Source organism: Brassica napus, chromosome A4, assembly GCF_020379485.1.
Source record: "Brassica napus cultivar Da-Ae chromosome A4, Da-Ae, whole genome shotgun sequence".
NCBI lineage: Eukaryota > Viridiplantae > Streptophyta > Magnoliopsida > Brassicales > Brassicaceae > Brassica > Brassica napus.
The window spans coordinates 15,739,299-16,016,390 of record NC_063437.1 but is presented as its reverse complement, the minus strand read 5'-3'; the positions used below and the strand labels follow the sequence as shown (position 1 = coordinate 16,016,390).

General features: G+C 33.5%; 45 protein-coding genes, 1 long non-coding RNA gene, 1 other non-coding gene and 6 pseudogenes across 65 annotated transcripts; 25 read left to right on the top strand and 28 right to left on the bottom strand.

The window, feature by feature from the left end:
* Window positions 1-1,291, bottom strand: part of LOC106352056 — a 3,265-nt pseudogene extending 1,974 nt beyond the window's left edge.
* Window positions 1,292-3,163: 1,872 nt separating this feature from the next.
* LOC106352055 (F-box/kelch-repeat protein At4g38940) lies at window positions 3,164-5,442 on the bottom strand. The gene is given in 2 exon segments (XM_013791743.3): window positions 3,164-4,549; window positions 4,551-5,442. Coding segments are annotated over 2 exon segments (1,044 nt in total). The 5' UTR covers window positions 5,325-5,442; the 3' UTR covers window positions 3,164-4,279.
* Window positions 5,443-6,525: 1,083 nt separating this feature from the next.
* LOC106350583 (LRR repeats and ubiquitin-like domain-containing protein At2g30105) lies at window positions 6,526-8,447 on the bottom strand. Its single transcript, XM_048777858.1, has 9 exons — window positions 8,229-8,447; window positions 8,039-8,133; window positions 7,821-7,967; window positions 7,639-7,749; window positions 7,467-7,567; window positions 7,203-7,389; window positions 7,059-7,124; window positions 6,861-6,980; window positions 6,526-6,769 (listed from the first exon to the last, which is right to left on the bottom strand). The coding sequence occupies exons 1-9, from the start codon at window positions 8,377-8,379 to the stop codon at window positions 6,656-6,658; spliced, it is 1,092 nt and encodes a 363-aa protein (XP_048633815.1). The 5' UTR covers window positions 8,380-8,447; the 3' UTR covers window positions 6,526-6,655.
* Window positions 8,448-10,587: 2,140 nt separating this feature from the next.
* Window positions 10,588-12,957, bottom strand: LOC125608060 (pentatricopeptide repeat-containing protein At2g30100, chloroplastic-like). The gene is made up of 2 exons (XM_048777857.1): window positions 11,982-12,957; window positions 10,588-11,542 (listed from the first exon to the last, which is right to left on the bottom strand). The coding sequence occupies exons 1-2, from the start codon at window positions 12,723-12,725 to the stop codon at window positions 10,763-10,765; spliced, it is 1,524 nt and encodes a 507-aa protein (XP_048633814.1). The 5' UTR covers window positions 12,726-12,957; the 3' UTR covers window positions 10,588-10,762.
* A 3,615-nt stretch (window positions 12,958-16,572) lies between these two features.
* Window positions 16,573-19,731, top strand: LOC106352054 (probable N-acetyltransferase HLS1). Its single transcript, XM_013791742.3, has 3 exons — window positions 16,573-17,342; window positions 18,151-18,501; window positions 19,007-19,731. The coding sequence occupies exons 1-3, from the start codon at window positions 17,151-17,153 to the stop codon at window positions 19,631-19,633; spliced, it is 1,170 nt and encodes a 389-aa protein (XP_013647196.2). The 5' UTR covers window positions 16,573-17,150; the 3' UTR covers window positions 19,634-19,731.
* Window positions 19,732-23,056: 3,325 nt separating this feature from the next.
* LOC106348418 (protein transport protein SEC13 homolog B-like) lies at window positions 23,057-24,983 on the bottom strand. Of its 2 annotated transcripts, none has more exons than XM_048777854.1 (2): window positions 24,831-24,983; window positions 23,057-24,135 (listed from the first exon to the last, which is right to left on the bottom strand). In XM_048777854.1, the coding sequence occupies exon 2, from the start codon at window positions 24,123-24,125 to the stop codon at window positions 23,220-23,222; it is 906 nt and encodes a 301-aa protein (XP_048633811.1). In that variant the 5' UTR covers window positions 24,126-24,135; window positions 24,831-24,983; the 3' UTR covers window positions 23,057-23,219. The 2 variants fall into 2 exon arrangements, with proteins under 2 accessions (XP_048633811.1, XP_048633813.1); XM_048777856.1 differs by having other exon boundaries at window positions 23,057-24,138; window positions 24,831-24,944.
* A 2,505-nt stretch (window positions 24,984-27,488) lies between these two features.
* Window positions 27,489-28,941, bottom strand: LOC125608059 (annotated as a pseudogene).
* A 6,410-nt stretch (window positions 28,942-35,351) lies between these two features.
* Window positions 35,352-36,893, bottom strand: LOC106348417 (probable protein phosphatase 2C 25). The gene is made up of 2 exons (XM_013788153.3): window positions 35,984-36,893; window positions 35,352-35,882 (listed from the first exon to the last, which is right to left on the bottom strand). Exons 1-2 carry the CDS (start codon window positions 36,743-36,745, stop codon window positions 35,541-35,543), a joined length of 1,104 nt encoding a protein of 367 aa, XP_013643607.2. The 5' UTR covers window positions 36,746-36,893; the 3' UTR covers window positions 35,352-35,540.
* Window positions 36,894-39,795: 2,902 nt separating this feature from the next.
* On the bottom strand, window positions 39,796-45,083 carry LOC106348414 (protein trichome birefringence-like 45). Its single transcript, XM_013788152.3, has 5 exons — window positions 44,550-45,083; window positions 43,063-43,234; window positions 42,163-42,344; window positions 41,874-42,032; window positions 39,796-40,264 (listed from the first exon to the last, which is right to left on the bottom strand). The coding sequence occupies exons 1-5, from the start codon at window positions 44,948-44,950 to the stop codon at window positions 39,916-39,918; spliced, it is 1,263 nt and encodes a 420-aa protein (XP_013643606.1). The 5' UTR covers window positions 44,951-45,083; the 3' UTR covers window positions 39,796-39,915.
* A 1,463-nt stretch (window positions 45,084-46,546) lies between these two features.
* Window positions 46,547-47,588, top strand: LOC106348413 (PHD finger-like domain-containing protein 5A). Its single transcript, XM_013788151.3, has 2 exons — window positions 46,547-46,623; window positions 47,016-47,588. Exon 2 carries the CDS (start codon window positions 47,034-47,036, stop codon window positions 47,364-47,366), a length of 333 nt encoding a protein of 110 aa, XP_013643605.1. The 5' UTR covers window positions 46,547-46,623; window positions 47,016-47,033; the 3' UTR covers window positions 47,367-47,588.
* Window positions 47,589-47,976: 388 nt separating this feature from the next.
* On the top strand, window positions 47,977-49,923 carry LOC106434869 (protein PSY3-like). The gene is made up of 2 exons (XM_013875718.3): window positions 47,977-48,141; window positions 49,697-49,923. The coding sequence occupies exons 1-2, from the start codon at window positions 48,042-48,044 to the stop codon at window positions 49,813-49,815; spliced, it is 219 nt and encodes a 72-aa protein (XP_013731172.1). The 5' UTR covers window positions 47,977-48,041; the 3' UTR covers window positions 49,816-49,923.
* Window positions 49,924-59,845: 9,922 nt separating this feature from the next.
* LOC106446979 (omega-3 fatty acid desaturase, endoplasmic reticulum-like) lies at window positions 59,846-62,853 on the top strand. The gene is given in 11 exon segments (NM_001315993.1): window positions 59,846-60,149; window positions 60,703-60,792; window positions 61,322-61,388; window positions 61,788-61,880; window position 61,989; window positions 61,992-62,000; window positions 62,003-62,016; window positions 62,019-62,174; window positions 62,252-62,332; window positions 62,420-62,557; window positions 62,652-62,853. Coding segments are annotated over 11 exon segments (1,137 nt in total). The 5' UTR covers window positions 59,846-59,859; the 3' UTR covers window positions 62,850-62,853.
* Window positions 62,854-64,441: 1,588 nt separating this feature from the next.
* On the bottom strand, window positions 64,442-70,792 carry LOC106446978 (ABC transporter G family member 31). Its single transcript, XM_013888816.3, has 20 exons — window positions 70,324-70,792; window positions 70,119-70,239; window positions 69,945-70,033; window positions 69,780-69,864; window positions 69,482-69,644; window positions 69,332-69,408; window positions 69,100-69,244; window positions 68,727-69,028; window positions 68,215-68,496; window positions 67,808-68,124; window positions 67,577-67,737; window positions 67,404-67,507; window positions 67,156-67,312; window positions 66,877-67,046; window positions 66,471-66,803; window positions 66,092-66,382; window positions 65,931-66,014; window positions 65,720-65,853; window positions 64,989-65,643; window positions 64,442-64,901 (listed from the first exon to the last, which is right to left on the bottom strand). The coding sequence occupies exons 1-20, from the start codon at window positions 70,674-70,676 to the stop codon at window positions 64,635-64,637; spliced, it is 4,290 nt and encodes a 1,429-aa protein (XP_013744270.2). The 5' UTR covers window positions 70,677-70,792; the 3' UTR covers window positions 64,442-64,634.
* Window positions 70,793-72,073: 1,281 nt separating this feature from the next.
* Window positions 72,074-73,310, top strand: LOC125608217 (annotated as a pseudogene).
* Window positions 73,311-91,245: 17,935 nt separating this feature from the next.
* Window positions 91,246-95,226, top strand: LOC106450043 (annotated as a pseudogene).
* LOC106448747 (major pollen allergen Ole e 10) lies at window positions 95,222-97,339 on the top strand (the record flags this gene model as incomplete). Its single annotated transcript, XM_048778197.1, has 1 exon — window positions 95,222-97,339. A coding segment is annotated over one exon (465 nt), but the record flags the coding sequence as incomplete, so codon positions are not given.
* Window positions 97,340-103,316: 5,977 nt separating this feature from the next.
* Window positions 103,317-106,464, top strand: LOC125575086. 2 transcript variants are annotated; one of them, XM_048777852.1, is made up of 3 exons: window positions 103,802-104,201; window positions 104,235-105,126; window positions 106,045-106,464. In XM_048777852.1, exons 1-3 carry the CDS (start codon window positions 103,925-103,927, stop codon window positions 106,289-106,291), a joined length of 1,416 nt encoding a protein of 471 aa, XP_048633809.1. In that variant the 5' UTR covers window positions 103,802-103,924; the 3' UTR covers window positions 106,292-106,464. The 2 variants fall into 2 exon arrangements, with proteins under 2 accessions (XP_048633808.1, XP_048633809.1); XM_048777851.1 differs by having other exon boundaries at window positions 103,317-105,126.
* A 1,915-nt stretch (window positions 106,465-108,379) lies between these two features.
* Window positions 108,380-116,068, bottom strand: LOC106446931. Of its 2 annotated transcripts, XM_048777853.1 has the most exons (2): window positions 114,913-116,068; window positions 108,380-108,631 (listed from the first exon to the last, which is right to left on the bottom strand). In XM_048777853.1, the coding sequence occupies exons 1-2, from the start codon at window positions 115,925-115,927 to the stop codon at window positions 108,525-108,527; spliced, it is 1,122 nt and encodes a 373-aa protein (XP_048633810.1). In that variant the 5' UTR covers window positions 115,928-116,068; the 3' UTR covers window positions 108,380-108,524. The 2 variants fall into 2 exon arrangements, with proteins under 2 accessions (XP_048633810.1, XP_013685297.1); XM_013829843.3 differs by lacking the exon at window positions 108,380-108,631 and having other exon boundaries at window positions 114,641-116,067.
* LOC125608058 lies at window positions 108,641-109,902 on the top strand. The gene is made up of 2 exons (XR_007339112.1): window positions 108,641-108,966; window positions 109,073-109,902. It is a non-coding gene; the product is annotated as an uncharacterized LOC125608058 (long non-coding RNA).
* A 10,025-nt stretch (window positions 116,069-126,093) lies between the features above and the next one.
* LOC106385959 (josephin-like protein) lies at window positions 126,094-127,454 on the bottom strand. The gene has a single exon (XM_013825858.3). It carries the CDS (start codon window positions 126,833-126,835, stop codon window positions 126,443-126,445), a length of 393 nt encoding a protein of 130 aa, XP_013681312.2. The 5' UTR covers window positions 126,836-127,454; the 3' UTR covers window positions 126,094-126,442.
* A 3,582-nt stretch (window positions 127,455-131,036) lies between these two features.
* LOC106386455 (putative F-box protein At2g19630) lies at window positions 131,037-134,222 on the bottom strand. Its single transcript, XM_048777850.1, has 2 exons — window positions 131,889-134,222; window positions 131,037-131,790 (listed from the first exon to the last, which is right to left on the bottom strand). Exon 1 carries the CDS (start codon window positions 134,035-134,037, stop codon window positions 132,826-132,828), a length of 1,212 nt encoding a protein of 403 aa, XP_048633807.1. The 5' UTR covers window positions 134,038-134,222; the 3' UTR covers window positions 131,037-131,790; window positions 131,889-132,825.
* Window positions 131,338-131,972, bottom strand: LOC106385958 (josephin-like protein). Its single transcript, XM_013825857.3, has 2 exons — window positions 131,889-131,972; window positions 131,338-131,790 (listed from the first exon to the last, which is right to left on the bottom strand). The coding sequence occupies exons 1-2, from the start codon at window positions 131,970-131,972 to the stop codon at window positions 131,338-131,340; spliced, it is 537 nt and encodes a 178-aa protein (XP_013681311.2).
* A 974-nt stretch (window positions 134,223-135,196) lies between the features above and the next one.
* Window positions 135,197-137,282, bottom strand: LOC106389555 (zinc finger CCCH domain-containing protein 25-like). Its single transcript, XM_048777848.1, has 4 exons — window positions 137,049-137,282; window positions 136,566-136,835; window positions 136,261-136,484; window positions 135,197-136,150 (listed from the first exon to the last, which is right to left on the bottom strand). The coding sequence occupies exons 1-4, from the start codon at window positions 137,151-137,153 to the stop codon at window positions 135,331-135,333; spliced, it is 1,419 nt and encodes a 472-aa protein (XP_048633805.1). The 5' UTR covers window positions 137,154-137,282; the 3' UTR covers window positions 135,197-135,330.
* Window positions 137,283-137,771: 489 nt separating this feature from the next.
* On the top strand, window positions 137,772-139,894 carry LOC106446933 (tubulin beta-7 chain). The gene is made up of 3 exons (XM_013888761.3): window positions 137,772-138,272; window positions 138,706-138,975; window positions 139,053-139,894. Exons 1-3 carry the CDS (start codon window positions 137,879-137,881, stop codon window positions 139,736-139,738), a joined length of 1,350 nt encoding a protein of 449 aa, XP_013744215.1. The 5' UTR covers window positions 137,772-137,878; the 3' UTR covers window positions 139,739-139,894.
* LOC106448750 (DNA-directed RNA polymerases I and III subunit RPAC2-like) lies at window positions 139,787-140,526 on the bottom strand. The gene is made up of 3 exons (XM_048778195.1): window positions 140,522-140,526; window positions 140,389-140,465; window positions 139,787-140,240 (listed from the first exon to the last, which is right to left on the bottom strand). The coding sequence occupies exons 1-3, from the start codon at window positions 140,524-140,526 to the stop codon at window positions 140,053-140,055; spliced, it is 270 nt and encodes an 89-aa protein (XP_048634152.1). The 3' UTR covers window positions 139,787-140,052.
* A 159-nt stretch (window positions 140,527-140,685) lies between these two features.
* On the top strand, window positions 140,686-142,397 carry LOC125575649 (mitochondrial import inner membrane translocase subunit TIM10-like). Its single transcript, XM_048777849.1, has 6 exons — window positions 140,686-140,868; window positions 140,957-141,012; window positions 141,237-141,289; window positions 141,737-141,775; window positions 141,882-141,951; window positions 142,084-142,397. The coding sequence occupies exons 2-6, from the start codon at window positions 140,968-140,970 to the stop codon at window positions 142,132-142,134; spliced, it is 258 nt and encodes an 85-aa protein (XP_048633806.1). The 5' UTR covers window positions 140,686-140,868; window positions 140,957-140,967; the 3' UTR covers window positions 142,135-142,397.
* A 283-nt stretch (window positions 142,398-142,680) lies between these two features.
* On the top strand, window positions 142,681-142,753 carry TRNAV-UAC. Its single transcript has one exon. It is a non-coding gene; the product is annotated as a tRNA-Val (tRNA).
* A 376-nt stretch (window positions 142,754-143,129) lies between these two features.
* LOC106450047 (17.6 kDa class I heat shock protein 2-like) lies at window positions 143,130-143,982 on the top strand. Its single transcript, XM_013891698.3, has one exon. The coding sequence runs from the start codon at window positions 143,303-143,305 to the stop codon at window positions 143,762-143,764; it is 462 nt and encodes a 153-aa protein (XP_013747152.2). The 5' UTR covers window positions 143,130-143,302; the 3' UTR covers window positions 143,765-143,982.
* A 325-nt stretch (window positions 143,983-144,307) lies between these two features.
* Window positions 144,308-145,573, top strand: LOC106446936 (glutathione S-transferase U2). The gene is made up of 2 exons (XM_013888764.3): window positions 144,308-144,901; window positions 145,020-145,573. The coding sequence occupies exons 1-2, from the start codon at window positions 144,581-144,583 to the stop codon at window positions 145,371-145,373; spliced, it is 675 nt and encodes a 224-aa protein (XP_013744218.2). The 5' UTR covers window positions 144,308-144,580; the 3' UTR covers window positions 145,374-145,573.
* A 1,211-nt stretch (window positions 145,574-146,784) lies between these two features.
* LOC106446937 (glutathione S-transferase U3) lies at window positions 146,785-148,919 on the top strand. The gene is made up of 2 exons (XM_013888765.3): window positions 146,785-148,022; window positions 148,379-148,919. Exons 1-2 carry the CDS (start codon window positions 147,699-147,701, stop codon window positions 148,739-148,741), a joined length of 687 nt encoding a protein of 228 aa, XP_013744219.2. The 5' UTR covers window positions 146,785-147,698; the 3' UTR covers window positions 148,742-148,919.
* A 7,064-nt stretch (window positions 148,920-155,983) lies between these two features.
* On the top strand, window positions 155,984-157,822 carry LOC106446938 (glutathione S-transferase U4). The gene is made up of 2 exons (XM_013888767.3): window positions 155,984-156,420; window positions 157,390-157,822. The coding sequence occupies exons 1-2, from the start codon at window positions 156,100-156,102 to the stop codon at window positions 157,741-157,743; spliced, it is 675 nt and encodes a 224-aa protein (XP_013744221.2). The 5' UTR covers window positions 155,984-156,099; the 3' UTR covers window positions 157,744-157,822.
* A 185-nt stretch (window positions 157,823-158,007) lies between these two features.
* On the top strand, window positions 158,008-160,910 carry LOC106450048. Of its 2 annotated transcripts, XR_007339111.1 has the most exons (5): window positions 158,008-158,134; window positions 158,280-158,525; window positions 158,603-159,950; window positions 160,057-160,209; window positions 160,288-160,910. XR_007339111.1 is itself a non-coding variant. In XM_013891699.3 (3 exons), exons 1-3 carry the CDS (start codon window positions 159,920-159,922, stop codon window positions 160,716-160,718), a joined length of 615 nt encoding a protein of 204 aa, XP_013747153.2. In that variant the 5' UTR covers window positions 159,787-159,919; the 3' UTR covers window positions 160,719-160,803. The 2 variants fall into 2 exon arrangements, 1 of the variants encoding a protein (XP_013747153.2); XM_013891699.3 differs by lacking the exons at window positions 158,008-158,134; window positions 158,280-158,525 and having other exon boundaries at window positions 159,787-159,950; window positions 160,288-160,803.
* Window positions 160,911-162,830: 1,920 nt separating this feature from the next.
* LOC106446942 (glutathione S-transferase U7) lies at window positions 162,831-163,818 on the top strand. Its single transcript, XM_013888769.3, has 2 exons — window positions 162,831-163,227; window positions 163,300-163,818. Exons 1-2 carry the CDS (start codon window positions 162,907-162,909, stop codon window positions 163,654-163,656), a joined length of 678 nt encoding a protein of 225 aa, XP_013744223.2. The 5' UTR covers window positions 162,831-162,906; the 3' UTR covers window positions 163,657-163,818.
* Window positions 163,819-163,874: 56 nt separating this feature from the next.
* On the bottom strand, window positions 163,875-165,548 carry LOC106446941 (metal tolerance protein B). Its single transcript, XM_013888768.3, has 2 exons — window positions 165,064-165,548; window positions 163,875-164,974 (listed from the first exon to the last, which is right to left on the bottom strand). The coding sequence occupies exons 1-2, from the start codon at window positions 165,121-165,123 to the stop codon at window positions 163,901-163,903; spliced, it is 1,134 nt and encodes a 377-aa protein (XP_013744222.2). The 5' UTR covers window positions 165,124-165,548; the 3' UTR covers window positions 163,875-163,900.
* An 869-nt stretch (window positions 165,549-166,417) lies between these two features.
* LOC106450049 (methylsterol monooxygenase 2-1) lies at window positions 166,418-169,745 on the top strand. The gene is made up of 8 exons (XM_013891700.3): window positions 166,418-166,654; window positions 166,994-167,645; window positions 168,011-168,148; window positions 168,318-168,463; window positions 168,773-168,892; window positions 168,966-169,178; window positions 169,257-169,337; window positions 169,415-169,745. Exons 2-8 carry the CDS (start codon window positions 167,616-167,618, stop codon window positions 169,467-169,469), a joined length of 783 nt encoding a protein of 260 aa, XP_013747154.2. The 5' UTR covers window positions 166,418-166,654; window positions 166,994-167,615; the 3' UTR covers window positions 169,470-169,745.
* A 446-nt stretch (window positions 169,746-170,191) lies between these two features.
* On the bottom strand, window positions 170,192-171,242 carry LOC106450050 (senescence-associated protein 13; the record flags this gene model as incomplete). The annotated part of the gene is given in 5 exon segments (XM_048778194.1): window positions 170,192-170,339; window positions 170,342-170,501; window positions 170,579-170,685; window positions 170,740-170,956; window positions 171,063-171,242. Coding segments are annotated over 5 exon segments (684 nt in total), but the record flags the coding sequence as incomplete, so codon positions are not given.
* Window positions 171,243-174,297: 3,055 nt separating this feature from the next.
* LOC106446943 (tropinone reductase-like) lies at window positions 174,298-175,881 on the bottom strand. 2 transcript variants are annotated; one of them, XM_013888770.3, is made up of 5 exons: window positions 175,701-175,881; window positions 175,313-175,520; window positions 175,015-175,231; window positions 174,830-174,936; window positions 174,298-174,692 (listed from the first exon to the last, which is right to left on the bottom strand). In XM_013888770.3, the coding sequence occupies exons 1-5, from the start codon at window positions 175,790-175,792 to the stop codon at window positions 174,501-174,503; spliced, it is 816 nt and encodes a 271-aa protein (XP_013744224.2). In that variant the 5' UTR covers window positions 175,793-175,881; the 3' UTR covers window positions 174,298-174,500. The 2 variants fall into 2 exon arrangements, with proteins under 2 accessions (XP_013744224.2, XP_022573965.2); XM_022718244.2 differs by having other exon boundaries at window positions 174,298-174,676.
* Window positions 175,882-182,885: 7,004 nt separating this feature from the next.
* On the top strand, window positions 182,886-185,908 carry LOC106446944 (3-hydroxyisobutyryl-CoA hydrolase 1). Of its 2 annotated transcripts, XM_013888772.3 has the most exons (12): window positions 182,893-183,148; window positions 183,221-183,289; window positions 183,378-183,521; window positions 183,601-183,684; window positions 183,787-183,871; window positions 183,960-184,045; window positions 184,608-184,732; window positions 184,918-184,978; window positions 185,156-185,254; window positions 185,331-185,432; window positions 185,495-185,536; window positions 185,614-185,908. In XM_013888772.3, the coding sequence occupies exons 1-12, from the start codon at window positions 183,044-183,046 to the stop codon at window positions 185,752-185,754; spliced, it is 1,143 nt and encodes a 380-aa protein (XP_013744226.2). In that variant the 5' UTR covers window positions 182,893-183,043; the 3' UTR covers window positions 185,755-185,908. The 2 variants fall into 2 exon arrangements, with proteins under 2 accessions (XP_013744227.2, XP_013744226.2); XM_013888773.3 differs by lacking the exon at window positions 185,495-185,536 and having other exon boundaries at window positions 182,886-183,148.
* A 1,281-nt stretch (window positions 185,909-187,189) lies between these two features.
* LOC106446945 (tropinone reductase homolog At2g30670) lies at window positions 187,190-189,121 on the bottom strand. The gene is made up of 5 exons (XM_013888774.3): window positions 188,928-189,121; window positions 188,621-188,828; window positions 188,312-188,528; window positions 187,740-187,849; window positions 187,190-187,648 (listed from the first exon to the last, which is right to left on the bottom strand). Exons 1-5 carry the CDS (start codon window positions 189,041-189,043, stop codon window positions 187,457-187,459), a joined length of 843 nt encoding a protein of 280 aa, XP_013744228.3. The 5' UTR covers window positions 189,044-189,121; the 3' UTR covers window positions 187,190-187,456.
* A 14,320-nt stretch (window positions 189,122-203,441) lies between these two features.
* On the bottom strand, window positions 203,442-204,812 carry LOC106450051 (tropinone reductase homolog At2g29300). Of its 2 annotated transcripts, none has more exons than XM_013891703.3 (5): window positions 204,653-204,812; window positions 204,356-204,563; window positions 204,050-204,266; window positions 203,864-203,970; window positions 203,442-203,768 (listed from the first exon to the last, which is right to left on the bottom strand). In XM_013891703.3, exons 1-5 carry the CDS (start codon window positions 204,715-204,717, stop codon window positions 203,577-203,579), a joined length of 789 nt encoding a protein of 262 aa, XP_013747157.2. In that variant the 5' UTR covers window positions 204,718-204,812; the 3' UTR covers window positions 203,442-203,576. The 2 variants fall into 2 exon arrangements, with proteins under 2 accessions (XP_013747157.2, XP_013747158.2); XM_013891704.3 differs by having other exon boundaries at window positions 204,356-204,579; window positions 204,649-204,706.
* Window positions 204,813-209,135: 4,323 nt separating this feature from the next.
* Window positions 209,136-210,286, top strand: LOC125608216 (annotated as a pseudogene).
* Window positions 210,287-211,562: 1,276 nt separating this feature from the next.
* On the bottom strand, window positions 211,563-212,844 carry LOC106450053 (tropinone reductase homolog At2g29310). Of its 2 annotated transcripts, none has more exons than XM_013891705.3 (5): window positions 212,684-212,844; window positions 212,386-212,593; window positions 212,084-212,300; window positions 211,905-212,011; window positions 211,563-211,814 (listed from the first exon to the last, which is right to left on the bottom strand). In XM_013891705.3, the coding sequence occupies exons 1-5, from the start codon at window positions 212,746-212,748 to the stop codon at window positions 211,623-211,625; spliced, it is 789 nt and encodes a 262-aa protein (XP_013747159.2). In that variant the 5' UTR covers window positions 212,749-212,844; the 3' UTR covers window positions 211,563-211,622. The 2 variants fall into 2 exon arrangements, with proteins under 2 accessions (XP_013747159.2, XP_013747160.2); XM_013891706.3 differs by having other exon boundaries at window positions 212,386-212,609; window positions 212,680-212,737.
* A 9-nt stretch (window positions 212,845-212,853) lies between these two features.
* On the bottom strand, window positions 212,854-218,469 carry LOC125608057 (uncharacterized protein At4g04775-like). 3 transcript variants are annotated; one of them, XM_048777845.1, is made up of 3 exons: window positions 217,700-218,469; window positions 217,481-217,555; window positions 212,854-215,538 (listed from the first exon to the last, which is right to left on the bottom strand). In XM_048777845.1, the coding sequence occupies exon 3, from the start codon at window positions 214,437-214,439 to the stop codon at window positions 213,165-213,167; it is 1,275 nt and encodes a 424-aa protein (XP_048633802.1). In that variant the 5' UTR covers window positions 214,440-215,538; window positions 217,481-217,555; window positions 217,700-218,469; the 3' UTR covers window positions 212,854-213,164. The 3 variants fall into 3 exon arrangements, with proteins under 3 accessions (XP_048633802.1, XP_048633801.1, XP_048633803.1); XM_048777846.1 differs by having other exon boundaries at window positions 214,834-215,538; XM_048777844.1 differs by having other exon boundaries at window positions 217,481-218,469.
* LOC125608215 (glutathione S-transferase T2-like) lies at window positions 215,788-216,678 on the bottom strand. Its single transcript, XM_048778193.1, has one exon. The coding sequence runs from the start codon at window positions 216,676-216,678 to the stop codon at window positions 215,788-215,790; it is 891 nt and encodes a 296-aa protein (XP_048634150.1).
* A 2,015-nt stretch (window positions 218,470-220,484) lies between the features above and the next one.
* LOC106446946 (beta-glucosidase 15-like) lies at window positions 220,485-224,914 on the top strand. 2 transcript variants are annotated; one of them, XM_013888776.3, is made up of 12 exons: window positions 220,486-220,747; window positions 220,852-220,921; window positions 222,061-222,119; window positions 222,230-222,305; window positions 222,388-222,465; window positions 222,912-222,999; window positions 223,146-223,401; window positions 223,567-223,900; window positions 223,982-224,013; window positions 224,148-224,250; window positions 224,331-224,427; window positions 224,575-224,914. In XM_013888776.3, the coding sequence occupies exons 1-12, from the start codon at window positions 220,601-220,603 to the stop codon at window positions 224,753-224,755; spliced, it is 1,521 nt and encodes a 506-aa protein (XP_013744230.2). In that variant the 5' UTR covers window positions 220,486-220,600; the 3' UTR covers window positions 224,756-224,914. The 2 variants fall into 2 exon arrangements, with proteins under 2 accessions (XP_048633800.1, XP_013744230.2); XM_048777843.1 differs by having other exon boundaries at window positions 220,485-220,747; window positions 223,567-224,013.
* Window positions 224,915-235,259: 10,345 nt separating this feature from the next.
* LOC125608056 lies at window positions 235,260-237,210 on the top strand (annotated as a pseudogene).
* Window positions 237,211-237,407: 197 nt separating this feature from the next.
* LOC106446951 (3-hydroxyisobutyryl-CoA hydrolase 1-like) lies at window positions 237,408-241,373 on the bottom strand. Of its 5 annotated transcripts, XM_048777838.1 has the most exons (14): window positions 241,162-241,373; window positions 241,007-241,087; window positions 240,868-240,936; window positions 240,640-240,783; window positions 240,219-240,302; window positions 240,031-240,115; window positions 239,845-239,930; window positions 239,600-239,724; window positions 239,331-239,391; window positions 239,048-239,146; window positions 238,913-238,969; window positions 237,994-238,038; window positions 237,863-237,904; window positions 237,408-237,786 (listed from the first exon to the last, which is right to left on the bottom strand). In XM_048777838.1, exons 1-14 carry the CDS (start codon window positions 241,183-241,185, stop codon window positions 237,646-237,648), a joined length of 1,143 nt encoding a protein of 380 aa, XP_048633795.1. In that variant the 5' UTR covers window positions 241,186-241,373; the 3' UTR covers window positions 237,408-237,645. The 5 variants fall into 5 exon arrangements, with proteins under 5 accessions (XP_048633795.1, XP_048633794.1, XP_048633796.1 ...); XM_048777837.1 differs by having other exon boundaries at window positions 238,913-239,146; XM_048777839.1 differs by lacking the exon at window positions 237,863-237,904.
* Window positions 241,374-243,242: 1,869 nt separating this feature from the next.
* Window positions 243,243-244,661, bottom strand: LOC106446957 (tropinone reductase homolog At2g29310-like). Of its 2 annotated transcripts, none has more exons than XM_013888793.3 (5): window positions 244,479-244,661; window positions 244,172-244,379; window positions 243,869-244,085; window positions 243,683-243,789; window positions 243,243-243,580 (listed from the first exon to the last, which is right to left on the bottom strand). In XM_013888793.3, the coding sequence occupies exons 1-5, from the start codon at window positions 244,541-244,543 to the stop codon at window positions 243,389-243,391; spliced, it is 789 nt and encodes a 262-aa protein (XP_013744247.1). In that variant the 5' UTR covers window positions 244,544-244,661; the 3' UTR covers window positions 243,243-243,388. The 2 variants fall into 2 exon arrangements, with proteins under 2 accessions (XP_013744247.1, XP_013744248.1); XM_013888794.2 differs by having other exon boundaries at window positions 244,172-244,395; window positions 244,475-244,532.
* On the bottom strand, window positions 243,748-246,417 carry LOC106446956 (tropinone reductase homolog At2g29330-like). 2 transcript variants are annotated; one of them, XM_013888790.3, is made up of 7 exons: window positions 246,112-246,417; window positions 245,818-246,025; window positions 245,511-245,730; window positions 245,218-245,324; window positions 244,479-245,122; window positions 243,869-244,085; window positions 243,748-243,789 (listed from the first exon to the last, which is right to left on the bottom strand). In XM_013888790.3, the coding sequence occupies exons 1-5, from the start codon at window positions 246,180-246,182 to the stop codon at window positions 244,931-244,933; spliced, it is 798 nt and encodes a 265-aa protein (XP_013744244.1). In that variant the 5' UTR covers window positions 246,183-246,417; the 3' UTR covers window positions 243,748-243,789; window positions 243,869-244,085; window positions 244,479-244,930. The 2 variants fall into 2 exon arrangements, with proteins under 2 accessions (XP_013744244.1, XP_048633793.1); XM_048777836.1 differs by lacking the exons at window positions 243,748-243,789; window positions 243,869-244,085 and having other exon boundaries at window positions 244,770-245,122; window positions 245,818-246,030; window positions 246,112-246,165.
* Window positions 246,418-246,586: 169 nt separating this feature from the next.
* On the bottom strand, window positions 246,587-248,283 carry LOC106446954 (tropinone reductase homolog At2g29260, chloroplastic-like). Its single transcript, XM_013888788.3, has 5 exons — window positions 247,783-248,283; window positions 247,484-247,691; window positions 247,185-247,401; window positions 247,000-247,106; window positions 246,587-246,923 (listed from the first exon to the last, which is right to left on the bottom strand). The coding sequence occupies exons 1-5, from the start codon at window positions 247,962-247,964 to the stop codon at window positions 246,735-246,737; spliced, it is 903 nt and encodes a 300-aa protein (XP_013744242.2). The 5' UTR covers window positions 247,965-248,283; the 3' UTR covers window positions 246,587-246,734.
* Window positions 248,284-249,695: 1,412 nt separating this feature from the next.
* LOC106446948 (pumilio homolog 1) lies at window positions 249,696-253,816 on the top strand. 2 transcript variants are annotated; one of them, XM_013888778.3, is made up of 10 exons: window positions 249,696-249,854; window positions 249,976-250,561; window positions 250,631-251,838; window positions 251,913-252,054; window positions 252,132-252,239; window positions 252,317-252,529; window positions 252,612-252,722; window positions 252,790-252,984; window positions 253,065-253,239; window positions 253,323-253,816. In XM_013888778.3, exons 2-10 carry the CDS (start codon window positions 249,983-249,985, stop codon window positions 253,367-253,369), a joined length of 2,778 nt encoding a protein of 925 aa, XP_013744232.1. In that variant the 5' UTR covers window positions 249,696-249,854; window positions 249,976-249,982; the 3' UTR covers window positions 253,370-253,816. The 2 variants fall into 2 exon arrangements, with proteins under 2 accessions (XP_013744232.1, XP_048633792.1); XM_048777835.1 differs by lacking the exon at window positions 252,612-252,722.
* A 3,459-nt stretch (window positions 253,817-257,275) lies between these two features.
* On the bottom strand, window positions 257,276-257,939 carry LOC106446959 (small polypeptide DEVIL 13-like). Its single transcript, XM_013888795.3, has one exon. It carries the CDS (start codon window positions 257,761-257,763, stop codon window positions 257,428-257,430), a length of 336 nt encoding a protein of 111 aa, XP_013744249.1. The 5' UTR covers window positions 257,764-257,939; the 3' UTR covers window positions 257,276-257,427.
* A 2,944-nt stretch (window positions 257,940-260,883) lies between these two features.
* Window positions 260,884-262,662, top strand: LOC125608214. Its single transcript, XM_048778192.1, has one exon. It carries the CDS (start codon window positions 260,884-260,886, stop codon window positions 262,660-262,662), a length of 1,779 nt encoding a protein of 592 aa, XP_048634149.1.
* The last annotated feature ends 14,430 nt before the right edge of the window (window positions 262,663-277,092 follow it).

Here is a 277,092-nt window from a genome sequence, read left to right as displayed (position 1 = left end):
CCGCTACAAAGCTTCCATAATCATCCATAGCGGGTAGCGAGTGAATAAGGGCCAAGCGGAGATTGCCGTTGGCTTTCCGGTGGAGAATATTCCAACGGGTATTACGTGATTGTGAGTCATAGAAGAGAGCATAGAAGAAGGGTTCGGTGACGCCTATCAAGGATCTTCTCTCGTATAGCTCAGGTGACCTAACAAGTGACCGGAACTGCTTGGAGACAAGGGAGAGTGTTGAATACTCGTACCTTGGTAGACGCGTTAAGATGTCAAAGATGGCGTCTTTGGGAAATGACGTGATCAGAGATGTTGGTTCCGGTGGTTGCTCATCCTCTCTCCTAGTGTTGGAAGTCATCTCCAGAGAGCGAGGGAGGCTGAGACCCCAAAAACCCTAAGTTCCTTCTTTCTAGTGATAACAGATTGAGTTTATCAAGACCTCTCTTAATGAGCGGTGGATATCTAGTCCAAAAGTTGTGTGAATTAACTCTTATAAAGTTAAATATGTAATATCTTTATAGATAATAAAATGATTATTTTTCATATTTTGAGATTTTATTTGGTTAAATCTATTAAATGACCTCTTTTTATTAGTTTTGTTCTATAAATAGCTTACAAAGTTCTAACCAAATTACGTTTCATCAAAATGGTAAATAACAACTATATCCTAATTTATAATTTAAATTTATTATTTATAATAAATAAATATTTAAAATTTGAAAACAATAGAATTGATTTTTTTTGTTTCTTGAAAAAATCAAATTTTTTATCATTTGTTTTTCAAAATATATTTTTGAAAATTTTCATTAAAATGGTTTAGACATACTTTATTCAATATATATGATATCTCTGTGAATTTTTAAAATTTTAATTCAAGAATGTCTTCCTAAATCGTATAATTAGACTTTTTGAATGTAACTCACTAACTTGTATGTATATTTAGGAAGGTCTTCCTAAATAGGTATGAATTTTCTGAATTTGACTTATGCATTAGGATAAGACCTGCGCCTTGCGCTTGGTGAATTTATATGAAAATTATTTAAGAAATATCGTATGGAAAAATAAAATTTATATTCTTGATTAAATTGATATTTCTGGCCCGTAAACAGTTTTTAATTTTTTTTTGTTAATTACATAATTTATTTATTGATGAGCTGATCCTATTTTTAAAAATATTATAGGTCAAAAAATCACTTATAGCATGAGAACCTAACGTTTAGGCCAAAAAATCTTAGGCCTACTATTTGGTTACAATGAAACTACGTCAGTTCGTTTTTATATTATGATTTAGCAATTTAAAAGTTAATTATGTTTATGAGAATTTTATATCCAAGTGTCAATTATATCTATCTTCAATATTTTCTCATTTTTGTGTCATTTTTATTTATTTTGGATATTGCTCGATATAAATATTGATTTTTGAGTCTATTCTTATTTCGTTATTTTGTTTTGGACTGAGATTTAGAAATTATTTAAGATTTAAAATTATTAAAGAGATACATACTTAGGTTAAGATCCATAAATATTTTATATTTATTACTTATTTTATGTTTTCTGCATATTATGAAATAATAAAATAATAATTATATATTAAATAACTAAGATATCAATTACTATAATGTAATAAATTGGCGTGCGCATATAAATCAAACGAATGCTCTTGTTTATTCGCAATCATTTTAGAGTAAATCAAAATAATCAATTTTATCTATTGTATATGATATATAATTAAATTTAAATGATATTAAGATAGATATATAGTATACTTTTAATATGAATATTTATTAAATAAAGTTTCTATTCATATGATTTTATGATTATTTGCATATTTGTGTAACAAATTTTATACCAACGATTTTTTTTAATGTGGAATGTTTAATGGTTTTAATAATTTAGAATCATTTAAAAAACAATGAAGATTTCAAAATTAAAATATTAACTTTTTAATATATGTTCAATGTTGATATCAAAATATAAATATATATTTTCATATGATGTATAGTTTAATTTAAACAATATGAAATATATAAATTTACATAAACACCTATATTAAAATAAAAGGACAAGTGCCTGGCTGGTTATGGACGCTACCAAATCTGTATTACCTGGATATTTCCAACACACTTTCAGCGGCTTCCAAAACTCAACGAAACATGCGCGTCTTGCAAGGCCTCCCAAGTGTGCTTTGTTGTGAACCTTTCATGAGGGACCTCATTAACAAGCCAGAAGTAAGAGTCCATGTTTGGTTGGGTGGATGGGAGGGGAACTGTTGTCAGGAAGATGTGCAGCTCTTCGGCATGTTGAGATCGAGCTTCCCTAAGTGTCCAACCTAAATCATTAAGTACTTCTGAAACATAGGCATTAACAGGGACTGAAAATTGTCTTGGGCCATCAGGACAAAAACATTCAGTAAGGGGACCAAATGGAGACCAAAAGTCCCACAAAAAACTGATTTTCCTCCCTTCACCAAGTTTCCCACGAAGGAACCGATAGGCCAAAGGCCGTAAATACAATAGAGATTTCCAAGTCCAAGATTTAGCCTTGTAAATGTCACAACTCCAGAAACTACACTCCCTCATTCTGTTTGTCTTCATCCATTTAACCCGTAGGGAAGACCCATTTTCAAACAGCAGCCAGATTAAGCGCAAGCATAGAGTTCGGTCCATGTGCTGAAGTCAAGCAAACCTAATCCTCCCTCTTTCTTACACGGCTAAAAAAGCATGAAATATCCTAACACGTGGCTTATTTCCAAAGAAAATAAACAAATTCGAGTAAATAATTAGCCAGTATCAAGAAAATGTAAGAGTTATGACTAGTCAGAACATGAGATTCTAAAAAAGGGGACTAAACAAACAAACCTCGCGGATAAATTCAACATTCATAATGTGGAGAACTACTGCAAACACATCTTGAATAAAACCGACTTTGGCGTTTTCAATACCGTGTTCTCCAGACTCCAGCATCTGAAACAGAAACAGGTAAACACTGTAAGTCTTCAATGTTGTAAAAGCCATGGCCATGGAACAATAGTACTCAAAGGTGATTTGATTCATATAAGAATAGTAGCTAGTGAAAGGTGAATGTCTCTGGAAGTTCTGATAGAAATTTTCAGAAAGATGAACTTGCAATCTTCACGCTTTGACTGTTATTTGAACGCGTGACTAACAAAAAGAAGATTTCAGAGAGTGATTCACCTTTACAAGTCACTTGTCATAAGATGCTTTAGAGATGCTATATCTTCCACTGAATGGATTCATCTGACGAACCATTTCCTTGAAGGAACAACTTCTACAAAAGGCATATTATAGTCCTCTGCCTAGAATCAGCAGTCCCACACATCTTGGGGTATGAGAAGGTAGTAACAGCTTGTATTGATCTCCAATGCCAACTGAAAGAAAAATCCAAACCAAAACCACAAAAGTGAACACTGTACATTAATAATTCTAGAGATTGGCCTTGTACTAGCTTCCTTGACCACTGTACTTTTTTGTTCATTTTAATAACGTCACAAACATCAAACACATTTTAACTAGTTGATGTTCCCTCAAATACACTGATCCTACTAAATTGCAATAATCAAAAGTAATCGGACCGATCTATCTTAAGGCCAAGCTGATCCTGGACCGGCTTGGAGGGCCGAGTCTTCTATTTTTATGGGTTTTGTGGAGGGATGCAGTCCATCCTACATGATTGACCTTTGAAAGTCACTTGTTATGAATTGCTTCAGACAGACCATTTCCTTGAAGGAACAACTTCTACAAAAGGCATATTATAATCCTCATATCTTCACTAAACATAAAGAATAACTATATACATGGAACTAAAAGAAGTGGTTCGGGCATGAAATCCTCTAGCTACGAATCCGCAGTCCCACACCTATTGGGGTACGAGAGTAGTAACGGCTTGTCTTATCTCCAATGCCAACTGAAAGAAAAATCCAAACCAAAACTACAATAATGAACACTATACAACAGTTCTACAGATTGGCCTTGTACTAGCTTCCTTGACCAGTACTGGACCTTTTTGTTCATTTTGGATACTATCACAAACATCAACAGATTAAAAGGTAGATGTTTCCTCAGTTACACTGATCTTACTAAAGAGCAGGAATCAAATTTTCTAAATATATTTCACCTGAATATCTATGAATGAAGAAGAAGAAACGATCTGTGAGTGAAAAGAAAACTCATCTAGACATCTGGGTGAAAACAGATCATAACAATTAAATAAATAAATAAAAACAAAAGAAAAAACAAAATACAATTTATGAAAGAGAGTTAATGCATTATTAAACCATAACAGATACAGGCATTGCAAATTCAGATTGCTCATACAAAACCCTATCGCACCACTCAACTTTACCCCAAATCTCTCCTCCTTGACGTCTTTCCAGCGAAATCTCTGCCCACCAAATCTTACTTGGTGTTCTACTCCGAGGTTCTTGATATCTTTTATAAAAGTACAAAAGCAGATTCCGACCGAAACACGCAGTGTATGGCCAATATGGACCTCTTCTTATCTCATCAAACAACTCTTCATCCAAACCTTTCACCACCCCCCCAGCACTTCTGCTTTGGATCATACGCTCTTAAACGATCCTCGTAACTATCGTAGTAGTACAATACGTCATCAACGACGCACGAATCATTACCCCAGTTCTTGGAGTTCAGCATCTCATCTGTTTCCCATTTACTTTCCTTTGGCGCGTAGATAAAGCTACTCGGATTTGACCTAATGTAAATCTTATCAGCCATCACCACCATAGAACCAAACTCCCAGATCTCTGGCGAAATGTCTGGCTTTATTAATCCAGGCTCCCACATATGTGTTTTTGTATTGAAAACCACCATCACCATTGACTTCATACTGCACTGTCCAAATACGTAAATCTTCTCGTCCATAAAGCCAGCAACCGTATGTGCCAAGCATATAGGCATGTGGGGAAGGGGTTCCACAGTGTGAGATCTACAATCAATGCTAAACGCATTGGATGAGACGCCAACGACCCCACCAAACATATATATCCTCGAACCTACTGCCACAAAGCTTTCACAGTAAGGAATATCCGAAAGGGAAGAGATATGGACAAAGGCTTTTCGGTGAAGAATATATAAACAGTAACCACGCTTACTAAGTACTAAAACGTATAAAAAGTTTTCGGTGCACCTCAACAAAGATCTTCTCGAGTATATCTCAGGGGACACAACGAGTGATTGGAAGTGCTTAGAAACTAGGGAGAGAGTTGGATAGTCCCATCTTGGTACACGCGCTAAGATGTCAAGGACGATGTCGTCCGGAAGTGACGTGATCAGAGACGGTGGCTCATTCGTCATTCTCTGCCCTAGATTTGGAAGACACCCCAGTTCAGAGATAAAATCACACAAAACCCTAATTTTAAGGTTCGATATCAATTTTATATAAATATGATAAAGCTTACGTGGATTGGAAGTTAACTTGCAATTTGGGAAATGACATATTGAGGGGAGTCCTCATCAGCAAATTGGAAATATTGTTACAATAACATATTTGAAGACTCAATTATTTTGAGATAAATAAGTTAATGTTTTTTTTTTAATATATGATAATGTTTTGATTGGTCCTGATGAAGACGAAAGAACATTCTTAGAGTGGGAAGTGAGATTATTTTTTATCTTGAGAAACTCTAATTCAGAATGATTCTTATTTGACGTAATGGAGAATTTGCTTAGGATAAAAACATCATCTCTCTTCTCTTCTTTATGTTCGGCAGTAGTTTGAGTCCGTAAACAAAAACACCATCTAATATCTCACTACTGATGGCAGATTCGCATTAATCTCCAAATTTTAAGTGCGTAATTAATAATATATATGAATCATCTGACTTTCAGACTATTCAAAACTATTAAATGCTTAATATGTAATTGTTTCAGGTTCCATATATTTCAGGGCGGCTGCAGAACGGTTAGACTTGACGCAAAACAAACAAAAGCCACAACATGTTGTTTACAACTATAAATATGGTGTGTTCTTGATAAAGTCTTCTTGGTGATTACAGTTTAGATATATATCTTCACCCTAATTAGAAACAGCTTTGAATTTTCGTTTTGCGTGTAGAACAAAACATTATTTTGCAAAGTGCAACGATGGCGTGACTATAAGATCTAGAAAACTTGCGAGAAGATTTCCTGAGACTGAAAGCGAAAAAAAAAACTCTCTTGTAATGAATGGCTAATGGAAAGAAGCATGACGCTCAGCTATATTTTCCCTTCCCATTGAATGGATACAGGTTTTTTCTTGGTGGTATCTAACTGGAATGTTTCTAAACAATATGGATTCTCAAATTCGACTATGTTCATTTACATCATCAGTAAAATGAGGTTTGGAATAATGCAAAGAAAACTCATTTGGAGAAAACAAAAAGAAAACAAAGAAAACAAAGAAAACAAACAAGTTATATGAGGAAGAGTTCTTACATCAAACCATAACAGCTATGGTTTCATATTTTTTTTGTCAAAATGTGAATTCATTTCATTGAAATCTATAGTGACTTGGGTATATTTTAAATAAATTTTATTTATCAGATCCAATTACAAAAGAGTATTATTATATCAAATAAAATGGCCAGGGATTTTAAGGAAATGTAAGAGTTTGTGATGATTCATTCATGACTCTGAGGTAAAGCAAGTCACCAAGATTTATCAGCGCCTTCATCAAATTGGCCAGACCCAACAACCCTAAAATCAATCTGCTTCTGATGCTTTGTACGTCGTCTTTCATCAAACTCACTCCATCCTTCCAACTGCAACAACAAACGTAGAAAGAAAGCTAAAGACACGAACCTAATCTAGCTAAGAGTCTGCTTTAAATGAACTAAAAACAAACAAACAGACCTGGCGGAGAGATTCAACTGTTATCTCTGTGTTGTGGAGTCCTAATGTTGACAGCTGCAAACACATCTTGAATAACACAGATGGTAGATTCGTTAACCCCGTGTTGTTCAGCTCCAGCGTCTGGAACCACCAAACACACTACTAAGTCTCCGTAAATGCCATGTGACAACTAGAGTAATGAAGGTGACTTTGGTTTACCTTTAGTTTACGCAGTTTTGTGACTGTCTCGGGAAGTTCTGATATCATATTCGCCGAAAGATCAACCTGAAACTTCCCCATTTAAACGTTATCCGCCAAAAACAACTCTAAAAGGTCTTTAATAACAAAGTAAAACTGTTTTACCTCCATGAGGACGGAACAGTCTCCAATACTCTCAGGAAGGCTAGTTATTCTGTTATTGTTGGCTTTAAAAATCTCTAGCTGCGTAAGAAGTCCTATCTCATTAGGTAGACTTGTCAATTTGTTGTTGGCCACATCAAGCTGTCTAAGTGACGTCAGCGAACCCACTTCTGATGGCAGAACACTTAGACTGCCAAAACAAACAAGAACGTTTAAGAGACAAAAGACGCTATCTACTTATCTAGCATTAAAGCATAAGAGACTCACTTGTTATGGCTAATGGAGAGAATCATCAGACGCTTTAGAGATGCTATCCCTTCCCATTGAATTGATTCATCAGACAGACCATTCCCTTGAAGAAACAGTTTCTACAAAGACATATAAAAGCTTCACCAAACAGAAAGATTTTGAAATACACATTAGCAACCAACATTCTTACATGTATAGAAGTAAAAGAGCTGATTCGAGCAGGCACTTCTCGAATGAAGTTCTCACTAACGTCAAGCACTCTAGCTGCAGATCCACACTCCCACACTTCTTCAGGTATTTCCTTTACACACAACAAACATAACTTCAACACCAAACCAAAACCACAATGTCTAACGACCTTCATTACAATACCTTCAAATTAGCTTGAGCTAAAGCAATAACTCCAGTAGCTTTCCACCTATCAGCACGATTCTTGTCTACAACAAGACCAGGTTTTGCCTTATCTACAACAGTTCTCGATATTGGCCTTGTACTAGCTTCCTTAAGCACTGGTCCTTCCTGTTATATACCTCAATTAGATTTAAATGACAAAACTTTAATGATTGAATCACCAAAAGAAGAAGACTGACCCCTTGATGAAGACCTTGAGAAGCCATCAACATGATCTTCGCACCATCTCCCACCAAAGACTGCTTCAGAGTCGAAGTCTCTCCCAAGACCTTACCTTTGAAGTTCACGAAACGAAAAGATTGAATTTTGAGTAAGACCCATCACGAGGATTAAGCTAAAGAAGAGATTGAGATTGAAAAAGGAGGAAACCTTTGAAGATGAGTTTCTGGCCACGAGGAAGAACGTTGGTGATGGGTTGAAGAAGAGATTTGAGGTCTTTGGTCGTAGCGTCAGGTGATACCGAGAGGGGTATCGATCTGCCTCCGAATTTGATTGTGAGCTTGATGGTGGATTCTGCCATTGTTGGAACTTCGACCTCTTTAGTGATTCTGATTTGCTTCGCCTTTTGATTCAATTCCAGAAACAGGAAGAAGCATAAGTTGTCGAGTCATCAGACTTTTTGGGCCCAAAATGCAGATTTAATATGTTGGGCCATTTTTAATAATGGACCTTGGGATGAGAATATTGAAAGAAGATAAAAACATAAATGAAGGTAATAATAAGCCTGATTGGGCAGGGTTGCGGTTGGAGGATGTTGTAACTTTATTTAGTTTTTACTGTGTGGAATTAAGATACTTTTTTTTATGTTGATGTTGATGTAGATTTCAGTCACATGGGATTTTTGCTGTAAGTTTGAAAAATGTTAACAGTTTACTCATAAATCTTCCAAACCCAAAATACTTGAGCTCTGTGTACGTTGATTTCTAGTAACTTAAAAAAGTTTATGTATAATATGATTGGAAACAATTTTATGTTGTAGAAATACGATCCTAATCAACGGTATAAATGATGGTTCAACAATGATTTCACCGTTAAACAAGTCAAAGTAAGATTTCGAATCACATATACAAATTTAGATACAATTAACATTTTAATCAAATTTTAGTCAGATTTAACATATGTTTTGACAAACTTAACACTCTCGAAAATATTTTCTAGAAGACTAACAACTAGTTCTAACCTTTCTTTTACTATTAGATTCAAAATTTGTGCACAACAACTAACATGAAAGAACCTCCCATCAGATAACAATTTAACTTGTAACTATCATCAACATAGTGTAATGTTAAACGGATGTATAACATCATAGTGATAGAAGGTGACTACATATTTTATCTAAAGGCTACTCGATCCTTGAAGTCTACATATTTTATGTAAAAGCTACTCGATTTTTGAAGTTTGCTAACACTCTCTTTAGTTTCTACTTTTCTCCCTCAATTTGTTTTTTAAACGTCAGCTCGACCTGTGCTGATATTTTATTCTCAACTATCCGTCTCTGACTCTAACTTTTTCATACTCAACATATTACAATAAATGCAGTGACTCATTTTTCTATTTGTTTGTACTCTTACTGGCAAAATCTTTCCGAACAAGAAACTTTGCGTGTTTTGAATGACATAATGTTTCATTTTTTTGAATATGATAAGTTTCACTTTGTGTTGGTCCTTGAATTTCTATTTCATTCTCATTATCAATTTCCATTTGCTCATTCTCAGCATTAAGAATTGTTATTACTTCAAGTGTTTGTGAATCAATTTTACAAAACTAGTAAGCAACCACAAAATTTAAATTAATACCATTACATGTGAATCACTGAACTTAATTACATAGAAAATGAATTACACATAAAATTAAAAAGATAAATAGGTATTATTTAATTTTTTTGTCTAGTGGTAAAGCAAGATTGAAAAGATCAATTACTGGTATTGTAACTTTGAAATATAAGAAAACAGCTCGGGAATTACTGCTTCAAAACAAACAGCATCAATCAAACAAAGAACTGATGAATAACAAATTTGAGACTAGAAACATAAGATGCTACTTCAAAATTTGAATACACAAACAAAAGCTTTCAAATATGTTTCTGAAGTTCAGACAAAAGCAAATACGTCAACCATAATGGCATTCATACTCAGCTTTTAAAGAATCAGAGACCACAAACAAAAGTTAGCAAAGGCTGTAAATAAACCAAAGGACTACCAGCCACAACTTGTAAAATCTGTAAGTTTGTAAGTGAAGCAGCCTTCTAGAACCAAAGCCAAAAACAACTTAAGACCTATGTATTGTTGTGTTTGATATCTATCAATCAAAACACAAGCTTCTCCATTCCATTGCAACTAACCAAAACAAATTGAGTGAGACCGTGTTCTTCAAAGTTTAGAGAGAAAGCTCGAAGCATTTCTCATTTTTTCATCAAAACACATGATATAACATAAATAAGTTAACAAGATCTAACTCGACACAAAAATTATCGCAAGAAAATTTTTAATCTAAACATCGTCCTTTTAATTAGTAACTTTATAAAACCTATAGAATTCCGATATTAACAAAATAAAATCCATCTACCTAAAACCTGCGACTGCGAATTATGGAAAAAACTAAAGATAAGTCTTGGGTTTCAAATTTCAACAGGGTCACTACTAAAAATCATAAATAATTAAACAGCTCCATATTTAAAATATTTTAGGTACCCAATCCGAATAATTATTTATTAAGCACACAAACAGAGAATTCAAAGACTATTTCATAAGTACAGTACATGAATGTACATACATATATGATTTGCTTACATAGAGAGATATACGTATATTATTTGCTTACATACATATTTATATACCCCAAAAAAGATGATCTCAGCTTTGAGTCATTAACCTCCTGTATCAGCTAACCTCATGCTCACTCTTTTACATCATCTTCACTATCCACATCTTATATTTATCCATGTACATATACACAAGACAAGGTCCTACCAAACCAGCATCAAACAGCTTCTTGCATAGACCCATATACGCTTCAACATCCCGTGGCCGTTGGATCTTCCTCGTCATCCCTTGCATCACAGCCACTCGATCAATATACTCCGGACACAAACCAGAGTCTATCATCGTCACCAACGTCTCCGAAGCCTCTTCGAAGTGCCCTCCTTTCACATACCCTCTGAGCAACCACGACAAAGTCTTCTTCCTTCTCTCAGCTCCCATGTACTCGGCCCGTGTCAGAAGCCTTGAAACCGCATCCACCTCTTTCTGCGAAGCGCAAATCGCCATCACAATGTCGTGTAGGTCGGAATCAGGTTCTCTCCCTGCGAATTTCATCTCCCAAAGCTGTTTCTCCGCTTCTGGTCCACGTCCTGCGCATATATACATCGCCAAGAGTCTCTCGTGGACCGCCCCAACAATGGACTCATTATCTTTCCCTTCCTGGATCGCCCAAGCTGCTAACTCAAGTCCGCACGATATGAGCTCTGACTGATACTTCTCTATAAGCAACCTATCGTGATCATCGATCTCAGCAACAAGACCAGCCCGTGTATAGCGTCTTAGCTCGCGTAAAGTCTTCCCAAGACTGTTCAGCTCCTTCACAATAGCTGTCATCGCGATCAGATAGCTGTAAGCTTCTGGCTTTAGCCCTGAGTGTCTCAAGTCAACAACCAAATCAACAGCATTCTTATAGTCTCCATCAACCTGAAAAAATAAACAAAAGTCACTGCCACATTAACCACTTTACAATCCATGAACTCTATACATGGTCGATAAACATTTCTTTATAAACTTTAATAAAGGAACATTTTGTAATTTGGGGATCTATTCCTATATAAAAACCATGGTTCTAAAAATCTGTCTACGCAGCATCCAAATCAGTCCAAATCGGTCCTATCCGAAACGATTTTTAAATCCTAAATCGTATATATACGGTTTTAAACCATTCTAAATCGGTTTAAATATGTTAAATTAAATAATAATGTTAACGATTTTTAAATCCTATTTATACGGTTTTAAACCCTTCTAAATAAGTTTAAATATGTTAAATTAATCTGTTAAATTAAGTAATAATGTTAGTACAAATCCATAAATCCGCCTACCAATTACTCAAATAAAGAGGCAAAAGTTATATAAACTTTACCATCATCTTCCAAGCAAGATACCCAGTGGGCCCACCTTTCCTTCCTTCAGAGCCACCAACAACAACACTGTAACCACCAAACCCATCTCTCCTTCTCAAAACCTCCTTAACAAACAAAACAGCACTCTCCTTCTTCCCCATCTCACAGTACAAAGCAATAACCTTCTCCACCATACTAAACCCAGGCCTCAACCCAACGCAATCCATATCAACCAACAGCTCGAACACCTCCCCCGCGCCGCACTCCTCCTCGACCAGCTTCCTAACCCACCCGCACATTATCGAAACCATCAGCTCCATCATCTCCTCGTCGACCCTATCTTCCTTCTTCAGCCACTCGAAGACCTCGAGCGCGCACCACGAGTCCCTCCCTTCTTGCGCGAAGTAGACGAGCATCAGCTGGAGCTCTCGAGGGGAGAGTCTGTGGTTCATCTCCTCGAGGATGTCGGAGGGCTCTCTCGCCATCCTCTCCAGCTCCTCGATCGCCTCGAAGAACCCCTCTCCTATCTCCTCATCCGCTTCGCCGCCGCCGCCGCCGCCGCCTGATTCTTCTTGGCTTGTGATGAACCGGTCTAGCTCCACGGAACGGGGTGATCGGAGCTTGTGGTGGTTGAATTTGAGGTTGCAGGTGATTCGGGAAGTGGGTTTCGCGCTGTGATGTCGTCGTCGGAGAAGAGAGAACGGCGGCGAGAAGGTTTGGTGGAGATGGGTCAACGAAGAGAAGGTACGAGCATAAGCTGCCATGAGTAAAGCTCAAAACTTTACAAAGGAAGCTTCGAATTCAAACTCGAGGATTCAGAGGTGGTTTCTTGATTAGAGTCGAAGCAACGATAATCCATGGATTGGATTATCAAAACCTTTTCTTTAAGGAGGAAGACAATGAGAGGATAACAGAAGAAAATGATTTTAAAATAAAAATAACTGGTTTATTTTCCACGTGGAGGTTTATTAATTAAATGAAGGGTTGAGATTTAATGGTTACTTTTAATCGGACGGTGGTAGATTGAGTCTCGACGTTAGAGGCTACGAAGCGCGTACGTGTCAATTACACACCTTGCCGCTTCAAGTAGCACAAAACGATACCACGGTGTAAATTACGTTTCTACCCTTAGATTTTGGTGGTGACCGCTTTATCTCGTAATGAATTTGAGGTTGATTTAGAAACAAGAGATCTGATTACGACTGTTTAACGTTTGGTATTAATAAGAGATATATTAAGATGTTGACTTCTCTGATGGACGCCACCGGCTCGGATGCTAGGATGTTACAAAAATGGATTAGTTTTTGTCGTGAGAGTTGTATTTTGTGTTGGGCCACTATGTGCTAAAAGGATAGCTTATAGGCCGAAATGGAATTTGAGTAAAATATGCCCTATCTAGGCCAAGTTGAAGTAGTGACAAACGGATTATTCTTTATTAATGGGTTTATTATTGGTCTGGGGTTTATTTAACGCTTTTAAAAGCCATTAACAAACCTCTATATACGTGCTAAAGAAAAAACTTTCCGGGCCCTGAAAGTTTGAGAATTTGTATACTTACTTTTATTAATCAGAGGAGTTGGGACTTTGTAGACCCTGACTGTTACTTTTGATTTGGTTCTTAAAATCGATGCAGGAACAGAATAACTGAACCATACCGAATTGATAGAACCAAAAATGAATTTGAATCGAATTTCATAAATTTCTGCGTCAAATACTGTTAAATAATTTGTTTATAAAATAGGTTGATGATAATGTAGAAAGTTTATAACTTTTGATTTGATTTTATAATAGTGTTAAATAATTTTTTTATAAAATAGGTTGTGATTTAAAATTAAAAAATCTTATAAATATTTTGTGACCATCAAATTTTAAAAAGCCTTTAGAGTGTTACTTCGCTAATCACTCCCCTAATTTTCTTATGTATAAAGTATTCATGAAAACTAACTTCCAATTCTTATGTGAAAGTCTATCAACTTTCTACACTTGAAAAAGTCACTGGAAATCTTTGGGAATTTCATCCTAGGATGTTGTTCTCCAATCAACTTATGCGCCATGTCTAAGTTTTTGTGGGCCACAACTCCAAGGTTCCAAACTCAACACTATTAAGAAAAGCACTGCATATATATGAGTATAAATAATCAAATCAATCCAAAAACTTTGTTTAAATGTTCAAATTTTATTAAAAAAAAGTGCTCATCTTTATTCAGTTACGTATTCATTTTGGCTTTGGTTAGTTAAGTTGGTGAAGATGAGATGATTCGTTCTCTACTGCTTCTATCAACTTCAAAACATTTCTCAATCATATTATTTTGTAATTGCTTTTGGTCTGCCAACTAATATTTTAGTATGGTAACAAAATTGTATTGGTAAGGTCCCCCATTACTCTCCTTCTTTCTCTCTTTGTATTTGCCTTTTGTTTTCATGGATAAAACTCTTATTTCTTCTTTTTTTTGTTTAAAGCAGTAATTAACCAACTCTTTAATAATCGACTTATTAAACCAAATATTTTCTATAGATCAATAAAAGTTAAAAAACAATCTGCGTTAGGACCATCGTTTTTATTACCGTTGGATAAGCCAATATAATCGAGTCCATGAGGCCTAGAGTTTAGTGTCATATAAACTAATTAATTAATAAAACTTTTGTATATGTAATCATGTGCAAGCTTTATTGATCGAAAGTTCCGACGTGTTGATAGGAAGATTCATATTGCAAAGTGTTTTGGTTAATCCAACTCAATGTGGCCACAATGAAATCCATAATATTCCTTTTTCGTGCTTGTTTTGAGCTGTAGTTAACTAATGCTTATTTTTATTAACAAATCTTATATTTTTATGAATATATAAAATTTATTTATCAAAAAATGATTTATAAATTTGGTTTAAAATGGTTTTTGAAAACTGGACTTACGTGTTTAGATATTAAAAAAACAGAATATAAAACTTAATCAAAACAACTAGGCCTGCTTATTTTATCCTGACCCGAAATTCGAACTGGAACCGACCCGAAATCAAACAAAAGATTTACAAGTACACAACAGATTCAATATTATTTTACCCGGAAAATCGGAATCGAAAAGAATGAATCTAAACCCGAAAAGAAGCAAAAGATGCATATTTAAGATGAATGTGATCTCTCCCCTTTTGCTTCTTTTGCGTCATTGGTGCCTTATTGCATTTCTTTCTCTGTATTACGTTATTTTCCCAACATATTGCAATATGCTAAATTAAATATGAATGATCCAAACTATATGTCGATCCTACTTAAATTTATATGAAATGAATAATGTTAATAAAATGAATTTATAGATATCCTTTCTTAAGGAATTTTTTTTCTTTGAAACTAGATTATTGTATCACATGCACACAGTCAACAGAAAAACTACTAAACTATCTTTCTTGGTTATTTGATCAAAAATAACATATATATATATAGTATTTGCATTTATTATTTCTAAAATAATTCGCTTACGAAAATTAAAAAAAAAAAATCTATCTAAATACTAATCAGGTGATCATCCAATACATGAATACAGTTTCCACATTACTATTTTTCATTTGCTCTGTGCTCAACAAAACTTGTGGCTGGTGACTCATCGAAAAAAACTGTTTTCTTTCATTTGCTCCGAGCTCAGCATCTCAACAATAATTTCTAAACTGTTCTTGAATTAAAATTCATTAACAAACGTGCATGTGCCAAATAAATATCAATCAGAATGGTTGCTTCAAAATTCTGGTATGCGTTTTCCATTGTTAGCAGTTGTATTAGAAGATTAATACATTTTTAGCAGCAAAGAGAATTAGCAAACAAAACAGAAATAAAATTTTTGATAAATTGCAAGACAGAATTCACGGACATAGTTAGTGGTGAAAATGGGAAAAGAAGGATTGTAAAGGGCACAAATGAATAACGAGTGTTCACTTCTAGTGTGGAGAGGTTGAGAGATCCATTCTCTAGTTGTTATTAGATATGGAAAAAACATAGTCATCTACATTCTGTATTTTATGTTATTTTGTTCAAAACAGAAATTTTAAAAATGTAACTCCTTTTAAATATTGTATCTTACCAAAATCTTCAATATTATTTATATATTCAATTCTTAAAATCGTCTGTCTAGGCATTTAGGCATCTTCCTAGGCACTTCAACATCTATCTAACGTTTAACTATCTAGATGCTATTATCTTTTCAAATCGGTTAACAAAAAATCCTTGTCTAGATATCTAACTAGATGTTGATGAATGTTTTTATAATTGTACTTTATTTCTTCTTTAGAAAGTAGAAAATATAGAAAACATAGTTTTTAATACAAAAGAGAAAAATCTTGGAAATTCTATATTTTAGATTTCAGTAGTTAAAATAAAAAATAAGCAATGGTACAAAAATAGGTTTCTACTAATTGGCTAGATAAGACTTTGTTTAAACACCCAAATAACACTTAATACTTTTTAATAGTGTGCATATCTAACAACGTTAGTCAAATATAAAACGCTTTCTTAGAAGGTAATTTTGTATACTTAAAAACATTTGTGTCTTATTGAGTCAAAGTATGTGGGCTTACTTACCTAAATTAGAAGGCATGACCCAACCATTAATAAACAAACCTTATAAAGTAAAATAGTTCAAATATATTTGACAAAATTTAGTCAAGAATTTACAAGCATTTATGAGATTGAGATACATGTTTCTTTAGTCATCTGCACTCTTAATTAGCTTATATATATTAGATTAGTTTCCTTTTTTCTTCCAAGTCAAGATTTTGAAACAATTACAATAATTGGGTCAAATTTATTTCATTTAAACATTTGTTAAAAAATAAGAAAATTTATATGCAAGAGATTTGATGTATTTGTTAAACCTAGTAATTTTAAATCTTGGTTTCATGTAATTTGGGTTAATTAAACGATTAATAGCATATATAGGTCTTTTTATATAAAAAACATAAAAGCATTTATAGGTCATAGCCACAAAACAAAAGTTGTGGAACAGTGTGATTGGACTATATCTAATTAGAACATTTCTTATATATGGACATATCATTAATTAGATAAACGTGAAGTCCCCCCCTCCCCAAAAAAAAGCTCTATGATATTCCGCAATATAACATAAGCTGGGTACCTTGAGTTGCTTATAGCTGATCTTTTCTTTTCATTTTGTAGAGAGAGGGGGAGAGACGAGAGAGGGAGTGAAAATGGTGGGGCAATGGGGGAAAGAAGATGATGAAAAGGTGGTGATCAGATGCTACAATGATCTCAGGGACATAATTCAAATGGAATGGGTGGAGAAAAGTTGTGAGATTGGTAACGACCAAACTTTTCTCTTCACAGATACTTTAGGCGATCCCTTGTGCAGAATTCGGAATACTCCTCTCTCCACCATGCTGGTTAATTTCTCTCTACTTTCCTCTCTCGGTTTCCTATTCTTCTCTTTGTTATTTTTGGTATGGAGATGTATATAGTTCGTTTTTCTTTTGTATTTTAAATAGAAAATTTTGATGAAGAAAAAAAGAAGACCTTAAACTCTAATAACATAGGTTTGCGCATAATATCTTTTTCTTTTCAAAATGTCATTTTGGTATTATATTTTCAAAAAATATTATTCTAAAAGTTCGTAATTTTAAATTATTTTTAAGTTCTTATCAAATGAATTATATTTCATAGATAGATTAGGTAATGAAGTGCTCCTTAAAATAATAAATGATGTATTAGTAATTAAATGTGAAATTATATTCAACCAAAAAATTGTTTGTTTTATCTTTTTTTGGGCATCATTGTTTGTTATATCGTAGTATATCCTTTTGAAGTAACAAAACAATAAAATGTTGAATGTTTTTTACAAGTAGCCTAGCTACTCTTCAGTCTTAAATTTGTGTAACAATTCTGGTGGCGAACCAAATATAACGCCTTCCTCGTATATAGAGATAAGGACTACCTTAGAGATAAAGATAACTATTTATATTGTAATTATCATTAGTACTAATTCCCTAAAGCTTAGGGGCTTCTAGTTATATATAAACAGTATCACGTACATGAATATACACGACAGTTTACATTCTATTTATCGTACTTTTTATTTAACTCGTGTAAGAACGTTAAAACAACATTTGTGTCAATATATGTTAACCCTATTTCAAATAATTAATTAACCATTTGTATTGATATAAATTATCATTAATGTACGTTATTTAATAGGTGGCAGATGTTGGGACCAAGCTGGTTGGTTGCATACAAGGTTCAGTGAAGCCAGTTAAGTTTCATGATAAGTCAGTGAATGTGGGTTACGTTCTTGGTCTCAGAGTCGTGCCGCCTTATCGACGCTGTGGCATTGGTTCGATTCTAGTGCGAAAGCTTGAGGAATGGTTCGTGTCACACAATGTTGACTATGCTTACATGGCCACCCAAAAGGACAATGATGCCTCTCTCGGTCTCTTCGTGGGAACACTTGGCTATACCGTCTTCAGAAACCCGGCAATTCTTGTCAATCCAGTAAACCCCGGTCGGAATTTGAAATTGCCTTCTGATATCGTAATAAGGAAGCTAAAGGTGATTTTACTACCCATTCATTAGTTTTAAAAGGTTACTTATGTGAATTTTTTTAAAAATATTATAACTATATCATAAGATATTTAAACCTATATTCACAAAATATAGAACCCTTTATATTGAGTTCGTTTTGAAACGTAGAATATGTACAAACACTAAGAATTAGTTATATGAAAAATAAATATATCACATATAAACACATTAATTCGTTTTAATATATCACATATAAACACATTTTATATGAAAAATGCTAGGAAAATTAGTTTACGGTTGTTCACATTTATATTTTCCAACTTGAGTAGCAAAATACACACACACACACACATATATATATATATATATATATATATATATATATATATATATATATATATATAATATCATCACTTAAATGTGATAGCTTAAGCAACCACATCACAAGATTGTATATAGCATAAAATTAAGTAAAGTTATAAGTAGCCTCACATGGAAAAAGCTTAACATTAATATTTATTCTTTTGAGTAGGTGGAAGAAGCTGCATCATGGTATCGGACACACGTTGCACCAACGACAGATTTTTTCCCGGATGACATAGACCAAATCTTGCGGAACAAGTTAAGCATGGGGACATGGGTGGCTTATTACAACAACAACGACAAAATCAACAGTTGGGCAATTCTTAGTGTATGGAACAGTAGCAAAGTATTCAAACTTAGGATCGGGAAAGCTCCTTTGAGCTATCTGCTTCTTACCAAAGTTTGCAACCTTGTCGGAAGATTCTTGATGTTCTTGGGCTTAACGGCATTACCTGATCTGTTTAGTACGTTTGGTTTTTATTTCCTTTACGGTGTTCATGCGGAAGGTCCGTTATGTGGGAATCTCGTTAGGGCTTTGTGTGACCACGTTAATAACATGGCTGCCTCAGATGAAGGTGGCGCGTGTAAGGTCGTGGTGGTAGAAGTCGACGGAGAAAGTAATGGTGGTGATCTCATGAGATGTGTTCCGCATTGGAAAATGCTTTCGTGTGACGATGACACATGGTGCATCAAACCGTTGAAATGTGAAGAAAAGATGTCTGACTTGGGTGAATTTAACGATATGTTCTGGAAATCAAAATCGGGGACACTCTTTGTGGATCCAAGAGATGTGTAGCTAAGCTAGCTAGGGAAACTGGTTGCATGCATGTTTGGCTGATAACTTACCGAATATTTTTACCATGTTCTTTGCATTTTTACCAAAAAAAAAAAACTTACCGAATATAAAAATATGCAAAATTAATGACATTGATATTAATGATGCAACTCCATGACTGACTTGGCTGAATTTATTTTTGTTGATTATACTGTTCCCGTAATATATATATTTTTTTTTTGGTAAAATGTTAATATTCATTGACCCAATCCTAATCGTGAGACTACATTTAATTAAGAAATCGCATTGCCAAGTGATGTCTTCAACCAAATCCTAAACGCTTGAGTGTCAACCGGTAAATACCCAACTGTCAAACCGTACAATTCAAGGGTCATCTATGAACAACCCCACAATCAAACCATGGACTTACAAAACGTTAAGATCATTACTATACGATATTTTGTGTGGTTTGAGTTCTTGCATTTTGTTTGGCGCATGACATAGAGAGAGAAATGGACCCTACACATAGTTAATTATTCATTTATGAATGATAGTTTAGGACCTTTAGGTAAATCATCGTTCTCCATATAAATCTTTTAATTTCTAAAAAAATTCCTCAAGTAGGTGCCACCATTTGTTGTCCCTGGCAATCTTCCTATCTAGTTTGAGAGATATAAAGTAGTTAAAGAATAGTCATTTTCAATATGATTTTTTATTTAATGAATACATTTTGTTTTGAATGATATGGTGATTACAAATTTGTAATGATGATATCTCAATATTGTACGAAATTAATACCAAGGGATTGGCCGTGCCGCCAGATATGTGGTCCTTTATGTTCCCTCTTATTAGGTTTCAAACCTGATTTTTTTATTGATGAGCCGTCCTCTAATTTCAAGATAGATGTAACTCATTTCCTCATAAGTCGACTTACTCCATGTGATATTCATATGGCTCGCACAAATCTGTAAACATTTACATTCATTTGTGTTTAGTCTTACCGGCTTGAGTGATCGAACAATTTGAAGTTTCTTGTTTTCTTTTTTTGCCAATATGTAGTGGTATTTAATAACATGTTTATACAGCCAAATTTAGTGCATGCTAGCAGCTGAGTAAAGTAAACCATATCTCAATATGAAAAAAATTAAAATGGTGGGTACTCAACTGTTATCTTTTGGACTATGTATTAAATCATGGCATAGTATAATCAATCGTTTTTTATTTGACTTCATATTATCAAATACCATTTGCTTAAATTTTCATATTCTAGCGACCCAATATCATATGCATAAAGATAACGGCAGATATTAGTACTCAAAATGTGTATATTTTAAATGAAATCATGAATTTAATTAATGGAGCTGAAACAAAAACAAAAAAAAAATGTTGAAACAGAATTCAATGGGACTGAATTTGAATTACATGCATGTGGTGTATCTCAGTATGGTTGTTTCTTTTAAGACTTGCATAAACGTCGAGAGGCTCAACCACGGGAGCTTAATGCAGATGGGAGATCCGGCCAATTCAAAGATCTTGTAACCTGTCATACTATTTCGCACTTTAAAGGTGTTATCAAACATTTTCTGTAACCATAACTGCTGTTTAAAGACTTAAGAGTCGCCGATCTGTTTCTGAAAGCATTCATATCATATATCCATATATACTTTCTTCGTTTCGTTAGCTGAAGATATGTCATAGTTGAGTCGTAGATTCTTCTAACCTAAATCAAATCAGACCAATTTCCGTCATCTTTTCTTTCGATCCCTGGGGTAACTCAGCATGTACCTATGAATAGGAGAAATCTTGATTTGTTTTGTTATAAATTAGTTATAACTTATAACTATTTAGTTCACTTTATTGATAATTTACTTTACATGTTAGGAACATGTCAACTTCGTTAGCTAGCCATCTAATACAATCTTACTGTCTTGATAACATATCTAAGGAGATGATGATTAGCCAATAGACACAAATCAATAATTTTCACCCAATCACCCACTTTTGTTTGTATGGGAAGCTTCAAATCAATAGTCATAATCCGAATACCCTAGAAGGATAATACACTCCTACAGTTAGGTGTTGATGTACTCTTGCCGAACAAGGAAGCTGAGTGTACTTTATATGCCCCTCCTTTCTGCGCAAGTCGAAGCAATTATTGGTTCATTTTTCTCATTTTGATTTTATTTATAAAATAGTTTTGGACTTGAACAGATAATAAGTGCGTTCTTTAGATAACTTTAAGTTATATGTGATGTAAATATAGGTGGACTGAAGAATTACCAAAAAATCACGTACGCTACACAATATTTAGATATATTAAAGTTGTGCGATCGTTTTTACAATGTGAATCATACATCATAAAATTAGTCACAAAATCTTGTTTTACATTGTTAAAAGGTAAATGATCTAATATGGTTTATGTGAATAATCAAACAAATATTTTAACCAACTAAGAAGATGTGGCCTAATGCTATATTCGAATGGGTGGAATATTTGCCGTGTGGGTTTAGACCATGGATCAACATGTTTTACTATTTGTAAAAACGGTTGTGGTGTTTTAACCATTGTAGAAATTTACATTAGTTATACTAGCTTTCAACATACATCAGGATTAGCTCGGATTTCGGACCGGCGAGATCAATCTTGGTTAGTATATCATTAAGCATTTGCTCGCTGCTCTTTCGTTTCACCAGGTTTTAAAGGTATTAGGCCGTAGTGGCTATATCGCTCAATTTAGTTTCTTTCGTCAGTTTTTTTTTGTCATCAACAACTTATTCACGCACACTTAGAAACCCATATGACCCAAACCATTAGATTACAAGCAACAAACCAACTTTTTACTTCCTTCGATTCACGAAGACCGCGTCATTATAACATTTTATACACAGATTAAAAAATATATATATTTTTATGGTTTTATTAATACACATTTAACTAATAGAAAAAAAAAACGAATAGAATTTGAGATAATTAAATTTACTATAAGATCAATGTATTTTGAAATTAATACTAAACTTAAAGTAAACACAAATTGCATTAAAAACATTTAAAATGACATTCGCGTTTAAATTGTTAGAGGAACATTAAAGATACATTGTTTTGATTATGACTTTAATATATAACCTCAATAAAGTAGGAATATATTTTTGCTTTAGTTCAGAGACGAATTGATGATACCCATTGGGCTTAAAGTTCAAACTAATTGGTTAGGAAGAAGAGGCTCATGACAAAAGATTGGGGTCAGGGCCCATAATAACTCGGAAGTTAGTACTAGGGACAAGTAATCTCAAATGCGGCAGTCGTTCTTCGTTTATATGTTCTCCAAGTCGTCTTCCTCTTCTGAGAATGTAAAAAGAGAGAACACAACGGAAGCAAAAAACAAGCTGCAACTATTAAAAGAACATGGCCAACATCATCATATGCCGAAAGATCTAAGTAGTCAAGTTTAAAATAAAAGGGAAATTATATATTCATGAAGGTCTGGTTTATTGAAGTTAAAACAAAACAAAAAAACAAAGAGTCTAGGAAAGAATAAAATGTCCAAATGTATCGAACCAAAATTAAGAAAACCCCATTCACATTCCCTCAGAAGACCATCAAAAAACACCTACGGCTCAAGAACGGTGACTTGTTCCCACTCTCCATCAACCGCCTCTTTCCACACCGTCACATTATTATTCCCATCCGACACAGCCAACATGTTACCGGTCAACGACCACGACACCCTCCACACCGGAGTCATAAAGTCCTTGAGAACCTTACCTTCCCACTGCTCACCTTCTTTCCCCACCGTCCATATAATCACCTTCCCATCTTGCGAGCCACTAGCAATGGTCGACTTAGGGAGCCCCAAGTTCGGCGCCCAAGCCACATCCCTGACCCAATCACTGTGCTTCTGCAGAGCCGGGAAGCAATCCATCTTCCACGACCCGTCAGAGAGCTTCCACACTTTCACCGTATTATCACACCCACCAGAAGCGATCTTGTAAACCGGATCAAGCAAACCAGAGCTGACAATAGCACCAGGCGCAGTGGAAGGAGCCCACGAGACAGAAGTGACACCAACCGGGTGAGCTTGATCAATCTTCGCCGCGTCCCAGCCACCATCACCACGGCCAGTGAAAACCGAAATGTTCCCATCGGATGAACCACAAGCCAAGGACAGTCCGAGCTCATAAGGAGCCCAAGCGATGGAGTTGACAGAAGATTTGTGGTCAGTGAAGACATGAGCCTGTGTCCATTGGTTTTGGCTGCCTTCTTTCCAGAGGATGACTTGGCCGTCATAGGAGCATGAGGCTAGGACTGATCCAAACTTCGGGTGGGCCCACGCGACTTGCCAGACTGGACCACGGTGGCCGGTTAATGTAGCTAGGTGCTGGGATCCTCCACCGTTGACGCCGGTTATCTTGATGGTGCAGTCAGATGAAGCAGTTGCAACTTTCTTCCCGTAGTAATCCATTTGGACATCGTGGACCATGTCCTCATGACCCGTTTCAATCTTCTGACCCGGCATGTTACTTTCCCTGCTTTTTAAAAAAAAATAAACAATTGAGAGAAGCAGAAACCACAAGAAACTATAGAAGCTTAACAAAAGATCTGACTTGAAATAACTGAAACAATGTAAAATATTCATCTTGGAGGCTAAGGCTTCGAATGTTACGAACCGCCCCGCCCTGCACCACAGTTATCAGTAACAAAAATCTCTACATATACCATATATCTATACGTTTTTGTAACTGTTAAAACCGCACCGCAGTAAAACCGCTCGTCCCGCACCGCTCAAACCGCAGTAATACGTATAGGATACAATTTACACCAGAAGTAAGAATAATTAACAAACAAACGCAATACGATTTGGTAAGGAACCGTCCAGTGGAATTGAATCTCAGTGAATGAAGTATAATAACATCTTTCACGTTGATGTTCATATTATTGATGAGCGGAGGATCATATCTCACCTCACACATATAAGCAGCGCATTCAATTTAAAATAGAATAAAGTTTCAACAATGTAACAGGTCAATTCTCAGAGAATAATTTCAACATGGCAGTGGCGAATTACACACACAAAAAAAAAAATTAACAATGAATCCGAGTAGTAAATGCTAAGATCGAAACTCTCGAGCTCGAAATCTCTAATCAAATCGATTCAAACACAAAAACGCGGTTCAATTAGAGGGATCACGAGGTGAGATCAAACGAGGAAGAGATAGGGTACCTGAAAACGCGGGAACGTGAGTTGAAGGAGAAGATCGACGGAGAAGAGAACGCTAAGATGAAGCAATCGGTTTCTTAAGTTTTTTTTTTTTTTAAGGTAGGGTGATTAAAGAAAAAGATCAGGGACCTAAACCGTAGTCAAGATCCTAACCCGAGTGGGTCAAGTAGTAAAACCGGATGGGAGATGATCACTTTTATTATTTCAAAAATGAATATTTCTCTTTAACATACTTGACTTTACCTAGTTACTAATCTTCAGTTATACAATGTTTTGAATTTTTTTGATTAAATGTCTGAACAAAAAAAAAATATTTTTAACTAGTCAAAATAGATATATATTTTACGAATTTCGCAAACTCGATTAAAATGTATGTCTGTAAAGTTAAAGAGAAACTAATATTGATAGATTTTAAAAATTAACTTAATTGTGATCTGAGTTCGAAAACATGAACAATGCCTTTCCTGCATGGTCTCCAATTATTCTTACTACTAGTCTAACGCTTTTAATCCATCTTTTATTTTTATTTAGCATATACTTTTCTTGCATTCAGAAAGTATATACCTTGTCATAGATTTACTTTACTTTTGTAGATTTGTTGTGTAACAATTTAGTTTTTTTTATAAGATAATTATGTAGTTTCTACACTTTGATTTGACACTTTGATTGTTTGGCATATTGTTTAACTTCCCCCATTTGCCATATCTAAGATTTTTGTGATATTGTTGTTTCATGGAATACATTACGTTTGAGTTAAGGATGTTTGCAAAGCTTCGCATAAAACAACTAGCCTCTAAGAAATTAGCACTGTTTACGTGTCGCTGCCGTTTGACCAATCGAAAGTTACAATTTTAAATCTTTAAAAGGTAAAGATCAAAAATTAAAATTTTCTAGAAATGACAACAAAATAAACAACATTTTATATGTCGCTGGTACATGCAAACAGTGTCAGCTTAGAGCCTGTGCATTTTTTTTTTTTTTTGTAAGCTAGAGCCTGTGCATTTGCACTAAGTCTTTTTCATTTTTTCTTAAAGAAACCAGGGGTCTTGTTTTGTTACAAAAATATATATTAGGGTTTAGTTGTGAAAATTACAATAATATACCTGAAGTTTTAAAGAAAAAGTTCAAATAAGCACAAGGCCATTTAATATTTAACCGAGCCTGCATGCAAACGATCATAACCATAATTACTTCTGAATAATCTCGTTAAGACTATCTTAAAAGAGTAGATTTGTCTATTTGCTAGCAGCTTCGTCTATTTCTAGCACTCAACCACCCCCTTCATCTACAAACTCATTAGCTATTCGACACTTTGATTGTTTGGCATATCCTAAAAAATTGTCCTCAATATCATCTTAAATTGGACATAGGGCATTCACCAGGACTATGTTCTTTGTGGGGAGAAAGATGAGACGCGGGATAACTTATTCTTTGCTTGTCCTTACTCTTATATAGTGTGGTGGGATAAGCTTGCAAGCAAGTTAATTGGCTCGGCCATTAACCCATATTGGAATGATAATCTTCTGTTGCTTCAAAATGGGAGGTTCACTCGAGTGGATCGAGTACTTATTTATCTACTGTTCCAAACGCTAATCTATCACATATGGGGAGAGCGTAATGCAAGAAGAAATCAGAAAAGGTCTCAGCGATGGAACATATGATCAAGCTTACGGACAAAACAATCAGAAACAGGATCTCTTGAGCACTTAGCGACCGTAAAATGGGTAGCCTTATGTGCAGATGCTTTGAGATGAAGGGAGATTAGAGGCTTTTAGAAACGATTTTTTTCTTTTTCTTTCTGATTAATATGGTATAGCAAATTTTTAGCCACTTTTTAAATTTCATTTATTTGTAAATGCCTTGAGTGATCAATAAATTTGAAATTTCACCCAAAAAAAAGAGCCAACGATATTCATCTCTCTCTTTCTTAGATGATCTTCAACTACGAATCTTTCTCAAAACATTTACATGTTTACTTTGATATCTACATAGCTCCAAAATCGTAAAAGAAAAAGGGTTGCTCAACTACTCTAGTCACCTAGGTATTGGTTAAGTTGGCCAAGTATACATAATCTATAAAAGTATTGAACATAAAGTATGTAGTTAGGTGACAAAGAAGATGGTTTTTTGTGCGGGATAACCAAATGAAAAGAAACATATTATGATAATCTTAAAGTTCAATTATCCATTAAACACAAACAAATTTGCAAACAGAAAAATCAAAGGAAAGTCATGAAAAGAGCGAAATATTCTTTAAAATTTTAGCATGTTGATACCTTTCTCCGAATTGAAAACTTGTGGAGGTGTGGTAAGCCAACATTGCCCACCACTCCATCATAGTCATTTTCCATTTCTCCACTTTGATTCCTTATTTATTGTTTGTTTTCTAACATTGATCAGAGTTTAAACATCGACTATTTGACCTAACAATTTCAACAAAATTAAGGTTATGCTGACAATTTCATGTTGACCCCCTATTCACTTGCATCTAATAAGCCTAATCATACTAATTATAAAGAAAAATACATGGTAAAGAAGCTACCAAACCAAGAGTGGGTTGTATAAACGAGAGCTACCAACATAAAGAGGTAACAACTGAGAGTTAGGACACTCATCTCACCACGTAAAAGAGTTTTCAAGAAACAAATAGACCGATCCGAATCACATGCAATACCGAACAAAAAAGTTAAGGCTGAGAACGAAAGATAGATTTTTCGCAACTTCTTATTCTTATTACTTTGATGATAATAACAACAACAACAATATAGCATACGAACAATAATATTAATATAAAACGTGGCATATATTTGAATATCCTCTACCACCGATAACAACACCAACATTAGTTCACACGTCATCACCGACGCCGATTCTTCACTTCCCGACGGTGAAACAGCATCATCAGTAGACACCGATGATACGTTTAATTGCAATTCTGCCCTTGTCAAAACCGGATATTCCCCTTTTGCCGCTAACTCTTCGGAAGCATCGCTTCTAACCTCAATCCACCCATTTGATTCCCAAATTGCCCCTCCCCTCGTCGCTAATTTACTTATCCTTGCCATCGCTGAAACCGTATCTCTAGACACATCGCTCTCTTCTTCTTCCTCGAACTCGGAACTGACCCAGTCCAATACGCAACGCGGAGACGACTCGGTGGCGAAAAACGAGTGATGACCTTGACGCAGAAACGGATGCTCGAGAAGCTGATCGCAGCTCCACCTCTGACTCCGATCTCGTCGCAAGCATTTCTCCAAGAAATCACCGCCGAGCTCGGAGATTCCCGCCGGAAAAAACGGCAACTCGTTCGAAAACCCGATTCGACTCAGCGAGTCGAAACCGTTATCTTCCCACGCTGGCTTTCCGGTGAGCATCTCGATGACCGTGCAGCCGAGAGACCACACGTCGCTCTCCGGTCCTTGATACTCTCTCCTAACAACCTCCGGAGCCATCCAGAGCGGACTGCCACGCGGCGCGATCTCATCCGTCGGATTCTCCAACGCCATCGCCGATCCGAAATCCGCCAGCTTAACGGAGCTTCCTCCGTCAGCGACGAGGACGTTCCTCGCTTTCACGTCGCAGTGAACGATTCCGTTAGAGTGAACGTGACGGAGAGCGGAGACGAGGCACCAAACGTAACGGCGGAGGAGCGTTTCGTTAACGATGGTTCCACCGTTAGCCACGTCACCTTCGTGTAAATACTCCAAGTGGAGGTTCCGAAACGACGTCGTTCCTTCTTTGGACACGTCGTCTCCGAGGAACGGCACGATGTGCGGGTGAGGCTTGAGAGAGCGGAGGATTGTTATTTCGTTCTCGAGGGATTCGGATTGAGAAGGAAGACACGCGGCGAGGTCTACCGACTTCACGGCGAACACTCCTCCGTCGATTTTGCTCACGGCTTTGCTTACTGTTCCGAAACATCCTCTTCCGATGTAAGAACCTCGAATCCAAGAAGATGAAGAAGAAGTGTTTGTGTTTGTGATGCTCTGTTTCTCCATGTGTGCTGCTTGGTTTGCTAACTAACTTTCGTGTGTAAATTCTCGAGGACACACGACGGTATTTATACCTGTGCCGAAGTGCCAAATGTGAACGAGAAATAAAGTTGGCATTTTTATAATTTCTGACGTGGACGTTTCTTTCCGACTTTGTCTTTATTAATTTTTGAAACCGTGAAGCCATTTACAAAAAAATATCTCACTTGGGATTCAGTAACTCTAAATTAACATTAAAGGGTGTAATTTTCGATTTTAATTATTATATATAAATTTGGAGAATTTGTTTTGGATTTGTGTTTTATGTTTTGACAAATAAATCTTTTCAGATCCACACAAATTTATTGTGAAATCAAATATATTAGTAAATATATTTTATATTTTAATTATTATTTATAAACCTGGAGAAAGTGTTTTCGATTTTGATTTTAAAATTTGACAAATAAATATTTTCAAATCCTTACAAATTTATTGTGAAATAAAATCTGTAATATTTTTTTTTCTCTCTCTAAAAATAAAATCTGTAATATTATAATCTGTAATTTATTCACAATATGTCTATGAATGAATAACACATGATCTTAATTTTTATAAATTATATGACCAATAACCCAATAACAAAACTTTAACATAAATTTAAAAGTCATAAAAAGACAACATTCAAAAACTAAATACTTAATGACGTTACTACAAGTTTAGTTATATTTTTAAATCAGACATATGGATAATTAGAAGAACGCTTTGATGACGTCAATACGACACACTTGGAGAAGTTCTCGGGATGTTCTGAAAGAAACCGAGTACTTTCCATATTATCCTTATCAACAAAGGAAACAAGTTGCTACCGTCTGATCGGGTCCGTTGATTCGTTTCCCTAAAAATGATAAAATTGATAAGTCAGCGGCTCTCATTTTTAACACTTCTTTTCAACTTTACAAAATATTCAACAAATAAACTGGTTGTTTTAATTTACTGTTGAGGCCATTTGGTTAGGGCCGACAAGTGATGAGATCTCTCCGACGAATCGTGGGAACGGCAAACTAACTAAACGTGTCGATTGATTTTCGGATGTTTGTTTTCTGTTGACTTTTGTTGTTGGTTGTGCGTTATTAGTTTTTATTTTTTGTTTTGTTGACCCGAGTAATGCACGTTCAAACATGGAATATTCGGTGGTAATCTACCAATCAAGTACTATTCTTAATTGACACACGTAATAGCTAATCATATACATAGAACTTTTCCTTTATTTTAGAACTACAAAATGACAATCAATTATAATTGCCTTTCTTTAACAACTTATAGATATATACACAACACAATACACTATGTCAGATTTGGAATTAGATAAAGAAACATTATGTCAGATTCGAAATTAGATAAATAAACATTATGTCAGATTCGAAATTAGATAAATAAACATTATGTAGAAAGTTAAAAATGTGATGGTATCTAAACGCTATAAGTTTTTGTAAAACGACTTTATTTTTGCCTAAAAGTGAATAAGTCTGATAACAAAAGTAGTTTGGAGTTTGGATTATTAACTGCTGCAAATTATCGACTTTTTCTGACATATACCACAATACACATCTCGTTATAATAATTTTGCTATATCTACAATTATTATACTAAAATAGTATTTGCTCAAAAAAAAACTTAAATAGTATAGAATTACGCATTCTTCTGAGTTTATGCCCACTCGAACAAAAACATATAAAAAGAGTTTATATTATATCATTAAGAAAAAAACTTGTAACATGTTATCTAGCACATTTAAATTCAAATGGGATTATAACGAATGCACTAATAAAAAGCCACTAAGATGCATGCATGTCTTCGTGTTAGCTAGTCGGCCTTGGACAATATATGTCAATGAACCATGAGTTTTGGTCCTAAATTTCAATACGCATAGAACATATAATCTCCAAACAATATATTTTTTAAAACTCTTACAAAATTGTTTACAATCCCATAAATTCAGAACCAGTCCTATCGTATAAATATATATATATATAATTAATGTTCTAATCACGTTAAACGTTGAGCGTTGTATCGTCGCCCCAGCTTATTATAACCGCTTAAACATTGTCAACAATCAATGTTAAAGATAAAAAAAAAAAAAATCAATGTCGACGAGGGTACACCGGCACACTGAAAGTACGCGAAGCATGGGATTCTCAAAATAATAGCTAAACCGAATAAAAATTGGAAGTCAGTGAGGAGCGTGTATCAACAGAGTTAGTTGTCCCCAAAGAAGTTGATATGAGACATGAGAGAGAGGTTCATGACTTTATCACTTCCGCACCTAAATGAACTAGATCTTTGGTGGGGTACTTCGGTGAAACTTACGTGTCACGAAATCGCTGGTCCACGTTCTCCAATAGAGGACCAAAGACTCCAGTTGTCCGAACTCACTTACTTTTTTGTTAGACGATTGCACTATTGACGTGCCTTCACCACTTCCAGTCCTCCACCTCTACTTTAAATAACCCTTTTTGTTCTTTTGTTGGGTAATAAAACAGATAAATTTACTCAATGTGATCCTTGATGGAATGAAAAAGACAAATGCTATTTTAATCTGAATGCTTGAGCAAACGTGATCCTTGACAAAGAAGAAAAGTTCATCAAAAATATGTTTTTTTTTAATATGCTACTGATTAGTTACTAATTCATGAGTTGACAAAACATCAAGTTACGAATACTTCTGCTGCTTTTATACACTTGACATCTACATATGGTATTTACCTATTAAGAAAAGTCACTTCTTTTGGAAGAAACATAAATCTGCCGCAACTATCCTATTTAAAGATACATATATATATATATATAATATGTTGTTAAATAAGTTTGCTTTGTTTGTTTGCTTGTGGGAGATCTCTGCCCTTCCGTGAACGTGAAGTACTAAATTAACGGTCCACCACTTGCTGGATATCCTTTCAATTAGAGTCCAAAAATAAGATATTATTTTGAGATTTAATGGACCCATACCATATTACCAAGTTACAGATCAAGCAATCCACTTGGAATACAAAATATTAGACAATGCAAGTGCAAGTGCACCATGTCATTCGTTGGTACTGAACTTTTAAATATATTTTTATCTTATTGAAATCGACTCTACATATGTATGATCTAGATTAAAGTAGTTAGGTCATATATATACTAAGAAAGGGAATTATAAAAGGCTTAAATAATCAGAAGTGTTTGACATTTTAAAGAAAATATTTTATTTATGTTGATTTGCTATAATAATTGTTTTAAATAAATTAAATAGTATTTTGGGTACTGAAGATGCATGGCAAAGAGCAAAACACAATAGAGACATAAGTTGCTGTTTATGTTGATAAGTGTCGTGGGAGTAGAAGACAAAGACGAAGCAGAAAACACTCGAAACTGAGGTGGCCGACAATACAACATGCTTATGTTATTGCAACTCTGAAGAAACCTCTAACAACATCATCTTCAACTTTTTATATAGGATCTGTTCGAGATCATGCACACTGATCTTCGTATCACAAGGATAACGATCCGATCGGTAGTAAACGGTGTGTTATCATGAGTATCTTAACAATACAAAATTGAGGAATCTGGACGGTGGAAGCATTATAAGCGTAGTTGATGCGGTATGGACTGTCACAATGTCGTGTGAACTGCATTGTATGCAAATTATTATAATTAATAAAATATGAAAGTTATGATTTAAAACATAAATGTAAGCAAATTTGTATATGGTTTTGATAGATTTTCGCCCAATGTAAACGATCAATCTAATTAGTGATCAGTGGAGCACATTACTTCAAATCATACAAGTAACCGAGTAATTCTAAATGTGAACAAATAAACAGTTTTAGACAAATGCATTTTGGATTAAAGATTAAAAGATTCATATAATTTGAACTATTTGCACGCATGGCTACGACTCCCTTCCAATTCATTAATTAATTCATGAATTACAGAACGGGTAACTATAGGTGTAAATAATTTATATACTAAAAGATACTAGACTATAGTTTATATACAGTTGAAAATGAGGGACCACACGCAAAGACAACACTTCTAATAGCGTTTTGAATCAATAGTAAACGCCAACCAATGGCCAGTTGTAGGGGACGAACTCTGTCTTCCATAGCGAGAATATTTAATTGCATGCGATGGGAGTGTGACTTGTATATATTATTGATGTTTTCTAATGCTTGTTTATTTTAAAATTATGGATTTGTTGAGAAGTCTGATTCAGCAACTTTTTCTTTTCATGCGTCATTCGTCTTTGTACAAAATGAGATGAAAAAAGAGACTTTGACTTGTAATAAGATGAGATAGGTGTGAAACCCTCAATTTTTCAAAATTAATATATTAAAAAATACAAGTAAAGTAGGTTTTAGTTATTAACTCAATGTCGATCTTGTAGGTCATGGTGTTTATTTGTTAGGATTTCATCTTCATAAATATGTTTTTGGAAGAAGAAAAAACAGTGATATAAATGAATTTGATAGATAGAAGCTAAGTTAAGCGACCAAACTTGTAGTTTAGTTACATTAAAGTGGTGGAACACATGATGTGTGTGTGTGGAACACTTAACTGCTAAATTGGCGGAGATTTGGTTTTTGGTAAAGTAAAATAAGAATTTTAGAACAAACACAACAAAGAGAAAAGTTCAACGACGTGCCGTTTTGGGGTCCATTAGAAAACCAGAAAACAGCAACGTGTTCTCGGCCTACAACACAAAAGCATGTGTTTATCTTTCACGTGTTGTTTTGTTCGTTCTTACTTTGACCATTGTCTTCTTCCTCTTTTCACAAACACAATCCTTCTTTTCTTATTTGTTCCCCTTATCTTTTATCGACCTTCTCCACGTCTATAATCACTATCACCGCACAAATTTGGTTTTCTATTTATTTATTTATTTTCATATGTTTAAAATTTGCGATTTATATCTATGATACAGTATGTGACAATTTTATAATGATGATTCAGAGTAACATATGAGACTATAGATGTGGATATGGAAAATGTGCTCAGTGTACGTTATAATCAGTTATAATATAGTCATTTTTGTTACTTTGGATCAACCAAGCAATCAAAGACTCTATAAGAGAGAGTGGTTTACTACAGAGAGAGACACTTGTTTGATGGTAGAGGGTTTAAGACTTGTAATAAATGTTTGTGTAAGACCTCATGTCAGAGCCCCTCTGATTTGTGCTAGAAACCCAAAATTCTATAATCATAGTGATTTTTTGGACATATGTTCTTGGTCAAAATACCAGAGCTGATATCAAGTCCTCAAAAAGGAAGCTTTAGCTTGTGGCTTCAATTCATATATATTTTAGAGGCCGTTGAGTATTAGTGAAATATTTGTGTAGTCTAGTTGTGATGGTCTATACAATGGGTATTATGATTTGGGAGTCCCAGCTCCTTTTAACTCCCATGGATATATACATTTTTTGCTTCAAGCTTTCAAATTCTTAGAGCGGCTCTAGACCTTTCATAATGAAAAATTTGAACTCGTAGTGTGTTACTTCTTTCTCTAGACTGTTTCTCTATGTTTAATCTTCTAAGGGTTGTTCCAACTTGTAATTCATGCTTGATTTGTCTCATAATTTCTCTCAGACGATAAGATCCGATACAAAACAATTGTAAAATCACTCTTCTTAATATGAAAATGCATTGGAAGTTAAGGGACTTTTATCCATGTTAACATTCAACAACATTGTTAGGATATGTCTGCTATAAATATGACTACTTAGGTAATTTGTAGTAGTTTCAGTATCCTAACAACATTGAAAGTAGAAAACATGAATAAATGAAATATCTAACAAGACTGTTACAGCTAGACAAAACAAACATATCTTTTTAGCTTCTACATGAAACCAAGTTGAGATCAGTACCGGCCTTAGGAGGAAGCGGGAAGCACTAGCTTCCGGCCTTCTTAAAACTAAATAAAATATCAGCTTTTGTTTTTCGAAAAAAATATTAGTTCAACCAGCAAAACAAGTATAATATGTAAGTTTTTTTTAATTTTTTTACATGGTAATTAACCTAAGCAACTACACTATTTTTTTTTTAATTATTCCGGCCCAAATTTTTAAAGCTTCCGGCCCAAATGTTTTCACAAGTTTTAGGGCCGGACCTGATTGAGATACAAATACAATTGAGGATCAAAACTAAACCATTTTTTTGAATGAATTTTAAATTTATTCATATCAAAACCTTTATACGATAAATGCACCATTGTTTGAAAAGAATGATAAAAATCAACTGCTATTTACGATCTTTTAGCGAAATCAACAGGTTCTTTGATAATGTAAATGCTATCAGCTTCCAAACCAAACTTGCATTGCAGTTTTTAATCTTAAACGTCATGCCCCGTTGATCAAAACTAAACTTCATGTGTCCAAATAACTGAGGTTTTCTGTTTGGCCCAATGTTGGTGAATTTGCAAGAATTTTTAAACCGAATGGCCTCTTTGCCCTCTTCATTCTTGAAATTAGATTACATCTACATACATTATACACTTAGGGCACTGGGCACATAATAATAATAATGAACTGATAATTAGATTAACTGGACCAATGCATCATACAAGTACATAGGCCACACTGAGCTAAGCTTTTCGCTAAGTTAGAAAGAATAAATAAATGATTAGTCCAAGTTATAAATAAAGCAAAAATCACAAGACACCCTTCAATTTCTAAAGAAAATCCTCTAAAATTCTCTATCTCTTTCTCTAGATGAACTGGCGCAAAGGGATCAACATCACACTAATATCATCCGATGATCCTCGTGAAACCGAGAGATCGACAAGCTTCTTACACGCTAACAACAATGTCTTCTTCTCATCTCCTAAGCAGAAGGGACGAGCAATGTCTACTGCTTCTTGGTTACTCACTTTGTCCCATAGACCATCCGATGCCAGGATCAAGAACTCGTGCTCCTCATCGATTCTTAACGTCTTCGTCTCTGGTTCTGCTATCACCCATTTCTTGAATTGAGCATCACCTATGCCTCTCGACACAGCTAAAGATCCTTGTATCCTCCAAACACCACGAAACGTATCAACATATCCCCCCTGCAAAAATAATTAATCTATTCTTAGAAACCCTACTTTCCATATATATCAAACGTTGTATACTAAAAATAGAAACTTGACTAAAAAGATGAGATTCTTACCGTTGTTTCAATTCTTGTCCGCTCATCATCTCTAGAAGGACGGTGGTCGGAAGAAAGAGCCTCCGCGACGCCTCCCACGCTCATAACGGCGCGACAGTCACCGGCATTGGCGATCACGAGGTTCCCGTCTCTGAACATAGCCGTGACGCAGCAAGCACCGCCTTTAACGTCTTTCCCCTTGAGAAACGCTGCGTCTGTGGTCAAGTAACCGCGTTTCACCGCGTCTGCCACGTCAGACTTATTACAACCAACCACTTCTTTTAAAACGTTCGTGTCTAAGTTCTTGGCCGCAAACTCAGACGCGTTGACTCCTCCGTGACCATCGTAAACTCCGAATATGGCGTGTTTGCGATCTCCTTCGAGATTGGTTATAGCGGAGAAGCGATCCTCCATAGCTTCTCTCCTTCCTCTCTTGCAATAAACAGAGTAACCGTCTCCTTCCTTCTCCACCTCTCTGCTCTCCTTCCTGGGCGTTGTAACCGCGATCTCCGACGCGGTGGCGACCGGTATATCGAGCCTCGTGGGCCGTTTCCTCTTCAAAACCCCTCCGGGAGGAGACTGCGTGGAAACAGAGTCTAACCCGAGGACTAACGGTGCAGGAGCGAGTCCGGTCGGTGGTTTCTTGAAACGAAGACGAAACGGAGATTTAGGGGAAGAAGCAGTGAGAGAGACGGTTTCATGCGGCGAAGAGAGGATAGAAGCTTTGTTGTTGTAGAAAAGAGATGACACCGGAGAATTGCAGACGGCGATGGAACACGACATGGTTCTTCTGTTGAGAATGTTTATGTAGAAGAAGATTGATCTGTCTCTCTTGTTTTGTCTTCTTTGCTGTTCTGTTTTTTTAAGGGGAGAGAGAGAGAGAGGAGAAGAGGTTTAAATATAAAGGAGAAAGAACGGTGTGAATTGTTGAATAATTGATAATCGAGTCCGTGTTTATCGAGCAATTCTCTTTAGTCTATTCCATTGACTCTCGAAATGACGTATATGCCCCTCTTGCAACGTCCATTCCTCTATTTACGGCTTGGCTGTGTGTGTGACCTTTAACTTTCCACAAGAAGGATATTATTCTGAGGAAACAGAACTAAGCTCAAATAGAATCCTACTCTTGTTGACCAGATCTTTTAAAAAATGAAGAAAAATAATTATACTTTTTTTTTATTTTACTTTTTGTTTGAAAATACTTCTTTTGATTTTGGTGATTTTATTTTATAAAGCTATGTTTTACAAACAGATAAATAAATGTAAGATCATTTTTAGTGTAAAATTGTAGGATATAAATCTAATATTAATTTTTTATATCATTTCTTTACTTTAGCCGAAATTAACATTTATAAAAGCAACATTAAAAACCTAGTCAAAAGGAAATTGCTTTTATCAAAAACATCCACTTTACAATAGTGGAACTTCCATCCCAAGGCAATACATAAACTGTGTAAAAGACTGAATCATTCAATTTTCAAACAATTTATTTTTAGTTTATAGAAACAAATTATGCCTAGTGGATTAAGAAAAGGTCTCTCTGTTCATAAAATTTAAGGAACGACAGCAAACCCCAAAAGATAATCTATAAGGACAAGCCAGTAATTCACCGCCCCCAAAACTAGAAGAATATGAAGTAAGCAGTTTTGTTGTTTTAATTTGCGAGAGTAAAACAGACATTTAAAGTTAAGTCAAAAACACGTCTAAAAGGAAAGGAAATAAACAACAATCTGGACATGTGGCGTTTCTACTAGGTAACGTATCTGTGTTAAAGAAGTGTTGATTGATGATTCTCTACTTTTTTTCAACTCATGTTCACTAAATAATGAATGAAGACAAATTATAGGACCGTTTCTGGGGCCCTTTAGAGGCTACGATTGCAATTTGATTGGAGGATTTAATTTTTGGGCTGGTCGCAGCGCAGCTTCTTAGCAAGTGACCATTGAGGACTCGGAGGAGTCTTCTTGGTTTGTTTCTTTCTTCCTTTCTTGGCTTCCATTTGATGACTGTTGTGAAATTAGTTATCACAATTCACACGAGGTCTTCTAATTTAAAAATACTAACAAGTCTCCTTAACAGCGAAATTCTTTTGTACGAGTTGTCACAACTATTACTTGCAGTTTCTCAAAAAAATATCTAATTTAAAAACATAAAAAGAAAAAAACAGAAAAAGATGAAGAGAAACTATTCTGATTTAACAAATTTTACAAAAATCATGAGATACTTTTGTAAAATTTTCACTTTGTGATTAGTTTTAGGCTTTTATTATTTGAAAGTTAATTATCAAATTAGTTTAGTTTATGATAAAACTATGTTTATGAGATACTCAAGAGAATATTTTATCACTAATAATGTTTTAAATAACATATAGATTTTTCTTTTATAAATTGTATTCGTTGGAAAAATAACACTATCCCCATAAAACGATAATTATGGTTTTGTAGTCTGATGAATGGGAGAAGAGTTCAGAAACAAAATTGAAGACGAATAGAAGCAAAAAAAATTGAATTATTGTTGTTGCAAATAAAGCAGTACTTTGTGCAGAAGCCAATTCCATGAACCAGAGCTTCTAAAACCACAAAATAGCGAAAAGCCACTTACTCAATTCAAGCAGGGACACTCATGGCCGCAACAATCACCCTTAACAAGCCCGAAGACCGTCAAAAGAGCAAGCCCGGAATCCCAATAACCAAAAATAAATGATCTCAAAGTTCCTCCACTATCCGAAATCTATCTAATAGTAATTTATCTCAACAAGCATAACTAAATTACATAACATTTATTTGCACATACATATGTTAGCTATTCCCTCGCTCGTTCACGAAATCTATCTACTACTGTAGACAATTCGATGGGTTTTGCATACACTTTTCAAACGCAATCACGTATAGATACCATCATTATAAGCAAATTGCCATGAGTTGAATAATCATTAGTTTGAACTTTGAATCATAACAATAGTCAGTAAAGGTATGATTGTCTGATTGTGTTCAAATACTGTTTATGTTGAGCTTGGGAATGAGTCACATATAAGATCCCAACTTTTACGATTGGACTTGGTCATAAGATTATTATATTCGTTGACTGTTAATTATAAGTTCTAAAGTTATTGTATTGTACTTGTACGGTGACCGTTTTATTTTACTTCAACCGTTTGTTTTTGTTTTGTTCTTGTTCTTTTGGTTAAACAACGTAATCTGTTGGTTCACCTTCAAATTGTCTTGAATTTTTTCTTCTTAATAATACGTATTTTAAATAGAAATGTGCTATAAGAACGTCTACACTTCAGACTATCCTTTTTTTCTTTCTCTCCGGCAGTTCTCCGTGCGATCTTCTAGGGTTGCGTAGTTTGGCTGGTGATCGTAGTTCGTCTCCAGCTGTTGAACTTCCTCTTAATCTTTTTGTCTCACTTGTACTTTGTTTTCTCAGCTTCTCTTTGTTTCTTCACTTCGGGTTGTCTCCTCCGTGTTTTGTATCATCATAGATACTCTATATTTTTCTTCTTTTGTTTACACGTTAAACACAATCTTCACTCATTCAATCTTTCTTTGTTTGATTTTTACCTTGTCCACCTTAGAGATAAGAGAGAACACACTTTTCTTTAATTGTCTACATTGCTTCTAGTTCCTGCTAATCTCAAACACACATACTTATAGTAGATTCTCTCTACTACTACACATACTTTAACAACTACAATTTTAGACCTTACTTCTACTAAAAACTCTAACATCAACTCTACAAAATACTTTGATTATCCACTATACTGAACATTGTTAATTACTAAAAAAAATTTCTCAATAGATCCTGACACATTCTTAACAACAATCAGTGAATAAGTATGATAGAGATATTCACGGATCACAATTATATGTTTGGTTAAACGTACCAACTTACAATAAAAAGCAAAACTATAATTCAATAGATACATTTGGTTGATAAATGCTAATCAAATCTTAAAACAACAAAGCAGCATAGAACAACTGGTTCCAAGTATCAGGGAGACCAGGAAGACACCAATGGCTACAATCAGATGAACGATCAGGATTTTTCTTTAGAGAAGGATTAAGATCTCCACTGTAGATTGAAGGATGACCGTCGATTCGAAGAGCCGAAAGCATAGATATATCCATCAATGAGACATGAGATTTCATCTCTTTCACCACTTGGTCAATCACTTTCTTCTGGTCTACGTATGAGCTCGTTGGGTACGATGTCCCACTAAACGGCTTAGTCTGACCGTAGCAGGTTTTACCTCCTTGAGTTATCGTTGAAGCTGTTGCTCCTGAAGTCCATTCATTTGGACTGCAACACATTTTCACATCAAGTTCGTCTACATCAATACTTACTTTCTAGATTTTATGTAAACATGCAATTTTGAAATCCAGGAAGTTAATTCCACAATTCGATGCATATTAAGAAGAAAGAAAAGCTAAATTTTATAAAATTATAAAAAGGGAACAGTGTTACTAAATATTATAGTCATGATAGGATTTAGGCTTGAGCATTCGGGTCCTAATCGGGTTTCGGTTTTGTCCAATTGGGTTTTGGTTTTTCGGGTTTATCAAAATCTACCCCATTCAGGTTATATAAAAGTTTGGTTCGGCACCGGTTCGGGTTTTATCGGGTCCGGATCATGGTTAGTAAATCTTCAAAGAATCGGGACAACCCGATGTACTTTCGGGTTTGTGTCCCAATCGGTTCTTCAGTTTAAAAGATTTTAATTTGTACCTACTTTATAATCAAAACATAAGTAAAATCGGTTCTTCGGATTTAAAGTACTTGATTTTGAATGTTTCGGGTTCTATCGGATATTCATTTAGGTTCGGGTTTGGTTCGGATAGTATCCATGGCCCGAAATACCATAAACAAAAGCCATTCGGTATTTATGTCGGGTTCGGATTCATTTTTATCGAATCGGATTCGGATTCATTTTTATCGGATCGGGTTCGGTTCGGGTTTTCAGGTTCGGTTTATTTGGCAAGCCTTAAAAAGGATACAACATTAATCGTTTTTGTTTAGTTCAAACAACACTAATTGTTATATTGGTTGTACAATATACAAAGTCTAATTATACATCCTCTTGCGTTGCAAGTTGCAATGAGGAGAAACTTTCTCACTGGCATGACTAACAAATGGACTATCATTTGGGCCCATAAGTAAACAAACAGCACATGTAGAACACAGACTATTCTCATCGTTATCCTTGTCAGTCTTTTTCTAAAGTTAATAATGCAAATTTTTTTTTCTCTTTGTAGACGTCAAATCCATCCCACAACTACTTTGCTTTGAAATGCTGAAATAGAGATCTTTGCCATAAGCAACTACTTTTTGTTGGAACGTTAATACATTTACGGAATAACTAATGCAATTGTTAAGAGCACGTATTTACTTGCGTCTAGTTCTTTTTTTGGGTAGCTAGCGAAAATGAGGCGGCAGTGTAACTATGTAAAGTACGATATAGTAGTTTGGTAGCAACTAGAAAGCCCTATATATAATTAATATAGTTTGGCAAGATCTAGCAACACCCTCAATTCAGTGCATGTGTTTAGCTAGGTTTGTTGTTTTTTTTATTAATTAAATAGTTTTTGGTAGTTATTTTTTACTAAATACGTATAATTTATTTTATATCCATTGTTATCTCCACTTGTAAGATCATAGTGCAGACCGTTGTATTTATAGATCTAACTTGTATATATATCATACATGGCATTTGGGGTTTTGCGATGAGGTTGATTCGTATAATTTATTATTTAATAATCAACACTATATGATACATGAATGAACCTCAGCACAAAACCCTAAATCTCATATATATATATAATAAATAAGTTACTAATTTGGAGATAACAATGGATATATAATCTTAAGCTTAGAAACTTAAAAGAAAAACAATAAAGAGAGAGGGACATACTTGTAGTGTGTGGGGGAGACGGAGAAGAAGAAAACTCTAGTGAGGGGCGAGTTGGTATAGCGAAGGACCCAATTAGACCATGTCGTTAGTCCTTTTCTCATTGCCACCAACCTATCCATGTCTCCGTAATATCTCCCGCCTATCTTCATCTGCTCCCACCTGTGTTACTCACTTCCAAAAAACTTTCACTTTTCACCCAATTTACCCTCCTTTATTTACCCCCAAAAAGATCTGTATCGCTCCTTAACTACATGATAGTTCACCTTATAGAGGTTACAATGTAGCTTACCCTCGTAGAGAACCTGTGTGGCTCCACCAGTGACCAGTGTTGAACAGCAGAACGTTGGCTGTGCGCCAAGCGGCCGATGCATCGACAGAGATTTCATCGAGTTTAAGAGTTGTCTTTCCGTGTATTTTTTCTATGTTTACTAGATAAGGAGCTCTATAGAATGATACTTTAACGTCGTAATCCTGTCATTGACTCATCCATGTATATATTAGCAAAAACTCTAAAGTGATATATGAGGTATAAAGACTTACGATTTAAATGGTAATTAACGAATAACGACCAGATAATGAGAGAACGCAAGAGATATATAAGCTAATTTGAACGATTTAAGAAAAAAATTGTGATTTTTTTGGGGTGCCAAATGTCACCTTTCAACTAATTTTTAGAGAAAATATCTGAAATGCTTTCAGCAAACTAAATTTGTTTTCAGTCTGATTGGGTAATAGATAAGTGGGACGTACGTAAAGTTATATTAAGTGTTTTGGTATAACATCCTGAATTAAACAAAGATTAATTAAGAGGGACATGTTTTGTTACACTAGCTAGTGGACCATATTCTAATCAGTAGATCTTGCATCTATGTATCTAAAATATAAAATATTTCATATTCATGCACAGAACTGCAGAAGTATAATAGAGTCCTATACTTTAAAGTGTACATTACAATAGTAGAATAGTAATGATGTTGCTTTCGAGGTTATTAGTTTTATTGTCCCCTTTATTGGACCAGTGAAAGTGCCACCGACGAAGTCAAGTTGCGCAGCTAATCAGAGCTGAAAACGACGTTTGGAACTATAATTCTTATTCAAATTTCACGAGTTTATTTGATACAATTCACAACCAAATTAAAGAAAGAAAGATTCATTTCAACCGACAGTATAAACTCATGTTGGAACTTACAAGGATCTTGAAGGTAGAGAGAGGATCTTCATGAATGATATGTGTATGAATGAACGGTGCTGATGAAGTGATCATGCACATCAATGACTCCCACTGGTTCCTACCCAATGAATCACCTACGAACATTATTGTTTTGTTCCTCATCTCTTGTAGAAACTTCACCCCATTAAACCTGCTTTCCAAAATAGACCAGCCACACCAAGTTAAACTAATTAATCATTGCATCCCTCAACTAATAATTAGAGCAATTCCAGTAGAGAATTTTTAATATGGGTGTCTCAAAGTATATGTAAATGTGAACACAGAAATATGAGTATGTTTAATTATTAGTATCTCAAAATCATAGAAAAGCACACATTAATTTTTTGAGATATTTTATGCAACTTTTATAATTTGAGAGATACAAAATATTATTTTATTAATATTTTTATTTTGTAATTAGTTATAATTTTAGTTAGCTGTTTTTATATAGATGCTCTAAGTAATTATGTAAATAGCAACAAAGTCCGCAAACATCAAACAATTAATTCAGGGGTCTTTTTTGACATCAACATAACAGACTCGATTAAGATTTTGTCAGTTTGTTAATACATTACAAATCATTTAAACTTGTACTTGTTGCACCTCTTCCATAACATTTTTTCCAAAGTAATACACCCCTGACTTATATGTTTAATTATAAGAACTGTTAAAAATGACCATAACCATAACCATAAGATTGTGTAAATATGTAGTCATTCTAAATGTGTTGTAATTTATGGGATCACTGATATGATCCAAATAACATAGAGAAATACCATATAATAGTTTTAAGAAAAAAATGTTAAAAGAACAGCCTCTAAAAGAAGATCAAATTATTTTCAGTGAAAGATTTAAAGACATATATATCTTTGGGTTAATTAGTCTAAAATTGGAATTTAGTTTTTTTTTGGGAGGGGGTTAGGGTTTGGGGATTAGGGTCGAGGGCATATAACATATGATTTTAGAGTGTAAAATTTAATATTTAAAATATATATTTAAATTATATGTATTATTCATTAAGGACAATTTAATATTTTTCTTCTCTAATCAAACCTCTCTTTCAATTTTTTTCCTTGTGTGGTATTTTAGTCATAAAGACTTGTTTTATGAGTCCACAATAAAAAAAAAAAACTTGTTTTATGGTGTTTTAGGAGATTTACCAAATAATATATACGTTTATATGACTTTTTGTGAACGGCTATACGTTTATATGACATCAAACAAAATTTATGATGGAAACTGCTTAAAATTAAATTTTCAATAAGTTACTAAATTTAAAATATTTAAATGAATTTGTCTAGATTAATTTTTTAAGGATAATCTTAGGCATGTTTAAATACTCGAGGAGGACATATGACAAACTCGATAAAAATGTTCCTTAAAAGCAGGATAATTATACTTACATTAACTTAATCGACGTACGTACAATTCTAATAAAATAGCTAGTGATAGTGAGTTTTGTTAACCTTGGGACGTCGCAATTGAAAGGTTTCCACCGGAACTTGAGATAATCAGAGTCAGGTCTGCCGTAAGTCTGGCAGTCGAATCCCGGATCTATCATTCCTCCGCCGCATTCTTCCGCTCGGTAAAGTGGGTAGGTCTCATCCCGTACCCACTCGCCGGCGAAAAGATCACAGCTACCTCTGTTCACCGGGAAAACCACCCGACGTGGATGCTTGGCGAAGTTGCTGTGGTTGCTGTTGTCCAGAACCCGCCTTCTCCGGTCAAGAGGGAGAGGCGAGGCAGGAGTAGCGACTTGGAGAAGGAGAAACAAGAAGAGGAAAGTGAGACATTGAAGAGCCGACATTAAAGAAGCTTGAAGAGAGTGAAGGGAAGAAATGTTGTTATTATATTTTGTCCTGTGCATGTAACCTTGTACGTTGATACGTGTTTCGAGGACTTAATAAAGCCTCAACGAACTGCATCTTTAAAAAAAGGACAAAACTATGGGGGCTGAAAAAAATTAGGTATTTTTAACTTGTTTTGCAATAAATAACCACATTTATTAGTTGTTGCCCTACTGAATTAAGATTACTCTCCCAAACTCTTATCAGAATTATTTACCATTTGTTAGGAATAGGGTTAAGACTTATTATTCGGGATCCAGATCAGATCAGAATCCTTTTCGAAAATAAGATATTTGGAATGTTACGGAAAATGATGTTGTACGTGATATCTTTATAACTTTTTTTACAACTTTTAAATTTACTAACTATGCTTTGTTAATTTTTAATTTAATTATAATCCAATTAAAAATCATTGTTGGGATCTAACGAACACCTTATTTTCTAAGATGTATAAAACAATTATAATGGTAGAAATATTTTTCTTCATTTATTACAAAATAAAACAAAAAGAATCCCTAGTTACATCAGATCATTTAAAACATTTTTATCAGCATCATTTCTACAAAGTTCAACAAATCATCCACAACATCTAGCTAGATTAGCATTTACATAGTTTTATATTCAGTGGCATGCTTAATTTTGATTTTTATAAATAATTACTTTAAATTTTATGAAAAAAATCAGTTTATTTAAAACTCTTGTTTCTAATAAAAAAATAAGTACATATGTCCGCCTCTTGACTTGTATTTTTTTTTGCCAAATATGTAAATTCCATTAAAATGGGTGGAGTCGGTTTGTAAATATTACAACTGGTTGGTTCAGACTATGGTTTTTATTCTCTGGAAAGCCAATGTTGCATACTTGCATCAGTCCGCAGCTTTGTTTTTGATTTCTTATGAATAGAAGTGCATTTGTAATGAAACGGTCAACCAGCTTGAAAATGATTGTTGGCTGCGATGAGATATTAACATGATAGCGCTTGTTTCTCTCAGAGCAAATGAAATAGATTGTTGTTGAGACTACCAAAGGTCTGAGAAGCCTTGGCACAACTTTGTCATGCAGCCTTACCATTCGTAGAAGGCTAAACATGTATGGAACTCCACATTGGAATACCCCATTCTTCGCAGACAAATGTTCTAAAGATCAGCACTCCATTCGCGGCACAGAAAAAGATCATCTATATTTTCTGTGAAAATATGACTCTATTATAGAATAATTTTATTAAAATGAACCATGGAGTAAATCTAAAGAGTTATATTATCTTAGAGTGAAATATAGAAAAAATATACTAATTAAAAAAAAAAAAGTATATCGTGTACCATTGGAGCAACAAAGTCACGTTATGCTAGTCAGAAGTCAAAGCTAACGGCTGATCAAATAAAAATTGGGTCTGAGACAGAGACAGAGACCGAGACCGACACTTTTAGTCGCAACTCAAATTGCTGCTTAACCTGGTTTGGTTTGAGCCCTGGATTTTACATTGCTTACCGGTTTGGTTTGGTTTGATGAAGAGTTTGTAAGCCCAAAGTAAAAAGCCCATAATAAATGGACCGACTTAAAAGCCCAACTCGTGCTAAATATCCTTCTTCCCTCGTTCGTTCCAGTCCTTTCTTAGTTGGTTGATCTTTGGCGCTCTGGAAATTTGTCGTCGCAACAGTCTCTTGATTTTCTCAAGTTTCATCTCCCCTTAACTGTAAGCTTTGATTTCTTTTATCTCTGAATAGGTTATCGTCTTCGTTTGTTTCTTGATTTTGAATTTGTAGGGTTTGTGATAGCTTCTTGATTTGCTTCTTTTGTTCAATTTGTTTTCTCAGCCCATTATTAATTATATTTAGTAGAGTGATTGATCATGTCTCTAGAATCTGAAATCTTGAAAAAGTAATGTTCGGCTGTGACTTGTGCATGTAAGGTGTTCGACGATATTCCTCTGAGAAGTTAACACTACTAAACAAACTCTATTTTCCACTTTTTTTTTTATTCTTTTAATTGATTGTTCAGACACAAGTGAAACCAGGACTTTAAGTTGTTTCTTATTCTTCAGTTTCTAGTTTTGTACTCTTTAAGACAAGTGACTTATGTGTGCAGGTCTCTGTTTCACTAGCCATGGCAAAGCATCACCCTGATCTCATCATGTGCCGGAAACAACCAGGCATTGCCATCGGACGACTCTGCGAAAAATGCGACGGCAAATGCGTGGTTTGTGATTCTTATGTGCGTCCCTGCACTCTGGTGCGTATCTGTGACGAGTGCAACTACGGGTCATTCCAAGGCCGCTGTGTTATCTGCGGAGGTGTTGGGATCTCGGATGCTTACTACTGCAAGGAGTGTACGCAACAGGAGAAAGACAGAGATGGCTGCCCCAAGATCGTCAACCTTGGGAGTGCCAAGACTGATCTCTTCTATGAACGTAAGAAATATGGTTTCAAAAAACGATGATGATGATGATGTATTTTCCGATTTATCCGATCCTATGCTTGCTTGAAGTACTTGGATCTCTTATGCTATGTATGTGTTGCCTATGTTCCAGAGAATCTTAAGTTGATGGGGGTACAAAACCAGACATATAATGCTTTCTTGTTCTTGATAATCTAGACTCGAGTGGTCTGTATTAGACTTGTTTTTATGTTATGATTATATCCTAATTGAATGTTGTGATAAGTAACAAAGTTTTTAATTTGTACAATGAAAGTATGGAACTATTCTATACAGTTGCATGCACTGGACTACTCCAAGCTGGCATTTGAGTTTTGTTGTAACCAATGCAATGAAAAAATGAATTTTAATTCGTTGATGGTTTAAGGGGATCCCACTTCAGTCTTGTCAAACTTACCGTATGTAAATGCAATCATGTTCCCTTGTTTTTGTGCTTGTCAACAACAAACACATGCATATACACGCATTGAATACAAAAACCATTAGATTATAGAGAATATGTCCCTTTCAAACGCAATTATGTAAAACTAAACGTTTGGAAGCGGGTATATTAATAAAAATCAAAATGATTAAATAATGTGAGAGAGGCTGAAAAACGAAGGGCCGGTATGAGACATTTTTGTGGTCTATATATATATAGAAGTAGGGAGGAGAGAGAGAAATATATATAGAGAGAGAATGGGTTATGCATCATCTTCCTCGGTTGTGTTATGTTTGTTACTCATCTTCACATTTGCTTTTGTCTCTTCTTCTGCTCGCCTCAGTCTTTCATTTCCAGGTATACTCTTCCCTCCCTCTGTTTCTGTATTAGTTACAAGTGTTTACTAGGTTTTTGTATGGTAAGATGTTTTCGTTATCTAATATCCAAGCACTATAAGCTAACAAGTTCTTCATAATCCCTATCCTGTTAACAACTCAAAGGATTTCTTCACTAATCACTACATATATCATCTTTGTTTTACGTTAAAACTAATCTAGTTTACTATTTTATGTGCTATTGGATGAGATCTCAGAATCAATATTTGACAACCACAATTATTGGATCCTTGATTGGTGATATGTGGTGGTATTCACATGATCCATATCTGTATATCTGTGTATATCTTAAGAGTATGTTCAAGTATATCACCAGGAGAAGAAGAAAACCTTACAGTTTATACCTTTTTAATAAAGAAAAGAAGAAAATCTCAATTACAGTAGCAAAATAAAAAATTGTATGTATATTTATCCTTCGTATTTACATGATACCAATTATCCCTAGATGCATACATACTCTGATTAACAAAAGAATAACACATGATGAACCCATAAAAATAACAAAAGAATAACTCACTTATTAGTTCATGTGACCTTTCATTGACCTTTCATTTTAAATCGCTACAGAAACCCACAACTAAATTTTTACAATTATTACTTGAATAAGTGTTGAAATATATATTGTTAAAACAACTTGGATATATCCTTAGTTTTATGCACTCTGTTTCCAGCTTGTTTGTATTCAAATTCAAGCAAACATGAATCACGATGCTCGAGATTGTCTTCCCTTTCGCCGATGACTTATTCACACGGCTAATCTTATATATTTCTTTTAAAAGAACATATCTGTGATAACGACGAATCCAGTAAGAAAACGTCATATAAAATTATAAACTATAAATCTTTTTTTTTTTTTTTTGAACACAAAACTATAAATCTTTCTTTTTGTCAATTATAAACTATAAATCTAATGAAGAAAACAAAGTATTTTGAATTTTTTTTTTTGAAGTATTATGAGTTTTTGTAAAGTACAACCATGTAATATAAAAGCTTGGATTTGTGTTCACACTTCAAAAGCGTTGACATTATTTGAAAAAGACAATGACAGATAAGATTACGACTTTATAATTAAAGTTTACAGATAGTATTAAATTGCATATAATAGCAAGTTGAAATGGATCTTAGTCCATCGTATCTGACTATCTGTGAAAAATCCAAGCAAAGATTTCGATTTGTGAAACGGACATCCAACACACACAAAAAGGTCGAATTTGTGTGTGCTTAAATCTATTCTTTTTAGCAGATATCAATATATGTTTATAGATTTAAGTTTATAAACACGACCATCGAACCATAATGACCATATCAAAATTGCCATTGTCTCTTTTGGCATATTTTTGGTGCAAATAAAGTTAAAGATTGTGAATACGTGTTAGATGTAGTTAAACAAAATGAAAACGAGGGTATTGACGTTTGTATAGATACTTGATAAATCGTTTGTTAATAAGAGGTTCTTATGTACAACATTTTTTATTATCACTATGTTCTAACTTGTAACGTATATGCATTTATGACAGAAAATGAAATGAGGGTGGTGAGAGAACGGTCATTGATGGTGAGCACAAACGACTACGGTGAACCTTCAGCTAACGGCAGACACGATCCACCTCGTGGTGGCCGAGGACGCAAACGTTGAGAGGATGATAATCTTTTTCGTCCTCTTAATTTTACTTGCAAGCTTGCAAATAATGTATGTATATTGAGAGAGCAATAAAAATAACTCAAAAATTACACCTTATTTGTATTTTGTGTTTCTACATCGATTTCAGCTTTATTTAATCTTACTAGATTTCAGCTTTTCGTACAGTTCACTTTGTGTGTTCACGCAGTATATTTGATTTCACATATTGATATTTTTTTTTTACAAACAAACTTTGAAGTTAGTAAACATCTACTAATACATATGAAGTCATGACTTCCCCAAGATTAAGCATTCAGCTGGACTAATAATCTTATTCAACTTCTACCTTATCACTTAGGTTCTCAAGAACTAATTTGATTGATAATCATGGGATATCTGATTTCTGTAAGCCCATGCAAATTTTAGAATATATGGGCCTAAATACCTTTTTCTTTCAACGGCAGGCCCAACGAGCTGTTAATAGAACAATGTTTTTTTTTTTGAATTATACAGAAGTATCTTGGTCCCACATAAGTGATCAACGGAACAATGTTCTTTTTTTTTTGAATTATACAGAAATATCCTGGTCCCACAGAAGTGATCAAGACTAGTTACGTGTTGCCATGTGTCGGTCTTATGTCCCTTGCGATGCTGAAATACTAATTCCCTAGTGGCCGGGATTCGAACCCAGGTGGCGGTACTTACAGCTGTAAGCCCTTTACCACTAGAGTTAGAAGCCCCAGCTAAGAGAACAATGTTACTGTTCAGATAGTAGATGTAGAAATTTTTTGTCTCGGTTTACAATTTTATCAAGAGAGAATTTTTTCCCGATATACATGTCGGCTGATTCGATCGATCCTGGGAAGAACACTACAGAGTGGACTAGCTATCATACTACATGATCCGAGTTTAGAATACTTTCCGACAATGTCAGATTGTGTACCGATAATCTGTTACGATCCATTATGTAAACCATTTGGGCCAAAGCTCAAGCCCTAATTGGATAAGTAACGATAGTTTAGCTTTCAGTGCAAATCGAACCAAAGACTGATATATATATATATATATACATATCAAACCCCAATAAATTGTCACTAAACTACCATCACTTGACTAAAAAAAAAAATTTGGAGTGGGACATTTTAAATGCTCAGAGCTCAGGAAAAATTCTTAAAACGGAATCCATCACTTTGACTCGATATTTCATTTTGAACTTACTACATTAGTAAACAATGTGGTTGAAATAGGTTATTTGGGCAGGACGCAAAAGTTATATCAGTGACCGGTTCTGTGCTACATATGGAGATTGGTATCATAATGTATCGTCATCAACTAATTAACCACTCTATGAGAATATAAACTTTTACATCGAAAATTTTACTATGACACGAATAATATATAAAAAGTTAGAAACAATTTTTTTTATCAAATGATTTTAAGTTGGAAATTCATGATAAACTAGGATTTAACACACTTTTGTCTTTGGCCGTGACATTAGCCGTATCTGACTTGTGCCCGAGACCGAACTCGCGGCTTGATCAACACAATACAATAAGACCGAACTCTCGGCTTGGTCAACAACAATACAATAACATAACCTTCCCCGAAGGTTTTAAAATTGTCGCCTTCTTTTGTTAATAACAATTACTTTGTTCTTTTTATTCTTAGCTTGTGGCTTTGTGCCATATTTGCATTTTGTGGACAGACCCCTGATGAAGGAGTTATTTAAAGTTTCTATTCTGATTGAATTATATGATACTTGGAAGTTTGGATCTTATATATTTCACATGTTCATGTCAGTTGTCACGCATGCTCGTATGCTCTCTCCAAGTGTATGCATCTCCAAATCATACATGTAATGCAAATCAATAAATAATGGAACTGTAATTAGTTTTACACAGAAACATAATGCAAAAGCATGCATTTTATAAGAAAACGTAATGTCATGTATGTAGAGCTAGAGAAAGGACAAGAGAGGGAACAAAGTGAAGTGAGAAGATGGATAATATGGACAAATAACATTGTCGTTGTTATGTCTTTAGAACTCATATGATCTCTCTTTGTTTGCCTTTATGTCCGATTCAGATTTCTTCTCTACGGATTGCTACTATAGCTCTATAAATCCAAAATAAAACGAATCACATTCACATACATAATTAATAATTGTCTTCATAAATATCTTCTCGTCTCCTCATTATAAAACTATATATATATATATATAATACAATTTGTGTGGAGAATATTTCGTTTAGATCCCGATACCAAATGTTCTTATCAATTATTTTTGATTAAAATGGTATTTATATACTAACACAAACCCCCACTTTGTGAACTTGTTATGTATATTATATATGAGAAAAATAAGAATAAGACGTGAGATTAATTGGCTCTCTCGCAATTATTATCGAAACCAATATTTTTGCTCTCAGCAAAACAGGGGAAAAGGTGATTTCAAGACTCCAACTCATGCTGTTTATTTGATAAAACAATCACCTCTTATTCAACTAGTTGATATCTTTATGTATATATACGTAAATTCATGAACGTGTCCAAATGTATGCCAGCAAAAGGCATGAATATGACTTTATCTTTCAGCTCTATTCTACCATTAGTAAAGAATCAACTAAGAAACCTACGTTTACTTTTGCGGACATTAGTCATGAGTGAGATATTTCTTTTAACTGCGGGAAACAAAATCATTACTAAAGAATGTCATTTACACGTTTGATTATATGACTTCAAGACTAATGTTCATTAATTTGAGTTTCTTTGCCGTGAGAACAAAAAATCTCTTTTTCACATACCCTGACATGCACCCATACTATGATCTACGACTTATGCGTTGAAATCTGGTTGTAACCGAGACTCGACTTCTGTTTTTTTTTCTTTGAGAAAAGGGCTAACCGAGACTCGACTTGATCACTTATTAATTGACATAAACAAAAAAAAAACGTTTTGTCCTAAGAAAAGATTGATGAACCGTCCGAAACACAAAAAAAGGAAGCCAAGAATTTGTCGGGGTTGAACGAAATGACATGGTTTAGGTCAAGTAATTCATTGCATAGTTAGATATTCTTAGAAAGGCGAGAGCCATTGTTGCACCAAAAAGTCGAGAGCCATTGCTTTTATTAGGGCTGGGCAAATAAACCGAACCCGAAAACCCGTACAGAATCCGATCTGATCAAAATGAATCCGAACCGATCCGAACCCGACGTAAATATCGAATGGATCTTGTTTTGTGGTATTTCGGGTTATGGGTATTATCCGAACCGAACCCGAATCTAAATGGATATCCGATAAAACCCGAAACATTCAAAACCTCGAAAAGATCTTATACCAAACATGATCTCAATTCCTAATATGTATCCAAAATACACTATGAAATATTGAACATCTAAAATACTTATCTATTACATGAAGGTTGGTGGTTCTATTGCATGAAGGTTGATGGTACTATTACATGAAGGTTGATGGTTGAAGATGACCGTTGAATCTTGAAGTATTTAGATTTTTATTTTGTTTTAGTTAAACAATGTTTCTCATTTCATGAGAACTTGGTTTTAATTTTATGCTTTTATTTATTTGGTTTTCTTTTTATCAGTAAATATGTTTACTTTTCGTTTGATTTTGAATGATCACGGTTGATGTTCCTTATTTTTGAATCGATTTTACTTAAGTTTTGGTTACAAAATAGGTGCAAATCAGGTATTTTAAAACTGAAGAACTAATTTTACTTATGTTTTGGTTATAAAATTGGTAAAAATCAGGTACTTTTAAACCGAAAAACCGATTGGGACCCGAATCCGAAAGTATATTGGGTTGTACCGGTTCTTTGAAGATTTACTAACTCCGACCCGAACCCGATAGAACCCAAACCGGTCCCGAACCGAACTTTCATATAATCCGAATGGGGCTGATTTTGATAAACCCGAAAAACCGAAACCCGATTGGATAAAACCGAAACCCGTTTGGGACTCCGAATGCTCAGGCCTAGCTTTTATGATAAAAGGATAACGTGTTTCGTCGGTCCACACGTGCACGTACGTCCCATCTTTTTCTTCTCCAAGCCGTCCAATTAGACATTATTATTGGTACAAACCTAACTTTTAATTATTTAAATGGTGTTAGTTTTTTCATCTAACTATCAAAGTAGCTTGAATGCCGCCTGGTATAGTATATCAGATACAAAGTGTTTTATATGGATAGTTTGGTAGTTGGTAATAAGTGGATTAATCCGTCTATTTTATATATTGTTTATGATTTTTTCTAACTACCGATGTGATAGTAATAGTATCTTTGAAAAAAAAACAATGTTTTGTTAGATATTAAACCGTGTCCATATGAGTGGTTTGAAGTTGAAAACACGTATAGATCGTGATCTTTAACCGTTCTTCTTCTTTATGGTTCTATGCTTTTTTCCTGACAAAAAAAACTATACATATAACGAATCTAAGAAATAGTTTATGTATAGATAGCTACGAGTTCGTCGACAAAAAAAAAAGATAGCTACGAGTTTTGCAATCTACGCACACATATCTTGTTGACTATAAGAACTTTGACCTTTCTGTAAGTCTTTCGTCATTGGAGATTAAACTCGCGTGCGGTGGGCCTTTCTTTAAACATCTCATGCTAAGATGTGATGCAATTTTTCAACCAATATTTATGTTCTTCCTATATTTTCCTACATGTAAATCCGGTTATACTCTACTCGCATTTAACACAATTAAACAAGCAACCTTTTTCATCAAGATTAACAACTGATGGACAAGTTGTCCTTTATTAATTACGTTGACTGGGTATATGAGTTAACGTGTTATTTTTTCAGTTTTGGTGACAATTAGTCCTCCCCATACGTACTAGATTCAAGAAACATAACATGTTTTGTGGCCATTTTCAGTTACATAATTTGTCACACAGCACAGGATTCTTATTTTGTCAACTCATCACTATCTAATCAATTTTCAACTATATATATAATTTCCGAATAATCTCTAAATTCCAACTTCAGTAATACAAGATTCATTCAAAGCTACTTATTTATACTGTAAAAATATTCAATCTCCGAGTTAGCATTTTTTTCGTCTGATACTAACCCCCCCCCCCCCCCCCCCCCCCCCCAACACGTTAAAAATATTTCGGTCTAATATACATTTAACCTCTTATCTGTTGACTGCCTATGCTATGTAAATTTAGAACGCAAAACCTACCGAAAGCATATTCCCACGGCCCCATTCTTCATATTATTTTTGGTAATTAGCGTAATTAAAAATGGGTTTTCTAAATAACATAATTCTCCAACTTGGGTAACATCGTGGGCATCTACGTAATGATTCCTTTCAACGTACACGAATGTTCATAAAATACGAATGGTTAATACAAAGAATATAAGATAGAGAAGCACGTAGAGACGTGTATGATAATTGATAAGCACATTTAGTCGTACTCGTAGTTAGAGAAATATATGAATCACATATTCACATACATATATCAGAACCGGGTCAAAAAAAGTTACAGGGTCTTTGTTTGAAAACACATTGTTGTCAAACAAAGAAAATTGGATCATATATAACTGTAACTAATATGTATATATACTCTGTCTTCTTCAAATAGTGCTCAAATTATGTAAGGACGATGAATTAATTAGCTCGATTAAAGCTGTATAACTTAGCCCTTCGGAACTCACGAGGATGTCCTCCACCATGTGCGTCTGCTAAATAACAAACACATACTTCTGTTTGCATTTTTGAGGTATATTCTCAATTTTTATTCTCATATCTCAGCTCAACACACACAAATATATAAATATATATAAAGTGGAAATGGTACGCAACAAATTAGTATATGTTTGTCGAATAGCTACAACTCTCACGTGCAGGCTTCATGTCTACGCCCACACTCATCATTTTGTACCTTTCCTTTTCCATGGCTCACCTAGATATATAGTTATAAAATTTTGAGTAATTAAAATATTTTCCATCCAACTTCGTAATTTACTTTAAAATGGCATTTCAAATAAAAAAGTATTTTTTATTTATTACTTTATTTTCACTCTAACAATGAATTACGATTTGAGTAAACTCAATTATATTGTGGAATTACTTCATTTTTTAGAGAAATATTTGAATTTTAAATTGTAGATTCTTTGAGATCGAGGAAACTATGTTTATTCAAAAAAAAAACTACAGTTAAATTTTTATTAATGAGTCTTTAATAAATTAATCATACATGTTATCCAACGTCATATATAATCTCATGTGGTAAACTGTTTTGATGATTGTGGAAGCACCATAGCCTATTAGTTAAGGTTTAAAGACTTATACAGTCAGGTTTGGAGTTCGAGTCCCACACTATGCAATTATTTGCAGATTACAGGAAATCCATGTTTCAAGTTCCGAATATAACGATTTATTAATGCAGACTACAGAAGAAAAACTTACAAGGAATCTTCAACATGGTGCAAGTAAATCTAGTCAGGAGTGGATATTCGTAGGACGGCTCAGATAATACAGTTAGAAGTAGATCCTCATAAGACATGTAGTATTGTCGGTTGTCGAATCGTCTATGTAATATTTTTCATAATTAATATCATAATAAATCAACATTATAAAAAAAAAATTGTTTTGATGACTGCTAGAAGAAATAGTGGTTACTAAAAACATGACCAAGATTATTCATTAAGGCCATCACATTTTTAATTATCAAACATCATCGAATCACATATGAGGAAAATTAAATGTTTGCGTTACAAAAAGAGATCTTCCTTCTTCAAAACTCTCACAGAAGCTGGATTACATCTTCCAGGGTGATTTGTTTAACACGGTTGCAGACTGTTCCGTTCGATAGAAAGCTTGTGGAGGAAGGAACTGGATGAACAACACATGATATTACGATTGGAAGAAGAAAGGTGTTCACGTTTTTATGGAGGAAGGAATTGGATGAACAATATTGATATTTGTTATTGGAAGAAGAAACGAGTTCACGTTTTTATGACAGTTTTGGAGATCTCACGTTTAAAGATAGAGTGCATATAATCTTCTCATATTTTGATTAAGTACACAGACGTCATATATTGTTTGGTCCCTGTCTCAAATCATGTTCAAATTCAGTGACAAAAACCATAATATAACGGAGGAAAACAATGTTTGTATTATAGTAATATTAATCGATTTCTCATATAAAATTGAATATTAAAAACTGATATAGGTAGAGTTAATAAAACAGTAAACCCACGGTTCACGTCCTCAGTCTTCACTACCCGATTCTTAAAGATGGGGAAATCATTCCAACAAAAAATTTGAATATATGCATTGAAGCTCAGTTGAAATGCGTATTTATAATTAATGCATATACACTAACATATAGCCTGAAATGTAGTTAATGGAGGCAAGTAGGTCAAATCTGTATACAATTGTAGCAATTAGTTGATGCTTAACTCGTAAAGACGTGTTGGGAAATTGATTTAAGAGAGAAAAAGAGGTAGAGGAAACGCCATCTTGCCTGCATTTCTAAAATATGATGTCTCATTGACTAACCACAAATGTCTTTTTTGATCAAGACACCATATTCAGCAGTCAAAGTTAGTTATATGTTAAAAAGTTAAACCGATCACTAATTTTATAAGTACTAACTAGATTTTGACCCGCGCTTCAAAAGCGCGGGTTATTTTGGATTATATATAAATTTTGGTAGGAATAATATTTTGTGATTATTGTACATTATTATATTACGAAGTGTATGATAGAAATATTTTTGGGTAATCATTTGAGTTTTCGGGTATGTTTTTGTGTAAGGTATTTTTCGGGTTTTCGAGTAATTTTCAATTTTTTGGGTATTTTAAATCTTTTTCGAGTCTTAAATATTCGAACTGATCCAGACCTATTATGTATTCAAATTACAGATATTTTATAGGTATTTGAATTATGGATATAAATCTATAAAAAAGACCAACCTAAACCCAAACAAAAGAATTACAAATACCTAATTAAGTCCAAATATCTAGAATCCGAAATGAACCGATCTGTACCAACCCGAAGATTCTATGGCCATGCTTATTGTATTTCTCATTATTATTTGTGTGCATTTGTAATAATTACATTTGTTAAACTGGTGAGAGCTGAGATTAATTTACGTATTTTGGCTAATTTAATAGTACAGATTTATAGGGTTTTTAATATAGTTCTTAAACCTATATTAAATAAAAATATTTTATAATAATTATTTTTTTATTTTCTATTACTATATATTTAAAATGATTACCAGAAGTTGAACCGATAAACCAAGTAATCTCAAGTCTCACCAATCGTCGACTAATAATTTTTGAAACTGGAACCACCTACATCCTTAAATTCACATGCCCAAAAGATTTATATGTTGACGTACAGATTTTACATGTTTTTATAGTTCAAATTATTATTATTTTTAATGTTAATGAGAAGATTTTATACTGAAGAAGCAAATTATAATATTTGTTACAAATGAAACTGATGAAATACGAAATTATTGCTCATCGCGGGAACATACACAAAATATCGTGATTGTGATTTAACCAGAATCATATGTTAGTCGAACGTGTTAATTTGCACGTATAGATTGTAGTACGAACACATGTTTCAGTTTATAAGGTAAATTTATTTGGTTAGCCATTTTCTTGTGGTATTTTAAAATAAATAAAAAGGCAAAAAGCGGTAAATATTTTATTTTTTGAAAAAAATAGTAAATATTACACTTGGTGAAAGGCATATAAACCAACCAAACATACGAAAATCTCAGGTTGATAAAAAATACATACAAAATCTCAAAATAATAAGGACAAATCTCAGCATAATAAAGAATAAATTATTTAGACTATGGTATAGTTAGAGAAAATAAAGGAAATATCAAAAAATAACAAATAGTTAATGAATAGGTCCAACAACTTTGCATAAGTAGATTTTTTAAAACTCCATCCCTTTTAATAGTATTGATAAACATAATTGGAATATTATACCATTTTTAAGCAATTCATTCAAACCCTACATCATGTTTTGATCTTGTTCTATTTTGGTGGTGTTATTTCCGGATCTAGTGAATTTGTTAAATCCAACTGATTCTCATATACATATGTTATACTCTCTCTGTTTCTAAATATAAGATATTCTATAGATAAAACACGTTTATTAAAAAAATATTTTTTATCTAAAATATATTATTAAAATTATAAATTAAAAATTATTCAACCAACTATAAAATATAACTACTATTAAATTTGATTGGTTAAAGTTAAAGTTACCTATACATTGTACTATTGTATAGACCGCCAATTTAATCAAGTCGTCTCAAATAAATAAACTGATGGAAGTCTGTTTCTTAAGTCAAATACATCACAGTGATGTGGCAACTATTTTCCCTCACATTAATACGTTTTTTTAAATCCATATAAATGTTGTCATATCTACTGTCTATATGATATCGATATAGATCGTTTTTTATGATTAATACATAATCGAGGAAATTTTAGCAAAAAACTATATATTGAAGACTAAAAAAATATTTTCGACTACATGTATTTTTCTTTTGCTAAATTGTAAAAATCATACAAGTGGTTTAAGTCCCAAAAAGGACTACCATTTCAGTGCATAAATATCCAGTAAAAGTACGAAACATTAACAATTCATTTGGTATAATCCTTATTTCTAAGGAAAATAATACAATTTGGTATAATCCTTATACTTAATAACGCAATTTTTAATCTTCTGGAAATTTTATAGCATTGCTTTTTTTTTGTAACACATTTCTCTAATAACTTAGTTTTCATCGAAATGAACGACGTAACAAAGATACATTGCGCACAGGTTACCGCAAAAATACACTTTTTATTCTTGAAAGAAATAAATAAGTTTCTTAAATTAAGAAAAATAGAAAACAGTTTGGTGTCTACACATCTTCTCCCTCTATATAAACAAACCACACATACCCCAACAAAGTGCATCAGACCCTTTCTTCACCACATTTCACTCAGAGCCCACACAGTTTTAGAGAGAGAGAGAAACATCCCTCAAAGCTCTCTCTCTTTCTCCGGCGATGGTTGTCGCTATGGACCAGCGTAGCAATCCGAACGGAGTTTCCATGGACGAAAGGTTTGATCCGAGCGCACAACCACCGTTCAAGATCGGAGATATAAGGGCGGCGATTCCTAAGCATTGTTGGGTAAAGAGTCCTTTGAGATCCATGAGCTACGTTGCCAGAGACATTTGCGCCGTCGTGGCTCTTGCCGTCGCCGCCGTGTATTTTGATAGCTGGTTCTTCTGGCCTCTTTATTGGGCTGCCCAAGGAACCCTTTTCTGGGCTATCTTCGTACTCGGCCACGACTGGTAATTTAATTTTTCTTTCAACTTCTTAATTTTGATATGTTTATATGTTTTTTTTCGTTTTTTGCATTGTCTTTGATTTCTTGACCGCACGTTCGATATGAGATTTTCACTGACTTCAAGATTTGATTCTCTTCAGGTTTACTTTTTTCAAATTTAATTATTATTCACCCAATTTGGCCTATTTTAAAAGCAAAAGGGGATCTAAGATTTTTAATTCTTTTGTTTTTTTTTGTTCTTTTTCATCAGTCGTAACACTCCTAACTAAACATCTTTTTCTTTCCTATAATTACTGTTGTTTCCGCATTTTATGGATCTACGTTTGAAATTTTCAATAAAACACATTTTATTGTTTTCTGTAACAATTTAATTACTGTTTATTGGTTCTTTTAATTATTGTGTGTTGTTCCAATCTATTTTTGAAATATAGTCATGTGACACGTCATATTCTATTTTGTTACCTTGTTGAAACGTTTGAATTGAGGAAAGTTCAGTTAACATTGTGCAATAAATGATAAATGTGTTTATGATGTAAAATTTCATTTGAATAATACAGTGGACATGGGAGCTTCTCAGACATTCCTCTTCTGAATACTGCGGTTGGTCATATTCTTCATTCCTTCATTCTCGTTCCATACCATGGTTGGTAAGTCATTTATTTTAACTTCTTTTTTCATGCAAATTTATTCTTGTTTTCGTATTTCTTACATTTTCCTTGTCATTCTTGGTGCATGTTAGCAAACAGTAATCTGATAACTGAAAATATATTAATTTTTCATAGTAAAATAATGCATGTGACTAAAAGCATCAAAATCTTTAGCATCGAAGAAAAAAGAACCAAACTTTTATTTAATGCTATGGGCCTATTTATGGTCCAATTAGCTATTATCATATGACATGTCCTTGAATAAATTAATGTATAAGTTTAATATAATATTTATATATATTTGTTTTAATGGCTTATTTTATTGTTAAATGGATACATCAGCTTGAAATATCTACGAACATGCATCATTTTCCTAGATACATTTGTTTGTTGCTCAAAAAATGAATAACGTAGTTAAACGAGTGAGATTCTTAGCATCTGCCTCGAAAACGATATGTTATTGACAATTCCAATTTCATTTTTATGAAAATAAAATAATAGTTTATTTTATAATTGGGGGTGGTTGCAGGAGAATAAGCCATCGGACACACCACCAGAACCATGGCCATGTTGAAAACGACGAGTCTTGGGTTCCGGTAATCCCCCTCTCATATTTTTTTTTTCTTTTTTTGAAACTCTTTCATTTTAATTTTCTTAGAATTCTATGTATTTATTTTAATCAATCCTTTTTCCAGTGTGAGGCTTGGACGACCACTTGTCAGATTTGTCGTTTAGCTGTAGTAAACAACTGATTTAAATTGTTTATGGTACTGTAGTTAACTTTAACAACGGGCCACTTATATTCGAGCCATTGGCATAAAATGATTCTTCTCGAAATTCGTTTACTTTTCTTAGTATTTTTCAGTTTTGTAGTTTACGTAGAACTAATAAAAAGAAAAAAACTTATAAACACACCACATGCAATGAATAAATTCGAATATATAACCATACTGTTAAATATTAATTAACATTTTAATCTTAATTTTGCATTCCAGTTGCCAGAAAAATTATACAAGAATTTGTCCCACAGTACACGGATGCTCAGATACACTGTCCCTCTCCCCATGCTCGCTTACCCTCTCTATCTGGTAAATCCTAATTCCTCATTTTTCTTCCTGATTATAATTACAATTTTGAATTTTTAGATTTTGAGTATTAACTAAATATAAATTAAATTTGTTTGGGGATGACTACAGTGGTACAGAAGTCCTGGTAAAGAAGGGTCACATTATAACCCATACAGTAGTTTATTTGCCCCAAGCGAGAGAAAGCTTATTGCAACTTCAACTACTTGCTGGTCGATCATGTTGGCCACTCTTGTTTATCTATCATTCCTCGTTGGTCCAGTCACAGTTCTAAAAGTCTATGGTGTTCCTTACATTGTAAGTTTCATATATTTCATTATTATATCATTGCTAATATAATTTGTTTTTGACATAAAGTTTTGGAAAAATTTCAGATCTTTGTAATGTGGTTGGACGCTGTCACGTACTTGCATCATCATGGTCACGATGATAAGTTGCCTTGGTACAGAGGCAAGGTAAGTAGATCAACATTAATTTATAAGAAGCAACAATGATTAGTATTTGATTAATCTAAATTATTGATGTTTTGTGTACAATAATAGGAATGGAGTTATTTACGTGGAGGATTAACAACTATTGATAGAGATTACGGGATCTTCAACAACATTCATCACGATATTGGAACTCACGTGATCCATCATCTTTTCCCACAAATCCCTCACTATCACTTGGTTGATGCCGTGAGTGATCTCGCTCTCTCTCTAGTTTCATTTGATTAAAATTAAAGGGTGATTAATTACTAAATTAGTGATCTTAATTAATGATATGCGACAGACGAAATCAGCTAAACATGTGTTGGGAAGATACTACAGAGAACCAAAGACGTCAGGAGCAATACCGATCCACTTGGTGGAAAGTTTGGTGGCAAGTATTAAGAAAGATCATTACGTCAGTGACACTGGTGATATTGTCTTCTACGAGACAGATCCAGATCTCTACGTTTATGCTTCTGACAAATCCAAAATCAACTAACCTTTCTTCCTAGCTCTATTTAGGAATAAAACAGTCCTTTGGTTTTTACTTATTTCTGGTTGTTTTTAAGTTAAATGTACTCGTGAAACTTTTTTTAATTAAATGTATTTACATTACAAATCAAGTTTTTGTTCGTTTTCTTTATGTTTTTAGTTACAATAAATAAAGGTCTTAAAAACTTTTTGTTGGTGGGGACAAAAGAAAAAGTTCGACTGAGAGAGTCGACAAAATGCACGCCGTTTTTGGGTCCCAGCACAACAATAATGTCACGGAGTTGTCGCTTTTTTAAGTGATGGACAATACTTTACGGCCCAAATATATATAAGCCTTTCTGATGCGCATGACTGTGATATATCTAAAAAAAATATATTTTTTTTTTTGCACAATCTAAAAATATATCTAAAAAGATTTTGAAGTTCTTTTTAGTTTCTTTTTTTTAATTACAAATTGACCCTTTAGTATGTATCATTTGACCAAATAATAATAAAGATATTACTATTAGTGTTGCTCGTAAAACTGTTCCTACATAATTTTAGAAAATTTTCATTCGTCCTATGTTGGATTTTAATAGAGATTTTGGTTCTTTCAATACAGTATTTTCAAATTTGTATTCCTAGTTTTATTTGATGCAAGAGAGAAAACGAGTGTCAGACTCCAAATCATAATCGTACTCTTATAGGTTGGTCGCTCAATACAACAAAATGATAAAATAAATTAAAAATAAAATAAGAGTAACAGCTCTGACATTTGTATATTCAAAACCTCCACAAGAGATATTAACAAAGTGGAAACACCAAGACAGCATATTCTATTCTCAAATGAGGCTACCACTTAGAGCATCTCCAATGGGACACAAAAATTTACTCTATATTTCACTTTAAAATAGAGTAACTCTATTATAGAGTTGAATTTGCTCCAATGGTTTATTCTATAATAGAGTTACTCTATAATAGAGTAAAATATAGAGTATTGTTGCTTTTTTACTCCAAATATAGAGTAAAAAAACAAAAATACTCTATATTTCACTCTATAATAGAGTTACTCTATTATAGAGTGAACTATTGAAGCAAATTCAACTCTATAATAGAGTTACTCTATTTTAGAGTGAAATATAGAGTAAATTTTTGTGTCCCATTGGAGATGCTAGGGCTCTTGAGGCTACCATTTGCAAAGACATCACTTTACACTCATTGCTATTCATAGACACTCTGTTAGCTGTGTTAAGTCTCCTTGAGCCGGTAGTTCAAAAAAAAAAGTCTCCTTGGCCAAAAAAAACAACGACGTCCCTCTAAAGGAGACCCAACAAATCAAGGTTGTTTGTTCTAAGAGCAGAGATAAACAAAGAAAGCAAGGCATAATAAACATAGTATTATTAGGGAGACTCATGTAAGAATCATAGAGTAACATATCTACATTCCTTTATTATAAAATTGTGTATCTAGGTTTAGCATATCGGTTAAACTTGTATATAAACAATTTCGTGTGGAGTAAGTAAGATGACAGAGATTCTTTTTAGCCGTTTCTCATATAGTATTTGAGACAAGGCTTTTAACAACTAAACAAAAAATTACAAAAGCAAAGAAATTTCTAAACAGAGAAAAACAGTTTCTTTATATATATATTTAGGTTTATTTTACGTCAATGTCAACAAAACTAACTCTAAATCAGTGGTAAAATAGAAAAGAAAGCTAACTAAAATGTGAGAAAGAGCCAAAAACATGAAAAGTTTGTCACGTGAGTGATGCTAACATAAGAAAGAGTCAAAATATCCTTTGTTCTTGTCTTCTATCTTCTCTGGAAATTGAGGAATTTGACTGAAAGTGCGAATCCAGAGAAGAAGAGAGCGCAAAATCCGACAAGAACTGCAGCCGATACACCTATCATATCTGGCTTAAACCCAAAGTACTGTTCAATAAACTGCTTGACCGTGCCATGGAACATTGGCTCCTTGATGATGCTCTCCACGTCACCAAGCTGTGAGAGGATCACTCCTTGAAGTGTCCACGCCACTGGACATATGTAATAGAACCATATCCACCACACTGGAATCAACTGAAACAACAACAACATTATACACAACTGATCACTCATATCTCCATCTTAACTACATTTTCACTTGATAGAGTGGAATATACTTACAGGTTTTTGGACGAGGAAACCAGATAGGAGATTCCATAGAGAGTAAAACGCAGAGGAGATCACAGCAGCTAAGTGCTGATTCGGGGTGAGACCAACCGCCATCATGCCGTAGAAGGTGAAGTAGGTGAAAGTGAGGAACATGAACACCAAGTAGAGAACAAACTTACTCAACGTTCTTTCAAAACCAATGGTGAAGTATGTGATGACGCCATAGAGAATGGTTTGGGTGAGAATGTAAGGTATCTCCACAAGCCCTTGAGCTGCTGCATATGGGATTGGACCATACATTCCCGCCGCTTTCTCTCTATAGAAAACCGTCCTTTCGATCGAGACGATCGGTTGTACTGATGAAGCATTACTAACACCAAGAAACAAGCAAGCCGAGTAAAGTGCTCCCATTATAGTGACCAAATCTTGTGTGGAAGTTCTCTTGGAACCAATGTCCCAGAAGACCGTGCCGAGTATAATGGCAGCGACTGTTGTGAAGATCAGTCTCACAAGATTGTATTCTGGACTTCTCCAGTAGACGAGGTTCTGTTTCCAGAGGCAGAGTAGAAACTGAGAGAGTTGGTTTTGTGAGTATATTGAGTCGAACTTTATTGGCTCTGAGCCTTCTGGTGGAACACTGAGTTGCTTGATGTTTGCCTCCACTTCTCTGTAATTGGTTAAAGATCAGTTTATTATAATAATTTTTAAAAGAGATTGAAAAATGTAGGTAATGTGATAGTTACCTAAACTGTTCAGATTTTTTGTATAAATCTGCAAAATCCATGCTAAATTTCTCCTCCAGAGCAAGCGTGGTTACTTCAAGCATCCAAGTTGCTGGGTTGTAGCCACTTGAGATTCCAGGAACTCCATTAATACCCTGTAGAAAGTTTAGGGTTTGAAATAATAGTTTTCTTGGGTGACAAGCAACTATGTAGAGAAGGCCAAGACACTTACCTGAAAGTAGTCTACCATAACCTGAGAGTGTTCACCTAATTTCCCGCCATATATAACCTGTCCTCCTCGTTTCATTAGAAGCAGCTGTAAGCAAAAAGAACACACGTTAAGATCACCGGTTGATAACATTTCTTGCGTTCCAAGAAAACTTAGGGCAAAACCTCGTCAAAAGCCTCAAAAATGTCAATGCTGGGTTGATGAATGGTGCAAACCACTGTTCTACCAGTGTCAACAGTGTTCCTAACCGTTCTCATCACAATTGCAGCTGCTCTTGCATCAAGTCCAGATGTTGGTTCATCCATGAAAATTATCGATGGATTTGCAACTAACTCAACAGCAATTGTTAGACGTTTCCTCTGTTCTGTAGACAGTCCGGTTGTACCAGGTAAACCTACTAATGCATATCTCAGACTATCAAGCTCCACTAGTCTCATAACTTCTTCCACAAATTCCTAACAAAACTCAAAAACATATCATTAGTATTCAAATATCAATTAACTTGGGATACAAACAACTATGTAAAGTCTCATTCATGCTTACCTTTTTCTTTTCTTTGCTGATCTCTTTAGGAAGACGAAGCCTAGCAGAGAACCAAAGGGACTCTTCAACTGTGACTTGTGGAGAATGTATATCGTTTTGCTCAACATATCCAGAGATTCTTGCAAATGTTTGTTGTTCTTTTTGGTAACCAGAGATTCTGATATCTCCCTCCGTATATCCACCGGTTTTTCGACCCGCAAGAACATCCATCAATGTAGTTTTTCCAGCACCACTTGATCCAACCAAAGCTGTAAGAACGCCAGGGGAGAAGACTCCACTCACGTTTGATAACAGTTGTAGTCTTGTCTCTGGTACACCTTGAGAACGCATTTCCTGACATTTCAAAAATATAATTATGTAACCAAATAGTATAAGAGCTGATATATACAACGGAAGTGAATTAAACCTTTAGCATGTCAACATAATAGTTAACGTTGTGGAAAGTCATTGTTAATGGTTTGAACGGAAGAATCATTCCTTTCTTCTCACTTCTTCCTTGTCTTGGATTTGATACTGAAGCAGTTTGGGTTTCTTCATTCAGATCTTCTAAAACAACTGCTCGAGCCTTTTTTAGAGCTGCAAGAGTAAGAACAAAAAATACAAAGCTTCACAATATTGCTACAGTGATATATAATATATATAAGAATGGATCATTAGATAATAGTAATATTATAAAGACTCTCACGGTTAAGGTAAGCCAAGGCGAGAGTGACAATGTTGTTGAAGAGAAGTGCATAACAAATGAGTACACCAACTCCAATCCAATACCAGTTGTCATTTGTTGGGAAACTTCGTAGCTTGAGAAAGTTGAATCCAATTGTAGTATTCGATATAGCTGATGGCTGCTTGATGTGCAAGAAAAAGTCTATTGTTAAGCATTTGTATATACTCTTAAGTATTATATTAACTTAGATATGAGATTATTGAGCACACCTGCATCCACCTCGTGGCTGTGAATTCATTGACCGCAATGGCACGTTGCCCATAGGATAAAGGTGATATCCAAAAACCCCAAGTCCACCAGGGTTTAATATCATCTGTCAAAGTATGCTAGGGTTTTAGTATAACAAGTTTATTATGTATGAAGTAAAGTAGTAATAACTAACCTTTTGGAATAACGAATCCACCAAGCAAGAACACTGCCAAGATTGATGCAGATCCGAATGTATTTGCAATGACCATGTCCCTTGCTACAGAAGCCAGCATACGAAACAAACCTAGAGCCATTTGATGCACCGAGAAGAGGAGTAACATGTATCGGAAAAACCTAAAAGAACAAAGAGAAGTTTTTATTTTCAGACAAATTCGAAAGAAGGATGTCTAGAGAAATGACCAACCTGCCTGCTGAGGGAGCAAGTCCCACACTGTAGTATACTACACAAGTCCAAACAACAGCTTCAAGGATAGAGTAAGGCACACGCAAGATCCAGCTAGCAATAGACCAGGACCAAGCTGGATGAAACGAGTTATCCCTTTGCTTGTAGAAAACTGGGAGACGCGATATCATGAGAGGCAGTTCAGAGAAACCATTGAACATCATGTGTACTAGGCCAAAGAAAAGGCAAGACAGATACTCGTTTCCATATGCTTCGTTTGTTGGGTGTAATCTAGTTCTCAAAAACACCGTGGCGGTGACAAATCCCACAAATGCAACCTTCATACAAGATGTTCCATGTCAGAAACATAGAAGTTATGCAACAAATAGATGTAATGAAAATCAAAATACGTAGAGTTATTATAATACCTGACATGTCCTAAACGTGTAAAGAAACCTGTGACGGTTGATCAATAGTATCTCTCGTTCGAAGCAAACTTTAAGGTTCTCCCATCCTGATATGGCAAACTGTGTTCGGCACAAAGCTGAAGGATCCGCAGATGACTTATTAAATGGTGTTGCAAGCTTGGAATCTGCAGCATGCCCGTAATTCGAGTTGCGGAACGCAGCTGCTATGTCCGAGACAGGAATGAATTGATAAGGCTTAGAAGGATCTGCCCAGTACTGAGCTTGATCCTTTTTGGACGTCACCTGCATGCATAACAACATTATAATACTAATAGATTTTTGGACTACCATGTAACAATATAACCAGGGCCTTGGCCTCCAAAGTTTTAGGAAGTTTTTTACATAGTATAGGTTCTCAAATTAAAAAAAAAATATTTCTTTTTTATTAAAATTTTTTAAAAATGTTTATAATTTCCAAAATCTCAGATCTTGTCATGAATATAACCAAAGAAAAGGGTTAGGATGTATGATACCTCTTGGAGAAAATCTGCAACACCTTTACGTGGTGGGAGACGGAATCCTAGAGACTCGAAAAATCCCACCACATCTTGTCGAGGACCTTGATACACCATGTAACCTTCTGATAGAAGAATCAAGTCGTCAAAGAGATCAAATGTTTCCGGTGCAGGCTGAAGAAGTGCCATGAGAACGGTTCCGTCCATTAGATGGACAAAGTTTCTGACACATTTCACAATCTGGAAAGTTGTTGAGCTATCAAGACCAGTAGATATTTCATCCATGAACAACGTCTTTCTTGGCCCAACAGTCATCTCCCCTGCATCAAGGTTTATAAGTTAGACTAATGGATAAGTGAGAATAGATAAGTTTAAAGACAGTGAAAGAGACCTGTTGTTACTCTTTTCCTTTGACCTCCTGAAACACCTCTCATCATATCATTACCAACCATTGTATCTGAACATACATCAAGACCAAGCACTCTAAGCACATAATCCGTGGAAACGCTATGCTTACTACCACTGACAGAAGCAGCCTATAAGAAATTTGAAGAAAGTGTTGGTGATTATGGCTTATAAATTATAAACTAATCAAAGGGAGTTAGGAGGTATATGATGCTAACCTTCATGAAAGCATCAATTTCAGAAGAAGGATGTATACCCCTCTCTTTCTCTAATCGGGTTAGATCTTTCATGTAACCTATAATGTAAACAAGAAACACTTGAGGACACTTCGATTTAAGAAGTTAATATAGTAAAGTGTAAATACTAACCTGCAAATCCTTCGCTTGCACCCTGACATCTCGCAGCAAAATCAAGTGTCTCACGAACAGTGAGTTCAGCAATGTGATTATCTGTTTGACTAATATATGCTGAAGTCCTTTTAACATGGAACTCATCAAGATTCTCTCCATTGTAAGTGATGTTACCCGTTTTCTGTAAAAATAAAAATAAATTTATAACAAATAAAAAGATAAATCTCAAGATACATGTGAAAACTAACAAAAGAGATATCAAACATGTGATATATATATGAGCATATTAGATAATTTCACGGGTTAATTAACTAACCTTCAAACTTTTATCAAGCTTCCCTGCGAGAGCAAGAAGTAAAGTCGACTTCCCCGAACCGGGTGGTCCTAGTAGCAAAGTCATCCTTCAAGAACAGCAAAATATATAAACTGTTAGTGTTTGTGTTACATAGTTATAATAATCAAAACATTGTATTTCATTCACCTTCCTGGTTTGATAATCCCACTGATATCTTTCAAGATTGTTAGCTTGTGTTTTCTAGTCTTCATTATCCTCAAGCTGCTTAAGAGACGCTGCAACAACACAAACAAAGAGATACAATATTAGAAACAAAAGGTTACGTGTGGAACAAGATAGTCAAAAAAAGAGGAGACAAACCTCAATGAAATCACGAGATACGTTAACCAAAGTAGGTAAAGCTCTTGTACCAGCTTGAACATCAGCTTCAACATTCAAATGCTCAAACCGGACTTCAATCTTGGGAACTTCCATTCCAACTCTACAAATAAAACAACACCAAGATTATATCAAAGATCCATCGAATATCAATAATCAAAACAAACCTATAAAAATAGAAACAAACCTATCGAGACGTTCTTTAATGGCGGAGAGGAGCTTGTAATTATCCTGATCGCTAGTGGCGAGTGCCTGACGAACAACCATCTCACGATCAGACCGATCAAGCTTCCTAACGTCAATGGTCTGCACGACGTTCCCGTCTGCGTAGCCAGAAGTCTGCGCCTGCGACGTTTGCGACCGACGCAGAACCGATAGATGGCTCCCTTGTCTCTGCGACGGTAACCTTCCTACGGCTGCCCATCTCAGATCTTCTTCGTCTTGCTCGACAGTCTCGGCGTTCGACGGCCGCGCGAACGATTGTCTACCGGTCTCAACGTCGATGTCGAAATACTCACTCCCGTTCCACGCAGCCGCCATGGCTCTTTTCTCCGATCTGAGAGAGAGAGAGAGAGGTTTGTTTCTCTCCTTAAAAAACGTCTGTGTGATTTATTTTCTTGAGTGATTCAGTTAGATAAATATGTGTAAGCTGAATATAAAGCGTCCATGATCCCCGGGGCAACATTATTTGAAGGCTAACTAAATGACAATATTACCCTTACTTTTGAAACTGTTTTGTGTTCGTAGAGGGTTTATACGGTACTTAAAACCCTGTCCAGCTTTGTTTGTCCTGTTCTCACTCTGTATAGAGACACGTGTTTATACGTTTTTTCTTCTAGAAGTTCTTTTTGTGTGTACTTTGTTTTTGGAACGTAAATGAGATTTTTATTCGTTTTCTGGTAATTAAAGCATGCAATGAATATGTGTTATTATGTTTTTGGTTTTGGAATTGCTTCGTCTAGGGAAATTAATACTGAGGAAAAGATCTCAAAGGCGGTGAAAATACTTTCCATTAATGGGTTTTAACTGTTATTTTACCAAAAAAATTAAACGGTGGAAATTTAAACCAAAAACTTTAATATAATAAATTAAAATTCGATATATATATATTACTTTAATTTAAATTATTATCTTAAAATTTATTTATATTTCAAAAGTTTTTCTAATTAGCAAAACTTTGAAAAATATATACGGCCATTGCGGATATAGCATAAGTTAAAAAAAAAAAGCAACACATAAGGGAAAATGTGTATTTACATCTAACTGGGCACTGGGCATTTAACATACATATTTAAGTATGAAATTGAGTATTTGGAATACATATTTATGTAGTTAATAAATATAAATATCTAAAACATAAATATTTGTTTCAAATACTCAATTTCATGTTATACAAATAACTTATTACTAATTATAAACCAAAATTTTCAAAATAAACAAACATTATACAAATAATTTATTACTAGTTATATCAAATTAATATATCTTATATTCTAAGTATAATATTCTAATTTTACTATTTTATAGCTATATATTATAAAATGATCATTTTTATTTTATTTAGTCGCTACTTTATAACTAAACAATTATAAACACATGATAAACTTATTTATTTTCAACTATGCAGAACCATACAAATTTACCGCCTCACTTTTGCAAACTCAATTTTACTCCCATCCTCACTGCAATTAACCCAATTATTATGCCCCGAAACCTATCAACTTTTGTAAAACTTTTTTTAAAAGAAATCACATTTTTTAAAAATAAATATTACACAATTAGAAATACCACGTCAAACGCTGCGTTTCGCTCTCTCGTCGTCGGTTCCTTTCTAATTGTAAGTTCACCTACCTTCGTTCGTTTGCTCCTTTCTTCGATTGTTCTGAACTTGTGACCTTTAATCGACAAGTTTCTGGTTCGATCTTAAACCTTAATATATGTCTCCCCAACGAGATTCAATAAGCAGTCTCCCAGATGAGGTTCTTGGCAAAGTCCTGTCCTTGCTTCCGACAAATCAAGCAGCTTCCACATTGGTTCTGTCCAAAAGGTGGAGGAATCTGCTTTCCCTCGTAGACAGCCTCGATCTGAGCGACGACGCAACTGCAACTGGTGATCCACGTGGCTTCCCTGACTTCGTCGACAAAACACTAGCTCTCCTAACCAACTCTTCAATCATCAAAAGATTCTCTTTGCGCTGTGAGCACACTCACGACGCTTCTCGAGTGGACAACTGGATCCGCACTGTCCTGGAACGAAGAAGCTTCTCGGAGCTTCACTTAGAAAGCGAGTACATCCACGTTATAGAAACAAAGTCCTTGACTTGTCTCCTACGTCTCTTGAGGTTAGTTTTGTTATCTTTCCTTCTGCTAGTTGTGTCAATCTGAAGTGCAAAGTCTTAGTGTTATTAGTTATTGCATTTTTTTTTTTGGTTTGTGATAAATAATAGTAATAAATCTCCAGGTGTTTCACCTATACTGTAAATCAATGCCGGTCTTTCACAAGCTCCTTACTCTGTCTTTTGAGAGTGACAAAGAAAAAGGATGGCAAGTGGTGCCACTTCTTCTCAACAACTCTCCAAACCTAGAAACTCTTGTCATCAAGGTAGGAGGTACCAGTTTCGTTTTGATACATAGACACACACACAATTCGTTTGATTGTTGTTGTTACATGAATTTTGCTTTTCAGGGTCTTGTGCACCGAGTTACAGATAGATGCGGGGACGCCTGTGTGTGCGTCGCTAGGAAGAATAAGGAGGAGGAAGTATGTTGTTTATCGACATTTCAAGTGAAGGTGCTAAAGGTTTCAGGGTATAGAGGAACTCGTAGAGAGCTGAATCAGAGAAGCATTTCTTGGGAAATTTGAAATGTCTTGAAACTGTCAAGGTTGATGTTGAAGTTGAGAGTCACCGAGAAGACAAAAATGTTAACAAGAACTACCAGAGAATCACCAATGCTCTTACTAAGCTTCCCAGAGCTTCATCAAATCCATTTCTTTTGATCTACCCTCTTTGTAACTAAGTCATTAGCATGCTTAATGATTATTTAGAAGATAAAGTCTAGTTTTTCTACTGGGATATAATCAAAATCTTATGCTTGCTATTTATTTGAGGAGAGCTTTACAGATATTGGTAGCCTGGTAGGCATGAATATAATAAAATGGCTCACTTTACTCAAAGGTGTTAGTGTAATGTGAGTTGGGAATGTGTGAACGAATCGTGATCTTCTTCTGTTTTTCATCTATCAACAAAAATTATTGTTATCCAAATTACTAAACCACAACTCCAAATCTACAATATTTTTAAGTAAAAATGAAAACTTTCCTAAAATAGAATTTTTGAGAATTATATTTAAAAAATACAACAATTGATCAAAAAATCTAAAAGAATACTCATCTATCAACAAAAATTCTTGTTATCCTAATTTCTAAACCACAACCCCAAATCTACAATATTTCTATGAAAAAATGAAAACTTTCCTAAAATAGAATTTTTGAGAATTATATTTAAAAAATACAGCTTATTGATCAAAAAATATAAGAAAAATACTCATCTATCAACAAAAATTCTTGTTATCCTAATTTCTAAACCACAACCCCAAATCTACAATATTTCTATGAAAAAATGAAAACTTTCCTAAAATAGAATTTTTCAGAATTATATTTTAAAAATACAACTATTGATCAAAAAATCTAAAAGAATACTCACCTATCAACAAAAATTATTATTATCCTAATTTCTAAACCACAACCCCAAATCTACAATATTTCTATATAAAAATGAAAACTTTCCTAAAATAGAATTTTTGAGAATTATTTTTTAAAAATGTAACTTATTGATCAAAAAATTAAAAAAATACTCATCTATCAACAAAAATTATTGTTATCCTAATTTCTAAATCACAACCCCAAATCTACAATATTTCTATATAAAAATGAGAACTTTCCTAAAATAGAATTTTTGAGAATTATTTTTTTAAAAATGCAACTTATTGATCAAAAAATTAAAAAAAAATACTCATCTATCAACAAAAATTATTGTTATCCTAATTTCTAAACCACAACCCAAAATCTACAATATTTCTATAAAAAATGAAAACTTTCCTAAAATAGAATTTTTGAGAATTATTTTTTAAAAATACAACTTATTGATCAAATAATTAAAAAAATACTCATCTTTCAACAAAAATTCTTGTTATCCTAATTACTAAACCACGACCCTAAATCTACAATATTTCTATGAAGAAATAAAAACTTTCCTAAAATAGAATTTTTGAGAATAATATTTTAAAAATACAACTATTGATCAAAAAATCTAAAGAATACTCATCTCTCAACAAAAATTCTTGTTATCCTAATTTCTAAACCACAACCCCAAATCTACAATATTTCTATAAAAAAATGAGAACTTTCCTAAAATAGAATTTTTGAGAATTATATTTAAAAAATACAACTATTGATCAAAAAATCTAAAAGAATACTCACCTATCAACAAAAATTATTATTATCCTAATTTCTAAATCACAACCCCAAATCTACAATATTTCTATGAAAAAATGAAAACTTTCCTAAAATAGAATATTTGAGAATTATATTTAAAAAATACAACTATTGATCAAAAAATCTAAAAGAATACTCACCTATCAACAAAAATTATTGTTATCCTAATTTCTAAATCACAACCCCAAATCTACAATATTTCTATAAAAAATGAGAACTTTCCTAAAATAGAATTTTTGAAAATTATTTTTAAAAAATACAACTATTGATAAAAAAAATCTAAAAGAATACTCATCTATCAACAAAAATTCTTGTTATGCTAATTTCTAAATCACAACCCCAAATCTACAATATTTCTATAAAAAAATGAAAACTTTCCTAAAATAGAAATTTTCAGAATTTATCTAAAATATACAATCTATTGATAAAAAAATCTAAAAAAATACTCATCTATCAAAAATTTTTTTTGTTATCCTAATTTCTAAACCACGAACCTAAATCTACAATATTTCTATGAAAAAATTAAAACTTTCCTAAAATAGAATTTTTGAGAATTATATTTAAAAAATACAACTATAGATAAAAAAATCTAAAAGAATACTCATCTATCAACAAAAAATTCTTATTATCCTAATTTCTAAACCCCAACCCCAAATCTACAATATTTCTATGAAAAAATGAAAACTTTCCTAAAATAGAATTTTTGAGAATTATATTTAAAAAATACAACTATTGATCAAAAAATCTAAAAGAATACTCACCTATCAACAAAAATTATTATTATCCTAATTTCTAAATCACAACCCCAAATCTACAATATTTCAATAAAAAATGAAAACTTTCCTAAAATAGAATTTTTGAGAATTATTTTTTAATAATGTAACTTATTGATCAAAAAATTAAAAAAAATACTCATCTATCAACAAAAATTCTTGTTATCCTAATTTCTAAACCACAACCCCAAATCTACAATATTTCTATGAAAAATGAAAACTTTCCTAAAATAGAATTTTTGAGAATTATATTTTAAAAAATACAACTATTGATCAAAAAATCTAAAAGAATACTCATCTATCAACAAAAGTTCTTGTTATCCTAATTTCTAAATCACAACCCCAAATATACAATATTTCTATGAAAAAATGAAAACTTTCCTAAAATAGAATTTTTGGGAATTATATTTAAAAAATACAACTATTGATCAAAAAATCTAAAAAAATACTCATCTATCAACAAAAATTCTGGTTATCCTAATTTCTAAACCACAACCCCAAATCTACAATATTTCTATAAAAAATGAAAACTTTCCTAAAATAGAATTTTTGAGAATTATATTATAAAAATACAACTATTGATCAAAAAATCTAAAGAATACTCATCTATCAACAAAAATTCTTGTTATCCAAATTACTAAACCACAACTCCAAATCTACAATATTTTTAAGTAAAAATGAAAACTTTCCTAAAATAGAATTTTTGAGAATTATTTTAAAAAAATACAACTTATTGATCAAATAATTAAAAAAAATACTCATCTATCAACAGAAATTCTTGTTATCCTAATTTCTAAACCACAACCCCAAATCTACAATATTTCTATGAAAAAATGAAAACTTTCCTAAAATAGAATTTTTGGGAATTATATTTAAAAAATACAACTATTGATCAAAAAATCTAAAAGAATACTCATCTATCAACAAAAATTCTTGTTATCCTAATTTCTAAACCACAACTCCAAATCTACAATATTTTTAAGTAAAAATGAAAACTTTCCTAAAATAGAATTTTTGAGAATTATTTTTAAAAAATACAACTTATTGATCAAATCATTTAAAAAATACTTATCTATCAACAAAAGTTCTTGTTATCCTAATTTCTAAACCACAACCCCAAATCTACAATATTTCTATGAAAAAATGAAAACTTTTCGAAAATAGAATTTTTGGGAATTATATTTAAAAAATACAACTATTGATTAAAAAATCTAAAAGAATACTCATCTATCAACAAAAATTCTTGTTATCCTAATTACTAAACCACAACTCCAAATCTACAATATTTTTAAGTAAAAATGAAAACTTTCCTAAAATAGAATTTTTGAGAATTATTTTTAAAAAATACAACTTATTGATCAAATAATTAAAAAAAATACTCATCTAGCAACAAAAATTCTTGTTATCCTAATTACAAAACCACAACCCCAAATCTACAATATTTCTATGTAAAAATGAATACTTTCCTAAAATAGAATTTTTGAGAATTATATTTAAAAAATACAACAATTGATCAAAAAATCTAAAAGAATACTCATTTATCAATAAAAATTCTTGTTATCCTAATATCTAAACCACAACCCCAGATCTACAATATTTCTATGAATAAATGAAAACTTTCCTTAAATAGAATTTTTGAGAATTTTTTTTTTTTTAACGACAAACTATTTTATTGATATCAAAATGGGTTCAAATGTTTACATGAAACATAAGAGATAAACAACACATTTTTAAGAAGATTTTGAAATTGGAAAAGTAATAACACGTTGCTATCTAACTCATCCGTAGAATAGGCTGATACGCTAACTTTATCCATCTTCGTTCTCGGTCTTAAATGATCTTGTTGGCTGTCATGCATTGTGACCAAAAGCCTCTTTTCTTTTCGAAGATCATTGGATTGGATCCATCTGTTACATCTCAATCCGTCCCATACACTCCCGCTGCAGGAGATAACATGTGTTGTTATTGTCTTAACTCTCCATGATCTACGTTTTTTCCCGATTTGAAACCAACAAACACAATAACTAAAGTACTCCACATTGTGTTGATGTTGTAATATAACCATTGGACGCCGTTTCAGAACACTATTTCCTTCATATTGGCCATTACCAGACTCCAACCATTTTTCATTTTTTGGTGAAACGCTGTCTCCAAGTGAGGAGAGACTGAAGTATAAATATTTACCATGATTTTGTATTGATCCTTGTTGCCAGATGGACCCACCACAAACTAGCACTATCGTCCTCACAAAATCATCACTGTCGTATCTTATTCCAGCCATATCCAAAAGAACAATACCTTGAATCCATATCTTCAATTCCAATTTTAGTTTGTGCGCCAATCCTCTGTGATCCCCAGGCCAGGGCGGCTTTTTATGTCGATTCATTGTGTGAACAAATCGAGATTGAGAGATTAAACAAACTTGCAATATGTGCAAGGGAAAGCCATCGGTCCTGCAACTCCAGCCCTGTTCGTTTGGTTGCCGCAGGTTTCGGCGGCAGCGGCAGCGGCAGCGTCAGCGGCGGCGGCAGCGTCAATGAGGACAGTTGTTGTTCGTTTCGCAGACGCTGACGCTGCCGCTGCCGCTGCCGCATATCATATCGCGACCGCAGGTTTTATCGGCGTCAGCCGCAGGACGCAGCGTTCGGACGCTGCCGCTGCCGCCGGTTCCTGCGTCAACGAAACGAACAAGAGTTGACGCAGAATGTTGACGCTGCCGCTGCCGCCGGTACCTGCGGCAACCAAACGAACAGCCCTTCCGTAAATCTACGAAACCCAGTACCGGAGAATAACGCTCCCGTTGGGAGAAAAGACGCACGCCAACCGTTCGAAAATCATATGATCTTCTCGCCCGAATCCTAATGACTGTCTGAAGAAGAGAACATGGTGATCTTAAATGGCGAGACAGAAAAATAACGCGATTAGGATGTTCCCAAATCGAATGATTTGATGTCCAATCCAACATCAATTGGTTTTATTAACTATTACTACTAAATATAAAGAAAACAAAGAGACTCCGACGGCCGAAGCCGCCGGCAACGAAAATTCCCAGTGAAGAAACGAGTCTGGTGGTGGTTTTGAGAAAATCGCCTATGGCGTCGCTCTGAATTTTTGAGAATTATATTTAAAAAATACAACTTATTAATAAAAAAATATAAAAAAATACTCATCTATCAACAAAAATTCTTGTTATCCTAATTTCTAAACCACAATCCCAAATCTACAATATTTCTATGAAAAAATGAAAACTTTCGTAAAATAGAATTTTTGGGAATTATATTTAAAAAATACAACTATTGATCAAAAAATTTAAAAAATACTCATCTATCAACAAAAATTCTTGTTATCCTAATTTCTAAACCACAACCCCAAATCTACAATATTTCTATGAAAAAATGAAAACTTTCCTAAAATAGAATTTTTGAGAATTATATTTAAAAAATACAACTATTGATCAAAAAATCTAAAAGAATACTCATCTATGAACAAAAATTCTTGTTATCCTAATTTCTAAACCACAAACCCCAAATCTACAATATTTCTATAAAAAATGTAAATTTTCCTAAAATAGAATTTTTGAGAATTATTTTTAAAAAATACAATTTATTGATCAAAAAATTTAAAAAAATATTCATCTATCAACAAAAATTCTTGTTATCCTAATTTCTAAACCACTACCCAAAATCTACAATATTTTTATGAAAAAATGAAAACTTTCCTAAAATAGAATTTTTGAGAATTATATTTAAAAAATACAACTATTGATCAAAAAATCTAAAAGAATACTCATCTATCAACAAAAATTCTTGTCATCCTAATTTCTAAACCACAACCCCAAATCTACAATATTTCTATGAAAAAATGAAAACTTTCCTAAAATAGAATTTTTGAGAATTATATTTAAAAAATACAACTATTGATCAAAAAATCTAAAAGAATACTCATCTATCAACAAGAATTCGTGTTATGCTAATTTCTAAATCACAACCCCAAATCTACAATATTTCTATAAAAAAATGAAAACTTTCCTAAATTAGAAATTTTCAGAATTTATCTAAAATATACAACCTATTGATAAAAAAATCTAAAAAAAATACTCATCTATCAACAAAATTTTTTGTTACCCTAATTTTTAAACCACAACCCCAAATCTACAATATTTCTATGAAAAAATGAAAACTTTCCTAAAATAGAATTATTGAGAATTATTTTTAAAAAATACAACTTATTGATCAAATAATTAAAAAAATAATCATCTATCAACAAAAATTCTTGTTATCCTAATTACTAAACCACAACCCCAAATCTAAAATATTTCTATGAAAAAATGAAAACTTTCCTAAAATAGAATTTTTGAGAATTATTTTTAAAAAATACAACTTATTGATCAAATAATTAAAAAAATACTCATCTATCAACAAAAATTCTTGTTATCCTAATTTCTAAACCACAACCCCAAATCTACAATATTTCTATGAAAAAATGAAAACTTTCCTAAAATAGAATTTTTGGGAATTATATTTAAAAAATACAACTATTGATCAAAAAATCTAAAAAAATACTCATCTATCAACAAAAATTCTGGTTATCCTAATTTCTAAACCACAACCCCAAATCTACAATATTTATATGAAAAAATGAACACTTTCCTAAAATAGAATTTTTGGGAATTATATTTAAAAAATACAACTATTGATTAAAAAAATCTAAAAGAATACTCATCTATCAACAAAAATTCTTGTTATCCTAATTACTAAACCACAACTCCAAATCTACAATATTTTTAAGTAAAAATGAAAACTTTCCTAAAATAGAATTTTTGAAAATTATTTTTAAAAAATACAACTTATTGATCAAATAATTAAAAAAAATACTCATCTATCAACAAAAATTCTTGTTATCCTAATTACAAAACCACAACCCCAAATCTACAATATTTCTATGTAAAAATGAATACTTTCCTAAAATAGAATTTTTGAGAATTATATTTAATAAATACAACTATTGATCAAAAAATCTAAAAGAATACTCATCTATCAACAAAAATTCTTGTTATCCTAATTTCTAAACCACAAACCCCAATTCTACAATATTTCTATAAAAATGAAAATTTTCCTAAAATAGAATTTTTGAGAATTATTTTTAAAAAATACAATTTATTGATCAAAAAATTTAAAAAAATATTCATCTATCAACAAAAATTCTTGTTATCCTAATTTCTAAACCACAACCCAAAATCTACAATATTTTTATGAAAAAATGAAAACTTTCCTAAAATAGAATTTTTGAGAATTATATTTAAAAAATACAACTATTGATCAAAAAATCTAAAAGAATACTCATCTATCAACAAAAATTCTTGTTATCCTAATTTCTAAACCACAACCCAAGATCTACAATATTTCTATGAAAAAATGAAAACTTTCCTAAAATAGAATTTTTGAGAATTATATTTTAAAAATACAACTATTGATCAAAAAATATAAAAACAAAAATTCTTGTCATCCTAATTTCTAAACCACAACCCCAAATCTACAATATTTCTATGAAAAAATGAAAACTTTCCTAAAATAGAATTTTTGAGAATTATATTTAAAAAATACAACTATTGATCAAAAAATCTAAAAGAATACTCACCTATCAACGAAAATTATTGTTATCCTAATTTCTAAATCACAACCCCAAATCTACAATATTTCTATAAAAAATGAGAACTTTCCTAAAATAGAATTTTTGAGAATTATTTTTAAAAAATACAACTACCGATCAAAAAATCTAAAAGAATACTCATCTATCAACAAAAATTCTTGTTATGCTAATTTCTAAATCACAACCCCAAATCTACAATATTTCTATAAAAAAATAAAAACTTTCCTAAAATAGAAATTTTCAGAATTTATCTAAAATATACAACCTATTGATAAAAAAATCTAAAAAAATACTCATCTATCAACAAAATTTTTTGTTATCCTAATTTCTAAACCACGACCCTAAATCTACAATATTTCTATGAAAAAATGAAAACTTTCCTAAAATAGAATTTTTAAGAATTATTTTTTAAAAATACAACTTATTGATCAAATAATTAAAAAAATACTCATCTATCAACAAAAATTCTTGTTATCCTAATTTCTAAACCACAATTACAATATTTATATGAAAAAATGAAAACTTTCCTAAAATAGAATTTTTGGGAATTATATTTAAAAAATACAACTATTGATTAAAAAATCTAAAAGAATACTCATCTATCAACAAAAATTCTTGTTATCCTAATTACTAAACCACAACTCCAAATCTACAATATTTTTAAGTAAAAATGAAAACTTTCCTAAAATAGAATTTTTGAGAATTATTTTTAAAAAATACAACTTATTGATCAAATAATTAAAAAAATACTCATCTATCAACAAAAATTCTTGTTATCCTAATTACAAAACCACAACCCCAAATCTACAATATTTCTATGTAAAAATGAATACTTTCCTAAAATAGAATTTTTGAGAATTATATTTAATAAATACAACTATTGATCAAAAAACTAAAAGAATACTCATATATCAACAAAAATTCTTGTTATCCTAATTACAAAACCACAACCCCAAATCTACAATATTTCTATGTAAAAATGAATACTTTCCTAAAATAGAATTTTTGAGAATTATATTTAATAAATACAACTATTGATCAAAAAACTAAAAGAATACTCAACTATCAACAAAAATTGTTATTATCCTAATTTCTAAATCACAACACCAAATTTGCAATATTTCTACAAAAATGAAAACTTTCCTTAAATAGAATTTTTGAGAATTATTTTTTAAAAATGTAACTTATTGATCAAAAAATATAAAAAAATACTCATCTATGAACAAAAATTCTTGTTATCCTAATTTCTAAACCACAATCCCAAATCTACAATATTTCTATGAAAAAATGAAAACTTTCCTAAAATAGAATTTTTGAGAATTATATTTTAAAAATACAACTATTGATCAAAAAATCTAAAAAAATACTCATCTATCAACAAAAATTCTTGTTATCCTAATTTCTAAACCACAACCCCAAATCTACAATATTTCTATGAAAAAATGAAAACTTTCCTAAAATAGAATTTTTGAGAATTATATTTAATAAATACAACTATTTATCAAAAAATCTAAAAGAATACTCATCTATCAACAAAAATTCTTGTTATCCTAATTTCTAAATCACAACCCCAAATCTACAATATTTCTATAAAAAAAATGAAAACTTTCCTAAAATAGAAATTTTGAGAATTTATCTAAAATACAACCTATTGATAAAAAATCTAAAAAATACTCATCTATCAACAAAATTTTTTGTTATCCTAATTTCTAAACCACAACCCCAAATCTACAATATTTCTATGAAAAAATGAAAACTTTCCTAAAATAGAATTATTGAGAATTATTTTTAAAAAATACAACTATTGATAAAAAAAATCTAAGAGAATACTCACCTATCAACAAAAATTATTATTATCCTAATTTCTAAATCACAACCCCAAATCTGCAATATTTTTATAAAAAATGAAAACTTTCCTTAAATAGAATTTTTGAGAATTATTTTTTAAAAATGTAACTTATTGATCAAAAAATTAAAAAAAATACTCATATATCAACAAAAATTCTTGTTATCCTAATTTCTAAACCACAACCCCAAATCTACAATATTTCTATGAAAAATGAAAAATTTCCTAAAATAGAATTTTTGAGCATTATATTTTTAAAAATACAACTATTGATCAAAAAATCTAAAAGAATACTCATCTATCAACAAAAATTCTTGTTATCCTAATTTCTAAACCACAACCCCAAATCTACAATATTTCTATGAAAAAATGAAAACTTTCCTAAAATAGAATTTTTGAGAATTATATTTAAAAAATACAACTATTGATCAAAAAATCTAAGAGAATACTCACCTATCAACAAAAATTATTATTATCCTAATTTCTAAATCACAACCCCAAATCTGCAATATTTCTATAAAAATGAAAACTTTCCTAAAATAGAATTTTTGAGAATTATTTTTTAAAAATGTAACTTATTGATCAAAAAATATAAAAAAATACTCATCTATCAACAAAAATTCTTGTTATCCTAATTTCTAAACCACAATCCCAAATCTACAATATTTCTATGAAAAAATGAAAACTTTCCTAAAATAGAATTTTTGGGAATTATATTTAAAAAATACAACTATTGATCAAAAAATCTAAAAAAATACTCATCTATCAACAAAAATTATTGTTATCCTAATTTCTAAACCACAAACCCCAAATCTAAAATATTTCTATAAAAAATGAGAACTTTCCTAAAATAGAATTTTTGAGAATTATTTTTTAAAAATGTAACTTATTGATCAAAAAATCTAAAAGAATACTCATCTATCAACAAAAATTCTTGTTATCCTAATTTCTAAACCACAACCCCAAATCTAAAATATTTCTATAAAAAATGAGAACTTTCCTAAAATAGAATTTTTGAGAATTATTTTTAAAAAATACAACTATTGATCAAAAAATCTAAAAGAATACTCATCTATCAACAAAAATTCTTGTTATGCTAATTTCTAAATCACAACCCCAAATCTACAATATTTCTATAAAAAAATGAAAACTTTCCTAAAATAGAAATTTTCAGAATTTATCTAAAATATACAACCTATTGATAAAAAAATCTAAAAAAATACTCATCTATCAACAAAATTTTTTGTTATCCTAATTTCTAAACCACAACCCCAAATCTACAATATTTCTATGAAAAAATGAAAACTTTCCTAAAATAGAATTATTGAGAATTATTTTTAAAAAATACAACTTATTGATCAAATAATTAAAAAAAATACTCATCTATCAACAAAAATTCTTGTTATCCTAATTACTAAACCACAACCCCAAATCTAAAATATTTCTATGAAAAAATGAAAACTTTCCTAAAATAGAATTTTTGAGAATTATATTTAAAAAATACAACTATTGATCAAAAAATCTAAAAGAATACTCATCTATCAACAAAAATTCTTGTTATCCTAATTTCTAAACCACAACCCCAAATCTACAATATTTCTATGAAAAAATGAAAACTTTCCTAAAATAGAATTTTTGAGAATTATATTTAAAAAATACAACTATTGATAAAAAAAATCTAAGAGAATACTCACCTATCAACAAAAATTATTATTATCCTAATTTCTAAATCACAACCCCAAATCTGCAATATTTTTATAAAAAATGAAAACTTTCCTTAAATAGAATTTTTGAGAATTATTTTTTAAAAATGTAACTTATTGATCAAAAAATTAAAAAAAATACTCATATATCAACAAAAATTCTTGTTATCCTAATTTCTAAACCACAACCCCAAATCTACAATATTTCTATGAAAAATGAAAAATTTCCTAAAATAGAATTTTTGAGCATTATATTTTTAAAAATACAACTATTGATCAAAAAATCTAAAAGAATACTCATCTATCAACAAAAATTCTTGTTATCCTAATTTCTAAACCACAACCCCAAATCTACAATATTTCTATGAAAAATGAAAACTTTCCTAAAATAGAATTTTTGAGAATTATATTTAAAAAATACAACTATTGATCAAAAAATCTAAGAGAATACTCACCTATCAACAAAAATTATTATTATCCTAATTTCTAAATCACAACCCCAAATCTGCAATATTTCTATAAAAAATGAAAACTTTCCTAAAATAGAATTTTTGAGAATTATTTTTTAAAAATGTAACTTATTGATCAAAAAATATAAAAAAATACTCATCTATCAACAAAAATTCTTGTTATCCTAATTTCTAAACCACAATCCCAAATCTACAATATTTCTATGAAAAAATGAAAACTTTCCTAAAATAGAATTTTTGGGAATTATATTTAAAAAATACAACTATTGATCAAAAAATCTAAAAAAATACTCATCTATCAACAAAAATTCTTGTTATCCTAATTTCTAAACCACAAACCCCAAATCTAAAATATTTCTATAAAAAATGAGAACTTTCCTAAAATAGAATTTTTGAGAATTATTTTTTAAAAATGTAACTTATTGATCAAAAAATCTAAAAGAATACTCATCTATCAACAAAAATTCTTGTTATCCTAATTTCTAAACCACAAACCCCAAATCTAAAATATTTCTATAAAAAATGAGAACTTTCCTAAAATAGAATTTTTGAGAATTATTTTTAAAAAATACAACTATTGATCAAAAAATCTAAAAGAATACTCATCTATCAACAAAAATTCTTGTTATGCTAATTTCTAAATCACAACCCCAAATCTACAATATTTCTATAAAAAAAATGAAAACTTTCCTAAAATAGAAATTTTCAGAATTTATCTAAAATATACAACCTATTGATAAAAAAATCTAAAAAAATACTCATCTATCAACAAAATTTTTTGTTATCCTAATTTCTAACCCACAACCCCAAATCTACAATATTTCTATGAAAAAATGAAAACTTTCCTAAAATAGAATTTTGAGAATTATTTTTAAAAATACAACTATTGATCAAAAATTAAAAAAATACTCATCTATCAACAAAAATTCTTGTTATCCTAATTACTAAACCACAACCCCAAATCTAAAATATTTCTATGAAAAAATGAAAACTTTCATAAAATAGAATTTTTGAGAATTATATTTTAAAAATACAACTATTGATCAAAAAATCTAAAAGAATACTCATCTATCAACAAAAATTCTTGTTATCCTAATTTCTAAACCACAACCCCAAATCTACAATATTTCTATGAAAAAATGAAAACTTTCCTAAAATAAAATTTTTGAGAATTATATTTAAAAAATACAACTATTGATAAAAAAAATCTAAGAGAATACTCACCTATCAACAAAAATTATTATTATCCTAATTTCTAAATCACAACCCCAAATCTGCAATATTTTTATAAAAAATGAAAACTTTCCTTAAATAGAATTTTTGAGAATTATTTTTAAAAATGTAACTTATTGATCAAAAAATTAAAAAAAATACTCATATATCAACAAAAATTCTTGTTATCCTAATTTCTAAACCAGAACCACAAATCTACAATATTTCTATGAAAAATGAAAAATTTTCTAAAATAGAATTTTTGAGCATTATAATTTTAAAAATACAACTATTGATCAAAAAATCTAAAAGAATACTCATCTATCAACAAAAATTCTTGTTATCCTAATTTCTAAACCACAACCCCAAATCTACAATATTTCTATGAAAATATGAAAACTTTCCTAAAATAGAATTTTTGAGAATTATATTTAAAAAATACAACTATTGATCAAAAAATCTAAGAGAATACTCACCTATCAACAAAAATTATTATTATCCTAATTTCTAAATCACAACCCCAAATCTGCAATATTTCTATAAAAAATGAAAACTTTCCTAAAATAGAATTTTTGAGAATTATTTTTTAAAAATGTAACTTATTGATCAAAAAATCTAAAAAAATACTCATCTATAAACAAAAATTCTTGTTATCCTAATTTCAAAACCACAATCCCAAATCTACAATATTTCTATGAAAAAATGAAAACTTTCCTAAAATAGAATTTTTGGGAATTATATTTAAAAAATACAACTATTGATCAAAAAATCTAAAAAAATACTCATCTATCAACAAAAATTCTTGTTATCCTAATTTCTAAACCACAACCCCAAATCTACAATATTTCTATGAAAAAATGAAAACTTTCCTAAAATAGAATTTTTGAGAATTATATTTAATAAATACAACTATTGATCAAAAAATCTAAAAGAATACTCATCTATCAACAAAAATTCTTGTTATCCTAATTTCAAAACCACAAACCCCAAATCTACAATATTTCTATAAAAATGAGAACTTTCCTAAAATAGAATTTTTGAGAATTATATTTAAAAAATACAACTATTGATAAAAAAATCTAAGAGAATACTCACCTATCAACAAAAATTATTATTATCCTAATTTCTAAATCACAATCCCAAATCTGCAATATTTCTATAAATAATGAATACTTTCCTAAAATAGAATTTTTGAGAATTATTTTTTAAAAATGTAACTTATTGATCAAAAAATTAAAAAAAAATACTCATCTATCAACAAAAATTCTTGTTATCCTAATTTCTAAACCACAACCTTAAAACCACAATATTTCTATGAAAAATGAAAACTTTCCTAAAATAGAATTTTTGAGAATTATATTTTTAAAAATACAACTATTGATCAAAAAATCTAAAAGAATACTCATCTATCAACAAAAATTCTTGTTATCCTAATTTCTAAACCACAACCCCAAATCTACAATATTTCTATGAAAAAATGAAATCTTTCCTAAAATAGAATTTTTGAGAATTATATTTAAAAAATACAACTATTGATCAAAAGATTTAAAAGAATACTCACCTATCAACAAAAATTATTGTTATCCTAATTTCTAAATCACAACCCCAAATCTACAATATTTCTATGAAAAAATGAAAACTTTCCTAAAATAAAATTTTTGAGAATTATATTTAAAAAATATAACTATTGATCAAAAAATTTAAAAAAATACTCACCTATCAACAAAAATTATTGTTATCCTAATTTCTAAATCACAACCCCAAATCTACAATATTTCTATAAAAAAATGAAAACTTTCCTAAAATAGAATTTTTGAGAATTATTTTTTAAAAATGTAACTTATTGATCAAAAAATTAAAAAAAATACTCATCTATCAACAAACATTCTTGTTATCATAATTTCTAAACCACAACCCCAAATCTACAATATTTCTATGAAAAAATGAAAACTTTCCAAAAATAGAATTTCTGAGAATTATATTTAAAATATACAACCTATTGATCAAAAAATATAAAAAAAATACTCATCTATCAAAAACAATTCTTGTTATCCTAATTTCTAAACAACAACCCCAAATCTACAATATTTCTATAAAAAATGAAAACTTTCCTAAAATTGAATTTTTGAGAATTATTTTTAAAAAATACAACTATTGATCAAAAAATCTAAAAGAATACTCATCTATCAACAAAAATTCTTGTTATCCTAATTTCTAAACTACAACCCCAAATCTACAATATTTCTATGAAAAAATGAAAACTTTCCTAAAATAGAATTTTGGGAATTATATTTAAAAAATACAACTATTGATCAAAAAATCTAAAAAACTACTCATCTATCAATAAAAATTCTTGTTATCCTAATTTCTAAACCACAACCCCAAATCTACAATATTTCTATGAAAAAATGAAAACTTTCCTAAAATAGAATTTTTGGGAATTATATTTAAAAAATACAACTATTGATCAAAAAATCCAAAAAAATACTCATCGATCAACAAAAATTCTTGTTATCCTAATTTCTCAACCACAACCCCAAATCTACAATATTTCTATAAAAAATGAAAACTTTCCTAAAATAGAATTTTTGAGAAGTATATTTAAAAAATACAACTATTGATCAAAAAATCTAAAAGAATACTCATCTATCAACAAAAATTCTTGTTATCCTAATTACTAAACCACAACTCCAAATCTACAATATTTTTAAGTAAAAATGAAAACTTTCCTAAAATAGAATTTTTGAGAATTATTTTTAAAAAATACAATTATTGATCAAATAATTAAAAAAAATACTCATCTATCAACAAAAATTCTTGTTATCCTAATTTCTAAACCACAACCCCAAATCTACAATATTTCTATGAAAAAAATGAAAACTTTCCTAAAATAGAATTTTTGAGAATTATATTTAAAAAATACAACAATTGATCAAAAAATCTAAAAGAATACTCATCTATCAACAAAAATTCTTGTTATCCTAATTTTTAAACCACAACCCTAAATCTACAATATTTCTATAAAAAAAATGAAAACTTTCCTAAAATAGAATTTTTGAGAATTATATTTAAAAAATACAACTATTGATCAGAAAATCTAAAAGAATACTCACATATCAACAAAAATTATTATTATCCTAATTTCTAAATCACAACCCCAAATCTACAATATTTCTATAAAAAAATGAAAACTTTCCTAAAATAGAATTTTTGAGAATTATTTTTTAAAAATGTAACTTATTGATCAAAAAATTAAAAAAAATACTCATCTATCACACGAAAAAATCTTATTATCCTAATTTCTAAACCACAACCCCAAATCTACAATATTTCTATGAAAAATGAAAACTTTCCTAAAATAGAATTTTTGAGAATTATATTTTTAAAAATACAACTATTGATCAAAAAATCTAAAAGAATACTCATCTATCAACAAAAATTCTTGTTATCCTAATTTCTAAACCACAACCCCAAATCTACAATATTTCTATGAAAAAAATGAAAACTTTCCTAAAATAGAATTTTTGAGAATTATATTTACAAAATACAACTATTGATCAAAAAATTTAATAGAATACTCACCTATGAACAAAAATTATTGTTATCCTAATTTCTAAATCACAACCCCAAATCTACAATATTTCTATAAAAAATGAAAACTTTCCTAAAATAGAACTTTTGAGAATTATTTTTTAAAAATGTAACTTATTGATCAAAAATTTAAAAAAAAAATACTCATCTATCAACAACAATTCTTGTTATCCTAATTTCTAAACCACAACCCCTAATCTACAATGTTTCTATGAAAAAATGAAAACTTTCCAAAAATAGAATTTCTGAGAATCATATTTAAAATATACAACCTATTGATCAAAAAATATAAAAAAAATACTCATCTATCAAAAACAATTCTTGTTATCCTAATTTCTAAACAACAACCCCAAATCTACAATATTTCTATAAAAAATGAAAACTTTCCTAAAATAGAATTTTTGAGAATTATTTTTAAAAAATACAACTATTGATCAAAAAATCTAAAAGAATACTCATATATCAACAAAAATTCTTGTTATCCTAATTTCTAAACCACAACCCCAAATCTACAATATTTCTATGAAAAATGAAAACTTTCCTAAAATAGAATTTTTGGGAATTATATTTAAAAAATACAACTATTGATCAAAAAATCTAAAAAAATACTCATCTATCAACAAAAATTCTTGTTATCCTAATTTCTAAACCACAAACCCAAATCTACAATATTTCTATGAAAAAAATGAAAACTTTCCTAAAATAGAATTTTTGGGAATTATATTTATAAAATACAACTATTGATCAAAAAATCTAAAACAATACTCATCTATCAACAAAAATTCTTGTTATCCTAATTTCTCAACCACAACCCCAAATCTACAATATTTCTATAAAAAATGAAAACTTAATATAAGTTGAAAGTCTCACTTAATAAGTATCAAAAATAAAATATATATAAATATATGATCATTTTAAATTAAACTATATACCATATAAAAATACATAAATATCTTAATTTTGAAATTTACTTTGAACATTTTTTTGATAAAAAATTTGAAAAAATATTGACAACTTAATTTTTTAAAATATAAATTACTTAAATCATTAATCCCACAGTGAAAATTTTGTTATCATTAATTTAGACTTTGTGCTATATTAACAGATACAAATAATAATAAAAATATGAGCAAAAAGCATCATGTAATAAATATTAATATTAAAATATACCATATATATGTTACTATCATTTAAATTTAACTATATATCATATCAAATAGAAAAAAATATTTTTTCAATTTATAAAATTTATTTATATGTTCACACTAATTTAATTATATAAGTAGTAGATAATGACTTTTTAATTATTCAAAATATGTTTATTATTTCATAATATGTTATAAACATATAATATATAAAATAATTTATATATATAATGTTCATTCCGCGTAATGCGCGGGTCTTAACCTAGTTATACATTATTAGTTAGCTGGGAACATTATGTGTATTCTATAAGTCATTCAGTATTCGTTAACAACCATTTCAAAATTTGTTACGCCATTCGAACTTATATGGTTTGGTATTGCTTCGTTAATATATTACATTATAAGAAATTTGTTACCTGCTAACATTGCATGTATCTTATAACATGCTATACATTATTAGTTAGCTGGAAACTTTATATGTATCCTCTAAAATATTCATTATTCATTAACAACCATTTTTTTATAAGCCCTATTGGCTGATCCGGTCGGTCCTGGAAAAACGTATTTAATGCTACAGAGTGGACTATTCCGAAAGCAAAGCGTACCACACTACATTAGCAACCATTTTACACATTTAAGTCTACTAACATATACATAGTTCGGTTATATAAGATTATTATCTTTCAGTATACCAAATTGAATATGATCCCATCAAACTAAACTAATTCTTCCTAATAACTGTATCAAACTGTGACTGTAAATAATTCAGGATCATATCACTATTTTTGATGTTATATAACTCAGAAAAGTATGTCTAGAAGTATCAATAACGACATATTTAACGCTTTAAAATGGGATATTCGATAACTGATCTAGGATAACGCTAACAAAATAGTTATTACATTCTATCAAAAAAAAGGTAGTTATTACATTGTATTTGGTAAGTCCTATAAAATTCTTACCTTGAGAAGTACAGGAACGAGAGAAATAAAGTGGATACAAGCTCGTCCATAGTAACCTACAACATCTTTCTCAATCTTCTATCGATGCATGTGTCCAAGTGGTAATTTAAAATTGGAATTTCGAAGCCGAAAAACTACATATCATGTATATTTCCCTGTCGTGTATATTTCCCTGTCGTGTATATTTCACCAATTCTGTCTTAGTTAAACGAACATACGACAATTGTAATTTTGTAGTTTTACGGTTTTAGCAAAAATGTGATTTTGCAACTTTTTGAAAAATTATCATAATTATTTATTTGTTTAAACTTATATCTAAATATTTATTAAAATAAAAGTAAAATTTTCATTTATTATTTTGGTTAATTTCTTTTTTTTTTAATTTCATTATAATCTTATTCAATCGATGAAATTACAAAGTCATAATGTAACAGAGTTGTGATGAATCTAGGAACATAATTATACCAACAAAACAATGCACTAATTAAACTCATCATGCATTCTCGCTCTCGCTGAAAACCCTAGTGTGATTAAAGATAAAGATAGCAAGTCACTGTTGATGAAAAATTGCGTTCCCGCTCTCTCACCCTTGGAAATATCTTGTTGAATCTTCTCAACCAAAGCAATTCTTCTTCGTTATCATTCTCGCTCTCGCTGAAAACCCTAGTGTGATTAAAGAGAAAGATAGCACGTTGAAAGCGCTGTATTCTCGCTCTCTCTCACCCTTGGAAACATCTTGTTGATTCTTCTCAACCCAAAGCAAGCTTCTTCGTTAACAGCCGTCGTCTTTTATCTGCTTGAATTAAGGAATCATATTTTTACTCTTTTTAATATTGAGAGGAAAAATATCCGAGCTTGTGACCTTAATCTGGTTAAAACCCTAATTTATGTCTCCCCAAAGAGATTCAATAAGCAGTCTGCCAGATGAGGTTCTTGGCAAAGTAATGTCCTTGCTTCCGACAAATCAAGCAGCTACCGCATCGGTTCTGTCCAAAAGGTGGATGAATCTGCTTGCTCTTGTAGACAACCTTGCTTTCAGTGACGAAAGTGACCCTCGTGGCTTCTGTGATTTTGTGGACAAAACGCTTGTTTCTTATCTTAACCAACTCTTCAATCATCAAGAGATTCTCTTTGCGTTGTGAACATAGACATGACAGTTGTCGAGCAGACAACTGGATTCGCACTGTCCTAGAACGAAGCTTCTTGGAACTTCACTTGGATAGCGTGTATAAGCATGTCATAGAAACAAAGTCCTTCAGGAGCAACACGCTGGTCAAGCTTACTTTATCCAATGAGTTTGTTCTCGATGGTCATTTTCTTCCTCCTCGTGGCGTCATGCTTTTCCCCAAGCTCAAAACACTTTCTCTCCTTTCAGTCGTGTCTAAAAATTATGAGGTGTATGAATATCTCATCTCTGCTTGCCCTGTGCTTGAGGAATTAATCCTACTCGTTGGTGCTTTTCCTTGGCTGAAGTTTAGTCATTCCATAACTGTCTCGAATCCTTCCGTTAAGAGACTTACCATCTCTTACCCTTATCGTTGTTATCGTAAGAATCCCGATATTCAGATGTTTCAGACACCTAGTCTTGTCTACCTTGACTACTCTAGTAGTTTTGTCGAGGTACAGTATCATGTTGGTTTTAGCTTGGTTGTCGAAGCTAGACTGGATCTTATAAAGGAGCGATTTTCCACTATGGATGATTATGGTGGTGATGATAGTGATAGTGATAGTGATAGTGATAGTGATGGAGGGGATGTTTTGCATGATGTTACGAATCTGGTTGAAGGGATAAGCAATGTTAAAACCCTTCACTTGTCTCCTAATTCTCTTCAGGTCAGTTTTGCTATTTTGATTGTTTCAATTTGAAATGCAAAGTCTCAGTTTTTTTTACATATGTTTCTGATAAATAATAATAAATTTCCAGGCATTTCATTTTTACTGTAAACCAACGCCCGTCTTTCACAAGCTCCTTACTCTGTCTTTTGAGAGTGACAAAGAAAAAGGCTGGCAAGTGGTGCCACTTCTTCTCAACAACTCTCCCAATCTAGAAACATTAGTCATCAAGGTACATACATACAAAATTCCCTTGATTGCTTGATTGTTGTCGCTACATGAATTTTGCTTGGGTTGCTATGCTTTCAGGGTCTTGTGCACCGAGTTACAGATAAATGCGGGGACGCATGCGTTTGCATTGCTAGGGAAAAGAAAAAGAAGAAGATGAAGGAGGAGGAAGTATGTTGTTTATCGACATGTCAAGTGAAGGTGCTAAAGATTTTAGGGTATGGAGGAACTAGTGGAGAGCGGAAACAGATGAAGCATTTCTTGGGAAATTTAAAATGTCTTGAAACTGTCAGGGTTGGTGTCCAAGCTGAGAATCAACAAGAAGAAAACAATGTTAACAATCACTACCTGAGAATCACCAATGCTCTTACTAAGCTTCCAAGAGTTTCATCAAATTGTCAAATCCATTTCTTTTGATTACCTTCTTATTAACCAAATCATTAGCATGCTTCATGATCTTTCAGAAGATAAACTCTAGTTTTTCTATGAGGATAATCAATATCTTATGCTTGCTATTTATTTGAGGAGAGTGTCAGGCTTGAGTATGTGTCAGTTATTAAAAGTCGACTTGGGTTTTTCTTCAAAGATTAAAAAGTGATAGAAAATATCCAGAAGTATAAAGATACGTACGCTAACGTTGACTTGTTCAGTAAAAAAAAAAATGCTGGCCATGTACTTTCATGACAAATTGGTTTTTGGCTTTCTCGATTACGAAGAGGTGTTTTCACCAACCTTCAAAGTTTCTGTGATATTTTCTACTTATAGAGAGATCTTTTTCTACCGTATTTAAAATATTTTGACTATCTAGTGATTTAATGTTTCAACCCCATTCAATTTAGATGATTTGAATACAGAAAATCTCTAAACATTCTCAGTTGCGTCTGTTATTATTTCTTGGAAATTGGAACTTTTTACAAAAAATGGAGAATATTTAGAAAAAAATCGAAGAGAGTTTGAATAAACATTTAAAATATTTTGACTATCATACACATAAATTTCAAATGTTTATTCAAACTCTCTTCGATTTTCTTCTATATATTTTTCATTTTTTTGTAGAAAATTTCCAATTTCCAAGAAATAATAACAGACGCGACGAAGTGAATGTTCGGAGATTTTCTGTATTCAAATCATTTTAATTGAATGGGGTTGATATCTTAACATTAAACATTATTTTCTTTTTGGGAATATTATATTTATAGATTCGGTTCTGTATATATATATAAAGACATAGCCCATACTACTCTCATAGATCAATATCTACAACATCTCTTTGAATATCATATTGAAGAGATTGCAAAGATGTCACCGTTTTCGACGCTCATTGTTATCCTCGTATCTTCCATCATGATTCACCACCTTCCATTGGCAAGCTCCACACAATGGTGCGTGGCCTCTCCGACGTCGAAAGAAAAGCAGCTAGAAGAAAATCTCGGGTTTGCATGCGCTAATGGAGTTGATTGCAGACCAATCCTAGAAGGTGGAGCCTGTTACAACCCTAACACTCCATTAGGCCATGCGTCTTACGTGATGAACGCATATTACGCAACCCATGAACGCACCGACTACGCGTGCAAGTTCTTTTTCCCAAACAGTGCCATGTTGACTACTACAAACCCTAGTTATGGTAGTTGTGTCTATGCATAAGTATTTTCATTGGTTTTAGATATGTGATCCACGGCATACCTCATAGCCTGATAGGATGTATGGTTATGGCAGATCCAATGTCGTTTTTCTTTTACCAATTTTATAATTATAAAAATAAGTCCTTATAATGTTTCGTTTAAGTATAACGAAAATATCGAAGTCATGGATCGTTCGGTATCTTTCAAATTAATAGACAATGCCTAACTCAAGATACTTTATTCACTGCAATTCGCTGGACCAACTTTTTCTTTTTAAAATTTCGCTGGGCCAACTTAGTGTAAGCATCATAACCTTTCTTGACAAACCAAACCCTTTCAATAAAAAAAAAAAAAGTCAAACCAAACGCGATTGGATACAAAGACCGGAATCAATATATTCATCATCAGAATCTGTAACTTGATTGTTCAGAGAAACCAAAATTTACTAACATTTTTAAAATGTGAGTGGGCTTGATAATAGCCTACATCTTAGAATGGGTATCTCATCAGTATCTCACAACCAAAAGAAGGCTACTTTTTTGAACATGTATGTTACTGATGGAAGAGTTTCAACTTCTGTAGAACCATCGCAGAGACCAAATCCTTCTTCAGAAGATCTACATACAAATTGCCTTCAAAAAAAAAAAAGATCGACATACAAAGCCTTCAACTTTTTGTTTCAAACGAAAATAAAATACATCAATCACAGAGTTCAAGAACTTGTTAAATCATCAAAGCTAAGCCAAAATAGAAGCTTACCTAATTCCAGCCAATTATCAACCAAAGTAAAGTTCTCTTACCATCCCATACATTTCAAACTGGATGAAAGGATAAGCTTTTTTGTTCTAGCTTCCTCGGTTTCTGCAGTTTTCTGTAAACCCAAGACCTTTCTAACAGTTTGAATCCTAAAATAGCACATAACTTCTTGGGCCAGGGACAAAAGCCGGTTGCTAAGTCCTCTTCGCTCAACTACTGAAACTCAAACCTAACACCTCTACCTTAAAAAAAAATCTTTATCAGTAGAGCTAGCTACTCTGGGTCGAAGTACTTCTTAAAGTGTGATCAAACACAAACATGAGAGTTGTTCTAAAACTGTTATCACTTCGAAGAAGAAGATCGAGTATTCTTTGTAGAAGTTAATACCTGGTCGTTTAGCACCGTACAATGTTATTGAACTCTACAATTCCAGCTGGAGTGATCATCGAAGATTTACATATTTCCAAGTATAACTTATTTAATTGCATCAAAGTGTCAAACACAGAGACGAAAATATTATGTACAATGTCTTTAGTTATATGTGTTTGTGTCTATTGTTCATTCAATAAATATTATTCTCAGCAATAGTGCAATGCTTCTGTCCTTTTTTCTTTCTCTAAAGGCCTTTGCAGCAGAGCAGACTACGATCTGCAAGTTTTCAATAGAAGCAATGTGATTACAGTCCACTACTAACATTCAGATTCAGTATACTTAACCATACGCGAAATAAACCAGCATGGGTCTTAAGTTTTTTGTGACTTCATTTTTGTTATCCAAAACTTAGTATTTGTTTTCAAAATATATGAACTATACTTTAGAACACAATGGCAAACAAGAAAAAAGATTTGCATATGCATGTTGTAAAATATACTAAGACTTGAGAACAAAAGTACCAGATATCAATAAGTTTATGTTGATGTAACTTACTTGCTGGTGTTGAAGAATAGATTGAATGGTGTCAACTAGTGGAGATTTAAAGGTCTTTGCCAATGAAGTTACCATATGATTCATCTTGACCTGTAGAGATATCAATGATAGCAATTAAGATGTAAGACCACATATTATATGGATCCTACATATTTACATCGTGAGTCAGTAGTGAACCGACCGGGTAAATTAGAGAGTGAAAATACTAACCACTTGATCCTCTACAACTGGACTTTGTGGTTCTTGATCTGTTGAACCTTTAATTCTGTTTCTAAGATTTCTAAGGCACTCCTGAATATCGAACAATAAGAAGAAAAAAAGGGATTGGCGACTTCAGTGTGATGATTTCAAGAATAGAGAATTATAATAGATAGTGTACTATATCATTCTTCTTACGAAACTTCAGAGATAACAATTCAAGAGTATTCACCGGCAGACAGATCGAGCCTTTCTCATGTCTTCTGAGTTCTGATGCAGCTGATACTTTCTCGCACAACGCAAAATAAAAAAGAACAAAAATTGAGCATCAAGGCTTTTAATTGAAATGTAACATATGGACATCCCAGTAAGAACAGAGTTGATATATAAGAATTTATGATCAAGGTAAATTCAGTATGAGTTTAGATCACATATATCAACCTAGTGCTTAGGTATTAAAATTTGTTATTTACATGGTTCTACTCGTTTAATCCTGAGAATTTCTTGAACACCAACTGCTTTGAAACAAAAAGGTACTTTGTGACATTGGCAATAGATCTGACACCATCTATTCTTTTCATTCTCTCGGCAAAACAAAAGACAGAAAAGCGATCACTTTAATTTCCATGCAAAGCCAATTTCCACCAAGAAAATAAAATATCTTGCAAACTTTTTTTTTTTGGGTGTAAATGTTAAACATATCTTGCAAACTTACCTTAACCTTATAGTTTATTCACATTTTACATGCACAAAAACTGAATGAACTTAAGATTTCACCCCTTATGATCCTTATCAGAAATTGCAAAAATGTTGATTTAAGAATCATAACTTACAGAAGAACACTAGAAGATAGAAACCTAGGTGATCGATGTGTCAATGCACTTATATTTATTTATTTCCACATATATAATTGCTCAAGTATGAGATATCAACATAAATACGGCGTGGAGATATTTCTTTCAGCTTTCATGTTCATTAAAAATTTATAGAAAAAGGATACCCACATAAACCGATGATATATCTTATGTTACGTAGCCAACAAAATATCAGTTGTATATATGCATAAGAATGAAATATGAAAGGCAGATTTTGATAAATACTAGGTAGAAACAAGATAAGAGGCGATAAGCGTGGTGGCCTTTGTTATGTCTCTCTCCATTTGATTCTCAAATTGGCTATAGCATCTTATCAAGAGCCACCATCCACTCAAATTTGTGTATGCATTTTGTTGGCTCTATATTGCTGTGGTCAAGTAAATAAAGACTTGCATTTTGACCAAAAGAAGATTCGTATATCGCATCTTCAACCTCGTTCTATTTTCCACTCTAAAATTAGAAATTAGACTTTAGAGTAAAAATGATTTAATAGTACTCTATTTTCTATTCATAATAGAATAAAATATAGTTTACTCTATATATATAATAAAATATAGTTTATTCTATTCAAAATTTATTTAGTTTTTTGTTCATCACTCTATTTTTCATTCTAAAATATAGTATCATTCAAACTAACTCTAATAAAATTAATAAGTAATTTTTGTAATTCAAAGTGTTGAGCTTTGGAATATTTCTCCTTTTCCGATTGAATAACAAAGTAATTCATCTGGTCAAAATAAAAAGCTAAGTAATTCAGTATTTTTTTGATGACTGATATGATGATATCGCCTTCTCCTGCTTTGCAATCCTTTTTTTTTTGTAACACTCCTGCTTTGCAATTCATATTCAAGATTTTGAACTATTATTAAGAGTGTGTTTTGTTTGGAGTGGGTTTCTTTTATCGTCAACAAGATCACGATACGTAAACAAGAGACCAAACAGCATCGTCCCTGAGGAAGCCGCCAAGGGACCAGACCTCTCGGACGACGAGTATGCAATGGACCTCAAGCCCGGCCCCAACGTATTATTTATTATTTGTCCCATCGTCCATTATATCAATCTTCATAAACCAAACTCCCTTATATCACATGGTGTATTCTATCATTTTCTATTTGTTTTATTTACCGTCCATACATTTTTTGGACGTTTAGTGTTTGATTTTCCGATTTGTCTTGATTTTTTGGTCATTCTTGTCGCTGCCCGTTAGCAATTACTTTAATCACTTCCATAATTCATAAAAAAAAAAAGCGAGTCGTGTAGTATCAAACGAACTCTCTCTCTCTCCTCACGACTGCTCTCTCCCTTTCCCTACTCTCGAAAGTCACCGGAGCTCTTCCTCTCCGGCGGTCGTTGCCGCGTCCTTAGCGCGACCGCCGGACTTCGTGTTCTCTCCTTTCTCTGTCGTCTCCCTCTGTGTTCTCCTCTCTGCGGCGGGAATAACTCGATCTTGGCTTAGATCCGGTTCAGATCCGGTGGCTCCGGAGCTTATCTAGTCAGATGGTAGGAGGTGGTACCGCTTGAGGACGACGGCTGCTCCTTCCTGTGTCTGGCGAAGGTTAGTTCTAGGGTTTTCTGACCGGCGATTTTCTCTTGCTTTGGATCCGGTTTCAGTGCGAGCGATGATGGGTGTTGCGTTGATGAGGCTTTCCTGGAGCTTTTGTTTCTCTTCCGGCGTGAAAGTGCGGTGGAGTTGCTCTCAGCTTCGGTGTTTGGTTCAGATCCAAGATTTCGCGAGTCTAGGGTCTGTCTCTGTTTGCTCCACTGATGGTCTGTAGTGGAGGCGCGTGGGGTTCGTCGGAGGTCAGATCTATCTCGATCTACCGGTGTTCTCCAGTGGCAGCGCGCAGGTTTAGCGGCGGCGTGTGGTGGCGGCGCGTGATGGACCGACAGTGGTGGCGCGTTCTGTCGGATAGTGCTTCATTTTCTCCGTTTGTAAGCGGTTTCCGATGTATTCGGTGGTTTCCACGCCTCTACCTTGGAGCTCTCGGCGGTGAGGCCATTCGTCTCGCTCGTTCTTCCCAAATAAGTGATGACATTGTCTTGTTTCCTTTGGTTGTTTTGGCTAGTACTAGTATCTGTGCGGCAGTAGGGCACTCGGGTTTGCTGCTTCTCTTGTAGGTTCATTTCCGGAGGGTTAGCTTCTTCGCGGTCCGCTTTCTCTATATGAGTTCTCGGTTCAAGGGGTGTATACGGTCACGGAAGGTCAGGTTTGGAGACGGCAATCTCCAGGTCTGCTTTTCGAACGACGGCATCGTCGCGTAGAGGTTTTCTCTCGTGCCGTCGGTGGTGCGTCTGTCTGGTTTGGTAGTACGCTCGTGCTTTGATTCTCCAAGTCGGTTTGTGTTGGGATGGGTTGTTGGAAGCTGTAGGAGCCGTAGCTTCTAGGTTTGAGGGCGCCTATCTCTCGGTAGCTCGCGGTAACCGGCTACTTTATTTCCGGCCTTCCGACCTTGTTTGGTCTTAGCTCGTCTCGTTGTTTAGCTAGTAAATAGGATGGTCGATCTTCTTTGGTTGCATCTCATTGTTTATCTTTTTGTTTAGTTTTTGATTTTGCATTCCGCTACTAGTTTTTCTCTGTAATCGCTGTCACAATTTAAAAATTGGTATAATATTTAACATTTTACCAAAAAAAAAAAAAAAAAAAAATAATTGTATATTTCCAAAAAGACAACACAAATAACCTACTTCTTATATTTAGCTAGATAAAGGAATACAAATTACTTTAACTGACGAGCCATGCTGATAATACGAGAATTTTTTTATAGAACTAAGTGGATCCCACATGTGTTCGACTTATTTATAGGAGTATGCCAGTGATAATCTTAAAATTTCTAATTTATTTATTCCCAACAACATACGTTTTAAATGTTAACTAGATAACTTTGATTGAATTCGATACTTTCTGTGTCCTGTTTCATTTTCATAAGTATGCTTTTTACTGGTTTCTGCTCACAACCTTGGTTCCATTGAAAGGAAGCCAATTGTCAAAAGATTTCTTCTGATGAATCAGATACTTACCAAAAAAAAGAATCAGATATTTACGACGCGTTAAGAGTACGTTGAAGAATTGCATCATCTAAGACATGTAAACAAATAACAAACTGAAATATAAGGGAATTTCTAACGTCATTCTATTTTTTACTCTGAAATAAAATATAGATAAAAAAATACTCCAATTCTAGTCAATTTCTTACTCTATAATAGAATTTACTCTATTAATGAAATAATCCATTTTTTATTTGTTCATTATTCTATTATAGAGTGAACAATGAAATATGGTTAAAACCAGAAGCGGATCCAAGGTGGCTTTTAGTATGAGGCATGTAACAGTTTTCTTATGACTCAAAGTTTAATGTAAATGTACTTGCATAAACTTAGCACTAATTATTAATGAAAAAATAAAAATTAGGGTGGGACACATGTCACACCTTCTCGTGCTTTAGGTCCGCTCCTGGTTAGAACATTTTAATTTCTTATTCTATGTTACTTTATTTTAGAGGAAAAAATGGAGTTTTATATTGAAAATGTTCTGAGAACAACATGATTTGTTATGTCCATTCTGGAAAAAAGTTTTAACTACTCTTGCTATATGTTCGCATTTTACATCTACCGTTCGTCTTCCGACGGTTGCAGTCATACAATATTAGATGTATATTACCATTGGCGTTTGATGCAACTAAAGCAGATCAAATCATGAATCTCTTGCTTAATAACTTCTATGACTGAATGAATGTATGTGTAATGTACCTCTAGATCTGTGTATGAATAATACTATAACTAAGCTAATAATTAGAGCAAGAGTATTTTTTTTTTGGTGAAAGAGGAAGATTATTATCTGTTATACATCTATTCTTAGTAGTTTGCTCTCATTTTACATCAAACATTCTTCTTCCGATACAATCACACCACACATCAATTAAAGTTGAGACGTTACTAGCATAGTTGAAAGCTAACGAACGTATGATTGGTATAACCCAAATAAGTAATATGGTAAATGTAAAATAAGAGCAGCATACACTGAGAATAACTGAAAATTATGTATGAATTAGACGTACAACAAATGAAAGTAGCTGGAGATAATTACGTTCCTCTGAACTGCATGTTCTAAAAATTATTTTTAATAAAATCTAACAACAGTTACATATTTCGATATGCCAAACACTACTCACGAGACGATCTAAAGATCATATAAAATCCATGTTTCCTCAATTTTTTCTTTTTACGAATTTTCTCGACGGTCCAAATATAGACGTAATAAAGAAAGAAAGATTCCACCGTACGTGTATTAAATGATATTGAATGAACCTCGGGAATGAATAAATTATAGTATCGAATTATATCGATGTAGTGTGAGAAGAGTCCAACGAAAGAAGGATAAATATCAACCGTTAAGAAGATATGAGCAGATACCAAACGAGAGCCGTCAATTCTTCGCCTTCTTCCGACGTCCTTATCTCAACGACGTTATCTTATGGCCAAGTTGGTGCATATTGTTCTCTCCTTCTCCATCGTCGATTTTTCACCCCTCTCTCGGTTTTGGCACGTTCAAACAAGATATCTATCAAATCTTGAGTATTTCTTCTCGACATGGGTTCCGTTTGGTTTGGTTCAGAATGGTTGGTTTTGTAAATGATGGCGGAACCTAAAATGAATTCAATTGATTTTGATATTGGTGGTTTAACTTAGGTTTGACATGTAGTTATACGAAGTTACTTACGGGCTCACCATATACAACGAGCTCGAAATATATCTCACTACGCATACGATAAATTAACCAACGTACGTAGTTCACTTTCCTTCCATTGGACATGAATCCCAAAACGAGCAATGCATTTCACTCATCACTTGTTTAATTATTTGGTACAATCATTATAGCACATAGTAACTCATATTAAACCAAGAAGCGACTCGCATATCATATTCAGTATAGTAATAAAAAGAAAAAAAAAAGAGTACAAAACAGAAAATGAACATAGACGTAAATCGCAACAGTTACCAAAATACATGTAAACTGCGGACCCCACTCGCCTGTTTTCTCAGATTTTAATTGGTTTTAAAGCAATATAAATATCTACATGGCGTTTCCAAGACCGTTGATTAGTTTTTTGGTACTATTTCGCAAGCATCAGAATCCCAACAGTTTGGAGAAGAAAATCAATTTGACACGTGGCTTATTTTACACCGTCAGATGAAAACTCCTTATAAATCTCCGGTTTATCATATTAGTCGGTTCTATGGACCGGCTACTTGTTTGTCAGGTCCCCTGCGTCGCTGTTCAACCGGTGATATTTTGTACTAGTATTATTTTTCAATTAATTAAATAAATAATATATTTCGATATTTTTGATAAACTCGTGCAAGTGAACAAACCCCTTTGCTCCGCGTCTGTGTATATAAAAGCTCATCGTCTCACTTTCTCTCTCCGCGTTCCACTTACTTGCCTCTCGTGCTTCTCCGCCTCACCAGTTTCGCCGAGAAAGTTCGATTTCTATCGAAAATTTGGAATGGGAGTGAAAGTAGCATACACTTCGCCCTTCCTTCAATGGGCGGCTCATTCTTCATCTCCTTCAAAACGACGTCACAACGCACCGTTTCCATCCTGTCAGAGACTGAACCGCTCAGCTCTCTTCGGAACTCATCGCTCCAAGTCCTGCGAGCTTTGGCAACCACCCACCCCCACAAGGACTCATTCGATTCGCAGAGTCTCTACCGCAAGCCTAGATCCCTTCTCCGACGAAGAGTTCTCCAAAAAGATCCAAGAGCTCACTCTCAGGTTCCACGACGAGAGAGAACAACAACAACAACCGCCATGGCACGAGATCGAGATGAAAGCGAACAGCGTCGACCTTCCTCTCTCGATTCGTATAATAAAGAAGAAGCGAAAATGGGAGGAAGGAGTCAAGAAGAGCAAGGCCTTCTCCTCGATGAGCAAAGCCTTCTCCTCGATGGTGTTCATGATCCGAGAGCTCCAGAGCTTCACGCTGCATATGAGAGAGGTTCTCTTCTACGAAGACTTGCAAGGGATCTTGCTTAGAGTTAGAGAAGAGATGCACGCTTCCTTCGTTTGGCTGTTCCAGCAAGTCTTCTCCGCCACGCCTACCTTGATGGTCTACGTGATGATACTCCTCGCAAACTTCACTGTTTATTCTATCAGTACCAACTCTGCTTTAGCCGCAGCCACCGCTCCTCCTCAGATCACCACCGTAACAGAGCTAACAACCGATTCGTCGGTTGTCAAAACGTTCTTTGTATCGTCTCCCAACGGGAACACAGCTTCCGTCGGCGGCAACAACAATGGCGGCGGCGGGAACGTCCGGCCGGTGTTAAACGGAGCAGATGGTGATGATGGATCAGAACAGTTTAAGACAATCATACCCGAAGGAGTCTCGTCAACGCTCGGGTCAACGACAACAGAGTCAGAGGAGACATCAGTGTCGGGACAAGACGAACTCAGGCTGTGGAATTCGGTTGTGGAGGAAGCAGAGGAAATGCAGTTTTCAAATACAGACAGTGCACTGTTGGATCACGAGACGAGGAAGCGGTTCGTGTCTCCTTTGGATGCTCGAGTGGAAGAAGCGGATGGGGAGATTGATTACTTCAGAACAGAGCTTCTCTACCAAACAGGACTGTCTCAAGAGCCTAATAATCCTCTGCTTCTCGCTAACTATGCTCAGTTCCTTTACATCGTCTCTAATGACTATGACAGGTAAACAAACTATTTTTACTGTCACATCTTTATCATTGTTTCGGTTAAATTTTGTTTTAAGTATTAGATTTTATTTAGTAAACTTGAAGTTAGGTTCGTTCGAAGCTTCCTAGTAGATTTTCTTGGGTTGTGAATGTGAATTATGAGGCTGCAAGCCTGCAAGTTGATGCTAACAGTCAAAAGTAGGCGTAGTGCTCGATGATTTCTCTATTCACTAGTGGGGCATAATTGTGGATTTTTTTTTAAAAAATAATTAAATTAAATCGTCATAATAATTACATCAGCAGAATATATTCGACCAAGAGAGTTGAACCATTTATTTTCCTTTTGGAGTAAGAAGACAGGACAGAAAAATATCTAGCGGGGAATAAATAAAGACATAAGATTAGTTATAGCCAATGAGCTTTGAGTCTTTGAGGGCTGATGATAGTGGAGTTTACGGTGGAGCTTTAAAGACACCCCACCAGAATCCAACAAGTTAAAAGGTGGCTTTGTCTGAAGTCTTTGCCTCACAATCTGTCCTCTAGTCTAGATTTATTCACCAAAACAAACTAACACATGTTTTTTTCATTGGCTTTAATATATCTAAGCTTAATTAGTACTAGTATTGTAGTTTCGTTGGTAGTAAGTAGGTTACTAGGTGTGGCCGTTTGATTGGTTTTTCGATTTAGTTCTTTTGAGTACAAATTTATATATACATTTTTCCTATGATATAAAAGCTCGGTTAGGCTTTTGGAGTTCGAATAAGCCGAGGCTTAGTAAAGTGTTTTAAACATGTAGATTCCTCATGCAATGGTGTTATACACTATTTTAAGCATCATGCTACTTAATAATACTAATGAAATTTCTGATTTTGTTCATCTCATATTCTTTTATATCTAGTGAATAAGTGTCTCATGTGATATTTTTGTATAACAGAGCAGAAGAATACTTCAAAAGAGCGGTAGGAGTGGAACCGAAAGACGCAGAGGCCCTGAGCAAATACGCCACGTTCTTATGGAGAGCACGGGACGATCTTTGGGCTGCTGAGGAGACTTTCTTGGAAGCGATCGATGCCGATCCCACCAACTCTTTCTATGCCGCTAATTACGCTAATTTTCTATGGAACACTGGCGGTGATGAGACGTGTTTCCCTCTCGACGAGTCTCAGGAAGACATAATGTAGTTAAGACCGTCCATCATCACGTCTCTCTAAGTAAACATTCTATACCAACTAATAAATATAAATATGTGCATATTAATGATGTATATGCTTGTTTATTATAGTCACGTTGGTGAAAAGCGTTAAATCCTTATGGTTGCAATTGGTCTAGTGAAAAAGACGAAAATATTCCATCATCATGGGTTTATGGATCTTCTGTTGGGCCTATATCGTAGATTTTAAGAGTATAAGAGGGTACATTTCATTGGTTTGGTCCGCAAATAAGGTATTGTCAAATTACTAATAGCAACGCAGCTTCAGTCTAATACTTAGGGGTATTTAGTAAGGAGTGCATAGCTCCATCGTGGGTAAATTGGGAATGATGTAAGGATGGACTAGTCCTGGCACCATCTGGTAACTCCAAATCATAGCAATGTAGGATTGCAAAAATTGTTCCAACAATATATATAGAGTGGAAATCGGAAAGATGTAATAGTACATCACAAGGCAAGCATTTACACCGACATCATCCTTTGTTAGGATAACAAGCAGCCCTCTGTCTTGCCTAAAAGCCATGAACCTCTTGATTTTGCGAAAAAAAACATTTTTTTTGAAAGAATGTTAAATTTAGTCAAATCAAAAATTATTTTTACAACATGTGTGACATTGTTTTCAATGTTCTAATATAAGTAAAGATACTAAACGTAGTGAAAGCTTTAGCTAATGTTTAAACTAGGACTGCCGAGAGGCAAACCAAGTTGTCATGGCCTTATCGACACTTCTCCTTCCTCGAGTGAGAGAGGAGATCCTATTTCGAACCAGTTTATGATGAAATGAATATCTGTAGTTGCAGTCTTATGAGTTTGTCATGTCTGCACCTTTTTCTCTCCCTCCATGATCAGATCAGAGTTTTAGTGCTCTTGAACCTGATATCAAATCATTTCTATTCCTTTTTGTCTATGTTTATCTTCTTTCCTGTCGTTTCTTTCTTTTATGCACCATGGATATTCTCCTATACGATGGAAGAGCTTTAGGCACTATTAGTGATACACTCAATAGGTTTCTGATGATAAAAATAACAAGTATTGAAAAAGAATGAGAGAGAATAGCAAATCATAAAAATCCATTGGTGGCAAAAAAACATCCACAAGGAAGAAAAGAAAATTTTCTATCGCTGTAGTTTTATTAGTGGTGGAATTGTTTGAAAATAATTGAAATATAGTAATAAATATAAATGTTATTATTTTACTTAGAAAAGCTATTGGTTTTTCATTGCTGCTCATGCTTTTAGGTGTTACCAATATCAAATCTCACGTTCCTTTAACTACTGATTCAGTGACCATAATTACGATGCGTGAAACTTAACCATAGCATGTTTTTTCAAGCTGGGTGCGAAGGAAGTAGTGACTACAAGCCTAAGACCATCATTAACCTCAGTCTCTGAATTAGGATTCTTATCTTCACTTAAGAAACGGTTTTTAGTTTTTCTTAGATTTTAATTAAAAAAAAGTTAAAAACTGTCTATTAAATAAGAGATATAAAAGTTGTTTCTTAGCTGAAAAATATAAAAAAAAACAAAAAAATGTCAAATCATAAATTAAGAATTCTGACTAAAAGTCTGGGTTAATTATGCCCAAATAACAAGTTATTATGCCCAGTCTCTAACTGTGGCGCAACGTTGAGAGTTGTGACCAATTTTCTAATATAAAAAAAAAATTATGAGTCACATCGATCAAAGGATGATTTTACATGTTGATTTTGTTGTGATATGCGGTCTCCATCAGTTTGCATCTCATGGAATGTAATAAGCTGGCCAAACCAACAACTTTGATTCTAAAATATTAAATCACAAAGAACAAAAAGGAAATCTTCTGTTTTTTTTTTCACTCTTTCAATTATTTTCATAGCTACTCTTTCATTGCTTCCAACAAATGCAAGAGACATTTCTTTCAACATCAACTTTCTAACTAAAGCAGTAAGTATCATCTTAAAGTGTTAACATAATTACATTATTAAACTTCCATTCACAGTTGTCTACCATTTTCTTCCTTTAATCACAGAAAACAAGAAAGATCAACTAGTCACACAACCTCTCAAAAGATGCTTGGATCATATTGAAAGACACCACAAAGATTTTTTTAATCAATCTTAAGCGTTCACACTTCACTATTACATCTAAACCAAACCTCACAAAAATCTCGCGAGTTGTAACATTATACTATAAGTCTATAACACAGACATGATCACATTCACACGCTTACACAGTATACACTATCACAAAACAAGGAAGCACAGCCCTTGGATTAAACACCAGAAGCTCCTCATCGTCGATCCTCAACAAGGCCCCACTCTTGCTCCCACTCCCTTCCCCAACTAGAGAATCAGGCCAACATTATCGGCGTCCCAGCAGGCCGTCCTTAGGCGAAATGGGCCGAAAAATAAATAAAAAATAAAAGAAAAGAAGAGAGACGTGGGTTAATCAAGGAACGTCCGAGCTCGTCCTTATTGAGCATGTGGCACAGTTTGATTGGAAAACCGAAAGGGGTAGAGGAAACACGAAGATCTGTTTCGAATAATCTTGGTCTCGACTCCTTTCTCTCTATTCCGACGGCGATCTCGACTCCTCTCTCTCTTTTTCGACGGCGACACCGATCAGTCGTGTAATCGAAGACTTCTCCGCCGAATCGAATATAGAGGAGGTATGTGCTCTTCTCTGTCCTCTGTTTTACGATTTACAAGTCGATGTATATGTGGGTTTGATTGGTATCTGTTGTGACGATTGCGTTGCATGCATCGTCTTTGTAGGGGAAAGACGAGTTTCGGTGTGGAAAGCATTCTCGGCGTTTCCGTATTGTCTCTCTCTCGACGGCGATCCAATCGAAAACAGGTTTGTGTTTTCTCAATCTCCGTCTCGGTTAGATTAATTTTATTTCGTGCGATATAGAGCTTACGATTGATGATTTGATCTATCTCCGTCTTGGTTAGAATTTTTTTTTAGAGTGATGATGCTTCCTGATTGTGATGGTTTGTAATTGTGATGGTGTGTAATATTTTTGCTAAATTTCTCTTATGTGAATTCTTTTGAATGAGTAAACAAAATTGTTCCTGCGTTTATGAACTCTTGGTCAGAATTCTCTCATAGTTTTGATTGACTAAATCTGTTCATCTTTTCATATTTACGATAATTGTTCAAGTGTTTATGCTCATTGTTCATTTGTGAATTTCCTTTGATTGAGTTAGCATAATTGTTCAAGTGTTTATGGTCATTGTTCATAATTATTCTCATAGTTTTGAAAGAGTAAATCTTTTCATATACATGTGAAATGCAAAAGAGGTTGTTGTACTTGCGTAAAAGTAAACTGATATTTAATAACTTGTTACTAGCTTTGTGGTTCTATGTGTAGCTTGTCAGATTTTATGGTTCGGTCATTACTGAAAGTAGTTTATGGTTCGGTCATTACTTATTATTAGAGTGTTTGGTTGTAACTCATTACTTCTTCATATCGTTAATGGTCTTGTCTACTTTACTTCTCTGTAGTTTATGGGTTGCTTGTTAGAGTTTATAGTTGTAACTCATTACTTCTCAGCGGTAATGGTCTTGTCTACTGTTTAATTATCTTTAGTTTTACCTATTATATATGTCCACCATCTTCATTGTATCATATATCTCCACCATCTTCTTTCTCTCTTGTTTGCGCAATCCCTTCCTCTCCGGTTTCTCTTCTCTTCCTCTGTTCTAATAGCTATGGATCCAAGGAATCCATATAGTCAGTCATCTAGTTATATGGGCCTTCTAAACAGTCAAAACTTTCCTTATGAAAGTTTCCCTCAGTTCAGTTCACAAGTAACCGACGCTGGAACTCAACCTGAAGCCACACCTGTGGACCGCAAGGAGAGAAAGAAATGGACCCCATCCGATGACGAGGTCCTAATCAGCGGGTGGCTGAACACATCCAAGGATGCGATCGTTGGAAATGATCAAAAGTCGAGGAGTTTTTGGAAACGAGTAGGCGAATATGTCGCAGCTAGTCCACATGCTAGAGAGGGTGGTGAAACAAGAGAGCATCTCCACTGCAAGCAGAGGTGGCACAAAATCAATGATGTAGTGAGCAAGTTCTGTGGCGCATATGCTGCAGCTGAAAGATAAATCAGTTCTGGTCAGAATGAAACAGATGTTCTCAAGATGGCCCATGAGATATACTACGCTGATCACCACTCGAAGTTTAATCTTGAGCATGCGTGGTGTGTGTTGAGGTATGAACAGAAATGGCTTAACCTCAACACACCTAAACCCACGGGCAGTTCAAAGAGAAAAATTGGTGAGCCAGTTTCTGATACTTCAAGCACGTGTCATGGTGATCAAGACATCCGTCCTGAAGGTGTAAAGGCTGCGAAAGCTAAAAGGAATAATGGTCAAGGGAAGTCTGTTGCTGAGTATTCGACCATTTGGGAAATGAAGAAGGAGGATCTCATGATGAAGAAGGAGGATCTCATGATGAAGGAGAAGCTGTCTAGACTGGCCATACTAGACTCTCTCCTAACCAAAAAAGACCCTCTGACTGAAGCTGAAGAAGTTGTCAAGAATAAGCTACTCGCTCAGTATTTCTGAGCAACAAAACTAAATCTTTCTATGTTTCTACCTTATAAACTATGTCTTTAAAATGTTGTTTGAACTCTGTCCCTGTTGGCTTTGATAATTCGGGTCTTATTTGTTTGTATGAATCTACTTTATGTTTGCTTAACGTGATGAATCTACTTTATGTTTGCTTAACGTGATGAATCTACTTGATGTTTGCTATTACATGTCTTTTAAATGTTGCTTTTTGAACTGTCCTTAGCTACACACTTCTATTTTTTTACTTTGAACTGACGGTAGCTACACACATATTTTTTTTTTCAGGTTTAGGTAGACATGGGCCTTGACTACAGCTACACGCAACCTTCTGAATCAGAGGAGTATGGTGGGGAGACAGCTGACTGTCCCTACAGCGAGACAGATGATCTTATACGTCGAGACCAAGAAGAGATAAGCCGCAACTATGGTGCCCCGGCTCAGTACCCTCCTCAACTCGAAGTTGAGTTCGGATTTCCGCAGACCTGTTACTGTGGTAGTCAACCTGTTATAGCCACATCTAACAGTAGGAATTATCTGGGGAGAAGATACTACACTTGTGTTAATGTCGATGATGGTGAGTGTCATATATGGAAGTGGTGGGATGAGGCAGTTATGGAGGAGATGAGAGCAAGGGATAGACACACACTTCAATTGGCTGAAAAGGTAGAAACTCTAACCATGTTGACTGACTATGAGACTGAGCGGAAAGTGGTTAGGCTAGAGAAGATAGTTAGCGAGTTAGCGAAGGAGAAAACAAGGTTCACGTATGGCTTTGAATACTTTGTTGCTGGAATGGTTTTGGTATTAGTTTTAATAGGTATGCTCTTCATGTTTAAGTAAAGCCAATGAGTTATGGTTTTAGTTGTGATATCTTTGAACTCTTTCTCGGCTATTTTTACTTTGTTGTACTCTATGAACTCTTCCTCATGTAACTCTTCAATTTGTTTCATGGCTAATTTGTAATGTGTAACTCTTAAAATTGTATTGCACTACTTATGTTTTATATTGAATACTTTGTTGCTCTTAAATTTTTTTTTACTTTGTTGTACTCTATTGAACTCTCGACTGTAGTACCACAAGCTCTCGTCTGTAGTATCACGAGCTTTCTTAAAAAAATAAAGCAACGAACTCGTGTGTAGTCCTTTCAAGAGCCAAAATATCAAAGGCTATAATACAAGACCCCAATTTCTTTTAAAAAAAATCAATGCTCCAGTGTGTAGTCTTACAAGCTCTCGTGTGTAGTATCACAAGATTTTTGTATCACAAGATGTACCATCTACAATACAAGAAGTACTCAAAAGTCACATGTGTTGTTTTTTAGTATCACAAGTTGTATAGTTCATGTATCACAAGATTTTATTTTTATGTTCTATAAATACATTATCAACTTTCCTCATAACATATATTCAAATCACCCCTCCAACGCTCAATTTTAAAACGTTTTCACTTTTTTAAAACATTTTAATGGCTTCTTCATCCTATTATCATTACCACAAAGACGACGATAACGATGATTTTAGTAACGTCTTCGATGATTTTCTCGAAAACAATGATTTTTTTCCAGAACCAAAAGAGCGAAAAAAACGTACTTTTATCGAGAGAAACCGGGAAGAAGACCACGAGAAGCTTTGGAATGATTATTTTAGCAACACTCCAACATACCCTCACCATTTATTCCGACGACGATTTCGAATGAACAAATCATTGTTCATGCGTATTGTGCATCGTCTCTCCACAGAAGTACCGTATTTTCAACCGACACAAGATGCAGCAGGACGGTCTAGTCTATCACCACTCCAAAAATGTACTGCAGCAATTCGTCAACTGGCATATGGTGGTGGATCTGATACAGTTGACGAATATGTACGACTTGGTGAAACAACAGCTAGAAAATGTTTGCACCATTTTACCGCTGGAATAATCCACTTGTTTGCCGACGAATACTTAAGACGTCCCACACCGGAAGATCTGCAAAGACTACTCCAAATTGGCGAACAACGGGGATTTCCGGGAATGATTGGGAGCATCGACTGTATGCATTGGGAGTGGAAAAACTACCCTACCGCGTGGAAAGGAATGTATTCACGAGGAACCGGAAAACCAACAATTGTATTGGAGGCGGTAGCTTCATCTGATCTTTGGATATGGCATGCGTTTTTTGGAGCTCCAGGTACTATGAACGATCTTAATATTCTTGATCGATCACCTGTTTTTGATGAAATTATTAACGGAAATGCTCCGGAAGTCAATTTCTATGTTAACGGCAGTGAGTACCATTTGGCTTACTATCTTGCCGATGGTATTTATCCGAAATGGGCAACTTTTATTCAATCTATCCGACTCCCACAAGGTCCAAAGAATTGTTTATTTGCTAAAAACCAAGAAGCCGTCCGAAAAGATGTTGAGCGTGCCTTCGGAGTCCTGCAAGCTAGATTCGCCGTTGTTAGAAATCCATCTAATTTATGGGATAAAAAGAAAATAGGAAATATTATAAGAGCATGTATCATACTCCATAATATGATTGTCGAAGATGAACGAGATTCATACACTCAGCTTAACGCAAGTTAGGAGGACTACAAATCTCGGTAATACAATGGGTCGTCGAGCAGGAGTTCGGGATAGACAAGGCCATCAACAATTAAAAGATGATTTGGTTGAAAATATATGGACTAAATTTGGACATCTCCCAAATAACTACAATGTTTAAGTTTCTATGAATTCAATAAAATGTTTTTTTTTTCTTTTTTCGAATTTTTTTTTTTCACTTTTTTAAGTTTCTCATGTAATCAGTCGTTTTGTATTATATGTTTTATTCTAAATTTATCTTTTATATGTCATTACTAATTATAATAATCTTATTACTTTGCTAAGATACTCCAAAAAGTCCTACCAATAATCCTATTATTTTGGATTGTCCCTAACTTTTGTCCTTAACATCAAAATAAGATTAAACTAATCATGCTTTTAGGTGTTACCAATATCAAATCTCACGTTCCTTTAATTCAGTGACCATAATTACGATGCGTGAAACTTAACCATAGCATGTTTTTTCAAGCTGGGTGCGAAGGAAGTAGTGACTACAAGCCTAAGACCATCATTAACCTCAGTCTCTGAATTAGGATTCTTATCTTCACTTAAGAAACGGTTTTTAGTTTTTCTTAGATTTTAATTAAAAAAAGTTAAAAACTGTCTATTAAATAAGAGATATAAAAGTTGTTTCTTAGCTGAAAAATGTAAAAAAAAAACAAAAAAATGTCAAATCATAAATTAAGAATTCTGACTAAAAGTCTGGGTTAATTATGCCCAAATAACAAGTTATTATGCCCAGTCTCTAACTGTGGCGCAACGTTGAGAGTTGTGACCAATTTTCTAATATAAAAAAAAAATTATGAGTCACATCGATCAAAGGATGATTTTACATGTTGATTTTGTTGTGATATGCGGTCTCCATCAGTTTGCATCTCATGGAATGTAATAAGCTGGCCAAACCAACAACTTTGATTCTAAAATATTAAATCACAAAGAACAAAAGGAAATCTTCTGTTTTTTTTCACTCTTTCAATTATTTTCACAGCTACTCTTTCATTGCTTCCAACAAATGCAAGAGACATTTCTTTCAACATCAACTTTCTAACTAAAGCAGTAAGTATCATCTTAAAGTGTTAACATAATTACATTATTAAACTTCCATTCACAGTTGTCTACCATTTTCTTCCCTTAATCACAGAAAACAAGAAAGATCAACTAGTCACACAACCTCTCAAAAAATGCTTGGATCATATTGAAAGACACCACAAAGATTTGTTTAATCATCTTACGCGTTCACACTTCACTATTACATCTAAACCAAACCTCACAAAAATCTCGCGAGTTGTAACATTATACTACAAGTCTATAACACAGACATGATCACATTCACACGCTTACACAGTATACACTATCACAAAACAAGGAAGCACAGCCCTTGGATTAAACACCAGAAGCTCCTCATCGTCGATCCTCAACAGGGCCCCACTCTTACTCCCACTCCCTTCCCCAACTAGAGAATCATACCCTCCATCACTCTTGTCCACGTCATCATCAGCAATCAAATCACACCCGACCCGGCCCGCGACGACCCGGCAAACCAGCATGGCCCGTTTCACGTTCATAAACCCGAACTCTTCCTCCACCTCCTCCGAAACCGCCGCGTGTCCCCTCCACCCCGTCGCGAGCGTCGCGATCCCGTCGAGCTTCGGCGAGAATCCGGCTCCGATGATCCCGCAGACGCTGCAGTACTGATGGCCGCAGAGATTTGAATTACCGTTTTGCCCTAGGTCACACATGAACGTCGAGCAGTAGAATCTCAGCAGCTCGTTCCCGTCGGCGACGCACCGTTCGTCGTCCCACCGTCTTCCTCCTCCTCCTCCTCCGCCGCTGCTGCTGGTACGAGTGGCTTTGGCCTTGACGAACTCTCGATACTCCTCGAATCTCGCGAGGATCTTGGGGCTGTTGTGGATCTTCAGGATCCGATGGATCGATGGGGCTTTGTTGTTCAAATCGGGCCAGCCCGATTTGAATATGATTTTGACGATGTTCGTGCTCGATTCGCCGTCGGTTAGCTCCGTCACGGCGTGTTTGACGGCGATGTGATGCTCGAGGAGGTTGGTTTTGGGGAAGATCTCTCCGCACGTCGTGCAAGAGAAGATCTCCTCGGACTCGTCCGATAACCCGTTTTCGACACGGGTTTCCGGGTCGGGTTGAACGAGAGTGACGAGAGAGTTGTGAGACGATCTAGCGGAAGTAAGAGTCGTTAACTGACCGTTAGGATGCGTTTGGCTGCGGGGTTTAGATATCCTCGTCGTGGATGATAAAAACCGTTTTAGAGACAACCAAGAAGATGATAAACCGGAACCTGAACCGGAAGAAACCGTTCTAAGCTTCTTCTTCTTCCTCTTTTTATGTTTACAGTCACTTCCTTTGGGGAAGAAGAAACAGCCGACAAAGAGAAAGAAGAGAGAGAAGAAATGCTGACGTAACAACGACCCAAGTTTTCGCGCCGCCATTCACGAGAGAGAGAGAGAGATTAGGTTTAGTGTTTTGCAGTTTCTACCATTGGAGAGAGGTGTAAAGAAGAGAAATGATGAAGAGAAGAGGAGAAAGGAGTGTAAAAGGTTGTATGAAGACAAGAGAGTTACTAAAGGTAGAAGTAGAAGAAGAAGAGTAGGTGCCACGCTATTTCATGTCTTTTTTTTTTTGCTTTTTCTTATATTTGCTAGAATATTTGTCTCATCTTTTTTAGTTTTATTAGTAGTATTATTTTTGTATGTTTTATATGAATCTTATGATGCATTGGTTAGTGTGCGCATACGAATGAGTGTACATTGTTTTCTTCTTTCGCTTTTTTTTTATAAAATATGCCATGATTTATCATGATCATCTTAGTTTTGCAGTAACGTGGCTAATTAAGTCGATCGAATTATACATACAATTTTGAATGAATGTTTTTGATTTAATGAAAAAGTTAAACCTAAATACTGAATACAATTTTATTTGAAAATTGAATTAAAAAATTGGTGTGTTTCATCAACAAAATTAGAGAGGAAAATGTTTCTTTTTTCACTATGATTTTCATTATGAATTATTTTTTTCCTTCACATATATACACATTGATATACAAAAATTACTGATATCTGGATAAATTAGTGATTTATTTATTCTGATACTACAATTATTTTATACATTCTGTTGATTAAGATCTATTTTCCATTTTCTCAGTTATGAATTATCTGTACAAAATTAAGTTTATATTCTTGTATTTGTGTACAGTTAATGTAATCACAAAAACTAAACTCGAAATTTTGAGGAGGAATCCAAGGCAACCGAATTGTTTTATGAATATAAATATCAGGTTACAAACTTTGTTGTTTAGGATATGGACGGAGACAGAGAGGAACACGTGCACATGTTTCATTTATAATCTAGGCTCATCAGTGCATCTGTTTACTTAGATCCATGCACTGATGCACATATCTATCCATGCATATGACCAAAACTAATTAGTAAGGAAAAAATAAATACAGTGTTTTTTCCTTTTTGTTTGGCAAATAAATAAAGTATAGTATCTTATTTATAAATTGTCAAACTGTATTGTTGTGTTGTTTTATTCATGAACCAATGTTCCTCTTTTATACACGTTTGGAGATATACGAGATGTACTCGAATCCTAGATACCCGGACGATAAGGTTTATCTAACAATATGTAATCCTTATCACTAATCTCAAACTTATCGCTAATACTCCCCCTCAAGATGGCGGGTAAAGATTTCGAACGCCCATCTTGCCCAAAAGATAATGAAACTGAGTTCGACCAAGCGGTTTTGTCAGTATGTCAGCGAGCTGTTCTGTAGTTTTCACGTATCTTGTGACGATCAACCCGGCGATAATAGCATCACGAATGAAGTGACAATCAACCTCGATATGCTTCGTCCTTTCGTGGAACACCGGATTGGCAGCTATATGAAGTGCAGCTTGGTTATCACAGTATAAGGATGTTGGAGAGCTTTGACGAATGCCAAGACTGCGCATGAGTTCCATTATCCATTTGACTTCGCATAATGTTAAGGCCATGGACCTATATTCTGCTTCGGCTGAAGACCTGGAGACTACATGTTGTTTCTTGGTTTTCCAGGAGACCAGTGAGTTCCCAAGTAGAACAACGTAACCCGTAAGAGACCGTCTTGTCAGTGGGCAAGCAGCCCAATCGGAATCGCAGTAAGCAGACAGTGTGAGATCATTTGTTGCGCTCAAGAAGATTCCCTGGCCCGGTGCATTCTTGAGATAACGAACAACGCGGAGTGCAGCATGCCAGTGTTTGAGTCGTGGAGATTGTAAGAACTGGGCCAACGTATGCACTGCGTAGCTAAGGTCTGGCTTGGTTACTGTTAAGTATACAAGTCGTCCAATCAGGCGTCGATATTTAGAAGGTTCTGAAAAAAATTCTCCCTTGTCTCGGGCCAGTGTATGATTTTGCTCCATTGGGGTGTCAATAGGTTTGCAGCCAAGTAAGCCACACTCGTTGATTATATCAAGTGCGTACTTTTGTTGTGATAAGTAGATACCTTCATTGTTGCGTGAGACTTCGATCCCAAGAAAGTATTTAAGAACCCCCAAATCCTTCATGTGAAAGGTTCGGTTGAGGTAAGCTTTGAATTTGGTGATGAGATCGGAATCGTTGCCTCCAATGATAAGATCGTCGACGTAGACCAAAACATAGACAGTTGACGATCCGCGCTGTAGTGTAAACAGAGAATAGTCTGAGTAGTTCTGTTTAAAACCAAAGTTCTTGAGAGCTGTGGAAAGTTTAGCAAACCAACAGCGGGGGGCTTGTCGTAGACCGTACAAAGATTTGCGTAGTTTCAATACTTTGTTTGGCGACGTCGATGGGAAGCCAGCAGGAAGCTTCATATACACCTCTTCGTCCAAATCGCCGTGTAAGAATGCATTGTGGACGTCCATCTGATAGAGTTCCCATCCTTTAGCTGCAGAGATCTCAAGAAGAATTCGAACCGTAGACATTTTGACGACCGGAGCAAAGGTTTCTTTATAGTCTACTCCCTCTTGTTGACGATTTCCGAGAACTACAAGACGAGCTTTGAACCGCTCAATGGTTCCATCAGCTCGAAACTTGATTCGAAAAACCCATTTGCTGCCAATTACGACCTTGCCTGGGGGAAGATCAGTGACGTCCCATGTGTGATTGAGCTCTAAAGCGTCGAATTCAACAGTTACAGTATTGTTCCATCGAGGGTCGCGCATTGCTTCTTCATAACTGAGTGGTTCAGTTTCGGAGGCAACTTTGACGAGATATGCCTGAAGCTGCGGAGACAATCGATGAACAGATACAAAATCAGTTAAGGGATAAGAAACCTTACTTGAAGACTCTGATTTGACGTTGGTGGGAGCGTGAGCGTGATTGGGGTCTTTGGTCTGTGCAGTGTACGTGACGTAGGGCTTAAGTAAGACAGACTGTGTCTTTTGTCGTCTCCCGCGTCCAAGTTCTTCAGTAGAGGTAGTGTTTGTTTGTTGTTCTGGGGAGTCCAGAGACGTTTCCTGAGGCTGATCAGAGGAGGTCGGTATAATATCGACTCCCCCTGAGGGAGATACTGTTGGAGTATCAGTTGTCGAGTCTGCCAAGTGTTCTTCATCAAACACTGCAGGGTGAGGTGCCGTGTCGACTCCGACTGGTTGTGATGGCTCAGGAGTAAGGTAAGGGAACTTATCTTCATGAAAGATAACGTCTCTAGAAACAAAGGTCTTTTCTGTTTCGAGATCAAACACCAGCCAGCCTTTTTGTCCCATCGGATAACCTAGAAACAAGCATCGAGTGCTCCGTTCCTGAAATTTATCTCTATTACGAGATATGCGTCTTGCAAAACAGAGCGTTCCAAATATGCGAATGTTGTCGTATGATGGTGGTTTCTCGTAAAGTAATTCGTATGGTGTCTTGTATTCCAGCAGCTTATTTGGTGTCCGGTTGATAAGATACGTTGCAGCAAGTATACTTTCTCCCCAAAAACGAATGGGAAGACTTGCTTGAAACAACAGAGCTCTTGCCATATTCAGGATGTGTCGGTGCTTCCTTTCAACGCGTCCGTTCTGTTGGGGGGTTTCAACACAAGAGGTCTGATGTGTGATTCCTTGTTCGGCAAAGTAGGATCGAAGACAGATGAACTCGGTGCCGTTGTCACTGCGTACAGTCTTTACGTGTTTGTTGAACTGCCTCTTTACGTAGGAACAGAAGACTTTTAACGCATTCGGTGCCTCTTTCTTTTCAAGTAAGAGAATCGTCCAGACTGCTCGAGTGTAGTCGTCTACTATAGTTAGAAAGTAACGAGCACCTCGTGAGGATGATGTTTTGTACGGTCCCCACAAGTCGCAGTGAATAAGAGAAAAACTTCCATCCGCTTTATTATTACTTTGAGAAAAAACACCACAGGTTTGTTTAGCCCGAACACAAATATCACAAGATTTTTCGAACACCTCTACTCTATGAGAAAAACCACCAATATCAGAAAGACTTGAAAGAACTGCGGAGGACGGATGACCTAAGCGACGATGCCAGAGTTCACGAGATTGGAGCCTTCCAGCATTACTGACTTCGATTTCACCAGTGTAGTGGTAGACCCCATCACGCTCTTTACCTGCACCAATCAAAGTCTTCGAAATTAGGTCCTGTATCACACAAAACCTTTTTGTAAATAGCACGAAACCAGCAATATCACGTAATAGTTGTGCTACTGAAATAAGAGTAATGGTCATATTTGGCGCATAAAGGACATCAGTGAGTAATAAGCGTTTTCCCAAACGCAAAGCGCCATGCTTCGTTGCCCATGTAAGCTCGCCGTTTGGCAAAGATATAGGACGAGGAGCAATATCTGTTATGTTGCTTAACAAACTTACGTCGCCGGTCATGTGGTGAGACGCTCCAGAGTCGATAATGATATCATATTTGCTGTATGTGCCATATAAGTAGAGCTTTTCTGTCTTACCCGATGACTTGTCAGATGAGGACTGTTTCTGTGAGTTTATGAAGTTGGTCAAAGAAACCCACTGATCCGGTGTGAGCGTCGGAATACCTGGAGACTGTGGTTCCTGCTGAGCAGTGTCTCGAATCAGTGTGTTGTTAGCTCGAAACCCGGAGCCTCTACCACCACGGCCTCGTCCTGTCTCGGAGCCACGACCACGAGAAGATCTTCCTCCAGTTGTTTTGTTCCTTTCGGTATACCATTCTGGAAATCCAATGATCTGGAAGCAGTTCGATGACTCGTGGCCGGTTTTTCCACAATGAGTGCAGACCGTTGTAGGTCTAGTAAACTTTGCTGCGGCTGCCTGTTCTGTAGTAGAGCGAGGAACAGAGGTCTGTGTTGTCGCAGAGAATCCCACCGTTGGAATTCGTTCGTCATTGTTGCGCATTGAGTTGAGATGTCGCTCCTCTTGAATAATCTGTGAGTAGATTGCTTCAAGACTCAATTCGGTTTGTCTGCTCAAGAGATTGGAGCGAACCGTCCCGAATCGTGTATGATCGAGTCCCATAAGGAATTGATGGACTCTGATTTTCTCCTGACTCTTCTCAAATTTCACCATAGAGTCGCATTCTGAGCTTCCGCAACAACAAGTAAAACCTTTTTCAAGGTCAGCTAAGTCGTCCCACATGACTTTAAGTCGCCCAAAAAATATCTCCACTGTATCACCTTCCTGCTTGCATGAAGTAATGTCTGCAAGTAGTTGATGAACACGAGTATCATCGTTGACGGAGAAACGTCGTTGAAGACTCGCCCACATAGCTTTTGCGCTATCAACCAAAGAGATGGAGGGTCTTAGCTTTGGTTCCACACTGCTGTATATCCAGCCGATTATCATCGAGTTGACCATGTCCCACTTTTCCGCATCATCGGAAGTGTTGGACGGTCGTTTCAGAGTTCCGTCAATGAACCCAGTTTTTCGTTTGGCACGAAGCGAGTTTGTCATCAGCTTCGACCACCGTTCATAGTTTGCTCCATTGAGCAAGATTGGTGTCTGAACCTGTCCCGTGTTGTCCGACGGATGCAGGTAGTATGGTGACATCAATTTGTCTGTTGTGACAATTGCCGTACTCGTAGTTTCAGCCATGATCTTAACGTAGATGCTAAAAAAACGAGATAAGAAAAAAAATATGGTAAAATTATCAAGAGTCAAGAGGAGGCTCTGATACCATGTCAAACTGTATTGTTGTGTTGTTTTATTCATGAACCAATGTTCCTCTTTTATACACGTTTGGAGATATACGAGATGTACTCGAATCCTAGATACCCGGACGATAAGGTTTATCTAACAATATGTAATCCTTATCACTAATCTCAAACTTATCGCTAATATAAATGTATCATGTTTGTATTAATTTACGGCTTCTGTGATTATACAAAACATGTGAAAATATAGGTTGAGGTTTCGCTTTCATAGAATAAAAAACAAAGTGACCAAGTCATATCAAGTGGTAATAAAAAAAAGTTATATCAATTAGTAGTATAAAACTAACTGAAATTTTAGAATGTAAATATCACCATCTTTTTGTTTTGTCATAATCAATCTTGGTTTTTGCCGCACCGTGTTCTGCTAATAAAAACAGTACGAAACATGATACCTTTTTCATCATTATTATCAAATGTAAATAACGGTTACCATCTGTAATTTTATAATTTGCGGGTATTACGAAGAAAACCAATCAACCATTTACCGGCAACATTTTGTTGGAAGTCGTCGGAAGTAGAGGCTTAAACATGGCATGTAAATTATTGATCAATTGAAATAACACATGGAGAAAAATTGAGTTCTCTTGTTTTATTTTCCGTCTAATTCTTCGATTTTATTAATCAAACAAATTCATCCTTAGTTACAAACATTAGCAGATTCAAACTGAGCCCTCTTGATTTAAGATGATAACATCATTCATTATATTACTGCATGACAATTTTCCGATCAATGTAGATTGATCGTATGCTTCCGTTATATTGTTGGTAGCAAATAAAGCTTGTTTTTCTTATTTCTGTACCACCAAATTAAGAAAGCATAATTTGTTTGTTAGCTAATAATATAGAAATGTAAAAAAGTGAAAGTAGAGTTAGTGATGAATGATTAAAATGGTGAATGATAATTGAAGAAGTGGGCCACGTGAGAGAACTATGTACTTTTGGAAGCTGGTCTAAGAAGCTCTTCCTGTCTCCCTCCACTTGGAAAGCATTGTTCTTACGGCCTAAGTTTGCGTTGCTTAACTTTACCTCTCCACTCTTACCTCTATTTACGGCCTAAGACCAAGATCAATACAGATTTATAGGGTGAGGTTTTTAGTGTAATAGAAGATACGTTTTTTACCTTTTAACAAAGAAACACTAAAAATGTCTTCCAAATAAGAGACATCTCTTAGCGTAAAATTTTCAAATCATACTCGAAGAACTCCAAATGAATTTTTCTCATTAATCATGTTCTAAGTACGGTTTTGATATGTAACATGCGCATGTAAGAGATATACCACTTTTTTTTGGAGATATACCACTTTAATTGTGAGTAATCGATGAAATGGTAAGCAAAAGTAGGAGGAGAACAAAAGTTGTACATGAGCCTTACTCTTCTATATGTCTTACGGAACTGGATGTCTTTACTGAAGACCTATGCTTGGCTAGGTTTTAGTTTCCACCTTAAGATTATGCCAAAACTAGATCTAAAACCTGAAGTCTAGTTTTGATTTCAGAACACCTAATTACCACATGGAATGGATAGCAAAGGTTGTCGGTATTATTAGCTCCTTTAAATTGGATAGCGCATGCAAATAAAGAACTATTTGATGACACAATAATAATGAGGACTTAGAAAAATAAAATAAGTAAAAGTGGTAGTCATAAAGCCTAAGCTATGGAGCACTTGCCATAGACAAGTCGGAACATCTTTGATGATCTTGCATCATTCTGCTCATCCCTTACTCTGGGACCGGCATTAATAAATAAAAAACTAAGGCTTCAAATGTTTATAAACCACATTTCACCACACAATAGTTAATAGTAACAGAAAATTTACATATATGTTTTTGTTACTATTACGACTGTATCACAGTTACTCCGCATATCAAAAATTATTCTTCTAATTATGATTTTGTTACATATTTGGTTAATGTGCCTTTTTTTCTTCCTATCTACATATGATATATTGTTTTCATACATTCATTTACACAACTTTAGGTAAGAAGGCAGAGATGTTAACATGGTTTTATTAGAAATAAGTACTAATTAGTACCATATAATTTTTTGTGTAATTCTTTGTGGTACATATAACTTTGGACATGACATCAACTCGATCATTTCCTTCTTGGATTCAATTTCTCAATGAAAGTCTTTTACTCTAGTTTTACTAATTAAAATGGTTTTATGCTTTAAGTAATTGAAAATGTCAATAAAAAACTACTTAACAGCTGAATATTGAGAAGCCAATATTAGTGAATGATTGCATGATTTACATCATAAAGAAAATATATTATCTCCTTTTATTACTAATATAATCAAACATAGAAATTTTAAATGATGTAACTAACATTCATGTTCTAAATACTAGCCGTTTGTTGCCAAAACAAACTAGCATTTATGTTCTAATTAGTCTCTTTTTAGAATTAATAGTTTTCAGATTTTTGTGCATATTTAAAACAGAAATTAAAATTTGATTATAAGTATATTAGTATTTAAAAAAAAATATTATTTAAAAATATAAAAGTTATATTTATCAACTAACAAAAATACATAAATTAGAAAGTACATATTTTTGGATAAAATGTTAAAGTTAATAATTACATACTTTGTAAAACAGTTATATTTTAGAAATGTTATGTTTACACTTTTGTTTCTAAAACAGTTACATATAAAAAACGATAGAAAACGGAACGTATGAACATTGCGTTATAAAACGAACAGAATACTGCCGTATTTATATTGGGGTAAAACTAAAGACGTTGTCACATAATTGTTTTGTCAACAAACTGACAATGTACTATTGTACTTAGTATGGGATATGGCTATTAATGTTTTGGAGATTTGGATGTTTATATTTTTTTTTCAGTGAGGGCCAAGTTAAATAAATATAATTCCCGCACCAGAAATAATAATTTTCGCATCTTTATTAACGCAATTAGTGGGAGGATTAGTTGGATTCTTCCTTTATTCCACATAAAGTTGATCACTGTTCATATCCTTACATATTATTTAACGTACGGATGATTAAATAATTGTTATTGCATTTCTGTTGTTTTGATAGGCCTACTTCAAAGTTCATTTTTTTTTTTACATCAAAACACCATGTATTATTAATTCAATCGAAACAGGTTAGCTTTTGGGGCCAACCTCATCGGAATCATAGAGTTTACATGGGAAAAAATAGAGTTTTGTAGGCGGGCATCTTTAGCCAGAAGATCCGCTCTTACATTACATTCTCTTGTTATGAAATTGATAGAAAAATCTGTAAAAGAAAAGAGTAAAAAGTTGAGTTCATTCCATTCCGAGGCCACAGAGGGCCATACTTCTTCATCGTTAATCAGCTTCGTGAGCTGAAGACAGTCCGAATAAAAGGACATCGATGTATATCCTAGCTGCAAAGAGCTTTTCATTGCATAAAGCAAGATAGTAAACTCTGCGTGCAAGGGGGAGAGGACCTGTTCCATACCAGTGGAACCGTAAACATGCTCTCCCGAAGGTAAATCAAAAACAAAACCCCCTCCGATAACACTAGAGTTTGTCACCCAAGATGCATCCACTTGGCATCTTGGCAGCGGTGATTCACTCTCTGTGCGTCCGGTAAGAGGGGTTCCGCGACCAACATAGTTTCCAGCCAAAACTTGCGCTACACGCCAATTCTCTTCTTCTTCAATGGCGTGTTGTATAGTGTCTGGAGGTTGAATTTGTTTCCCATTAAACAACATCTCATTTCGTGCTTTCCATATGAACCAGATGATCCATGGAAATTTAGCTAAAGCTTCCTCAGGCACTCCATTCTCTTTCGCACGTAGGAGAAGATAATCAAAATTTTCAAATAAAGAGACTCTCGGGAAAAACCCCGGACTTGCCGGTACGTTCGATAGGGCCCAGCACTGGAGAGCAGGAGGGCATAGGAAGAGGAGGTGGTTTATCGATTCTTCAGTATCTCCGCACCGGGGGCAGGAACGATCAGTACCGCAATAAGATTTGCCTTTCCCTTTAACAGTCTTCTTCTCCAATTCATTATTCTATTTTGGCAAAAGTTTAATCTTGCAATTTCCATACTGTATTTATTTGGGCCACTTATGGGCTTGATGCTAAGCTCATATTCTTAGATTAGTAGACGCAATGGACTTCCGATAATTCTGTTAACCGTTTACTTCCCGCTTCTTCACTGAACCAATATTCGACCATGTCTTTACAGCAGCCACGAGCTTCATGAAAAAGGAATATTTCAATGCAATTTAATAAAAGTAATTCATTCGATAATCTTGGACCAGCGGTTTTATTAACACAGCTGAAATACATATTCCAGCAATGGCCGTTTTGTGCATGCCTCGTTGCCAAAAGACTGATGCGTTAATCTCGCAATCTGGTCTTTTGATCCATCAAGACATTGGTCAAAGATAATCTGTACGTGTAGGCAATTACCATTTTAAGTCGAAAACAAATGTATTAGCACGTTGTTGTTATTGCTGTGGTCAGGGAGTGTTACTTGGTCTGTCTAACAATGCTGGAGTTCTTGGCAGATACGCAACTGGTCACATCCTACAACACTATTAGGACTCTAGAATTTTTTTGATTTCCCACAAAAGCATATATATGATTGATTTCAATTTAGGCTAAACACAAAAGATATAAAGATGACTTTTTGTACATAAACGAAGCTCACAGGATCACTTAAATACATCTCTCTTCTGCTCTATATATATATTCTATTTTATAGATATTACATTTAGTTCTCTAATATGCTATCGCGTCGCCAACGAGTTATCAAAATTAAAAGAGAATCTTGAAAATTTATGGGAAAGCTTAAGATTTACGGCCACTGACAGAACTTGATCTTATGAAGGAGGTTGAGGAGTTTATGAACTGTATGCAGTCTTCTATGGCCTCTGATCTACAGGTATCATTAGGGACAGAGATGACCGAAGGCTGAGATCTACCGGTGGAAGAAGCCTTCAATGGTGGCGATCTCTTCTTCGTCTTCCTCCTCATCACCACTAGACGTAACCCTTTAACGAGTTTACAGCTGAGAATCTTGACTAGTCTTGCTGCCGTGGCTTCTGTTTTCTTCGGAAGCCTCAAGCCACAGCTTGTTGTGCATCCCGGATTCTTACCATACGATCCCTTGACTGAGGATTGCTTACCACAAGTTACTGGTCTAGTGTTTGCATTGTACCGTTTTGTTCCTGTAGCCGACATATCAAAAGAGAGTGAGAGCAGTTTATGAGAACAGAGTTGAAGAGAATGAGGGGTTTATATACATATAAAGGAATTGATGCGATAACAGTTGGCTGATAGTGTTCAGGTAGAGACTAGAGAAGCAATTGATTATTAATAATGTATCAATAATGACATGATTACACTTAACGCTATGATTACTGTACAACACACTAAAAGCATATATACAAATGAATAAATATAGTAGGTAAGTTCAATTTTCAAACTTATTTTTGGATACTTTATGTGAAAAGAATTCTAATAACTAACGGATATAAAGATATCAAAATCTCTAGCGCCGAAGTTTGATATCCCATAAGCAAAAGATCAAGACTTTGTCTAGTTTCTCTACATTTCCACCATGGAAAGCATCTATACGGTGGTCCACAATGGGAATAAAACCATTTGTTTAATGAAAAAATTACATTCAGAGTCACATTTTGAGTTTACAATTACCTTTAGAGTCACTTTCCACTTGCCAGACACATTTTAGCTGCTCAATGTCTATATTGCCCTGCAACTATCTCTCTCGTTACCTTTTCTTCCTAAATTGAATATATATTTTTTGCATTATTAATTTAATTTTAAAAACCAAAATCAAGCAATCATCTCCTCTGAGTTTGATGCTCTAGAGGGAAATTACTGATTTATATGCTCTAGAGCATCAAACTCAGAGAAGATGATTGCTTGATTTTGGTTTTTAAAATTAAATTAATAATGCAAAAAATATATATTCAATTTAGGAAGAAAAGGTAACGAGAGAGATAGTTGCAGGGCAATATAGACATTGAGCAGCTAAAATGTGTCTGACAAGTGGAAAGTGACTCTAAAGGTAATTGTAAACTCAAAATGTGACTCTGAATGTAATTTGAGACACTTTTTGACTTTGCTTTACCTTTAGAGACATTTTCCGCTGGAAGAGCACTTCTTAATACAGATGAAGATATTTGAGACACAATTGCCCTTGTTCATTTAAGAAAAAATTACATTCAGAGTCACATTTTGAGTTTACAATTACCTTTAGAGTCACTTTCCACTTGCCAGACACATTTTAGCTGCTCAATGTCTATATTGCCCTGCAACTATCTCTCTCGTTACCTTTTCTTCCTAAATTGAATATATATTTTTTGCATTATTAATTTAATTTTAAAAACCAAAATCAAGCAATCATCTTCTCTGAGTTTGATGCTCTAGAGGGAAATTACTGATTTATATGCTATTGACTTGTTCAACCGTTATCTCCTTCACTAACCCGTGGGCTTGCTTAATCTTCTTTGTGTTTCTCAATCTCAGACTGCAACGATTTCTGAGAAATAGTGAACTACTTCTTCTGCAACAGGCCGACTGATTTTCCTGTCCAAGCCACCTCCGTCGTTTACAGCTTCTCCGCAACCGGAAGTGAGCCGCAGCCAAGCTCAATCTGCGACTGATCATTCACGATAGTCGTTATACTCGGAACCCTTCCGCCATGGCGGCGGCCGGTCGGAGTCTTCGTCGTCGATTTGGTTTCAGAGAGAAACCTCGTGAAGCAACAATGGTCAAGTTCTTCTATTTGACATAATGGTCCTTAAATGTTTGGTTATACGCAGTTTTACCCCAACATTCTTTAATTTACTTATAGATTCTCTTGATTTTGTCCCATACTTTTAATTATACACTTTATTAAACAATTCTCTTATTACCAAAATTCACATCCACACTTATTATGTCCATAAAAATATCTAATAAAATAAAATTTTATAAAATATCTAATTAAATAAAACTTTATAAAATATCAAATATATATATATAGACATGATTTATATATTATCTGTGTTTTTACATTTTAGAAACAAAATAATAAAGAATTGCAAAAATAATTTTAAAATAATAAAAATTATACAGTTTCTATCACATTCTATCATTACGATAAGCTATCAGGTATTACAAATCTTGCACAGCTTCTTTTAAAAGCTTTCACTTGTCCACGTCCACATCTTTTTGTTAACTGGATGCTATCCACAACATTTTGTTTCCAAAATCATGTCACAAAACATATTATCTTGCAGAGCTTTTACTTGTCCACGCCCACATTTTGTTTCCAACATCAGGTTTTATAAATTTTGCAGAGCTACTTATAAGAAGATATAACGACTTTTGGTGGATACATTTATAGTATATAGCATCAGTGGGTAAGTATCTATAATGTTCAAAATCAAAGCCATATCACATCATCCATTACATTTTATTCATACATCCATCCACAAAACAATATTTTTGTTTTTCGGATTAACTTATCCACGACTTGTGTGTCCACAAATTATCCATCCACGACTTGTATGTCTACGAATTATCCGTCCACGACTTGTATGTCCACGAATTATCCGTCTACGAATTATCCGTCCACGACTTGTATGTCCACGAATTATCCGTCCATGACTTACATGTCCACACTTTTCATGTATATGTATTTTTGGATTTAAATAATATTATCTATTTATAAATTTAAAAACTATATAAAAATGGATCTCAAAATATAAAGAATAAAAAAGTACAATTTATTATACCAAATATATTTATTTTTATATTTTAAATTTTGTAAAAACAAGCAAAAGAGAATTAGGGGGGGGGGTGTATTAATAAAAACAAAAATAGAAAAAAACTTCACTCTAATAATATTTTGTCCAGACATAACAAATAGGTGGTTACTTTTCTTTTTCGTAAGTAATCTTTAACGAGACTGTTTCATTATTTTAAATGAACAAGGGCAATTGTGTCTCAAATATCTTCATCTGTATTAAGAAGTGCTCTTCCAGCGGAAAATGTCTTTAAAGGTAAAGCAAAGTCAAAAAGTGTCTTTATACGTAATCAACTCTTGTTTAATCGAAAGAAAGGTTCTTTCTAATAAGCAACCTTTCGGGTTGGTTCCTCTTTGATGATCACTCAGGTGTGTGCATAAAATAAATGTGGACATACAGATTCTTTTGACTCTTGGAGAGGCCAATGTAAGCTTACCTTTATAGATCGCAGATACCTTCCTTGAGTATGAGGCTAATAAAAAACAGAAGAGAGAGGTCAATGGTGGGCACACGAACCTCAGAAAACAAATAAATAACAAGGCAGTTTCATGACTTACAATAAACATCATACTCTGAATAATTATCTAGTTGGGGACGGTTTAAAACGGTTATTTTGTCTGATTCAAAATTGTTATCGATACCAAATTTCCGGTTCGAGCCGTTTTATTTATTAATAATATTTATTTAAAAAAAAAAAATCATACTCTGAATAGTAACCATTTACATGTGAGAACATTGCATTGAGACCAGAACAATGCTCTATGATGAAATATGAAACTCAAGTTCTTGATCTTTAAGCATTGTTCACTAGCAAGATCTCTGACCCTGAATTCAAATTATGATCCAAGAACCCTTTAACTTCATTTTCATCATAGAAGGGCTTTGGCACAGGAGATCACTATCTAAGTTATACCATACTCTATTGATTGTTCTCATCACATCACATCCAAGAACCCTTTAACTTCATCTTCATATTTAGTTTATTAAAACAACATAAATATAATGTTCTTATATTTATATATACTCCCTCCGTTTTTTAATATAAGTCGTTTTGGAACTATACACGTATATTAAGAAATCATTAATTTTTTATATTTTCTAAATAAAAACATCATTAATTATTTACCTAACCACAAATCAACCAATAATAAAATAGAAGGTATATTATCATTGGTCATATAACATTAAGTGTTAATAAATTTTACATAGAAAACCGAAAACGTCATATAATTTGGAACATAAAAATTCTTCTAAAACGACTTATATAAAAAAACGGAGGGAGTATATGAGAACTGTTAGATTTGGCTTTTAAAATTAATTTAGATATACGAGAAAATAAGTAAAACTTAGTAAAATTGGTTTACAATTTTGATTTGGTTATCTTTTCTTTATATATTTGATTTGAGTTTATGTTGGTTATATATATAATTTTATTGGTTTAATTGGGGGAAGCTCATTATCCATTCCAATAAAAACCATTTTAACTCATTCCACTAAATCCATGAATCCAATTTATCGTTCATCCATTTATACATACTTTTTTTATCCATTAAAATGCATGGTCTAGTTGGGTTGGATTGACCTATTCACTTTTATCAATTTTGACACCCCCTATGTACAACTCTTGTTTTTAAACTACTTCTTAGAATAATATTCATATCTAGAAAAATCGAAAAAATGAATATGAAATATCAAGAGTTGTTCAAAAAAAAAAAAAAAAAGAATATGAAATATCAAGAAGAATTATTCTTAAATATAAATATAATCTTACAAGTATTGTGTAATAGATAATCTATTCATATATACTTCAGTTAAGACATTCTCATGGGAAAAGTAAAAATATAATGGTAACAATTTTTATTTCATGGCCTATCAGGCTAAATATAATTTAAACTACAAGACACGAGCTCATGACATAGTTGATCTTCAAGCATTGTTCACTAACAAAATCTCTCCACCTAAACTCAGATTTTGATCCAAGAACCCCTTGACTTCATCTTCGCTTGTAAACGGATGTGGCACAGTAAGATCACAATCCAAATTATACCATACTCCATTGATTTTTCTCATCACAACCCAACGCCTGCTTCTCCAAAGTCCCACATATCGCGTGACCGGAACGTTCAACACGATACCCATTAGAGTATCTGCACCAAGATTAATCGAGTAAGCTCCATAACGCTTGTCATGCCACTCAACACTCTTGCCTTTTCCTTCAAGAGCTGCAATCATCACGTTTACGTCGTAGTTCCCGGTAAGCGTGTTGTGGTGAGGCTTGAGGAGTAAAGTGAGAGGCGTCCACGTTTCTTGGCAAGGATCATCGGTCCCGAGATTCTCCGAGATTGAGTCCAAGCCTTCTCTCGTGAATGCGTCCTTGTCCTACGTCAAAACAAGAACAATAACAACACTCTCAAACCATAATTTCACATTATTAGCAAGATGAAATTGAGTTCTATACTGAACAAAATATGGATCACCTGAAATAGATTGTTAAGGGAGTGCAAGAGGCAAAACTGTAGTCGTTGACGCTCGTGATAGATCTGAGATTCACAGCCCGCCATATTCTAGTTCCGGTGAAGAAATTAGGGTTTATCTTGAGATACAAATCAAAGGATTTGATTCCACGGCAAGGCTCTCCATCTCATTATATATACCTTACATAGTGCTTGTTAATTGTGACAAGTTTCCGCATAAAACAATTTTTTTTCTTATTTAGATATTTAAAAAGACAAAATAATAAAACAGAAAAGTTAGTTTTCTAAAACCCTTTTTCTTCTTATCCATGCTTTATAATTGATTGTGATATTTTCGTAAAATCTATTTATCTAACCAGAAAAATCCCTCTTCTATTGAAATATTTGTTCCTCAAATTTTTTTTTTCACATATACTCTTTTTATCTAACCAGAAAAATCCAAGAAAGATGAACTAAGAAGCCATGATTCTTGTACAATCACAAGTTTCGAATTCCCTTAACATTTCGTATAGCTTGACGACCTCTACATGGTGTACTTAGCGGTGAATTCTACGATGCTTAAACGCATATATTCCTTGGATGAACACCCCTCTGATAGTTCGCCTCTAGAAGTTGTTGTCGGAAATATAGAAAATGCCAGATGGATAATGGCGACAAGATGATTTCGTTGGTACCAGCCACTAAAAAACAGTATAACTTGGCCTCTTCAACCACATTCTCTCACAGCAGGAGGGGGATTAGTATATATGCGACATCACATTGTATCTACTTTGGCGTGCGTGTAGCTTAGTTGACTCGGTACTTTGAAGTTTGAACGTTTACTTGGAAGGTTTGACTTGTGATAAACACGCAAAGAATAAACACTCGAAGAATATAATTCAAGATTCTTAAAAAAGAAACACACAAAACAAATACTACACTTATCTCACTTAATTTTTTTTTAAAGAAGCTTCACATTCTCAACGTAGTTGAGATAGATGTTGAGACTCTTACCCTGAAACGCTTCCAATCCTTGGATTCCAATTTTTGTGATTGTCTTACTCTCGACATTGTAGTAGATGACATAGAAAGGGTCTCTTTGGTAAATCGGGGAGAAGACGATTTCATTTGTACCAACCATTCCAGAGATACACATGGTGTCCACAACTACATCCTTCCACAAAGGAGGTAATACAAAGACAAGCTTGGACCACTCATGTTTTGCAGCGTCTTGAAGAACCCACAGCTCAAAACTTGCATTTGCTCGATGAACAAGACCATAATCCCTCGACATAAGCAAACCTAACTTGCCGTTGTAGTTTACTATTGTAGCTGAATGATGCATTTCTTTACTGAAAGTTTCCATGAATTTGATAAAGCTGAGCTTCTCAGACCTCAAATCAAAACAAGCTACCATGGAAATCAAGGAATAACTGTGGGATGAAGCTGCATAGTAAATAACACCACTGATGCATATCCACTTACGAGAAGCATAATGTGGTATGCAACATTGGACACACCTCCATGACAATATCTTGGCTTCTGTTGTCAGAACTTGATGCTCCACTGAGATTAAAACACCGTTTACACGCGACAACTCCATTGAAAATACCTTGAGTTCATTCGCAATGGGTTCATATCCAAGATAGTTTTCCACTCCGCAACTCTTCCCCGACTTCAACTTTGGTAAGGTTAAAAACTGTCCCGTGCTGGGGTTGCACATCAATGGGACATAAAGTTGAAATTCGTTCTGGATCCAGATCATCTTAGATACATACAAAAAGAAGCCATTGGTACAACCACAGAGTTCATCTGAAATTGAGAAACGAGCAAGATGATTGGAGGCTACAACATAGGAGTTCTCTTTTGGATTTTCAGGCTGAGCTGACGAGAAGAAGAAAGTCCCTGTGAAAGCATCGCAGGCGAAAAGAAGCTGAGGGCGAGCACGAGATTTGGTCAAGAACGACTCTGTGAAATCTTGATGGGCAAGTATTGACGACCAGAGCTTGCACACGCAACGACATCTCGCTATGGACTCCGACGACAACCTCGAGAATATCTCAGCAATCACTTCATCCGGAATCGGCAATGAGTTCCGATCAAGTGTGCTAGTCGATTCCGTAACGCCTCCAGAAATGGTCATATCTGAAAAGTTTTTCTGAAGTGGTTTCATGGCGGAGACATTTGAGGTAGGTTCCCCTGAGAAGAGAATTGTTTCTCTTTGTTCTTATACAAAAACGTAAAACAAGAATGTGTGTGTATGCATGATTGGTTTAAAGTAAAGGTGAATAGTTAGAGAAACTGAACAAGATATTAAATTCACCTTCTGCATGCCAAGCTTAGTGTACGTTACCGAAGAGTTCGCCTTGTGTTTTATTGGACGGAGAGACAGATGAGTAGATTTCGAAGAGTTGATATTGTTTTTATTGGACCAAAGAGTTTCGTATTGTCTTTTCTTAGACGAAGAGACAGTTGAGTAGGCTTTGAAGAGTTTGGTATTTTGCTTTTCTATTAGACCAAAGAGTTGTTTTTTTTTTTTGAAATAAAGTCCGTCTTTATTGTCAAGAACGAAAATCAAGAATTACATATTGTGCATGACAAAGCCGATAATTGGACATGTATCGATAAAGCCTATATAATTCACATTTTAAGTGTTTGGTGGACTTTAATCTTTTTATATGATTCATGTTCACAAATTTAATGCAAACTCTCTTATTTTATTCACCCATGCAGTTCTTTTTTGTTGTTATTTTGTATATTTATTAATTTAACATAAATACCAAAAATACATTTGTAACAAAAAAAACAAATAAATACCAAATCCAAAATACAAGAAGAGGCCTAAACGCCCAGACAATTAAAAAGACAGGTCCAAACAAGACCAAACCCAACGAAGAAGGAAGTCGACATCTCCGTAACACAACGGTGTTCGAGGAAACTGAAAGAAGATCTTTGTGCAGATGTGGATGTTATGTTTGTGTTGCAGCATCAAATGTATGTTTATATACAAAGTAGAGTGAGAGAGTGTATAGTTTTCATGTGTTCTGCTTCCTTTAAGCGCACGCATACGGCAACTATGGAGATCCTCTTATACATGTTTGTTTTCTTCGGCTATATTTTCTGAGCATCTTATGCGCAAGACACTTTCAGAAAGATGATCTTTAACTTGTTTGACTATTATGGCTCTGGGACTTGTTCTGTCATCTTCTTCTTTCTGGTTGTGAAACTTAACATTTGTAGATAGTTTATAAAAGATGAAAACATTTTGTGGATATGTTCTGTCATCGTCAATGTAGACGTTGAGCTACATAAAAATAATTACACAGTCGACAGAAACTGAAACAATTCTCTTCTATTACTTTCGTCATAAAATTCAACAGCAACACATTGCTGAGCAGGAATTGTTAAACATTGGAATCTATTTAAATAATCAAAACCAAAAATTCAAATAAACTGGCAACGGTTTCTATTGAGACGAACCAGTAACAGCAGCCTCAGCAGATTGCTGAGAAGAGGACCCTGATGGTGCATCAGACACAGATTCAGGTGGTGGAGCAGAGACTGAGCTAGTAGGAGGAGGATTGGGCCTTGAACCAGGACCCGGCTGCTGTTGTTGTTGCGGATAAGGATGAGGAGCTTGTGGTGGGCCATGGTGGTAAGGAGGATACTGCTGGTGCATATAACCTCCATATGGCTGTGGAGGGTACGGCTGGTGCTGCTGATAATGCCCATGTGGAGGCATTCTGTTATCACCACCGTCTTGAGACGAAGTGACTGCACCCATTCTCTGAGGATCCATCGATGGGTAAAACGGTCTGTCCTGATGAGGTTGTGGTCGTGGTGGATGCATATAGTACTGCTGCATCGGTGGAGGTTGATTATGCTGCTGAGATACCACAGCCCTTGGCAGCAACCCACTGTGCGGAGCCACACCGCCTTGCTGCTGCGAGCCGCCGCCATCTGGATCGGTTCTGGGAGCTTGTGGTCTTCCCCAAGAGATTCTAAGTCTCTGGCCGTTGACTACTAGCTTGTTGCTTAGCTCCTCAGCAGCTTTCTCCGCTCCTTCTCTGGTCGTGTAAGTGACAAACGCACACGCTTTCTCCGCCAAGATTCTGATGGACTCGATTTCTCCGTATGCGTAGAACTGATCTCGTATGTCTTGCTCGAGTACTCGAGCGTTTAGCCCGCCGACATAAAGCGTCTTGATGCTTTGATCATCTGGAGTTTCCAATGTGCCCATCTCACCAGCCTTCCCAAGTAACTTCAACGCTACTGGATCGTTCACACTGCAAAATGCGAAAAATAAGATGAATGAACAGTTTCAAAATAAAAAAAATATTAGATAAAATTTATCAAACTTAATACAAGAAAATGAAAAAGAGAGTAGTTTGGTTACCCGTAGTAACGGTCTTTAATGTTCTGCTGGGATAACTCTCCTGTCTCAGGCATCTCGTGGCGGTAAGGACACTCTTCACCTCTAGTACACTCTCCCCTAATAAAGAAACTACAAATATGCGCTCGGTTCCTCTTGTAATACGGCGTCGTCCTTTGAAGCATACGTATAGTATCATTAGGACGAATCTTCCCAAACGAAGACTCATAATCTAATCCAGCTCTCGTCTACATAATTAAAAAAACAAACTCATTAACAAAAAACGTGAGAGCCCTGAAGACAGAGAGAGAGAGAGAGAGAGTGATTACCTTTCGATCATGCTCTTCGGCGAAGAACTCTCTGTTGACATCGCTTTTGGGGATGGAATCATGAGTACTGATGTTGAGGGCCGTGTCTCTGGCCTGAACGGGAAGACCATACTCAAGATCCAGGAGACAGACTTGGCACACGTTCTTGAGCTTGCAGCATGTCTGACAAACTTCGGTTTTCTTGTACCTTGCGTCGCGGCCGGGGCGCCACCTGAATACGGTGAACGGTCGGGTGCAGATCTTGCACTCTTTGTCGTAATCAGACTTTGTCTGCATTAAAAAAGCCAATCAGACAGGAACCACATCAATATCAGACATCAACTCGAACTGTAATGAAGATCAACCACACATCAACAAAATCACTAAATCAAGATCTCAACACTCAGAAAGTAGATTCTAATGAAGATTAAGGAGTAGCTAAAATAAAAAAAAAAACAATTCAAAATCGAATTTGTTAAGAGGAGATAAAAAGATGAATTATACCATTCGGACATAAGGATTGTCGCCGAGACAAGATTCGCAGACGATGGGGAAGTCACCGCGTTCCCAGCCATCAGCGTCGTGATCTCTCAGTATTCTATGCGCCATCTTCTTCTCTTCCTCCACCTCTAGCTTTTTCGAACTTCGTAGGACAACGAACCAGATTTGCTTTCGTTTTGGGAATTTTAATATCGTTTAAATATCTACGAAAGAAATTGAATTGAGTCTAAACCAAACTTAAACCGGTCACAACCGACCCTTAGACCAGATCATTTTATACGGCAAGGTGGGCCTGGCCCATTTCATTTCACGTTTCGTCTTATGAAAGCCTGCGTGCCGTCTGAGGATTTGCGACATCACGACGTTTTAGTTATAAACGAACGGAGGTTTCTTGAAGGGTAAGAGTAAAGCCTATTTTCAAAATAGACCCATTAGAAGCCTCACGTGCGACTGAAATGTTGGTAAGTAGAAACAGCTTTTCTCTCTCTAGGAAAGCACGTGCGAGTAACTGCTCCCTTGGGTAGGATCCAGCTGTCCCACACAAACAGATTACAAAATTCAAAAAGCTTTTCTTTTTTTCACGAGCCATTTAATTTTGAATTTCCACCCGTTACCACCTCGATTTACGTGGCGCCATCTTAACCGTCGTTAACTAATATTCCGTTTTTAAATCACCAAATCTCAGCCGTTAAAACCTCTTTTCCTTTATAAAATGGACCCCCTCTCTTCTAAAAACACCATCTCCGCCCTCTCTCTCACTCTCCTTTTTCAAAATCTCTCTCTCTCTCTTCGATACGATCCATTTCTAGGGTTTCAATCTCGTTCAATCGAAGATGCGAGAGATTCTTCACATCCAGGGAGGCCAATGCGGGAACCAAATCGGCTCCAAGTTCTGGGAAGTGGTTTGCGCCGAGCACGGGATCGACCAGACGGGGCGTTACCAAGGAGACTCCGATCTCCAGCTCGACAGGGTTAACGTCTACTACAACGAGGCGAGCTGCGGGAGGTACGTCCCACGCGCGGTTCTCATGGATTTGGAGCCCGGAACGATGGACAGCGTTAGATCTGGGCCTTACGGTCAGATCTTCCGCCCCGATAACTTCGTCTTCGGTCAGTCCGGTGCCGGAAACAACTGGGCGAAAGGTCACTACACGGAGGGAGCTGAGCTCATCGACTCGGTCCTTGACGTCGTCCGTAAAGAGGCTGAGAACTGTGACTGCCTTCAAGGTATTCTAAACCGGATCCCTTTTCTATTGATTTGGGTTATGAACGGTTTAGGTTATTGTAATTACCGGTTAGGGTTTTTTTGGTTTAAACCGGATCCTTTGTCTATTGATTTGCGTTATGAACGGGTTTAGGTTATTGTAATTACCGGTTAGGGTTTTTTTGGTTTAAACCGGATCCTTTGTCTATTGATTTGCGTTATGAACGGGTTTAGGTTATTTTAATTACCGGTTAGGTTTTTTTGGTTTAAACCGGATCCTTTGTCTATTGATTTGCGTTATGAACGGGTTTAGGTTATTTTAATTACCGGTTAGGTTTTTTTGGTTTAAACCGGATCCTTTGTCTATTGATTTGCGTTATGAACGGTTTAGGTTATTTTAAATTACCGGTTGAGGATTTTTGCTTTGGCTCATTTGTTTTTTTGTTGTGATTACAGGGTTTCAGGTGTGTCATTCGTTAGGAGGAGGAACTGGTTCTGGAATGGGAACGTTGTTGATCTCCAAGATCAGGGAGGAGTATCCTGACCGTATGATGCTGACGTTCTCTGTGTTCCCATCTCCTAAGGTCTCTGACACTGTGGTTGAGCCGTACAACGCGACGCTCTCTGTGCATCAGCTCGTTGAGAACGCTGACGAGTGTATGGTTCTTGATAACGAAGCTCTGTATGACATTTGCTTCCGTACACTCAAGCTCAGCACTCCAAGTTGTAAGTATCTTATTCTTTCTTGATTAATGTCAGTTTTGTTGTTCTGTCTTAATGGTTGTTTTTGGTGAATTGTGCAGTTGGTGATCTGAACCATTTGATCTCTGCAACCATGTCTGGTGTAACCTGCTGCCTTCGTTTCCCTGGTCAGCTCAACTCTGATCTCCGCAAGCTCGCTGTGAATCTGATCCCGTTCCCTCGTCTTCACTTCTTCATGGTTGGGTTTGCTCCTCTCACCTCCCGCGGCTCTCAGCAGTACCGCAACCTTACCGTCCCGGAGCTCACCCAGCAGATGTGGGATTCCAAGAACATGATGTGCGCTGCTGACCCGCGTCACGGTCGCTACCTCACCGCTTCGGCTATGTTCCGTGGCAAGATGAGTACCAAAGAAGTGGATGAGCAGATGCTCAACGTGCAGAACAAGAACTCTTCCTACTTTGTCGAGTGGATCCCCAACAATGTCAAGTCAACGGTCTGTGACATCCCCCCAACTGGTTTGAAGATGGCTTCGACGTTTATTGGGAACTCGACTTCCATTCAGGAGATGTTTAGGAGAGTCAGCGAGCAGTTTACTGCTATGTTCAGGAGGAAAGCTTTCTTGCATTGGTACACAGGGGAAGGTATGGATGAGATGGAGTTCACGGAAGCTGAGAGCAACATGAACGATCTTGTGTCTGAGTATCAGCAGTATCAAGATGCCACGGCTGAGGAAGAAGGGGAGTATGAAGATGAAGAAGCTGAGTACGAGCAAGAAGAAGGGTATTGAAGAGACGGAACACAACTCCAACTTCAACTTCCTGTTGCTGTTTTTACTCTTTTCGAAATTTCTACTAAGCTTTTATTATAGTTTCTGTATCTACCGGTTTCATTACTAGTTTATGTACTCGGAGTAAGGGTTTATCATGAATCATTTTATCGTCTATTTTGCTTAAACACAATCAGTCCTTTAAACATCTTGCTAATACATTTGTTCTTTGCTCATTAATCACTAATTAGAATAATTTGTAGCTTATTTTTATCATGAAAAATCTGGATTTAAGACAAGGCAGACAAGACCAACTCCATGGAGTTCTTAAGACATTAGTTGCTTTCAAAGTCCATGGACTCAAGTAGATCCCTCTGCTTCTTAAGTTCTTCTTCTTCAGCCTTCAAACGTGCATGTTCTTCCTTAAACTCTGAAACCGCCTTGTGAAAGACACTCCTCACATGTCTGTTCATGAGCATGAGCTCTTGACATGCATCTTTCAAAACCTCCCTAGCTGGATCACCTAAACAATCACAGAGCCATCGAGTTAGACTAGACAACAACAAAAAAAACTAGCGGAAGGTCACGTTGAAAATAAACAACTCTGGCAGAGTAAATATCCATAAAGAGAATAGCTTAAAATCTGATGAAGACAGTAATAAAAACGTTACCGGTTGTCTGGACACGGACATTGACACATTCAAGGGAAGGATGTGGGATACTGTACCCAGCCAATGTTACTCTCGGACTGCAGAGTTATAATAAGCATTAATGATTAGTGACCACACACAAGCATAGTCACACCACATAGTCACAGACATAAGTGTAACCAACATTCATCCGACCTCAAAGCTCACAAAACACAATCTACAATGTGCAAACCGATTGGTTAAATGGTGATTTGAAAATCTCAGCTTCTGCTATGGGAGAAGATAGCTGCTATAACCCTAAAGGCTTCGAGAGGGAAAGTTCTGTAGTGTTTATAAAATAGCCCCGTTATTTACGCGTAATTACAACTCTGCCCTTTGTTTGTTTGATGCGTCTGTTAAACCCTAATTAAGGCTGTCGAGCAGAACAGAGAAAGCTTGTCCGTGTGTTTTTTTGTTGTTGTTCGTATTCTTCTCCGAAACTCCACATTTTTTTTTGAGAAAGTAGAGATCTCTGTTCTTTCAAATTCAAGTACTTGATTATAAAGTTTCGATCCTTACGAATTTTAAATTTGTTTTTTTTTTCTTTCAGGTGTTGCGGAAATGGCTACTCCCAATCCATTTCCCGCCGGCATTAGCAAGGAACAGGTTCGGACTTTTTGTTGTTGATTCCTTGTAAATCTCCGATTAGACAATGTTGGTTTAGTTGTGTAGCTGTCTCAGTGTTGTTGATATGTGTAATTTTTTTCATTTGCTGCTATGCTTAGGTCAGATCTTTGTTCTTTTAAGAACATTGAGAATTCAATATTATATAGTTTTTTTTATTTGATGTATTGGTGTTGCTTAGCTTCTCTTTGGTTGGATTGAATCAGGCGTTTAGCATGGCGCAAACGGAGATGGAATATCGAGTGGAACTCTTTAACAAGTACTTGAATCAATCACTCATTCTCTGTTTTTATATCATTAGAGACTTGATTGATGCACCCACTTTTATATTGGTATCTCGTATTGGGTTCAGTTTGCTTTTCAATACATGTGTGTGTGTGTGTGTGTTGATAATCTCTCTTTTATGTTCAACTAGTATTATATCTAGAGAAGCATTGTTGATGAAAAACCATTTTAACTGCCTGGATTGTTTTTTTTTTACTATGAATTTTATCTCTGATAAAAGTATTCTTAGGTTAACATGTATTCCACTGTTATGTAGAAGTATTATTACTTTGGGTATTCATTGTTTTCTTAATTTTGTGTCAAAAAATATCTAACGACATACCAAGTTCAACTTCATGGTGACTGATCTCTTGTAATTCCTTGGGTTTAGATATCTTTAGGATGTGTTTTTCCTTAAATGTCTCTGATTCTTTTAATGCAGGCTTGCTCAGACATGCTTTAGTAAATGCGTGGATAAAAGGTAAGCTTCCTATCTCATTTCAGCCTTTTGGAACTTTTCTATGTTGTTGACGCTTTAATATTTTAGTTGCACCAGTTTGAAATGTTTTGTCTTTAAAACCAACCAGGTACAAGGAAGCTGAGTTAAACATGGGTGATAACAGTTGCATTGACCGTTGTGTTTCCAAGTACTGGCAGGTAAGAAGGCTCTTGTGTTTACTTACTTACAACAAAGCAGTTAACATTTTCATTTCTTCCAAACTTCTTAAAAGTTCAACACCACTATCCAAAGCTAATACTGATTTTTTTCTTGTCTTATATATAATTCAGGTAAATGGAATGGTTGGACAGCTTTTAAGTGCTGGCAAGCCTCCCATGTAAGCCAGTCTAGAGGCAGTGATAGACCAAAAGCTCATGTAGAGACCAAAAGAAACTCTGTTCTCTCTTTTTCTAAAGTTATAAGGCAATCTTGTTTTTTAATTGTCAACAAAATTGCATCATATTGTTCTCTGTGAACCCATTATTTCTAAAGGGGTGAACGAAATAATCAGTACTTTTACACTGAAAGAGAGAACAGGAGACATTAGATCAATGCTCAACAGCTACATTGTTCTCGTATGGAAGTGTCTTATTATTTTTTTTCTCTTGGTCTTTCCATCTATTGTAGTCAGTGGAAGTAATGGCTTTTTCAGAAAGTCCACTATAACGCTCTGCCATTTCTGCAATTCGAGAGAGATTCACAATTTTCTTCAGTTTAGCACAAGATTGACCAAAACTTATCTTGAGTTTAAGAATTCTTGGGCGAGTAGTAAAGGCTAAACTAACAAATGGACTTGTGAACATTCTCTACCTTGTTTAACATTGTAGTGTCTCTGATTAGATGATTGCCAACAACACAACTATGCTAAATGAATTATTTGTACCATAGGTGCTGTGGTGTAGTGGTTATCACGTTTGCCTTACACGCAAAAGGTCTCCAGTTCGATCCTGGGCAGCACCATATTTATTTTTAAACTCAATTCATTTTTCTCCCTTGTATTTACCATCTCTCTTTTGGATAAGGGATTTTCACTTTCTATTCACACACAGAATTGGTCATCGATCTACCATTTGGGCTAGTTCGTTTTTGGACTCATTAGTCTTGACATGATTTAGTAATTGAACTTGACCTGCTGCTTTTCTTTCATTTGTCCAAAAAGTTATGTCCCACACCGGCCTGGTTTGTTTATTTGTCTTTTCCTTTTTTTTCTTTTAATCCTATATTATGGGCTTACTATTCAACCCCTACAAGGCCCGTTAAGGTTCATTTTAACGCCCACACGGAAAAAACCTCCTGGAATTTTCTGGATTCACCTGATTCTTCTTGTTTCCATTTCAGGCTCGAGATGTTTCGTTACACAAAATCAAGAAGGTCGAGAAATTTCCATTTCTTCTTATAAATACAGTCTTCATGCTCTCGGTTTCTTCAGAAGTCGAAAATCAAAATTTCAGCAAACAAATCGAGAACTAACTTCACAAGTATTTTTCCAAAAAACTCTCAAAGACAAAAATGTCGATGATTCCAAGCTTCTTCGGTAACAACAGGCGTGGCAGCAACAGCTTCTTCGATCCTTTCTCGCTTGACGTTTGGGATCCACTCAGGGAGCTCTCTTCCCTTTCCCGAGACAACTCCGCGATCGTGAACGCGCGAGTGGACTGGAGGGAGACGCCCGAGGCGCACGTGTTCAAGGCGGACTTGCCTGGGCTCAAGAAGGAGGAAGTGAAGGTGGAGATCGAGGAAGACAGCGTGCTGAAGATCAGCGGAGAGAGACACGTGGAGAAGGAGGATAAGAACGACACGTGGCACCGCGTTGAGAGGTCGAGCGGGCAGTTCACGAGGAAGTTTAGGCTGCCGGAGAACGTGAAGATGGATCAGGTGAAAGCTGCGATGGAGAACGGTGTGCTGACTGTGACGGTGCCTAAGGCTGAGACCAAGAAGCCTGATGTTAAGTCTATTCAGATCTCTGGCTGATTCGACCGTTCGAGTATTCGACCCTGGTTTGAGCTTTGGTTTTTAAAATGGTCTGGTTGTACGTGTCGCATTCTGGTTCTGTTTAACTGCGTGATGTTGTCTATCGTAATAATTGTTGTTGTGGTCTGGTCGGTTTAACCGAGGGATGGTGTGGTATGTACCCTGATAAAAATGTATGAATAATTTATTTAGAAGTTGTATGACTAATTTACTGTTTATTTAGAAGTTGTATGATTGTTGACAAAAAAAAGAAAAGAAAAGAAGTTGTATGATTAAGTTAATAAAATAAAATATTATTCTGTTCAAATAATCACAACTATATTTTTTTAACATATTCACAACTATGTTTTTTTCAACATATTCACAACTATCTTATTATATATAATTTAATCAACCATAATAACTTTGGCTCTCAGTATTGTAACATCCTATATAATATAGTTCATACGTTAATGATGATTTACAAAAGTATATAACAATCCTTCGCCGAAGCGCATATTTCACCTATTTCACCCTCTAGTTACTCAGCTGAAAATAAACAAGAAAAGCAAATATTTTTAGTGTTATGATGTGAATATTAAAGCAAAAATCAAGGCTCGTAATTTGGAAATGAACCACGTGGTCTGTGTCGGGTGACTATAAAATAGCCAAATCCTAGTAAGAACTTTTATATAAAATAAGTAGAATAGCGTCAGCAATGACTTGGATTCTCTTAAAGATGTTCTTTTTAATCGAAAAACTAGAGAGACAAGAACAGAGGAGTTTTGGATAAGCTAGAAAAGCTAAAAGTGATAGAGAAAGAGAAAGAGAGATCAAATGGCGAAGAAAGAAGAGTGTGTGAAGCTTCTAGGGTTTTGGATAAGCCCTTTCAGTCGTAGAGTCGAGATGGCTCTCAAACTCAAAGGCGTTCCTTACGAATACTTGGAGGAAGACCTGCCCAAAAAGACCCCTTTGCTTCTTGAGCTAAACCCGGTTCATAAGAAGGTTCCGGTTCTTGTCCACAATGATAAAATATTATCCGAGTCACATGTGATCCTTGAGTACATCGACCAAACATGGAGTAACAATCCAATTCTACCACAAGATCCTTACGAGAAAGCCATGGCTCGATTCTGGGCCAAGTTCGTTGATGAACAGGTAAGTTAACAAATTTAATAACATTGACCGCTGATTATTGATTTATAAGATTTTTTTTTAATTATAAACATTTGGAGAAAAATATATTCATTCTTATTGATTGATGTTACTCTTGCAGATCTTAGCAGCAGGGTTCATGCCCTTGATTAAACCAAAAAAGGGAATAGAAGTTGCTATAGAAGAGACTCGAGAACTAATTATGTTTCTTGAGAAGGAAGTTACTGGAAAAGATTTCTTCGGCGGCGAGACGATTGGATTTTTGGACATGGTCGCAGGAACTATGATCCCGTTTTGTCTGGTTAGGGCTTGGGAATGTATGGGAATTGATATGATTTCAGAGGAGAAGTTTCCAGGACTGAGCAGATGGATCAAGAAGTTGAATGAGGTTGAAATCGTGAGGGAATGTATACCTCCAAAAGAGAAACATATTGAGCGCATGAACAAAATTATAGAGAAAAGTAAGTCTTCATAAATAAAGCCTACACTGTTACTCATTTTTATCATGAACTTATGTTGTATTTTCGCTATGCTTGTATCGTTTGATAACTCATTTGTTTTTCTATTCTAGAAACTTAACACTATATATGCAGTTTAGTTGTTTCAAATTATGTCATTGTTGTTACCCATTACCGTAAGAAGTTGCCCGTAACTGAAAACTCAATAGTTTTTTTTTTTTTTTAGAATCTTCTTTATTGATTAGTCTTGCAAATTAGATCAACAATCTAACATAATTTTTTTTTTTACAACAAACATCTAACATATTATTACTTAACAGTTTTATAATAAAATTTAGAGTAAATATACTCAAATGATACTCTATCTTTCACTCTATAATAAAATTAAAAAAAGTTTATTCTATAAATAGAATATTTTTAAATTTTTATTCATTATTCTGTTGTTTTTTTTCTAAAATAGTACCATTAAAGTATAATTCAACTTTATTATAGGATTACTTTATTTTAAAATAAAAAAATTTTAAAATACAAAATAGAGTAAACCACTAGAGAAAGTCTAAAAATAGAATAAACCATTAAGTAAATACTGAACTTTTTCTCGTGTCAAAAATCTTTTATGTAAATATTGAAGTGTTACACATAAACCGACGGAATAATAAAATATAGTAAACTCTACCAAGATACTTAGTTTGATTGGTAAGCTTCGTATTTTTGAATAGTTTTTTGTGTGTAAATGTTAATTGTTATTTTTGGATAGTTACCAATCAGAAAATGGTTTTTATATTCAGATATTTTGATTTCCTCGATCTAAAAGCATTTGTTTTAACTAAAAACGCTCATGCAATCAGTTCAAAAAAAAAAAAAAAACGCTCATGCCATTTTGTATTATAAATCGTACTTGTTAATAATATATATACACGTGAGGTTTAAGGACTAGAACTAGACCATAGTACCATACCGATGGACAAAGTGGAAGTAACGTCAGCCATGACGTTCAAGATGTCCTTGGTCAATAGTTGTGTGACATTCAAGATGTCCGTGGTTGATACTCGTGAATGATGTGCATACATTCATCTACTCAGCACGAATGTTCTTCTGACAACACCAAGAAAAGTATACTAAACTATTTAGTACAGCAAAAAGCCTTCGTTTTATGTGTAAGAGACGACGTCTTTGACTCGATGCGTTTACTGTCTATACCCTTTTAATAAAATGATACTCTCTCTATTCTAAAATGTAAAATATTTAGAATAATTTTTATGTTCTAATATATAATATGTTTTCATTTTTTTAGGTAAATTTATGTAACAATTCAAATTTAATAGTTTTATTTTGTAATTGGTTGAATAGTTTTTACTTTATAATTTTAATGATACTTTCTAGGTAAAATGTAATTTTCTTAATAAGTGTGTACTATCCAAATCATCTTAAGCTCTGAATAGTGATTGCAGTTTGAGCATTGCGAGACAAGCGGTTCAACTGCAGTGTGGTTCTAACAATTATAAAAATATATAGATATATAGTATATGTAGAGATTTTTGTTACTGTTAACTGCGGGGCGGTGGGACGGAACGGGACAATGATCACCATTCAAAGCCTTAATTGATGGTATAAATAGTATTAAATCAGTTATTAAATTATGTCACATATCAATTTTCGTGATAATTGAACCTATATCTAAATCTTGACAATGCTTTTGGAAATTTATCACAATATGATTTTAGTACATAAAAAAAAGAGGAATATAAAGTTTTGAAATAAGATTAATCAACACAAGAAATATAAAATAAATAAAGTAAAATATCCTTTATATATGGTTTGGATTAAATATATTTTCTATAGATTGAACGAATCACTTAGCATTATGTATTCTTTAGCTTAGATGAATCTTTTATAACATCACATGTATTCTAAGTTACTCGAATTTTTAACACAACTTTTTACTTAAGCTTTGAATCTTCGACCAGTCTTAAAAAATATTTGAGCATTTGTTAATGAAGTTTAACCAATCGATAATGAAAATAGAAGCACCTTCCGACCTTCTACATGCTCATAGACAATTCTTTGCTGGTAGAAGAATAACTTCTTTTTTTTTTTTTTTTTTGAACACCATCTCGTAGAAGAATAACTATGGATTCGAATTACAATGATCTGGATTCGGGTCTATGGGTTTGTGATCAATATCAAAACTTTGTATCCATGAATTGCTTCCAAGTGTTCAAAACAAACTTTTATTTTTCTTCTTATTCACAATCAAGCATCGTTTCCTTGATAGTATAAATAGTCAAAGAAGAACAGAGGAGGTTACATAGGGAAAAAAGAAAGCGAGAAGGAGAGATTCAATGGCAGAGAAAGAAGAGGATGTGTTGCTTATAGGGTCTTGGGCAAGCCCTTTTAGTCGCCGGGTGGAGATGGCTCTCAAACTCAAAGGTGTTCCTTACGATTACTCAGACGAAGATTACTTGGTCACCAAGAGCCCTTTGCTTCTCCAGCTAAATCCTATTTACAAGAAGGTTCCAGTTTTTGTCCACAAAGGTAAAGTATTGCTCGAGTCACATCTAATCCTTGAATACATCGACCAAACATGGACAAGGAATCCAATTCTACCTCAAGATCCATACGGCAAAGCAATGGCTCGATTCTGGGCCAAATTCGTTGATGAACAGGTAATTAAATGTTATTGACCAGTTCTTTTATTAAAACTAATTGCATATATAATTTCTAGACATGCTACAATATACTTTAGTAAATGTACAGCTACAGCCAATACACTTACAGTACAAATTCTACAGTAAATTTTTTACAATACAGTCTAACCAATCACCCCCAAAGTTTTTTTTACAAGCTATGTTTAACACGTGTGTAAAATTGCGTAACGATCTAGCAAAAGTGAAAATTTTGATATATCATTCATCAACTAAGCTATTTGACATCGCTATTAAGTTGGATACTATGGAAAACAAAAAAAAAAGTACTTATTTTGTTATGAAACATCTGATATATATGTCTATCGTACGTGTAGGTCACATTAATAGGCTTTAGGTCTCTAGTAAAATCAGAGGAAATTGATGTTGCGATCAAAGAGGCTCAGGAACTTATAACATATCTTGAGAAGGAAATCACCGGGAAAATGTTCTTCGGCGGGGAGACAATAGGATTCTTGGACATGGTCGTGGGAAGTATGATCCCGTTTTGTCTGGTTCGGGGTTGGGAAGGTATGGGAATTGATATGATTCCAAACGAGCAGTTTCCAGAACTAAACAGATGGATAGAAAAAATTAAAGAAATTGAGATCGTGAGGGAATGTATTCCTAATAGGGAGAAAAATATTGAGCACATGATGAAAATTGTAGGGCGTATAAAAGCTGCTTCGAAGACGGCATGACGCTACGCTTTGATCCGGAGTTATTTTTACTGTATTTTGTATTTGTTTTGTTGTTTTAAAGTTGTATGATTGGTTTGAAAGATAAAGATGAGTGCTAAAATGCATCCCCACTGTGGTCGTAGAAACGATTTGTATCAATGTCTTGATGTTGTTTTACAGAGCTTTATTGATTTGGTAACTGTTTGGACTAATTTTATCACTATAACACTAAGTTTGATAACACTAAGAATACAATTTAAGGCGATTCGCTTAGGCTGCCATGTGTTAATTAATGAAGTAAATCTTTGACATAATTAATTAAGTGAATAATGTGGCTCTGAACATTTATTTATGTTTGATATAGGGTATTTTGATTCGGTTAAAGATGTTATGATCCCACCTAAGTCATCAATATTCGACAGACAAAATAAGTTTAACATTTAATTTCCAAAATGCTTGATTATCTAGTAACGTACAAAAACAATTGCCGAAGAGTAATATTATATACTCCATATACTAGGTGATGTTGGTTACTTACTACATATAACTAGGTGATACAAAACCGCCGTTAATCCGAGCGTTACGGAGAGATCTACGTCGTAGAACTGACTTTTATGAAATACTATTAACATATATTTCAGGTAGTTAATTATCATTTGTAATATTGTTAAAAAGGTTAAACATATGTTTACCAAATATTTTATGAAACTAAATAGGTATACTATTTTTTTTCTTTAATGTATACCCCTGTTCAACTAAAATTTTGAATTAAAACTTTTAAACTTGAATGCCTACTAAATAAAATTTTCTACCCAATTACAATTCCAAATCATTTTAAATTTATTTTCACATATCTTTAGAGTATTACATATTTTGATATCCAATGGGATTTTGAAACGTTATTATATTCATAGATTTCAAATATTTAGTTAAAAAAATCAAATTATCAAATATGCAGAACATCCCATATATATTAAAAGAGAAACATTACAACATTTGAATTAACCATGTGTCATCACCACAATGATTCTTAGAATCTCTAGAGAAATAAGTTGTAACATTTAAATATATAATAAGCTTTTTATTAAACTAACCATAATTTTTTTTCATTCTTTCCATAAATAAAAATACGGAATTTTTTAATATGGCTAAAGTATATATGACAATTAATGATTTTGAATAATAAAGATTTGATACAATTAGTGTATCCTCTATCATTTTTTTCAATCTTAACTTATTAAAATAAATTAAACAACCACAATAACCATATAATATAAATTTAGATTTTCCGTATATGTTATATTTTAAATTTTGAAAAATGACTATAAATTACTAAAATTGTTAAAAAAAGTTTATCATTAAAATTTTGTGAACCACAATTTAAAATGTTTGTTATGAAAAAGATAAAAATGATTACAAAATCATATAAGTATGAAGACTCATTTAATATATATATATATATATATATGTAATATATTAATATCGTTTTAATTAACTATATATCATATAAAATACATAAATATTTTAATTTTGAATTTTTCTTTGAACGATTTTTTGATAAAAGCTTTAAAAAAATATTGACAATTTAATAGTTAAATTTTAAACTTTGCATTAATTTTTTTTATAAAACTATAAATTACAGAAACTACTAAACATCACACAATGAAATTTTTTTGTTATCAGTAATTCAAAGTTTTTGTTATAAAAAGATAGAAATGATCAAAAAACAATATGAGTAGAAAAATTTATTTAATAAATATCAATATTAAACATATACTATATATCTATGTTAATATCATTTAAATTTAATTATAGACCATATAAAATAAAAAGCGTTTGTTTGGATTAATAAAATTTATTTATGTGTTCACATCAATTTGATAATATACGTAATAGTTACTATTTATTATTTCATAATATGTAAAATAATATATAATACATAAAAATAATTTATATATAATATTCATCCCGTAGAATCCCGTGTAAGGCGCATGTCATAACCTAGTTTTTTATTATATGGATGAGTGATGAGTCAATATGTTACAAGAAATAGGATATAATAAAGATGAAAAGAGAAACAAATTAAAATATCCCTTATATATTAATTGAGAAACATTTGAAAAGATGTAACCTCAATTTTGTATTAATTAAAAGAGGTCCCAATGCATAGGTGGCACTCAATTAGGTATTCAATTACATTCAATTAAAAAATAAGTAGGTCCACATTCGATTTTTATATGTTGTTAGATATATAAGTTAGTCAAACTATATGATATAATGATATGATATGATATTTTCTTTCCTTAAATAAAACCTACGGAATTACCATAAATGACTAATATATATATATGACAATTAATGAGTTTAATAATAAAGATTTGATAACAATGTATATCACCTCCATCATTTTTTGTTTAATTTTATATTATTAAAATAAATTAAACAATCAAATTAGCTATAAAAATAAAATTTAGATTTTTTCGTATATGTTATATTTTGAATTTTTAAAAACGACAATAAATGACTAAAACTATTAAAATTATTATGTTAAAAATTAATGATCAATGGTTTAACATTTTTATTATAAAAAGATACACATGATTTTAAAACCATATGAGTAAAAAATATCATTTAATAATAAAATAAATATATATATATATATATATAAAACACTATATATCATAAGATTACATAAATATTTTAATATTAAAACTTTCAATGAATTTTCAAGAACATTTATAAATTATAAACTTATTAAAGATTTCAGATTGAAAATTTTGTTATCGATGATTTAAATATTTTGTTATAAAACGATATGTACGATCATAGAACCGTATGATTATAAATTCTTATTTAATAAATAACTATACAAAATATACTATTCCTAGAAAAATAGGTTGGTCCATCTTAACTTATATTACACTTTTTATTAAACTAACTATCGAATTGATAAATAACGTACCAAAAAATGTTTTGCACTTTCCTTAAATAAAAGCTACGAAATTACCTAATATGATTAACGTATATGTGAAAATTAATTATAATGAATAATAAATATTTGATAGCAATTTTTGTATCTTAGTTCTTTTTTTAGTTTTATATTATTAAAATATATTTAAAAATCACATTAAATATATAATAAAAACATTTATAATTTTTCTTATATGTTATATTTTGAATTTTTCAAAACGTCTATAAATTATTAGAAATTTGAAGATCCCCACTCTGAAAATTTTGTGATCAATAGATTATTTTTTTGTCATAATAAGTTACAAATGATCATAAAATTGTATTAATATGAACTTTTATTTAATATTATAAGAAGCTACACATTATTTTAAAACCATATGAGTAAAAAATATCATTTAATAATAAAACATATATATTTATATATATATAGATTATACTATATACCATAAGATTACATAAATATTTTAATATTAAAACTTTCAATGAATTTTCAAAAACATTTATAAATTATAAACTTATTAAAGATTTCACATTGAAAATTTTGTTATCAATGATTTAAATATTCAGTTATAAAATGATATGAATGATCATAGAACTGTATGATTATAAATTCTCATTTAATAAATGACTATATAAAATATACTATTCTTAGAAAAATAGGTTGGTCCATCTTGACTTACATTATATTTTTTATTAAACTAACTATCGAATTGATAAATAATCTACCAAAATTGTTTTTGCACTTTCCTTAATTAGAAGCTACGAAATTACCTAATATGATTAACGTATATATGAAAATTAATTATTATGAATAATAAATATTTGATAACAGTTTTGGTATCTTAGTTCTTTTTTTAATTTTATATTATTGAAAGATATTAAAAAATCACATTAAATATATAATAAAAACATTTATATTTTTTCTTATATGTTATATTTGAATTTTTGAAAACGTCTATATATTATTAGAAATTTGAATATTCTCACTCTGAAAATTTTGTGATCAATAGATTATTTTTTTGTTATAATAAGTTACAAATGATCATAAAATATAACGCATATGAATTTTTATTTAATAAATATTCAAACTAAATAATATATATATATAAACACTAATGATTTAAAGCAATAAGATTGACTGATCAATTTAGTCGTCCAGTTGAAATCTTTCAAAAGTATGTGAAAGACTAAAGTCAAAGTAAATATGGATTTAGAATAGTAGTTATATTTTACTAACCAAATACCGAAAAAACCCGAACCGAACCGAAACCAACCCGATATTCGGATTGAACACCCGTAATCTAAATGAAGCCAAACTATTGTTTCATTCTCCAAAATATAATAAAAATAATAACTTAATCCCGCGCAAGGCGCGGGTCTTATCCTAGTGAATGAATTATAATTTGATATCAGATATTCCTTCTTAGATTTGTTTGGTACTGAATATTTCGTGGAGTAAGATAATCTTGTTTTAATTATTAAAGATAAATTTAGTAATAATGAATCAACAGAAATGGTAAATAGTAAAAAGTTATGTAATCAAAAAAATACTAAAACCATATCTTTTTTTTTTGTCTCATTCAGTTATTATTATTATTGAAAAATTTGGAAAAAAAAAAACATAGTTTTGTCACTAGTAAAAATCTGTCGCATAGCCACTATAGTGCCACGGTAAAACCGTGGCTAAATTAAAAAAGCCACGATTTAACCACGGTTAGCCACACTTTAAAAAATAGCCACGATTATATAGAAACTGTTGTTAAATTTAGCCACATTTTAGCCACGAAATCAAACGTGGCTATTATAGCTACGATTTAGCTACGAAAAATTAATGGCCAAAAACTAGCCACGCTTTTGCCACATCTATTACAGTGGCTAGAGTGTTAGCCACGGTGTAACCACTATTTTTCGGTGGCTATGTCGAAAACCTTAATTATATACCCTAAACCCCAAACATATACCCTAAACTTATATCTACGTACAAAACAATATATATGATTAAGATTTACCTAATTTACCTGAATTTAATATCCAACACTTATTTAAACTTCCAAAATTTATAAATAATTTAACATAAACATCAACACTTTAAAACACCAAATCTTAAACTTATCACCCTATATTATAAACATTCACTCTTCAACTCAATAGTTTCAAACTTCATTCTCAAACTTATATGAAACCCAAATCTTAAATATAAACTATAAAATTAATCTTTTCAAAAGTTAATCTCAAACCATATACTTAATTCCAAATCTTAGCTACAAACAACATACTTCAAACTTAGTCTATATCACAAAACACTAAGCTTAAATTTTGAATAACATATAATTCCTATAAGATAAATATATCTCAAACTATATACAACATTTCAAATTTTACAATTACAAAATAAAATAAAATTATGATATCAATTTATTTAAAACAAAGATAATTTATATAATAACTATAGATAAATCAAAGGGAAAAGGCAATTAATTGTATTGTTTTTTTTCAGCCATTGATTGATTTTAATCAAAGGCTCACAATCAATCTTCTGTCTATCTGCGTCCTCCTTTCCTATTGGACAATCCATCAAAATTGGGATTATTATTTCTGGCCATTGATTAATTGTAATCCAATGGCCAACAATCAATCTTGTTCATTTCTCTTCCTCTGTACGCCTTCTCTCTCTCTTTCTTCTTTTCAAGCCGACACCATCTCCTTCTTCGATGTCTTCTCTGTTTCTCTATTATGGTTGTTTGAGCTCTAATTGCATCTGTTTGTGTTTATTGCAGAAGAGGACAGACAGAGGAGACAGAGAGAAATATATTAGATGAAGGCAATTGTGTTGAAGTGGAGAAATCAGATTTGGAGGTGAAGTCTCTGAACGGCGAGGATTGGTGTGGAAGAGGCAAAGATTGTGGTGAGATAACGAAGTAGAAGAGGAAGAGGCGAAGGTTGTGGTCGATCTGCACGAGCACCGAACACCTGAGGTGTACATCGGATTTGGAAAGATGACGACGACGGCGTGAGCAGGTCCAAGCTTCGGCGAGGAAGAAGCTGGAAGAGAGAGAGAGAGCTCTGAGATGTCTGGAAGACGATGACGATGGAGGCGAGCAGGTCCGATCTCCGGTGAGGAAGCAACGATGACACAGGAAGGAGACGTGGTGGAGTGGTCGTGCGGCGGTGGGGTGGTGGGGGTGGTGCGACGGAAAAAAAAAATATATTTATATATATATAGATGTATAATATATTAATGTAAATTTATTTACAGATTTTGTATTTTATTAATAAAAATTATTTTGTTTTGTTTTCATTTCTGTTTTTTTTTTTGTTTTTTGTTTTAAAATAGCCACTGATATGTTGATTAAACCGTGGCTAAGTATAGCCACGAAAAAAATAGTAGCAAAACCGTAGCTAAAATAGCCACGAAAGTGCAGTGGCAAAACAGTGGCTAATAGCCACGAATAGCCACGGTTTTTTCTAGCCACGAGGCTATAGCCACGGTTTTTTTTCTATCCATAAGCGTGGCTATTTTTTGTATAGCCACGATTTTAAGCCGTATAGCCACAGTTTTGTAGTGGCTATGCGACAGATTTTTACTAGTGTGTACACATCAAAATTCTCAACATCATCAACAACACAAGCCTGGAAAAAAATGAATCTAAAATGACTTTAAAGAAACCCTGACAACACAATTTTACAAAGAAAAACAAACAGAATCGTCAAGAGCGTGAATAACCTAACTCTTAGTCTTTTTTTCAGGCAGTGTTTGGATCACCATTAAAGTCCTGAAAGAAAGACTTGACACCTTCATAAGTGGACCAACAGATTGCTGCTGCAGGAGCATATCTGTTGTGGTAGTATTTTGTGTGAATATCCAAGATATCTCTTTACTAGAGCTTTCCTTTTTTTTTCTATAGGGAAGAGATTTGAGAGTGTATTAGGGATTTACTGAAATATGAGGATGTGTATCACTACATATTGTTTTCGCCCACAAAAACACATTTCACTAATAGAAAAATGTAAGAAAAAAAATATAAGGTAGCCAACTTGAATTATTCTTGCAAAAAAATTATTGAATAAAGGGCCCTTGAATAAATGGTAAATGGTAACCAGTTAAAAATTTGCTTATGCGATTATGTGAATGATATGCATACATTGTACCTAGGATCCAATGGCGAAGAAAGAGACCCCTTTGAAGATTCTTGGCTTTTGGGACAAGTTCAACAAACGTGAGCCGTGACGTGTGTTTTCCACTTTTTGAATTTATTATAAAAAGAAATTGGCTTGTGAACCAGAAAATAACTTCTTTTTTTTTTTGCTAAAAAAAATAAAATTATAGATATGTAAAAAGAAAATTATTTGAACCAGAAAATAACTTGTCAAAGGAGTTAGCAGTCTAGAGAAAAAGCAAGTGAGATCCAATGGCGACTAAAGAAGAGGATGTGAAGCTTCTAGGTTTTTGGGCAAGCCCTTTTAGTCGTAGGGTCGAGATGGCTCTCAAACTCAAAGGCGTGTCATACGAGTACTTGGAGCAAGATATTTTCAACAAGAGTGCTTTGCTTCTTGAACTAAACCCGGTTTTCAAGAAGGTTCCGGTTCTTGTTCATAAAGGTAAAATATTAGCCGAGTCACATCTGATCCTTGAATACATCGACCAGACATGGAAGAACAATCCTATTCTTCCTCAAGATCCTTACGAGAAAGCCATGGCTCGTTTCTGGGCCAAGTTCGTTGATGAACAGGTAACTCATATACAAATTCCTTTATTAACTATTTGCATACGTGCGGGATTTTTATAAAAGATGCATAAGAAACCAGATACATTTTAAATAGTGAATTTAGTATCATCTCTCTCTAGGGCAGGGACTTATTATCCAATATCCATATCCGATCTGAAATCCACTCTTGATCCGATTTGAAATCCACTCTGGATCCACTGCAAAATAGAATATCGAAAGTGTCTGGATCCGGATAGTAAAATTTTGGATTCGTCAAAACTGTATCTCAATCCAGATATTTTGATTTTTAAGTCTGAATATCAAGATCCGGATCCATATTTTAAAAAATATTAAATTTTTAATTTTATTAATAGTTATATTTTATATATTAATATTTTTGCATAAAATTAGTCTTATAATATCATATACATATAAATCTTATATGAATTTTTAATTTATGTATTGTTTTTAGAATTTTAGTATTTTGAAAATTTTTTGCTATTTTTGTAAAATTATTTTTACAGATTCGAATTTTTAGTATAATATCTACACAGATATCCGGATATCCAAAAACCATAATCTGGATTCGGATACTAAATCGACATATCCGACGGATCCGGATTCGTCTCATTGTACTAAGTCACTAAAGTTCGAAACTGAGAAGTGAAAAACGATTTCTTATATATATATAATTTTTGTTCATTAGTAACAAATTTGTGAATTCATTTTTGAAGAACAAAGTTTTTTTTTTTGATAACTGTTAAAAGACAAGTTGTGAATTCTATTTGCTTTCACATGTATAAAATCAAACGATATTTAATGAATTGCCAAATAAAACAGTAATAACCAAAATAAAAAGAAATATGTCACCCACCAATCTTAGTTAATATCATTATATACTAATAATTCACATCATTATTTTCTGCCTTCCACAAAATAAAATGTTAACTCCAATTCATTTTAGAGATAAAACTGTTTATATATATCTTGTAGGTCGGACCAGTATGTTTCAAGTCTGTGGTGAAAGCAGATAAGGGAATAGATGTTGCGATTGAAGAGGCTCAAGAACTTATTACCTTCCTCGAGAAGGAACTTAGCGGGAAAGATTTTTTCGGCGGCAAGACAATCGGATTCTTAGACTTGGTCGCAGGAAGTATGATACCGTTTTGTGTAGGTCGGGCTTGGGAAGGTATGGGAATCGATATGATTCCAGAGGAGAAGTTTCCAGAACTTAACCGATGGATCAAGAACTTGAATGATATCGAAATTGTGAGGGAATGTATTCCTCAAAGAGAGAAACAAATTGAGCACATGATGAAGGTTGCAGAGCGAATCAAATTGGCCTAAGACACATATCTATTTTTGTATCTCCTGTTATATAAAGTTGTATGAATAATCAGAATCTACTAAATAAGTAATTTATGCATCCGCCGTGATAGTAGAAAAGCAATTTAAGTTTTTGGTTATTTTTAGGATAAATAATTTTTTAAAATCAATTGACTTTGTAGTATCTCCCTAACAACTAACAAAAGAATGCACAGATCCGACGGTCGTGAACATGACACATATTACACCTTTAATTTTTTTCTATGAGATCCTACGGCTAAACACATGCCAGTCACATGTATATATCTCTCTCTCCGTCAGGCTTTCTCTCAGCCGTTCCGATCTAACCCTAACTTAGCGAGAAAGTCTCCAACTCTCACCATGGGCGAATACAAGATCGAAGATTTCTCCAGTGAGTCCTCTCCCCATCTCTTACCCGAAATTGTTTTTATATATTCCATCTGTCAAATAATGGTTGATGGATCATGTTACCTATTGTTAATACATATTCCATTTTGTAATTTGTTTATGCCTTGCCATTTTGTGAATCCGAGCAGAGCCTATCACACCCGTCGAAGGGGCTAAGACAGGCGTCTTCTGGAACATTGATGATTGCCCGTTCCCTGTTGGTTTCAGTCCAGATATGATCTATCACCAAATTGAATCTGCTCTTAGCGAATGGTGTAATGTAGGTAACATGTCAATGTGGGCTTATGTTGATGAGGAGAAAGGGCATTGGTCGGGGAAGGGTGAGTTTCTGCGTAAGAAGACGTGGGAATCCAAAATCTATTTCCTTCCAGGAGGTGAATTATTTTATAAAAACACCTTTTTCTTATATATATCGTATATGTATGTAATATATGTCTCATATATTTGCCAGGGGATAAACTCTTGAGAGATGATAGACTGTCACATGACATTCTTTTATGGCAAATGGACTCTCCTGTAGACTATCCAAATCCAGCAAATTTGATCGTAGTCTCAGATAAAGTTAGAGATCACACGTACTTATTCGAAACACTTGGATGTTTGAATCAGAGACATTACAGTGTTATGTTGGTAACTCCGACTAACCTACCACTAACCCCTGATTGGCCAGCATCGCTATTAGAGGAAGGCGCATACAGTTTTGGCCAGGAAACTTAAAGTGAAGATCCTATTCCGATGCAGGTGAAGAAACACCTGAGAGGTAGGAAGATCAGGGCTGGTACTGATTATGTGGACTATCTAGCTGTGGATGTGCCCATTTTTGTGTAGCTATCACAAACTCAATTTCAATTGAATTTCTATTATTTTAAACAGAAAATTCCTTCACTGATGGTTTGACCCTCTTGAGCAAAAGAAGTTTCATGAATTTTAGTCAAGTGGTCAGGACAGGAAAGCACAACAACTAGAAGAAACTACATATTAGTTTACAGTAAGTTTGCGTTCATATACGAGCATACCCGACTCTTCGTTGGGTATATTGTGTATGTTTTCTCGTTGAACATGTGTCTCTTCCTTGAACATAGAGTCTTTTGGTTGTTTATATATATATATGAGACATTGCAAAGAGGAGAGAATCAATTAACACATCTAATTCAGAACAAGAATGATTCGAGAGAGAAAGTAAAAACATTTGTGTGAGAAAAACACATCTATGTACACTTAAGGAAGTTTGTGAAACAGAGACACTAGAATGTAAAAGTCTACGTTGCATCGAAGCTTCATCGGACGTCTGATTACCGCTTCGAAACCGGAATCAGAATCGGAAACTTGTGAAAGCTTACGGAATTTTGCTTCCAAAACGCTTCCAAACTATTCTCTTTAAAAAACACGTTAGAAACTTATGATTCCGTTTTGGACGTTTTCGTTTTGGAAGCTTCCGTTCTTTAAAAAAAAATACAATATCATATATCAATAAAAAAATATAATCATAGTATATGTTTATAAATTAAGGATAGCGATTATTACCATATCTTCTAGGTTTTAATATTATTATCATTTTTCAGAATAAGAATAATAAATTAGCATATAAAAAAAGAATTTTTTTTTTTTTGATAAATTGTTGATCTCTTACTGATATGATTTTATTGGTAGTAAAGACGTACACGTTTGTTAAGGAAGGCGATCTCTCATCCGTAGCTATAAAACCAACAAAGGCCCTCCCTCACCCGACCTAACCCTAACGTAGCGAGCAAGTCTCCAATTCGTAACAATGCCCCAAGGCATGAGCGAATATTTCTCCGGTAAGATCTCTGATCCATCTCTAATCAAATCGTCATCATAGTAATTAAAAGTGGATCATGTAACCTATATTGTGACTTGTTTATGCCTCGTCCGTTTTGTCTATAGGCAATTGGACATTCGTCTTCTGGCTCACGGATGACTACCCAGTCCCTGATGGTGTCGAGATTAATTCTATCTATAATACTATCCACGCAGCTCTTTATCAAATGGGTTTTGATAAGGTGCAGCCAATCCGGAAGTATTGTGACAACGACAAACGTGAGTTCCTCGTAACTCTGTCTCTTCTCGTTTCTACTTATTGTATGTCTTATAATAGAGATCTATGTTGATGTGTAGAGTATGATGTTCCGCCTGCTAAACAAATGGTTAGGGAAATGCTTGCTCTAGCAGGATCGATGTGTGATGACCCAGTAACTTTAGTGGTCATCGCAAAACAAAGCACAAACCCTGACATGAACAGGGTTCTTCACTGTTTGAACTCCAGAAACAACCCTGTTCTCGTGGTCGAGCCGCCTGATGATGACACCGCGCGAGATAGTGTATTTCGTTCTGTCGACTCGTTTGTTGAGTGTACACATGTTGTAGGTGGAGGAAAGACTACAAGGCCACAAAGTTGTTGTTATGATATTGATTCTGATTCTGATTCTGATGCTGATCCTGATCCTGATCCTGATCCTGAGGAGGATGCTTATCGGTGGACGAAAAGAATGATTATAAGCTGGAACGCTAAAATATTAATGTCCTCCAGTGATTGTGGTTCCTGTTAAGTATTTGGGGTTAATGTATGATGTTTCATCTTTGTTCTGTTAAACTCTGTTTTGGGTTCAAATGATTTGCAGCTATTTCTAAGCTCTTCTCAACCTAATGCATTCTTTAATTTCTCCAAGAATTTTCAGAGGGCACTTCACAAAATGTCTTTATAATAGAAGAAAATAAATATTGGGCATGGTTAACTTGGATGTGTTTGTGTAAAGCAAGTGATGCTTTGGATATGCTTAGGTTAGGTTCTTGAGTGTAACAGAGCCTTCTTTGCTTGGAGATGGTGGAGAGCTTCATATTGGCAAGATCACGTGCTAATTGTTCCTTAAAACTCATGAAAACAAATAGCTTTAAATGTGAATATGTGCTTTGGTTCTCACACACAGTTACTAATGTTTAAGGGAAAACTGTGTGTTTGTAACCTGCTGGGTATCTTCAAGCATAGAATTGTGTATATAGAGCTACATAGTCATGTAAGCTTGTCTTGTGGTTCATGAGTTTCCCTTCATTTGGTTTTGTTTCTTACACTGTCTTTCATCAGTTGCAAAGAGTTGTCCTCACTCACATAAAATGTATAGATGCTTTTACTTGATTAAAAGTATTTATATGATATTTTATTGTGTCATTTCTTCTTTATTTTGCCTCTAGTTTTTTTTTTAAGGTTGTATTGTACATTTAAATCTCAACAATGATAGGAAGGTAAAGACTGCCAATCATGTGAACCAGCAGATGTGTTTCAGCTGTAGACGCAGTTCTTGCAAGTGGTTTATCAGCTTCGTCTGACACTTCTTTTCCAGTATAGTACATGAAGAGGGAAATATTGTATTTCCATCAAATGTGCAACACAGGGAAAATATATAAACTGGTATACCTGGACTGGATCTTCTGCTCAATATGATGTGTTATCAGAAGCACTCTTACTTCTTAATTGGGTTCTACAAATGTGGAGGCCGCCATCAATTACCAAGATGCAAGTTTCAGTGGAGAATTTTTCGCTGTGTTTCCATCAGCATCTGTAGATAAGTCTGAGGAGTTTAGTCACAGGTTCTAACAGCTTTCTTTCCTCAACATCAACTTCACTTGATTGATCATCTTCATCAAATAGGTTACTTTAGATGAAGTAAGAGAAGTAGAGGAAAGAAAAGGAACCGAGTCGCCTGATGCTCTGGCAATAGAATACATTTTTGGTTATGTTCGAAAACGTTAAACAAAATTAGGAAGTTTAGATATTTTAATGAAATTAATTTTCATTTTTAAATTGAAAGATTTTATCAGATTTTAATAAAAAATTGCACTATTTAAAGGTAACATTGAATTCTCTGTTCTCCTTTAGTAAAATCTTCTAAAAGATAATCTGATTTTACAAAGAAAAAAAACCCTATATGCTGTCAAAAAGAAAAAAACTATATTAGAAAGAACAAACAAAATTTGGGGGTGGGAGGGAAAGGCGAGGAAACGGTTACCGCAGACACCAATCTGGTTTCAACAGAACCACCTAACAAACCAACCCGCCCAAACCCAATGGGTCCTACGTGGAGATGAGTCTCTTATGTAACCATCGACGTTTTTTGATTATTATTCGGGAGGAAACGCCGGCCAAAGACCCCCAACAGCTTGAAATCCCCAATTTAACAGGGACGGTTCAGGGTTTAGATGGGAATAAGCAGATACATCTCCGGGCCCACCCCGTTGCCTTATTTGACCCAAGCCTTGTCTATTTAAACCTTCCGACACGAACCTCTTCTGTCCGATGTGGGACAAACTCCTAAGCATTTTTTAAGGCAAAAGGTGCATTTATATAAGTTTCAATTTCAATGCACTGTTTCGTCACTCGTGACGTCAACACCAAAATCAAACCGAATTAATTAAACCGAAACCAAATCAACCGTCTGAATTTTCTTATAATCCTAAAAAACGAACCTAAACCGTTATATGCATTGTAACTTGTAAGCAAATATTCAACTACAATTTTATCTATTTAACATTTTACCAGAAAAAAAAAACTACAATTTTATCAAACCGAACCTAAACTGAACCAGATTACGACTGTGAACATATTAGTAAACCGGATTGCACATGCTCTAGTTAAACTCACATCACGTTGACTTTGCTACCGCAATGATCAGAACTCTATAAGTAAACGCCAGACTCAAGAAAACAAGAAGCAAAGCTTACAGTGAGCTAAAGAGAGAGACAATGGCGGAGAGGTCAGAGGAAGTGAAGCTACTGGGGATGTGGGCGAGTCCGTTCAGCCGTCGGGTCGAGATAGCTCTCACCCTCAAAGGTGTACCATACGAGTTCTCCGAGCAAGATATCACCAACAAGAGCCCTTTGCTACTCCAATCAAACCCGGTTCACAAGATGATTCCGGTTCTTCTCCATAACGGTAAACCAATCTCAGAATCACTCGTGATCCTTGAGTACATCGATGATACATGGAAAAACAATCCCATCCTGCCTCAAGACCCGTATGACAGAGCTATAGCTCGTTTTTGGGCCAGATTCGTCGATGAACAGGTATGAGTTTGACTTCCAAAGTGTCAGTATTAATAACCGGTTTAGTTTCTAACCGGTTATAAGGAATATCAGGTCTATGTGACGGCGATGAAAGTGGTGGGGAAGGTCGGAGTAGAAAGAGACGCGGCGGTGGAAGCAACGAGAGATTTATTGAAGTTGATGGAGAAAGAGCTTGTGGGTAAAGATTTTCTCGGTGGGGAAAGCTTGGGGTTCGTGGACATAGTTGCAACGTTGGTGGCGTTTTGGCTGATGAGAACGGAAGAGGTCGTTGGAGTCAAAGTTGTTCCGGTGGAGATGTTCCCAGAGATTCACAGATGGGTGAAGAATCTGTTGGACGTTGATGTCATCAAGAAATGTATCCCTCCTGAAGATGAACATCTCGATTACATAAGAGCTCGCATGGAGAGTCTCAAGCTCAAATCGGTTTGATGATAACGATTATATATATAAGTTCAATAAATCAAAGAACCTCTTTGTTCTTGTTTGAATCTTGTTTTGTGTGTTGAGATATCATTATCAGTTCTTGTGTTGTGTAAGAGTTTTTTTTTAGAAACTTGTCTGAATGAGGAAAAGTTTGAGATTACTTTGTCACTTATGGGTCCGAATAGCAACTGCGGTGCGGTCCTTATAGTTATAAGAAATGCATATGTATATGTATATTTACTCTCTTTTGTTATTCAACCTGAACTGTTACATGATGAATCCCACAAGTTTTCCTACAGAAATTTCTTACATCATTAATGATCTCTAAAGAACTAGCTCCCGGTTCGGGCAAGACATGGCAGGACAATACAATTCTCCCAACTGTTATCTCCCAAACATGAAGATCATGAACAACTTTAACTCCATTAATACGCATGAGCCCTCTCTCGAGCTTCTCTATGTCTAAATCTCGCGGTGCACGCTCCATTAGTATACCAAATATGTTCTTGAGCATTGGAAAAGTTGCAGCAAGAGCAAAGGCAGAGAAAACAAGAGTGCATATCAAATCAACCAAAACCCATTTGGGCTTCACCCAAATTATGCCTCCACCTATCATAACACCAAGTGACTGAATCATATCCGCCATCGCGTGTAGATATGCTCCTTGTATGTTAATGTTCATCTCCTTTGACGACGATTTCTCCTCCATACCACCCTTCAAAGGATCCATCTCCTCCTCTTCCTCCTCCTCCTTGTGAGAATGATGATGATGATGATGATGGTGGTGGTGGTGGTGATTATGGTTATGTCCTAACCAAATGACCATAACCAAGTTCATGAAAAACCCGAAAGCCGAGATCCCAAACATGATTTCACCATTAACCTCTCTGCTTCTGGTAAGAAGTCTTTGAATGGCTTCGTATATTATAACTCCAGAGACAAGCCATATGAGCTGAACAGACAAGAACGCTGCTAAGACCTCAAGACGTTTGAACCCAAACGAGTTTCTAGGATTCGCTTCCCAGCTCGAGATCTTGATCGCCAATAAAGAAACACATAGACCCGCCACGTCGGACAGCAGATGCGCAGCGTCCGTCATCACCGCGAGGCTATTGGCCTTATAGCCTCCAACGATCTGTACCAACATAACGATCAGATATATACATATGAGGCTGGTTAGTCTTTGGATCGATTCTTCGCGTTCTCTCGACTCGGAAACGCAATGCTCTTGCCTCGTAAACGCGCAAGACAGAGGAACGGCTTCCTCGGTTTCTTCATAGTCATCTTCGGGTTTCGAGATACGGATGTGTTCCAATTCCATAAGCTGTTACAACGTTTCACAAGGCTAACGTTAAAAAAGGAAAACAACGTTTTAATCTTTCTTGTGATTTTTCAACGTTCAAGAAAACGAACCTGAGAATCAGACGGAGAGGCGAAGGGGATATTGTCTTCTTCTGAAATCTTGAATGTCATGAATTTATCTTATTGTTAGAGATCAAAGACATAATAATTCTAAGAACGAACAGGCAAAAACAAAAAGAAGAAAAAAGTACTGATGATCCAGCAATATGGGGGAGAGAAGAAAATGGAACTTAAAAGAGTTTATAGATGTCTCAAAATGTAGGTAACGGTCGTTAAAGTTAACGGAATGTGGAATTTTCTTTTTGTTTGATGGAATATTTAAAAGCTTTAAGTCGTTGTGGCTTGTGATGGTTGAAAACGAATAATCTTTTTTTCTCTCTAATGGGGAATGACGAAAACGGCGATAATTGGGGTGTGTTTTATGCAGCTTATGCTATTATTGTATTTGTTAAAGGTGGCATCGAACAAAATGGACCGATACAATTCAACTAACTTTCTTGGATCTAATGTATTAGTATTAGACTATTAGTTAGTAAAGCCGTGTTGTTTTTTCGTGTCTTTGTGTTCTTATAACTTGGCTGAAGTCAGAAAGAAAGATAGTCTAGACTTTGAATAAAATACTTCTTCTATTCGTTTTTCCGTTGGGACCAAAATTAACATTTGGTATCAGTGCAGTTTTATTTCTTTTTGCTTGTTATCCTCGAAGTTTTCACCATTTCATCAATAAAAAACAAGAAAACAATTCAAAGAAGAAAGTCTTGAGTGCCGATCTGATGCGGTGTCAATCAAAACGTAAGCTAAATAACTTGTTATTTTCTATTTCTTTTGTTTTTCTGATTATATATGAAAAGAGGCAAAATAACTTGGAAAGAAAGGAAATCTAGACTTCATTCAGGTGTATCTAGGTAAGCTCAGGCGGTTGTGCAAGAAATTAAAAATCTGATTCAGCTTCGCTTGGATCCAATTTTGAGGGCTCAACGACTTCCTCATTCCGGCAAAATTTCTTTGTCTACTTGTTTTTCCATTTCTATTTGTATTTTAATATGCATCTCCAACATTATTTCTTTATTTCTGTAATATTCTTCTAAAATATAATTATAAATTACTATTCTTTCATTTGACCAAAAAATACTATTCTTTCCTTTACATTTAAAAAAAGAAATAACAATTTCTATTTTTACTATATTTTAAGAAATTGAGTACTATTTTAAAGTAAAACACTGGAGTAAATTCCATATAGTATAGAATTTCTTTATTATAAAAGTAAAATACATTAAAGATGATGACATAGATAGTAAGTTTTTTTTTATATAGATAGTAAGTTAGTGAATAGCAAAAACATTGTGGACCTTCGGGCTTCAACTTGTGTATTTTTTAACCCAGTTTTAACTTGCATTTTCAGGCTGATTATGAAATAAAATCGGTAAATATATAAAAGGTTGGAATCGATTTCTTACTAGGGAAAGTGTAAAGATGTGTCTAAATATATAAACCGTGAAGTTTGGATTCTAAATTGAAATTACTGGATTGAGCTTAATGTGCTTATTCCAAATCCTAAAGCCGTCAGATAAGAGATCGCCATTGCTATGGCGACAACTATCCATTTACCTCCAAAAGCTTCAAATTAACGATACTCCAAAAGGTAAATTTTTTTTTTGCTTAACTTATATAGTGACACCACATGTGTGTTTCTTACATTTCCTGCTTCAGGTTTAGCTAGCTCTTGGTTCTATGTACTTCATAGTATAGCTTGAGGAGAGTAGAATTAATAGAAAACATAAATAATCTTCAAGCTATCCTACTCTTCTTTTTGTTGTGTTATCACATAAATTAGCTTATTTTATTAATAATTTGTCATCAGTGACAAATACTTATGTGCAGTTACATTGAATATTGGCTCACTCTTTTTCTGACTGTTGTTTATGTGGCTCAGCTTATGATTATCTTTGTGGTTATTTGTTAAATTGCTGCATCTGTACAGTACACTGGCGAGAGGATCTAGAGACAGAGAACTACTCAACTGCACATTTGGGACCTTGGTGGTTAGCAGAACACATAGATTCTCTCAAAGCAGAGTAACAAACTCACATCTCTCCATGTTTGTAAAGTGTATTGATTTATTTCTCTCTTTTTTTCTTAATACTACTAGATTCTTAAGAGATCTCTTATGATTAATGCGGAGCTCTTATGGTGAATTTCTCTTATACCTCTTATTTAAAGTCAAAAACTTTAGAGTCCCTAGTTTCAACACCATAGCTCGCAGATTCTTATGTGATAACAACAAAACAATAAATCCGTACTGCTCACTTTCAAAATAACTCAGGTGGGTGCTAGTGTCACATGCAAGAACATATGGTGCTAAAGGAATAAATCCTTGTAATTGAGGATTAAAAATGAAAAAAATCTCTGTGTGCGCGCACGTGTGATGTGGTAAAGACAAGAGATCTAAAGAATATACACAACTTGGTGTCAGAAACAACTTAAATATTGTGTTGTGTCTCTCACTCTCTCTCTCTTACTCACTCTTCTCTTGGGTCTCTAGCTATTATCTTCTCCGCCCCGGAGATCCGTCGTGCGTTTTTCTCTTCCTTCTCTCTCTATCAATGGATTCCCTCGTCGAATCCGGTTGGCAGGTATACACGATGTTGTTATCTAAATGTGCTTACGCATGTATCTGCCTTGTTCGATTGATTCTTGTTTGTGGTGTGGTCCACCGCATTGGATTGTTGTGGCCTCTTCGTGCTTGTTGTTTCAGATCTGGTTCCATATCAAACGTGATCTCCACTTTGTTCTTGTTTTTTGAACTTGACCTGATTTTTTTTTGTAAAAGCATGATCATCACTCTATAGTCTGTAGAGTATCCTCTGTTTGGTATTAGATTATTACCGCTTTGGAGTTTTTGCTTGAAGCTCTAGTTTATGTTTGGCATATGAATTTTGTGTGTGTACGTTTTCTAGCTCAGAGGATCTGACCCTTTTGTTTTTGGTGACAATGTTAGTACCTTGTTTCTAACTTCAGCGACTTTCAACTAGCGTGCATTGGGAGTTTCATCGTCCACGAAACTGTCTTCTTCTTGTCTGGTCTCCCTTACATCTTCCTTGAAAGGACGGGTTTGCTTAGCACTTACAAAATTCAGGTTTTGCCTCTTCTTCTTCTCGTCATTCAAGGGACAGTCACATTTATGTACACTTATACCCTTTTATGACCTACAAATTGAGTGGAGCACATGAATTCAATAAAATCTAAAGAATCTTTAGCGATAGAGAAACATATTAAACAGTTACTCTTGCTTGGACTTTGTGCAGACAAAACACAACACCCCTGAAGCGCAAGGAAAGTGCATAGCGTGGCTATTGTTTTACCATTCATGTGTAAACTTTCCCCTCATGATGTTCTCTTACCGTGTCTTCAAATTCATGGGCATGCGGAGCAGTTTTCCTCTGCCCTCCTGGTATTATTATAAGGTTCTTTTTTTTTTTTTTTTTTTGAATGAATGTTAAATTTATTCAAGAAAAAACCCTTTTTACAATGGATGCAACAGAAATTGAGAGTTTTTATATAAGCTGAAAAAAATAAAACTCAAAGTTTATCTTGTTGAAAACCATGTTTCCATGGCTTTAGTATGCTTGCACACTCCTTTAAGACGCAGACTGGAATTTATTATAAGGTTCTTTAGTGGTGGTATACTCTTTCATTTGGCAGTAGAATGTTACGTTTGATCTGTATTATGAAACCAAATCTTTGGTGATTGCTCATGCAGGAAAGTGGTGTCTGCCCAGATCTTATTCTTCTTCATCATTGAGGATTTTGTATTCTATTGGGGTCATAGGATCTTGCATACAAAATGGCTGTACAAGAACGTGCACAGTGTGCACCATGAGTAAGCTTATTAATTACTCACCATCTTTTGTTTCTCTCCTCCTAAATGATCTTATGGTGTTACTTGCTTACAGATACGCCACACCGTTTGGTTTGACGTCAGAATATGCTCACCCCGCTGAGATTCTCTTCCTGGGGTTTGCTACCTTTATTGGTCCGGCTCTCACCGGGCCTCACCTAATCACCCTTTGGTTGTGGTTGGTGCTTAGAGTCATTGAGACAGTCGAAGCTCATTGCGGTTATCATTTCCCATGGAGTCCCTCTAATTTTCTTCCTCTGTATGGCGGGTAAGATCAAACTCAGCTCATCTTTTTTTTTATATTATCAGACGTTAACATGAATATACAATAATGTTGTGCTTACAGTGCTGACTTCCATGACTACCATCATCGTTTACTTTACACAAAGTCTGGGAACTACTCATCAACTTTTGTCTACATGGATTGGTAAATATCTGAAACTCTATTTCTTACTTGCGCCACCACCATATACATGTAAAAATATTTCCCTATTTTTGCTTCAGGATCTTTGGTACCGACAAGGGTTACAGAAAACTGAAGGCCCTAAAAGAAACCTGAAAACATGTTAAAACTTGGTTTATCAAGAGAAAGGTTTCACTCTCCAAAACTAGATCTCCTTTTGTTTTGCGTCTCGTGAATATTTAAAACTTTAGTCATAAGAGCATCATTATGCTATTGCTCTGAATCTTTATTACTGTTTGCCTTAATCTTTGGTTAGAGCTACTGCTCCTAGTTGCATTTAGTCCATAAGATTCATTCTCATGTATGTGCCTTGCGGCATAGACAAAGATCCTCCTTCAAGTTATCTATCTAAAACCTAAAAGTTGAACTTCATCTCTTGCAAATTCTCTTTGTTATTTATCAGTTTTCATGGTTGGCTTACATATTACTCAACTATTTCAGTTTCAAAAAAAAAAAGAAAATCTCTGTTATCTTTTCTGTCTCTCTTTTTTTTTGTTCGTAATATAAAAATGTTTTTACATGAGAAAATTGATTTTGACTATTTTGATATTGATTTTCTTTAATTCAATAAACTATTTGCATGAACAAGTATGAACCCTTTTGTCACAGAACCGGGTTAAACTGTACTATGCCACCGGGTTAAACTGTACTATACCATCATGCATTCCCGGAACATCTTCAGATATGACTGATTACATAAGTAAGTTGTCGGAATCTATTCGGAAAGTTCGGATGTGAATGCGTTTCCGGGAGTTTCTCGGAACATCTTCAGATATGAATGATTACAAGTGAAAATTCCTTAAAGTTAAACCTCCCAATAAAAAGAAAAAAAATACATGTTTAAATTATGTGTTTAATAATTTTCATCAAATTACATAGTTTATTAAGAAAATGAAAATCTAATGAATGTTTTGGTTTTAAGTCTTTCATAATATATAAATGTGTTTTAAGGCAAAGAGAAGCCATAATAGTGGCACCTCCGTCAATGCAAATGCTTTGACCTGTTATATACGAAGCCGCAGGCAAACAGAGAAATGCCACAAGCGACGAGACGTTTGCTTCTCCAACACGTTGCATCGGTGTCCTACTCTCCACTTTTTCTTTAATATTTTCATCACTTCGAAAAAGCTGCGAGATTTTACATGTAGTAGTTATAAAACTTTTATTTTAAAATATAGTACATAAGTAACATAATGATATCTTACGCTGACAGCTAAAGGAGTTGTGATAAACCACGGACAAACTGAGTTGACCCTTATGTTGTCAATTGCCCATTCACAAGCTAAGTTTCTAGCCAGCTGATTCATTGCTCCTGGAATGTGTCCATAATCCATTTATTCGAATGTGTGTTAGTGTATATATATACCTTTACTTGCTCCATAGATGGATCCGACGCTCATATGCACAACCCCAGCAGCGGAGGACATGAGCACAATGCTCCCTGAGCCCGAGGCTTTCAACAATGGATGCGCGAGTTGTGAGAGATGAAAAGCTGACTCCAGATTCGTAGCCATCAGAAATGAGAAGTCTTCTGATGAAAATTCTGTGGTAGGCTTTACTATAGAGGTTCCCGCGTTATTTACCTATATACGTATATAGTAGACCCAAACAAAACATTTAAAAGACATGTAAAAATAAATTAATCTTGACCGGAGGCATATTAATCCTGCTCGTATATATAAAACTTACAAGTATGTTGAGCTTCCCTTGGAAGAGAGAGGAGACAGTTTCCATGAGCTTCGCTCGTTGGTCAGGCGAAGAAACGTCACAAACAGATGTGGTAACCGGAAATCCTTTTGCTTGCCATTCGTGTAAGCGTTCTTGAAGCTGAGCTTCGTTTCTACCACATGTGTGGACTCTTGCCATTTGTAATCATATTCCACATGAAATTTGGGATCCACATTTATTAATTTATATTGTGTAATTTTATTTTTTTATTATAAACCATCAATTGTATCATCCACATTTTACAATATAATCCATGCATGCATCCTCACATTTTATTTTGTGAACCAAAAATTGATGATAAGTATAATAAAATTATTTTATGTACTAAATTTAGCATGTTAAATTTTTGTTTGTAAGAATATTTGTCATATTGAATTTATGTTTTATGGTTGTTTAATTTGAAAAAATATAATTAATGATAAAAGTTAGGTTTAGGCAGTTTTTAGTTGCATTAAAGTGTAATTAAGTAGTTGTTTTAATTAATAATCAATTTAGGAAATGATTTGATAAAATAGGAAAAGATAAGAATATTTAATGTTAGACTTATTAAATATCTCAGTAGCATACACTTGTAAATAAGTAGTAAATCTAAGGGTTATTTTTTATTTATACTCCTATTTTAATGATATAAATTAGGGTTAACCATTTTAACAGATATTACAATATCAAATTATTTGGAATAAAAATTCTTAAAAAATTAAAGATAAAAAGTTGGCTTTTGTAAAAAGAAAAACTTAATATTTTTGAAAATAAAAGTTTTCAAAAAATTGGAAAATAAATTTTGAAATGCTAATTTTTTTTATTTTTTGATGAGAAATTTCCTAAGATAGCCATTTTAAAGTTTTTGCCACAAAAATAGCACTAAATGAAGAAAATGACCAAAATAAATTTTATTAAAGGGTAAAAATATATTTTTATCCTAGGGTTAACTAATCTAGTTTTAGGGTTTAGAGTTCAAGGGTGGATTTTTGGGGATAGAGTTTCAAATTTTAAAAAATAAAAAATTAAAATTAAAATTTTCAAAATAAAAGGAAGTTATTTTGGTCAGTTTCTTTTTTGAATGTTATTTTTGTGATAAAAGTTTAAAAATGTCTATTTAAGAGAATTGTCCTTTTTTATTATTAAAATATCTTAGGTTAAATGGTTAATAGAATATTCGTTAATTTAAGTTAAACGGTTAATAGAATATTCGTTAATTTAGGTTAAACTCTATTTAACAAATGAATTATCCATTTAAAACCCGTTAACCCAAATAGGTTATTTATATTAATCATTTAAAACCCGCTAAGAAAATCAATTTTAACATCCTACTAGACCTTGACCCGCCCGGTTGGGCGGGTATATATGTTTTTAGTTTTTTTTTTGTTTATATTAGATGATGTATTTGTAGTATTTAAACATAAATTTATATTAAAAATTAATCTTTGAAGTTATAATAAAAATTAAAATTAAAAGTTTAATAAAATATTTTGATACAAATTTTAAATTTCCTAATTAAAATAATATAGAGGTGGGTCATAATTTTTTCCAATTTCAGAATCTTAGTTTCCCTTAAAAAAAGAAAATAAATTTATAAATATATAAAATATGTAAACATATTTGGAACTATAATTTCTATTAAAATAAATTTTTTAAAGAAAAATAATCTTACCTTATTGTTGTTTATTTCTAGAGCTTAACCCGTGACGGTATAAATATTTGCTTTCACTTTAAATTTTTTTATTTGTACTAATGGTTTAATATATATATATATATATATATTTATTTATATTTATAAATTAAAATGTATTACATAATTGTTAATATAACATTTTAAAACATAACAATTTTATTTATTACTTTGATTAATTATATTTTATGATTTTAATTGTCTATTATATCACAATATATCATATAAAAATCCAATATTTATAACTAATTGGACTTATATTATGAAAGCGTTATGCTAATAATATATGAATAAACTATTTTATATATTATTTATATGTTATATAAATTGATTATGATGTGATTTTTTATTTTAGTATTTATTACTAACAAATATTAAATATATTTAATATGTTAATACGAAAATATATTAGGAAATTTATTTTGGTTAAGATTTGATTAAGAAAATCTAGGGCTGTTCAACATGGTAAAACTGAACCGTACCAAACCGAACCGAACCGAAATAGACAATATGGTTTAGTTTTGGTATATACCATATAAACTGAATGGATATAATTTTATAAAAACCGTAGGATTTGGATATGGTTTGGTATATAACCGAATAAACCGAACAAAACCGATTAAAATTAGAAACATGTAAATATGTATCTACTTTATAACAATACATGAAAATCTATTTGTTACATAAGTTAAATTTGTGTTAATAACTATTACCATAATTTTATAGTAATAAAAAACCTTAATTTGTAAAACACTTGAACTATAACTTAATAACAATACATCGCAATTCAGACATCTTAGTTTCTAAGTTTTTTTTGATCTTTTTGCTTTATTTTAGTCTTCACTAAATTAATATGATTATAAATTTGATGGACAATAATTAATAGAAAATTTTCAATTGAAAAAACATGACTTTAATGAACACTAAATATGGAAGAGTGGAAAAACTTTTCTTTCATGTTTCTGTTTTGTTTCATATTTTTATTTTCAAAATTTCAAGCTTTGATTTTAGTTATAGATTTGATTATTTTATTTGATGGTAGAAGCATTTTTACTTTTTTGTTCATTTATTTGAACATGTAATATATTTTTAATAAATGACGGTGTTGGCAATATGACTCTAAAATTCATATAATATGATCTCAAACAAAATAATTATGTTTTTTGGTGTAAAACCGAATAAACCGAAAACCGACGGTATATAAACCGAACCGAACCGAAGTAAATATGGATTTAGAATGGTAGTTATATTTTACTAACTGAAATACCGAAAATCGAAAAAAACCGAACCGAAACCGAACTGATATCCGGATTGAACACCCGTAAGAAAATCTATTATTTAAATTAGGAAAAGATATTAAATGCTTAAATCTATTATTTAAATTAGAAAAAAAGATAAGTAACTTTAAATATAGGTTCAATAAATATCTCAATGGTGTTCTAATGTAAATAAATGGTAAAATTAAGGAGTATTTTTTTTACCTCTTTTAATAATATAGATTTGTGGTTTACGTTTACAAGTGTCAAGGGTACACACAAAATACAAATACAATAATTCTGAAAAATAGCACATTATCATCTTCTTACAATGGTTTTTGCTATAAGCCAAAACCTATAACTACGTCCAACGAAAACATATGGCTTCCCTTCGTCAACCTTTTATTCGGAAAATACGAAGCAAACGCAAAGATACATAGAAGCAAACGAAAACATCACAATCATATTGACCTCTTAAGGCAAAGACTTGAAAGATAAACCGTTGATAGTGGCACCTCCGTCAACGCAGATAACCTGACCGGTTATATACGAAGCTGCCGGAAAACAGAGAAACGCAACAAGCGATGATACTTCATTTGCCTCTCCAACACGTCCCATTGGTGTCTTCTTCTCCACTTCTTTTTTATGCTCTTCATGATCGATATACTAAAATGAGATTTTGAGATAAGTTAAACTTCAGATGTAATTTTCTTATTCTATTCATAGCATTAAGAGTGTTCCAAAAAAAAATTCATAGCATTAAGGAAAACTTTATATTTTATTTTATCTATTTACTGCCTTACTTTGTTTGCTAAAGGAGTCGCTATGAACCATGGACACACAGAGTTAATCCTTATGCTGTCACTTGCCCACTCACATGCTAAGTTTCTCGCCAGCTGATTCATGGCTCCTGCAACGCGTGAACACATATACATTCTCAAATTTATGTTAGTCTTAGAACAATAATTGCTTGAGTGTAAATATATACCTTTGGTAGCTCCGTAGATGGATCCAACATTGATATGCACAACCCCAGCAGCGGAAGACATAAACACGATGCTCCCTGAACCAGAAGCTTTCAAAAAAGGATGGGCGAGCTGTGAGAGATGAAAAGCTGATTCGAGATTTGTGGCCATCAGAAACGAGAAGTCTTCTGCACTAAACTCTGTGGTCGGCTTTGTTATACACGTTCCCGCATTGTTTACCTATATGTATATAAACACGAATCAAACTCAACAGATAACAACATCATCTTGCTAATGATCTTTTCTTGTACATAAACTTACAAGGATGTTGAGTTTTCCTTGGAAGAGAGTGGAAACGGTTTCCATGAGTTTCTCTCGTTGGACACGAGAAGAAACATCGCAAACAGAAGTGGTAACCTGAAACCCTTTTGCTTGCCATTCAAGTAAGCTTTCTTGAAGCTGAGTTTCGTCTCTGGCACATGTGTGGACTCTTGCTCCCAAGATTGATAGTTCTTCCACCACAGCCTCCCTATTCACAGCAAACATGCAATGTTAATTTGTACATCACTAAGCCTTTCTCTTTTGAGGAAAAGTGTTCATAATTAATTAAACATCAATATAATTATATATAGATCTATGATTGAGTTGAGAAATAAAATCAATTATAATAATTAGTATAGCATATCAAGTATGAGGAATTTGGACTGACCCGAGGCCTTTGGAGCCACCGGTGACAAGAGCAGTCATGCCTCTAAGGCTCCATCTAGATATGTCTCTCGATTTTTCTCCTGTCTCGGTCATTTTTGGTTATGAGTTCTTCTGAGAAGATCACTTATCTTATAGAAAATATTACGTGTTTGTTTTGAACTTCGAAACCAAAATTCAACATTATGACAGTCAATTTCTTTTTCTTCAAACGGACAATTTTTACAGAAAATTCCACATTGTAATAATCACCTTTTTTGTTGAATGGAAAATCTTTCATTAATTTTCACATTATGATAATCAAGCAGAGTTCGTGGGTATAGTATTATTAGTGCCACATGGGTTTATTCCTTGATTCGATTATTTTTGTCTACTTCGTTTTCAAATAAATTTGTTACCTTTTTTGTTCTTCCCATTTTATTCCTTTTAAACTATTATTACTAATAATTTTTATAAACACGGAAATGAATCACAATAACAATTACAAAATAAAATATTTTTGAAAATAAATCAATACTATTAAAGATCTATATTTAAATGTTTAGTGTTGGCAATTAGATTCTCCACCGCCCTGATACTTTAACTGTTTACTTGATTACCTTATGGTTTTTTTAAATTCGTTCTCTATCTAAATAGCTTCTTAACACTATCTCGTTAAAAATGAATATCATGTCATTTATTTGAATACGTCTCCTTATTTGCCCAATAAATAGCATCACATAAATAATATGGGACCTCGTTCCATATGGACCCATACAAATTTTATTTTTATTCCACTTGTTATTTAATCAAGTATAATTTTGCAATCCCCCCCTGATAAGTTCATTAGTCAACAAACCCTACCGATTAGTGCTCTAGGAACCAGAACAACGCCGGTCTGTGAAGGAACTGTGCGGTCTCTCACACGGAACAGGCTCCGCTCCGCAAACCGTTCACCATTCTTTTTCGCTTAGTTTTTCAAGCGAGTGTCTATTGAATATGGAACGCAATGGTCAAAGACATCAACAACCTCTTCACTCTCCGCTGTTTATCGCAAACCAAATTGACCAAGAGTTTCAGAGTAGGATCGAGGCGGACGCAGAGAGGAAGAGACGGGGTCACGTGCCCCCATCTACTTCTTATTTTTCTTTGACGAGTAGTATGGAATCTATATAACTGCTCTTTATCCTAAAGTAAAACATAGTGAAAAAGTTTACTGTGCCCCCAGTTAAATTCAATCCTACATCCGCTACTCCGATCGAATCCCTCTCCCCTGGAGGTGACAATTACTCGAAGCTACTCAAGATGGATTTCTGCAAGTTAAATCCCAAGGCTATAAGGATCTCTCTATCGCCATAGCCTCCCTATTTTTTTTTCAGTTGTACCAGCTTGCTCTGTTTTTCTTTTACACGTGACCCTTACTGGTATGTTTACATAATAAGATTATTTTTTCTTTGTTGATTAATATAAGGGAAATTGGACTCTATAACCATAATTTTTTTTATAATTCACCAAATAACCATATGGTGCAAGTGCTATGATATAATTCATATTAGTTGAAGGAAGAGACCAATTTGCCTTTGATTCTAGACATGTATGATAACAGATAAAAGAAAGCAACAAGTATGATGAAGTAAAATAGTATGGCAAATAAAAACAGAAAAGTAAATGATATGTAAAGGAAATTGTATATGGCGGTACTTGCACGGCATGGTTCAGATCGGATGTTTATGAGGAAGATTTTGTTCGATGTTTTCTGAAAAATCAAGGCTACGGTGGTGGTAGATTGAGGTGGAAGACGTGATAGAGAAAGAAGAAAAGGTATTGATATCAAGGTCATTGTTTTCAAAGTGTAAGAAAAAAATCACAGATGCGTTGGAGAAAACGATTGATTTTGGCGCATTCTTTTTTTTTGGGCGCATTCTATACTATTTGTGTTATAGAATAATATAGTTTTCTTATGTGTGTTAATATATTATTTTGGGTAAAAGACATTGATCGAATAGTCTTGGACATGTGACATGTCTAATTGTATTTTCAGACCTATATTATTGCTAAAGAATTTGCACCATATTTTATCTATTACGCTATTTTTTCTATTTGTATTCGTAATACTGTTTTTTGTTTATTTATCATCTTCTTCGTAGAGTTCTTTACTAATATTATAGTCTACTTTTTTATTTCGTAAAAATAGTATAATATATTAAAGCATATTCTTTTTTCTCTTTGATTTTTTGTTCTTTCTCATTCTTCTCCTCATACTTCTCCCCTTTCTCCTTACCCCTCCCCATTCTCCCGTTTAGTTTTTTCACTTCATCCTCGTTCCTTTTCCTTATTCTTTTCCTCCTCTTCATTCTCCTTCTTTTTTTTTCTTCTTTTTCTGTTATATCTCTTATTCCTTACTCTTTTCCTTCACTTTTTTTTTCTTATTATCTTTCGCAGTTATTAAAATAGACGGAACAAATGAATAATATACATTGTATTGATATAAATTTATTAAACTATACTACTTATGTAATATATACAATATAATATGCAAGTTGTATGTATCATAAAACACAAATCCATCCGTAGAAAAGGATATAGTTTTTTCAAATTTTGTGTAAAATTGTCCCATCTTTCACTTACTTTATTACAAGGTTTTTTTTTTGCGGCTATTACAAGGTCATTTAGTTAATTTTTTCTCTTAATATGGCTAGTAGGCAAATTAACCCTTAATATAATCACACATTTCAACAAAAAAAACAACCACACCGGCTAGTCTACTAATTCACATGACATTTGTGCAACTAGTCTTCAAATATTATGTCATTAAGAAAAAAATATTAGCAACAACCTCTATATGACCCCATGAAAGGCTTACCCAACATAAAAGAAAAAAAACAACGGCCATCAGTTACTAAATTAGCTGCAACATATATATATATATATATATATATATATATATATATATATATATATATATATATATATATATATCTGTGTGTGTTGTGGAGACGTTGCACAGTAAAATATGCAGTGTATGATTACACGCAAACAGTGTCGGTCCAACATTTTGGATGTTCTAAGCAAATTTTTTTTATTAAGTTTTGACATTACATTTTTTTGAGTTTCTTTTAAAGTAGAAAGACACTGTCGAAAAATGTAAAGAATTATTTATGAAAATGAAAATAAATTAAAGACAACCCAGCTCAGCTAATCAAGTATATATATATATATATATAATATAAAAAAAACATGTCTTTATTTTTTATATAATATAGATCAAACTAAAATTTTATAAATTAATTAAATTTCATTAATGACTGATAAACACAATATCAAGTTAACTACATAGTAATATTAGTCAATGTTATCATCAACACTTCATTGTTGTCAATCATAACTTTAGTAAAAAAAATTATTAATATAAAATTTCACATTTTAAAATAATTATTCAAACATTTATTTAATATATTTATTAATAAAAGTTATAAAACAAGGATAAAATCTTACAAATATTATTATTCTCAGTAAAATTGTACATTATATTTACATATAATAAATAACCAAAAATGTAATATGAAAAACTAAATAAAAATATGCTTCTAAAATTATATGCTCTAAGCAGTCGCTTAGGTGGCGTGGAAGCACCGTAGCCTATTGGTTAAAGTTTAAAAGTTTCTACACCCATGTCTGGGGTTCGAATCCTAGACTATGCAATTTATTGCAGATCACAGGAAATCCAGGTTTCAAGTCCCGGAGATAGCGGTTTATTAAACAATTATGCAGACTACAGAGGAAAGACTTGCAAGGGATCTTCAACATGGTGCAAGTAAATCTGGCCATGCGTGGATTTTCATAGGACGGCTCAGGTGATGCAGTTAGGCGTAGGTCTTCATAAGACAGGTAGTATTGTCGGTTGTCGAATCGTCTATGTAATCTATATCATAATTGTAAAATCGTAATAAATCAGCGTTAAAAAAAAAAGTCGCTTAAGTGACTTTTCCTCTGGACCGGTCCTGGAGCAAGTAAATGAGAGAGAACCCTTTGACACCAATTCTGATTAGAAGAGTTACATCAACATCAATCCTCGTAGTAGCATCAATATACAATCATGTGTAACTTGCATCCAGATTCATAACACTGTGTAACGTGTACCAGCACTATAATGCAGTCAATTAATTATGCAGAATTCATGGAAGTAGTTACGCACCAAGGGATCTTATCTTACTGATAATGTTTGGTGTACGTCCCGGCCCCTATGTCGTGAAAGAAACTAAAACACATATGGATGAACAAATAAATACGTTTAGCTTACGTTTCAACTTGTGAGAGGTAGAGGTGTCAACTGGGCGGGCTGACATTGGGCTAGCCCAGTCCAATTCATTTTGGGCGGGCTATGGACATGCCCAATTAATAAATGGTCCAACTGGACAAAAGACCAATTGGTACACGGTCCAATTGGGCGAAGACCAAATGGACAATGGGTGTCCATGGGCTTCTTAAAATATAATTTCATGAGTTTAATAAAAAAAACATAACTTTACAATTTAACCAAAAAAACAGTTTTATCGTTAAAATAAAAAATTAATGATTTTGACGGAAAACGTAATTCACAGTTTTGACGGAAAAATGTATTTCATAAATTTGGCAGGAAATTTTAATTTTTCGATTTTGGCGGAAACACACACAATTTCTCGGTTTTGGCGGGAAAACGCAATTTCTCAGATTTTGGCGGAAAAACATAATTTCTCGGTTTTAGCGGGAAAATGCAAATTTACGGTTTTAGCGAGAAAACACAATTTTTCGATTTTGGCGGAAAACGCAATTTCTTGGATTTTGACGGAAAAATACAATTTTTCGGTTTTGGCGGAAAAATGTAATTTCTCGGTTTTAGCGGGAAAAATACAATTTCTCGGTTTTGGCGGGAAAACACAATTTCTCGGTTTTGGCGGGAAAACGCAATTTCTCGGTTTTGGCGGGAAAACACAATTTCCCGGTTTTGGTGGGAAAACGCAATTTCTTGGTTTTGGCGAAAAAACACAATTTCTCGGTTTTGGCGGAAAAAACACAATTTCTCGGTTTTGGCGAGAAAATGTAATTTCTCGGGTTTGGCAGGAAAACGTAATTTTTTTGATTTTGGCAGAAAAACGTAATTTCTCGGTTTTGACGGAAAAATAAAAAAATATCGGTTTTGGCAGAAAAACGCGATTTCTCGGTTTTTGCGGAAAAATGAAACTTTTTCGATTTTGAGAGGAAAACATAGTTTTACAGTTTTGACAAGAAAAAAATTACTTTTATAATTTTGGAAATTAAACATAATTTTAAAATTTTAAAAATAAAATCTAAACTAATAATTAAAAAATAATTATAAATATTATTGGGTGTCCATGGGCATGCCCATTTGGACATGGTCTCTATTGGTCTTGGACATTTGTTGGACCATTGTCCAATATGGACCACCCATTACTGCCCAAAACTGAAATGGTCCAAATGGTCATGCACAATTGGGCCATGGACGGACCATTTGACAGCTCTAGTGAGAGGACCCATAAGTAGTGTAAAATCAAGGAAGACATAATTACGAGGCTGACCATTTGGACATGTATAAACAAAACTGCCATTATTTTAAGTATTGTCTTTGTTTTCCCTCTGGATTTTGAGATATTTACCCTCTCTGGTAATTTTGTAGAGTGAAACCTCTATAAATTATGTTGGAACTACACCAAAACTATATTTTTTTTATTAATTTATAAAGATGTCAATTTATCGATATATTAATTGAACCAAAAACTCAAAATTTGAAACTATAAAATTATATTATTTTATTTAGATTTTTAGTGTATATTAATTTATAGAATATTAATTTAAAGAGGTTATACTGTATATTCTTTTTCTATTTGTCATAAAAATTGATTTAATGTGGTAAGTCTAATCAAATAGAAGACTACCATCTGTCATGAATCCTCTAAACATTATTTAAAAATTAATTGTTTAGGTGTCTTTATCACAATCATTCTAAAAATGATGACATAACCTACGAAAAATAAAGACAAGACTTAGCAAAATTATGACACAAATTTTGATTCAAGAAATTCAAATATAAAAAATATATATGATAATTACCAATTTAAAAAGTTATAAAAATTAATTTAAATCTTAGATAAATTTATTATAAACATATACATTAAACAAGTTATTTTTAAAAAATTAAATATTCATTTTTGTATTTTATATATTTTCAATGTTTCTAATGAGAAATCATCCATATATGGTATAAGAAAATATTTAATTCTTATACTTATATTTTTCATGATTAAATTGTTCGATGTACTGTTTATGTTTTGATTTTTTTTTTTAAAATATAGTATATGCATGATACTATAATTAAGACATTAAATACCAGAATATAAATTATTATATGTAAATAAAAATTTATTTATATTATAAAATTTATAATATTTTAAAATCTGAAAATATTTTTTTTGCAAGATAATACCTGCTTCATATTTTCAAAAGTTAGATATTTTTACAAAATATATTTCATAGAATATAATATTTGTTTACAAAATTGTGTCATTACCACATTATTTATAAATAATATAATATTACTTTTAGAAGTTATTATATGATGTTAAGATTATCGTAACATTAATCAATTTATTCTAGATATTTAAATTTTGACAAGACTTTTAGATATTTTAATAATCTTTATATGATCATATCAAAGATAAAAAAAATTATATAAATATTATACTTATTTGTGAATAGTTAGATACTAAAGCTATATTAAGTTTATTACTAATGATAAGCCAACATTAAAAGAAGAAATGAAAAAAAAAACTACATTAAAATGATAATTAGTTTGAAATAGATGAGGTAATAAGCTAAATATAATTTTGTTAGTTATTTTCCTTTTGTTTGGGAAACTGAATCAAGAAATTCTTATGTTATTTTATATATTTTTTAATTATTATATATTTATATGTAAGTATAACATATTTTGCTAAGTATGCTAAATATTTTGTACATTAACTGTAACATTTAAATGTAAAATTTTAAACGAAAATTTTGAAACTATGTAAATCATAGGAGAAATTAAAAATATTTTGATATATGATTTTCTTATAGTAAAATGAAACAGTAAATTTATCAAGTTCATTCAAAAAACAAAAGAAGGCTTTAAAAACATAAACCACTCTCCAGAAACAACAGCAAGAAGTAGAACCTAAACCAACAGAATACTTTTTTTTAAAGATGAAATTAATACCTACAAAACAACAAAAGAAAAATACTAAAATATCCTCCTGGATCTGGATCCGGTCGCTGCTATGGTATATGTCCTGGAGGATAACGCAAGTTTGACCCGTATGAAAGAACAAGATAATGGCCTTAGAATCTCACTCTCAGATTTTAGTGGAAGAGAAACCTAGTGTTAGAATCTTGACACTAAACAGACCAAAGCAGCTGAATGCTCTGTCTTTGAACATGGTATTGAATCTTTCCCTTTGCTGTTTTTATCCTCCATACGTTACATATTTGTCTTAAATTTATCTTCTATAGGTCACTCGGTTGCTGCAACTGTTTCTTGCATTTGAGGTGGACTCTACTGTCAAACTTGTCATCCTAAAGGTAATTTCGTTATCCTTATCCATTTCCTGTTTGGCATACATATGAGGAGGACTCTTTGTGTCAAACAAGTGTATTAACTTTGGCACAGGGTCAGGGAAGAGCTTTTTGTGCCGGTGGTGATGTTTCAGCTGTTGTTCGTGACATCGGACTAGGCAAATGGAGACGCAGTGCTGATTTCATGTCACTTGAATATACTCTCAACTACGTTATGGCCACATATTGTAAAGCTCAGGTCTCACTTCTTCTCAGTATCTCTCTACTTTTAGAGAAGTGTACTATAAGCTCAGTAACTTGTTCTGAAAAAAATGTAGATTTCAATTTTAAATGGTATTGTCATGGGAGGTGGAGCTGGTGTCTGCGTCCACGGTCGATTTCGTATTGCAACAGAGAACACGGTATTCTTATTCTTAAAAAAACATGTCCATGTGGATGACAAATAGTTTGGTCTAAAACAGAACATAGTACGGTATTCCAATATCTTTTGAGTGTTCTGCAAGGTTTTTGCCATGCCTGAGACAGCTCTAGGGCTATTTCCAGATGTAGGCGCCTCCTACTTCTTGTCAAGGCTCTCTGGATTTTTTGGTAACAAAAGAAATATTCATTTGGTTTCTTATCTTCAAAAGTTTGAAGGCTATCTATCTATCTCATCATTCATGTTTTTCTTGCTCAGGAGAGTATGTTGGCCTCACAGGAGCTAGGTTAAATGGTGCCGAAATGCTTGCTTGTGGTCTTGCAACTCATTTTGTGCCTTCAACGGTATCAACTTCCTTTGCACTACAGTTACTATGTCTTTAGAACATTTTGGTTCTTTTTATTTAGAGAAACAACAAGAGATATGTTTATACTCTTTACTTCTTCATTGATGATATGGATCCCCTTTTGAAATGTCTTTTAGTAGATTTCTCTACTAAAACATACTTAAAATAGATTTCTCTAATAACACATACTTAAAGTAGATTTCTAAAACTACACACACACACTTGCAATCAAGGTTAAACAACTTGTTTTACATTCCAACAGCTATTGCCTACTCTTAACTATTCAAACTTAACGTAGCTTTTGACTAAAAGTAACTAGTTACACTTATTTTTCTTGATGCGTAACTTCTTGTTACACAACTTTTAACTTCTCGTTTTCCTTCCTTGACTTGCATCTTCTTTTTTTTAATCAAAGGATATAATTTCAACAACTTATAACTTATAAGTGTCGATAACCAGATGGTCAGTATATTTTCTAAATGTCTTTGTTTCCTCCTAGTCATTTCCATTTTTCTTATAGCTACTATTTACTTGGCTAAGCATTGTACTTATTGTCCCAGAGGTTGACTGCTTTACAAGCAGATCTTTGCAATGTTGGCTCAAGTGATCCAGTTACCTTTGCCTCAACAATTCTCGATGCATACACTCAACATACACATCCGGAACGTCAGAGTGCTTTCTGTAGGCAAGTGCTCTCTAGTTTTTTCTCGTTTACTCTTTCTACCAGTAACTAATACATAACAAGTTTAATAAACTTCAACCTTGTATTGGTGTCACTTCACAAGCTAACACGATCCATATCTCAGTAGATATTCAAGGGAAATTTGTGTCACCAGTTTCTTATCTTGCCATTTACTTCTCTTTATGCAGGTTAGATGTTATTAATAGGTGCTTCTCCAGAAGAACAATCGAAGAAATTATGTCTACACTAGTAAGTTTTTGCCCATCTTTGTTTCAGTAGATTTTTCCAGTGGCACGTTTCGGTCATTTTCCCCCAATACTTTAGAAAAAATGAGCCATTATTTCCATAAATATATATAGGATATGTTGATGCTGTGATTATGAGTTACAATTTGACAATGCATTCTACCCTATATGTATTGGTTAGGAGATAGAGGCCACTCATAAACCAGATGACTGGATCTCAGCTACCATTGGAGCACTGAAGAAAGCTTCACCAGCAAGCCTTAAAATCACTCTTAGATCGGTTCGTTCCCAAGATGCATCACAAGCATGTAATGATGTGAAAGATAAGTTGACTTTGATTGTTGTATAAATTTCAGATAAGAGAAGGACGAGTGCAAGGTGTGGGGCAGTGTCTTATCCGTGAGAATAGAATGGTGTCTCATGTGATGAAGGGAGATATAAGCAAAGATTTTGTGGAGGTTTGTTTTTCAGTTTCCCCGGATTAAATTATTGTAGGTCATAATTACAATTCCTTGCGCAGGGGTGTAGAGCAATATTGATAGACAAAGATAGGAATCCAAAGGTTTAACAAATCTCTCTTTTTATGATTTGTGGTTATGTCATATTCTCTGTTTATATAATGCCGTACTTATATTTCAGTGGGAGCCAAGGAGACTAGAGGATATGAAGGATATCATGGTAGAGCAGTACTTCAAGAGAGTGGAAGAAGAGGATGGATGGGAGGATCTAAAGCTTCCTCCTAGGAAACACTTGCCTGCTTCAGCGATCGCAAAGCTGTAAAGTTGACAAGGTTATGGAGCTCATCTTGCATCGGATAGAGGGAAGCAACCCTCCAAATCCTTAATTACTTCTATGCTGCTAGCCATGCTTGACACCCAATATATAATAAATGCCTATTGACTCATCCAATTCCAAATGTCTTCGGTTTCATATTTTTGTTCCGTTCGGTGCTTTTCGGTTTGGCATAACCAGCGCATTAATTAGGAACGCTATGGATTAGGTCTGAAAAAGAGTAAAAATGTGACAAAGCTTGAACACGTAAGATAATTGAGAGATAGCACCAAAGCAGATATTAAGAGTTTGTTAATGGTGTTGGAGGCACGTCTTTTTTTTCATCATTGGTTCATGCCTGCGGTTTCCTCTTATATAGCAAACCTATTTGGTATGGGGCACATAAGTAGATAACCATTTGCTTATAACTCAAATTTTTTAGTGTAAATGTACTTGAATAAACTTAACACTAATTATTAATGAAAAGCAAAAATTAGGGTGGGGCACATGCCACACTCTCTCATGCTTTGGGTCTGCCCCTGGACATGCCTTTAAAATTCCATCTTCTCTGTTCTGTTATATAGCCATTGGTGTGAATGTTTAGAATTTTTCATTTATATATATCCACTGATTCAAATCAGAAATATAGTTTTCGTCTTGCATTTAACTCCTTAATATTTTTATAAAGGTTTCTTCAAATTAAAAAGCTAAAAGCTAATATACGGGTATGACTAATGGTCATATAATTTGAGAAAATAACTAACAAAGTAACAAGTACAAGCAAATCAATCTTACCAAAAAAAAAAGTACAAGCAAATCATACAGTTAAGAGCTAGAGATGAGTGGTACTATAGAATTATGGCTCTCGAGTTCATCCTAATTAGATTGATATGATTGTTTTATTTTTTATTACCATAGAAGTTCTCCCACTGTCCCGAAATCAGCTTTTGAAAATCCCAATTTAAAAATAGCATTTCATATCAAGGATGGTTTGAACCCTTGAACAACCAATAGGCTATGTCTTTAATTATGTTCCATGCATATATATCAGTTATTCAGTTGTATCCAATAATAGTAATACATAACAAAATTCATAAATATTTTTCATTATGAATATTCATAAGGTTAAAATGTCAGAAAACCGCACAAGAACATATCCAACATCTGTTCTATTTTATCTTCAATAGATCTTCCAATGTGTTCAATTCATCATCATAAATGCATTAGATTAGATCACGAATAATTATTCTGTATTTTTCTTATAGAATATTCAGTGGAAATATATTATAAAAATATTGACCTGCGTGGTAGCAACACCTAAATAACATGGAAAATACCCTTCCAAAAGAGTAAAAAGTCAGGTCGTAGGGATCGTGAGAGAAAAATACTTGAGAGGGATCTTGAAATGCTCATTCCGACCCAAGAAGGAAGGAATATGTATACGTTTTTGGGTCCAGAATTTCTTGATTAATAAACAAAAACTTCAAAACACCAAATAATAGAGGGAAGATATTGATAACATTGATTTCAGAGGAGACGGTTAACCAACCATCACAAATCTATTGAATTCTCAAAGAGTGTCAACAGTAATGGAATTCTAGATTTTCTTATTTTTGGTTTTTATTAATGATAGAAAGGGAAGGCTTAAGCAAAACCCACCACCAATTTGAAATATACTTGTACTGCATCACCAACACACACAAGTCCCAGCTCATGCGTTTGGCTGATAGGAGAAACCATTGACAGTGAGACCTCCATCAACACAAATGGTCTGACCAGTAATATATGAAGCTGCAGGTAGACACAGGAAAGCCACAAGTGATGCAACCTCGTTTGGCTCTCCAGCCCGACCAAGTGGAGTTCTGTTTAACAAACTCTTCTCGTAACCGGTGTCTTTGAAAAACTGTTTATTCATAAGATTTTAAGACGCAAGAATGAGAAGTGCATGGCGTTAATTGAAAACGTAAAGTAAACTAAAGGGTGTCTTTGATTACAGGTTTAGCCATAGTAGTTTTGTTGACAAAATTAGGAGCAACAGAGTTGGTTCTTATGCCATCTCTTGCCCATTCACACGCCAAATTTTTTGCTAGTTGATTCAAAGCTCCTGCACATACACACACAAAGAAATGGATGATCACATCAACTAGTCGTTGGAAGTAATTTTTGGAGAAATTAAGTAGCTTTAAACGAATTCTGATCGTGTATCTATTACATATATGAATGTTATTGAATATATATGAATGAAAACCCTGAGATCAAATATATTTTGATAATAATATAATATAAATTATAAGAGCTGTGATAATATTTAAATTATAAGATCTATAATAATATAAAATACATGCGCCAATCTTAATTATTCCAACTATAAATTCTGACATACCACTTTAAAACAATTTTTTAACGTTAACTCAAAATAAAACTCATTTTTACCAAACATCATTTGGGAATTATATACGTAAGAATCAAGTTCGTATTTTCGTAACGAAACATATATAAAGTCACAATAATACTGCGTCTAGTATAACTGAAAATTTCTCAACTGATTAGCAGTTAATATGTGTACCTTTCGCTAGACTATAGATAGATCCACAGCACATTGATACAACCCCTCCAACAGAGGAAATCATGACAATGCTTCCAATTCCAGAAGCCTTCAGGAGAGGATGTGAAAGCTGGCTAAGATGATAAGCAGATTCTAAGTTTGTTGATATATGGAACGAGAAATCATCTGCCTCATATTCAGTTGTTGGCTTAGTGTGAACCACGCCAACGTTGTTCACCTATATTGAACAAAAAGAGTTAACATAAATCTTACTGTATATTTCACAACTTAGTTAGAATTTTTCCTATGAGAATATACTTAGTTTCTTACAAGTATATTCAGCTTGCCATCAAATATCCCTGAGATGGTTTGCATAAGTATTTCTCTCTCGGGACGAGAGGATACATCACATGTTGAACCACTCACTTGAAACCCTTTCTTTTCCCATTCGCTTAAACTCTGATTGAGCAGTGTTTCAGATATGTCGCACACATGGATTCTAGCTCTAAAACTGGCTAGCTCCTCTACTATGGCATGCCTATAACATTTCACAAAATAAAATAAAATTATATATCTTGATTAAAAGTCAGAACAATGGGTAAGAAATATGATGTAGCAATAGAATAGAAAGGCAAACCCGATTCCGCTGGCTCCACCGGTTACAAGAGCAGTCATACCTTCAAGACTCCATCTTTTATCCATCTTTTGTTTGGCTATGAGTAGGAATGACCATTGATGCTTCATAATATACATATATATAGGGGAAGTATATCTAACTTATGTAGCTAATGACGTTTCGGAGAGTGGAAACAATACGTATCGTTTAAAATAAAAATCTGTTAAATACATGTAAGAAAGTTGGAGAATAATGGAAATGGCAACTGGATTTCTAAGTAAATAAAAATGAAAAATATATTTTAATATTTTTGTTTTTATATTTCATTCAAATGTTACTGGACATGCGATTTTTTTTCATAACATATATTTTAATGAAGGTTGAATTTTGGAAGTCGGCTTAACAAACCATAAAGCCTATGTCATAACATGCCTTATAAAAGATAAGCATATTACAACATTTGAGGCATGACACATGTTATAACAAGAATAATTTTTTTTTTACAATCTTTAGAAAAAATAAGTTGGCACATCTAAATATAAACTATAGTTTTAATTAATCTAACCATAAAATTAATTATTAATTTAAAAAGTTATTCTTCATCCTTTCCTTAAATAAAATGTACAAAATTAACTAATGTGATTAAAATATATATGTAAATTAATGATTTTGAATAATAAAGTTTTGCTAACAATTTGTATATCCTATATCATTTTTATTTAATTCTTCATTCATAAAATAAATTACACAGTTACATTAACCATATAATAAAATTTAGATCGTTTCGTATATGTTGTATTTTGAATTTGTTAAAACGAGTATAAATTACTAAAACAGTTAAAAGTCTCACATAAACATTTGTGATCAATGGTTTAATTTTTTTTGTTATAATAAGATACAAATGATTATAAAACTATATGAGTAAGATATCTTATTTAGGAGAATTTTCATGTTTACCACATTATTGGTACCATTATTCATGTTTACCAAATTATTGGTACCATTATTCATGTTTACCACATTATTGGTACCAAAAATATTTTTTCATTAAAAAAAAAACTCTTATACTCTTGCTCTATATATATAATAAATAATTATTTAAATAAATAAAAATTTGAAAAATAATTTTTTTTAGGTTTTCATATTATACTTTTCAAATTCAATTTTTTTTTATAATTTGGTTTTCGGAAAAAAATTTCCGAATTTTTCATTTTGAAATTCAAAAATTATTTTTGAAACCATTTTTTAAAATATATTTTTGTATTTTTTAAGTATTAATTTTTTAAGTATTTATTTATATAGATGACAAAAATAATATTTATTTCTATATTTATTAGAATCCTAAATTTCACATACCTAAAAACCTAACTCACCCTTCAATTCTAAAACCTAAATCTAGATTAGTTAACCTTAATGTTATAATTGTCGTTTTCCTCTTTAAAAATAAGGGTAAACGTGGTTAAGCTAAACATGAAAAGTGGTATTATATATGTAGTATTTTTGGCAATTTTTCTCTTATTTAATAGGTGTTTAATATATATAGTTTATATCATTTAAATCAAACTACATACCATATAAAAATAATACTCATATTTTATATTTGCATTGAAAATATATTGAGAACTTAATATAGTTTATCAGTGGTTACAATTTTGTTATAAAAAAATGCAAATAATCATAAAACCATATGCGTAGGACTTCATTTAATAAATAGCCATATTGAAAATATACTATATATCTATGTTAATATCATTTAAATTTAATTATGTATTATATAAAATAAAAAAATTGATTCTTGTTATTTAATAATTATATAATGATCGTAACTAAATAAGAATGATTGTTTGATTTATAAGTGCGCGCCAATTTAATCATGTACTTAATAGTTACTGATTTTTCAATTATTCAATATATATTATTATTTTATTATTTTATACTATTCAGAAAAAAATAAAATAAGTAATAATACATAAATATAATTTATATATAAAATGTTTATCGTGCCCTAGTAAATTATTTGTTTAAAGAGCATGAAGAAATATATCAAGCTGTCATGTGATTCTTAAATACATAGAATGTAAAATCATCCCAAAATAACCAAAAAACGTTTTGCTTACTTCCATGGCAAATGCAAAGCAAATATTTCAATCTTTTGGTTTTTACCGTTCAACCAAATCATAGACCTATGATTTTCATTCTGTAGTAAGTTACTTCTCTTATGTAAATATTAATTTTTCAAAATTATTGAAAGTTACTTCTCTTATGTAAATATTAATTTTTCAAAATTATTGATTTCATCATCACTTTTAACCAAGGTTATAAAAACCGGTCTGGGAAGCGCCAACTCAGTCTCATCCAAAACGATTTTCTTAAAATCTAATTTATACTGATTTATATGATTTTAATCGGTTAAAATTGGTTTGAATCGATCTAAATATGTTAAATTAAAAAATAATGTTAATATAAATCCACAAAAAAATTAATTTTCTTTGTTTTGTTTATCTAATTTTGATAATTCATCACAATAATTTTATAACTAAACTCAAAACTAAAATATCTCATATAAATGTAATATATATATATAATAAATCAATAATTTCTTAACGTTTAGGTTTTGTCTAGGCCCGAATTATCCGCCTAGTCGGTATGACTCTTCTAGCTACAGCTTAATAATTTCTTGAACATTGTTTTAACCAATGATATATTTAAACTTACATATTAACTGTCTCACTCTCACATATTCATCTTGTTTTACGCAAAGTTTTACTGGTAAACTTAGTTCATTTATAAAATTCTTCATGGTTTTCATATGTGATGCTAAATGTTGAATGTTTTTTTTCTCTGATATGGGTGTGAGCAAGTGTTGAGTCTCTTCTATTAATTTGGTTGGTTTGGGTGTGAACAGCCGTGGAGTATTTTCTATTAATTTGATTGTAGATATTAATGACTAGATCGAGTCTTTTCCTACTCTGATTGATGTCTACTATTGGAAATTTCTTACATTATTAAATGGGGGCACATGCGCATTGAAATCGTTGACTTTGATTTCTATAGCTATATTTTATTTCCAATAGTTTATTTTTCGTGTATTATACTCTCTTCATTTCTATTTACTATATCTTTTTTTGATCAAAAAGATCTTTTATTTTCTTAAATATGTTTATTATAGAAAGAGGTTCTTGATCGATGTTTGTATACCTCCAAACGAAAAAAACCACGACATGTAATATTAGTTTTGTCTCAGCGATCAATCAAACTGAAGCTCTTTGATACAATTGTCAAGATCATTTCTCGTTGAGTTAATGACCTCTAGTAACAACTTCTGATAATTTTGCATATTCACGTATATCAAGAATCTATTTGCTACTAGTTTTTTTTTAAAAAGGAATCTATTTGCTACTGCATTTATATTTTCAAATAATTAATATGGTAAATGTAAATTAAGAAAACTTAATAAATGTACTTAAGACATAGAAAGCATTTACCTTTTACAATAATACTTAATTATATTTATATAAAGGCAGCATTCAATTTGTACGTAGATAATTAGTTTTGTGGTTATATATTGAATACACAAGTTTTCGTATCTAAAAAATTACGTGTTAGATTCCACCAGTTGCAAGAGCTTTTTCCATTTTTGTTTGCATGAGAGTAGCAATAGAGAGGCCACACAACATTTGTAGAAGCAAAGTATATCAAACATGTTCCTAATGACGTTTCGGAAAGTCGAAACATTAAGCATCATTTAAGTAGTTATAAAAAAAATCATAAGTAAATGATAGAAGAATCGGAGATAAATTAGCTAATTGGCAACTGTGTATATATTAAGTAAATGGAAAATGCATCACATATGTTTTTTTTTGTCTGAACGCATCACAAATGTTTTAATATCTGACTTTGGTCTTTTAATTAAATGTTTTTTTAGAAAGTCTTTTATTCAAATGTTACGGAACAATTTTTTTTTCCATGAGAAAAAATATTTTTATGAATGTTGAATTATCTAATAGATATCCTAAAATCATAAATTGAAAATCTTAAAAATATATTTTTCTCATGGAAAAAAAATCACCTGTTGAATTATCTAATAAATATCCTAAATTTAAATAATCCATTCAGTAAATTAAATAATAAATTTAATAGTTATATATCTAACAAAATAATATTGCCAGTTGTGACATAATACTTCATATTGATTATTGAGTTTCATCACCACAATGATTGTTAAACTGTTTTTTTTTTCAAAATGATTAATTAAAATATGGACGTTTCAAAATGATTAATGAAAATTTTGGTTGAACAAAATAAAAAGAAATGTTTTCTACTAATAAAATATTTATTATTTATATATTTAATAAAATAATTTGAACTATTATTGATATAATACTTCACATTTAGGGTATCTCATCAATTCTTGTTACAATATTTTTTTTCCATCAAATAACATTTAATTACTGTATATTACTCATTATTTAGGAGATCCCAAAATTATTACAAAAATGTCTAGTTGGCGCCACATCACGTATCCCCTATATATTAAAAGAGAAACATTACAACATTTGAGATAACCATGTGTCATCACCACAATGATTCTTAGAATCTCTAGAAAAATAGGTAGGTCCATCTAAATATATATATAAAAAATTTATTAAACAAACCATAAATTAATTATTAATGTTCTTCATTCTTTCTATAAATAAAAATTACTGAATTGTCTAATATAGCTAAAATATATATGACAATTAATGATTTTGAATAATAAAAATTTGATAAAACTGATGTATTCTCTATCACTTTTCAATTTGAACTTATTAAAATAAATTAACAACCATATTAACCATATAATATAAATTTAGATTTTTCAGTATATTTTCTAAAATGACTATAAATTTCTAAAACTGTTAAAAGTCTTACATCAAAAATTTTGTGAACCATGGCTTAAAATTTTTATTATGACAAGATACAAATGATTACAAAATCATATAAGTAAGAAGACTCTTTTAATAAATATTAAGATTAAATAGTTATATATATGTATGTATATATTAATATCATTTAAATTAACTATATACCATATAAAATACATAAAATATTTTTATTTTGAAATTTTCTTTGAACATTTTTTGATAAAATATTTGAACAAATATTGACAACTTAATAGTTAAATTTTAAACTTTGCAGTGATTTTTTTTTAAATTATAAATTACAAAAACTATTAAACATATCACACAATGAAATTTTTTGTTATCAGTTATTCAAAGTCTTTGATATAAAGAGATACAAATGATCAAAAAAACAATATGAGTAGAAAAAATATTTAATAAATATCAATATTAAAAATATATATATATCTATGTTAATATCATTTAAATTTAATTATAAACCATATAAAATAAAAAGTGTATGTTTAGATGAATAAAATTTATTTATGTGTTCACATCAATTTGATAATATACGTAATAGTTACAAAAATTTTATTATTTCATAATATGTAAAAGAATATATAATATACAAAAATAATTTATATATAATGTTCATTCCGTGCAAGACGCGGATCTTAACGTAGTATTGAATTAAAATTGATTAAACTTTAAGTAGCTAATGACGTTTCGGGGATGAAGTCACTAAGAAGCAATTAAAATATGGTGTTTCAGAGAGCAGAGACATAAAGCATCACATGCTGGAATCAAAATATCAAGTAAAGACTTTCTCTTTTCCCACTAGCTTCTCTATTTTCCCTTATGTTTTGGTCAAATTTAATTTAGTTTCTCCTTGGCAGCCAGTGTCCTTCGCGTCGCTGCTTGACACTATGTATCTTTGTGTCATGAACAAACGCGAATCAAAACTTAAAAAAACAAAGCAAGCAAAATGTATTGAGATAAATATCTGTTTAAAATTTATATATTATTACGTTAATCAATTATTTTACAATTTTTAGACCCATATTTATAATAATTTTAAAATCTGATATTTCTTTCTTTTTGGAATACATATTTATCTAATTTTGCTAATTCTAAGGGACGTACCATACCGTTGGAGTCGTCGGCCCTCACACCTCCATATATCAATTTTGATAGTGAGTTTATCTTCTTTGAACATACAACATCCACATTAAGCCCAACGAATGATGTGTTTTTATTAGTGTACTAAGATATAAGACACATACCATATGTAACACTCTGTATTTGCCATCGTCCAATAATTCAACGATAACTATTTTCAGTTAAAGCATTACTTTGATTTACCGAAGAAAAAAGAAGAAGAGATGAAGCTATTTATATAGAATAGAAAACTTTTAAACGAAAAAAATACATAGAATAGAAAATGGAGAGGAAATTGAGTTTTAGAAATTACCATTGTAAAATTTTGGTAATTTTTTTATATAATTTTCTTTGTTATTAGTTTAAATTAGACCAAATATAATTAAAAATAGTCTGGTTTATTGGATTAGACATGTTACAGAGCATTTTATCAAAAATGAAGACGGCATATGCTTTGTCAAAAATCAAGGCGTAAGAAACCATGAAGATAGACGTTGTTATATTGGATTGGTGTTGGTGGAAGATGTCATCGATTTTGACAATATCACTCTAATAAAATACGTAAAGAGATAGTTTCAAAAAAAAATACGTAAAGAGATTAGAATAACATGGCATAACTAGAGCTCCCTGCTAAAGAAGAAGACGTGCACTCGGGATCAGTTTGAATAATCATGTTGCCAATTGGGCTTTGAGAAGAGAAAGATATCTTTAGAGAAAAAAGAGAAGAGAAAGATACCAAAAAACTAAGGCTCTCAAAATATATCCCAGATCAACATACTTCTTCTAAAAAGATTTTCTTAGGAATACAATTTATGATCTAAAAAAAACAATTTATGATCTCACTGCATTAAAAATCATGAAGTCAATTGAGACTCAACCACTTTGAACGGGCTCGAATTAGTAAAAAGAAAATCATGAACTCGAGAATGCCATCGTTGTCATGAGATAAAACGGATAAAACTTGACAATGTGATTTAGACAGATGTAAACAGTATAGTTGACAAGAGAAACAGTATATGAGACGTTAAACTGTATAGGCTTTGACAATTTCTACAGCCATGCATGCAGATGCAGTTAATATTCAATCATACTTTTTAAAATTAAATTAATTTCAAAGTTTCTTTGTTTATGTCTCCCTACGGCAACTTTTTATGTGAACTGCATTTTACATAATAGTTTGGTTTAAGCCTAGAAAAAAAATTGTAATCATACTTGTAGTTTAATTTTCAGTGTTTTTTTGAATCTTTGGTAGAATAAATTTGGGTGAGGATAATAATAGTGGAAGAAAAATTAAAAATAGTTATGCATTAATAAATATGATAATTTGGCATGAAAATAAACCAATATGTTTTTCTCCGTGCATGACTATTTGTGAATGCATTGTGTAATATTATGTTATGGGAGTAATTGGTTAGGCTATAACTGTAGAAATTTTATTTTAGAAATTAGTCAGTAGAATTTTTAGATTTAGCTTTAAGGAATGTAGCTTTAAAGTTTCCTACAGCTAAAAAAATGGAGCTTTAGAAAATAAGATTTTTACAACTATTTTTTGTATGTTTTTGCTGTAGTTTTAATTTTTTGGTTGTAGCTTTAAAAACTAAGATAAAGCATGATTGGTAATATTTAAGGTTGTAGATAAAAATTAAAGCTAAAGTTACTTCTTACAATTCAAGCAATCATCCCTAATATATTTTGCAAATAGATAGTACAGAACAATCAAATCACAACAATAACACATCAGAGGAAAAGAAAAGGAGAAGAAAGGGGGAGAAGGCGAAGAAGAAAAGAAGGAGGACATAAAAAAAAATTGTTATCTTCCATGTAAAAAGGAGAAAAATGGAAAGAGAAAGAAATAAAGAAAAATAGATCATATTGTATATTATTGTTCTATTCTATGTTTTCTAAATAGAATATAACACAACAAAACTGTGTCGTTTTAGAAATAAAATCTGATTATTATAGATATAAAGTTGTGTTTATAGAATATTGTATAAAATTTATAAAATATTTTTTTTGAAAGTTTCAAAACATATTATATTTAGCAAAAATCTATGTTTTTATTATGTGAAATACAAAGTTCAATAGTTGTTTTACCAGAAATTAAAAACGATTAAAAGTAGAAAGGAAAAACATATTTGTAAAAAAAAAAGAAGGTAAAATATGTATGACAAAAGTAATGTGGCAATTATTACACAAATATCATAGCCTAAGTTCTCTTATAATATGCTTAACTAGGATCGGCCCGCCCTACGGGTGGGATATTAGTTAATTTGATATTCACTAAATGGTCGAGTTGAAATTTGTTTTAAGATTCAAGAATTTGGTTATCTGTTATGTGTTAATTATTAGTATGCGGTGGTATAGTTGTTTTTTGATTATTCTTGCTTTGGTATTGTATCAAATTAACTAATTGTCCAACTCTTAATTATAAATGTACAAATGTGAATTTGTGATAAAGTTTAATGACAATACTGTTTTTTTTTTTAATTCTTATTCATAGTGGGGTGTGCATATGTCAGAAAGAGGTCTATATCAACTTTTATGTTTTTGCGTATAGATTTTAAATATATATTATTTTGTATAATGCATACTTGCTCTACAACATTTGCTTGTAGACTAAAAAAAACTGTTTTCTATATTTTTAAAAGAGAAAATATTTAGTCTAGAATATAACATGGACATATGTATTTGACTATATATAGAAGTTGAGTGTTATTTTAAAATGACATATGTATAGAGGTTTTTCAACCATTACTTCACTGGCACAAAACATTTATAACTGCAAATACCTTCTTTTAAAAGCAAAACTAATAAAAGCGTGTACAACAAATGTATTTTGATATATATTATATGCATCAAGTTATAAAGGTTGGAAACATTGCAAAACTGTTTGGAGCAAAGTTTTTAACTTCATGATCTTCATCTTGACGTCAGTTCAGTGCCGGCCCTGGCCACAAGCAGAAGAAGCATGGGCTTCCAGCCGACACGATAATAAGTATTTTCGCGGCCACATATTTATAAAAAGTGACTTTAGCCTAGTGGTTCTAAGAAAAATTACCAGTGCTGGAGATGCTGGATTCAATTACCCTGACAGCCTTTTGTTTTATTTTGGCCCCAAATATAAAATGGAACATGTGTCACTCTATAACGCACGACTTGATGACGTAGCATCACAAGAGGGAGACGAACATATTTTTATATATATAGATTTGATGGTTTGTTATAGACATGAACCCATAATCCTCAATATATTTTCATTCCGTTTAGACATTGTATTTTTTCCAAGTTTATTTCAAAGAGAGTTTTTCTTATCTCCAATCCGAGGATGACGAAGTTTGTTGTAACCCACATGGTAACATACAGGAGAACCTCCTTATGATGATCATTTGGATGTGATCGAGATTAATCTAGTCTTATAAAGTTATAATAGTTAGTCGGCTTCACTCTTGATCCCGCCATCTATTTTGTCCCAAGAACCATTTGAACCTTTCAATTTTGTTATGTGATTCCGAGTTCTTGTAACAGAAATCAACATAACATGAATAGGAAAAAAAAAAGTAAACGGCCAATTCCACCGTGAACTCAGCTCTTCCATTATTTTCAACACAAACGTTTGAATCAAGCCTAAGACATCACAAACTAATCAAAATTTTAAATTTCCTACATAAAATATTTCAATGTGGTTAATTCCTACATAACCGGAAATAATTTCGGTTTAGTTGTTGACCATTGCTGATGTGGCTTGACTATTACTGACAAGGCTTGCCACGTATGAATTCAGTTTAGTTTGGTTTAACTTAAATTATTTAAAAATCAACTAGATTTTGATCCGCGCTTTCAAAGTGCGGGATTATTTTATTGACAAAATATTAAACTAAAATAATACAAATTTTGGAAATTTCTTTTTTTTTCTATATATTTATTATTAAATTTGTTGATATGATTTATTTTAATTCTTTTAGATGATATTATTTCTGAGTTAAAAAAAAATCTAACCTATGGAAGATTTTTAATTAAATATCTTATTATATAAAGCTTGGTTCTTCAAAGTTGCTAATTAACATGATCGAGACACATAGCAATTATATTTTTAAGATTATGACATGGGTTAATCTATCTCATAATTAAAAGTATATATACTAAGATATTAACAAAAGCGTATTTTATTAAAAATCTTATTATATATATTATTTAATAGTAATTTTCTTTTTTTAATCCTAATCAAAAGATTATTACAAAAGATTATTTAATATTATTTTTTCTTCTAATATTATGTGTTTAAATATATAATTATTAAAAATATATATAATAAGATAATAAAAATTAATTAAAAAATACTTTTAAAAAGAATTTAATAGTAAAAACGATTTTAAAAAGATATTTAGTAGTATTTGTTTTAGAAATTTTCCCTTTTCAAAATCCTAAATAATAGATTTGAAAACAATTTATTTAATATAAATTTTCTTTTCTAAACTTTTAATGGAAATATAATTACAAAAGATTATATTGAGCTTGGTCTTTGAAAATTGTTAATTAACATGATTGTGACATATAATAGTTCCATATTTAAAAATGTGATATGTATTAAACTATATCATAATCAAAAATATATATACTAAAATAATAAAAACGATTTTTCTTAAAAATTAATTATAAATATTATTTAATAGTCTTATTATTATTACTATTATTATTGTTATTATTATTTTTCATTATACTGTTGGTTTTAAAAGATACTAAAGATAGAAAATTATAAAAGATAAACATTAATTTTTAAGAAACAAATGTTAAACAAAAACGAATCGTAAAATCTTACAAGTACAATTAATTATTTAATAAAAATATGAAGAAAAACTAACTTTAAAATAAATAATATTACTTTTTTAAGGCAGAATTAAAATAAAATTGTAAAAGTACTCTTAATATTTTCTTATAAATAAATAACTTTCCTTTTTAATAGATAATTGTATGTTAAAAAATATGACAAAAAAATAGCTACAAATATTTCACATCTATATTTAGGTTTAAGCTTCCACATATTATTTTTACAAAACACAATAGCTTTTACATGAAAAGTATTACCTGAGTATTTTCTTTTAATTTCTTGATACAACTCAATTTTTTATTATTCTTATTACATCTTATGATGCTAGCATAATTTTAAATTTTGATGTTATTGTCATACATGAGTATGTGTGAATATGATAAATATGTGTTTATATGTATAACAAAAAATATATAAATAATTAAAAAGAAATTTTCTGTTTAAAATAAAATAGTTGTATAAAATCTAAAAGAAGTAAAATAATTAATTTTCTTATTAAAAATCTAAATAAAATAATAACGTAAAAGTAATCTTATTTTTCTTTTGATTAACTAACTTTACTTTTTAATAATTTTGTGTTAAAAATATAAACCAAAAGTAACTTCAAATATTTCACCTGATATAATTGTGATATGTGTCAATTAAAAATTTAGATTGTGAATGAGTCAGTAAAATCTTCCATTATGTGAAAATAACTTCTTATTTTCCTAAAATCTTAAATAAAAGAAATTTCTAAAAGAATTTTTTTTTTCTAATCTTAAACAATTAAAAAAATTTCTTTTTTTTTTAAATCATGACCAGATAGAATTTTAAATTTTATTTAATAGTAAGTTTTACTTCAAAAATTCAATGATAAACATGATAGCAACAATTATTCAATTAACAAAAAAATTGTAAAAATATTAATAATATTGAAAAAAAATAATGTAGTTTCACCGATACGAAATCAATGCTTACGACAAGTTGCTTACGACAAGTGTCGTAAGAATTGTTTGAAGCTCACTGGTTGAGGTCATTATTTTCGTTTACTTGGCCGGGGGGTTAGAGCCAGCCCAAACGCAACTTGTTGTTTACGACACATCATAAAAATTAACCAGTGAGCCACATACGAAATCAATGCTTACGACACATCATAATAATACTTAACTCAAATTAAAAATCAGCCCATTTCTCTCATCTTCCTTTTGCCTCTGCAACCCAAGACAGATGTTAACACAGTTTCATAATAAATTCCATGGTTGCTTAATAAATTCCATGGTTGCTTCAAACAATTCTTTCTTAGAGAGTGCACCAGTTATGTGATTATAACATAGCTTTTCCTCAACTTGTTAAACCTCTCAAGTGCTTCTTCGATCTTACCCGTTTTGCAGTGGCATTTAATCATGTTTGAATACGTGACTGTGTCAGGAGCAATGTAACTATGGACTCGCGCAATTGGAACATCTGTCTAAAAATTTCAAGAGACGAAGAAGATAGAGTAATGGGTTCACCTCGGTATAGTTAAGTACTAAGATGCGTATTCATAAAAGATGCAAGTGGCTCAGTTAGGCCTGGGCATTCGGGTCCTCGGGTGGGTTGGGTCGTTGCGGGTCCGCATCCTTTGGGTCTAAGAGTTTAGGACCCGATAGGGTAATTTGAAATTTTCGGTTCGGTGTCGGTTTGGGTCTTCTTGGGTCCGGGTCGGGTCTTAGATAGCTGGATCCAATAGGACAATTAAAGGTTGTCAATTCGGATTCGGTTCGGTTACGGATCGGGTTCGGTTCGGGTCATGTCGGGTCCAACCCAAAAAAATACCTAAAACACATAGAAAATACCTAAAAATATTTTAAAACTCAAAAAATATGAAATTTTTTTTATCTAAAATATGATCCAAGAACATGAAAAATATCTAAAATTTTATCTAATTATCCTAAGTATACTTTTGAAAATCTAAATTTTTATCTGAAATCCAAAACCATACCCAAAAACTAAGATTTGAAACTTAAATAAATACGCATTATACCAAAAATAAACTGAAACACCCATATATACCTGATATATACTAGAAGTTTTGAGTTTTCGGGTATCCCACTCGGGTCTCGGGTTCGGTTCGGATCAGGTCTAAGACCCTCGGATCCTTCATAACAAGACCTGATAGGATAAAAAGATCGGTTGGCTTCGGATCGTATCAGGATTTTCGGATCGGTTTCGAGTCGGATCATCGGGTTCGGGTAAAATTCCCAGGCCTAGGCTCAATGATTGAGTTGAATTATATCATCAACTTGGTAGATGGTTCGAACCAGCCCAAACACAAATTTGTTGTGTTTTAATAAAAATAAAACGACGTAGTTTCACTGATACTGACATACACTTTAAATCAAAATTAACCAGTTTTATATGTGGCAACCCATGTCAATAATAATCAAACCACGTCAGCAATAGTCAACAATTAAACCGAAATTAGTTCCGGTTATGTAGGAACTAACCACATTGAAATATTTTGTGTTGGAAATTTAAAATTTTCATTAGTTGGGGATGTTTTAGGCTTGACTCAAAAGTTCGTGTATGAAAACAATGGAATAACTAAGTTTATGGTGGAATTTGCCGTTTTCCCCTGCATCTACTAGTACATTGGTTACAATATCCTGAAGTCAACTGACACGCCACATAGGAAATGAAGATAATGCTTCCATATCATGAAGCCTTTAGGAGAGGATTTGAAGTGGTGAAAATGGAAAGCAGCTTCCAAGTTTGTTGACATATGAAAAGCAATTTTTTTTTCTTTTATGGAAAGCAAAATTGCTGCCACATATTCTGTTGTTTACTTATTTTGAACAAAAGGAGTTTTTCAGTAAGGAACAATGAACAAAGATTTGAAGTACAATCTTATTTACACTCTCATGGCGAGCGAGATGGTACGACTTCTAAGGGCATCGTCTTTAACAAAGAACATCAAAGCATAAAATTAACAAATGAAATCAACTTGCTTATTTCACAACTTGCAAATGACATCAACTTGCTTATTTAACAAGTGAAATCAACTTGCTCTATTTTTCACTCTATTTTTCACTCTATAGTAGAGTAAAAAATGGGTTTACTATATAGAGCAAGTTTTATTTTTTGAACACTTATATACAGAGCAAGTTGTTTTTGTTTTTTTCATCATTCTATTTTTCACTCTAAAATAGATTATCATTAGAATATATCACAATTCTATTATAGAATAAACCATTGGAGATGGTCTAAGGGCTCCCTCCATCAGTTTCAAGAGCAATCACACCTTCAAGACTCCATCTGTCACCATTTTTTCCCTGTGAGTAGCAGACATAACATATATAGACACTACTTGATAGGGAACATTTAAGATAACAAAAACAAAATGTGCGAACTTATACCCAACTAAATATCGTATGATATTTAGAGCTTCGTATGGAGATCAGATGTTACTAGGATTGAATGTTCAGTATAAAGAAGCTTATCTACATAAAGGCAAATTGGAATCTTGTGAATTATGCCTCTCTGTTTCAAAGCAAAAACACTGAAAGGACCAAGTGTTTCCAAAGAATCAGCGTGATCATTCCAAAATTTTGTTTCCCCTGATTATATGTTCAGTTAAGAATCTATTTTGTTTTAGTAGAAACAGATGATTCAATATAGCATTTTGATATCTGAGAGAGACATTGCTGCAATGTATTGGTGTAATCAAATCTGATTAGAATCTCCAGAATGGAATTGTGAATTCGCTTATGTGTTCGTGCACACCCTCATATCGTGAGTTTTTTTATTCAAAAGAAAATATTACAGTCACAAAACATGACAAGACAATTTTCAAGCCTGTGGTTGATACGAGAAACCGTTAACCGTGAGGCCTCCATCGGCGCAAATGGTTTGACCTGTTATATATGAAGCTGCAGGTAGACACAAGAAAACCACTAGTGCTGCAACCTCATTAGGCTCTCCAGCTCGACCAAGTGGAGTTCTACCGAACAGTCCTTCCCTGAAGCTGACGTCCTCAAGATACTTCCAGAAACAAAAATGGAGAGATGATTAGAGGAATGGAAGTTGTTTTCACAAATACGAAAAAATAATGTAAAATTTCTTTTTTTTTTCATTACAGGTTGAGCCTGAGGAGTCTTGATGATATTAGGTGCAACAGCGTTGGCTCGTATGCCGTCTTTTGCCCATTCACATGCTAAATTCCTAGCTAGCTGATTCAGAGCTCCTGTATAAGATTTTGTTTTAGGACTCAGGAGTCAACAAAACAAAGAAACATAAAATCCTTGTTGGTTAGTCAGTATTACCTTTCGTTAGACTATAAATGGATGCACCGTTAATCGACACAGCCCCTGAAACAGAGGAGATGAAAACGATGCTTCCATAGCCTGAAGCCTTTAGGAGAGGGTGCGAAAGCTGGCAAAAATGGTAAGCAGATTCCAAATTTGTTGAGATATGGAAAGCAAAGTCATCTGCCCCATATTCTGTTGTTGGCTTTCCTCGAAGTACACCCACATTGTTCACCTATGTTACACAGCAAATGATTTTTTGTCACAATTTCTTTTAAACGAATTATGCTTAGTTCTTTCTATATTAATGATTAATATGCTTACAAGAATGTTGAGTTTTCCATCAAATAACGAGGAGACTTTTTGTATCAAAGTTTCTCTCTCGGGACGTGAGGTTACATCACAGACTGAGCCACTCACTTTAAAACCTTTCTTTCCCCATTCGCTTAAACTTTGATTGAGCAAAGTTTCAGATATGTCGCATACATGGACTTTGGCCCCAAAGCTAGCTAACTCCTCTACTATGGCATACCTAAACATTCCACAAATTCAAGTTCTTTAAAATTTTGACAGAAGAAGAACCTTCGGTTACAAACATGATAAAGAGAAAGTAAGACAAACCCTATTCCTGCGGCTCCACCGGTTACAAGAGCAGTCATACCTTGAAGACTCCATCTTTTATCCATCTTTTTTGTTTCCGTGATTAGCAGTGACAAGAAATGCCGCAAAAGAGAGATATATATAGTAACCACTAGTCTAGAGATAATGTCATCAGAAGACTGATTATTTTGGTATTAGATGTTTAATGGGCCAAGTGATAATGTCGTAACTGATGACGCGTCTTCCATCAAGGTTAATAACAAGTCTTGTTTCATCACTTGGATTACAAGTCCAATGATACGATACATAAGAATATTACTAAATTTACTAGCTAATGATGTTTCTCTAAGTGGTGGAGAGTGGAGATAAGAAGCAATTAGGAAACGTGTGGATTAGGTAATGAAAGTGTTTAAATAAAAATTAATTATATAAGTGAATGAGAATTATGTAAACATAAAATCTGTAAATTTTACAAAATAGAGCTTTCAATTTTTTTATTTTTTCTTTATTTAAACTTGATTTCTGCTGATAACATGTTATTATTTTATATGAATATCAATATTTTGAATTGGCGTTTTAACAATTTCTAAATATATGGGGAGCTACCAGTTTGGTTTACAGAGCCTATATGAATTTGTTATGTTGCTGACTAAAAAAAAATAATTTCTAAATCCAAATTTAAAACCCATAAATTCTATTTTAATATATTAGATGACTATATAATAATTGTACATAGACAACAATCACATGCTACATGATACTTCACTTAAAGCTAAAGGCGAAGTTGTCCAAAACTGGCAAATGATTTTGGTTTGCTTTCATTGCTGTTTTTAGTATACCACTCTATTATTTTGCTTTTGGGTGCAAATGTACTTTTAAAAAGCATGACAGTGAAGTATCTCTTACTAATATATTTTTTGAGCGTCAAATGCATTACGATGGCTCATTATTGGGGGAATCCAAACCAGTGAGTTCACATGGAAAATCAAGGAACATGTGTAGCAATTGCGAAAGAGTCAACAAATCACAAGATTCGAGATAAAATGCGACGAGGGCATTCTTGTCGTGAGTGTTTAAGACAAAATACGACATTGCTAGAATTTTACAAAAAGAAAAAACATGACATTAATGGAGATGGACTAAAGAAAAGTTAGTAACATAGACCGTAAATTATATCATACCAATGTTATAATTTTTTTAAAAAATTCACTAAATACTTTATACAATATAACTTTTTTAAATTTATTATACAATTAGTAATAAAAAATGATAGAATATTTTATTCAACTAGTATATTACTCCACAACAAAATCTGGATATTTTTGGATACTTTTAGATAATTCGGATATTTTATAATAATTTAGTTTTTAAAATATTTTAGATAATTTAATTGACTAATAAATTTAAAATATATATATTTAGTTATGTTTTATATGTATAATTAATATTTTATATATTTGTATACACGTTCAATTTTCCGGTTCGGTTTTAGTTTGTCGGTTCTAGTTCGGTTATTTCGGATATTGAAATATATAAGCAATTTAAGTATTTAAGGGTTTCACTCCGATTTCAATTTCAGGTATTTTGGTTTGTTTCCGGTTTAGATCTTCGGATATAGTTTTTTTAATTTAGGTTTAGCTGACCTCGGTCGCCCGACACTATGGTTAATTAAAAAAGAAATAGTGTTGACCACGGTTATTACATTTAGAAGGAAGCCACCAATAGATCACATCAACCATTGTCACTGTTCCACAATTCTCCTTGACAGCCAGCTACTCTTTTCTGGAAAGGCGTATCCAACTTTATCTCCACCAAAATATTTGCTTTTTCCAGCTGAGTAGGGTCAAGCCATGACCTACTAGACTTATTATATTATATTTCTTAATAACTATTAGAGATTGATCCGTGTGAGTATTGGTTTTTACATTTTTATAATTGTTATTTATCTTTCATAATTAATGTTAAATATTTTAGATATATTTGTTATTTAGATATATTTAGGTTTTTTAGTACAAATATTCGAACATGTTTCAGATACATTTGTTATTTAGATATATTTAGGTTCTTATACATCAAAACCGTACTCATCCAGATCCAGAAAGACGCAACTCAAAATCTACACATAAATTTATAATATTCAAGCGGTGCCTAATTTCAAAAAAAAAAAGATACCCGAAAGGAACAGCCCTTACCTAAATGGATAGTCAATGTTTTGCCTATAACTGATTTTATAAACTAATAAAAATGGTTATTTCTATGTGTTTGGCTAAATTAAGTGAAATATGAAGAGTTTTTTATTTAGTAAAATAATTATACTTAGTAAAATTAAGTGACAATAAATGTAATACATTTTTATTATTTGATTTAAGATATTATTTTAGTCACAAAATATGTTTTTGAATTATGTTTTTGGCTACGTAATTTTTCATCGATTGAAACTAAAATAAATAAATAAAATTAGTAAAACAAATTAAACCGAACGTTTAACCATATGCAAAATCCAGTTATTTTACATTTTTGATTTTATAATTGGCACAATATTAATGTTGAAAACTAATAAATAAAAATATGCACTATTATTATTATTATGATAATATAATTAATGATGTGATCATGTATTGTTAAGGTAAAATAATTAATGAAATAGTTAAACTGAATGAAATATAAAAATACAATTAATGTAATTATATTAATAAAATTACTAAATAAACACTATACTTAATTTTTATACTTCCAAACAATTCAAATTTATACTGATGTCCATGTTTCTAAACAATTTCAAAAGGTAAAATATATTACTATTTTATCTAATCAGTTTTTTTTTAAATAAATTATTTATAATATTTCTTCTATGCTTTTATATCATTTTGAGTAAATGTCAACCTTCAAAATATCAAATCGAATTGAAGAAAATAATAATACAATTAATTTATCATAATAATATCAAAAGAATTTGTAACAGTATACATTTTTATTCTTACAACTTAGATTTATTATTATTTGTAAATTAGGTGTTTTGCCCGCACATACATGCTTAATTATTTTATATACATTTATTAGTATATGGATCATAATATTAAAGACCAGCATAATAATTTTTTTAATGTTTTTACTCATTTTTTAATATTTGTTTTTCCATTTTAACACCACTAGAATCAATAAAACTATGAGAACGAAACCAAATATCAAATATGCAATCAAATAAAGGGAAAAAGTAAATATTCATCTTTTAACATTTATTATATCTATAAATTACCTCTTTAAAACGTAAAACTAAAAAAATTACTAAAACACAAAACTAAAAAAATTACTAAAACACAAAACTAAAAAGAAAAGAAAATTCAATAAAAATAAATAAGAAAATAAAATTAAAATGTTATGATTATCTATAAAAAAATTAAAAGAGAATTGAGATAGTTGACAAAAAAAAAGAGAATTGAGATAAGGACAATCTTTTTGGTTTACTCGATAAATATATAAAAATACTTATTTTATTATTTTATATATTTTATTTTTCTATGAAAGATATCAAACAAAACATTATATAACAAAACATAAGTCATTACGTATGTCCCCTTTTATCGTATGTCCCTTTTTTGTTTTGACAAATTTTTATAATCAATTAATTGATTTATGTATAACCAATTATATAATGACTAAACAAAATTATTTATCAAGGATAACAATGATTTTAACCCCTAACTTTTAACGTGAGAATTCGAATGCGAGAAATAATTTTTTAAATAATAGTATAGATTATGGGTCTCGGTCATTTAATCTTAAATCAGAATAGACCACACATCCTATCTATTGTCGAAGCCGACATCACTTACGTATAAAAGAAGTCACAAGACGTTCAAGGAAGAACTAACCTAATTGAGTTTCACCGCAGGGGTGCCTCTATGGCACAAGAGCTAGAAAACCTTCAGAGAGTAGAGAGAGCAAGAAAATATTAGAGAGAGAAGAAGATGATCTCCATAGAAAGTGGGAGTTAGAATCTCCACCTTTAGTGTTCTTCTCGTTGTCTTTGTTATTGTTTCTCTTTAAGCCTTGTACCTGAAACACAAAGAAAGCGCCAGAGCGTTGTGTAAACCTTTGATAAGATAGTGGATGTTTGTGGGAGGAGGTTCCCACACGAGATGTACCCTTGCGGAGGGGAACTCGTTAAATCTTGGTGTCTAAGTTACTTAAAGTTTGTGTTTAAACTTAAACTGTGAAGAATCAACATGGCTATGTGTGATTCGAAGTTACTATCCTAATTATTATAAATATAACAAATATAAAATGTTACATTGCTGTTGTTGACCTCCAAAAATCAAAATATTTTGGTGGAAAATCCTACAAGAAGGGCTACCAGTGGCTGAGAAGTCACGAAGAAGGAATATGAAAGTAGACAACACTTGCCAAGTATGTGGAAAATGTCTTGATACGCAAAACCATCTACTATTTGAATACAGAGTAGAAAAGGAGATTTGGTCATTGGCAAAGAAGAAGGGGTGTGCAGTCTGATACGCATCAAAACATAAAAGATATGACATCTTTGATCAAAAAAGATAAGAGAGAGCTTCTAAACTTCTTTATAGGATGGATAGTATGGAAGAGGCGAAACAACCTTGGATATTTTGAAGGTGATTCATGATGCATTGAGGGACTCAAGCCAATGGCACGAAGAGAAGCAGAAACAGTATAGTACTGCAGCAACCATCACCAAAGTCCGTAACACAGAGAGTGCCTCCATGATACATGACATCATAGAAGCTTCCAAATCAAATGAGTTTACTTTTTATTAGGGAAAATCCCACGAAAAACCTTCAAAGTGTCAAGCACTTCCACTTTAAACCTCCAAATACTATGTTTCCATAATAAACCATAAAATTGACAACATTCTTAACAAAAACTGTAAAAGTGGTTTACGTGTTTTGTCTTATATTAGGATGGACAAAATTATAAACTCTGTTAACGTCGTAACTGACTCCATCTCCTTTGATAAAACATGTGCCTTATTTTAATTACTTATATTTTAATAGAACCATCGTATATGTTTTGAAAATAATAAAATATTTTAAAGAGAAAACAATAGGACGACGACGACGAAGGAGATGGCTTCTCTGAAATCTCCATTTTATATGATCATCCTCTTCGCCTACGGTGTTGCAATTTCATCATCGTTTCTTGCCAGAGCACATGAACAGAAACGAAGAGACGAGAAGCGTTGCGTAGGTTCCTTCTAGGTTTCAAAGAAACTTCGAAGGGAAGCAACGTCACCTTCGAATGCTCTCCTTCAGGTCCTTGTGTTTCTTGCAATTCCTCTGAAAGGAGAAAAGAGGAGAAGAAGCTTCACACAAGAAAGATGCAAAAGAGACTCAACAAAGGGATCAATCTAATGTCAATGATGATTTTGACGAAGATGTTGTTGATGCATTTGTGAAACAGAGGAATCTGCGTGATGACTCTTCACCGTAAGCCTAGAAGTCTCAGTCTTAAAAAACTTATAGAAGCTGTTTTCCTCCTGCGAATGAGGAGAGAGTATCAGTTCTTGGTTTTGAGGCGTTTATGCTAGGACTGTTACTTGTAAGCGGATCAGCTGTATACTACAGAAAGAAACAGACAGTACGGATGGCTGGAGTATCCACTGGAAGAACACAGAGCTTTTGAGAGCACTCCTTTTTCGATAAGTAAAAGCTTTCAAGTGCTCACTAAGTAACAGATTCAACGTTTTTCATTGAAACAGAGATATTGCTCGAGTGTATAGAACATGCTTTTAGGAGATTTCATATAATTGGAGACTACTTGTTTCATATAAATGACAAATTGCTGAAAAATAGAAAACCATAAAGTAATAAAAATCTACCCAGAGACAAAATAGAGTAAGAATAGTTTAATATTTTGATCTTGTGATTCAAAATTTACGAGGCCTTCGTATGTTAAAAAGAAAAGAAAAAATTAAATTCAACTACTCCATTGTATTTCTTACGATAGCAATGGAAATAAAGTAAGAGTCACCAAAAAAGGAGAAACAACATCGCAGCTATTCAAAGTTTTTTATTCTGGAGGTTGTGAATCAGTGATAGACCTAACAAAGTTTTCTTCTCAATTTGTAATCAGTTTTTTATTCAAAGCATCACATGTTTGGCTGGTTGGTTGGAGGGGACAGATTGCTGAGGAGCACTAGAAGCAGCAGGAAATGCATAACTTGATTGAGCTGTTTGTAACGGCTGAGAGCTTGATCCAACTGATGGACTGCTTTTATTTTTTCTTGGTTTTGGTTGACGTTTTGGGTGAATCTGAATCATGAAAATCAAGTCAAAAATCTGTTACACACCAACCAGTTGAGCTGCATATCGAAACAGAGGAATAAAATAGATATATGATTTGTTAAAAATATAAGTAATTACAATAAAGCACATGTTTTATCAAAAAGAAACGGAGTTAGTTACGACGTTAACAGAGTTTATAATTCTGTCTATCCAAATATAAGACAAAACACGTAAGCCACTTTTACAGTTTTTGTTAAGAATGCTGTCAGTTTTAGGGTTTATTATGGAAACATAGTATTTAGAGGTTTAAAGTGGAAGTACTTGACACTTTGAAGGTTTTTTGTGGAATTTTCCCCTTTTTATTATGTTTCTAAACATAGGTTTAGTTTGGTTGATAAACGAAACTATGTAATAGCTGGTTTTATATTCAATAAGAAAATAAGTTAACAAAAAATGTATTTTAACCAAAAGTTTCCAAAGAATGAATTGATCATCCAAAAGTTTGTTTCCCCTGATGATATGCTTATGTATTAGCAGAAAACAGATGATTGGATTGGATATATCATTTTGATATCTGAGAGAGACATTGCTGCAATGTATTGGTGTAATCAAATCTGATTAGAATCTCCAGAATGGAATTGTGAATTCGCTTATGTGTCCGTGCACACCCTCAAATGGTGAGTTTTTTTATTCAAAAGAAAATATTACAGTCACAAAACAGGACAAGACCATTCTCAAGCCTGTGGTTGATAGGAGAAGCCGTTAACCGTGAGGCCTCCATCAACACAAATGGTTTGACCTGTGATATAGGAAGCTGCAGGTAGACACAAGAAAACCACTAGTGATGCAACTTCATTAGGCTCTCCAGCTCGACCAAGTGGAGTTCTACCGAGCAACCCCTCCTTGAAACTGACGTGATCAAGAAACTTTAAGAAACCAAAAAAAAAAAGAGAGATGATTAGAGGAATGAAAGTTTTTTTTTCACAAATAAAAACAAAAGTTCTATTTTTCTTTACCGGTTGAGCCTGAGGAGTCTTGATGATATTAGGTGCAACGGCGTTGGCTCTTATGCCGTCTTTTGCCCATTCACAAGCCAAATTTTTAGCTAGCTGATTCAGAGCTCCTGTAATGATTTTGTATTAGGACAAAGGAGTCAACAAAAAAAACAAAGTACTTGTTAATTAGTAACTCTTACCTTTGGTTATACCGTAAATGGATCCGCCGCTCATGGATACAACCCCTGCAATAGAGGACATGAAGACGATACTTCCATAACCTGAAGCCTTTAGGAGAGGATGTGAGAGCTGGGAAAAATGGTAAGCAGGTTTCAAGTTTGTTGAGATGTGGAAAGCAAAATCATCTGCCCCATATTCTGTTGTTGGCTTTCCGCGAAGTACTCCCACATTGTTCACCTTTGTTGCATAAAAAAGAAGATGTTCTCAAAATTTTCTTTGAAAAGTTTGCTTAGTAGTTTCTATATTAAAGCCATTTACTCACGAAAATGTTGAGCTTGCCATCAAACAGCGAGGAGACAGTTTGCATGAGTGTCTCTCTCTCGGGACGAGAGGATACATCACAGACTGAGCCACTCACTTGAAACCCTTTCTTTTCCCATTCACTTAAACTTTGATTGAGCAAAGTTTCAGATATGTCGCATACATGGACTTTGGCCCCAAAGCTAGCTAACTCCTCTACTATGGCATACCTAAACGTTCCACAGATTCAACTTCTTTAAAATCTTGACAGAAGAAGAACCTTGGGTTACAAACATGATTAAGAGAATAGAAAGACAAACCCTATTCCTGCGGCTCCACCGGTTACGAGAGCAGTCATACCTTGAAGACTCCATCTTTTGTCCATCTTTTTTCTTTTTTTTTTTGCGTGATTAGCAATAACAAGAAATGCTGGAAAAGAGAGTTATTTAGTAACCACTAAAGTGGATGCGATCGATTAGAGATAACGTTATAAGAGCATCATTATCAATGCCAACTCTTATCAAACATCTTAGAATATTTAATTAGTATTTTTAGGCTAAGAAGTTTTCTAAGATACTTAAGTAAAATACAACATTATCAATGGAACTTTTCGAAGGTTCTTAGGTATAAAATCATTTTTTTATTAATAAGTAGTAATTAAGATATATCCATTTATATTCAATACATTAAAAAGAGATAAAATTTTCATTTAATTAAAATTACAAACATTTTATTACATTCCATACATAAAAAAAAAAATTCATAAAACACACATTTATTCAATTCATAGAAACTTTAAAATCATTGGTTATTTGGAATATGTCGAAATTTAGCCCAAATATGTTCGATTAAATCGAATTTTAATTGTTCATGGGCTTGTCTGTTACGGACGCTCGATCGTCGATCCATTGCAGTGCCGAGATTTGAATTCGGAGTAACGGTGAATGTATCATCTTCCTCGCTTTCTTGAAATTCTCTCACGTTATACTGAGTGTATGATGATCGTTCATCCTCGACAATCATATTATGGAGTATGATGCATGCCTTCATAATATTTGCTATTTTGTCTTTATCCCATAACTTGGATGGATTTTTCACTACGGCAAATCTAGCTTGCAGAACTCCGAAGGCACGCTCGACATCTTTTCGAACAGCTTCTTGGGTTTTAGCAAATAAAGAATGTTTCTCACTTTGTGGAAGTCGGATAGATTGAATAAAAGTCGCCCATTTAGGATAAATACCATCAGTGAGATAATATGCCAAATGATATTGATTACCATTAACATAGAAGTTCACTTCTGGCGCAATTCCGTTAATAATGTCATCAAAAACGGGGGATCGATCAAGAATATTAAGATCGTTCATAGTACCTGGAGCTCCAAAAAACGCGTGCCATATCCAGAGGTCACTTGAAGCTACCGCCTCCAAAACAATTGTTGGTTTTTCGGTTCCTCGGGAATACATTCCTTTCCAAGCAGTGGGGCAATTCTTCCACTCCCAATGCATACAGTCGATGCTGCCAATCATCCCCGGAAACCCACGTTGGTCTCCAATATAGAGAAGTCTTTGCAGATCCTCTTGTGTCGGTTGGCGTAGGTATTCATCACCAAACAAGCTGATTATTCCGGCGGTAAATTTGTGCAAAGATTTCCGAGCTGTCGTTTCAGCAAGTCGGACATACTCATCAAGTGAATCAGCTGCACCGCCATATGCTAACTGTCGGATTGCTGCGGTACATTTTTGTAGGGGAGTAAGACTAGACCGTCCGGTACAATCGGTTCCTTGTTGAAAATACGGTATGTTGGTTTCGAGACGTTGTACAATACGCAGGAACAAAGATTTGTTCATTCGGAACCGTCGGCGGAATAACTCGGGATTGTAAGTTGGAGTCTCGCTAAAGTAATCATTCCAGAGCTTCTGGTGGCCGTCTTCTCGGAACCTCTCCATATAAATACGTTTCTTTCGCTTTTTTGGTTCTTCAATATCATCAAAGTTTCCAACAAAATCTTCAACTAAAGAATCAATTTCATTATCATCATCATCATTGTGGTAGTGATAATGAGAAGAAGATGCCATAAGAATTTTTTAAAAAAAATTTAATGTTGTTGAAAGAGGGGAAGATTTTGATAAGAAAAGGGATGTCTGGAAATTTCCAACGATCTATCATATTTATAGGATCAAATAAGTGTATCTTGTGAATGTTATTCACGAGCATTGATATGTGTCTTGTTCTCTTACACATCTGAATGTTATTCACGAGCATTGATAAGTGTATGTTGTGTGTCTTGTTTTCAGCTTCACGGACCAACCAGTGCAGTTGGTTTTGTTTTTGTTTTCTACCGTCACGGATCCCATTTGAATTTTCTTATGTTTTTTGAATTTTGTTTTGTTTATAAAAAACATTACGTTTAGCACAGTATGGTACATTTTAAAAATGAATTCAAGTTATACATATGATCATCACAAGTTATTACATCACATAAGTCAAAGCCATTTACCATACATAAGTTATTACACTACATAAGTCATTTTTGCATACATCATTCAAACGAAAACAATATAACCACAAACAACTAGATTACTTCTTCGCCAAGCACCGAGAATCACTTAAATGCGATCAGCACACCCATTAGAACTAAAACGACGACAATTCCTCCAATGCATAACTCAAAGCCATTTATAAAACCAGATTTCTTCTTAGCCAAGTCACAAACTAACTGCTCTAGCCTACGCACCCTCTCATCTGAATCATAGTCACTCATAAGGTTCAGACAGTCTACCTTTTCCTCCAATTGTAGTACGTGTTTATCCCTCTCCCTCATCTCCTCCATCACTGCGACGTCCCACCACTTATGCACATGGCATTCTCCATCATCCACATGCGCGCAGGTATAGTATCTCCTCCCTGGATCAAGCCTTGTGTATGATGTAGCCATCTGCGGTGCACCACCACAGTAGCAAACTTGGGGGAATCCAAACTCCACCTCCGGTTGTGGAGGGTACTGCTGAGGGTACGGTGCCGTGTCACCATATCTCAAGTTCAACTCTTCTTGGTCAAGGCGAATGAGGTCTTCAGTCTCGCTGAACTTAGAAGCATTATTACTAGAGTTCTCCCCACCATAACCTGAGGAACACGAAGGCTGGCTGTAACTATATCTCCCCATTTTAAGTAAACCTGCCAAGAATATTCATTAAAATACATTAGTCCTCATTTAAATACATTAGTAAACCTGCCAAGAATATTTATTTAAGGAAACATTCAAGCAAACAGAAAAACAATAATGCAAGCAGAAACATGTTTTTCATTACTACGAAACTCGAATACATTTGACATCAAAGTAAGACGCAGAAACAACAGAAACACAAGTTAAAACATAGAACACTTTCAGGAAACAGAGATACTTAATCATTTTAAAAGAGATTTTTAGAAAAGCTGAGCGAGCAGCTTGTTCTTCACAACTTCCTCAGCCTCACTTAGTGTTCCTGGCTTAGTTAGGAGTGTGTCTAGAATGGCAAGCTTCGACAAATTCTCCTTCCTCATGAGATCATCCTTCTTCAACTCCATTACGGTTTTAACCTCATCAATGGATTTTAGACCTTGAGTGTTATTCTTTCTAGCTTTAGCAGCCTTGCTACCCTCTGGACGCACCTCTTGCTCACCAATAGTGGGGCTTGGTGTTTGCGAACAATCGTCTCCAGCCTTTCGCTTTCCACTCCCGGTCGGTTTAGGAGTGTTAAGACTCAGCCACTTCTGCTCAAACCTTAACAAACACCAGGCATGCTCCAGATTGAATTTCCTTTGATGATTAGCGAAGTAAATATCATAAGCCGCCTTGAGGACATCAGTCTCGCTCTGACCAGAACTGATGTGTCTCTCTGCAGCCGCGTAAGCACCACAGAATTTGTTGGTGTAGTCATTAATCTTCTGCCACCTCTGCTTAAGATTGAGCCACTCTCTAGGTTCACCACTCGCTTTCGCATGTGGGCTAGATGCATAATACTCCGCTACACGTTTCCAAAACGTCCCAGATTTTTGTTGATTTCCAACTACAGCATCCTTAGATGTATTGAGCCATGCACTTATTACAACCTCGTCATCAGCTGGAGTCCATTGCCTTCTCTCCTTAGAGGCAACGGATGGGTTTTCACGTTGAGCGGGAGCCTCTGGTGCTTGTGAACTAAAAGGAGGTATCTCCGATCCTCCTCCATAGTTTTGACTCGGAGGAAAACTTCCATACTGGAAGTTTTGACTGTGGAGAAGATAGCTATAACTAGGAGAGTCACTATATGGATTCGAAGGATCCCTTGAATCCATAGCGAAGAGAATGATAGGATTATAAATGACAGAAAGAGAAACAAGAGAGAAATAAGAGATAAAGAGATTACTATGACAAGAAGTATAGCTTCTTGCCGTTATATAAAGAAAAAAGAGAGAAAGAGATCATAAAGAGCTTTAAAGAAATACCTAACCATCAACTACTTTGGTCTAATCAATAGTTATTACAACACTTAAAAGCCATCAAAACAATGAAACTTTTCACTAAATATTTTCATTTGGTCAGAAACAAAATACACTCAAGTTACAATGAGCAAAAATAAACTTATATACTCCTTACAGACTGGTTACTCGTTCGAAACTAACTACAACAGTTACTACAACTCGTTTGAAACTAACTACAATGAGCAGACATCTAACTTAAATGTCCACACCAGTTTTTTTCTAAAATTCCAGCACTGGTAAATTCAATGATGAAGACAATGTAATTTAGACAACAGATCACAAAGTTTATTCACAATGTATACATTCACAATGTTTAAAGCCAGCTTTTACCGAATACACTTCACTAATCAATCAAGTATACATTCACAATGTTAATTCTAAAATACACGCATCAATGGACTTTACAATCAGACACATATCAGTTCACAATCAAATTCCTCGCCAACCATTCAATCACAACCTATACAGACAACCTTTCAAAAAGTCTATACACACGAACTATACAACCAAACATTCAGAAACAAACAAATCAATTCGAACAAACCAAGCCAATCGTTTCCTCTAATTCGCAGACCTTAACAGAGAGACATATAATTAACAGATATAGAAGACAAACCTGGTATCGTTTGATTCGGAAGACGACGGCGAGATCCTTCTGGAATCGGTGAGAATAGACGACGGAGGCCGAAAACTACCGGCGAGAGAGAGAGAATAGTGAGACGATGCAAACCCAGATCAAATACCACGCATGCAAAAGGAAATCGAACCAAAAAAAAAATTAGATCCACAAAACAACCCGATAATCGAAAAATAAAACCAGAGAAGGAACACGAACCTGGTGGAGATTCGATGCGCCGGTAGATCTTTAGATTGAACGGTGAATCCGTCTGGTTCGCGACGCGGCGTCACTCCTCCTGTAATCGCCTTCGACGGAGAGAGAGAGAGAGAGAGAAGAGGGAGACGCAGAGAATGGGTCGAGACCAAATGACCTCTTCTCTCTACCGCTTCGTACCTCCTATCACCATTCGCCACGTGACACAAGCACCACCACCAAAAACTTCTTACGCAAAAATCGATCCCACTTATTAATTCATTTTTTTGATTTAAATTTGGCCCAACTTAATTATAAGAATCGGGCTAAGAAGCCCGATAATGATGCTCTAAGAAGACTGATTAGTTTAGTATTAAATGTTTTAATGGGGCAAGTGATGATGACGTAACTGATGACGCGTCTTCCATTAAGGCTAATAAACAAGTCTTGTTTCATTACTTGGGTTACAAGTCCAATGATACGATACATAAGAATATACTAGCTAATGATGTTTCTCTATGGTGGAGGGTGGAGACGCTAAGAAGCAATTAGGGAACGTGTTGATTAGGTAAATGAAAAAGTTTACAGAGATATTAGGTATATGAAAACTAGAATATCAAAATTTTAGTAGATAATTCTAAATCCGATAAGTTTTAACCATAAATAATGTTCAGTTAGATGCCTATAAAATAAAGTAACGTACAGACAACAATCACATGCTACATAATAGCTCGCTGGTAAAATCGGCTAAAACCAGCAAAGATATATTTTTATTTTTGTTTGGTTCCATTGCTGCTTTTAATATGTCACTCAATTTTTTTCCTATTGAGTGCAACTGTATTTTAAAAAGCATGGCCAAGTGGAGTGTTTTTTTTTTTGACATGCCAAGTGGAGTGTTTCTTGCTAATTTGTTTGTTCTTTCTTTTTGGGCGTCAATGCATTTATATTGCTCTTTATTTTGGATAAATCTAAACCGGTGCAGAGTTCACATGAAAAATAAAGGAACATGAGAAGCTCCAATATCGAAACAATCATCAAATCACAAGGTTCGAGATAAAACGCCACAAGGCCATTCTTGTCGTGAGAGTTTAAGACAAAACATGACATAGACGGACTAAAGAACATTTGTTACATAGACAGTAACTGTATCATACAAATGTTGTTGTAGTTTATAAGTTTTTCATTAAATATTTTAGAAATTTACCCTTAAATAATGTTAAAATATTTTTTTAACAGTATTTATAAAACTCCAAAACAACACTTATTAGAATAATACAAAAGTTTTATCATTATTCATAGGGTAACTTTTGAAAATACATAGCATAAATTTGTTATCACAATAATGTACATAAAAATAATAAAAGCATATTCAAATGATAAAATAACATATTCAAATGCAAAAGATACGTGTACCCTAGTATTAAAATGTATTTGAATTAGATTTGGACTTTATGGATTGATTTTATGAATTATGGGTTGAGATTTAGTGATTAGGATTTTAAGGGTTACAACCTAGATTATATAATTTTAAACAGTAATATTTATTTTAATTTTTAAATAAATATTTATAGATATTTACTATATTAAATATATCGTTAATTAAAGATAGTTTAATTGTTTGTACAATAATGATTGTTTATTTTGTTATTTATTTTTGTGAATTATTTGTGATAAAATTATTTTGTGTTATTTGAGAAAATTGTTCTTTAAAAATCAGGTAATTCACCAGTCCAAAAACCCTGAACAACCAACTAGTTATATTTTAGAAGAATTTGTCAAAAATAATTCAAAATTAAAATTTGAATGCAAATTATATATTCTTTCTATTCACTCAAGTGCAAGATTAACTTAAAAGATATTGAAATTACAACAATCTTTTTATAACTAAACAAAAACTTGGAAATACTTTTATTATTACCGTTGAAAGGTTTCCTGAATTAATGAAAAACTAACGAAATAATGAAGTCTTGTGAGATGACTTTTTGAAAAAAATTATATTAAAAATTGAATTTAATAATTAAATTATATAACTTTAAAAAGTCATTTTTCTCGTCTGTGAATTTTTCATAGTTATGATAACATAGCTAAAAAAACTATTTTCCTCTCTCTCACAAGCCTGCCCCCCCCCCCTCCCTTAGCATGGGGACGTCTATTTAGGTGTCGTACCAGTACCGGAAATGTTTCAGGGACGGATACTTCACGGGGACAGCACTGGTACGGGTTGGGGACGGTTAGAGAACTTAAAGCATCTCCAATGAGGGGTTATACCCATTGGAGTTCTAAATATTTATATATGTGTATGTATATATTATATAAGTGTATGTAAATGTGGAAACCATTTTTTGGGGAAGAACGTCATGCAAAGGTTCTAAAAATCAGATTTATAGAACCTTTGCATGAAGTTCTTCCCCCAAAAAATGATCCCCATATTTACATACACTTATATAATATATATATACATACATATAAATGTTTAGAACTCCAATGGATAGAACCCTCATTAGAGATGCTCTTAATTATGAATAAGACTAATTTTCACGGGACCTAATGCTTGTGTAATTGTTTTTTAACTGTCACTGTTATCTTGCTTCTAATTTTAGTTGGCACAATAGACATATTATAGTAAATTATATCTAATTATGTTAGATTCGCTATATAAATTTGTTTGTTATAAATATTTTATATTTTTTACTAGTATATATTTGCCGTACCCGTACCTATAATTATTAAATTTTCCCGTTTTCTGTCCCCGTTTCCATCCCCGTTTTTGTCCTTGTATCCGTTCCGGTGCATCATAGTCCCCCACCCATTCCCTCTCTCAGATTATCTTAATAAAATTTATTTACTTATAGAATTACAAAACTAGTGCAAACCCAACTTCATCATTTTCGGAATGAAAGCAAAACTGAAAACAAAAGAAAATTAATGAGAGGAGAATATCTTTCTTTACTAGTGCTCATTGTCTTGGCCTCCAGTGAAGTACTTGCCAAGAACAACTCTTCAACACCTAAATTAAGAAGAAGTGATTTTCCAGAAGATTTCGTTTTTGGGTCTGCAACATCTGCTTACCAGGTATTTATTTTTGGTCTCTTCTAATCAAATGTTATTATTCATTTCTTAAATAAATCTGATAACTGATTAGATAATTTATGGGGTATTTTTTTAACAATTCTCAGATTGAAGGAGCTGCCCATGAAGATGGTAGAGGACCCAGTATATGGGATACATTCTCTGAAAAATACCCAGGTTTTACTTTACTTCAAATCTCAGGTTTATCGGATCTAAAGAATAGTTTAGATTGAAGATACATGCATGATGCATTAAGTATACATATGTGTGTGTGTGTGTCAATATGCTCTTATTAATGATTTGTTCGTCTTTCATGACATCTGAAAAAGGACCAAGACTTGAAATATCATTGAAAAGAAAAAAGAAAAGATATTAAAGTATGGTAGCAATGGGAATATACTTGATAAACTCAATCAATGATTAATGGGAGTATCGTTAGTAAGAAAATCTCCAAAAAGAGTTTCTATTTTGAAATTTCCAAAAGAGATATTTGAAGTTTTAAGATGTTTTTCTTCAAAAGCAAACTTCAAACTTATTTGTATTTTACACTACAATCTTTATATTTGTCATATTTAATCAAATCCATATAACTTTTATAACTAACTAGCACATATACAAAAATATTACATCAATATAAATTATTAAAATCTTACACTAAAATTATAATTACTAATACATAGTTAAATATTAAACTACAAGAAAAATATCACATTATTTCATAAAATTATTTCCGTAAATTTATTTCCATAATGCTCCATCTTCAGTTACACAAAATTTGTTTAAAAAATATTTTGAAGATTTTGGAGGTTCCGAAGAAAATTTAACAGATTATTAATTTTGTTTTAATATTTAAATTTTTGTAATAATTATGTCTTCATGTACCTTTTTTTAAAAAAATTATTAATTTCTTTTGTAATATTTTTGTTGTCTAATACTAGTTTTAAAATATTATAAATCTAATTTTAATTTTTTTTTATTTTAATTGTATGTGTAAAACTTGAATTCATTAAAAAAAATGAAATATTTATGAGATATTAAAAATCTAAGGATTAAAACGATAAACGAAAAAAAATTAAAAATCATAAATTTGATGTGTAATTAATTGTAAGGACCAAAATGCAAATAAAAAGATAAAACTTCAAATTTAAAATTTTGAGTAGTGAAACTTTAAATATGAAGTTTTACTTTTCAAAACTTTAAATTTGATGTTTTAAAATTCTTTTTAGGAGAGTAAAAAATTCTATATTTAAAATTATAAAGTTTCTTTTAAAATGCTCTAAACTCAACCAATGATTTTATTGTATTTTATCCGCCAGAGAGGATAAATGATGGTAGCAATGGGTCTGTTGCAGATGACTCTTACCATCTTTACAAGGTAGTTGTCTTTTTTGGCTTTGAGTATGTAAATTTTGTTGGCGTTGGCCACAAAATCTGCCATAATCTTCCATTATATCAAATTTTTTTATTTTAATCATTGGATTACAGGAAGATGTGGCTTTATTGCATCAAATTGGCTTCAATGCTTACAGATTCTCTATCTCATGGTCGAGAATATTTCCTCGTAAGTTCTCTTCTCTTTGGAGGTTGTTATGATATTCGATTAATTTCCAGAACCAAAAATATTAATGCGGTTTCTAATTTAGGAGGGAATCTAAAAGGAGGAATTAACCAGGCTGGTATTGACTATTACAACAACTTGATCAATGAGCTTTTGTCCAAAGGTAAAAATACCCTCTCTGTTTCACATTACTTTGAATTAAGGTTTCGGTAAACACAATGTTATTCAAAGTTGGACATAAGTATGTGTACATTTTCTAACTGTGACGTATTAGGTCACAATTTTGATTCACAGTATTATGCTTATCCTAAGACTTTCTTCTAATGATTTCTAATTGATCAATGAACTTTTCTTAAGTTAATATCTTCAAATACAAAAACATAATGCCAACCAAATAAACTAAATCTGACTTCCAATTAAGTTGTGTGGTTTGATTTCAAAAGTTGGCCACTGAATTATCTATAACTTTTTGAAACGAATCCCCTGACACTAAGAAAATAATCTTGGACAGATATCTACTAATCAGATTTCTTCCACCCTTCAAATATAAGATATGTTTTTAGTGATAAAGGCTACACAAACAGTATTATAAATATTGTGTCACTATAGGAATTAAGCCCTTTGTCACCATTTTCCATTGGGACACACCACAAAGCCTTGAAGATGCTTACGGTGGATTCCTTGGCGCAAAAATTGTGTAAGTCCTCTAAACCTATATTTCTTAGCATTTGTTATATCACAGAAAAAAAAGAAAAAAAATATATATTGACAGTCAACATGATATATCATATATATTTACAACAAAATCCGCTGATTTTTTTTTTTTTTGGGTGGACAAAACAGAAACGATTTCCGCGATTATGCGGATATTTGCTTTAAGAATTTTGGAGATAGAGTGAAGCACTGGATGACATTGAACGAACCACTGGCTGTGGTGCAACAAGGGTATGTTGCAGGTGGATTGGCTCCAGGAAGATGTTCCAAATTCACAAACCCTAATTGCACAGGCGGAGATGGAGCCACCGAGCCTTATATAGTGGGTCACAATCTCATCCTTGCTCATGGAGCCGCCGTAAAAGTCTACAGAGAAAAATACAAGGTGAGTAAAAGAAAACAAGTTCCACTCTATTTCTTGAACGTCAAGTTACCAAAACTAATCATGTTCATAACCATCATACGCCGGAAATAACCCGTACCATGGATTCTTTCTTTGTTTATATCTTTGCGATGTATGAGAAATCTGCTCTTGAACGTCGTTCAACAGGCATCTCAAAAAGGTCAAGTTGGTATCGCTCTGAACGCGGGTTGGTACTTGCCGTATACAGAATCAGCCGAAGATAGGTTAGCTGTGGCACGAGTCATGGCATTCACAATTGACTACTTTCTGGAGCCACTTGTGACTGGTAAATACCCAGTGGACATGGTCAACAACGTAAAAGGCGGTCGTTTGCCTACGTTCACAGCAAAACAATCTAAGATGCTAAAGGGCTCATATGATTTCATTGGCATTAATTATTACTCTTCTGCTTATGCAAAAGATGTCCCCTGCTCTAACGAAAATGTTACACTCTTCTCTGATCCTTGTGCCAGCGTCACAGGTCAGTTTTCGCATCATCCAAGTTACTTTTATCATTTTAAAATAAATAAATCGAAATTTTACAAGCAAAGTATGTTAACAGGTGAAAGAGAAGGAGTTCCCATCGGTCCAAAGGTACTTGTCTGGACTAATGTCATAAAACCTTGCATTTTTTCGGTGAAAGTTACACTGTCTAAATGGACCAGCCAAGGTATAGAGATCATAGACTAGGCTCATAAAGCCCTGTATCTGTGTTTTTATATTTATAGGCTGCATCAGATTGGATTTTGATATATCCAAAGGGAATTCGTGATCTTCTCCTCTATGCAAAATACAAGTTCAAAGATCCAGTCATGTACATAACCGAAAATGGTAATTCACAAAGCCATGAGCTAAATATATTTATATATTTGACAATGAGTTTTAGTTTCTGGATAATATATAACTTGTAGGTAGAGATGAATTTAATACCGGTAAAATATTTCTTAACGACGGCGACAGAATCGATTACTATGCTCGACATCTTGAGATGGTTCGAGACGCGATCTCGTAAGCATTCTTACCTCTAATATTAAGAATTCCACTTACCCATGTTATAAAGAAAAAAGATAACTAAGTTTATGTATAAGTGGACTTAAACAAACGTATAGACTTGTGCAATGGTGCAGCAAATGCTTTTGTTAAATTTTGAAATAGGATTGGAGCTAATGTGAAGGGATTTTTTGCGTGGTCGTTGTTGGACAACTTCGAATGGGTAAATGGATATACCGTTCGTTTCGGGCTGGTTTACGTCGATTTCAAAGATGGATGTAAGAGATACCCCAAAAAATCAGCTGATTGGTTCAAAAAGTTTTTGAATCAAAAGAAAAACAGTTGATGGAAATTGCACCATTCCGTTTTAATAATATCTCCGTATTATTGTTATCTTTATCGGTTGGATATAATAAAATACTTTTGTTTAACTTTTTAGCTGGAAGTAATAAGATGAGCATTGTAAATACAAATGATTTTTTGTATTATTATTTATTTTGAGGTATTTACATATTATAATATAATAAATATATATTAAATCTTTGAAAAATCAATAATTATCACGTATATAATTAAATTAGCAATCACATGAATCAAAACAATCACTATTGTTAACCAAGCGAGGACGGCCCAGTAGTCTTAATGGAGTTTTGGCCCCAATACAGATCCGGGTTCGAATTATGCTGGCCACCGTCGATTAAAATGAGGTGAAAAAGACGGCCTTCCAGAATGCCTTCTGCGGAGGTGTACTTAGGCGCTACTCGGATTCCCTATGGGGTTTTCGGATTACCTGAATTATCAAAAAAAAAGACACAATCACTATTGTTTATTTACAATCACTCTATATAAGCAAATCCAAACCATCTTTTTGTATATTTTATGTGATATATAATTAAAGTTTAAATGATATAAACATAGATATATATTCTATTTTTTGGCTATCTATTAAATGAGGTTTCGTACTCATATGGTTTCATAATTGTTTGTATATTTTTATAATAAAATTTTTAAATCAGTGATTACATAATTTTCAGTGTGGTATGTTTAATACTTATAGTAATTCATAATCATTTTTAAAATTTTATTGCAAAATTTAAAATTTAAATATTAAGTTTCCAATATATTTTCGATGCAGATTTTGAAATTAAAATATTTATGCATTTTTAGATGGTATATAGTTTAAGTTAAACTTATTAAGAATATATATATATATAATCTGAATATCTATTAAACTAAACTTCGAACTTATATGATTTTATAATTGTTTATATCTTGTTATAACAAAAACATTTAAACTATTAATCACAAAATATTCTATATAGAATTTTTAAAGTTTCATTAATTTATAGTGGTCTTTAAAAATTCAAAATATAGCATACATGAAAGAGAGGTTAAACAAATTTTACGAAAAAATCTATTTTTTATTATATAGTTAACATGATTGATTAATTTATTTTACGATATAGAACTAAACAAAAAAAGAGAGGTTAAACAAATTTTTATCAAATCTTTCTTATTCAAAATCATTAGTTTTCATATATGTTTTAATCACATTAGTTAATTGGCAGTTTTTTCAAGTAATCATTTTTAAGTTTTTATCACAAAATAGTCTTCAATGAAAAACTGACCAAAATAGCTTTTTTTATTTTAAAAATTTTAATATATTTTTTTAAAAAATTTGGAACCCTATCTTCAAAACTTTACCCCTTAACTCTAAACTCTAAATCTAGATTAGTTAACCCTAAGATATAAATGTATATTTATCCTTTAATAAAACTTATTTTGGTCATTTTCTTCCTCGTGAGTTATTTTTGTGAAAATAAACTAAAAGACATATTCTAGCGAATTTCTTTTAGTTGTTAATTCTGTAACTTTTATTTAATAAAGAAAAAAAAAGAACATTAATATATAATAGTTTGTGGTTAGTTTAATAATATGTCTATATAGACCAAGTTATTTCTCTAAAACTTTTAAAAATCATTCTATCGATGATATATGTCATAGTTCAAAAATTGTAATGTTCTCAAATAATATATAAGGGATATTCGGTAAATTCTACGGGACATCACTTCAAGTTAAAGTCTGCTAACTAATCTTATATATTAAAACAGAAGTCATGACTTTTTTCATGTGTGATATTTCATTATGGACCATCTATTCAAAATTCATTACATTCAATTTCTTTATCATTAATGTATATCCCACAGCTATACTATTAAACAGCAAACAATCGTTTATATATTTTATTCTATGTCAAATAAACTAAGATCATTATCCCAGTTTATATGACTATAATCATACATGAATAGAAGTATGTTTCCTAACGTCAACTTTTACTCTGTGCTCTATGTCATATTTCATGTTTATATTTGTCCTTTTCATGGTGAACAATTTTTTTTTTGTCCTTTTCCTGTGTTTACATATATGCTTTAAACAAATTTCTATGAACATAAATAATTTCTGTTCATATTTTCACCATGTACATGTATTGGGATATTAGTATTGAACATGTTTCTTCCATAAATTGCAGTCATATTTACACGATGATGTGTATTGTTCATCAATTTCTTCCAAAAAATCATATTGCTCGATTCATATTTTCTGTCCGTGGATGTAAATGCAGAAGAAAGTTTAACAACTAATAAAATTATAATGGTTAATGACTTGAACATGAACATTTCTATCGTTTTTAATTATACTTTTACTTTATAAATCAAACACAGTAAGAATTTGGAGAAGATGATGATGGTACAGTTCAATTAAAATTGGATATAAAATAATTCATAAATTTGCATAATTTTATTCAGTTAAATTAACATATTTCTTAGAATCATAATTTATTTTTCACAAAATATGGTTTGTATATTTAACTAAAATGTTTTTTAACCTACGTTTAAAATCGTAAAGTTAAAATCCAAGAATATCGTGATTGTAACTATATTTGAAAAAACAATATTATCAAAATTAAATAAAATAATTCAGATATTACGAATATATGGTTTAAAGAAAATCTTTCAAAGAAATATTGTTCACAAAATATGGATATATTTAGTTAACTAAAATATTTTTTCCTACATTTAAAAGTCGGATAATTGTAAACCAATCATATCATGATTATATCCATATTTGAAAAATTATTATATTAATTTTGTTGAATATTATTCTAGGCCTTGATCCGCACAACCGGGTTATTATTTTCATTTTTACAGACAAACTTATGTATTTTACATGATTAACTGCATATAATTTTAATATTTACCATATTACTAATTGATTTTTTAAAACACAACAATTTTATAGTTCATATGCACTAATTTAATTTATTTGTTTTTATTTTCAGTAATAGCATATTTTAAATCATGATACACAATTCTAAATTGAAAAATGTTATTGGTCAAGGATCAAAATTCTAATTGAAAAGTATTATATTAAATTATTATCGCAAATTTAATATAAAATTTTATCTGAGTTTAGTTATAATTAAAAAAATTATTAGATATTTTAAAAGTTTATATTAGTTAAAATGAAATATAAATTTAATTTTTAAATAAACATGAAATTAACAAAATATTTCGAAGTTTTGTTTAAGTGAAAAATAAAATATACCTTTATTTTACAAAAGTATGAAATTTATTAAATATTTAAAAGGTTTATTTAATGAAAAAAATGAAATATATATTTATATTGTAATAAAAAGATATGAAAAGAATTTATCTGGATACAATTTGAGAGAAAATATAGGAAAATCTATTTGATTTGTTTATTTTAGAATAATTCAAATTGTACAAAAAATAATTTAAATTACTTTCTAAAGGAAGATTCAAATAAAAAATCACACATGAATTAAGTCATGTGAATTTGAAATAATTAATTGAATAAAAAAAACAAGCTATAAAATTTAGGCATTTGAAAAATAATATAGATGATTAAATATACATATAAATAAAAATGAAATAAACACCCGCACGGTCGTGCGGGTCAAGCTCTAGTTTTTTATTAAATGTTCAACATTTCTGTCAATTACATTAGAGATTATATTTCTTATGATACATTAGAGGTTATATGTGACATGGAGAGAGATTTCACAGTAGACTAAATCGGGAGGCGAAAGTTGGGCAAGTGCTGATCGGGTGTCGGTTGGACAGTAGACTTGGGTTGTTAAATGTTTATGGAGTGTTTATGGAGTCTCACTTAATGTTAAATGATATTAGTTTATGCCTTGTGGTTGCTTTGTTTAGGCTCTGGATATTTTCACATGCACCATATTTAATAATAACAAAAAAATTTACATTTTTTTAAACAATTCTTTTACATATATTTATGTATTTATATATTCTATTTACAATTAAAACTGCACGCAGTTGTCTCGCATGTTACCATTCTGAATCATAGTTTGAGATGAGTTTTTATTTTCTTTTTTTAATTCTAGTCAAATCATAGATTACATTATCATATAATATATATTATATTACATATAATGATCAACTACCTGTAACAAATGTGAACATGATGAACAGTTTCACGAACATCGATTCCACGATGTAATTTTATAACACGTGGATCGTCAGACGGTTCTGCATGTACGACATTTTCGATAGACAAGTTTTTTTCACAGCGCATGAGCACAATAAACAGTGATACAACATTTTGAAATTTCTAAAAAAAAATAGATTGTATAATCTGCAAGAAATTACGTTTTTTCTTTTTCTTAAAATTGAACTTCAAACTTTGATGTATTAACCTTTGAATTCTGATCACTAGACCACGACATTTTCACAGTAATCTAAAAAAAAAAAAAAAAAACTTGTCCGAAGAGTGATAAGAGTATAAGTCTGGATATAATGCAAAACGTCTGGGTACTGTGGATCCGGGGACATGGGTTACATGTTGTTGTCCCATGTTATTCTTATCTCTTTACGTATTTTATAGATTGATATGGTCAACATCGATGACAGCTTCCACCGACACCAATCCAATGTAACGTCTATCTTCATGGTTTATTATGGCTTGATTTTCGAAAAAGCATTGCCATCTTTAGTATTGATTAAATGTTCTGTAACATGTCAAATCCAATAAATAAGATTATTTTTAATTTTTTTCTTTTTTTCTTTTGAGAAAGTTTTAATTATTTCTTGGTCTAATTTTAACTAATAATAAAGAAATTATAAAAAAAAAATTTACAGAAATTTTATTTTGATAATTTTAAAAATCAATTATTTTTCCATTGTTTTGTTCTATCTAAAAAGCTTCATCTCTTCTTTTTCTCAATAAACCAAAATAATGTTTTCTTTACAACTATTTACGGTTGAATTAATAGATGATCAGACTTTTTTCCCGTAATGGAAAAGAAAAACTACAAAGAAACAAAGAGAGACAAAGACGGCATATACAAGGATAGACGTCCTGCAGCTATGCAAACCAAAATGTGACTACCGAAGAGAAACTAAATCGAATTTGACCTAAAAAGAGAGAAAAGTATTTACTTGAGCTTTTAATTTCAGTTGTCTTATGTCTCCACTCTCCAAAAGACCATATTTTAATCGCTTTTATTTTTAATAAATGTAAAATTTATTCAACTTGTGACTAGGGGTGTCAAAATGGGTCAAATGGGTCAATCCAACCCATAACCCAAATGGGTTTACTGTTAATGGGTCATGGGTCAACCCAACCCATTTATTAAATGGGTTGGGTTGATCCATGATCCATTAAATTAAATAGGTTAGATGGGTTAATGGTTGATTCATTAACCCAACATCTTTATAATGAATTATTTTTAAGTTAAGATCAAGTTGATCGAAATAAGAAAACGTTTTTTGTGGTTTTGGCGGAAAAACGCAATTTTGGGGAAAAATAATTTTTTGCGGAAAATGCGTTTTTGCGGAAAAACACGTTTTTGCGGAAAAACGCGTTTTTGCGGAAAACGCGTTTTTGCGGAAAAATACGTTTTTTGCGGAAAAATACGTTTTTTGCGGAAAATTGCGTTTTTGCGGAAAAACGCGTTTTTGCGGAAAATTGCGTTTTTGCGGAAAAACGCGTTTTTGCGGAAAAATGCGTTTTTGCGGGAAATTGCGTTTTTGCGGGAAATTGCATTTTTGCGGAAAATTGCGTTTTGGCGGGAAAACACGTTTTTGGGTTTAGGCGGGAAAACACGTTTTTGCGGAAAACGCGTTTTTACGGAAAAACGTATTTTTGCGGAAAAACACGTTTTTGCGGAAAATTGCGTTTTTGCGATTTTGGCGAGAAAACGCGTTTTTGCGGTTTTGGCGGGAAAACGCGTTTTTGTGGTATTGGTGGGAAAACGCGTTTTTGTGGTTTTGGTGGGAAAACGCGTTTTTGTAGTTTTGGCGGGAAAACGCATTTTTGCGGTTTTGGCGGAAAAACTTTTTTCGCGATTTTAGCGGAAAAAACTTATTTTTGCGGTTTTAGCGAAAAACGCATTTTACCGCCGAATAAATGATTAAACTTTTGAGAAACTCATGATTTTCCAATTCTATCAAACCTTAGAATTGAGTGGTTTACTCATGGTTTTCTTAATTGAAAACAAAATGGGTGAGAGTTGACCCAACCCAATAAACCCATTAACTTGCTAACCCATTAACTTGTTAACCCATTAACCTATTAACCCATTAACATATTAACCCATTAACCCATTGGATCAAAAATAAACAGTTCATTTGGGTTAATGGATCAATTTGGGTTGGATCAACCCATGGGTCATGACCCATTTTGACACCTGACACATCAAGTGCATCTGTTCTTGATTCCTCTAAAGAATCAAATAAATGAATCTAAGAAATCAATGGAATAATCTGTTTAGTCTTCATGTCTGGGCATGCACGTGTCTCAAACCAAGTAATTAGAGCCTCGTCAAGGTATTTCTAGCCCTTTCCTTGTACTGATAGAAATTGTACGGGTTGAAATCGACACTTTTCTATTATTCGACTAAACATGGTTTAACGGTTGACTAACAATAAGTTAGTTAAGGTAAAATTTCATGTTACGGAATCAAGTTTACGTCAAAATTTTTTTAAAAAATCTTAGTTTAAAAATAATTTTGCACTTATATTTTGTTTGGATCTAAAAAGGCACGAGACAAATAGTTGGAATCTAAAAAGGCCACTTTCCCCTTTACCAACTAGGCACTTTTGTAACCGTTTCCATTCTCTCAAATAATAAGTGATATATAATTATATTTGATAGGAGCTGCTAAAAAATGTTTTTGATAGAAACAAACAATAGTACTGTAACTAAAATTGATGAGATGACCCTCAGTATGAAGTATTATATCAATAATACTTCTTAAATATATAAAAATATAAATATGTTATTAATCGAATGCATTTCTATATTAAGTATTAGAGCATCTTCGTAAAACTCTACTTTTTTTTTCTTCAAAAAAGAGTGAAATGGAATATAGAGTAAATATGCTCTAACACTATTCTATTTTTTACTATATAATAGAATAATAAATAAAAAAAAATTGATTACTCTATGGAGTAAATCCCATTATGAAATGAAAGTTCGAATAAGATTGAAGTATTTCTTATTACATACTTCTTTTTACTTCATTTTGAAGAAAAAAATAGAATGAATTAAAAATGCTCTTATGGTTGGAGTTACAACACTCTCAGAAAATGATTCTTTAGAAATGACCTTTCTTTCAACCGAGTCAATCCAAGAAGTAAGTAACATGGAGAGTGATTTTCATGTTACTGAACAAATAGATGGATTTGGAAGCATGACAAGATGGGTTTGGGTTGATAAAACAGACACAAAAATACTAAGATATGGGATGGATAACAATTCGTGGCAAAGGAAAACGAGGCCGTAGAGGTTGAAGTTCCTATCAAGCGCAATAATATCCTACCTAGTTTGGTTTACCGTGAAATCTCTATAAATTAATAAGAGAAAATGACTAGGATAGCACCAAACCAAGTTTTGGTTCCCAAACTAGCACTCAAGGTTCAAAGTCACAAAAATAGGTTTCATTAAAGAGGTAAATATACATTTATACCCCTTGGGTTAATTAATCCAAACCTTAGGGTTTAGAGTTAAGGGAGGGGAGTGGGGTTTTGGAATTAGGGTTTAAAATTTTATAAAATAAAAAAATAAATATTAAAAAATTAAAAATAAAAATTAAAAAAAACAGTTTCAAAAAGTATATTTGAATTATAAAAAGGAAATTTGAAAAAAAAAATTCAAAAAAATTTCAAAAAAAAAATTCAAAAAAAAAATTATAAAAAAATTTCGAATCTGAAAACATATAATCTGAAACTATAACAAAAATTTCTTTTTTTTTAATTTTTATTTATTTTTATTTTATTTATTTTTATTTATTTTTATTTGTTTATTTAATTTTAAACCAAGGGTATTAGGGATATTTTACCCTTTAATGAATGTCATTTTTGTGACTTTCTCCTTCTAGTGCTATTTTTGAGACAAAAACTCAAAAGGTGCTATTATTGACAATTGCCCAATTAATAATGTTGAGACTACACCCAAAATATAATTTCTTTATTAATTTATAGAGTTATTAATTTATCGATATAGTAATTGAACCAAAAATTTAATTTAGGACTATAAAATTATTTTATTTTATAGAGATTTTTAGTGTATATTAATTTATAGATTATTAATTTAAAAAAGTTATACTGTACTATGTTTTCTTACTTATATAGCTTTTTCTCTGTCTACTTCATATATCCAATTTTCTTAGACTATATGATCTAACAAGTCACATCTTGTACTGTTTTAAATTTTAATGAAAGTATTTTTACAAAAAAAAATCCAACACGTTTTAAACATGCATATTTTAATTATTTGTAGTTTTTTTGCTGGAACATTTTATGATTTATAGCTGGTTAGTCATTTAAAAATAAACTTTGACAAAAAGAAAAGAAGTCATTTAAAATAAACATTTTACGATCATTGACGAAATTATCCTCAATAATCAATATATATGACGTAATATATCGCAAATGGGTAAAACTATTTTGTTAGACATGTAACTATAATGAATTGTTTATTTACTTTACTGAATGAATCTTACTATTTTTTTGGATAACCTAGTTATTTGGCAGATTTGAGACTCAACCGACTAATTTTTAGAGGCTTTTTCATCAGCGCTAAACATTTCTGGTTATTCCAATAGAAGTTTAATATTCATTTCCCTTAATCACATAAAAGAACATATCTAAGATGATAAATTTCATCCGAATTACTTTTTTCATCCAAAGTATTTAACACCTTTTCAAATCCACCGTATATATAACTCGACGACGCTGGTTGGGATCTTAGTCTTTTTTTTATTTTGAATTTATGGTTGTTAGGAATCTATCAGATAATTCAACATGCATAAAATGTTTTTTCGGTGGAAAAGTCACCTGTTCCGCATTCAAAGATCAAAGTCAAATATTAAAACAGTTGTGCTGCGTTCAGACAAAAAATATATGTGATGCATTTTTCCGTTTACTTTAATTTTATACCCAATTGCCAGTTACTAATTTATCTCGATTCTTCTATCATTTATTTAAAAGTTGAAACATTTTTCTTTACATTGATGCTCAATGTTTCCACTCTCCGAGACGTCATTTGCAACATGTTCGGTTTTGTATGACTGTATCTAAAGGTATAAAGGCAAGAACTTTCAAATAGTAGACATCAGTCGGAGTATTAGGAAAAGACTCGATCTGGTCATTAATATCTACAATCAAATTAACAGAAAATACCCTACACTTGTTCACACCCAAATCAACCAAAGTAATAGAAGAGACGCAACACTTGTTCACACCCAAATCAGAGAAAGAAAAAACATTCAACATTTATCATCAAATATGGAAAAAATGACGAAATTTATAAATGAATCGAGTTTACCAGGAAACTTTGCGTAAAACAAGATGAAAATGTGAGACAATGATATGTAAGTCAAAATCTATCGTTGGTTAAAACTTAAAAGAGATGGTGAAATCAATAATTTTGAAAATTCAATAATCACATAAGAAGTAACTTATTACAGAAAAAAAGTATAGGTCCTATTATGATTTGATTGAATGGTAAAACCAAAAGATTTAAATATTTGCTTTGCATTTGCCATGGAAGCAAGCAAAACATTTTTGGTTATTTTGGGATGCTTTTACCTTCTATGCATTTAACAATCACATGACATGCTGGTTATATTTCGTCATACTATGTTATTTTGTTGTGTAAACACCTAATTTACTAATGGATGTTAGACTTTAGGATTTATGGTTTGTAATGACGACTATTCCAAAATTCAACATTCATAAAATATATATATATATTTGAATGTAAATGTGAGACAATAGTATGTAAGTTAAAATCTATCCTTGGTTAAAATAGATGATGATATGAATTATTTTGAAAATTCAATATTCACATAAGTAACTTATAGAGAAAGAAAATTCATACGTCCTATTATGATTTGATTGAATGGTAAAACCAAAAAGTTTGAAATATTTGCTTTGCATTTGCCATGGAAGCAACCAAACCATTTTTGGTTATTTTATGTTACAAAAACAATTTTTTGGTTATTTTGGGATGATTTTACCTTCTATATATTTTGGTTATATTTCTTCATAGTATGTTTACTTTGTTGTTTAAGCACCTAGTTTACTAATTAATGGATGTTATACTTTTTTTTTTATCAACAAAGGATGTTCTACTTTAAGATTGATGGTTTGTTAGGAAGACTATTCCAATAATCAACATTATATATATAGATATATGTTATGGAAAAAATCTCATGTCCTATAACATTTAATGAAATATCAAAACCAGAATATTAACACTTTCGCAAAATTTTCTCCAACTTCTTACATGTATTTAACACATTTTTGTTTTAAACAATGCTTAATGTTTCCATTCTCCGAAACGTCACTAGCCTACGTACGTATATTTGATAGACTTCGCCTATATATGTTATGTGATCTCTGGTCATTCCTACTCACAACCAAACAAAACATGGATAATAGATGGAGTCTTGAAGGTATGACTGCTCTTGTAACTGGTGGAGGCAGCGGGATCGGGTTTGCCTTACTACTCTATTGCTACATCATATTTCTTACCCATTGTTTTGATTTTATTCAAGATTCTCTAAATTAATTTTATTTGATTTTGTGAAATTTTATAGGCATGCCATAGTAGAGGAGCTAGCCAGTTTTGGAGCTAGAATCCATGTGTGCGACATATCTGAAACACTGCTCAATCAGAGTTTAAGCGAATGGGAAAAGAAAGGGTTTCAAGTGAGTGGTTCCATATGTGATGTATCCTCTCGTCCCGAGAGAGAAACACTTATGCAAACCGTCTCAGCGATATTTGATGGCAAGCTGAGTATACTTGTAAGAAACTAAGCATATTCTCACAGGAAAAATTCTATTAAGTTGCAAAATATATAGTACGTAAGGTTTATGTTACTCTTTTTGTTCAACATAGGTGAACAACGTTGCCGTGGTTCACACTAAGCCAACAACCGAATATGACGCGAACGATTTCTCGTTCCAAATTTCAACAAACTTGGAATCTGCTTATCATCTTAGCCAGCTTTCACATCCTCTCCTCAAGGCTTCTGGATTTGGAAGCATTGTCATGATTTCCTCTGTTGGAGGGGTTGTATCAATGTGCTGTGGATCCATCTATAGTCTGGCGAAAGGTACGCAGACTTCACTTACGTATATAATTCCCAAATGATGTTTGGTAAAAATGAATTATATTTTGAGTTAACGTTAATAAGTTGTTTTAAAGTGGTACGTCATGTTTCAAAAAAAAAAAAAAGAAGGTGGTACGTCAAAATTTATAGTTGGAACGGTTAATATTTGCACTTGTATATTATAAGTTATTTTAGATCCTATAGAGTAATTTATATATGAGATTCCCATTATAGTAAGTGCAGCACTTTTTACCAAATATATATGATCCCAGTGTCAGAATTCGTTTAACTCTAATTAATTAGCTCGATGGATAATCCTTAATTTCACCAAAAATTACTTCCAATGGCTAGTTGATGTGATCATTCATTTCTGTAAAACCTTGTTGTGTAACGTTCAGTCTAATTTTTCATTTTCTTTGTGTGTGTATGCGCAGGAGCTTTGAACCAACTAGCCAAAAATTTGGCGTGTGAATGGGCAAGAGATGGCATAAGAACCAACTCTGTTGCTCCTAATTTTGTCAACAATACTACTATGGCTAAACCTGTAACTAAAGACACCCTCCAGATTCTTTGTTTTTTTTTCTAAGTTTTCAATTAACGTTATGCACTTCTCATTCTTATGTCTATCTTGTGAATAACCAGTTTTTCAAAGACGCTGATTACGAGAAGAGTTTGTTAAACAGAACTCCACTTGGTCGGGCTGGAGAGCCAAACGAGGTTGCATCACTTGTGGCTTTCCTGTGTTTACCTGCAGCTTCATATATTACTGGTCAGACCATTTGTGTTGATGGAGGTCTCACTGTCAATGGTTTCTCCTATCAGCCAAAGGCTTGAGCTGTGACTTGTGTGTGTTGGTGATGCAGCGTACAAGTATATTTTAAATTGTTGTTGGGTTTTGTTTTAACCTTTGCTTCTATCACTAATAAAAACAAAAATAAGAAACTCTAGTTTTCTGTTACTATTGCACTCTTTGAGAATTCAATAGATTTGTGATGGTTTGGTTAACAGTTGTCTCTGAAATCAATGTTTATCCATATCTTGCATCTATTATTTTGTGTTCAAGTTAGTTGTTTTTTATTTACCATGTGGTTTAGAAGTTTTTTTTATTAATCAAGAGTTCTGGACCCTTAAGCGTATACTTCTTCCTTCTTGGGTCGGAATGAGCATTTCAAGATTACTCTCAAGTACTGAACCTAAGACCTGACTTTTCACTCTTTTGGAAGGGTCATATATATTTGATCTCTAGCTCTTAAATCTTAATTATATGGTTTTATTTTACTTGTAAATTATTTTCTCAAACTCTCTCAAACAATATGGCCCTTAGTCAAAACTATATTCGAAGAAACCTTTATAAAAACGATTAAGGAGCTGAATGCGAGACAAAAATATATTTCTGATTTGAATCAATGAAAATATATATATGGAAGATCTAAAACATTTCTCACCAATGGCGCTATAACACAACAGAGAAGATTGAATTTAAAGGGATGACTGCTCTTGTCACTTCCAGCCCTTCTTTTATTATTGGTTTAAATACGTGAAGGTGGATGAGCTCCATCACCTTGTCAACTTTACAGCTTTGCGATCGCTGAAGCAGGCAAGTGTTTCCTTGGTGGAAGCTTAAGATCCTCCCATCCCTCCTCTTCTTCCACTCTCTTGAAGTACTTATCTACCATGTTATCTTTCATATCCTCCAGTCTCCTTGGATCCCACTGAAATATACGTAAGGCATTACATAAAACAGAATGTGACATAACCACAATTCTTAAAAGGGGAGATTTGTTAAACCTTTGGGTTCCTATCTTTGTCTATCAATATGGCTCTACACCCCTGCATAAGTAAAATCATAATAATGTCCTACAACAAGAACAATTTATGGAGGAAGATACATTAGAATCAAGGGAATCTGAAAAACAAACCTCCACAAAATCTTTGCTTATATCTCCCTTCATCATATGTGCCACCTAGTAATGTCAAATGGGCGGGTTATAAATGGGTGGCCCGTGTCCAAATAGATATGGTCCAAAATGGACAGGCCCATATTGAACCATAAATATTTTTTGTCCAAATGGGTGAACCCAACTATATACATGGCCAAATTTGGGTTTAACCAGTTGGACAATGGGCGGCCCAATAAGCTTAAATGTCTAGGGTTAAAAATTGGTGCGTTTGCGGATGACTTATAACTAGTTAACTACCAAATTCGGTAACAGTCAAATAATAAATTAACAATATTTACATTTAATATAATTATAAAAATATCAAAAATCATAAAATTATAATAAATATAAAATTTCTATTTAGAAAGTTATAATTTTAATTTTTGAAAATTTATTGAAATTATTTTTATTATAAAATTTTATAATATTAATTAAAATATAATAGATATATTTTAATATTTTCATAATTTCAATTTTAAATTTTTTATTAAATATTTTAACTTTTATATATATATATTGTTTTAAAAAAAGAAAAAAAATTATTTTCTCACAACCGCCCGCAACCGCAAACGCTAGCTGGAGCCAGCTTTTGAATTTATGAGATTCAGAGCGGTTTGAAGCGGTTTAGAGCGATTTGAGTGATTGTTGCAAATCGCCGACAACTGCTACCAACCACAAAAGCTGCGTTTGCGGGTGGTAGCGGGAAAACCAGTCGCTCCCTAATTGGACACATGGGCCGTCCATGGATAACTCAACAAATCATGGTCCTATTTGGTTATGGTCTCATTTGGACATGGTTCTATTTGGGCTTCGACCAAAAATGTCCAGCAAAAAACTGAAGCCCATTCGGACACATCCAAACCCGCCCAACCCGCCCATTTGACATCTCTAGTGCCACCATTCTATTCTCACGGATAAGACACTGCCCCAACCCTTGCAATCGTCCTTCTCTTATCTGAAATTTAAACAACACAATCACAGTCAACTTATCTTTCCCATCATTGCATGCTTGTGATGCATCTTCTAAACGAACCGATCTAAGAGAGATTTTAAGGCTTGCTGGTGAAGCTTTCTTCAATGCGCCAATGGTAGCTGAGATCCAATCATCTGGTTTATGAGTTGCCTCTCTCTCCTAATCAACACATATTATGTTACTAGGATGCATGTCAAATTGTAATTCATAATCACGAGATCAACATATCCTATATAGTAATGGGAACAGTGGTTCACTTTTTCTAATTAATGGGGGGGGGGAAAAGACTGTAACATGCCACTTAAAAAAATATACTGAAACAAAGATGGGCAAAAAAACTTACAAGTGCAGATATAATTTCTTCGACTGTTCTTCTCGAGAAGCACTTATCAATAACATCTAACCTGCATAAAGAGAAGTTAATGGAGATAAGAAACTGGTGACACAAATTTCCATTGAAGATCTACTGAGATATAGATCATGTAAGTTTGAAAGCTGACACCAATACAAGGTTGAAGTTTAAAAAATTGTAATGTAACAATGATGAATAATAAATAAATTGTTTTAGACATATAGAAAGAGTAAACCGAGATAAAATTATATATCATTTGCCTGTGGCAAGCACTCTTTTGTTTCGGATGTGGATGTTGAGTGTATGCATCGAGAATTGTTGAGGCATAGGTAACTGGATCACTTGAACCAACTCTGCAAAGATCTGCTTCTAAGGCCGTTAACCTCTGTAACAATGAATAACCTTACTAAGTAACGTTCCTTAGTCAAATAAAGTCATCATAAACCATTAATCCGGAGAATGTTCTCAATACATTTAACAACTATAGTATAAAGGAAGTTGATACCGTTGAAGGCACAAAATGAGTTGCAAGACCACAAGCAAGCATTTCAGCGCCATCTAACCTAGCTCCAGTGAGGCCAACATACTCTCCTGAGCAAGAAAAACATGAAAGATGAGATAGCTAGATAGAATACCCCTTAAAACTTTTGAAGGAGATGCAAATAAACAAACGAATATTTTATATTGTTACCAAAAAATCCAGGGAGCCTTGACAAGAAGTAGGAGGCGCCTACATCTGGAAATATCCCTAGAGATGTCTCAGGCATGGCAAAAACCTTGCATAACACTCAAAATATATCGGAATACCGTACTATGTTCTGTTTTAGACCAAACTATTTGTCATCCACATGGACATGGTTTTTTTAAGAAGAAGAATACCGTGTTCTCTGTTGCAATTCGAAATCGACCATGGACGCAGACACCAACTCCACCTCCCATGACAATACCATTCAAAATTGAAACCTACAATTTTTCAAAACTAATTAGTGAGAGCTAACACACTTCTTAAGTCTTGGGCATTCTACCCAAACCGAACAGAAACTGATCTGAAACTTTATAGGGATATATTCATGGGTCCAAATTTTCTTTTATCCAAAAGACTACAGATCCGTATAAAGTCCGATAAGAAACGATCTGAATCCACCTGAATGCATTATGATTTCAAGTATTTTTTTTTCTATGCTTTTTAAAAATATATAGTTATATTGAATTTCTATTAGTAGAATTCATCTATTTATATGACATTTTCGAGAAGTAAAACTTCTCTACAAGTAGAGAGTATACTGAGAAGAAGTGAGACCTGAGCTTTACAATAAGTGGCCATAACGTAGTGGAGATTATATCCAAGTGACATGAAATCAGCACTGCGTCTCCATTTGCCTAGTCTGATGTCACGAACAATAGCAGGAACATCACCACCGGCACAAAACGCTCTTCCCTGACCCTGTGCCGAAGTTTTACACTTGTTTGATACAAAGGGTCCTCATATATATGCATTACCTGAAAGAGATGAGGATAGCGAAATTACCTTTAGGATGACAAGTTTGACACTAGGGTCCTCCTCATACGCAAGGAACAGTTGCAGCAACCGAGTGATCTAGAAAAGACTAATTCAAGACAAAATGTACGATATGGAGCAAGAAACAACAAGGGGAAAGATTCAATACCATGTTAAATGACAAAGCATTCAGATGCTTTGGTCTGTTTAGTGTCAAGATTCTTACACTTGATGTCTCTTCCACTAAAACCTGTAGTCAAACTGATTCAGAGAGAAAGAAGAACTGATCCTCGTCAGCTTTGCAATAAAAAAGTGAAAAAAGACCTGAGAGTGAGGTTCAGAGCCCATTATCTTCTTCTTTCTTACGGGTCGAACTCGGTTCAGACTGAAAAGCTTTTATTCTGCTTAGTTTGATTCTACTTCTTCATATTGTTTCTGCCGTGTAGAGCTTTTATACAAGTGTTATGCTCTTTAACATCCAGTCAATTATTTTAAAAATATATATTTATAGAAACACTTAGAAGAGGCAAATGTTCTAATAGATTTGTACGACTGGTACTGCGGTTAAAAATAAGTGCGTTTGCGGGTGACTTATGACTGGTTAACTACCAAATGCGGTAACAGTCAAATAATAAATTAACAATATTTACATTTAATATAATTATCAAAATTATCAAAAATCATAAAATTATAATAAATATAAAATTTATATTTAGAATTTTTAATTTTAATTTTTAAAAATTTATTGAAATTGCTTTTATTATAAAATTTTATTATATTAATTAAAATCTAATAGATATATTTTAATATTTTCATAATTTCAATTTTAAATTTTTTATTAAATATTTTTACTTTTGTATATATATTTTAAAAAGAAAAAGAAAATTTTTGTACGCTTCCGCAACCGCCAGCAACCGCAAACGCTAGCTGGAGCCAGCTTTTGAATTTATGAGATTCATAGCGGTTTGAAGCGGTTTAGAGCGATTTGAGTGATTGTTGCAAACCGCCAACAACCGCTACCAACCGCAAAAGCTGCGTTTGCGGGTGGTAGCAGGAAAACCAGTCGCCCCATTAGTCTAACGCTTTTATACTATCCAACGAAACTTCCAACATTTTACCCTACCCATGGGATTGTAAAATGTGATTGACATTCTCCATATAAAATCTAATATTTACTTCATATTCGGTAATAATCTACGCCTTATGCAAAATAAAATATTTTTATAAAATACTGCTAAATAAATATATTTTCAATTTTTTAAAATAATAATAATAAATAAGATATGTAAAATATATTTTAGTGATTTGATTAAATTAAAAATAACTAAAAATAATTATTTTTTATCAATTAAAATATATAAATATTTATAAAATCTGAAATTAAATATATGGTATAAAATTTAATTTAAACGTTACTAATATATATATATATATATATATATATATTAAATGGAACTTTTTACTTGTACGTTTTTATGGTCACTTGTATCTTGCTATAACAAAAAAAAGGTTTAAACCACTGATCACAAAAAATTTTGATGTGAGATTTTTAACAGTTTTAGTAACTTTTATTCATTTAAAAAATTTAACATATAACTTATACGAAAAATATAAATTTTACTATATTGTTATGTGATTGTTTAATTTATTTTAATAATATAAAATTAACCAAAAATGAAAGAGCATACACAAATTCTTATCAAATCTTATTTTTAAAAATTATTAATTTTCATATAAATTTTAATCACATTAGCTAATTTCGTATCATTTTATTTAAGGAAAAAATAAAAGTATTTTTGTAGAAGACTAACTAATTTTATAGTTAGTTTAATATGAAATATATTATATTTTTAGATAGTCCAATCTATTTTCTAAGTATTTTAGGACTTATTATAATGATGACATGTGTACATTTCACAATTGTATTGTTTATCAATTAATATATTATATAAGGAATTATATTATATTTTTACTTTGTCCTTTAATTTTGTAAAAATTATATTTACACATACCTACTTTTAAATATAAAAAGAGATATTTCCTCCTTTATATTTATATATATATATATATATATATATATAAAGGTTTCGATTGGTGATCATTATATTGAATCATCAAAATAGGAGATTAATTTTTTCCTTTTTATAAATCCGTTCCTCCATCAATAATGGGATCCATCTGATAATAATCTCTTTGAATAAAAATTCAATCTAATTGGTATAAATTTTTGGAACAAAAAATTCACCATAATTTCTTTTCATAGAACATGGTTACTAGTTGGAGTCAAAGATTTTAAAAAGGGTGGAGATCAGCTGTTGTTACGTTGGACATTATCCTGCCACTAGCCCAAATAAATCATGGGCGAATTAAAAGCTGAAGAAAGATGTTCAAGAGAAAAGAAGAAATGTCTAGAAATATCAAGGCTAAGAGTTTTATTATCGAAGCAAGAGTAGAATCTCCACAATGGATTTGTAAAGTCGTTTTTGTTTTGTGCATACACTTATACACATGACATAGCGTACAGTTACAAAACGTGACAGTAGTACCATTCTCAAGCTTGTGGTTGGTATGAGAAACCGTTAATCGTTAGGCCTCCATCAACACAAATGGTCTGACCAGTAATATAAGAAGCTGCAGGAAGACACAAGAAGACCACTAGTGATGCAACTTCATGCGGCTCTCCAGCTCGACCAAGTGGAGTTCTACCGAACAGGCCTTCCCTGAACCCGACGTCCTCAAGATACTTCCACAAAAACAAAAATGGACAGATGATTAGAGGAACTCAGGTAGCTAAATTCACACAAAAATAAATAAATAAATGAAACTTCATTCTTATTATTATTACAGGTAGGGCCAGCGGAGTCTTGATGATATTAGGTGCAACAGCGTTGGCTCTTATGCTGTCTTTTGCCCATTCACATGCCAAATTTCTAGCTAGCTGATTTAGAGCTCCTTCAAAATAAATCAACATAACATAATTAAGTAAAAGAAAAACAAAACTGCTTTTAGCTAGTAATAGAAGTGTGGTTACCTTTGGTTAGACTGTAAATGGATCCGCCGCTAGTGAATACAACCCCTGCAACAGAGGACAAGAAGACAATGCTCCCATAGCCTGAAGCCTTTAGGAGAGGATGTGAAAGCTGGCTAATATGGTAAGCAGATTCCAAGTTTGTTGAGATATGGAAAGCGAAATCGTCTGCTCCATATTCTATTGTTGGCTTTCCGCGAAGCACTCCCACATTGTTCACCTATGTTACAAAACAAAGAAGATATTCTCTCAGTTTTCTTTAAAAAGTATACTTAGTTGTTTCTATTTTAAGGCCATTTTACTCACAAAAATGTTGAGCTTGCCATCAAACAGCGAGGAGACTTTTTGTATCAAAGTTTCTCTCTCAGGACGAGAGGTTACATCACAGACTGAGCCACTCACTTGAAACCCTTTCTTTTCCCATTCACTTAAACTTTGATTGAGCAAAGTTTCAGATATGTCGCATACATGGACTTTGGCCCCAAAGCTAGCTAACTCCTCTACTATGGCATACCTACACATTCCACAAACTTACAAATTCATTGAAATCTTTGACCATTCAGGGTGTTCAGTAGAAGAGCTGATATAGATCTAACAAAGAAGAAAGACAAACCCGATTCCGCTGGCTCCACCCGTTACAAGAGCAGTCATACCTTGAAGACTCCATCTCTTATCCATCTTCTTTTTTTCTTCGTGTGATTAGTAATGCCCAGAAACACCACAGATTATATACAGAAAATGAATGATTCTGCATGTTTGTGTGGTGGAAATAGCAAGCACTCGTAAGAGACTAATAAAATATCTAAAAATGTGGTCCAAGACACAGAAAATTTGACTTTATAATCAATAAATCGACGAAAGGGACTTTAATTTGTCTCAAGACAACCGAAACCAGGTGTCGAAATGGTCAAAAAAACTTGAACATGCAAAGGCTTCCAAGTTTTCTAAATCAGTTAAACCAACAACACCTTAACATTTATAAAAGCTAAATCATTTATTACACAGCAGACTTTGAGAGTTTAGAGACAGTTGCAGAAGAAGAAAAACATCGCGACAAAACCATTATCAAGCCTGTGGTTGATAAAAGAAACCGTTAACAGTGAGGCCTCCATCAACACAAATGGTTTGACCTGTTATATATGAAGCTGCTGGTAGACACAAGAAAACCACTAGTGATGCAACTTCTCTAGGTTCTCCAGCTCGACCAAGTGGAGTTCTACTGAACAAGCTCTCCTTCAAACCGAGGTCATCAAGAAACTGAAACGATTAACAAACAAAACCCAAGAGATGACTAGAAGTGGCTTTTGAAGCTGTTAGTCCAAATGTAAAAAAAATAAAATTATTTTGATTACAGGTTGAGACAGAGGAGTATTGATAGCATTAGGTGCAACGGCGTTGGCTCTTATCCCATCAATTGCCCATTCGCATGCCAAGTTTCTAGCCAGTTGATTCAGAGCTCCTGACACACAAACATCTAGAGTTACAATAAGATTCTAGAGTTACAAACTATATAACACTAAAATCTAAATCATATATATTTTATAACATCTAGGATAATATCAAAGTTATATATTTATAAATAAAAAAGTATCCGAACGGATGTGCCCGCGGGCTTCAGGCCCATTTTAACATACTCTATATGTACCTTTGGTTGCACTATAGATGGATACATAGTTTGCTGCTGATACAACCCCTGCAATAGAAGAAATGAAGACAATGCTTCCGGATCCTGAAGCTTTTAGGAGAGGATGTGAAAGCTGGCTAAGATGATAAGCAGACTCCAAGTTTGTTGTTATATGAAACGAGAAATCCTCAGCTGTGTATTCTAGTGTTGGCTTTGCGCGGACTCCCCCTACATTGTTTACCTAGGTTCAACAAGTTCGAGTCTTTAAAAGTTTTGCTCTCAAGAATAAGCTTAACTTTATTGGTTTCTTGAAGATCAAGTTACTTACTAGAACGTTGAGCTTGCCACCAAACAACGAGGAGACAGTTTGCATAAGTGTTTCTCTCTCGGGACGAGAGGATACATCACATACTGAACCACTCACTTGAAACCCTTTCTTTTGCCATTCGTTTAAACTTTGATTGAGAAGTGTTTCAGATATGTCGCATACATGGACTTTAGCTCCAAAAGCAGCCAACTCCTCTACAATGGCAAACCTAAACTTTGAACAGTCAAGATGTTGAAAAGAAGCAGAACAGTGGGTAAGATAGTGATGTAAAGCGAACAGAGAAGAAAGACGAACCCGATTCCTCTGGCTCCACCGGTCACAAGAGCAGTCATACCTTGAAGACTCCATCTCTTGTTATCCATCATAGTCTATTGACTTTTCAATCAAAAAGATACTATATTGAACGAAGGTAGATCACTTAGTACTAGCTACAGCCTCTCTTTATGTAGATGAGATTACATCATTAAGAAACAAAACAAAAGGTGATAAAGATTATGCAGCTCCTCATAGTGACATCTGCAGAGATTGATTGACACGAAAGCTAAGGAGGGACCTACCTTTTGACACCAATACCAACTCTGGCAATACCATCCATTTATATCCTCCAGATTTTGCGGGGAAACATTTGTGAAATGTATGAGTCACCTAGCAAAGGTTACAAAGAAGAAGCAATCTACAAGCGCATAACTTGGATAGTAACAGCAACCTCTGGATCCATCTATAGATAATAGACTGAACAAAACAGTGAAGACTTTTGCTATCATAAAAGTCAATAACATGAAAATAAACTTCAATTCTTATGAAACACCGAACGCAGAAAGCTGTTAAAGTCTCATATGACGAATTGTCTTTCACAGGTCGAAAAAGATATACTAAAAAAAAAGCATAAGGAAACTAATAAATGTAATAAGAGTGGACTAATCATGTCGTGGGGAGAAACCGTTTATAGACATTCCTCCATCAACACGCACAATCTGCCCTGTGATATAAGATGATGCAGGTAGGCATAAAAACGCCACTGCAGAAGACACTTCTCTCGGTTCTCCAAGCCGACCAAGAGGAGTTACAGAGTAAACTTCATCCAAGTAGTCTTTGTTGCTAAGAACCTGAGGACCAAAAAGACATGAAAACATTAAACGAGCCAATGTTTAAAAACAAGTTAAGCTAATGAGAGAACATTACTTGCTCCACCATAGATGTCTTGATATACCAAGGAGCAACAGCATTGACCCTTATATTATCCTTAGCCCACTCGCAAGCTAAGTTTCTCGTAAGTTGATTGATTGCTCCTAAACACACACAAAAGGGAATCAAATCCGTATCGGTTTAATTGATTGCTCCTTTAAAGAAAGTATGTAAACAAACACCTTTGGTTGCAGATTGGACAGACATGTTCTTGAGAGAGACGAAACCAGAAACAGAGGATATGGACACAACACATCCAGTCTCAGTTGCTCTAAGCATCGGATAAGCAAGTTGGCATAGATGAAAAACCGATTCGAAATTCGTGGAAAGGAGAGTTGAAAACTCTTCAGGAGTGAAATCTACCATTGGTTTCCTGATGTTCGTCCCAACATTGTTTACCTTTAAAGCAGGAATAAATTATTATGTTTTTAGAATTGTTCTCAGAGGCATAACAACGAACACTTTATGTGCACTACTTTACAAGGATATGAAGCTTCCCATGGAAGAGAGAGGAGACAGTTTCCATCAAGCTCTCTCGCTGAGCTCGATCAGAGACATCGCAGACCGACCCATCAACTTGGAAACCCGAACGGTTCCAGTCTCTCAAAGATTCTTTGAGTTCTGTCTCATTGCGAGCGCAAGTGTGAACCTTTGCTCCAAGGCCGACCAGCTCTTCAACAATCGCACGCCTGTAGTGACAGTTAACACTCGTCTGAGGATTCGTTGTTTAATATGCTCACAGAGGTATGGAGAGAGAGAGAGAGAGAGAGAGAGAGAAACCCGATGCCTCGAGTGCCACCGGTGACAAGAGCAGACATTCCATGGAGAGACCACCTGTTGTTGGGTGATGTGGCAATGGATGCGCAACGGACGGTGACGGATGTTTTGAAAGAGTGAGTTTTAGTGGAAGAAGCAACAAAGTGAAGGTTTTGAGGTGAGTTTGTGTACAAGCGAGAAGCCATTGGTGCAGACAGAGAGAGAGAGAGAAGCTCAGTTTATGTTTCAATAACCTAAACCGAACAAGTTTGGAAGGTCCAGTTCGGTTCGGTTTAATTTCCTCAAGTTCTTCAAAGCAGAGCATTCTCGCAGTTGTATCCGTTGTGTGATGATCGATATTAATGATAAGCACGTTGGTTGAGTCATATTTTGATAACGGAGAGGCTAGAAATGTTATTCTGAGCTGGGTAGTAGGAGACAAGTGGAAAGCCTATAGGAGTCTTCTGGATCGAATACAACGCTACAAGGATGATGCTCACTTGTCACAGTGCCTCTCCCCTAGATGGTTGGAAACATAATCAATTTTCTTAAATAAGAAAAAATATATATACCGAGATCAGAGCCGGTCCTTGCCAAAAACGAATATGAAGCATTGGCTTACAGCCGCTAATTTATTAACTACATAACCGGCCACATATTTTTCAATACTTCCTTGTCCGATTCTGACCGAAATTTAAATCACCACTACTAGAAAAAACAAATTTTCAATTTAACAAAAAAAATTTCCAAAACTTTTATTTCATATATTTGGAAGTACATTTGCTTCTAGAAATATCCAACATGAAGCAAATCCAAACAATGTTTGAACTTCTCCACTGTAATGGAATTAGTCAACATGTTAACTGCACCACAATAAGATTTATCATGAAGCTCCATGATCTTTAAAAATCTCACATCTATGTGCTTGGTCAAAGTATGATACATTTGATTTTTGGCCAATACAATGCAATCTGGCTATCACAATGTGAATGAATACATCATTTATCAACTCCCAACCTTGCTACAAGTCTCTAAACATGATATGTTTCCTTGTTTGCCTCTCTTGTAAAGTTGTAATATATATTACAATATTAAATGCATATATTTTTGCGATACTTTTTCGTAATTTTAAACCAATAAATTTTTAGTCATTTTTTTCGATGATTTTTTTTCAACAGTTTTAAACTAATAATATTTCAGAAAATACAATTAGTTTTTTGAAGTTTACAAAATTAATCATTACTAGTTGATAAAAATGTAACGGAAACAAAAAAATAATAATGTTGAAACATTTTTTGTAGTTATATTACATGCATCTCGAAACGAAAGGGGTATTAGAGAGTATTATTAATAGTGTTTACTTTTTCCCATCAAAAAGTTGATTGTTTATAGTTTTCATAACGTACTGAACAATCTAAGGAAAATAGTATATTTTGTTACCGTTGAACATAATTCCGGATGTACCCGCTTAAATCATTAGTTTTAATAGAAACGTTTGGTGACAAAAAAAGGAAAATAGTCCATTTGAAAGGTTGAGATATCATCTTCTTTTTCCTCCAAAACATGAAATCAAATTTCCCATTTAAAATGCTGATTTTAAAGAAGTTTAATAAAAAAGTCATAAAATGACTCCTATTCAAATATAAGAACATTTCCAAACTTCTTGAAACCTTTCCTGAATCTAAACTTGGTGGTATTTTTAGAAAGTTTCCAAGCTTATGGAACTTATTGAAAGGAAGAAAGGGAACTCACTGCACAACCTTAAGTGTACTTATACGTGAGCTCTAAAACCCAAACAGAACATAAGACACAAAGCAAAGAGTCTTAAAACGAGGAACATAACACAAAGTTCGTAGTTATCTTCTTTTTCTTTCTTTTTTATTTTCATTTAACAGATAAATGCCTCTTTTTTTTTAATTTCGTTAGGCAATAAATATAAATATTTCCATTAAAATTTTCTTTTTAGTTATAAATAAATGGCATAAAAACCCTAAAGGTTCTTCCATCGCCGTCTCCATAATTCCGTCAACACTATAAAAGCTCAGTTTTTGCTATCTCTTTCATCTTTGTCGTTGTTAAGGTTTCTGAGAAAATTGGTAAAGTTTTGATCTTTCGTAGAGAATTGATTTAAAGTTTTGATCTTTGGTGTTTAGAGAACTGTAATAAAGGTTTGATCTTTACGCTTCGTTAATTGATTTTGTGGGTTTTGTTTGTTAGGGTTGTAATGATTCCAGAGCTGGGAAGAAGGACGATGCAACAAGATCCATCTTTTGGGGACGAGTACGAGAAGGAGATTGGCGCTTTACTCGGCGAGCAGCAGCGGCGGCAGGAGGAAGCTGATGAGCTCGAGAGAGAGCTTAACCTGTACAGAAGCGGCTCCGCGCCGCCGACCGTGGACGGTTCTTTCACCGCCGCCGGGGGGCTTTTCAGCGGCGGGGGTCCTTTTATTGACTTTGGGAATAAGGGGAATGGGTTTGTGGGTGGGGACGATGATGAGATTAGGAAGGATCCGGAGTACTTGTCTTACTACTATGCTAACATGAAGCTGAACCCGAGGCTGCCTCCTCCGTTGATGTCTAGGGAGGATCTGAGGATTGCTCAGAGGGTTAAAGGGAGTAGCGCTGTGATTGGGGATAGGAGGAAGGGGGATGATGGTAGTAGTAGATCTTTGTTCTCTATGCCTCCTGGCTTTGAGCAGATGAAGCAGCAGCAGCATGAGTCTTCTTCTTCTGAGTGGGATGCTAATGGTCTTATTGGTTTGGATCTTGGTGGCAAGCAGAAGAGCTTTGCTGATATCTTTCAGGTTTGTAATAATAATAATATATATTCTCTGTTGATTAAAAGCTAATTGGATTGCTTTCTCTCTGTGCAGGCTGACCATCCTGTTCCCTCACGTCCTGCGAGCCGCAACGCCGCCTTTGATGAGAAGGTCAGTCCTACAAACAACCAGTCTCCATCTGCATCACAAGGCGGCGTTGGGGCCGCGTCTCCTTTCAGCTACGCAGCTGTTCTAGGCTCTTCGTTGTCTAGAAACGGAACTCCTGATCCTCAGGCTATTGGTAGGGTGCCTAGTCCCTGCCTCACTCCCATTGGGAGCGGGAGAGTGAGCGTAAACGATAAGAGGAACACAAGTAACCAAAGCCCCTTCAACGGTGTCACGTCTGGTCTCACCGAGGCTTCTGATCTCGCAGCTGCTTTATCTGGGATGAACCTGACAGGCAGTGGTCAGGCTGAGCAGGATGTGGAAAAGGTCAGGAACTACATGTTTGGTGGTGGACATGGCGACCTTAATCAACAAGGCCATAAGGCAACTGATTCCTGGAGGAGAGGATCTGCTGCTGGTGGAGGACTACCTGGTCCCTACCATCCTCAGCATCTTGAGAGGCCAAACTATTATCCCAACAACTACGCGTTAAACCCTGGAGTGTCTTCTCTGATGGCGAGCCAGCTTGGGAGTAACAACTTCTCTCCAATGTATGAAGATGTGGGATACTCCGGAGTGGACTCCAGGCTCCATGGGAGAGGTTTGGGTCAAAACCTCTCTGAATCACATAACCTCGGCGGCAGGATCAGTAACCGGATGATGGCAGGAGGAGGTGCTGGTCTTCTCCAGTCACACATCGCCGACCCAATGTACCATCAGTACGCTGACTCGCTAGACCTTCTCACCGATCATCAGTACGGTAACTCTTACATGAACATGCTGGAGCTCCAGAGAGCTTACCTCGGAGCTCAGAAATCACAGTACGGCGTCCCTTACAAGTCCGGCAGCCCTAACAGCCGTAGCAGCTACTACGGTAGTCCAACGTTTGGGTCTGCTAACATGTCGTTCCCTGGAAGCCCATTGGCTCACCACGCTATGCAAAGCTCTCTCATGGCGCCTTGCAGCCCCATGAGGCGAGGAGGTGAAGTTGATATGAGGTATCCATCTGCAGCAGGGAGAAACTATCATCCAGGAGGGGTGATGGACTCTTGGCACATGGATGGAGGCTTTGGCTCTTCACTGCTTGAAGAGTTCAAGAGTAACAAAACTAGAGGGTTTGAGCTGTCTGAAATAGCTACCCATGTTGTTGAGTTCAGGTATATTTATTATTCTTTTGTATTAAAGTCTTTTACCCTTTGGTCCCAAGCTGACGTGTGTTGTTTTGAACCAGTGCGGATCAATATGGGAGCCGGTTTATTCAGCAGAAGCTGGAGACAGCAACAACTGATGAGAAGAACATGGTCTATGAGGAGATCATGCCACATGCTCTTGCCCTGATGACTGATGTTTTCGGAAACTATGTAATCCAAAAGGTATTTGTTTATTTAATCTCTTTTATTTTTAGTTTTGTACAAGAAAGATTACTGAGTATGTTTTGATGTTCCTACAGTTCTTTGAGCATGGACTCCCGGCACAGAGGAGAGAATTGGCGGAGAAGCTCTTTGACAACGTTTTGGCACTTAGCTTACAGATGTATGGCTGTCGTGTTATCCAGAAGGTAAAGCCTTTTGTTCTCTCACCCTTTGTCTCTATTAGTCTGTCTCTCTCCAGTTCTTAATATGTTCTGCTGTGTAGGCAATAGAGGTGGTTGATCTAGACCAGAAGATCAAGATGGTGAAAGAGCTCGATGGACACGTGATGCGGTGCGTGCGTGATCAGAACGGGAACCACGTGGTTCAGAAGTGCATCGAATGCGTGCCTGAAGAAAACATTGGATTCATCATCTCAACTTTCTTTGGTCAAGTTGTGACACTCTCCACTCACCCCTACGGTTGCCGCGTCATTCAGGTTCTTAACGTGATAAAAAAAACATTGATTTGACTGTTTTTCTTCATCTCATTTGCTTTCTCTGTGTCTTCTTCATCTGCAGAGGGTATTGGAACACTGCCATGATCCGGATACACAGAGCAAGGTGATGGAAGAGATCCTCTCCACAGTTAGCATGTTGGCTCAAGATCAGTATGGAAACTATGTCATTCAGGTTTGTCAAAAAAAAAAAAGACTTTCATACTGTTTTGTTCAAAAACTGATTTTGTGGGGACACACAGCACGTTCTGGAGCATGGGAAGCCTGATGAGCGCACGGTGATAATCAAGGAGCTAGCGGGGAAGATTGTGCAGATGAGCCAGCAGAAGTTTGCTTCTAACGTTGTTGAGAAGTGCTTGACTTTTGGAGGTCCTGAGGAGCGGGAGCTGCTCGTTAACGAGATGCTGGGGACTACTGATGAGAACGAGCCTCTTCAGGTCTCTGTTGTTACGTTTGTTTTTCTGAAGGAAACTGGAAAATAAACTTTAACTCACTCTTTGTGTGTATATATAAATAGGCAATGATGAAGGATCAGTTTGCGAACTATGTAGTGCAGAAGGTTCTGGAGACGTGCGATGACCAGCGCCGTGAGCTGATTCTGACTAGGATTAAAGTGCACCTCAATGCGTTGAAGAAGTACACTTATGGAAAGCATATTGTTGCCCGTGTTGAAAAGCTCGTTGCTGCTGGAGGTATTGTATTAATCTACATGTTTGGCCTTTTGAGACAATATAAATATATATAAGTGTGTTTCTAAAAGTGGTGTGTTGTGCAGAGAGGAGAATGGGTTTGCAGTCTGTGAACCAGCCTCAGATGGTGTAAGGAGTGTTGTACAGCTTAACTAGGGTGCACGGGTCTTGAGAATTTAGGTAAGATCTAAACTTGGAAATAAGAGAGAGAGAAGAGAGAGAGGACTTGTTTTCTCTGCAAAAAAATCTTTGTAAAATCGTGTAGTTTCTTACGGCTTTTAATACAATAGAACCAAGGCATCCCTCCTTAGGCTGATGAGTGAGAGAGAGAGAGAGAGAATGGTGTAAAGATGGGTTTGTGAAATGGTGCGAGGACTTTAGGGTTTCTCCTTCACACAAAGGGAGAATGGCTTTTGTTATATTTGCCAAAAAGATGTGTAGAAGTGAGAATGTTGATGCTTTTTAGGACCAATCCCCCAGTGTTTTTTTTTAGAGATTTTCTTCTCCATCTATGTAATTTGTTTTCATCACAACTCTTTTTATTTCGTATTTTTCTCAAGGCAAAACTCTTTTCGTTTTATTTGGAAATTTGCATGTCTTGTTCTTGTTTAATACATTGTTGGTCCTTTCTCGCTTGTTACGCAAGTAATAGTTGATAGAGAGCCGCTCAGCGTTACAAATGTATAATTGATCTAGTCTCTCGAACAACAACCTCCTTGTCTAGCTTTGGCTCTCAGTTGCTTTCTTCTTCCCACTTTTCTTAGACCTCTTTGCTGCCTCTTCCTTCTTAAACTCTTCTCTCCCTCTTCCGCAAAAACTCAGTCACTCCTATGTAAACAACCTTTCATAATATGTCTAGACTTGTATTCAGGTTAGGAAAAAGATTTTGGTTTGTAGTTGAAACACCTATGGTGAAAACAGGGAGAGCAAAAAAAAGCGACAATGAGTAATAACACTTGTATAATCAAAGCAAAACCATCTTGACAACCACCGGACACAATAGCTTCTGAAGAAGATCAAGAATCAGAAGAGACAATCTCCTGTTAGAGCCGGTCTTGATATTTGTAAGGCTAGAAGCAGCCAAGAAATTTTAGCCTTGCAAACAAAAAAAATATTTTAAAAAGCAGTGCTGATACTTAACTTGGGACAACACTCGAAACTGGAACTGATCATGCTGGTGAAGAAACCGGATCATCACCATTCTTATCAACGCAGCTTCCTGGTCCGAATTATCATTGTCGAGAGCTGTCTCAGAGCGTTTTAGCCTATGGATTTTTACTCGTAACTTTTGTGCTATGTACTCATTTCTTTCCGCCGTACCGAATGTTTTCTTGTAAGGTCAACGTTTTTTTTCTAACACCAGGAGGTTGGGATAGAAATCTGTGATCTCCCAAACCCGAAACTATAACATATAATATAGTTTCGTCTTAGTGATCGCTCGAACTAGGATCTGTGGCACAATAGCCAGCGTTTTTTCTAGTTGAGCTAATGACTTTTGATCGATTTTTGTTTTGCTTAAAGTTTGTTTTCAAATACTTAGAAAGTTGGAATAGATATATGATCATCATAGTCAAAGTTCTTTTTTGTTTTCTTAAAGTTTGTTTTCAAATTCTTAGAAAGTTGGAATAGATATATGATTATCATAGTCATGGTTCTTTGCTTGAAGTTCTTTTTTTGGGGGTCAAAGTATTATTGATTAATGTTTAAGAAGCTAGAAATAAGCTTAAACAATTGTTTCATGGCAAACTCTACCATTGCTTCACGTCAGAAAGAAGCTGAATCTGTTTTGAAAACATATGAACGTGGACTTGTTTTAGTCCCCGCTTATTATTATACAACATTGAAGAAGTACTTTATTTGGAGATGCATTTATGGTCTGGTTGTTAAGGGTTTATAGTTCTGTTTCTGTCCTTGCTATTATCTACTTATGAGACTAGTTTTCATCATGTTCTTGATCCTTAATTACACAAAAAAAAATATTTTCCCTAACTTAACCCGCCTTCCTTTTGGAAACTTGACACCACCTTGACGTCTACTGCTTTTTCTTCTATGACACTGCCCACCTTTGTTCTTAGGTGTAGTCATCAAACTTGCTCTTCATCTTCCTAGCTTTGTTCCAGTCTTCCAGACCGTGTGTTTCCACTCTCTTCATCCCATGTCTCGGTTCCTTGATCCAACAAAGTTGGTTCATACTCTCCATCTTCGGTGGCGCTCTCTTTCACTGTTTTGGCTTCTCGAAACCAACTGATCTCACAGGACGAGACGGTAATGGTGGACGTGACCTGACCAAAGCAATCTGATCATCAGGAGAACTGATTCCTTGTGAGTCTGTGACTCAAGATTCAAGGTTCTGGCTACAGTATTATTCACACTTCGCAAGCGATGTGCTATATTAGAGGTTCTTGTAGTCTGACTCGTTGGCTTCTAACTGCTCCTTAAACCAGACATAGAAGCTTGGTAGCTTTGTCTTCGTTCCATCAACGCTTTCTCGCATATGTAATATTTGGTATTTAAATTGTACAAAATGTAAAAGAAAATAATATTGTCTTTTTAGTTGACGTAATTCGAATTTTCCTAGGATTAAAATTGTATTATTAATCTAAGCTCTAATGACTAAGTCTTATTGGGAGAAACTCAACATGAATCTGTTTTATTTAAACAATTTTTCCTAATTTTAGTGGTTAACGTAAAGTTCAAATTATATGTGTTTTTAATCGTTGTTTGATGGGGTCAGGTGTGTGGTTCATGTGTTGCCACATTGAGATTCATTTGAGTTGGGGTCTGACCATGTTCCAAATCAGAAGCTCCCTCCACCCTCAGATTTTCCTAAATGTTGACTCTGACCAATCCAACGCCCCTGCCAATTCCACATCAGCACTTTTACTTTCTTGGAATGCCTTTTCCTTAAATTGTACAATATGTGTTTTCTTGTTTTCCTTTTTACACTTCTTGTTTACTGATGTTTTTGAATTCTGAGTTTTTTAATATTCTTTCTCCTTTCTTGTAAAAAATAGTTTTGGCGCAAAATACGTAATTTTGGTAATCAACGAAAAAAGCAATAAGAAAAATCTGCAACGCTCGTGATCGTTTTTCATTATCTGTTTAAACAAAACATATTTATGATAAATGACAAAACATAGAGTCATTGACAACTTTTCATTGGATTCTCTATATAATAATCACAACTTTTTCCTCTAATAAAGTGAAAAGATAGATTTTATCTCATTTCAATAATGCCGGCTAGTAATTTTCCAAGTAACTAACTGTTTATACACAATATAGCAATTTCATCCTAAGTTTTTATAAAATAAAGGTGAAAATATGTTGGTACTAAATATTTTTCATTTGCCAACAGGGAATCTTTCTTCAATCAAAGAGACAAAAACCCAGAAAGCAAACAGAAAATACTGCCACCAAAATACTGCCATAAAATGCAAAAAGGAATAAATTAATATTTAATAAAGCTAAGAAAAAAACAAAATATGAGTAGAGTTCCAGACATTATTGGTGTTTGCAAGATCTACAGCATCATAGCATTTTATTGATATATTCTTATCATCATCACATTGACATTAAGTGGACTCCATTATCGTTTCATAATAATAGATTCAAAGAAAAAAGCTTCAGATCTTTGATCAGATGAATATGTATCTTGAACCAATTAAAGTAACCAACAAATAAATATATTATATATATATATATTTTTTTTTATCATCGACTTTTACAGACTCATACTGACTCTGTAAGTATAAATATATTATATAAAATGAAAGATTGTGTGTTATATCATTTCTATTTTGTTTTTCCAGAGACAATGAAATTAACTATTTATTGCAAATCTTAACAAAAACACTGTGCTTCTTGATACATCAATGACCAGTTAACTAATATTCCAGATATTGTAGTTTTAATATATTTTTTTAGTTGAAACTAATATTTTCTTAGTTATCAAAAAACATTAACTAATCCCGATCTGAATAGAAATACTTGCATTGATGAACATGTATATACACAGGTCCATGATTGTGTATGTGTAGCATACGAAAGATAGGTAATTAAGGAAAATGTTATGTTACGGAACAATGGGCATTGAAACCCTATTTTTTTAAAACAAAAATTTCTTCTTACAATGAACTTGTATGGAATAATCATACTGATCTAATTACAAGTAACAATGAAAGGAAGATCTAATTAAGAATCTCCATGTTTATGCCAACAAACAAGCATAGCCACACACCTTCTCATGATGTAAAACCTTGCCTTTTGTTCCTTAGCCAAGCTGCTGTATTTTCGAGTGATAGAAGAAGATGGAGAGGAAGACGATTTTCTCTCTTTTCTTGAGAAGCTTCTAGAGATTGAAGATGAAGAAGATGAGGATAAGGGAACAGAGCATTTAGTAGAGGAACTCCTTGCGAATAGTGGAGATTTAGCAGATGAAGCACTTGTTGAGAAGCTTCTTGAGAACTTTGACTTAGAGGAAGAAGAAGTTGTTGTCTCTTTCTTCGACAGCTTCCACTTCTCCTCCATGAATATTGTGTGCTTCTGCAGGGAGTTTTGGACTCAGATTCAGATGAACTGGTCGAATTTTTTTGTGTGTTTCTTGTGTATTTGATTATGAGTTTGTGGTGATTCAAATCAAAAAGAGAGTGATTCAGAGAGAGAGAGAGAGAAGTAGAGAGAGTGATAGTGTCACTTTGCTTATATATGATGCTTCTTCTTATACTTGTAATAAATGAGTAAATTAGCTAAATATACTAACAAAGGTGGGATATCATTGAATGGGGGGAAAATGGTAATGTTGGGGGAAGAAAATTGGAGGGATATAGAGTATGGAGTACAAATAGGAGAAAAGTGGTGTGTAGGGAGTACAAATTCTCATAAATCAATGGAGATAACAAATGGCATACAAATTAATGGGAAAAATGAAAATTATTTTATACCAATGATTATTTTTTCCATCGACTTAGGAACTATTTTTCTTTTGGCGACGAGTTAGGAACACTATTTAACATCCACTTGTTTTTTATTTATCTAAACTTCTTAGTTCTTATGCTATTTTTATTTATCTAAACTTAATGTTATATTTTGAATCAGTGCCCTTATAATTTCTGATAGATAGTATTTTGGGTTATTTTTTCGTCAAAAAAAAAATTTCTGATAGATCAGTAGAATTACTTTGACTAGCTTGTAAGTATACCAATTACCAACATGCCACGTCCATATTAGGATGCCGTACAAAATTAGTGGTTTCCAAAAAGTTATTCATCCTACAAAATTAAATCTCAAAAGGTGGTGTTAGCTTTCTGCTTAACAAATTGCGAGAACATATGTTACACATACTTTTTACTTTTTTTTTATCAAAGGACTAAGAAACTCAAAATTACATAATCTATATAGAAAAGAAAGATCTTCACGATTTTATTACCCCGCCGCTCAAGATTAACTTTGATCTCATTAATATTTCTAATCATAAATTTTGCTTTAAGCTGATACTCACTTAACTATTTTCACTTGTTTCTTGCAATGCTATCAAATCACCATACAAAAGGTCATAAATAATAATTATTTAAAGAAAAACTAAACTACATAGGAATTTATGTAGAAAAGCAATTCTACTGTTACCATATTCTGGTTTTACTATGAACACATACATTATAAATTTTATAAATTAATATTTGATAAATTAATAAATACTATAAATTAATAAATATTTTAATCACAAATTGAATCAGTTCAAATATGACTCAAATCGATAAAATAATAAAATAATAATATTATAAAAAATCCTATATAAATATATTGTTCCGTTAAAATCACAATTTAATAATTTTTGAATATATAATTTTATATAAATACAAAAAAATTGTATTATTATTTTTATTTCATAATAGAATAACCTTTATATTTTCTTAACACTTCAATATATTTTGCTAATATTTAGTAAAGTTATATCTAAACCACATTTAAATTTTATATAACATAATTTATATACACCAAACAATACAGTAAAAATAACCTGAAAGTCAAATTTCAAAAATTTAATTAATGTACATACGATTAAATCAATTATTTTGTTTATTTTATAAAAACAAAATATTCCAAAATAAAAAATCCAAAAAAAACTTTTTGCAAATTAATAAAATATCATAGTCCTAACATTATTAATTTATAGAGTTTTTACTGTACTTTTTAATAAACTTTAAATCTTACAGAAGAAACAGTTTTTTTTTTTTTTTAAAGAACGAGAAAAGTGGAAAACAACGATACAACCCTTGCTTATATTTGTCAAGTAGGTTTTTCTTAAACGTTCAGGCAATTGAATATTTTTTTTTTTTTGGGCAACTCAGGCAATTGAATATATGTATCAAGTATTGGATGGTTTCTGGACAGCACCATATCTGTTTGAACAAAAAAAAAGGACAGACCAAATCTAAAACAGTAGAAATTTTATTTTTTCTCCTTGCTAGCAGAAAATGTAGACACTTTTATATAAGTGACCTGAGGAATAGTTGATGGGGCTTTTGGGAGTTCATAGCCTTGCTTGGAAAAATTATGAATATTTTTATGAGATTATCTTTGTATTTTCTTTTTCTTTTTATATATAAAAATTTCTGAAGATCCAAACTACACCACATCAGTTAAAGTTAATAGTACAAAATATATATATATATATACAAATGTATTTATACATTTTGATATTATTAAAATCACACTACAGTTATTTTGCATGTTATTATTCTAACCCTTAACTATTTTAATTGGTGTCAGTTATACAGAATCCACAAGGTTTGGGGATGAGGGTTTTTTACTTAGCGTTGACGATTTAGTTATGCTTTGAATAATGAAAGTTGTATTAATTAGATAAGGTATGCTTGCAAAGCGAATTATTACATAGCAAACGTGGCAAATTCCGATTGGGTGGAGCTTCTAGAACTCGAGGTCTTATTCTTACCATCACAAGATCTACACATTGTCGAAATCGTCTTCTTGAGATCTGCCATTAATGTTGGCGGAACCAATGTCGTACGTTTATATGCATAATACATATATAGTTACATATATCTATCTATACGTATAGCACAATTATAATCTCCATTTAAGCACGTCACATGAGAGAGATCTCAACATGGAAAGAAGAACGAGATGAGCACAAAGTTTTCTCTCTCGGGCACCGGTTTCGAAACAAGTCTTTAACCGCTGGTCGCTTAACTGTTTCCCGGAGTTGACTTCCCCTTTCGGCTGCTTTCCTCCTACCTCTGTCCTGCAATTTTCGAAACTGTTACCTCTTTCGGTAATATCCCGCAGTCTGAAGAACGCTCCTGGTCTTTACACTTCGGGTTCTTCCCCCGACCGTGTCGGAGGGACCGCCTTTTCCGGCCATTCTTGCCGGTGAAGTCCGCTTGTTAGTGATTCTGACTAGGATGATGGACAATCTGAAGTCAATAGAGCTCTCGCCTGTAGACAGCTCCTTTACCTCCCTCTGCTCCCGGTAAAAGCTTCACTACTACGTTTGTGTAGTTCCCCTGTCTTGCACCAAGCTACTACAGTTTGTAGTCTCCATAGCTACCATCGCTCTCTGGTTCCAGTTTTACTACGGGTTGTAGTCTTCCCCTTGACTGTCACTTTCACCTACCTCTCTCTGCCAAAATGTCTCACCGTTACTCGAGAACGGAGAAAGGTAAAGAGAGAGCTGAGGAGTTTCCACCACGCAAACCGCTGGTGAGGATCCCGGATGCGAATGTCTCTGGCCTCATTGAACGCAACAAGCTCACTCTCATTGGAAGAGTCACCAACCCTTCGATTCAGAAAACAAGGGCGCTAGTGGATTTCTTTCTACAACAATGGAATGTTGTGGGTAGAATAACAGGACGGGATCTTGGCCCTACTCTGTTTCAGTTCGGCTTTGAGTCAGAGAGGGATCTCCAGACTATTCTTGCAAAAGCCCCCTTTCACTTTAAGAACTGGATGTTCATTCTACAAAGGTGGGAGCCAGTCGTGTCTGATTCCTTCCCAGGCCGAATCCCTTTTTGGATTAGAGTCCATGGCATTCCTCTCCACTACTGGATAGATGAAACCATTGAAGCTATTGGTGCTGCCCTAGGCCCCATTGATGATCGTGAAGTTGATAAAGCTCGCCTCAGGGTCCAGGTAAATGGTTTAAAGCCTCTCATTATGAAGATGGACCTGCAATTGCCATCTCGAGAAATAGTGGAAGTCGAGTTGGAGTATGAAAAAATTGTGAAACACTGTTTCTTCTGTAAGTCTCTCGATCATGAGGATAGTGAAAAGCGCAGATGCCCTCTGTCTCGCTCACACCACGGGGAAAGAAGAGACTTGGGTATCTCTCAACAGAACACTTTAGAGAGAATTGAAGAAGGTCGGAGACGTCAAGATGATCGGAGGTTCTCTCGTCAACAGAACCTCGCAAACAATAGAGTGACCCGATGGACGAACACAAGGAATGCAAACCCTCATTCAGATGTGGTAGCTCGGGTATACTCCTCCCGAAATGAATCAGGAAGGAGCTCGGAATTTGAGGAGAATAAAAGACGCTATGATGATCGATCCCTATCGCACCGCAGCGCTACTCCACGAGGCTCTCGGACTCATCATACGTCGCATGAACATACCTCAAACTCGCGCAGGGAAGGTTCTTATCGGGTTAAGGAACATACTGGCTCGGTTCTACCTCAAGAACAGCATGGCTCTCCAGTTAGAGATGTTACCTCTCGATCACACCTCTCCCCGGTGACAAACCCGTCGGCAGATCAGAGGAGAGCTAGTCTAGCGTCCAGACTATCAGACCCGCGATCAGAACATGTATCAAGCGAGGATAGAATCCCGGCAAAGGAGAGACTATCTGTTAACACGATGAGGACCGCTGAAAGAGATTTGGCAAACTCTGAGGCCCTTGGGCCACTGGTCAGAGAAAAAATCCCAACGAAGGGAGCGCCACTTCTCTTGAATGACAAATCCATTACTCGCCCGTCGAGTTCTACTATCTTTGAGTCTGGGAGGATTGGACTTTGCGAAAGATCTCCCATCAGGACCTTAAGCGAAGACAGAATTCACGTGTCGCTAAGGCTTGGGTCTCTACGAGCAGATGAGGATGAAGAGCAAGACAATGTTTTTGACTTACAGCTACAACAAGCACTGTCAACTAAGGCAGCCGGGAAACGAATTGCTGAGAACTCCCAAGATTGCAAGAGAATGTCAAAGAATACCGGCCAAGGTATCACAGTTAAAAGAAGACGTGTCACAAAGGTTCATTCCTCACCTCGGAGAAAACTGATGTTGGACGCAATTACAGCGGGAGGCAGATCACAAACCAGGAAGAAACTCAAGAATGGACCGACGACAAAGCTGATACCCGCAATCGTGCGTAAGGAGAAGGATTTTCATCCTCTCCAAGGCTCTCTTCCTTAGCATGTGTGAGCTGGAACTGTCAAGGCATCGGGAACCCCTTGACGGGCCAGCGTATTAGGGAATTCCGAAAGAGGATTTCCCCGGCAGTGTTATTTCTGATGGAAACCAAGAATCAAGATGAGGCGATTTTCAAGCACTTTAAGAACTCGGAGCTAAAGAACCACTTCACTGTTCCCCCAGTGGGTCTTGCGGGCGGCCTCTCCCTATCTTGGAAAGACGAAATTCAGGTTGAGATACTCTACTCTTCTCCTAATATCATTGACACCCGGATTGAAGCGTATGGAACATTTAGCTTTGTGTCCTTTATCTATGGAGCCCCTAACCCATCAGACCGTCCTGCTTTTTGGAGCAAACTGACGGAACTAGGATCGGATAGAGATGACGCGTGGTTACTTACGGGAGATTTCAATGATCTCCTAGATAATTCCGAGAAAATTGGTGGTCCTGCCCGGTGGGAAGGATCCTTCCTATCTTTTAGGAGTTTCGTATCGCAGATGGGCTTATGGGATCTCCAATATTCCGGGAATCATTTATCATGGCGAGGTACAAGATATAACCACTTTATCCAGTCACGACTGGATCGAGCAATGGCAAATTGCTCGTGGTTTGAACGGTTCCCGGCGGGACGCAGTGAATACTTGAGATTTGAGGGCTCCGACCATCGGCCAATAGTAGTTCACTTTGACGTTTCGCTGCGCAAAAAGAAGGGCTTATTCCGGTTTGACAGAAGACTGAAGAATAAGCCGGAGATTAGGAAGCTGGTGGAGGTACAATGGCATCAATATCCCCTTGAGTCTGTACTAACTAGGATTGGGAACATCAGGCACAGCATAATTAAATGGACGAAAGAACAGAATCTCAACAGCAACTTGGCTATTCAAGCGGCTCAACAGCGGCTAGAGGAGGCTCTGTCTAGCTCAGTGCCGGATACCGTTCAAATCGAGTCACTGAAAGCGACACTTGAGGCAGCTTACAAAGAAGAAGAGCTTTACTGGAGGCAAAGGAGTCGCATCCTATGGTTGCAATGTGGGGACCGGAATACAAATTATTTTCACGCGGCCACGAGAGGAAGACGTGCGGTTAATAAGTTCTCGGTCATCGAAGACGTGGAAGGCAAGGCGGTGTACAAGGAAACAGAGATCGTGCATTGCATTACAGATTACTATTCTCGGATCTTCAGAGCACAAATGTCCGACTCATCTCTTGTGGTACAGGAAGGGATTACTCCTTTGGTCACCAATGAGATGAATGTGACATTAGTTGCTATGCCGAGCCCCATGGAGATAAGAGAGGCACTCTTCTCGATACACCCGGAGAAAGCACCGGGCCCGGATGGTTTTTCCGCTAGTTTTTACCAAACTTTCTGGGACATTTTAGGAGCAGACGTAGTGAAAGACATCCAGGCTTTTTTCGAATCGAGCGTCATGGATCCAAGGCAAAATGAAACCCATGTTCGCTTGATTCCAAAAATCTTAGGCCCCAAGAAAGTGGCAGATTATCGTCCTATCGCGCTATGTAATACTCATTACAAGATCATTGCCAAGCTACTTACTAGGAGACTGCAACCGCTGCTGCCGGACCTGATCTCGGAGCATCAATCTGCGTTCGTTAAGGGGCGAGCCATCTCCGACAACGTGTTGATCACACATGAGATCCTCCACTATCTCCAACATTCAGAAGCGAAGGTTAGATGCAGTATGGCCATTAAAACCGACATGAGCAAGGCGTATGATCGCATTGAATGGCAATTTCTGCGCAATGTCTTAGCCCGGTTTGGCTTCCATGATCGATGGATCTCTTGGATAATGACATGCGTTACATCTGTCTCGTATTCTTATCTCATCAATGGAGCGGCGCAAGGGAAAGTTGTTCCGTCCCGAGGAATTCGGCAGGGTGATCCACTATCTCCTTACCTCTTCATTCTGTGTACAGAGGTTTTGTCCGGACTGTGCAAGAAGGCTCAACAACAAGGCGAGGTCGTTGGGGTGAAGGTCGCTCGCAATTGCCCGGCAGTGAACCACCTTCTCTTCGCTGACGATACGATGTTCTTCAGTAGAACAGATCAGAGGAGTTGTGCGGCTTTAATCAAGATCCTGAAGAGATATGAGGAGGCCTCCGGGCAGTTCATCAACCTAGAGAAGTCAGCCATCACTTTCTCTTCGAAAACACCGGGGGAAGCAAAAAGAAGGATCAGAGAACAGTTGCAAATCCTTAATGAGGGTGGTATTGGTAAATACCTCGGATTGCCTGAGTATTTTGGCCGGAAAAAACGGGATATATTCGCCTCGATTGTGGATCGGATCCGGCAAAGATCACATAGTTGGACCTCCAGGTTCTTATCGGGAGCAGGGAAGATAGTTTTATTGAAATCGGTACTGGCCGCCATGCCTACCTACGCGATGTCATGCTTCAAATTACCACTGTCTCTCTGTAAGCAAATCCAATCGGTACTTACGAGATTTTGGTGGGATATCTCCCCGGAGGTTAGAAAGATGTGTTGGGTCTCTTGGCAAAACCTGGCTAAACCAAAAGGTGCCGGAGGATTGGGTTTCCGGGAAATTGAGCAATTCAATGATGCAATGTTAGCAAAGCTCTCATGGAGGATCCTGAAAAACCCTTCCTCTCTACTGGCCAGGTTACTTCTCGGAAAGTACTGTGTTCATTCTTCTTTCCTTGAGACGCAACCCTCCTCTGGCGCCTCTCATGGCTGGCGTGGAATCTTAGTAGGGCGGGATTTGTTAACAAGAGGCTTAGGTTGGGCTGTAGGATCCGGGAGGGACATCTGTTTGTGGTCGGAACCCTGGCTGTCTACAAGTGAACCGATGGCTCCTGTTGGACCACCAACTTTTGCGACTAAAGACTGGAGAGTAAGCAAGTTCATACTACCCGGAACAAATGACTGGGATGTGTTGGCTATCAGGGCTACACTTCCTCAGTATGAGGAGATTATTCGCCGGTTGGTTCCAAGTGCATTGCTAGCACTTGACGAGCGAGTGTGGCTTCCAAGTTCTTCTGGTGAATACTCCACTAAATCGGGTTATGCAGTTGCAAAACTTTGCAATGGATCGCAGGAGGATTTGGCTTTTAACTGGAACAAATGCATCTGGCAAGTGGATACTTCACCAAAGATTAGGCACTTCATGTGGAAAGCAAAAACCCAATCCCTGGCTGTTGGTTCTGTTCTCCAAAACAGAGGGCTAGCGGCAAATCCGGTCTGTAAACGTTGTGGAGTGCTAGAGACAGAACTCCATGTTCTTCTCCAATGTCCCTTTGCGCGTAAAGTTTGGGAACTTGTTCCGAGTATGTTCAAACCCTCTCTGGCGAACACAGACTCTGTTGCTTCTCTACTACAACAGTGCCGAAAGATGATATCACTTCCCCCGACGGGACTAGGCTCCACGCCTCTATACCCTTGGGTATTATGGATCCTTTGGACCAACAGGAATAAATTTCTTTTTGAAGATAAAGTCTTCTCGGAACAATCCACTGTCCTGAAGATTTTGCAGGATGCTCGAGCCTGGCAGGCGGCTCAGACAAATGTCAAAACGCCTTCCTTACCACAGTGTGCGGTCCCTGATACATCGTTACCAGCTGCTAACTCTTACGCTTGGTCCTTATTTTCAGATGCAGCTTGGGAAGCTTCAACAGGGAATTGCGGAATGGGTTGGGTCCTTCGGGATTCTGACAGTTCTTTCGCAGAAAGATCCTCATCTCACCGGCGTTTTGTTCCTTCGGCTCTAGTGGCTGAAGCATTGGCGGTTAAAGCGGCCTTGTCCGCTGCACTCTCTTCACATGTCAGCAGTATCCAGATACACTCTGACTCCAAGACTCTTATCTCGCTCTTGAAGACTCGAGGAAAAGATGTGGCTTTGAAAGGCGTTCTCTACGACATCAGTGTGTTGGCTCGCTCTTTCACCTCTATCTCTTTTATCCATGTCTCTCGTTTAGCAAATGTAGAAGCTGACTTAATTGCTAAAGCAGCTCTGTTATCCATTTCTACTTCTGCAACTTTGTAGAACTACTTCATGCTTTTAATTTAAATGTTTGTTTGCTCAAAAAAAAAAAGAGAGAGATCTCAACATGGAGCACGATAAAATTTATCGGTATTGCTTTCATATCAGTGTAATGTACGCATATTTTTATATATTAAAATAATGTAGTGATTAAAATAAAATATTTAATTTATACGGATCGCTATATATAATTGCCATAGTGGGACAGGAATCTCAAGAAATAACGTGGGGGAGATACAAAATAACTAAAAAACTGGTTAACAGCAGAGCTAAATTTCCTCGAAATGAATAAGTGTTATACAAATGAATTAAATTTAGAGATGATCAGAAGGCGACTAGAGAACTCAGAATAGAGCTTGGCTACTCGGCTTGCCATGTTAATCATGCTTGCCCTTTTAGTAAACTATTACATTTGAAATATATAGCTTCTGGAATTAATTTACTAACCAATATAAACGATAGTAAGGATTATCCTCAAATAATTGTCTACAAGTGTAAAATTATTATTTTCAAAGTGTTGAAACTAATTTATTCATTCGATGTAAGATTATTAGTTTCAAAATGTTGGAAATTATTTTTTTTATTGAAATAAAGAAGGTATGCTATTGTGTGTGTGTGTGGGGGAGGGGGGGGGGGGGGGGGGGGGGGGGGGGGGGGGGGGGGGGGGCAAAGAGGGATGGAGGGATAGGTGTTTTCGTATGATCATGATTTTTAAAAGAGAGAAAGAGTAGACATGTTTGGTCTAATAATATTCTACATGTTTTTCACTTATGTCTTGAAACCAGCCTGGATTTACGAAAAAAGGAACCCACATTACATTGTCCCCATTTTTCGTTTTGTATTCTATCCTCCACATATTTCAAATCTGTTTTTGCCACAGCCCTAAACCCCTTCAGAAGCAACTGCTGTTTGATCTATATATCATTCAACTAGTTGTTCAATTCTTTTTTTTTTGAACTTACAGTTTCTGTGAATATATTTAGTTCAAGTATGTAATGTCCCCATTTTTCGTTTTGTATTTATATCCTCCACATATTTCAAATCTGTTTTTGCCACAGCCCTAAACCCCTTCAAAAGCAACTGCTGTGTGATCTATATATCATTCAACTAGTTGTTCATTTTTTTTGAACTTACAGTTTCTGTGAATATATTCTGTTCAAGTATTTTAAATTTGTGGATTCATTCAAAAATTGCATTACATACAACAAAAGAAACAATAGAGGTATTATCAATTTCCCTCAAATATAAAATTATCTAATTGTTCTTGTTGTACCAGTCAAAAACAATAACATGTTTTAGATCTATTATAAAATCCAATGAATAAATTAGCAACAAATATAATCATCTGAAATTTAGTTGGATAGTAAACATTAGAATAATCTTAATTATAACAAGCCATTAATATTATTGAGAGACTATTATTCGTGTATTAATTTATTATGCATCAATTTTCAATTGCTAATAAGAATATCTTAGCAAACAGTTTGTTGAAATATAATGTATGATTTTAATTTACTCAAAAATATTTTACATTGTTTAATATCTGTAGAGATAAATGAGGAACATAATAATTATCAATTTCGAGGCTAGTGTATTTTAGGAAGATTTATCCTCTCGTTAGACTTTATAGCCTTATATCACATGAAATAATAATAACCTCGTTTTTCTTGTAGTTCTGATAGATCTATGAATTTAAGATTCCAAATGAAAAAGTGGATTAAATGTTGCGAATCAAATGGAATGAGCGGAAGAAATAAGTATGGATTTATTAGACTTAATGATATAAATGTAGACCAAGAAGATCATACAGTCTAAAATATATATATATATATTTTTTTTTTCGACAACATTACAGACTCATACAGTCTAAAATATATATTGAATTGTGAAAACAGAGAAAACGTTATAAGATTAATTTAAAATAATTTAAAACTTTTTTTTATTTTTCATAATTGAATTTAATTTTCTTTTTGAAATTAGCCATTTTAGATTTGTTGAATATATCTATAAATAAATAAAATAAATTTTCATAATTAATTTAACAATATATAAAATATGATTAGATCAGATTTATTTCAGTTTAAAATTTATACAGTTTGTTTTTGTTCTAGGTATAACAATAATTAAATTAATTAAAGATAAAAATAATTAGAATAAATTTATATAGATCAATTAAAGTTGAGATTGAAAATAAATTGATGTATATTAGAGATTAATTGAATTAGCTAGTAAAGCTGACTTTCACAAAATTTTGAACATTTTGAATTTAAAATTACCAAAATTCCTTTTTTATTATTTGAGGAGCATTGATAAAAATTAACATTGGCTTCATGTGTTTATTACATGTGTGCCATTTCTTAGGTGTCATCACCACAAGTTCTCTCACCTCATTTTTTTAAAAGCCCTTTTTCAACTAAAGTAATTACAAACAAATGCCACTGATCATTACATTATAGTATAAGATTTTCGAGCAAAATTATCTTCACAACGTTACATTCGGATCTTTAAAAAAATCGGATATTTAAATAAGGAAACATTTTATTACCATTCAAAGAGAGTCTTTATTGTTATAATTATGTTCCTCGGTGAAGAAACTTGACAATACATCCAAGTATACATGTGGTGATAATTCTTTAAGCTTGAGTAAACGATTGGTTCTTTAATCTATTAAAATTCTTTATATTATGTTCTTTGCACTTGGAATTGGTTCTTTAAGCTTGATACGCCGATTTGTAAGAAAATATCATAACCATGATTGCAGTTCATATCTCATCCTGCAACAAATTAACCATGTTTATCATAATGTTTTGAAAAACTAATATGAGCTAATTAGTCATGGTACGAAGAGGTAATATGCCATGACCATATGAAAGTACCATGACCATTTCTTAGATTTAATTTAGTCAATGTATAATATGCCAAATCGTTTTATGATTTTTTAAATTCAAGGCAACACAATTAATGGATTATTCCCAAAAATTAATGCTTCAAATTTTAAAGAAAACACAATTGACTTGATCACGGGATCAAATATATTATACAAAAAAGAGTTGACAATGTTAGCGTATTCAAGGAAACAAAATTGGCTTGAAAAGAAATAATTTATATATCACGGATTTAACTTAAGTACCATTGATGTTATTTGAATCAAATTATACCATTTCAAAGTTATTACGAATTTCAAATTGTCCACTTTTAATTTACACTTACCTTAATTGACCGGAGAATATTTGTGAAATTAAATTTGCATGACCAGAACTTCATTTTGTTACCTATTTGACGTCCAAACATTTCGCAATTTTGTACAACAAGGCAAGTAGTATATACATTATTAATTTCAAGACTGAAATATCGGCTTCCTCATTAACTTTGGCGTGGTGACGAAAGACATAGGCTCCGTTCATATATAAATAGTAGATGTATTCGTTTACATCTCCTCACCATTGCCTCCTTCTCTAAACCCCTTTTGTTTTCTGATACATTGTTTCGTTTATATTTTATTAAACTATTGCTTATGTTTCATTTAATCTTATATTTATAATTTACCTTTATGCAAACAAATATACAATTTAATTTTAAAGTCGATCGCATATAAATTTATATTGACATACTAAAATTCTTAACTGTAACCCGTACTTTTTTACATATATTTTTCTTATTATGACTTTAACCTTTATTATATCTACAAATTAAAAGTTATAATATTTTTAAATTTACTTGCTCCGCGCAGAGTGCGGATTATCACCTAGTCACTATATATATTTATGGTAACACTTCAATTATCTAATAATAGTACTACACAAAATCAGTCTAATACTTTACCACTTATAATTAATATCGACATGTGCTTTGTCCTAGTGGTCAACGTAGGAGGCTAAGGAAGTGCTTGCCCTGTGTTTGATTACCACAAGCAGTATAATTTTTTATCTAATTAACATGATCTCGTTTTTGTCATCGATTGACATCTTCTTAAACTACTGGGAAGCTGGCACATATGTATTTAACATTTGACTAATATTTGGTTAGTCAAAATTGGTTTTCGTATTGTGCTGAGAAATTCGAATAAATATACATTTGAGATATAATTTTGCATTTATCCTTTGTTTGGATACAAAAAAAATTGTAAAGTATGGCCGTTAATAATGCACATACTGGTAAAGTATGTCTACAACTCTCCATTATTTTAAGACTGTTTGGCTTAATCTTCATTTGACTGGTCAAATATATCAAAATTTTCGATTAATTTATTTTAATATGTTTTGTCAGTAACTTAATTTTGGTTTGAACATTACCATTACATAAAACAGGTCATGTGCATAATTTTATTTTTGTTAACCATGTCTATACTTATATGATACTAATAAATAATAAACTTCTTTTCAAAAACAACAAGAACCATTTTACAAGGTCACGAGGTATACTCGAAGTAGCAATATATTTTTTTTGAGAGAGAAATGAACATTAATCCAAACAGTCTTAAGATAATGGAGAGTTGTCGACATACTTTACCAGTATGTGCGTTATTAACGGCCGTTCCTTTTTTCATATCCAAACAAAGGCTAAAATTTGCATCAAGCTATTTAATATTGAGGTTCAATATATGGCACAACACGCAAAAATAACAATTTAATTCAGTCTTTTGAAGATAAAATTCTTTCTCTTGTTCTTCTTAGTGAGACGATGCTCTATATTCGTCATGGATTATTAGTGAGACAAAGCTCAATAGTCATCATGGATCGTAGATTCCATTTTGGATCTACATAATGATCACTACACTTTATTATTTTTAAAGAATTAAACAAAGGTGGTACTATATATGAAAACCGAACCATAAAATTATGCGTTTAATTATTTTGTTAGCATGATTAACAGAAAAGCGTAAACGAACCCGTAGATAGGTGTAGCTTTTATAATTGGTTTGATTACACACGTCGCGAAAATAAATAAGTTCAAATGATTAAACAAGAGTGTTTATAGGGAAAAATGGTAAGGTGGTCGGGTCCTTAAATTACCAAAACCGAAGGGTGCACTAAAAAAATATACTTCAGGAATTTTCCGTTAAACATTTACTGGTTGAGAGTCGAGAGCTAAGAGATTCCTGACCAATGTGGGAATTTTTTTGTGGGTCAAATACTCAAATGTTGTGAACAGGTAAGTCGAAAAATCAACCCACATGGTATGCTCTGATCGATACCCTGTAATCCTTGTTACATATATTGTAATATAATTGATTCATGTTATTAGTTTTCCAATATTATGTTATCGTCTCTTTCAGGCCGGCTCAATGATAAATAAAGATTAATTTGCAAGTATTATCATGTTTTGATATTTGGATTTATAATTTATATTTTCGGTTTAGGGTTTAGTAAATGGGATTTAGGATTTAATATTTATAGAGTGGGTGAGGTTGAGGGTCAGGCTTATGATTTAAGACAAATTAAAATACTATACATACTTGTTTGATAATTTCATTAAACTGTACTATACTATATATTATGTTTTAATTCATTTGTAAATAGAATAAGCTATTTACTATGTAGTTTTATTTCTATTCTATTGTTTTGTACATAGAAAACAATTTCGTCAGCATCGCTCCATTGTTTGTCATCTTCCTCTGTAAACTCTGTTTGCAATTTATCTAACAAAATCCCCCCCCCCCCCAAAAAAAAATAATTGAGCTTTGCATATTTATTGATTCACCACTTTCATCCTTAATTTCTTCTGGCCACATGTGTTTTCATCAATGTCATGCTTTAATCACTCTGTCACCAGTAACTTAGAAATGGTAAAGACATAACCAGATAAAACGTGTATGAAATGTTATTAGTTCAATATAACGTCAAAATCAACTATTTTCTTAATTTTGACTTAGTTGGGAACTTTTTCCTAATATTATTAATGATCAAAAATTATAATTATTAGATTTTTCTTCATCGTTTTGGATTTGCCCATAGGATACATCCTCATGTCCTAGTCTCAGAGACCCGCGTGAAATTTTGTGGTTTCTGTGTTAGTATACTTTTTTTTTTTAGAAATTGAAATTTTCTTTTCTCTAATCAAAAATGTTGTGACCCTAACAAGTTATTTTTCTTTACGATGTTATTATCTCACAAATGTTTTCAGTTGATCCCATAAAAATAAAAAGATAAAATAAGTTTCATTTAATTGGGTGGTAAGCATCTCCAACCACACTCTATTTTTCACTTTAAAAAGATAAAATAAGTTTTATTTCAGGTAAGTTTCATTTACCTGTAACAAACGGCCTAGCCCCTTTGCTCATTAACTCATTTAATGAGGGCTGGCGATTGGCATTGAAGGCCACCACACTCCCACCTACTGGACTTAATGACTGCCCCTTGATCCCTTGGGTAATTTCTGCACTTTGGACAGCAAGAAACCTTAAGATCTTTCAACAGCGCCACTTCACAGCTCAAGAGGTAATATCAAAAGCTATCATCGATGCTAAAGAGTGGAAGTTGGCTCAAGTAGTACCTATACCCCCAAAGCGAGGCGTAACCCCGAGGAAGATCGACGCCGACTCAGTGGCCCTCTGTCGATCGGATGCAGCGTGGAGCATTGAACACAATACCGCGGGATTGGGGTGGAGCTTCTCGGTTAACCAAAATGAGAGATTCCTCTCTCACAATGACTCTTTATCTTTCGTTCGATCATCCCTTGTGGCGGATGGATTGGCAGTACGAATGGCGATGGAACATGCGATCGCACTTCAGCTCAAACAGGTGATCTTTGAATCGGATTCAGCACAATTGGTGGCAGCAATTGTCGAGCAATCTGGCATCTCTGATCTCCATGGAATCCTGGCTGACATCTATCTTCTCTCTTTGCAATTTGATTCAGTCTTCTTTAGATATGTTAGTCGTTCCTCTCTCTGTTTTGAGGATAACTTGGCTAAGCAGGCCCTCAGAGGCCCTGTAAGAAACCCACTTTAATTTTGAAGCAATGAAGTATTTGTGAACAAAAAAAAAATAGAATTTAGAGTAAAAATACTCAAATGGTACACTATTTTTATAATATAATGAAAAGTAGGTTTACTTTATATATAGTGTAAGTTGTTTATTTTTTGTTCATGACTTTATTTTTCACTTTAAAATAAAGTACTATTAGAGTATACCTTAACTCTATTATAGAATTATTCTATTTTTTTTGAAAAATTTGAAAAAAGAATTATTCTATTTCAGAGTGAAAAATGTAGTAAGCCATCGAAGATGATCTTAGGTATTTGAACTCACGTTAATATTTATTTATTCAGATTCACTTTTAGTTTAAACCTACTTGAAATGAATACTATACATTTTAGGGAAAAATGCCAAAGTAGAATGAAAAAACAACCTCTTTGTCCCATTAGTATAAATGATGTATAGTATTTTTACATGATTTTAGTTTTTTTTTTTGTACAACAGATGCTTGTATTAAATTAAAAGCCCAATGGGCCAAATCCGTTACAACCGGAGTGATCCTCGACGGTAAGCTGATAAACGAAAATAACTAAAACAAGATGAAAGATAGATGTGGCTAAGGAGAGAAGATACCTGAAGAGAAGCTTCACTTGTAATCCTAAAGCTTGCATTCGAAGGAACGCGCCTACGTCGAAATTGACTTTGAAGAACCCAACCATAGGGTTTTGAGAACAGTTGAACCATGTCTCTGAAAATGCTTGGATCGCTGGGGGAAGAGGTGTTGGTTGACCTTCCATGGACACTCCTTGTAAGAGACTAGGTGAGTCGGAGGCCATTGGAGTCAGGGAGCATACCCAAAATAAAGCGGTGCAGTTGGATGATGCATAACAAAGAACGGGGACCTGGGGCAGTCGCGGACTGGACTCTAAGAGTTTGCCGGAGAAGGTGGAAAACCTCTCCAGTCGGGAAGTGAAGTTCGTCACGACAGCTTGAGGGGCGAGGGTGGTGGTTTGCAATGATGGGGATCGGGCCATGTAGAGAGGAGACGACAGAGACACGAGTCTGACTCGAAAAAGGGGAGCAACGGAGTCATGTGTAGTAGTCGATAACTCGTCGTTAAGGCCTCTGCAGACAATAAGATCCTGGCTCTGATGAACAAGGGTCTCAACGTGCCAATGAAGACTCGATGAGTAGGGGTACGACTTGAGCAAGACATCCGAGAACCTCCGTTAAAGATAGCAGCTACGGTATGAAGGTCGTATGGTTGACTCTGTGAAGAACCGTCGATGCTTGAGACGGCGTAATATGAAGGAGACGCAATGGTAACATGATAACGAACAGATCTGGCGAAACCACAATCTTGCACAGTAGTTCTGGTGACGAGGAAAGGGATCGGAGAGCCGCAGAGCCGACTATGTGAAGAACCATCGATGCTTGAGATGGCGTAATGTGATGGAGACAACACAGCCATGGACATCTTCTGCATATTTTCACATTTGGTCCCTGAGATTTGCTTCTTTATGTATTTGGCCCCAGAACTTCTATTTGTGCAGTTTGGTCCTTGATTTCATCCCAAAACTTTTCATTGTGCATTCCAGCCCCTGGGTATGCAAAATATACAAATGCAACACCTAATAATACCTAAATGCAACTCTTAAATACTAAAATGGCTAAAATCAATAGCTAAAATCATGTAAAAACACTATACATCATTTATACTAAGGAGACTAAGAGCGTGTTTTTGTTCTTTTTTTTTGTAACACAAACATATTATAAAAGGCTCAAAGAGCAACGTTTACAACTGAAGTAGAAAGTCCCGGAGCCCTGCTCGACGGTAGAATGAAGCTAGAAAACAATACAGAAAAACTAGAGATAGAACCATATAGGGACGAGTCACGCTCAGCGAAATGAAGAAACCCAAAGAGAAGCTTCACTTTTGTTCCCATGGCGATTGTTCGAAAGAACAATTGATAATCGAAAATGACGTTGAAACACCTATACGAAGAGGTTGGAATGTTGATTGGCAAGAACTTTAGGTGAGAAGCTCCAGATCCGTAGACAACATTGAAAGAACTAAGTCCTGTTTGTCTCTTGATTTGGTGCTGAAACAAGTACGATCAGATTTAACTCCAACATGGCTTACCGAATAGACTAGGTGAATCTCAAGCTCTAACTTCACCTCCAAGGAGGCGCTTGGGGAAATGAGGTTTGATGACAGAGCTGAAGGTTTAATTGGGTCCAAGACTCGGAACTCAACATTACCGTGTCGAGCCCAAGAAGTTGTAACCGAAAACCTAAGCAGATAGTCAACACTCTCGTTCAACCAGAGTGTGTGTGAACAAACATTGGATAAGAGGTAAAAAGCTTCGGGATGGATGGTCTCCGTGTAACAACTCCGGTGTGAAGATCGCATAGTTGACTTTGTGAAGATCAGATGCCGTGTTTTTTGTTCTATTTGACAAATTTTCCTACATTTTATAGGTCTCAGTTACTTGGTAGCTAATTTTAATAAAATGTAAATAAAAGAAAGTCAAACTCAAAAAAAGATCCTTCGCCTAAAACATAAAACATTTATTTTTCAAGAAAAACATTAAAACCTAATTAAAGCTTCAAACCTCATAATATCATTAGAAGTTTTTTTCTGATAAAATAATGCAAAATGGGGGAAATAAAAGGGTAGTATATAGTAAAAGAAAATTTTCCAAAATAGAAAAAAATAAACATATTCTTTGTCCCCTTAGTATAAAGCCAACCAAAATTAGTCATTTTAATATAATATTTGCTAAAAACCCAATCTAACTCTTACCTTATCAGTTAACAATTTAAAAAGTCACTTTTAAATATCAATTAAATACATAAAAGAATTTTGATCAAAAAAAAAAAGAAAACAAAAATAAATTAAACCAAAATCTAATTAAAGAAAAATCTTAATGGAAACAGGAAAAAAAAAGAAAAAAAGAACCCCAAATCACTTTAATATATGAATTATCCTTAGTTTTACTTTTTGATAATTATATAATTTTTATAAAACATTTTATTTTTCTAATTTTTTTAATATATCTGAACCAAAAGAAATAAATGAAAATATATGTATTATAATTTTTAAAATGTGCATATATATTCTTACGTATAATTTAAAAGAAATATTTTTTTTATTATTTTTTTTAATTTTTTAAAAATAAATCAAATGAAAAAAATGAAACTCGATTGTTTTTTGACAACAAAATCATTGAAATACGTTTTAGGAAAGTAAAAAGATTTCCAAATATTTTTAAGAATATTTTGTAACTGAACTTATCATATTTTTGAAAATATGGTTATTTTTATCTGTAGAATGTAGTTTCTACACTATGTAGAGAACATACAACTAATTCATAAGTAGATTCTACCATATGTAGCATTTCGAGTCGTGTCTTGATTTTGTATTCCTAGATTTTTAGAATTGTTCATACAAGTAGAATTTGCATTCAGAATAAATGTAGCTATATTTGCAATGCGTA

Excerpts from the sequence above, each read along its gene's own strand:
- LOC106350583 (XM_048777858.1), bottom strand. The coding sequence starts at position 8,379 with ATGGCAGAATCCACCATCAAGCTCACAATCAAATTCGGAGGCAGATCG. Across the intron at positions 7,568-7,638 it reads GCTCTTTTACTTCTATACAT|AAACTGTTTCTTCAAGGGAA; the intron begins GTAAGAATGTTG and ends ATGTCTTTGTAG. Across the intron at positions 6,981-7,058 it reads CAAAACTGCGTAAACTAAAG|ACGCTGGAGCTGAACAACAC; the intron begins GTAAACCAAAGT and ends TGGTGGTTCCAG.
- LOC125608060 (XM_048777857.1), bottom strand. The coding sequence starts at position 12,725 with ATGGCAGCTTATGCTCGTACCTTCTCTTCGTTGACCCATCTCCACCAA. Across the intron at positions 11,543-11,981 it reads ATCTTGCTTGGAAGATGATG|GTTGATGGAGACTATAAGAA; the intron begins GTAAAGTTTATA and ends TTATTTTTTCAG.
- LOC106352054 (XM_013791742.3), top strand. The coding sequence starts at position 17,151 with ATGGTGGGGCAATGGGGGAAAGAAGATGATGAAAAGGTGGTGATCAGA. Across the intron at positions 17,343-18,150 it reads CTCCTCTCTCCACCATGCTG|GTGGCAGATGTTGGGACCAA; the intron begins GTTAATTTCTCT and ends GTTATTTAATAG. Across the intron at positions 18,502-19,006 it reads TCGTAATAAGGAAGCTAAAG|GTGGAAGAAGCTGCATCATG; the intron begins GTGATTTTACTA and ends TCTTTTGAGTAG.
- LOC106348418 (XM_048777854.1), bottom strand. The coding sequence starts at position 24,125 with ATGCCGGGTCAGAAGATTGAAACGGGTCATGAGGACATGGTCCACGAT.
- LOC106348417 (XM_013788153.3), bottom strand. The coding sequence starts at position 36,745 with ATGTCGTGTTCCATCGCCGTCTGCAATTCTCCGGTGTCATCTCTTTTC. Across the intron at positions 35,883-35,983 it reads GGACAAGAATTGAAACAACG|GGGGGATATGTTGATACGTT; the intron begins GTAAGAATCTCA and ends TTATTTTTGCAG.
- LOC106348414 (XM_013788152.3), bottom strand. The coding sequence starts at position 44,950 with ATGCACAGGACAAAATATAATAACAACATTTCTTCCCTTCACTCTCTT. Across the intron at positions 42,345-43,062 it reads TCTCTACCTTCAAGATCCTT|GATTACGACGTTAAAGTATC; the intron begins GTAAGTTCCAAC and ends AGTCAATGACAG. Across the intron at positions 40,265-41,873 it reads GTCTCCCCCACACACTACAA|TCCAAATGAATGGACTTCAG; the intron begins GTATGTCCCTCT and ends AATGTGTTGCAG.
- LOC106348413 (XM_013788151.3), top strand. The coding sequence starts at position 47,034 with ATGGCAAAGCATCACCCTGATCTCATCATGTGCCGGAAACAACCAGGC.
- LOC106434869 (XM_013875718.3), top strand. The coding sequence starts at position 48,042 with ATGGGTTATGCATCATCTTCCTCGGTTGTGTTATGTTTGTTACTCATC. Across the intron at positions 48,142-49,696 it reads CCTCAGTCTTTCATTTCCAG|AAAATGAAATGAGGGTGGTG; the intron begins GTATACTCTTCC and ends CATTTATGACAG.
- LOC106446978 (XM_013888816.3), bottom strand. The coding sequence starts at position 70,676 with ATGGCGGCTGCGTGGAACGGGAGTGAGTATTTCGACATCGACGTTGAG. Across the intron at positions 67,738-67,807 it reads CTTGCTCCCTCAGCAGGCAG|GTTTTTCCGATACATGTTAC; the intron begins GTTGGTCATTTC and ends TTGTTCTTTTAG. Across the intron at positions 64,902-64,988 it reads GTTTCCTCGTCCAAAAACCT|TTGATTCCAGTGTGGTGGAT; the intron begins GTAAGTATATTC and ends TTGTTGTTTCAG.
- LOC125575086 (XM_048777851.1), top strand. The coding sequence starts at position 103,925 with ATGGGAGTGAAAGTAGCATACACTTCGCCCTTCCTTCAATGGGCGGCT. Across the intron at positions 105,127-106,044 it reads GTCTCTAATGACTATGACAG|AGCAGAAGAATACTTCAAAA; the intron begins GTAAACAAACTA and ends TTTGTATAACAG.
- LOC106446931 (XM_048777853.1), bottom strand. The coding sequence starts at position 115,927 with ATGGCGGCGCGAAAACTTGGGTCGTTGTTACGTCAGCATTTCTTCTCT. Across the intron at positions 108,632-114,912 it reads TGATTCTCTAGTTGGGGAAG|GGAGTGGGAGCAAGAGTGGG; the intron begins GGAGTGGGAGTA and ends TAGTTGGGGAAG.
- LOC106385959 (XM_013825858.3), bottom strand. The coding sequence starts at position 126,835 with ATGTCGGCTACAGGAACAAAACGGTACAATGCAAACACTAGACCAGTA.
- LOC106385958 (XM_013825857.3), bottom strand. The coding sequence starts at position 131,972 with ATGGCGGGCTGTGAATCTCAGATCTATCACGAGCGTCAACGACTACAG. Across the intron at positions 131,791-131,888 it reads CCCTTAACAATCTATTTCAG|GACAAGGACGCATTCACGAG; the intron begins GTGATCCATATT and ends GTTTTGACGTAG.
- LOC106386455 (XM_048777850.1), bottom strand. The coding sequence starts at position 134,037 with ATGAAACCACTTCAGAAAAACTTTTCAGATATGACCATTTCTGGAGGC.
- LOC106389555 (XM_048777848.1), bottom strand. The coding sequence starts at position 137,153 with ATGGCGCATAGAATACTGAGAGATCACGACGCTGATGGCTGGGAACGC. Across the intron at positions 136,836-137,048 it reads ACAATCCTTATGTCCGAATG|ACAAAGTCTGATTACGACAA; the intron begins GTATAATTCATC and ends TTTTTAATGCAG. Across the intron at positions 136,151-136,260 it reads ATTAAAGACCGTTACTACGG|TGTGAACGATCCAGTAGCGT; the intron begins GTAACCAAACTA and ends CGCATTTTGCAG.
- LOC106446933 (XM_013888761.3), top strand. The coding sequence starts at position 137,879 with ATGCGAGAGATTCTTCACATCCAGGGAGGCCAATGCGGGAACCAAATC. Across the intron at positions 138,273-138,705 it reads GAACTGTGACTGCCTTCAAG|GGTTTCAGGTGTGTCATTCG; the intron begins GTATTCTAAACC and ends TTGTGATTACAG. Across the intron at positions 138,976-139,052 it reads CAAGCTCAGCACTCCAAGTT|TTGGTGATCTGAACCATTTG; the intron begins GTAAGTATCTTA and ends TGAATTGTGCAG.
- LOC106448750 (XM_048778195.1), bottom strand. Across the intron at positions 140,241-140,388 it reads TGTCCGTGTCCAGACAACCG|GTGATCCAGCTAGGGAGGTT; the intron begins GTAACGTTTTTA and ends GTGATTGTTTAG.
- LOC125575649 (XM_048777849.1), top strand. The coding sequence starts at position 140,968 with ATGGCTACTCCCAATCCATTTCCCGCCGGCATTAGCAAGGAACAG. Across the intron at positions 141,290-141,736 it reads CGAGTGGAACTCTTTAACAA|GCTTGCTCAGACATGCTTTA; the intron begins GTACTTGAATCA and ends CTTTTAATGCAG. Across the intron at positions 141,952-142,083 it reads GTGTTTCCAAGTACTGGCAG|GTAAATGGAATGGTTGGACA; the intron begins GTAAGAAGGCTC and ends TATATAATTCAG.
- LOC106450047 (XM_013891698.3), top strand. The coding sequence starts at position 143,303 with ATGTCGATGATTCCAAGCTTCTTCGGTAACAACAGGCGTGGCAGCAAC.
- LOC106446936 (XM_013888764.3), top strand. The coding sequence starts at position 144,581 with ATGGCGAAGAAAGAAGAGTGTGTGAAGCTTCTAGGGTTTTGGATAAGC. Across the intron at positions 144,902-145,019 it reads CCAAGTTCGTTGATGAACAG|ATCTTAGCAGCAGGGTTCAT; the intron begins GTAAGTTAACAA and ends TTACTCTTGCAG.
- LOC106446937 (XM_013888765.3), top strand. The coding sequence starts at position 147,699 with ATGGCAGAGAAAGAAGAGGATGTGTTGCTTATAGGGTCTTGGGCAAGC. Across the intron at positions 148,023-148,378 it reads CCAAATTCGTTGATGAACAG|GTCACATTAATAGGCTTTAG; the intron begins GTAATTAAATGT and ends TCGTACGTGTAG.
- LOC106446938 (XM_013888767.3), top strand. The coding sequence starts at position 156,100 with ATGGCGACTAAAGAAGAGGATGTGAAGCTTCTAGGTTTTTGGGCAAGC. Across the intron at positions 156,421-157,389 it reads CCAAGTTCGTTGATGAACAG|GTCGGACCAGTATGTTTCAA; the intron begins GTAACTCATATA and ends TATATCTTGTAG.
- LOC106450048 (XM_013891699.3), top strand. The coding sequence starts at position 159,920 with ATGCCCCAAGGCATGAGCGAATATTTCTCCG. Across the intron at positions 159,951-160,056 it reads CATGAGCGAATATTTCTCCG|GCAATTGGACATTCGTCTTC; the intron begins GTAAGATCTCTG and ends TTTTGTCTATAG. Across the intron at positions 160,210-160,287 it reads GTATTGTGACAACGACAAAC|AGTATGATGTTCCGCCTGCT; the intron begins GTGAGTTCCTCG and ends GTTGATGTGTAG.
- LOC106446942 (XM_013888769.3), top strand. The coding sequence starts at position 162,907 with ATGGCGGAGAGGTCAGAGGAAGTGAAGCTACTGGGGATGTGGGCGAGT. Across the intron at positions 163,228-163,299 it reads CCAGATTCGTCGATGAACAG|GTCTATGTGACGGCGATGAA; the intron begins GTATGAGTTTGA and ends AAGGAATATCAG.
- LOC106446941 (XM_013888768.3), bottom strand. The coding sequence starts at position 165,123 with ATGACATTCAAGATTTCAGAAGAAGACAATATCCCCTTCGCCTCTCCG. Across the intron at positions 164,975-165,063 it reads CCTCTCCGTCTGATTCTCAG|CTTATGGAATTGGAACACAT; the intron begins GTTCGTTTTCTT and ends ACGTTGTAACAG.
- LOC106450049 (XM_013891700.3), top strand. The coding sequence starts at position 167,616 with ATGGATTCCCTCGTCGAATCCGGTTGGCAG. Across the intron at positions 168,149-168,317 it reads TTAGCACTTACAAAATTCAG|ACAAAACACAACACCCCTGA; the intron begins GTTTTGCCTCTT and ends GACTTTGTGCAG. Across the intron at positions 169,179-169,256 it reads TTTCTTCCTCTGTATGGCGG|TGCTGACTTCCATGACTACC; the intron begins GTAAGATCAAAC and ends TTGTGCTTACAG.
- LOC106446943 (XM_013888770.3), bottom strand. The coding sequence starts at position 175,792 with ATGACCGAGACAGGAGAAAAATCGAGAGACATATCTAGATGGAGCCTT. Across the intron at positions 175,521-175,700 it reads GGTGGCTCCAAAGGCCTCGG|GGAGGCTGTGGTGGAAGAAC; the intron begins GTCAGTCCAAAT and ends TGCTGTGAATAG. Across the intron at positions 174,937-175,014 it reads CATCTACGGAGCTACCAAAG|GAGCCATGAATCAGCTGGCG; the intron begins GTATATATTTAC and ends CACGCGTTGCAG.
- LOC106446944 (XM_013888772.3), top strand. The coding sequence starts at position 183,044 with ATGGCCTTAGAATCTCACTCTCAGATTTTAGTGGAAGAGAAACCTAGT. Across the intron at positions 183,872-183,959 it reads AAGGCTCTCTGGATTTTTTG|GAGAGTATGTTGGCCTCACA; the intron begins GTAACAAAAGAA and ends TTTCTTGCTCAG. Across the intron at positions 185,537-185,613 it reads ACAAAGATAGGAATCCAAAG|TGGGAGCCAAGGAGACTAGA; the intron begins GTTTAACAAATC and ends CTTATATTTCAG.
- LOC106446945 (XM_013888774.3), bottom strand. The coding sequence starts at position 189,043 with ATGTATATTATGAAGCATCAATGGTCATTCCTACTCATAGCCAAACAA. Across the intron at positions 188,529-188,620 it reads ATGGCAAGCTGAATATACTT|GTGAACAACGTTGGCGTGGT; the intron begins GTAAGAAACTAA and ends TGTTCAATATAG. Across the intron at positions 187,649-187,739 it reads AAACTACTATGGCTAAACCT|TTTTTCAAAGACACCGGTTA; the intron begins GTAATCAAAGAC and ends ATGAATAAACAG.
- LOC106450051 (XM_013891704.3), bottom strand. The coding sequence starts at position 204,706 with ATGGAGTCTTCAAGGTATGACTGCTCTTGTAACCGGTGGAGCCGCAGG. Across the intron at positions 203,971-204,049 it reads CATTTATAGTCTAACGAAAG|GAGCTCTGAATCAGCTAGCT; the intron begins GTAATACTGACT and ends AATCTTATACAG. Across the intron at positions 203,769-203,863 it reads AGACTCCTCAGGCTCAACCT|TATCTTGAGGACGTCAGCTT; the intron begins GTAATGAAAAAA and ends TGTTTCTGGAAG.
- LOC106450053 (XM_013891706.3), bottom strand. The coding sequence starts at position 212,737 with ATGGAGTCTTCAAGGTATGACTGCTCTCGTAACCGGTGGAGCCGCAGG. Across the intron at positions 212,610-212,679 it reads GAGCCGCAGGAATAGGGTTT|TCTGTGGAACGTTTAGGTAT; the intron begins GTCTTTCTATTC and ends AAAGAAGTTGAA. Across the intron at positions 211,815-211,904 it reads AGACTCCTCAGGCTCAACCG|TTTCTTGATCACGTCAGTTT; the intron begins GTAAAGAAAAAT and ends GGTTTCTTAAAG.
- LOC125608057 (XM_048777844.1), bottom strand. The coding sequence starts at position 214,439 with ATGGCATCTTCTTCTCATTATCACTACCACAATGATGATGATGATAAT.
- LOC125608215 (XM_048778193.1), bottom strand. The coding sequence starts at position 216,678 with ATGGATTCAAGGGATCCTTCGAATCCATATAGTGACTCTCCTAGTTAT.
- LOC106446946 (XM_048777843.1), top strand. The coding sequence starts at position 220,601 with ATGAGAGGAGAATATCTTTCTTTACTAGTGCTCATTGTCTTGGCCTCC. Across the intron at positions 222,466-222,911 it reads CAATGAGCTTTTGTCCAAAG|GAATTAAGCCCTTTGTCACC; the intron begins GTAAAAATACCC and ends GTGTCACTATAG. Across the intron at positions 223,000-223,145 it reads TTCCTTGGCGCAAAAATTGT|AAACGATTTCCGCGATTATG; the intron begins GTAAGTCCTCTA and ends TGGACAAAACAG.
- LOC106446951 (XM_048777837.1), bottom strand. The coding sequence starts at position 241,185 with ATGGGCTCTGAACCTCACTCTCAG. Across the intron at positions 239,931-240,030 it reads AAGGCTCCCTGGATTTTTTG|GAGAGTATGTTGGCCTCACT; the intron begins GTAACAATATAA and ends TTTCTTGCTCAG. Across the intron at positions 239,392-239,599 it reads CAAAAGAGTGCTTGCCACAG|GTTAGATGTTATTGATAAGT; the intron begins GCAAATGATATA and ends CTCTTTATGCAG.
- LOC106446957 (XM_013888794.2), bottom strand. The coding sequence starts at position 244,532 with ATGGAGTCTTCAAGGTATGACTGCTCTTGTAACGGGTGGAGCCAGCGG. Across the intron at positions 243,790-243,868 it reads CATTTACAGTCTAACCAAAG|GAGCTCTAAATCAGCTAGCT; the intron begins GTAACCACACTT and ends TTTATTTTGAAG. Across the intron at positions 243,581-243,682 it reads AGACTCCGCTGGCCCTACCT|TATCTTGAGGACGTCGGGTT; the intron begins GTAATAATAATA and ends TTTTTGTGGAAG.
- LOC106446956 (XM_013888790.3), bottom strand. The coding sequence starts at position 246,182 with ATGATGGATAACAAGAGATGGAGTCTTCAAGGTATGACTGCTCTTGTG. Across the intron at positions 245,731-245,817 it reads GTGGCAAGCTCAACGTTCTA|GTAAACAATGTAGGGGGAGT; the intron begins GTAAGTAACTTG and ends TGTTGAACCTAG. Across the intron at positions 245,325-245,510 it reads CATCTATAGTGCAACCAAAG|GAGCTCTGAATCAACTGGCT; the intron begins GTACATATAGAG and ends TTTGTGTGTCAG.
- LOC106446954 (XM_013888788.3), bottom strand. The coding sequence starts at position 247,964 with ATGGCTTCTCGCTTGTACACAAACTCACCTCAAAACCTTCACTTTGTT. Across the intron at positions 247,402-247,483 it reads ATGGGAAGCTTCATATCCTT|GTAAACAATGTTGGGACGAA; the intron begins GTAAAGTAGTGC and ends CCTGCTTTAAAG. Across the intron at positions 247,107-247,184 it reads TGTCCAATCTGCAACCAAAG|GAGCAATCAATCAACTTACG; the intron begins GTGTTTGTTTAC and ends GTGTGTGTTTAG.
- LOC106446948 (XM_013888778.3), top strand. The coding sequence starts at position 249,983 with ATGATTCCAGAGCTGGGAAGAAGGACGATGCAACAAGATCCATCTTTT. Across the intron at positions 250,562-250,630 it reads GCTTTGCTGATATCTTTCAG|GCTGACCATCCTGTTCCCTC; the intron begins GTTTGTAATAAT and ends CTCTCTGTGCAG. Across the intron at positions 252,723-252,789 it reads ATGGAAACTATGTCATTCAG|CACGTTCTGGAGCATGGGAA; the intron begins GTTTGTCAAAAA and ends GGGGACACACAG.
- LOC106446959 (XM_013888795.3), bottom strand. The coding sequence starts at position 257,763 with ATGGAGGAGAAGTGGAAGCTGTCGAAGAAAGAGACAACAACTTCTTCT.
- LOC125608214 (XM_048778192.1), top strand. The coding sequence starts at position 260,884 with ATGTCTCACCGTTACTCGAGAACGGAGAAAGGTAAAGAGAGAGCTGAG.